The 288,358-nt window shown below is 44.6% G+C and overlaps 3 protein-coding genes and 3 pseudogenes across 20 annotated transcripts; 1 reads left to right on the top strand and 5 right to left on the bottom strand.

Annotated features, from left to right (window-relative positions):
- The first annotated feature begins 71,741 nt into the window (after positions 1 to 71,741).
- Positions 71,742 to 178,359, top strand: SEMA4D (semaphorin 4D). Of its 10 annotated transcripts, none has more exons than XM_053662626.1 (21): positions 71,742 to 71,905; positions 104,915 to 105,006; positions 136,701 to 136,765; positions 141,907 to 142,016; positions 142,131 to 142,273; positions 143,621 to 143,766; positions 146,751 to 146,813; positions 148,482 to 148,580; positions 149,203 to 149,296; positions 149,920 to 150,033; positions 150,946 to 151,097; positions 152,854 to 153,029; positions 153,103 to 153,259; positions 154,301 to 154,523; positions 155,300 to 155,415; positions 159,721 to 159,893; positions 159,982 to 160,025; positions 163,341 to 163,550; positions 171,951 to 172,160; positions 176,654 to 176,751; positions 177,455 to 178,359. In XM_053662626.1, coding segments are annotated over exons 4-21 (2,226 nt in total). In that variant the 5' UTR covers positions 71,742 to 71,905; positions 104,915 to 105,006; positions 136,701 to 136,765; positions 141,907 to 142,014; the 3' UTR covers positions 177,461 to 178,359. The 10 variants fall into 10 exon arrangements, with proteins under 10 accessions (XP_053518601.1, XP_037020641.2, XP_053518602.1 ...); XM_037164746.2 differs by having other exon boundaries at positions 177,450 to 178,359; XM_053662627.1 differs by lacking the exon at positions 171,951 to 172,160 and having other exon boundaries at positions 177,450 to 178,359.
- Positions 178,360 to 181,327: 2,968 nt separating this feature from the next.
- Positions 181,328 to 187,375, bottom strand: LOC119063414 (proliferating cell nuclear antigen-like; annotated as a pseudogene).
- A 669-nt stretch (positions 187,376 to 188,044) lies between these two features.
- LOC119063424 (60S ribosomal protein L37a-like) lies at positions 188,045 to 188,370 on the bottom strand (annotated as a pseudogene).
- A 4,251-nt stretch (positions 188,371 to 192,621) lies between these two features.
- Positions 192,622 to 231,941, bottom strand: SECISBP2 (SECIS binding protein 2). Of its 9 annotated transcripts, none has more exons than XM_037164729.2 (17): positions 231,804 to 231,941; positions 230,713 to 230,858; positions 224,322 to 224,568; positions 223,100 to 223,223; positions 221,405 to 221,634; positions 218,034 to 218,115; positions 216,333 to 216,541; positions 212,472 to 212,594; positions 210,960 to 211,049; positions 209,547 to 209,679; positions 204,287 to 204,453; positions 203,502 to 203,622; positions 201,910 to 202,066; positions 201,049 to 201,269; positions 194,385 to 194,539; positions 193,874 to 194,123; positions 192,622 to 193,452 (listed from the first exon to the last, which is right to left on the bottom strand). In XM_037164729.2, exons 1-17 carry the CDS (start codon positions 231,837 to 231,839, stop codon positions 193,349 to 193,351), a joined length of 2,595 nt encoding a protein of 864 aa, XP_037020624.2. In that variant the 5' UTR covers positions 231,840 to 231,941; the 3' UTR covers positions 192,622 to 193,348. The 9 variants fall into 9 exon arrangements, with proteins under 9 accessions (XP_037020624.2, XP_037020625.2, XP_037020626.2 ...); XM_037164730.2 differs by having other exon boundaries at positions 193,874 to 194,099; XM_037164731.2 differs by having other exon boundaries at positions 193,874 to 194,066.
- A 1,579-nt stretch (positions 231,942 to 233,520) lies between these two features.
- On the bottom strand, positions 233,521 to 239,397 carry CKS2 (CDC28 protein kinase regulatory subunit 2). The gene is made up of 3 exons (XM_037164750.2): positions 239,201 to 239,397; positions 235,355 to 235,482; positions 233,521 to 233,846 (listed from the first exon to the last, which is right to left on the bottom strand). Exons 1-3 carry the CDS (start codon positions 239,257 to 239,259, stop codon positions 233,794 to 233,796), a joined length of 240 nt encoding a protein of 79 aa, XP_037020645.1. The 5' UTR covers positions 239,260 to 239,397; the 3' UTR covers positions 233,521 to 233,793.
- Positions 239,398 to 274,563: 35,166 nt separating this feature from the next.
- On the bottom strand, positions 274,564 to 276,519 carry LOC119040916 (ras-related GTP-binding protein C-like; annotated as a pseudogene).
- Between the last annotated feature and the right edge of the window lie 11,839 nt (positions 276,520 to 288,358).

The following is a 288,358-nucleotide window of genomic DNA, read 5'->3' as shown; positions in this document are numbered from 1 at the left end:
GGCCAGGGCCTGAACATGTCCTCATCTGTGATGAGGACACACATCAGTGAAAACTATAAATTTGTCCCCAACCCATAGAGGTGAAGACTTCATCACTTGATGCACACCATCTTGATTCTAGAAACAGACGAGGGTTATTTGATGCAAGTTTGGGAGAGTTTCAGGGCCTGTGTAGTTGAGTGACAAGGCAAAATGGGTCTAAACTACGCTGCAAGACCAGTATTAAAACCATGCATCAGCTCTGCAAGTAAGGACCTCACCAAGCACAGGTGACAAACCAGAGGAACCACAAGATCAGAGGGCTTAACTGCTTGAAGTAGCAATTTGGACCTGAGGACAAGAGAATGCTGGAACAGACATAACACAAGGCATAATGCATTGGAGCTCACAGCTCAGAAGTGATACAGCTATAGGTGATGAGGTTCAGTCTGGAGTTGTGCAAGGCCCTCGTTGGCATGAAGGAGTGAAGGAAGGCTTTCAGAGTTAGGTATACAAGAGACATCAAGATAGCATGGGTGGGGGTGAGATGGATGCACCATTCATGTGGGTACTGATGAATGTATCATGCAAGCCCCCACTGGAGTGGTAAGGAAGTCTGAACCCACTGAATGAAGTGGAGAAGTTCATGGGTATATGGCCCTGATTTGAAAAAAGAAGAGCAGTTTTAAAAGATGGAGGGGACTCAAAAGTGTACATTTGGGCCCTTGAATGAAGATGTAATTATCGGAAAATTTAATTCTTCAAGAAGCCAAAGAAATTCCTTCCCAGTTGCCCTCTGGTACAGGGGAACATGTCATACCCACAAACAGGGCATGTCTTAGGCAAGACTGCAGGGACATGCCAACTTCGGGGGACAGTCATTTTCAGAAAGGGCTGGGAGATGGAGGAGGAGGTGGAAACTAAAGGGGGCTTGTTTTCTGTGGATTCTGAGTTTTGACTGGCATCAAGAAAGAACCTAGAAAGAGATGAGCTATAGAAGGGAAAGTGGAAGAATTGGGGGAAGGGAAAAAGGAGGGAGGAAGAAGACTTTATTTCCAGTGACAACTAGAAATGACAGGAAAAAATGCCACAAACTCCTTTATATGAATAGCAGAGCTGGCCACACAGGGAAGACCTGGGATTTAATGGCCCTGTGAGAACAGAATAGGCCTGGACCACATGTTGGAGAGTTGGACCTGAGACCCCCATGTAAAGCCAGAACCCTAGAAAGTCTGTGCCCTTGGTGACGGGAGGTGCTAGGTAATCCACCTCTGGCAAAGGGAAACAGCAAGGAAACCTGTCTTTTCTCAGCCCAGCTCTGAGGGAGGAGGGGTCAAGGTGGGGGGAATTCTTCCCTGGGAGTTGGTAAGCTCTGGCCTCAGGAGCTACAAATTGGTGTGATGTATTCTACCCATTTCATCCAGGATGGTTCAAGACAAGAAATTAATGTGTCTCTGGCCTGGTGACACCAGGAACAAGACAGCATAAACTCACAGCCACTCTGAAGGAGGCATCTCAATTTGAGCCCCAGAGAGTTCCCAGGAGAAAAGCCCCACCAAATATAAGCTCACAATCCACAATCATAGGACAAGCCACCAATAAGCTCCACAGTCAAAAGCCCACCAATCCCACAAAGCAGGATTAGCCCCCCCAGACTGCAGGCCAGGTACTCATTTCTGATGCAACTTTCAGTGTTTAAAATTGTTTATTAAAATTTGTAATACATTTTTGTTGTTTGCTCTAATAATTGTACTACCAACTCAATGTAAAAGAATTATACACTATTTTAACTTAGGAATTTTATCTACAGAAACTTATCTGCTAAAATTCTGGAGGTTGAAAGTGTGAAACCAAGAGGTCAACAGGGCCATGCTCCCTCCAGAGGCTCTGGAAGGACCATTGCTACCTCTTTCAGATCCTGGGGGAATCCAGGCAACCCTTGGCTTTTGGCTACATCACTCCAACCTCTGCCTCCATCAACATGAGGTATATTCCCTCTGAGTTCTGTTTCTCAGATCTTCCTTCATTTTTCTTCTAAGGATGCCAATAATCGGATTTAGGACCCACCCTAATCCAGAATGATACCATCTCAAGATCCTTAACTGAGTCACATCTGCAAAGACCCTATTTTCAACAAGATCATATTCATAGATACCAGATGGTAGGACTTGGACATACCTTATGGATGAACAGAATTCACCTAGGACAGCTCCCAAGCATTAAAAAAAAATATATCATTAGGACACAATTTTGTGAGGAAATCAGAACATAAATATGAGAAAAATATTAATGATGTAAATTTTCTGACTATTAATGTATTTCTAAGTAGATGATGCTGAAGATCAAGTTATAAGATGTTAATATTTACCATATACAGGAAATTACATTCATAACAACTACTTAAGTTTCTGATGAATATTAACTTTATAAGATGCAAAAATATGCTTGACTTTTCAAAATTCTTCTAGGGAGTATTAAAGAGAAGTTTTGAGCACCCTGCTTTAGGACATGTGGGAACCTTTCAGGGTAGGTCCAGACCATCACACAGCAGAATGATGCACTTGGGTCTTCAGGGGCAAGGAAAAAGGGGGGAAGGAGGAAGCATTGACACCTAGCAATGGGGCACACCCATTCTCCTGACCAGGTTGGCCAGCATCCCAAGGGCTGAGGTGTAATTTAGCATTGCATTCCTGGGCTCTGGTCTCAAGAAGGAAGGGGCTTGCTTTTGTTAGCTGGTTTTCACGAGCATTCTCATCCAACTACCACATACTGTGTCCTCCTGGGACCCTTCCATGCACCCAGTCTCCAGCCAGCAAGTTCCATGGACTCTAGCCTGATTGCCACATGCTGAACCCATGGGGAGAATATCATGTCCAGAAGAGCCTCATGATATCACCTGTGTAGCTCAGCCTTGATGGAGGGACACAGACCAATCTAGTCAGCAGTACCCAGCAGAGGCTGGCTGGCAGCTGCCTTGCCACCAAGAGCTCCCTCTGGACCCTGGCACTAATAGAACAGACAGGAAGTCTTTCCTTTGTTCAATTGTAAGTTGCATTGTCAGCTTTCAATCCATGGCCACTTTCTTATCCCTTGGCCTCAGAGACTCACCACTTCTCAAAAGCCACATTCCCTGGTGCAGTCAACCCCCCAGAAGATACCTGTGGGGCAGAGTCTTGGCACCTGCCAAGGATAAGAGCATATGAGGACACCTGCATTCAGGGCAGACCCCAAGGCAGACCTGGCTGCTTTGCCAGAGGTCTCTCTCCAGCTGGTATTTTCCTGGAGTGTTCTCTCCAGTACTGTGCTGGTATTTAGCATCAGAAATGAAAAAAAAGAAGAAAAGATGTACTTTCAGCCTTGGCCCAGGGAATCAAAGTCAAAACCAATGTGCTCATTCCTCTACTGCATATTCAATAAATGTTAGGAGGAGCTGTAAGAATTATTCTGTGAACTAAAGACATGTTTTTCAGACATTAGAAATTTTCTGTCTAATATTATTATTGAGCACCCTCTCCATGTCCTCTCCATATCTCAAGTGCTGAGCACAAAGTGGCTCAGCATGCCAACCCAGCCCCTGACTTGGTGCAGGTCAATAAAGCACAACCCACAGCCAAAGTGGTACATGTAGTGATATGACACTGTATCTAATGTTCACAATGGAAAATCTATCTTCTTTCCAGGTTTCAGGCCTTGGGGCAATGCCACGAGAGCAGTCTACTCAGGGCTCATGTGCGTGAGTGTGTGTATGCATATGTGTGTATCAGGGAGAATGATCTATCATGGGTGGGGCATCAGTGATGATCCTGCCATTGGAACCTGCTGTCCTATCACACTAATTGCTATAATCTGTCCTTTTCAATGTTCTCCTAACATCACTTTTTGCATCGAGATATAAGTTGACTGCCAAACATTAAATCACAGTTATTAAGAACCACACCTAAAACAAAACAAACTAAGCAGACAGCTAGATCAGGAGCAGAACCATAGAAATGGAGATCACATGGAGGGTTAGCAACAGGGGAGTGGGAGAAGAAGAGAGGGGGAAAAGGTACAGAAAATAAGTAGCATAGACAGTAGATAGAAAATAGACAGGGGGAGGGAAAGAATAGTATGGGAAATATAGAATCTAAAGAATTTGGGACACATGGACATGAACTAAAGGGGAGTGGGGGGAGTGGGTGTGCAGGGTGGAGGGGAATGAAGTGGGGAAAATGGGACAACTGTAATGACATAATCAATAAAATATATTTTTAAAAGATTAAACAATAGCAGAAGAGAATAAATCAGACATAAATTATTCACCTTTTGTAGAAATAAAGACCAAGCCCTGGCTGGATAGCTCAGTTGGTTAGACAGTCATCCCAATACACTAAGTTTGCAGGTTTGATCCCTGGTCAAGACACATACAAGAGGCAACAAATGAAAGCATGGATAGGTACAACAATGGGTTGATGTTTCTCTTTCTCTCCCTCTTCCTCTCTCTCTAAAATCAATAAATAGAAGCTAAGAAAAAGAAGAACCTGATTACATACATTAAAAGAAAGACACACAATGCAATATACAGATGATGTATTATAGAATTGAACACTTGAAATCTATATAATTTTATTAACCAGTATTACCCCAATGAATTTAATAAAATTTAAAAATAAATTAAAAAAGAAAGGTAGCCCTAGCTGGTGTAGCTCAAGGGATTGAGCACAGGCCTGTGAAGCAAAGGGTCACCAGTTCAATTACCAGTCAGGGCACTTGCCTGGGTTGCAGGCCAGGTCCCCAGTAGGGGACACAGGAGAGGCAACCACACATTGATGTTTTTCTCCCTCTCTTTCTCCTTCCCATCCCCTCTGTTTATAAATAAATAAAATATTTTCAAAAATTTAAAAAAACAAAGGCAAACAGGTCATAAATGTTGTAAAACAGGAAGCAATAAATGATAACATTTGACTGGAAAGGTGGCAGATTTTCTGATTGTTCTGTTTAGATTTATATTAAATATCTTAATTCCTTTTTAAATAGTTAAATGAGTATACATTACCTTAACAAGCAACTTCAGTGGAAAGAAATAGTACTGGGGAGGCCATGAAAATATGAGTAAGTTAGTTTGAAATTTAAATATTGTAGGCCAACACAAAGTGATGAATCATTAGCCTGGCCTCCTTTCAAGGGAACAAAATAGAATTTAGTGACATGTAATAGGCAGATGACTAAATTAATAATTCTGATGTTAAGGAATTCTGTAACTTCAACACCCACACCATGCTCAGTCTGGCCTTCAAAGCCCCCAATTCATTAATTCTCCAAAAAGTCCTACAGTGTTGGAAGGGACTCTATGTTATTTTATGTCAGCATTTGAGATGCATAAACTCAAGGCCTTGGATACTAGAGTGCACCAGGAATTTCATCAGGAGGGCAGGAGGCCAGCGAACACAGACTCAGGAGGGAAGAGCTAATGAGGCTGACTTCATCCCAACCACATGAGGTGGACAGCACGGGAGGAGCCCAGGTGGGAAGGCAGTCTGGACGGGGCTAATCCAGGCCTGAGTCCTGAATCACTGAACACATCCGTGTGCTCCTGCACTGAGCCCACCCCCGACCAGAGAGGGTGGGGTGCCAAAAATGCTCTCATTACTGGAGCTTTTTTTTTTTCAGATTAAATTTTTTTTATTGATTATGCTGTTACAGTTGTTCTATTCCCCCTTTATTCCCCTCCACCCTACCCCCCATCCCCACCATCACCCCCCCTTTAGTTTATGACCATGTGTCTCAAGTCCTTTAGATTCTATATTTCCCATACTATTCTTGCCCCCCCATCTATTTTCTATCTACTGTCTATGCTACTTATTCTCTGTACCTTCTCCCCCCTTCTCCTCCTCCCACTCCCCTGTTGCTAACCCTCCATGAGATCTCCATTTCTATGTTTCTGCTCCTAATCTAGCTGTCCTTTTAGTTTGCTTTCATTTTAGGTGTGGTTGTTAATAACTGTGAGTTTGTTGTCCTTTCACTGTTCATGTTTCTTTAACTTCTTTTTCTTAGATAAGTCCCTTTAACGTTTCATATAATAAGGGCTTGGTGATGATGAACTCCTTGAATTTGATCTTATCTGAGAAGCACCTTATCTGTCCTTCCATTTTAAATGAAAGTTTTGCTGGATACAGCAATCTTGGTTGTAGGTCTTTAGATTTCATGACTTGGAATACCTCTTTCCAGCCCCTTCTTGCCTGTAAGGTCTCTTTTGAGAAATCTGCTGACAGTCTGATGGGGACTCCTTTGTAGGTGACTGTCCCCTTATCTCTTGCTGCTTCTAGGATTCTCTCCTTCATTTTGATCTTGGCTAATGTAATTATGATGTGCCTTGGTGTGTTCCTTCTTGGGTCCAACTTCTTTGGGACTCTCTGAGCTTCCTGGATTTCTTGGAAGTCTATTTCCTTTGCCAGATTGGGGAAATTCTCCTTTATTATTTGTTCAAATAAGTTTTCCACTGGTGGCTGTGCCTTTCCCCCTTCTGGTACCCCTATCATTCGGATGTTGGAGCGTTTAAAGATGTCCTGGAGGTTCCTAAGACTCTCCTCATTTCTTTGAATTCTTGCTTCTTGACTCTTTTCTGTTTGGCCATTATTTGCTTTCTTCTGGTCCACTCCATTGATTTGAGTCCCAGTTTCCTTTTCATTGCTATTGGTGTCCTGTGCAATTCCATTCATTTCAATTAGTTTCGCCTTCATATATTTGTCTAATTTGTCCGTATAATCAACCAGTTCTGTGAGGATCCTGATCACCAATGTTTTAAACTGTGCGTCTGTGAGTTTTGCTATTTCTTCATCGCTTAGATTTATTGGCTCTGGGACTCTGAGATCCTCCTGCGCCATTCTTGGTCTGTTGGGGCCCTTTAAGTGTGAGAAGCGGCGCCTTGGATTCCCAGGTCGCTGGGTTGTGACGCTGTATGTGGGGGCGTGGCCAGAGCGGGGAAATGGCGACCCCCTCTGCCGCTTCTCACAGCTGGGTGCGGAGGAGCAGTGCCTTGGGTGGTTCACCTGGGCCGGGCCACTCAGAGTCGCTGGGTTATGACGCTATATGTGGAGGTGGGGTCAGAGCAGGGAAATGGCGGCGCCCTCCACTGCCGCTTGCCGTGGGGACCTGCCGGCCCGGTCCAACCGCCCACTCCCTCGCCTGTCCACCCTCGCACAAATGCGCGACCTCAGTCAACACGCAGCCCCGGGCCCGGCTGTCTCCCCCAAGGTCGCTCGCCTGGTCACTCGCTGGGTCGCTCACTAGGTCTGACCCTGCGCCTGGATTCCGCGGGCCTGAGTGTGTCTGGCCGAGTCCTCCTGTGCAACCCTGCTCCGCCAGCCGCTGGTTTCGCCCCTTACCGGTCAGGCTGAAGAATTTGTTGTTAATGGACTTCCGAAAAGTTCAATTTTCCATGTTCTGGCTGTGTTTTCTGTTGCTAATATTTAGTTTTCTCTAATCTTGGTTGTGTGAGAAGGCACGGCACATCCACCTATGCCTCCATCTTGGCGGAAGTCCTCATTACTGGAGCTTAATGAAAGATTTGGTCACTGGCTGTGGCACAAAATTGGAACATTCCTGAGTAATGCATTTGAAACCATGAGACTCCCAAGGCACTGAAGAATCTGAGCAACCAAGAGCAACAGCACTGATGAAAAAGGTGACTGCTAAAAATATTTCCACAAAAGTCTAATTATGAGGAATATCCATTTGTTGTTGTGATAACTATTTTGTGTCTCAACTTGACTGTGTGCCATGATTCTGGGTGTGTCTGTGAGGCTGTTTCTGGAGGAGATTAGCATTGAGTCTATAGACTTCGTAAGCAGATGTCCTCTGCAGTGTAGGAGGGCCTCATCCAATCAGTTGAGACTGAATGGCCCAAAAAGCTATAAACAGGAGAATTCATTCTCTCTGCCTGTCTTCTCTGAGCTGGCACATTGGCCTTCTCCTGCCTTTAAATGTGGGTTTAGACTGAAGCTACATCATCAGCCCTCCTGGGCCTCCAGTTTGCCAACTGCAGATCTTAGGACACTCAGCTTCTGTAACTGCAGGAGCCAATTTCGTATGATAGATAGATAGATAGATAGATAGATAGATAGATAGATAGATAGATAGATAGAGCTCCCAGACTAATACAGTTGTGTTCATTATAAAAGACAGGAAACAAAATTGCATGTGCTGTATGATACCAATTTTGACAATTTTATGTACACAGATACATACACACATGTGCATTGAACAGTTTGGGAAGAATTATAGCAAAATATTCTGGTGGTTGAAACTAAGTAGTGAGACTATAAAAAACTTTGCTTTTTATACTTTTCTCTATTTTCCACATATACTAAATAAGCATAATTTACTTTTTCAGAAAACAATAAACATTCTTAAGCTCTATTTCATTTATTGGGATACTTATTTGTGTTTGCTTCTTGCTAAATGTTGTCCCTTATTGAATTTTATTCCTTCCAGAATGGCAATGTGTTATATATGTCATTTTGATATATTTTTAACAGTTTAATGTTAATACAATCACACACAAAGCTCAGCAGAAAGTTTCTCAAATCAATTTTGCTTTAAAAACTGGTCAATTTGAATGTATCCAAGCAAAATAACTGCCCCTAATTCAAACAATTTACAAAATGTTGTTTTCTATCATTTTCCTGAATTCTATATATTATAACAGCCAGCAAAATGTCACTGAAATCAAGTTTTTCACCTTCACAAACAAAATTAAACTGCTGACACCCCCCACTTTGATACCAATGGTCTTTTCCTTATGTTTTTACATCCATTTCTCATGCTATAATCACAATGTGCTTATTTATTCACTTGAAGTATGAGGGCATCTGGCCATGTGATTGCATGACCTATATGATGGCTGTCTGTGCCTATACTCCAGTGTACTTGGTCTGTGTCCCATTTTTCAACTCGCCAGCCATTTGAGATTGTTCCCCTATTATGAAAAATGCCACAATGAGCATCTTCCTGCACTTAATGTTTTTCTTTAAGTTGTTTCCTTGGAATAACTTCCCAGGTACCATATCACTGGGCCCAAAACTGTGAATGATCTCCACGGCTCTGGAAAACAGGCTTCCAGACTGTCCTGCCAACTGTGGCCAGGCCAAGCTGAGAATGTGAAACTGGAGGAGAGTCAAATGTCCACAATGGAGAAACAGCCAGACAAAATCTGATGGAGCCACACCAGAACACTAGGAAACTATGAAAAGAGCACTTGTGGGAACTCTCTCAATATGTAGAAAATGTGCCCATTAGCAAGTCAAGGTTCTTACTGTATTTTGTTTTCTTTTTTAAAGAGCACCAATAAGACTCCAAACACTGACCATGACTGTGGGTAAGGAGGACTGTGTGTGAGCATATCGCCAGGCTTCAGCAGGAGTCTGGGGGCAGAAAAAAAGTGTGGGTTTGCCCGGGCACTTCTTTATGTTCACATGGCACTGCCACACTCCTTTATCACACCTGAGCCACTTCTTAACTTTATTACAAATGCCAGCAGCCCAAGGGGGTGGGATTCCTCCCTTTATCCTCCTTGTGGTCAGCAGCTGGCAAGGAGCCTTGATGATCTCTCCTGAACTCAGCCAGCAGGTCATATCTATTCTGACCCCAACATATTCCTGAATCTGCCCATTTCTCCCCAGCCTCACTGCACATCCAAAGTCAGGAAACCACCTGGCTGGTGTAGCTCAGTGGATTGAGCACGGGCCTGTGAAGCAAAGGGTCGCTGGTTCGATTCCCAGTCAGGGCACATGCATGGGTTGCAGGCCGGGTCCCCAGCAGGGGACACATAAGAGGCAAACACACATTGATGTTTCTCTCCCTCTCTTTCTCCCTCCCTTCCCCTTTCTCTAGATATAAATAAAAAATACTTTTTAAAAGGTCAGGAAACCATTCTTTGTATCCTGGGCATCACATCCACTGGTCCTTAGACTACTCACATTGGAACCAGCAACACACACACATGAAAATAACAGACACACATCAGATTGTATCACCTGGCTACTCTACATTCTTGATGGCTTGCATTCCTCAAAAGTGATGCTGTCTAATTTGTCAGCCAAAGTCATATGTGCTACTTAAGTCACACTAGTCACATTTCAAGGACTCAACAGCTATGTGTGGTTGACAGCTACTGCACTGGACAGCAGAGACTTGGAACTTTTCTCTTATTACAGAGAGTTCTGCTAGACAGTGCTGCTTCTAAAGATAAAGAAAAATCTTTAATTGACCTTCAAGACCCCACCATCCTCTCCAATCTTTCCTGCCTCGGTGTTTCCCTAGACTCATCACCCCTCCATCACTCCAAACCTTAGTGTCCTTGGTTCCCTTCCCACCTCAGGGACGTGGCACATGCTCTGCCCCACTTCTAGCTAATTCCTTGCCTTCCTTTCAAACTTAGTTTTGGTATCACTAGCTCAGAGATTCTCCTATCCTCCCAGATGAGGTCGAATCTCCTTGCGGACAATCTCATGACTCCCTGTACTTCTCTCCAAACACTCATAACCATTATAACTTAAATAATGAACTGTACCATTCATTGCCAGTGTCCCTTCCCCAGAAGGATGAGAAATGCTGGGTAGTCACACAAGAGAGGTATTATCCTAGAACCAGTGCAGTGCCTGTCATGTAGCAGGAGATATATAAATATTTGTTGAATAAGTGAATGAGTTTAAAACCTAATTCAAACATGGATAGATATTAGAAGAGTATTAACACCTAGCAAAGAGCAACATCTGGTACTGAGTAATCCTAACACAGAGTAACTGAAGATGTGAATTAAATGTTTGGACTATATGGTGTCCACTTCATGTGGCATTTACTGCAAGGACAGAGGAGGGGCCAGGCATAAACTCAGTCAGAAAAAACTTTCTGAGCACTGCATGATTTGAAGGTGATATCCCAGCTCTTTTTCCAAAACCTGTGCAGTGCATAACTGTGCATTTGACTGTTAATATCAGAGGGCAGAGCCAAGGGTAGACTATAGACATAGAAGTCCTTTAATAGGCATTGCATAAAACTAAATCCTGTGCTTCTATGTTAGAGCTACCTAATGAAGTGTAATTGAATAAAATGATGGGATGGCTGGGGTCTGCTTTAATGTGAATGAATATCCATGGGAAAAAGGTGAACTTTGACCCCTGCCTCACATGAACACAATAATGTGTGGAATGAATTAGAGACCCAAAATAAAACTAAACCAATAATTCTTCTAGAAGTGAATACGGAGTGTGTTCATGTCTTCAACATAGACAAAGGTTTCTTACAGAAGACATACCAAGCAAAAACATGAAAGAAAAAATTGGCAAATTACCCTTCATCAAAATGCAAAACTATCATTTAAGAGACATTAGTAAGAAAAGAATAGGCAAGCCACATACTGAGAGGAATGTCTGCAAAACATGTATAGTCAGCCTCATTATTTGCAGTAGTTACAGTGTATAACATCACCCTGAACACTGAATTAGGGGACACTGAACCATCACTCCTAGGGGAAATCCAGGATTAGGTTCCTGAGGGCCTTTGGTTACAATATTTCATCAGTCATTCAATACATAAGCTGATTCTATATGTTTCTGTTTAAAGACACTTAATTTCATTTATACTGTTGATTCATTAACACTGAACTTGTGACCAATAGCATTGCAACTCCTGCTTGAATGGAGTTTATCTAACACACATATTTGCTCCATGAGGCATGTCACAGCTTTCTTTATTTAGGGACACCAGATGGCAATTCAAAACTACACTTGGGCCACTGTAAAGTTCTAAATTACTAAAAAAAAAAAGTACTAAAAAAAGCCATGGGGTTTTCAATAGAGAAAAAGGCACTTTTTACAGTATGTGAGCTGAAACAATCCGGCAGAGCATCACCTTGTTCAGCCTCAGCTGAGACACAGGTGTCAGTGACCCAAGTTTTTCCCCTCTCCGTGAATGTCCACAAAGGACTACTAGAACGCTGTGCTGATTTGGGAGTTACAAATACAGTTTAGTGAGTAGATGAATTCTCAAACATAGAATTCACAAATAACGAACACTGAGTCTCTGATAAAGGACTGGAATCAAGAATACATGAAGAATGTCTACAACTCAATAATAAAAAGACAAACAACTCCCCAAATTTTAATAGGCAAAAGATTTCAACAGACTCTTCCCAAGGGAAGGTGAACACATGACGATAAGCACAATGCTCAGCATCATTATCCCCTGGGAAAATGCAAACTTCAATCACACTGAGGTACCAGCACCCACCCACCAGCTCCCACTGTCAGGTAACTGGAACTCTTGGGTGCTGTTAGTGGAACATGAACTGGATGTTCCTCACTCAAACAGTCTGGCAGTTTCTTATACACTACACATTACCTTCCTCTGATGGAGCAATTCCACTCCTAGGAATTTGCCTGAGAGAAATGAAAGCAAGCATGTATATACAAATGCACACAGAGTTCATAGCAGCTTCAGTCACAGCAGCCCAAAACCAGAAATAGCCTAAGTGTTCATCAACAAGTAAATGATATACTAATTGTGGTATACCCCCAAAATGGAGTACCACTCAGTACAAAGAAAACACTTGAATAAATCATGCTAAGTGAAAGAATCTTCTGCAAAAGAATACATAGTATATGGTTTTATTTATATAAAACTCTAGAACAGGCAAAAGTTCTTTGCAGTGCTAAAAATCATAACAACGGTTCCTTCTGAAGGGAAGAGGGTATCACCTGGGAAGGAACATGGGGGAATCCTCTGGGTGACAGAGATGTTTCACATCTTGATAGAGGTTTGGGTTACATAGGTACATGTATTTGTCCAATTCATCAAAGGGTACACTTGAGATTTATAAATTTCATTGGGTATGAATTTGATAGATAGATAGGTACATAGATAGATAAAGATAGAAGTGGTGAGGGTATAGATGAAACAAGATGGCCATGAGTTGATCGTGGGTAGATACAAATGGAGTTACTTTTACCAAGTGGTCTATTTTTGTATACGTTTAAAATTTTCCAGTACATGCCATCTATAAATTTTTATTCTTAAAATTTGAGAATCTTCCAGAGCCCTGTATTAAGTGTAACTTATCCCTAGTTAACTGAGCCAAAGTTGAGTAATTATATCAATGCCCTACAGAACTGGGGGCCTCAGGGTCCTCCAGGCAGGGAGGGGGACTGTGCCTGGCCTCCACCCTGTGGGAAGTTTTAGCTCCTCACTTGAGCCAAGGTTAAACCCACCCAGAGGAGTGAAACAGTAAGGAATACTTACTTTGAGATTATCACAATAGGTGAGAGATAGGGTCAGCAATGAATGCAGTGAAGACAGCCAGGGGTTTATGGCCAAAGAACAGAATGATGGTTGGTAAATGGAAAGTTACTAAGAGGAGACATCTGGGGTGGGAGATCTGGCTAAACTGACTTACCAGATTCTTACTGAAGGCTAGCTGGTGTGGTCAGATAGAGGGTACAGATGAGGAGTTTGATCAGATAGCCAAGATGAGCAGATATCAGGGGTAGGGGAAAGTTCCTAAACTTTCTTAGCAGGGGAAAGTTTAGCAGGATTCTTAGTAACTAAAAAAGTTACTAAGAAAGTTTAGCAGGAAATTTTCTTAACAGGGGAAACTTTCTTAGCAGGATTCTTAGTAAAATTTAACTAGATAGACAGAGCAGGGCATGGTTGAGGCCTAAAGAGGACCCAGAGGAGCCTATCTAAGGTTTGATCAAGGAGAAAGTCATTGTCACAGGCAAACCAGACATCAGCTGGGGGTTCTGGGAGTGGCGGAGTGAGAAGCAAAGAGCTACAGGAGGTGGAGGTTTCCTGGAGCCCTGAGGGGTAAAACCAATGTGTCTCTTGCCAGCTTCTCTAGATCCCATGGTCCCTCAGCATCCACTCACCTGAGGAGCTATCTGACCTGGGCTGTGACCCAAATCTGGATGTTTTGGAATGAAGTTGCTTCCCCGGCCTCCCCAGCTTCAATACCAGGACAACTTTTTGGCAAATGGAGTTTCCTTCAGTAAATGTGTCAAAGCAGATAATAGTTTCTAAGACATGTGGACTTCCCCATGCAGAATTCAGGGGTGTGGTTTGACCGTGCTTACTCACATCCCCAAGTTCTTACCACAGACACCCTTGGAGCTAGAGGCCAGGCCTTGCCTGTGAGAAATGCCCAAGTCCAGGTTCTGCATAGTTACCATACTTTGTCTCTTTTCCAGGACATTTAAAGTACCAGCTCCATACCTGAACCTTCTCCTCTTGCTATTTTCCTCCTTGGCCCCATCCCCTTCTTCCACTGTCTCTGATTCACTCTTACATTTTGTGTATTGTTCCTGAGAGAATGCAGGACAGGATGGATGGCCATCTGCCTGGCTGGCTCAGGGCTATGTCCCAATGCTCAGAAGATTGCCTGCCACAGGCAGTGCCCATTAAATATGTCACCTGAGGCCCTGGCTGGCATAGCTCAGTGGATTGAGCGCAGGCCTGCGAACCACAAGATCAAGGTTCGATTCCCAGTCAGGGCACATGCCTGGGTTGCAGGCCAGTTCCTGGCAGGGGACGCACGAGAGGCAACCATACATTGATGTTTCTCTCCTTCTCTCCTTCCCTTCCTCTCTAAAGATAAATAAATAAAACATTTTTTAAAATGTCACCTGGAGGACTCCCGAGCCCAGCTGTCACAGTGACAGGGTGTTCACTAGTTAGCATTTCTGCATTGTATTTCTCATATTGACTCAGACTACTACAGGCAGAAGTGTATTAGACATCTCCCCTCCCCTCTGCCTATATGGTAACTCACTTTTTCCATGACTTGTGTGTGTTCTGTCAGAACAGAAGGTTCTATTACCAGATTTGATACAAATGGCCACTCCATCAGAGGTAAGTCACACAGCCCCTGAGTCTAGATTTCCTCATCAGGAGACTATAGAAGCTGCACCAGAGAACCCTCGACACCTGTCCCCACACCCCACATGGGTGCTGGGAAGCCCTTGGGCCCTGCCCCAGGGCTGGATTCAGGCCTGAGAGGCAGAGGACCTGCTGGGTTTGGCTCTCAGTCATGCTGACTGGGAAACCAAGTGAGACTAAGCAACTCCAGCTCCAAGGTCTTTTTAGATAAACTCCCACATACATCCTTGCTACATTTTTCCTGCTTTAAAATTACCCTCTGTTTTTTCAGAAACATCATCATAACTATGATTTTAAGATGTTGCTTGTAAAATTCTCTGGCAAGTTGGAACATGCCATGAGGCCAGGCCAGAGTTTCTGGGTCCTCCTCTGCAGTTAGTTATCACCTCAGTTCTGCTAGTAAATGTCCAGAACAGCCTTTGACTCCATTCTCCTACTGCCATTACAACCCTGATTGTCGCTCAATTTGATCTCACTGGAGAACAAAGGGCTGAGGAGGCGCTGGGGTAATGCACACACAGTGTGCAGGGTCAGAAGGCTCAGCACCAGGCCAGCTGCCTCTGCCCATGGCCAGATGATACCACCCCAGCCTGTCCCTGCTTGCCTCCACTCACTAGCAAGTGGACTACAGACCTCCCTCCAGTAGAACTGCCCAGAAAGTGGGTGTAGATTGTGAACCCTTGACCCTGGATGCAAATCCATCCATCTTTCCAGGACTACCTCCTGCAGGAAATAGATGCCAGGCCACCCATGTGGTTTGTCCACATGCTGGACCAGCTCCTTTTGTGTCCATCCTGCAGGTGGTTTGTTTCCTTAGTTCTGTTTTGTTTTATCTAACATTAACTGAAGCTTCTTATGTCCCTGACTCTAAACCAAATGCTTCAAGTATATTTTCTTGTTTAATACTCCCATAACTGCTACCTAGGCACTAGGGTCCTTGACTTATAGATGTGGAAACTGAGGCCTAGATAAAAGAGGAATTTGTCCCATCCTCCAGATTTTTAGTTAAGGTTCAAACCAAAATCAGGACACAAAAGGAAAATGGAAACTCAAGAGGGGGGCCCTAACTAGAACAAAGGTCCTGGGCCTGTGCTCAGCCCCAGGGAGGCAGCTGTGGTCCCAGACAGGGCTGCAAGATTCTATGTTGCAAAAAATAATTAATTAATTAAGAAATATAAAAGAGACTTGACTAAGTAAATGGAGGCATATACTGTGTTTATGGATTGAAATTTTCAATATGTTAAAGATGTCAATTCTCTAAAATAATTGATCTATAAATCAGTGTAGTTCCAATCAAATTTCCAACATTTGCATATGTGTGGAACTTGACAAGTTGATTCTAAAGTTCAAGGAAATGGAAAAGCTGTAACACCTGAAGGTGGACTTATTCTATCAGACACCAAGAGTTATTATATTATAAAGGTCCAGGAACTAAGCCACTGTGATATTAGCACCAAGATTTTTAAAACATACACACACAAACCAATGGAACGGACTAGGAATCTCAGAATGACATTGCACAAGCATGACCCTTGTTGCCTGAGGAAGGGGATGCTGCAGAGCAGAGGGTCTTTTTGACCTCAAACCAGGACAATGTCATCAACTTTGATCCTTGGTATATGTGTAGAGGGAAGTGTCAGAGCTTTTAGAACTAACGCAGGTGAACTCCAAGACCTCTGGTCAGCAAGGACATCTAAACTACATAAAAAGCACTAACTATCAAAGAAAATACTGAAAAACCTTGACTTCACTGAAATTTAGAATTTCTGTTCGTCAAAAGAGAACATTAAGAAAGCACAAACAGATTAAACTAAATGATAGTGTTCAGAGATGGTGCTGAGAGGGTAACAGCAGTACGGAAAGTCAAGGAGTAATTATCACAAGTGTCTGAGCAGCTGCAGGGGGTTGAGGAGCCGATGCTGGCTGAAGGGATGGCGGACTTCAGGAGCAGGCCATGTGTGATTTCTTAAACTGGGTGGTGTTACATGGGGTTTAATTTTAATAATTAATGAAGGCAAGGCTTATAAGTTTTCTGAACTTTTCTGACTGTATACCATGCTTCACAATAGAAAGATGTGAAAATACTTATGTAATACTTCATTATTTTTTTTAAATTCACTAAGATGGAGTGCTTTATTATTTGGCTAAATGGTATCATATGTGAGCTGTATTTTTTAAAAGAAACAAAGGTTCTTCCTAGTCTATAAAGTCCTCCCTAAAAGCTTCCTGAACTCCCTTGCAGAAGCTCTAGAAAGAGCAGATGCTGTCATTCTGCACAGTCCTGGAATGCTTGGGAATTGGGAACAGGCTATATGCATTGAGCACGTCCAGTTGCACAACCCTTGCCCCATTCATGTTCATCTGCCTGGTCTCCACGAGGGCTTTGCAGAAATAAAGATCAGCTTATGAAGTTAGTTAGACATGTCTGCTTCACCCTGCATACTATAAACCATGGTGAGACCCCTCAGTGTCCTAGTGTCCTGCAGATGGCCCTCAGCAAGAAACTGTGACGGAGGGATAGTCATCTGAGCAGGAGTTTCCTGATCCTCATGTCTAATTCTTCCAGTCAAGTGGTACATAGTCAGTGGAGGAGGAACAATATGGAACAAAAAGTTCCGTTTCACACTGGAAAAACCCAGTGTGTTCAAGGACACTGTGACAGAGCACAGGGAACGCATGCCCCGTAGATGCAGAGGGCTGGCAGGAGCTGCCTGTGACCACCAGGTCAGTGGGTAGGCCGGGTGCCCAAATCACTACATTGGCACCTGCCATCCAGGTTCTGTTTGAAATAGCCCAGGCATCCTTGGAGGCAGTTCCAAAGCTAGCTAGTACTCACAGTACTTGAAAGGACCCTCTGAATGATTAGGGAGGAGAAAAGCCTTGACCAGGCCCTCCTTTCTAGGGAACTTGGTGGCTTTCATACTAAGCACTCTTAGGGGCTCAGAGGCTTTCATGTTTTTATCATCTCCAAAGCCCAGAGAAGTGAGCTCAGAGATCAAAGTTAGAATTGTATTGACTCTGGCCTGGGTGGTATGGCTGAGTTTCTTGGAGTATTGTCCCATAAACTCAAAGGTTCAATCCCTGGTCAAGGTACATGCCTAGGTTGTGGGTTTGATCTCCAGATGAGGCACATATGAGAGGCAACCAACCAATGTTTCTCTCCCTCCTTTCCCCTCTCTAAAAATCAATAACCATGTCCTCAAATGAAGAGAAAAAATAATTTACTTGGCTCTGAACTTATTTTTAGGTGCTGGGCAGAAGTTGAAAAAATAAATATTTAATTTTTCTGTATATTTTAGGGGAAATAAACTTTTGTGGGAGTTACTATGACCTGAGATAAAAATCTACTAAGTAGGGACGTAGAAGTTTGTGTTCTCCTTGCTATGGGAGGAATTGAAAACATAGTTCCTCTTAAAACCTAACCTGAAAAAGACTGGTAGCTATACCACTTAAAAATATAAAAAGGAAACATGTAAATGTTGTAAAAGGTATACAGTAACAAGCGTAGGCGAGGACGTGGGGCACCACTGGCAAAGATGAAAACAACACAGACACTTTGGAAGACAGTTTGGCAGGTACTTTAAAAATTTAAACATAAGCTTATTATATGACTCAGGCATTTCACTCCTAGGAATCTACCCCAGAGATATAAAAACATTCATTTACATAAAGATTTCTGTGCAAAAGTCCATGGCAACTTAATTCACAATAGCCAAAGTGTGGAGACAACCCAGTATCGGTTGACTGATGACTGAATAAATAAAATTTGGTACATACACATAATGGAATACAATTCCACAATTAAAAGGAACAAAATGCTGGCACACTCTACCACACACTGTAGTGCTGCCCTGATGTGAAATGGCAGGAGAGAAATCCATAGACAGAAAGCAGATCGGTGGGTGCCTGAGGAAAGGGTGTCTGCGGGCTTCACAGCATATGGACACAATGGAGGTTTGGGGTAAAAAAAAAAAAAGCGGAGGAAAGAAATAAACAAAGAATGCATTAGTCAACAAATACCATGCAGATGTTGGCTAAATATTTAGGGGAAAGAAATCAACTTAAATTCTGACTGTACTGCACACACCAAAATAAACCTAGTTTTATATTAGCCAAACTATAAAAACTACTACATTTTTTAAAAGCAGTTAATAGGTAACTCATTTCAATATTGGGAAAGGCTAAGTACAAAAGCAATGGAAAAATCCACAAACAAAAGAAATGCTATATTTCACTGTGAAAAGGTATATACTTATATATATGTTGTGGACCGCTCTGCCTGGTTTTAGGAATTGTAACTCTCTACCCACTGTGGCTAAGAAGGAGTCAGTGACCTTTGGAATGTGAGCCCCAGGAGACAAGGCTTGTCTCTGGTAGCAAACATTGCCTCCGTTTCCTCTCCCTGCCTCCAAAGCATAGTTGGAAGTCCATGGTGGGTAAGACCCCTCAGAGAAGGGGCAACCTAGGCCAGACACGACCACTTGGGAGGCCATAATGGAAGGATTTGGGCGGCTGCAACAAAGAGCAATGGACTCTCACCCCCCTGCCCCCGGGTTTGACAAAGCCCAAGTCCTCATTCACTCTGGGTGAAGTGCATCCTGGCTCTAATCCCCTTAAGCCTGAATACCTGATGGGGAGAGGTGCAACTCCTTGCCTTGCCAGAGCATGTCCTGGGGAAAAGTCTGGCATTACAAAGAATTCCTCAAAAACCTGTGAAATCTGCTCTGCTGGAAGTGCTTTCATTCATATGATAAGGGTCCAAGAGGAAATGAGTATGTCTCCCCAAAGTTCTGCAACCTCCTTTCCCGACAGACACTGACTCACACTAAGCCCTCAGATTTCTTTGAAATGCTATCTACTGTTTAATCCTTGTTGCCTGGTATTCCTGTGTATTACAACCCAATAAAAGCCCCTGGAGGAAGGGGCTCGAGGCCTTTTTTCCCCTGAGAAACTGGCCACCTCTCCTCCTCAAGCAGATCACATCATGTCTCAGTCAAGTTTACTCTCATCTGTGGCACATGGCGGGGACTTCCAAGGAAAGTCACCCCCACGTATATATATACAAAAATAAATCAAATAAAGTTAGAGTCAAGGGACAAACCAAAAATATATTTTTGCTACAGATATGACAGGGCTCCTTTCTCCAATGTTTATATACAGAAATCATAACAAAAAGACTAGCACTGACAGTTCTGAGAAGATGCCCCAGTCTCGTCAGCACACAGGCCCCTGGTCCAGTGTCTGCTGTCCCTGCATGTCCTCCTCAGCCTGCCATCCCACAACCCCTGACCAGACATTTGTTCAAATCCAGCCTCACAAGAACATGGAGCTCCTGGTCACTAGGACTTTGTCCAAACCCAATGGCCGGGAGTGTCACTGAGCTCCCACTTGGTCGGCCACAGTGCTCCTGCTGTCCCTAGGTCCCCTCATCCTGGGAGTTAAGGGCTCTCTGTCTCACCAACAGGCATGAACTACCTCCAGAAAGAGGCACCTTCCTGAATGAGTGAGGCTCCAAGCAGTTAGTTATCAGGGTTTTTCACTTTAGCTTGAATTTCATGATATTGTATTTGAAGACAGGGAAAGAAAAGGAGGAGAGATATTCAAATTGGAGGTTATTAAGAAGCTAGAGAAATTCCTTGACAAGTGGAAAAAGGGAAACTGAGACAAAATAATTAAACAAGGCTAAACAATTTGAACAATTTATAGCCAGCTAATGAATCACAAAGTTTTATCTTCTCTAAGCAAACACACTTGGAGCAAATGGTTTGCACATTCCGGATCATCCTGAGGCAGACCAGCCTTGGTCCTGGTCTCTGTTGATGATGTTCTTTGAAAACAAACTAACCAGAAAATTACCCTGATGCCTCTATACACATATTTTGATGAATCAACATATTGAAGAACACACCTGGGAAGCCAATGAATCCCCTAAGATTCTACCCCTCTGCCCCTGCTCCTTGCTGCCAAAGAAAGACTAAAAAAAACATTAAGACAAAGGACCCAGGGTGCTCTTGCTAGAGCATACTCATGCTTTGCATCCCTGCTGTCTCCTCCTAAACTCTAAGGGACCCCAAGGGACTTTCAACCGGGGAAGCAGCAGGCAGCAGCACCTCTTCCCAGGCTAACCCCCTCAACCCGTCTCCAAGGCCTCCCCTTTTTCTTCTGACTTTCCAGTGAGCTAACAGCAGCCCAGCCTTGGCTCACTTCTTTCACTGTGACTTACTTTTATTTCTCAGTGAACCAAAGTAGCCCTGCTTCGGGTTCCTTCTGTTGCTTCTTCTACTGTAAGTCCTTCCTTTGTTTCACTGCCCCTAGCTTTAATAAACATACCCTCATAGCCACTTGGACTTGTGTTGTGAAATCTTTTTCTATATGAAGTCAAGACCCCACACACTACAGGCCTGCCCAAGGCAGACCAACTTTGTGCCCAGACTGCATCCAGTAACACAATGTACTGGATGTTTGCCTGGGATAATACATTTGGGGAAAGAAGCGACAATTAGAATGTTTGGCTAATAAGGAAGGCAAGAGACCTGAGAAACTAGGTGATCCTGGCATGAAGACTGTATCACCCTTTCAGAAGTGCAAGAAAGCACACTTTCTTCAGTTTCTCCAGATTCATGTACATCCGGCTCTAAACTATTATTCCCTGGGTAAAAATTCAGTCTCTCAACCTAACTGGTGGATCTCAGTTGGTTGGGAGTTGTCCCACAAAGCAAAAGGTCACCAGTTCAATTCCCATTCAAGGCACATGCCTGGGTCATGGGTTCAGTCATCAGTTGGAGCACACATAAGAGGCAACCAATTGATGTTTCTGTCTCACAGCAATGTTTCTCTTGCTCTCTTTCTCCCTCCCTTCCCACTCTTTAAAAAATAATCTTTAAAAACTAGAAAGAAAGAAAGAAACAATTTTCACTTTTTAAAAAATTCAGTCTCCCTCCCAGAGACAAAAGGTGTGCCCAGATCTCAGGCACAGACTGATGCCCTTTCCCAGCATCCACTCAGCATCCCTTGTTGAGGACCGAAACCATGCCTGCCTAGGGCATTGTGCCATCCCCTCAGAGATCTTGTCACTCTGTAGGGTACTGCCAGGACATGGGGCATGTGTCTGGCCCCCAAACGCCTCCTGTGCCCATTCTTCTGTCCTGGAATCTCCTTTCCCATCAGTACTCCCAGCACCATCTCTTCCATGAAGGCGGGATTTAAAATGCAGACACATAACCACATATACCTCACACATACCACACAAATTCTACACACATCTCACACACCACACACTTCACACATGTAACACACCTCACACCACACACACCACATACCTTATACACACCTCACACATATAATACACACAACATATACCTCACATACCACACACTCACACACATAAACCAGACATACCTCACATACCACACACATACCATATACTTCACACACTACAAACATACCACATCTCATCACACATATATATGCACACCATGCATTGCACACATGCTACAATTATACACCTCACACACATAGACACACAACATACCACCTGCACATATCGATGCACACTCAGCATATAAAACTTATACCACACATGTGCAACATATGCCACACACATCATAGTCATACACATGTGCTACACTGCACATGCCACACAAGAAACCACTGAGTCAGTAGTGCCTGTCCTCCCCCTTGCAAGGTATAAGTAAATATCAGGACTTGATGATTTGCTTAGAATGGAGGCAAGGTAAATACAGAGGGAGCAAATAAAACTAATACTTAATCAATGATCCCAGGACTGGCCCTGACTGTACTTCATCACAAACCCCATTTCCAAACTGAGAGAGGAAACAGCTGTGGTATTAGGTTACTTCATCCTGAACTTTAAAACCAAAGACAGGATGGTGTTGGAGTAGGGCGGAGCGGATTCTAGCTCCCGCACTCGTGGGTGAAAATCCTGGCAGATCTATAGAAAAGCAGCGCACTAACCCATCAGTTATCCAGCATTTTGAAATTAAAAGAACAGAGACTCTGTTGGACGCTGAAACACCAGAAAGCAGCAGGTCAGTGGGGTCTTGGGGACCTGAGTAAAGACAAAGCAGCGGCGGGGGCTGGCGCCCCAGCCCAGGTGGCCCCGGTGCTGCCTCTACAGCCAGGGACCAGAGCCATCGGTCTGAGACCAACACCAGAGAGGTCTACCACAGGAGCTTGGGTACCCAGCGGCTCCAGTGGCCACCAGCGTGGGCCAGCAGCTCCCCCACTCCCTAGATAAGCAAAACTGGACAACACTGGGCAGAGACCTGCCTGCTTGCCGGCTTGCATTTTCGGGGAGGGGTACAAAGACACAGGGCCCGGTTCAACTGCAGACTCTGTGATCACAAGCCTGGGAGAATCAAGACGCATTGGCGGCACGGGTCTGGTTGGGGACTGAGCGGGAATGAGAGACAGGCTGTCTGGAGATTTTTGTTTTGTTTTGTTTTTTTACTGAAAGTGGACTGAGGTGTTCTCCGGCCAGGGCAGCTTGGCTTGCTTCCTATCCGGCCTTGCAGCGAGCCAGGGGGAAAGTGGAGGCATTTGGGGACTAGCCACAGGACTGGGAAGCACCCTGCCGGTTACTCCAGGTCCCAGACAGCCTGGTGGAAGCGGAGGCCTCTGAGCCACCGCCAGGAGTCCGGGAAGCCCACTGACGGTTTCGCCGGTCCCGGAAGGACAAGCGTGCGGGCGCAGAGAATTCGGGTCGGTGCCACAGGACGGAGAAGTGCCCAGCCGCTTTCTCGAGCGAGCGCGGGCCGGAGACTTTGGGGCCAGCACCAGAGGACTGGGAAGCGCAGGTTGTGCAGTCCCCATCTGCCCGGCGACTGTGCCGGTCTGGTAGCCTGGCTGGTGCGCACACTTCCGCTGGCATCCCTGCACACAGACAGATCCTGCTGCAACTAGAAAAACCGTTCTGGACAGTTTGAAACCAACAAGGAAAGGGTTTCTCTGTTGTTGTTATTGGTTTTTTGTTTGTTTGTTTGTTTTGCTGTTTGCTTGTTTATTTGGGGGGGTTAATTTTTTTCTGTTTTTTTTCCCTTTTTAGTAACTTTTTTGTGCATTAGTTTAGTAACCTTATATATTTTTTAATTTTATCACTCCTTTATCTTTCTATACTTTGTTCCTCTCCTTTCTTTTTCCCTGTTTTAGCCCTTCTCCCTTTCGTCTTAAACTCATTGCTTTCGCCTCCCCTCTCCTGCCTTTTCGTTTGATTGTTTGTATGTGGCTTTGTTTCCTTTTACCCGCAAGAGACACAAACAAGTAGGAACTGTGAAAGGACCAGAATGGGACACGAAGAGGGGGCATCTCAACAGTAGAGACAGAGAAACAAATTTCACCTTCCTATAGCAGAGAAGCCACGATGAGATGCATATTTTTTTCATTGTTTTCACCTCTTTTATATTTTAATAATATCTCTGTATTCCTCCTCTTTCTGTAGAGGCTTCTTAGTCTCGAATAGATATATTGTATTAGACAGGCTCCCCCTGTCCTTTCCTCCACAGTGCTTTGCTAACCCTCTAAACTACACGCCACTTGTTTTCCTTTAGCGCACTACCTAAAGCTCTATACCCCCTACTCAGACACATCACATAGAGATTGTTATACAAGTGCTGCTCTAATATTAGTGTAAATAATAGCTGATCTATACAACAGTAAATACTTCATAACACATCTCCCGGATCCTAGCCCATTGTACAATTCCCTGAATTCTATCACTGTAGTGGTTAACTCTATTTGCTCACACACTACACCTATTTACTGTTCCTTACACTCACCTTACCTCAAAATCTGACCATCTAAAACCTCACTACTTTCTAGTTACAACTAACAAGACTTCCCTCCCCAACAAGAGGCTTATCTTTTGTCCATCCTCTCGTAAAAGTGGCAAGATGGGCTGAAGAATACGGTTAATACAATATACAGTCTAAAGATCGCCTATCTCCTCTCTACCAGCTGTGACTGTAAATATCATAAAAAACTCTTATGCTGTCATAAACCACTTTGCCTCCTCCTACAACTGATTACACATACACACTAAAAGGAGTAGGTGGAAATGGAGAACATCAAGATACCTGAAGGAATCTACACCACTGAAATTCACAGGCAGTATACCACAGAAGTTCACAGCATAAACCCAGGGAGTCAGAACAGATCAATTTTAGAAGCTGAGGCCAACAAGAAGAGTCGCACAAACAATGGGAAGACAAAGAAACAATCCCCAAATAAAAGAAAAAGCAGAGGCTTCAGAGAGAATCTTAGATGAAATAGAGGCTAATCAACTAACAGATAGTGAATTCAAAGCACTGGTAGTCACAAAGTTGAAAGAGCTCACAATGAGCCACCAAAAACTACAGGGGAGCTACAATGATCTCACCGCAAACTATATCAACATGAAAAAGGAAATGGAAACTATCAGCAAGGGACAAGAGGAAATGAAGAATACAATTTCTGAATTGAAGAACACAGTAGATAGTTTCAAAAGTAGGATAGATGAAGCGGAGGATTGGATTAGTGAGCTGGAGGACAAAGTAGAAAGCATCTCACAGAAATAGAAGGAAAATGAAAAGAAACTTAGAAAGAATGAAGAGGGATTAAGAAAAGTACAAGACAATATGAAACGTAATAATATCCGAATAATAGGGATACCAGAAGGAGAAGAAGAACAAGGGACAGAAAACATATTTGAAAGAGTAATGACAGAAAATTTTCCTAATTTGATGACAGAAAAAGTCACACAAATCCAGGAATTACAGAGAGTCCCAATCAAGAGGAACCCAAGGAGGCCCACTTCAAGACACATCATCATCAAAATGGCAAAATTCCAAGACAAAGAGAGAATCTTAAAGGCAGCAAGGGAGAAAAAAGAAGTAACATACAAGGGAGCCCCAATAAGGTTAGCTACTGACTTCTCAATGGAAACACTTCAAGCAAGAAGAGAATGGCAAGAAATATTCCAAGTAATAAGAACCAGAGGCCTACAACCAAGGCAACTTTACCCAGCAAGGCTCTCAATTAAGATAAAAGGCCAAATAAAGAGCTTCCAAGAGAAAAGAAGTCTAAAAGAATGCCTCCACCAAACCAGTCCTACAAGAAACACTAAAAGGACTACTTTAAGGAAAGGAAGGAAAAGTGAGAGACAGAGAAGAACACAGGTACAAAAATGGCAATAAATAAGTACCTATCAATAATAACCTTAAACGTAAATGGATTAAATGGTCCAATCAAGAGACACAGAATAGCTGAATGGATAAGAAAGCATGACCCTCACATATGTTGCCTACAAGAGACCCACCTCAGGACAAAAGACCATCATAGACTAAAAGGGAAAGGCTGGAAACAAATTTACCAAACAAACGGACAAGAAAAAAAAAGCTGGGGTAGCAATTCTCATTATCTGGCAAAATAGACTTCAAAAAGAGGACCATAAAGAGAGACCCAGAAGGTCACTTCATAATACTCAAGGAAAGAATCCACCAAGAAGACATTAACATCGTAAATATATATGCACCCAACATAGGAGCACCAAAATATATAAAGAAAATCTTAGAGGACTTCAAGAAAGATATTGACAGCAACACAATTATAGTAGGAGATTTTAACACCCCACTATCAAAAATGGACAGATCTTCCAAACAAAATATCAACAAATATATTGTGGCATTAAACAACACCCTAGATGAAATGGACTTAACTGATATATATAGAGCCCTTCATCCCAAAGAAGCTAAATACACATTCTTTTCAAATGCACATGGAACATTTTCAAAGATTGACCACATGATAGGACACAAAACGACCCTCAACAAATTCAAGAAAATTGAAATCATACCAAGCATTTTCTCTGACCACAAGGGACTGAAATTGAAAACCAACCCCAGAGGAAAAAACCCAAAGCACCCAAAATCATGGAGACGGAATGGTATGCTACTAAACAATGAATGGGTCAAGAATGAAATTAGGAAAGAAATCAAAAAGTTTCTGGAAACAAATGAAAACAAACTCACAACAACCCAAAACTTATGGGACACAGCGAAGGCAGTCCTGAGAGGGAAGTTTATAGCAATACAGGCCTACCTAAAGAAGATAGAAACATTTCAAACAAACAACCTAACCCTACGCTTACAGGAACTCAAGGAACAACAACAAAGACAACCCAGAGCAAGCAGAAGGAAGGAAATAACCAAGATTAGAGCAGAACTAAATGACATAGAAACTAAAAGCACAATTCTAAGGATCCATGAATACAGGAGTTGGTTCTTTGAAAAGATAAACAAAATAGACAAGCCTTTAAGTAGGCTCATCAAGAAAAGAAGAGAGAGGACACAAATAAACACAATCAGAAATGAAAGAGGAGAGATTACAACTGATACCACAGAAATAGAAGGGATTGTTAGAAATTACTATGAAGAACTGTATGCCAAGAAATTTGAAAACCTAGGGGAAATGGACACATTTTTAGAAAAATATAATCTTTCAAAACTTAATGAAAAAGAAATAGAAAATCTGAACACACCAATAACAGCAAAAGAAATTGAAGCAGTAATCAAAAAACTCCCATCACACAAAAGCCCTGGACCAGATGGTTTCACAGGAGAATTCTACAAAGCATTTAAGGAAGAGCTAACCCCTATTCTTCACAGACTATTCAAAAAAAATCCGGAAGGATGGAAATCTCCCAGATTCTTTTTATGAAGCCAGCATCATCCTAATTCCAAAACCAGATAGAGACACAACAAAGAAAGAAAACTTCAGGCCAATATCGCTGATGAACACAGACGCTACAATCCTCAACAAAATATTGGCAAATCGCATCCAACAACATATCAAAAAGATCATACACCATGACCAAGTGCGATTCATCCCAGGGATGCAAGGATGGTTCAATATTCACAAATCAGTAAATGTAATTCATCACATAAACAAAAGCAAAGACAAAAATCACATGATCATATCAATAGATGTGGAAAGAGCTTTTGATAAGGTACAGCACCCATTTATGATAAAAACACTCAGCAAAGTGGGAATAGAGGGAGCATTCCTCAATATAATAAAGGCCATTTATGAGAGACCTACAGCCAATATCATACTCAATGGGAAAAAACTAAAAGCTTTTCCACTAAGATCAGGAACAAGACAAGGTTGTCCACTTTCACCACTTCTATTCAATATAGTATTAGAAGTTTTAGCCACAGCGATCAGGCAAGAAAAGGAAATAAAAGGCATCCAAATAGGAAAGGAAGAAACAAAACTGTCAGTTTGCAGATGACATGATAGTGTACATGGAAAATCCTATAGACTCTACTCAAAAACTGCTCAAACTAATTAATGAATTTGGCAAAACAGCAGAATACAAAGTCAATATCCAGAAATCAAAGGCATTTTTGTATACGAACAATGAATCAGCAGAAGCAGAAATCAAGGGAAAAATCCCATTCGATACAGCAGAAAGAAAAATAAAATATCTGGGAATAAACCTAACCAAGGAGGTAAAACACCTGTATGCAGAAAACTACACAGCACTGAAGAAAGAAATCAAGGAAGACACAAACAAATGGAAACATATACCTTGTTCATGGATTGGAAGAATTAACATCATCAAAATGTCCATACTACCCAAAGCAATATACAGATTCAATGCAATACCTATTAAAGTACCAATGGCGTATTTCACAGACATAGAACAAACACTTCAAAAAGTTATATGGAACTAGAAACGAGCCCAAATAGCAGCTGCACTTTTGAGAAAGAAGAACAAAGTAGGAGGGATCACAATACCTGATATCAAACTGTATTACAAGGCCACTGTAATCAAAACAGCCTGGTACTGGCATAAAAACAGGCACATAGACCAATGGAACAGAACAGAGAGCCCAGAAATCAACCCAACTCTCTACAGTCAATTAATATTTAACAAAGGGGGCAGTAACATCAAATGGAGTAAAGATAGCCTCTTCAACAAATGGTGTTGGGAGAACTGGACAGCTACGTGCAAAAAAATGAAACTTGAGCACAGACTTACACCATACACCAAAATAAATTCAAGGTGGATAAAAGACTTAAATGTAAGTCGTAACACCATTAAAGTCCTAGAGGAAAACATTGGCAAGAAAATCTCAGATATTTCACGCAGCAACTTCTTTACTGATGTGTCCCCTAGAGCAAGGAATGTGAAGGAAAGAATAAACAAATGGGATCTCATCAAAATAAAAAGCTTCTGCATGGCTAAAGAAAACAGTATTAAATTAGCAAGACAACCAACTGTATGGGAAAACATATTTGCCAATGATACCTCAGACAAAGGTTTACTCTCCCAAATATACAAAGAACTTACACGACTCCACTCTAAGACACCCAACCCAATTAAAAAATGGGAAAAGGACTTGAACAGACACTTCTCCAAGGAGGACATATAGAACATTCAGAGACACATGAAGAGATGCTCAATATCATTAGCTATCAGAGAGATGCAAATTAAAACCACAATGAGATACCACTTTACACCAGTCAGGATGGCTATCATAAACAAAGCAACAAACAACAAATGTTGGAGAGGTTGTGGAGAAAAGGGGTCCTTAGTTCACTGTTGGTGGGATTGTAGACTGGTACAACCATTATGGAAAACAGTATGGAATTTTCTCAGAAAAATAAAAATTGACCTGCCTTTTGACCCAGCAATTCCACTGCCAGGATTATACCCCAAGAATCCTAAAACATCAATTTCAAAGAACCTATGCACCACAATGTTCATAGCAGCACAATTTACAATAGCCAAGAGTTGGAAGCAACCTAGGTGCCCATGACAGTAAATGAATGGATCCAAAAAATTGTGGTACATATACACCATGGAATTCTATGCAGCAGAGAGAAAGAAGGAGCTACTACCCTTTGCAACAACATGGATGGAACTGGAAAGCATTATGCTGAGTGAAATAGGCCAGGCATTGAAGGACAAATACCATATGATCACACCTCTGACAGGAAGCTAAAGAATAAAACAAACAAGCAAACAGAATAAAAACAAAGATGCTGAAATAGAGAACAAGTGGGCAGCGACCAGAGGGGAGAGGAAGGGAACTTGAGGGGAAAAAAGGGGGGAGGGGATTTTGAGGAACAAGTATGAAAGACACAGAGTTGAGGACTGGGGGTGGGGGGAATGGGAGGGAGGGGGGAGACCGGGCGGGGGGGGAAGGGAAAAAAAATGTACTTGAAAAGTAACTAAATTAAAAAAAAAAAAAAAAAAAAAAAAAAAAAAAAGAGTTGTAAACAACCTAGGTACCCGACAGTAAATGAATGGATCCAAAAATTGTGGTACATATACACAATGGAATTCTATGCAGCAGAGAGAAAGAAGGAGCTACTACCCTTTGCAACAACATGGATGGAACTGGAAAGCATGATTCTGAGTGAAATAGGTCAGGTGTTGAAAGACAAATACCATATGATCACACCTCTAACAGGAAGCTAAACAACAAAACAAACAAGCAAACAGAACAAAAACAAAGACACTGAAATAGAGAACAAGGGGACGGTGACCAGAGGGGAGAGAGAAGGGAATTTAAGGGGGAAGGGGGGAGGGATTTGGGGGAACAAATATGAGGGATGCAGGGACGAGGGCTGGGGGGGAGGGGGAGGTGGGGAGCGCGGGACGGAGGGTGGGCTTGGATGGGAGAAATAGACAAAAAACTGTACTTGAAAAATAACTAAATAAAAAAACTGAAAAAAAAAAACCAAAGGCAAATTGCCAGTGGAGAACCAGGGGTTTAGAGGGAAAAGTTCCAGATGAACATCCATAGACCCCATGATGTCCAACTGGCTTTGTGCATCTAGGGAAACTTCTACTCCCCTTTGGTACTTTAACTGTCTAACTTACTTCTCTTAGGAGTCAACAAGCCCCCATGGAACAATGGTTCTCAAACTTGAGCATGCATCAGAACCCCATGAGGGGCTCATTAAAACACATTTCTGGGCTCCTCCCACAGAATCAGGTCTGGGACAGAACCTTAGAATTTGCAGTTCTAGCAAGTTCCCCAGTAACACAGATGAAGCCAGTCTGCAGACCAGATGTTGAGAACCACTACTGTAAATACATACTGCTCTCATATCTGGTAAACCAAAAACCTAAGTCAAATCAGGTGACCCTGAATTTTGAAACATTGATCACAAACTCAAATTCTTCTAAGCACTCAAGTAAAATCATAAGAGAATTGTATCAATTGTTCTTGAATGCTTCAATACTTTAAATAGCAGGTGAAATGGTCACACATTATAATCACACAATATAATCATTACAAATATAATTGGCACATGGAAGTAAATGTTTGCAGAAGTGGCAATTCCATGGCCCTTGGTTGGCTTTTGCATGACTTCTATTCCAACGCGGATTTCTGCTTTTATTATTTCTGTTCTCATTTACTCCCAGGGGCACAATTTGACTCCTTCTACCAGACAGACATACAGTTACAGTGTTAGATGATCAGTAGCTTTGAATGAGGAACACAGGTGTTGGGGCACCTTCCCAGGCAATTCCCCTGAGAAGCATCAGTGAGCACTGGGTGTGCAGACATTTGGGTTATAAACAGAAATCCCTTCAGGAACATGCAGCCAACAGAGGGACAGACCTTTTGAGCTCCTGGCCCAAGTTCTCTTCTTCCAGGCATGCAGGGGAAGGAAGACACATGCCTACAATAGGAAGATACCCTTCCCAGAACTTCTGGCCAAAATGGAGGCATAGGTAGATACACTGTGCCTCCTCTCATAAGCAAAAGAAGGACAACCACAAATTTAAAAACAAAACACAACCAGAACTGCCAGAAAATCAAAACTGTATGGAAGTCTGACAACCAAGGAGTTAGAGAAGAAACATTCATACAGACCAGTAGGAGGGGTGGAAACAGGCAGCTGGGAAGATAGGACTAGAGGCAAGGCAGCAGCTGGTGGAGCAGGCAGTCCCACATTTGCATGCAGATAAACCAGGAGGAACAACAGCGGAGCAAGACACACCATGCAACCCAGGATTCCAGTGCAGGAAGATAAAGCTTCAAAACCTCTGACTGAAAAAAAAACAACCTGTGGGTGTTTCAGCAGAGGGAGAAACTCCCAACCTCACAGGAGAGTTCATTGGAGAGACCCACAGGGTCCTAAAATGTACAGAAACCCACCCACCCATGAATCAGCACCACGAAGGCCCAATTTGCTTTGGATAGCAGAGGAAGTGACTGAAAGCCCACCTGGAGCTGAGTAAGTGGCATTGTTCCCTCTCAGACCCCTCTCCCACAAACATCACCACAACATGGTTCCCAGGATTGCCCCACCATGGCAAATAGTTAAGGCTCTACCCCTTACTATGTAGTAGGTGCAATGAGACAAAAAAATGGCCCAAATGAAAGAACAGATCAAAGCTCTAGAAAAAAAAATTAAGCAATGAAGACATAGCCAACCTATCAAATGCAGAGTTCAAAACACTGGTAATCAGGATGCTCACAGAATTGTTTGAGTATGGTTGCAAAATAGAGGAAAAAGTGAAGGCTATGAAAAGCAAGATAAAGAAAAATCACAGGGAATCAACAGTGATGAGAAGGAAACTGGGACTCAAATCAACAATTTGGAACAGAAGGAAGAAATAAACATTCAACCAGAACAGAAAGAAGACACAAGAATTTAGAAAAATGAGGAGAGGCTTAGGAACCTCCAGGACAACTTTAAACATTCTAACATCTGAATCATAGGGGTGCCAGAAGAAGAGGAAGAGCAAGAAATGGAAAATTTATTTTAAAAAAATGATGAAGGAAAACTTCCCTAATCTGGCAAAGGGAATAGACTTCCAGGACACCCAGGATGCTCAGAGAATCCCAAAGAAGTTGAACCCAAGAAGAAGACACTAAGGCACATCAGAGTTACATTACCCAAAATTAAAGATAAGGAGAAAATCTTAAAAGCAGCAAGTGAAAAGGAGACAGTTACCTACAAAAGAGTTCCCATAAGACTATCAGCTGACTTCTCAAAAGAAACCTTGCAGGCAAGAAGGGGCTGGAAAGAAGTATTTAAAGTCATGAAAGGCAAAGACCTACATCCAACATGACTCTATCCAGCAGAGCTATCATTTAGAATGGAAGGGCAGATAAAGTGCTTCCCAGATAAAGTCAAGTAAAAGGAGTTCATCATCACCAAGCCCTTATTATATGAAATGTTAAAGTAAAAGATGCCAAGAAAAAGATGATCAAAACTATGAACAGTAAAATGACAACAAACTCGCAACCATCAAAAAAACAAAAGCAAACGATAGAACAGGAACAGAATCACAGAAATGGAGATCACATGGAGGGTTATCAGTGAGGCCTGGAAGAGAGAGGAAGGGGGAAAGGTACAGGGAATAAGAAGCATAAATGGTCTACAAAATAGACAGGGGGAGGTTAAGAATAGTATAGGAAATGTAGAAGCCAAAAAACTTATATGAACAATCCACAGACATGAACTAAAGAGGGGGAATGCAGGTGGGAGGGGTTGAGCAGGATGGAGGGGAATAAGGGGGGGTGGAATTAGACAACTGTAGTAGCATAATCAATAAAATATATTTTTGAAAAGGAAGATGCTCTTCTGTTTTGTTCATACCAATTAATAAATACATCTGACAAGCACTGGCCACCAAAGCACATAGGTCAAGGGAGCATGGCCTAGCACAGCCTTGTTATGGGGGTCCTGAGAGTAGAATTATCACTTTATTTGGGATAGGTTTGTGCTCATTTGTCTCCCTGTCATCAGAAGAGCTGGGAGCAGAAATATCAGACTGAGCCAGTGAAGTCCCCTGGCTCCACCTTAATATCATCATCATCATATTCATAGACATACACATGTTTCCACAAGGTTTTTACAGAAACCATCAACAGTAGGATGAATAAAATATATATAATTAAATATGATAATATATTAGATAAATCATATCAAAATTATCTGTAAACCATGTGTAAAAACTATATGCAATAAACACATTATATAAATTATCACATAGGATATATATGGCATATTATTTATTAGCTATATCATTACATTATATAATACATAAAATTGTTATTACATGTATATTATTTATATATTCAAGTAATATTTCTGTGATATGTATTGTAAAGCCATGGAATTGAATGCTGTGCAGCAAAAATGAATAAATTATACTGGCCACCTAACCACATGATGTGGATGGAGTGAGAGCAGCCAGACCCAGGGACACGTTGGGATTCCAATGACTCAGTGGCAAACACACTAAGCTCTGTGACCACACTCTCTCACTGAGTATAACCTGAGCATCATTTTCAGGAGAAATAAAACCAGAGGAATTGGGCAGGAATCTGCTAGCTCGCCTTCCAAGTCTGTGACTTTTAAAACTCTGTACACATCTCATCTTGGTAAGTAAAAATAAACATTAATTTAAAAAAGACTCTAAACAAATAAACTCAGGGAGTCAACACCAAGTGCAGGATGCCAGAGCAGACAAGTCCAAAGCCAGTGGCTCTGAAAAGCCTGGTAAAGGCAGCTCTGGTGACTAGGCTCTGAGAGAGAACATCCTCCCAGAGCAATACTGCTGTGCTGCAGGTGCTATTCACCACCCACATATGAGAAGTATTTCTCCCCTGTCCACTCAATGTTACTTCAAAGACCTTGTGGGAATGTATGACCGTGACTAATGAAGAGATGCACACATCTGCAAAGGTGATACCCTAGGCTTTTAAGACACAGGTAGATGTTTCCATAAGAGCAAAAGGAGCACTCAGCTCTCCCCAATGTACATGCACACTCTTGCACATGCACATAAACATGCACACATGGATGTGAATGCACACACATGTGTGTACACAACACACAAGAACACAGATCGTGCACATGGATAACATATGCCTCTGTGTGCACATGTGTGTTCGTGTATATGCACAACACACAGGTGTGCCTCATGCTGCACTGTGAGTGCTCTAACAGACAACATGATGGTAAGTGATGGCAGTGACAAATGGCAGCGCTAGGAGCAGGGGGTGACACACTGGTAGACCCAGATTTCACACCTCGGGGGCACCCTGTGACACTGACTTTTCTTCAAAGACATAATTCTTCCTGGCTCACTGATGGGCCAACCAAGGCCCCTGGAAATAACCTGCTCAGGTCCACCAGCCATTGGGGTAAGAGACCAGTACAGTATTTTGCTTCTTCCCACATACTATCTACCAGGCCTCAGACCGCCCCTGCAGCCCACAGTGCAAGGAGAGGCAGGAAAAAGACTAGAGAGTCAATAAAGCCTCAGAGGGAGGGGAGGTGATAAGGGTAAGCAGCCCCTCATCCTTATGCCACCCTACCTCATCCACCCACCTGTCATTCCCTCATGAGTCCTCTCTCTCTCTCAGACCTCAGCTTTCCCTGAGAAGCATAAAGGCTTGACCTGCTGAGAAGAGCTACTAAGCCTCTCCCTATGCCTATGACCTGCAGACACCTTCCCAGCTCACTCACAGAAACCCTGACCCCACCCCTTCAGCACCCTCGAACCCACCTCCAAAAATCTAGGCTGTTTTTCCCACAGACACGCCCGTGATCGCCCCCAGTTAGTGGAGCTGAGACTACAATCTCTCCTGCTGGGCCACTCAGCCATCTCCAGACCATTGCTCTCCACCAAGCCTTGCTTACCCAAGGATCCCCACCCCTCCTGGGGCTCAGCTATGCCCCTGTGCAATCCACCTCAAGCCTGCTGGCCAGCCAGCTGACCCTCTAGGAAGAGATCCCCTATCCAGATGACCCTCTTGCAGCAAATGCAACATCATCACCATTTACTGATATAGAAATCAGAAATCAGCAACTTGCCAAGAGACTAGCAAGGAAAGGAGTGCACAGCTCTACCCACTCAGACTACCATCAGGTCCAGGGACAGTGGAAGGGGCATGGCAGGCTATGACAGCAGGTCTTGGCTTATTGTGAGGGATTCAGTTTTGCCTCTTTTTACAAAGGGATCTCCACTGCCAACATTGGTGCAATATAACTGCTTGATCACAACATGAAGCCAGGAGAGGCTTGACTCCCTTTGCCTGCAGCCTGGGCCCAACAGTGTGCTCATCCCAGGGAATCAGGGGCAGTTTAAAAGAGCAGAGAGAGTACAGCTGAAAGCTGAGGGTTGTCAACAGGGCATGATTATCTATGTGCACCTACTATGTTCAGAAAAGTTTGGGGTTCTGAAAGAAGACAGAGCTTAGAGGCTAAGAAGGAGAGAGGAAAGCAGGAAGACAATGGAAAGCACGTCTAACTGCCCAGAATTAGTGGGCACAGTCACTCGATCTGCCTTGCCTCCAGGGGAGGAGGCTACTCCTGTCAGGTTTCTGCAACTATCTGCACAAGACCCCACACACTTCAATGCTCACTGTTGGCAGAATTTAACAAGAAGAATTTGACTTGCTCCAAAGGGTCCCCTCCCTTTTAATGACCACTTTTCAGAGGGCTTCCAGACATTACTATTAACTGTAGAATTTACAGTTCAAGGGTAAAAATAGGTGTCCAGGTGGAACACTCTCAGCACATGAGTCATGAGTCAGCTTTTGTCTCAGACACACCCCACAGCTATTCTAGGTACCAGGTAGAAATGTATCTGAACTTCCTTTACTCTCATGAATTATAAAGGATATGAGGGAATAAAAGCATACTTGTGCTTTTAGAAAAGCAGGAATTGCATTTTTCCTCTCAAAATGATGAATGCAATAAAAAAGAGGAAATGGCCCAGGGACCAGCCTCAGGGGACTTGGTCACCAGTAACCCAACTCTGGTCTTTTCCTCCTAATCCCAAATGATATCTGTTTACAGCAAAAGGACCTGGGCTACTTTGGTCCAAGGACAGCACACAAGAGGAACATCTGGATTATAGCTCCATGTCTAGCTGAGGTTTGTCTGCCACCCATTAAGTGGGGTTTCTTTGACAGCTTTTTCTTGGTTTGAGACCCCATTACTAACAGTTCCTGAACACCCTCTAAAGAGAACACCAGGTCAAGGCTGAAGGTGCAGTGACTGGTCCTGGGGCTAAGGCAAAACTCTGCACCTGACCACCTCAGGTCCCCACGTATACATAGAAGCCTGGTTGCTGGTCTCTGTGTAGGTTCCTGAGCCTTTCTGAAGCTGAGTGGGCACTCATCCTCTAGAAGAGCAGTGCCCCATCCCACCGTGCTGGCTACTGGGGAGCCCACTAGGCCAAAGGCTCTGCTACTCAGGAGCTGGTTGCCCTGGGACAGCAGGTCTCTGAGCCAGAATTCACCACTGGTGAGAAGAGTCACAAATACTCCAAGGAATTGTTGAATGGGTTAGACAAGAAATCTTGGGTGAGGGGGTTTTTCTTGCTTCTATTTTTCTATTTTCATTTTTGTGTATTTGTATTTAACTTTAGCTTTTTTTACAAATGAGACACATACACACACATATTTATATCTATCTATATATCTATATCTATCTATATCTATATCTTGTACCTTGTCTTAAGGTTAAGTACCTTGACTTAAGGAAGGAATTCGGAGACACCTCGTGTGTGCTGCCTCACAGCAGTTTAATTGTTAAATAGAAAGAAGAGAAAAAGAGAAAAAAGGAAAATAAGAAACAAAAAGAAAACTGCTTGTTTTCTTCCCTCTCACACCTCACCATGGCTAGCAATTTGGTCTACTTCCTTGCCATCTTTTCTGCACAGAGACATCCCCACGTGTGTGTGTAGGTGTGTATGTGACCTATATTTTCACACAGTATTATGTCATGGACATCTTTTGATGCATTACATTACATTCTCTGATGTTAGTTTAATTGCCTGTGTAATGCCCCTTTACTTGGATATATCCTAATTTATTTAGTGAATCCTGATTCTGGAACCACTACTTTTCCCCATTCATTCACACTGAAACCTTCTGGCCTGTTTCTTTCTTTCTTTTTTTAGATGGGTTGGGGGAGGGAGGAAGAAATAAAGGGAGAGAAACATCAACATGTGGTTGCTTCTCAACCACCCCCCTACTGGGACCTGGCCTACAACCCAGGCATGTGCCCTAGACTGGTTCACAGGCCGCCACGCAATCCACTGAGCCACACAAGCTAAGGCTGAAACCATCCTTTGAACCATCCTCTCACTGACGAAACCAAACTTCACCTTCATGCCTTTATCCACAGTTGTTTGCCTTATTTTGATTATGATTTTTGTTCATTCTTATAAAATTATAATACCAAATTAGATAAATAACACCAAATTAGATAACTAAATATCTATGAATTCCTCTATAAACCAAGCCACGTGGCCAGTGTCCTTGTTACTGCACACTCATGAAGGCCTCTCAGTGCCTTTCTCAGACCTGTGCTCCTTTCCTCTGCTCCCACCCCAGACCCTCCCCCCCTCAGATGTCAGACCTCCTCAGAAATTTGCTTGGCCTACAGTTCGTTGAAGTCAAACTTTATGACATCAGGTGAAGGTTGTCAGAAAGTCCTTCCTGGTATCCTATGGGATAGTTGGTGTCTCTTCTGACCTACTGGCCATTTGGGGCTCCCTGGGCCTGTGGATATGGATGTCCTTGGGGCTGCATTCACCTGTCATTGTGCAAAGAGTGCGGGGATCCCTGGGACACATGGGCATCGGCATGTTACACTGCTTCACCTCAGCCAAGCACAAGATGGGCCTGGCCTGGAGCCAATGCAATTCCCCAGGTGTGACAACTGCCAACACTGTGAAGTTCTGCACACATGGTGAGGTACATCAGAGTTCTGCTTGTCAGACAGTGTGAAGATTTCAATTTTTATCTAAAAAGAAAATTAAAACATTCACTATCTTAGTTAAGTAATCTGCGCTTATTTCCACCCCGACCCTTATAAAACTCAGAAATGTTAAAGGGACTTACCTAAGAAAAAGAAGATAAAAAAGATGAACAGTGAAAGGACAGCAAACTCACAGTTATTAAGAACCACACCTAAAACAAAAGCAAACTAAGAGGATAGCTAGATCAGGAGCAGAACCATAGAAATGAAGAGCTCATGGAGGGTTAGCAACAGGGGAGTGGGAGGAGGGGAAGGGGGAGAAGGTACAGAAAATAAGTAGCATAGACAGTAGATAGAAAATACATAGGGGGGAGGGTAAGAATAGTAGGGGAAATACAGAATCTAAAGAATTTGAGACACATGTTCATGAACTAAAGGGGGAAATGGTGGGGGAGGGGTATGCAGGGTGGAGGGGAAGGGAGGGGGAATAGAGCAAATGTAATGGCATAATCAATAAAAATAAATAAATTAAAGAAAAAAAAAACTCAGACACATATAATGTCCTACACACACACACACACACACACTCAAACACACAGTGTGTGTCCCGTACAGCCATGGCCCTCATCCCAAGCCCAGCAGGAATGCACCAAACACAGTAAGAACAACAGTGTGTAGGCACAATCTCAGGCACAACCAGGAGTCTCAGGAAATGACTCCTATGGGGCTAAGCATCACTGACATGCTCCCTAGAAGAGCTAGATAACTCCAGAGAGGGAGCTGGAGGCTTCCTAGAGGAGGAGATGGGGTTGACCCTGGGTTGGAGGTGGGGGGTAGGTCACCAGGTGCTGGTGAGAGAGGAGGATACTAGCTTCTGGGAACAGTATTAGATGCTGGCCTAATGCAGGATTTGCTGCTGATGACCCCAGGAGCCTAAGGGCCCACTGCAGACTGAAACCTGGATGAAATGGAGCCTAAAAATGTTTGAGCAGGAGCATACCAAGAAAACAGTGTTTTAGATCTTCAATGTTGTTTTGGTGCTGTCCATTTTAACTGTCATAAAAATCACAATCCCAGAAAACATATGTAAAATTATGGTGTTAGCATCTGTTCACTTATGTCCTGTGAAAATAAAAGCACACATGCACACATGCACACATGCATGTATACACATGTGTACCCACATGTGCATGGGCATGCACACATGTACACAGTGCTTACCATTAACATGAGCAGTGCCTTGCTCTCCCATTGTCTTTATTTTCACCCTTCACTGTTCCAGGGGACTCTGTCCAGGCAAATAGCTTAATTATTCATTATGGGAACTTCTCAAAAGACCCATCAACTCTTCAATGGAAACACCCACAGTTTGCACTATAAGACTCTGGGAAATCATCCCCTAACTGTAACATGGACCCCTGACTGTTACCCAATCCTAACTGAGATGACCTTAAATGGGACATCTGATTCTCAGTGGATTCTGACCTTGTTGCCCACCTCTGGTATGCCCATGATACTCTGGGGCATGGATTTTATTCTCCTTCAGCAGGACACTCAGCTATTCTCATGCCTAGGCCATTGTGGTGGTGCTGGGGGTCTGCATGGAAATCAAGGGTGACTGGGATTGTTTCTTTATAAATTGCTTATTTTCTAATTGATAAATATTACTTTTTAAATGATAAAACCATACAGATAAACATTACTTTATTAATCATAAAACCATCCCCAAATGAAAATAAGGCCAAAAAAGAGAAAGATTGTGTTTTGGAGGACATTAAAGAACAGAGCTACAAATTTCTGGACTTCGGCCAGGATGGAGGCATAGGTAGACACACTGTGCCTCCTTAAACAACCAAAATAAAAACAACAATTCAGAAACAAAGCAACAATCAAAACTGAAAAAAAAATTGAACTATATGGGACTTCCGCCAAGATGGAGGCATAGGTGGATATCCGTGCCTTCTCACATAAACCAAGTTTAGAGACGACTAAATATTAGCAACAGAAAACACAGCCAGAACACAGAAAATTGAACTTTTCGGAAGTCTGTTAACAACAAATTCTTCAGCCTGACCGGTAAGAGGGGCGAAACCAGCAGCTGGTGGAGCGGGGTTGCACAGAAAAATTCGGTCAGACGGACTCAGGCGCGCGGAATCCAGGCCCAGGGTTGGACCTAGTGAGCGACCGAGCAAGCTACCAAGCAAGCGACCGCGGGGAAACAGCAAGGGAACAGGGCTGTGGGTTGACTGTGGTCGCGGATTTGTGCACAGATAGACAAGCCAGGGAGTGGGTGATTGGACCGGAACCCAGAGGGTCCCCGCGGCAAGCGGCAGGGAGGGCGCCGCCATTTCCCTGCTCTGACCCCACCTCCACATACAGCGTCATAACCCAGCGACTCTGAGTGGTCCAGCCCTAGTGAACCACCTAAGGCTCTGCTCCTACCCACTGGTGCAAAACAGCAGAGGGTGCCGCCATTTCCCCACGCTGACCATGCCCCCACATACAGTCACAACCCAGCAACCTGGGAGTCCAAGGCTCCCCTCCTAGTACTTAACGGGCGTGAACAGAACAAAAAAAAGAAGATCTCAAAGCCCCAGAACCTATACATCTAAGCGATGAAGAAATAGCAAAACTCTCAGGCGCATAGTTTAAAACACTGGTTATCAGGATCTTCATAGAACTGGTTGATTATAGTCACAAATTAGACAAATATATGAAGGCCAAACTAATTGAAATGAATGGAATTGCACAGGAAACCAATAGCAATGAAAAGAAAACTGGGACTCAAATCAATGGAGTGGACCAGAAGAAAGCAAATAATGGCCAAACAGAAAAGAGTCAAGAAGCAAGAATTCAAAGAAATGAGGAGAGTCTTAGGAACCTCCAGGACATCTTTAAATGCTCCAACATCCGAATTATAGGGGTACCAGAAGGGGGAAAGGCACAGCCACCAGTGGAAAACTTATTTGAACAAATAATAAAGGAGAATTTCCCCAATCTGGCAAAGGAAATAGACTTCCAGGAAATCCAGGAAGCTCAGAGAGTCCAAAAGAAGCTGGACCCAAGAAGGAACACACCAAGGCACATCATAATTATATTAGCCAAAATTAAAATGAAGGAGAGAATCCTAGAAGCAGCAAGAGATAAGGGGACAGTCACCTACAAAGGAGTCCCCATCAGACTGTCAGCTGACTTCTCAAAAAAGACCTTACAGGCAAGAAGGGGCTGGAAAGAGGTATTCCAAGTCATGAAATCCAAAGACCTACAACCAAGATTGCTCTATCCAGCAAAACTTTCATTTAGAATGGAAGGACAGATAAAGTGCTTCTCAGATAAGGTCAAATTCAAGGAGTTCATCATCACCAAGCCCTTATTATATGAAATGTTAAAGGGACTTATCTAAGAAAAAGAAGTTAAAGAAACATGAACAGTGAAAGGACAGCAAACTCACAGTTATTAAGAACCACACCTAAAACGAAAGCAAACTAAAAGGACAGCTAGATCAGGAGTGGAAACATAGAAATGAAGATCTCAAGGAGGGTTAGCAACAGGGGAGTGGGAGGAGGAGAAGAGGGGAGAAGGTTCATAAAATAAGTAGCATAGACAGTAGATAGAAAATAGATGGGGGGGGCAAGAATAGCATGGGAAATATAGAATCCAAAGAACTTGAGACACATGGTCATAAACTGAAGAGGGGGTAATGGTGGGGACGGGGTGGGTAGGGTGGAGGGGAATGAAAGGGGGAATAGAACAACTGTAACAGCATAAACAATAAGAGATAAGGAAACAGTAACCTACAAAGGAGTTCCCATCAGACTGTCAGATGATTTCTCAAAAGAGACTTTTCAGGCAAGAAGGGGCTGGAAAGAAGTATTCCAAGTCATGAAATCCAAAGACCTACATCCAAGATTGCTCTATCCAGCAGAGCTTTCATTTAGAATGGAAGGGCAGATAAAGTGCTTCTCAGATAAGGTCAAGTTCAAGGAGATCATCATCACCAAGCCCATATTTTACAAAATGTTAAAGGGACTTATCTAAGAAAAAGAAGATAAGAAACATGTACAGTAAAATGACAACAAACTCACAATTACTAACAACCACACCTAAAATGAAAGCAAACTAAGGAAACAACTAGAACAGCAACAGAACCACAGAAATGAAGATCACATGGAGGGTTAGCAACAGGGGAGTGGGGGAGGGGGAAGGTACAGAGAATAAGTAGCATAGATGGCAGGCAGAAAATAGACGGGGAGGGCAAGAATAGTATGGGAAATGTAAAAGCTAAAGAACTTAACACATATGGACATGAACAAAAGGGGGGAATGTGGGAGGGATGGGGTGTGCAGGGTGAAGGGGAATGAAGGGGGGAAATGGGAAAACTGTAATAACATAGTCAATAAAATATATTAAAAAATAAATAAATTTTAAAAAAGAACAGAGCTAAAAATGAAAACCAATATGGCTATGGCACTGAAAATAAGGGGAAAGGAGACCCAGCTCCCTGGTAAAGAGCAATTTTTAATAAAGATCTCCCAAGGTGTGGAGCACACCTGAGCTGGAGACATCTGTGAAGAATCACTAAATTGAATCATTTCAAAGGCCTTGCTCTGTCCTCTGAGTCTGCTTCTCAATATCATCTCCATTGTCAGCTATGTGGATTTTTTATTAAAACAATAGTTGCTATCCATGGATGACTGATTATGTGTCATAATAACTTCAATCTTCCACCTGGTAGTACCAGTGTCACAGGTGGAGCTGTCACCTGGACCATGGGAACCCTTTTCACCCTCCACCTTCCAGGTAGCAAGCCACAGACACTTGCTAGGTTTGGACAGCAGTCCTGAGCACCTGTGTACCCTATGATGGCATCAGACACATCCTATCTACTATCTGAGGTATCACCACTATTTTGTTTGTCACCATGGCAACTGGAAAGCTCTAGAAAAGCAGCCTTAAGGTATTTCCCAGTACAAATACTCAATCTACCTCACAGTAGATCTGTCTCATGCTAAACAGGCAGGATGTCACAAGTGGGCCAAGGAGCCATGGGCAAGCTCCCTGGCCTTGCCAGGCCCTCTGGTGATGAAGATTAGACAGTGTCACTTATGTCATGAGCAAGAAAAGTGCCTGGTTGTGGCTTGCTCTAACAGCATCAGTGTTACCATCCTGGATGGCTGGGCATGAAGCATTGAGTGCCCAATGAAAGGTGCTCCACTCCCACTCTCCTGCAGTATACCGAGGGGCAGGGCCACCTTTAAGGTAACAGAGCAGCTCTGATGTGACAACTTTGACTAGCTGGCACGCCTAGGCCCTTTCACACCAGAGGACCTATGGTGGTGATGATGAAATGAATATACCCTGCACTTATAGCAGACCTGTTGTATGCCAAGCACAAAGTCCTGCACAGGAATTGCAATTATGAATGGCTCTGGGAGTGACTTTTCCTGCAAGTCCCCCTGTCTGCCACAGATGAAAGAAACACTACCAAGACGTGGTCTGCTTGAGGAGGAGCAATGGCCAGCTTCTCTGAGGAAAAATGCCTTGAGCCCCTTTCTCCAGAGGCTTTTATTGGGTTGTAATACACAGGAATACCGGGTGGCAAGGACCAAACAGCAGATAACATTTCAAAGAAATCTGAGGGCTTAGTCTGAGTCAGAGTCTGTCAGGAAGAAAGTTTGCAGAAACTTTAGGGTTTCCTGCTTGAACCCTTAACATATGAATAGAAGCACTCTTAGCAGAGCAGGTTTCACGGGTTTTTGAGGAATTCTTTGTGATGCTAGATTGTTCCCCAGGACATGCTCTAGCAAGGCAAGGAACTGCACCCCTCCCCATCAGGTATTCAGGCTTAAGAGGATTAGAGCCAGGAAGTGCTTCTCCCAGAGGGCATGGGGCCTCAGGCTAGGTCACATAGCTGGGGGACACAGGTCTATTGCTTGCTCTGTGTTGCAGCCCCCCCAGTCCTTCCATGAAGGCCTCCCAAGTGATTGAGTCTGGCTTAGGTTGCCCCCCACTGTGAGGGGTCTTACCCCTCATTGACTTCCAACCAAGCTTTGGGGGCAGGGAGAGGAAACTGAGGCAGTGTTTGCTACCAGAGACAAGCTTTGTCTCTTGTGGCTTGCATTCCGGAGGCCACTCACTCATCCTTAGCCATGGAGGGTAGTTACAATTCCTGAAACCAGGCAGAGTGGTCCCCAACAAATGGCCACCTTTGTTCCCAGCATTATTTGAAACCATCCTGAGCCATCTCAGTTCTTCCCCCACCACTGAGATGGGCAGTCACATTTTCCACCCACAGAGCAAGACAGTTCCAGGAGCCTCTGTCCTCAACTAGAAGGGGTTCATGCATCTTCATGTCATTACCATGACAGCCCAGAGAAGCAGACATTGTCATTTCCATTTTAGAGACAACAAACTGAGCCTATGGGAGGTGAGGCTGCTCTCAGGCTGTTAGAGGCAGAACCCAGATTCAAAGCCTTGTAGTGAGGTCTGCTGGATTAAATACACATTACCCCATTAAATTCAAATTTAAGACAATTAACAAATAAACTATAGTGTAAGTATATCCCAAATATTGCATGGGACAATATTTTATGTGCTATGTCTCACACCCCCCAAGTAACTAATGTTACTCCCACCACATTTAAAGCAAGTGGGCAAAAATGTCCACACTGGTTGTGACTAGGTGGAGATGTGGGGGCCCCATGCTGGCCCCTCCAGGCTGTCTTCACCACCATGGAGGACCGGCAGGAGCTCCAGACAGAGGCTTGTGAGGCAGCCTGGGAACAGACCCCTTCCTGGGCACCAAGCGCTGATATTCCAGTTCATGGGGGTTGTGGGCATCCCAGGCCTGGTATTGATTCAGGCTAGCTCCCCATACAAGTACCCAGACACTTGAGTCTGCTGCACCCAGAAGAAAACACAGCCCCAGAGACAAGCTGGTCTAAACCCCTGGCATTGTATGGGTCCATGCTTACCTATTGAAATTTGACAGTGGAAGCTGAGACACATAGGCGAAGAATGGTCTTTGTCCAGGAATGGAGACCTGCAGAGGCCAGAGGCCCTGGGTGTGGCTCTCTGTGCATAAATTGCTGACTCACTTTTGTTCCTAGCAGGAGAAAGTTCCTCACTGACAGGGAACACAGTCTAGGACCACCCTTGGTCACTCCCATTTTCGCCAAGCGAGACCCCTTGACCAGGGAGGAGCAGACAGGTGAGACTCTCAGAGACAATCTACTTATCACAGAAAAGAGCCTCAGCTCTCTCCCAGGTTCCAGAGCCATGGAGTCACCTCCTTGTCCAAATCTCATCATATGGGAGCCCAGTCACTTTCTACCTTTGTTCTGCAGGTGATGAAATGCCATTGCCTCATGCTCTGGGGAGGAATTAGACAATGATCTGCCTGGTTGTCCAACCAAATAAATGGAGCTTATGGCTGGATTTCTCTTAATGTTCTCTCTGGAGGGATAATATGGATGAATATAAATGAAATTATTGTATGAAAATTTACATAGTATGTTAGTACAGTTGATGTTTGAACAACATACCCTTGATCTGCATTTCTCCACTTATACACAGGGTTTTTTCAATAAATACTATAAATGTATTTTTTCTTCCTTATGATTTTCTTAACAACATTTTTATTTTCTTTAGTTTACTGTATTGTTAAGAATACAGTATATAATACTTATACAACATATGTATTAATTGACTATGTTATCAGTAAGTCTTCTGGGCAAGAGTAGGCTATGAGTACTTAAGGTTTGGGGGAGTCAGAATTTATACATAGATTTTCAACTGTGCAGGGTGGTGACACCCCTAACTCTTGTGTTGTTCAAGGGTCAACTATATATCCATACAGATATTTTCAGAAACTTCATGGGAAGCTTTTAGAGCAACAAAATTCCAGGCTTTTCTCCTTAATTGAATCTTTCAGATGTTACCTGAGTGAAGTCAACCAAAAGACCTTAAAACACAAGATACATAGATGATAGATAGATAGATAGATAGATAGATAGATAGATAGATAGATAGATAGATGATAGATAGATAGATGATAGATAGATAGATAGATAGATAGATAGATAGATAGATAGATAGATAGATAGATAGATGATAGACTCAAAAGTAGGACCACTGTGGTCCTTTCCTAGACGTGAGTGGCTGGAGGAAGTTCCCAGGCCTGTGTTGATGGCTCCCCACCCCTGCTCCACCCTCTGGGCTCTAGACTGTCATCATTGCTCCTTCTCCACTTCCTCTCCCTTCTCCCATTATTTGTGAAATACTGAAAGCTGAGAAAGGAAAGAGGTGGTTAGACCTTTTCTTCCACTTATGTCTTCAGGCTCAGAAATTACATCTAATAAATTATTAATGTAAATGCATTGGTCAAAGGAAACTCCCCAGATAAGACTAAACAGGCTGTTGGCATGAATCATTAACAATAACCACAGTGACTGGAATTTCAGGGCCAGAGCTGGGTCCTCCAAAACTAACCAACATGTTTAATGGCCCTGCTTTCCATAAATGTTCACACACAGCTTGGGAAGCACTACTCCATATGGACATCCGGTAAAAATGCCTCTCCAACCCCTGAAGGCAGCCTTCAGAGCAAATATGGCTGCAAAGAGAATCAACCAAGTGGAGATGTTTTAAAAACCACAGTGGCTCACCTTGTGCTTTCATCAGTTTTTCTCTTATCACAACATCTACAATTCCACAGTCTTTTCATTTCTTAGTGTTCCTAGTTTTTTTCTCTCCCTTCCCTTTCTTATGCCCTTAACTTTCTTTTGCATTTTCCTAAGGCAGTAAAACTCCAGTCGGCTAAACTAGATGCCTGAAGAGAGGCACATCAAATTCACTGAATTTCAGGAAAGTCAGGCCTTTTCCTCCCAGGGAAGAAGGTTATATAGCTCTCTAGAGGCATCCTTCCTTTCTGCTCACATTGAGGTGACTGTTTAAATCTTCATTATTTTAAAATAACAAATGCTGAGATCATGGAGAAATTGGAAACCTGTGCACTGTGTTGGTGGGAATATAATTTTTGGTACAGCCACTATGGAAAACACTATGGAAAGTACTCAAAAAATAAAAATAAAGTTGACATATGATACAGCAATTCCACTTCTAGGTATTTAACAAAAGGAAACAAAACATTACCTGAAAGAGATATCTTTCTTGTTCACTGAAATATCTTGTTCACTGAGATATCTTTCTTGTGCACCTCCTTGTTCACTGAAGCACCCTTCACAAAGTCCAGACATGGAAACAACCTAAGTGTCCATCAAATGTGTGATACATACAATTGAATATTATTTGGCCATAAAAAAAGGAGATCCTGCCATTTGCAACAACATGGATAGACCTGGAGGATATCATGCTAAGTGAAATAAGCCTGATACAGTAAGAAAAAGCTACATGATCTCAATTCAATGTGTAATCTAAAAAAGTTGAATATTTGAAGGAGAGAAGAGCAGTGGTTAACAGGAGTTGAAAGGTGGGGAAAACGGAAAATGTTGGTTGAGGGAGGCAAAGCTGCAGTTATAGGATGAATTAGTCTGGAGATTTGATGCACAGTATGGTGTCTATAGTTAACAGTACTGTATTGAATACTGGAAATTTCCTAAGAGAGTTTCAGGTGCTCTCATCACACACACAGAAAATAGTAACTATGGAAAACAGAGGGGTATCTTGGGAATGAGGGATCCCAGCCCCACATTGGACCATCCAGCCCAGGGTTCCAGTGCCAGGAAGATAAGACCCCATAACTTCTGGCTATAAAACCCAGTGGGGGTTGGGTTAGCAGAAGAAACTGAGGGATTCTTAGGAGTCTCCTCTTGGGGGGCCTTCTGCACATGGACTTACTCAGACTCACTCCCTCTGGGCTCCTTTACTAGGGCACCCATGGCATACAGGGAAGAACTGAAGTGTCTGTCATCAGGGTGAGAGCTGGGGGATAGCTTCCTCCCAGACAGAACTGCAGATAGTGTCCATTGTACCTTTTCTGAGCCCTCTGTCACACAGAGCCATAGTGCAGTGGCACCAAAGTTAAGTCTCCATCGACCTGGCTCACATGGTAAGCCCCACCTTGATGATTTCCTGAGGGTCTGCCCCATCCAACTTACAGGCCCATGCAAGATGGTAACAGGAATTTTCCCTTTGAAGGGTTGGGCTAGGCACAGGCTTCAGACTCTCCTAAATCCACTCAAACAAACTACAGCTGATCCTAGCCACATACCTCTCACGGAGTGGCCCTAGCCCCTACACTAGCAGCAGCCAGTAGCAGATCACTTTATATCTTATACCAAGCAGCCCCAGACAGAACACAGGTGGAGGCTGACCTTGCTCTACACCACCTGGGAAAGCTCAGAGCCTGTGCACCCAGTGGAAAGTTATAGACCAGGATGGAGCACCATGCAACCACCTCCACAAGCCATGGAGGGAGGTGATTGCTGGCCAGAGGTCACAGCTAGTCCTGCCAGCTGTCTAGAATGGGTAAATTAATGCCACTGACTTGCTGAAAGCAATCAAGACTCATCTACAAGAAGAGAGAGTACTCAGCCCACACAGAGGGAGCACCTGAAGTACCCAGCTTGGGAGATAGAGGAGGCTGTGCCACTGGACCCTACAAGACACCTATTATTTTAGGCCATGCTACCAAGACATGGAGTCAAAGTAGCTCTACCTAATCCATAGAAACAAACACAGGAATGCTGCCAAAATGAGAGGACAAAGAAATGTGGCCCAAATGAGAACAAAACCCCAGAAAAAGAACTCAGCAAAATGGAAATAAGAAATCTATCAGCTGCAGAGTTCAAAACACTGGTTATAAGGATGCTCAGATAACTCAGTGGGTACTTCAACAGTGGGTACTTAAATAACAATGATCCAATCAGAAATGAAGGAGACACTAAGTGAAATAAAGAACAATTTACAGAGAATCAACAGTGGAGTGGATGAAGCCAAAAATCAGATCAATGATTTGGAACATAAGGAAGAAAAAGACATCCAATCAGTATGAGAAGAAAAAAGAATCCAAAAAATCAAGGATAGTGTAAGGAGCCTCTGAGACAACTTGAAATGTTCCAACATTTTCATCATATGGGTGCCAGAAGGAGAAGAGAAAGAGAAGGAAATTGGAAATCTATTTGAAAAAATATTAAAAGAAAACTTCACTAATTTGGTGAAGGAAATAGACATATAAGTCTAGGAAGCACAGAAGGTCCTCAACGAGATCAATGCAAAGAGGACCACACTAAGTGTGAGAAGGCTCTGCCCAGAAGAGCTCTCCTGACCCCTGACCACTGCAGATGAAAATAAGTCATCCTGGACACAATCTATTGTTCTGGTGGGAAAGAGGGTGGCGATTCCCTCGAGTGGAGAAGGCCCTGAGCCCTTCTCTCAAACGGCTTTTATTGGGATTAGTATGTCGGGGGTATGCAGCATGAATGCATAGCTCATCAACAATGGCCAAAGACTGTAGTTAATAGAAAACAGATATTAACTATAGATAACAATCAAAGGAACACAGAGATCATCTCAGGTCAGGGTCTGTGAGACGTGCTGATGCCAGGTGGTCGTTAAGGCGTGTTCGTGAGATAAAGAGTTCACTCCTTATCCTCTGAACTCAAACATCTGGCTTATAACAACAGGGCTATCACTGGGCAGAGCAGGCTTCAAAGAATATAATGTATATTTCAGGTCTGATTTCCAATGGGAACCCTCAGTGTCAGTACTGGGTTGTGTCTGCCACTCACTTTCCTGGCTTTCCAGGGAGACTTATTGGCTTCTTCCAAGGCTTTGCTTGGCAGTGCTACAGTCTCCAAAACCACAAAGAATGGTCCCTAACAACCAAGACACATCATAATTAAAATGCCAAAGGTTAAAGATAAAGAGAGAATTTTAAAAACAGTAAGAGAAAAGCAGATAATTACCTGCAAAGGAGTTCCCATAAGACTAAGAGCTGATTTCTCAAAAGAAACTTTTCAGACTAGAAATAATTGGCAAGTAGTATTCAAAATAATGAAAAGCAAAGACCTACAAACTGGACTACCCTATCCAGCAAAAATTTAGAATTGAAGGGCAGATAAAGTGCTTCCCAGACAAGGTAAAGCTAAAGGACCTCATCACCACCAAACCATTATCATATGTAATGTTAAAGAAATTTATTTAAGAAAAAGAAGATTAAAACTATGAATTTTAGAATAGCAATAAATACATGACTATCAACAACCAAATCTAAAATATAAACTGAGAGCCAGGTTGATGGAGTCTCAGATATGGTACCAGCTTGATGGCTCTGTGGGGAGGAGGGTTTAGAAAAGGGACAATGGCCTCTGCTGGCCTTCATGCCGAATACTTCTGTTCCTCCCTTTATGCCATTGGTGTCTTTCAAGCTGCTACCCCAGTGCTGGAGCTCAGAGGGTGGGTGTCTGAGTAGGCGCAGGATGAACTGACTTCCTAGAGAAGATATTTCATCCTCATCCCTGGGCCAGAGGAAAGCTGGGGTGGATTTGCCTTTTGCTTGAAGAAAGTGCTGATTAAAGGGGATGAACTACAGGACACCATGAAAGAGGATGCTGGAGGCCCAACCCTGGGCACTTGTTCAGCACCAGCTCTGGGTGAGGGGTCCTGTCTCCACTGTGGAGCCCAGCCTCAGATATCTGCTTTTCAAGAGCACCCAGCTAATCCCCTTCTTGTCCTCTGATCCATCTTCAAGTACAAATGAAACCCAGCAAAAAAGCAGCCTCTGTGCTGCAGGCTCTGTGTAAATTGTCTCTTGTTAGTCTTCACAACCAGGTTATCAAGGCAGCATTATGGTCTCCATTTTACAGATGAGGATACAGAAGCTGAGAGAAGTAGCCAAACCTGCCCGAGGTCACATGACAAGTCCCGAGGCCAGATCTTTGACCCTGGTCAACCAGCTACACAATCCTGCTTCTAGCCCTTGACTACCCTTGTTAGTGTTCTTTTGACCTTCACCTGTTAGTCTGAGGATGCCACCCATGTTTTGGCTAGTTCTGGCTTTGTCCAGGAAATAGAGTCCTGGGCTCCCAAGTGATGTCGGTGACAAACTTTTAAAAAATTACTATTTTGTGATATTCAAAATGTACAAAAGAAAATATATAACATACACATGCAAGTTACAAAGTGTTGAGTTGGTCAAAAAGTCCATTTGGTTTTTTTCTGTTAAATAAAAGATACATTTTTCATTTTCACCAATAACTTTATTGATTTAGATATTTTCAGTATGTCGCTATTTTCTGAAATTGGCTTCTAGTGCATAGAGGCCAGGTGTGCTGCTAAACATCTTACAATACATAAAACAGACCCACAGCAAAGAATTATTTGGCCAGCATGTCAAGAAACGCAGCAACCACTTTTGACACATTTGATAGGTCATAGCACCTTCTCCATATACTGCACAAATCTTTTTTTTTCAGTTGCATTTTTACCTTTCTTGAAATAATAAAAGCTAATACACGAAAATGTTGCATATCTTCTTCTATCTTTAATATTAAAATGGCTGTACAAGAATTCACCAATTTTGATAAATCTTTTTTAAATGCATGCTGATATGACAGCTGTCATAATACATCTAAAAATTGTTTTGAATGAAGTTAAAGACAACTAAGGGCTACTAGAGCCACCTTATGGAAAAAACTAAATGAACTTTTTGGCCAACAAAATATAATAAATAATAAAACAATGCCCATACCTCCCAACTTAAAAATACTCTTAACAGATTTTTTTAAAAACAAAATAAAATGAAATACAAATGGAGCAAACAAGCAGAAGAGAAACAGAATTATAGATATGGAGAATGTTGGGATGGTAGCCAGTGGGAAGGGAAGCCTGAGGGGTTGGGGGAAAAGGTGCAGGGATTAAGAAGTACAAATTGGTAGTTACTGAATAGGCAGGGGGATGTTAAGAGAAAGTATGGGAAATGGAGTGGCAAACAAACTTATCTGCATGACCCATGGACATGAGCTAAGGAGGGGAAATCATCAGAGTGAGTGGGAGGTGCTGGCTGGAAGGGAGCAAAAGGGGGGAAAATTGAGACAACTGGAATAGCATAATCAAAAGAATCAATAAGTAAACATATATATAAAATAGTAACTATGTCAGAATGATGTGGACTCTGTCCTGCAGAGTCCATTTGTTGTGGATGCTCAAACAAATTCACATGGACTACAGAAGTCCTGTGGAGAAAAAGGGACAGCACAGCCATTCTCCGAGTGAGAGAGGGCTCCGGCTTCTGCCTGGACAGGATTTTATTGCTTTTCTGAGTACATTACCTGAGGATGGTCCTCATTTACTATGCACAGGTTGGCTTTAGGTGGTTACCCTTTACAGATAACAAAGGAAAGATGTTGCAAATTACTTCAAAGAGAAGGATGTTGTAGATAAAGGAGAAAAGTTGTTGAACTAGTTACACTTCATCCTTGGGAGAATTAGTATAGATTTCAGGAAGTTACTTTAAAGATATGTAGTAAATAAACATTTTCTGCTTCAATCTAGGGTGAGGGAGTTTTAGAAAAAGCAAGCCTCATACCAGCCTAGGTACAATGCAGGCCTGATTCCCCACAAAAAAAACTGACCTATGGGGTTAGCTTCCTGTGTGCCAACCTTGCTACCCATCAGTTTTCCAAATCAGAGCCTGGGCTACATTTACCATACCACACGGACAGGTTCCCAATATCAGAAGATATATAAATTAGCTTGACTCTAGTTATCATTTCAAATGTGTATGCACACCAAATCATTATGTTGTACACCGTAAATATATATGATTTTGTTTAAAAAATTTTAATTATAAAACTATAATAAAATGACAGTAGCTCATGTGCAGATTTCAGGGGCATTGGTGGAAAGTCCAAATGTAAGGCATGTGAGAATGTCACCAATGTTACACTTCTCTATCTAAGTTGTCCTACAGATTAAATATATACAGATAGTGTTATCATCTGCCCCAGGTCACCAGGTAGATGTAGGCAAAGAAAAGAGGTATGCTCTTTATCTCTTAGGGGTAATGCCACACACTTGGGCTTCTGCCCCCACCGACAGGGGTGAGGGCAGCAGGAAGGAATGGGACAGCTCAATTCATACTATCCAGGAGATCCCACCTCTGGTGGACTAAATGTGGCTACATATTCTACCTCAAGACGGGGCGGGGAGGGAGCTGTATGTCTCTACCCCCTACATGGGTTGACCTTTGACTACCTGCATCGATAGACATAGCCCAAGGTGATGCTCTGTGAGAGGTCCACCTGAGACCACCACTGCATGGGAAATCTTGGATACCCCATGGAGCAGGGCCCCAGGTACTTCTAGACATGGGCCAAGCTCTAAAACACCCACATAGGACATGTCTGGGTCCAGGTGAATACTAGCAGAATCATGACAAATAATAAATAGCTACCATTTATTAGCTGTTTAGGTTTGTTTGTCACACAGCAGTGGATGACTAACAAAATTTAAGTTGGTGGTCCATGTTCAGCTGGCCTTGAGTATACAAAACTTCCTGGTATCTTCTGGCAGCTCTGTTCTCTCCAAGCAGGTTCTAGTGCAGTAGGGCCAGTGGAGGGAGGATGCTGGATGCCCTGGTATCACATAGGTCTGTTCTCTCTGCTCAGACAGGCCCATGGGCCTCTGGACAGCTGAGATTTTCTCTGCCACACGGCAACGCCTGTGAGCCCCTCTTACACACCTGCCTCACTCCACAGCCCTCCCAGGAGCTAGGCACCCCAATAACACTGGCCAGGGCTGGCACTCACTGCAAACCTCCCCAAGAGTTGCCCAGTCAGTGGGGCTGGTCACTGTTCCTCAGCCTGTGTTCCAGCCCAGGGCCCATAATTTGGGTCAGTCATGACCTCAACTGGGGTGGCTGGAGCATGATCTTCCAATAACCTCTTACTCACATCAGCCCCAGCTGGGCTAGAAAGCTGGACAGCAGGGTGGGAACCCTCTGGGTGTGCTCTCTCTGTCTCCGTCTCCCTATCTTTGTCTCTCTCTCTCTTTCTGTGTATCACTGTCTTGTGTGCTTGCACATTCTTTCTCACTCCCTGTCTTTCTCTTACTTTTTTTCTCTCTCGCCTTGTTATGGGAGAACAAATTCCTAGGCAACCCAGAAACAATGGGACACAGAGGGTGACCTAGTTAATAGGCCCCTACTTAGAGCCTTCGTGTCTACTATAGTTGAATTAGGCTATGGTAGAATTCCTTAAGGGAATATGCTAGAGCAGGCATTTCCATCTGAATCTCTTAGGCAGGAAGGGGGAGGCTCAAAGATGCTTTCTGAGCCTTTTGTTTCTCAGTAACCAGCTTAAAATCAATATTCCAAAAGGCACGTTTTGGAGTGGCAAAACTTGGTTCCCCTTCACAGACAGAACTGGGTGAAAAACAGTTTTGAAGATAGGCCCCAGATAACAATTGTGCATTTCAGAAGGAACCTCTCTGGAAGCACCATTCCTGACCAAGCCCAGCCTCCTAGCCTCCAAGCCTGTACTTCCCAACACTGGGTCCAGGCTGCCTGTGTGTCCAGCTCAGGGGTCCTCCAAGAGTCAAAGCCTCTTAGGGCCCTTGACCCAGGAGAAACAGGCATGGGAACCAGGCAGCCTGAGGGCTAAAATGAATTAATTCATTTCAAGTTGAAGGCCCAGAGCCTGCATACTGGGACAGGTGAGATGCCACAAATGGAAAACAGAAGTAAGAAGACAGGTCATGGTTCCCTCTGTCCAGCCCTTCCACTTCTCCAGACACTTCTACAATACCCTTCTCAGACATGGCCAGAACCTGCTTCCAAAGAGATAGTGGTAAGATTCCAAGACAGGCACTCTTAGAGAGAAGCCTGAGCCCCAGGATGTGAGCTCCTCAAAGTGAGAGAGTGGCACCCATTCCCTGGCTACCCTACACCCCACTGTTCCAAAGCTGGACCTCCCACTGAGACCCAGGGCTACTTCCCCAGGCAGCGGCTGTCCCATGGCAGGGTCTGAGCAAGGTGTCTCAGCCCCTCCATGCTGAGTGAAAGAAGACAAAGCAAAATGTTCCGAATAAGGGAATCTTGCCTCATGAAACAAGAAAGAGCAAGTCCCAGAGGCATAGACAGCAGACCCTCCAGGAGGCAGCCAGGCCTTGGTCTCCTTAGGGCCGGGCACTACTCAGTCACTTGGTTCACAAACAGCAGGTACCTTTGGCTGTAATGATGCCACGGGCATGAAGAAGAGAGGGAACATAATTCTAACTCGGGCTAGCAGCAGTTTCACACAATTAAATGAAAGCAGGAGTTGGCAACTGCATAATGAAAATAAACGTGTAAAAAATTCAAATGAATTAGCCCCAAAAGTGTGCTTTTCACAAACCTCAGATGAATCTTTTCTGCTCCAAAACAGAAGCAGTACATTACTGCACATTGCCATTAATAAAGGGACAACACTGCATATGGTCACATCATGGGGATCTTCTTTGCTTCCAGGACTAGTAGCAGTGGGGGTCAACAAGCACCATTCTCTTACACAGAATGGGGTCACCAGGACAGGCCCATGAGGAAGCCCACCCACTGTCTCTCCTGGAAGTGCACTGAGATAATTTTGTTTCTGTCCTTCTCTCTGAGTTGGATTTGTTCCAGAGCAACTTTGGTCACATTCTGTGTCTCTGTTGTGAATCTGGGTGCTACTGCGCCCTGGAGAAAGACCAGGGGCGTGCTTGGCCACAGCTACTTCCTGCTCACCTGCTCTCCCAGGGCCACTCTGGCCTCCGGTGGACATAGGGCCACCCCTGCGCCCTAATGCAAGTGGCACACCCAAAGGGTGCTTAACACACCACTTAAGGAGAAAGGAAACAGCTTCCTGTGTGGGAGGGGCAGATCCACACAGCCCATTTCTCATGAAATGCTTTCAAGAGCAGAATTTTCTTTTGCATTCAGTTGCAGGGCATTTATCACCTAGGAAAGGTCACTGGCAATTCAATTTTCTCTCTCAGCTAAGAATACTTGTGCTTGAAGAGTAAAGGGCTACAAGTAAGAAGGTCTTTATGAAACATTATTGTATTAGAGGGAAAACATTAGGAGGGTTTAGAATTTAATCCTGCTTGTGTCTCACCAATCACTTTGTGTTACTTATGGGTATCAGAGAAAATAGCAATTTTTCTAACTTGATGTTATTTGCGAAGAGTTCTGATACAGTATTGTGCAACAAAACCTTGACCATATTAAGCCTTGAAGAGCTACATTCGATTTCCTTTTTTGGGCTATATGATTTACTGCGAGCTCTCGGAATGTGACAGTTTGAACAGATTGTGGTAACAGATGGAAAAAATCACCATCTGATTTTGACCTGACGCAAGAAATAGAATTTGATGAACAATAATTAGAGAAGACATGTACAGCCAAAGAAAGCCATCTTGAAACAGGTTCATGCAGATAGGAAGAGGCTTGAATATAGAATGGAGGTGGGGCATTAAAGGGCACGGGATATGAACTCTGAAACGGAAAAAGGAGCTATTTTGGGGCTTGCTGTCTTTCTAGGAGATTGCATGCTGATGAGCAGAATTTCCTGGTGTCACCTAAGGTTCCCAAAGAGTCTGAGCTTGGCCTATAAGTCATTTGCATCTGGGTACACATGTCTGCCACAGTGATATTTCTATGCAGAAGAAAAACACTCAAATCTGTGCCATAGTTATTTCAGGGAAAACAAGGGGACCAAGGCTGGGAGGGGCCACAGAAGGGCTTCACTGTGCTGGCAGCCTTATTGTCTTTCAGGTGGGTAATTTGCTGTATTCTTTTCCAAAATTTCCTATATTTTAAATACTTCATGGTAATATTCAAATGTTTTTTAAATGGATATTATCCCACTATGTGGCTCATATAAGTAAGTGCTCAGTTAAAACAACAGTGTCACAAGAGAACAGACTAATGGTTACTAGAGAAGAGGAGAGTTGCGGGGGGACTGGGTGAGAAAGGTGAATGAGTTAAGAAGTACAAAGTGGCAGTTACAAATAGTCCTGGGGATGTAAAGTGCAGCATAGAAAACATAGTCAGTAATATTGTGGTAAATATGTATGGTGCCAGGTCGGTACCAGGAATATCAGGGGAACACTCTAAAGTATATGGTTGTTTAACCACTATGCTGTATGCCTGAAACTAATATAAAATAATGTTGAATGTAAACTGTAATGGAAAAAAGTAGTGTCACTAGTTGACATTAGGTGTCTACATTTAAGTGGTGGTCCTGGTGACATAAATGAGTGAATGGACAGAGCCTCCTAAACTCTTGCAGAATCTCTGAAAAACCCTTTTGGTGCTTGTAGCTCCAAAACCCGAATGGAAAAAGTGAAGATAGAGCCCAGAAGAGGAGGAGAGGAGCTGAGATGTGACCGAGGCTTGGGGAAAACAATGTTTCTCTGGACTTGTATGAGCTTGGAGCCCGAGACACATGTTTTTAAAGTATGATGGAGGGTTGCTACTAAATCAACAAAGCCTGGTTTCACCTGCCAGGCAAATACCTTGAGTCATTAAATACTATTAGTTACACTTAATTTATTTCATTATAAGCACAATGTGCTTGAGACCATCCATATTATGTCTAAGGAACTCTGGGAAACCAAGAGCATAGATAGAAATATCACTGTAAACATGAGTTTAAACACTCTAGGTGATTGAATTGCTCTGGTGTGCATGTGGGGGCCGGTGAGGGGTCCAGCGTGGCCCTCTGGAGACATAGAGCCATGTGTAGTCAGAGCCATGATTCCCCTTGACCTGGTGTGAGATCAGAGCCCAAGGAAGCCTGTTGTCTCTAAAGCCAAGAGGACAAACCCTGGGAAGGACAGATAAATATGAAGGGGAGAGAGGGATTGGCCACATCCTGCCCACTCACCTCCAAGAGTCGGCCTCCAATGTATAGGTCATCTCAGAGTGAATCATGCACCCAGCCCAGGGGATGGAAAGGCTGAGGAAGAATCTCACCAAGACTGCTGTAGCTATAGGCCTACCCACTGCCCCCTGGGTGGTGAGACCAGCACAAAACAGTGAGCTTCAGCAGCAGCTGGTGGCCCTGGCCCCTCTCCTTCAAGTATACAACTGCTCTGTGCTTTACTTCTGTCTTCCAAATAGTGTGGCTCACGCTAACCCCACACAATGTAGAGAAGCTTAGCTAAGGGGACTCCATAGCCATACCCACATTACCCCACCCCACAGCCTAGAGAAGCTCAGCCTGAGAGCCTCTCCCCATACTTAGACCACACCCACAGCCTAAACCTGCAGGATCCCCCACATAAATTAGCTCCAGAAGCCTTTCCCCATGAGGAAGCAGATCTTATGCACAAAGGCAGAGGAAAGCCAAACCAGCCACCCAAATCAGTTAGCCCAGGGTTTGTTCTTACAAATGAACAGACAAACAAGGCTTTTTGGACACCTAGGAAAATGGGCAAAAAGAGAGGAAATTGCTGACCATGGAGGAACCCTAGTAACTCAAGGAACAGAAGAGAATGTCATATAAAATTCTTACCAGCTTCCTCAGACATTGGAGAAAGTATTGAAATGTAAAAACTGATAAAAAACTGATATTGAAAAGATTAAGTATGTAAAAAAGCGTAGTAATGTGTGCAAATAGAAGTACATTTTTTAAATGAAATGAATTAATAGCTGGACACAGGGATAAATGGATACATGGTTACCATCTGATTTTACTATACCAACCAAGCAAGTATAATAAAATGTTAGTGGGGAACCCTTAGTAGGTATTCATGTGTTCACAGTTCAATTCTTGCAATTCTTCTATTTGGAAGTTTTCCTATGAAAATGTTGGGGGAAGAAATGAGCAATCACAAAAGGGGGAGAAGAGATGATTGTAGCTGTAAGGTATCACTGTGATGTCTTTCTAAGTTGGCATCACTCATCCCTTCTATGTTATCATAATATTGCCTACATAGCGTCAAACACTGAGCTTGAGTGCTTATCCTTTCCACTCACTTTAGGCAGCTTCATTTGAATGAAATGAAAAACAAGTGCTTGGACATCCTGCCTCTTTACTCTCACTACTCCACCTTCTCTTTTCCTCTGTCTACTTGTCCCAAGTTATTTTTCACATTCTGATTTTTCTGTATTGTAATCTATCCACTTAAAAACCAGAATGGCAAAAGAACATGTTCAGGACCATAAGTCTGTAGTTGTCATTCCCCACAGAATGAGTGACAGAATCCTCCAGAGGCAGGAAATCTCAGCCTGGGCCACCCACTCAGGACCTTAGAGCAGCACATCCCCAGGGCCAGGACACACTCTGTCCTTGACCTTCACTCATTCCTCTAAGTTGTGCCATCAATGTTTGCCTCGGAGTTGCACTGCAGCCTTGCTATTTTTCTTTTGTTTTCCTGGAATTTCTAATGCTTTTTCCTTCTGAGCATATGTCTCTATCAGAACAGGGATTTTTTGTTTCATTAATTTGGTACCATTTCTTACTTGTGACCCTGTCTCTTCCTGCTTCTCAGAGCCTCTGCCTCCCACCCTGCTCCTGGTGTGATGTGGGGGTGACTTCTCTCTCTCTCTGTCTCCCCGGTACCACAGACATGCATGAATGAATAAATATGGCCAAGAGACACTGGATCTGCTTGGGGAGAAGGAGTGGGCTCTGGCCAGTTTTTCAGGGGAGATAAAGGCCCCGAGCACCCTCTTCCATAGCCTTTTATTGGGTTGTAATATACAGGAATACACGGCGACAAGGATCAAACAGTAGATAACATTACAAAGAGATCTGAGTCAGTGTCTGTCAGGAAGAGAGGTGCAGAAACTTTGGGAGACATACTCATTTCCTCTTGGACCTTTATCATATGAATGAAAGCACTCTTAGCAGAGCAGATTTCACAGGTTAATCAGCTAGTCTTTGTGATGCCAGATTTTTCCCCAGGACACACTCTAGCAAGGCAAGGAGCTGTACTTCTCCCCATCAGGTATTCAGGCTTATGGGGATTAGAGCCAGGAAGTGCTTCTCCCAGAGAACAGGGGAACTCAGGCTTTGGGGGGGGGGAGGGAGGGCAGTGAGAGTCCACTGCTCTTTGTTGCAACCCCCCCCCAGTCCTTCCATGAAGGCCTCCTAAGTGATTGAGTCTGGCTTAGGTTGCCCCCCCGCTGTGAGGGATCTTACCTGTCATTGACTTCTGACCAAGCTTTGGGGGCAGGGAAAGGAACTGAGGCAGCACATGCTACCAGAGACAGGCTTTGTCTCCTGCTGCTGGCATTCCCTCCTGCTGCTGGCATTCCAAAGGTCGTCTCTCACCCTTAGCCACAAGGGGTAGAGACACAAATCCTACAACTAGGCAGAGTGGTCTACAACAGTGTGAGGCATGTCCTTACCTGTTGTCTTTCTGTCCTGCCTGAATAACCTCACTCTTTAGGTTGGATCCCCTTTACTTAACTGGCTTCCTCATTTAGATGGGTCACCCCCCAACACACACACACACATATACAGAATGGGCCCTAATGAGACCTGTGGTCAGAGCAGAATGCTAGGTTGGGTATTAGGAAGGCCTGGATTCCTTCCCTAGCAGCTCCAGTGATGGCTGTCCTGGTTCTCAGCATTTTACCCATGGACCATTTCTCTCTGGAACTGGTTGGACTCTCTCTTTTCCCTTCTCTGATATGCCTAAATATGTTTTTTTTATTGTCATTGTTGTTTTACTCTAGAAAAACTTCATGGATAAATTCTCTAATTTTGTTAGATTCATTTTAGAGATACATGAAGGAGAGGGAGAGAGAGAAAGAGAGAGAGATTTGTTGTTCCACTTATTTATGCATTCATTGATTGATTCCTGTATGTGCCTTGACCAGGGATCAAACCCACAACCTTGGTATATCGGGATGATTCTCTAACAAATTGAGCTAACTAGCCAGGGCATGAATAACTTCTTTAATAATTTCTTTTCCTCTGAGTTGTCTTCTGTAACTCCTCTTATTCAGATGTTGGCCTCTGTGAATTGATTCTCTAATTTTCTTATTTTTTTAATTTAGCAGGAAACAAGAGACTTGAGGGCCAGTGGGTGCTAAGTCATTTCTCATCCTAAGAAGCCATTGTCAATCATCTAATGCTGATAAACCAGGAAACAAAGACATAGCAGCTTCTGTTAGAGTTACCTTTGTAACTCTAACAGAAATGGTTTCTTTGGAGCTTGGAGTAAGAGGTAGGGTGAGATTTTTTTAATGTACTTCTGTGGTGTTAGATTAAATTGCTTCTTACTTTGTGTGCATGTTACTTTGATGGTGGTTTACAATGATTTTTAGAAGCATGAAGTAAGGCTATGTGTGCACAATGAAGGATGTCCTTGAGTGAACTGCATAATATAATTCAATTTCCAGTCTCACTATGAGAGAGAGAGAGAGAGAGAGAGAGAGATTTATACCAGACCTTTTAAAAGAGAACATCCATACTTACACATTAGTTTGCAGGGAAGCAAGGCCTAGAAGAAAAAGCAATAAGATTGTCCAAGGAAGTGGAAGAGGAAGGAGGGTTCTCACTTCTTGTTTTGTTTATTTACTTCTGTTTAGTTTTACTACTTTTGGCATTCTTGCATAGTAATTTTAAAGCATAAAAGATGTAATTCTACATTATTGGTTACTTTCTGGTGAAACTGATATGGGAAGCTTTGAAGAAGCTTTGTTTACCCAAACCCCAAGCACCCTAGGAAGAGCAATAAGGCCATCTGGGAAAAGCAAACAGCAGGATATTCACAAGGGCTAGGACTAGCACCCCCGCAGTTAGAACTAATTTCTGCATTTAACCTTTGTACTCTGCTTTTGCCACGTAGCTAGAACTTCCGAATTCCGCTTCTGTATCTCGCTTTGCTACGTAGACAGGAAGACCCCGTAGACTATATAAACCCCAAGAATCCTTTGTTTGGGGCTCAGAATTTGGAGACTAAGTCTTATGGACTCGTGCACGTTAATAAACCTTGTACTCCAGAATCCCTCAGTGTCTGGTTGCTTCACTTTCCTGTAACAAAACCAAGGTTTCCACTAGTATCCCCTTCTAAATGTCTTACTCTTATATTTTGCTTCAGTAATAGAAAATTTCACCTTAATTGTGGTTAAAACTCATTCTTTGCAAATATACTCCTTTTCACAATGACTTTGCTTCCGTTGAATAAAATGCCAGTGAAACACTTTAAAAGCATGAAATGTTGGTGCTAGGGGGTGGGGTGGGAGGTCATTGGGTTTTCTCAGACGGCCCCTGAGTGGGACCAGAAAGTGGCAGGTTTCATGGTTTTATAATGCTTAGACAATGGTGTGATTTGAAAATAGTTATTTCTGCTAGCCAATGCAGAATTCTTAGGGAAGAATCTTTCAGTTAGGTTTCGTCATAAAATCTTCTTTGAAAACTAGACCATAAGAAGTGGGTTGCAATCATTCGTAGGCATGCAGTAATTTCTTTCAAAGCTATTGATTTCCTCTTTCCTGATGGAAAATAAACAACACATGTACTCAGGAGTTGGTTAGTGCCTCCATCAAATATGATGAAGGATCTTCACTGAAGGGAAAGGCAGGTCACAGGTTCTCAGCAGTGCTGCAAGATGGGAGCTATCTCATTACCAGGAGGCCTGAGTGAGTAAAGCTGTCATCAGAGACAAAGCCACAGGATAGTACTAAGGGCGATGAGCTTTCAACTTTTCTCTTTGAAGAATACAATTCTTGGTGGTCTCTAAATCATCGATTAATCAGAAGGGAGTCTGGATCACTGAGTTCCCTGTCCCAGGTCCAGCCAACAGGTAAAGTGGCAGCTAAGGCAAGTGTGAAGGTGAGGGGCCTATGGTTCCCTGGGCAGGTAGCTCACCCACCATGTTGTCTGATCATTGCCCATGTTTGCACAAAGCCTTCTGACATGGCTGTGTATAGACAGCATCACCAGAAGTCCTCATACCAGGGTCCAAATCCTGCCTCAGAAGGACACAGGCAGTGAAGAGTAAGCATAACCAACCTGACCCTGTTTCCTGTCTGGAAAATAAGGCGAGCACGCAATGCCTGCACATTGGTATTGGAAAGCTCAAGTCCTGAGGTGTCAGGGACCCAACTCTGCCTGCCAGCAGCCTCTGCCCACCAAAAATGCTCCAGTGGGGGCAGGGGATTTCAGTGGACAGGTCCTCTAGAGAGTTGAGTCACCACCAATTTAACAATGTAATGTTTTCCTTTTTTGCATATTTGTATTTTTTCATTGAACCATAAATCACAAACACAAAACTACAGACATCCTCAGTGCTTGGGGACTTATAGATTTCATCCTCAATGAATTCTGGCATAGGTATCCATTTGGCTAACCACCATGCAGGTTGATAGCAAGTGTGGATAGTGCCTACGGTGACTTCTTTTATCAGAAGCTGCCCAAGAGTGAAGGAGATCTGTCTATCAACAATCACTATTGATTACATTGGACTGTTTTAGGTTTTCATATTGACTGAAGATGCAGTATGGACTTTCTGTCTGAAGTCTTTCACTCAGACAGATATCTAAAAGACTCATTCATTTTGTCACATGGAGATCTTCCTTTTTTATTGCCGAGTAGTATTCCATTCTGAATACAGCAGCTTTCTTTGCTTCTCTAATGTTGATGTCCACTATGATTGTTCCTGATTTGGGTCATAACAATAAAGCATTCTTATACATGTCTTTTGGCAAACAAATTGCACATAATTTTGTCAGGTATAGACTTAGAAGAGGAATTGCTAGGGCATATATATTGCAGTTTTCATGGTGCTGCTAGTTTTACAAAGCAGCTGCCCCATTTTATACTCCCACCAGCATGTGTGAGCATTCCAGTTGCTCCACATTCTCATCAACAAATGATATTTTCAACTTTAGATATTCTAGGGGGTGCATAGTGTTCCACTTACACTTATTACAGCTCTAATTACACTAGAAGGTGTATGGCACCTCCTAAGTGTCCACTCAGATCTACTTTCCCCTTCTCCAATGTAGCAGACTTTTAACTGAGCCCACACAGTCACTTGGTGAGCAACTACATCTCCAAGCCTCCCTGAAAATACATACAGCCCATGAGTAAATCCTAGTCAGGAGGATGTGACAGGGGTGCTGTGTGTGCTTCTTGGTCTTGCCCTTGAACCTGTGAGCATGCCCTTCCTCCTTCTAATCAGGTGGGTGGTAACATCCACTTAGAGGATGCACAGCTGCCTCCAGTCCCATTCTGCCTGTCTCTGAGAATGTTAGATAATACATAAATAAATTTGTATCTTGGTCAAACCACTGTATTTTAGGTCTCTTTATTACAGCAGGAAACTCTACCCTCAAAGAAATGCACCGTGATTACTCACTCACCCTCTAGCTCTAACACAGCTGAACAGGGTTGTTTTTGTCTATTCAGCACCATCTCCACACTAAGGAAGTGCTTCTTACCCAGCCCTGAGGTTCTGTGAGGTGATCACCTCAGGTGCGGGCATATAGCCCAGGTCTGTCCAGTCATGGCTCCCCATCCTATCCAGGGTTATGAGTTATTGGAATGGCAGGAGATCCAACTGAGGCAACCAAAGTCCTTCCACAGGACTTGCAGTATGGCAAACAAGGATCTTTGTCATCATTTTGGATTGAAGCTGCCAACAGCCTTGTGATAGGAGAGAGTGAAAGCCGGCTGAATTAGAGCCAATCAGAGAGGAAGAAGCAGAGGAATCAGGAAGAGAAAGACTTAACAACAGCAGTTCCATCCTTGGATCCAACTATGCCTTCAGCATCTTTAGGTGGGAGAGAGCCAAGAGTTTGAGCTGAACTTCTGTCACTTGCAACTAAGAGTCCTGTCTCCTTCATTAATGCAGTATACATGTTTGAGGGCAATTGTGTAGAAGTGTTGTGCTAGATGCTGGTGATCTGAAGTCCCTTCTCTTTAAAATACTACTTATTAATCAGGATAGACTTTGGACAGTCCATCCAGGTAGAATGGATGGAGAAAAAAATTACATTCCCCACCTCAAGGAACCTCTAATTGAAGTTAAGCATTTCTTTCAGGTGCAGATGCAGGTAACAGAACACAGTCTGTCATGTTACATGTGATAGTAGAAATCGCAGATGTTTTCACATCACATTTTATAACACCAGACAGCTTATCACAACTTTAGAATTACTAGTTATCAGACCTGCTGCTAGAGTATGTTATTCAATTTGTAAATAAAGCAAATAGATCACAGTTTAAAATATTTTGATAACTGATTTCAGTATAATAGGTTTGCTTTCTAATCCTACATTTTATATTATGTATTTAAAAGCATTATACTGAAAAGAGGTCAATAGACTTCACCAAGCTCTAGAAACTCAAAAGGAAGGCCACACTAAAAAGAAAGATCAGAGAAACCACCACAGTGGGCCTCGTTACAGGCCGTAATTGAGAGACATGACAGGTGACACTGCAGTGGGAGGGGATGCTCTACTGGGCTGAGATATATGGCTGGGACTAGAGAGATGATGCCAGGCTGAGTAGGGTTTTTAATGCCTGACAGACATTTGCAAAGGCAGGGGGCACGGGGAAGCAGGGCAGATCTGTGGTAGGTGGTATCAGTGGCCTTTGGGGGTAAGGAAGGTGTTATTGGTGCAGAGGGTGCCAGCTCTGGTTAAGCTAGTGGTCAGCCCAGGCAGCATGCCAGCATCCCATTCTGAAATTCTGATTTTCACTTTTACCCCAGTTCCAGGTTGGGTGGTGCTCAGCTACTTTCTCCAGCCCTGCTGTCTGGAATCCTTCTCCTGAGTATAACAAAGGAGGGCTTGATAAGCCATGCCCTGCATTCTGACATGATAAGTACTGGGAGAGTGTGCAAAAGACTAGATTATACCTTTTCACCACAGAGAGCTGGCACATAGTGGTGTGACAGCCAGAGTACTGTATATGGGCACACAGAACAATGACAACAGCTCGGCCACTTCATATGTATGCCAGAACGAGGCTTTCAAGAAAAGAGCCCTGCAATCATTTCCTGGGGTCCCAGGAGGGCAGTGGCACAGCAGGGCACTGGGGGCATATGGACACTTCCCTCTTTAGCTGAAGCAACTGCTCTGAAAACGAGCAATGAGGTGCCCAGTGGAGACCCTGATGAAAGCACGAGGTGGGTCTTTTCTGGGGTGGGAGGGCACTGAGGTGTAGAGTGGCAGTTTTACATCAGGAGCCACAGCAGCACTCACAGCACAGGCTTGGTCCCACACGTACGAAGAGCATTATGTAGCCACAGTTGAAACACATTTCTCCAGATCTGGAAGTCACACAGGCTCCTCAGATGTTACCTCAGCCCTCAGAGCCCATTTATCCAGAGGCTATCATTCCCTTCGTCTTCAGCCCATGTGCTAAGCCCTGGTCACAGGCTGGGACTGGGACTAGGGGTAGGGCTAGGGCTGCACATGCAGCTGCAGATGAAATGCAACAGGCCAGGTCTTCTCAAAAACATTCCTCCTTGTCCAAATATCCCCATGTGAAAGATCTTAAAACTGGTCCCAGCCTATCACACATGTTCCACCTTACACAGAGGAGCAGAGACTGAGAAATGGTGTCTCCCGTTGTGTCCACTCAGGCGATTGCAGAAGCTGAGCGCAGCCTGTGCTGTCTAAGCCACCACACTAAATTTGTTTTCATATGGAATTTACATATTATCTAGTCAGTCCCTGTGGTCACCTACACATAGATGGTATCCACGTGCCAATGGGAGATCCAGAGACACTTCACAAATGTGACCTAAGTGTCCACTCAGCATTTCTGGGGAAACTTGAAGACAAATTGGTTCCAATTGGTCTTTGATATGTTTCAAATTAATGCTGGGGGACTTCTGGTCAAGATGGAGGTGTAGGTAAACACACTGTGCCTCCTCACACAATCAAAAGAAAGACAACAACAAATTTAAAAATAAAACACAACCAGAACTGCCAGAAAAATCAAACTGTATGGAAGTCTGACAACCAAGGAGTTAAAGAAGAAGCATTCATACAGACCCCATAGAAGGGGCAGAGACAGGCAGCCAGAGTAGAGAGACTTGCAGCAAGACCATAGCTAGAGGATCAGGTGAGGTGGCAGCTGGAGGAACAGGTAATCCCACATTTGAATGCAGATAAACCAGGAGGAATAACAGCAGAGTGAGACAGACTGCACAACCCAGGGTTCCAGCGTGGGAAAATAAAGCCCCTAAACCTATGACTGAAAAAACCTGTGGGTGTTGCAGCAGAGGGAGAAACTCCCAGCCTCACAGGAGAGTTCATTGTAGAGACCCACAGGGTCCTCAAATGTACACAAACTCACCCACCCAGGAATCAGCATCAAAAGGGCCCACTTTGTTTGTGGGAAGTGGCAGAAGTGACTGAAAGCCAGCAGAGAGCTGAGCAAGTGGCACTGTTCCCTCTCTTATTCCTCCTCCACATCCAGTGTCACAACACAGCTACATGGGTTGACTCACCCTGGTGAATACCTAAGGCTCTGCCCCTTACTGTGTAACAGGCATGCTGAGACAAAAAAAAAATATATATATATATATGGCCCAAGTAGAAGAACAGATCAGAGCTCCAGAAAAAAAAATGACATCTAAGCAACACAGTTCAAAATATTGGTAATCAGTATGCTCACAGAATTAGTTGAGTATGGTTGCAAAATAGAGGAAAAAGTGAAGGCTATGAAAAGTGAAATAAAGGAAAATGTTCAGGGAACCAACAGTGATGGGAAGGGAACTGGGACTCAAAACAACAGTTTGGACCAGGTGGAAGAAATAAGCATTCAACCAGAACAGAATAAGGAGACAAGAATTCAGAAATATTAGAAGAGGCTTAGGAACCTCTGGGACAACTTTAAACATTCCAACATCTGAATCATATGGGTGGCAGAAAGAGAAGAGGAAGAATAAGGAGTTGAAAACTTATTTGAACAAATAATGGAGAACTTCCCTAATCTGGCAAAGGAAATGGACTTCCAGGAAGTCCAAGAAGCTCACAGAGCCCCAAAGAAGTTGGGCCCAAGGAGGAACACACCAAGGCACATCATAATTATATTAGCCAAGATGAAAGATAAGGAGAGAATCTTAAAAGTAGCAAGAGAAAAGAAGACAGTTAACTACAAAGGAGTTTGCATAAGACTTTCAGCTGATTTCTCAAAAGAAAGCTTGCAGACAAGAAACAGCTGGAAAGAAGTATTGGAAGTCACCAAAGGCAAAGACCTACATCCAAGATTACTCTTTCCAGCAAAGGTATCGGAAGGGCAGATAAAGTGCTTCCCAGATAAGATCAAGTTAAAGAAGTTCATCATCATCAAGACCTTATTATATGAAATGTTAAAGGGACTTATCTAAGAAAAAGATGGTCAAAAATATGATAACAAACTCACAAGTATCAACAACCAAACATAAAAAACAAAAACAAACTAAGCAAACAACTACAACAGGAACAGAATCACAGAAATGGAGATTACAGGGAGCGTTATCAGCAGGGAGGGGCAGAAGGAGGGAGAGAATGGGGAAAAATGTTCAGGGAATAAGAAGCATAAATGTTAGGTACAAAATAGACAGGGAAAGGTTAAGAATAATATAGGAAATAGAGAAGCCAAAGACCTTAAATGTACAATCTATGAACATGAACTAAGGGGGCACGGAATGTGGGTACAGGGGCATTGGTGCTGAGCAGAAAGGAATAAAGAGGGGGAATGGGACAACTGTAATAGCACAGTCAATAAAATATATTTAAAAGAAAAAAGATGAAAATAAAATACAAGTTAATGCTGGGGGAATGAGGACTGGGTGACTCAAGATCGCCACTCCATGTGTGGGAGAGGGAGGTCACTTGGCTAGTCTAGGGACATGTTTAAAACATCCCACAGTAGAATGTAGAACAGTGACAACAAGAACGAAAAGACAAACTCGATCCCTTTGTGTTACCCTAACGAGAACACAGGACAGGAGGACCTCCCAGGTGCTGGGTGGTGGGAACAGTTATCACCTCATAGAATTCTCTCCTGTCTCCTTCACACGAATGAGGAAACAGGCCAGAAGAGGTTTGGTATTGAAGGTCCTGAAGCAGAAGTGTCGGCTCCAGGCCAGGTATGCTAAGTAGCCTCTTCCCTGTCAGGGTTGCTTGCTCTGCAGGGGCAGTATGAAGGAAAACAGGACCTGCTGTATGTGTGGTTTTAAGAAAGCATGGACTGGATCTAGCAGCTGGGGAGGTCCCAGCTGGCATCCCCCGGCTGCGGAAACCTCCAACAGGCTCTATGGTAGTTCCAGAACCTGTCTAGACGCTGACCCTAAAGGACACACTTCTCCTGGGGTGGCTGGATCCTCTGGCAGGCAGATCTGCCAGAAAGCACTCACAGTGGGCAGAAACTTACTCTTTAATCTAATTTCCACCCATCTGTCCTCCTTCTGCTCTTCCTTCCCCCACAGGGTAATCCTTCTTCCAAAATAGTATGGGAAATATGTGGATTCCACCATTCTGTGCACCACACATCCATTTTCCAGGATGAAGTATTCGAGTGTGTCAGTGACCATCCCCACTTCCCGACCCGCAGGGACTGCTGGTTGTTGTTCTTAGATACCAAGCAAGAGCACCCTATTCTACATGTGTCTGACAAGTGAACAATACAGGGCAGCCTCTCACCCCCAATCTCTGTAATGTATTTATGGACAACAGTAGATCCCTGATTTTGGCATGGGATGCTATTAAAACAACCGTGCCCTAATTCCTTTCCACCAAGCTTTAATCCAAATAAGATAGGACATAAACACCACAGGATCCTCCAGCCGGAAGAGAGCTTGGGTAGGACATCCCCCCTGCCCCTACTCCCTATACAGTATCCCAGCACTTAATGCGGTATACGGTGCTGTAGACTCTCAGGTGATTCCTCCCTGACCCTGGAGGAGTCAGCTGACCCTGCAGCTGACCCTGGAGATGGTCACAGGCTCCTTGCCTTGGGGAGCTCCCAAGTTTACCTAGGAAGCATCAGAGTCAAGACGAACAACAGTCTATCAGATCCTGGTCATGATCCCCACTCACAGTGGGAGAGGGTGAGCTCCCACTAAACCCTGTCTGCACCTTGCCACCTTGGTCTTCACCATCTTGGTCCACTGGTCCGAATACCAGAGGGTGGTGGTAGAGGGTGGAATGGCCAAGCAGGGGAAGGCAGGAGGCCCCTGAAGGAACCGAAGCTCTGGGGCCATTACTGATCATTTAGAAATGACCTCATTTTAAAGCTCTTGCTCTGGCTCTCGGCAGTCAGTGGTCATCAAGAAAGCAGCCTTCAGCTCCCACGTGTACCCTGAAGCCCACAGAGTGCTGGCCAGGCCTGGTGGGCACAAACCCCAATTCCTGACTCAGGAACTATTTCCCTTTGTCAGGTTGGTGTCCCTCACGAGGCCTACCCACCAGCCATGGTCCCAGGCCCACCACTTCTCTTTCCCTGCGGGGACAACTAGTGTTCTGAGGGCACCCAGGCCCCTGCACCCATGGATTAGTACAAAGGTGTGTCACCAGGGACTGCACTAGGGAACCCTTTGCCATGAGGTGTAGAAGATGGCGAACCCTTGGCACAGGGGCACAGGAGGGCCTCAGAAAACAACATTGGAGAAGGCACCTGCTTGCCTCACCTGAGAAAATGGCAGTGGGTCTGGTTTGAAATGTTCTTGCCCAAAGTCAGATTTGCTTAGAAGCGACAGCACAAGTTGGCCTGGAGGTCCACATGCTTTGCTCACACATTGTGCAGGAAGTCCCCAGCAGTGCTGCTGTACCAGGGCCTTGGGGGCCCGGAAACTTGGGGATTTGGGGGGCCTGGAAAGGGTGAAATAAGGTACAGTTCCCAAAAGAGGCAAGTTGGTCCATTGGCAGGTGATAAAGAGGGGTAACTGATACTTCATCAAAATTCGTGCTGAGCCCAGCAGAGGTCCAGGACACCGGTGGGCAGCCTCTGGGGGCCTCGGAGAGGAGAGGAGGGGAGTGGAGAAAGGTGAAGAAAGGGGAGGGAAAAAGAGGGTGGGGAAAAGAGGAGGAGAGAGGTGAGTCTGGCGGGAGGGGCAGAGAAAGGAGCCGAGAGAGAGAGAGAGGAGAGGAGGGGGGGGGAGGCGAGAGCAGAGGAGGGGCCTGTGCGCCATCCGTTCCCTCCCTCCTTCCCTCCCTCCCTCCCGCGTCAGCCCGCTCCCTAGATCTCCGCCGCATCCCTGCGCCGCCCCTCGGCACCGGCCTCCGCCTCTGCCTCCGCGTCCGCCGCTGCTGCTGCTGCTGCCGCCGCCGCCGCCGCCATTCCAGCGCCAGCGGCCGCGGACTGGGCACCGCCAAGAGGTTCCGCACCAGGTAGGTAAGGGCAGGCGGTCACAGGAAGCAAGCGGGCTGGCAGGTGTGTGGAACGGCGGGACCTTCCTCGGACTCCCGAGACTCCTCTCCTCCCCGGCTCCCTGCGGGTTGGACCGTGCAGGTGGCTCCGCTAGGCTCCTGGACGCGGGGTCGTGGGGCTCGCGGCAGACCCAGGCCGGGAGTGGGGGCTGGCGCGCTCAATCTGGGCCCGCCGCGCTCCTGGCTCCCATCCCTGCCCTACTCTAGCCAGTGCGGCCCCACTCCGGCCACTTCGGCCTGGCTGGGCCCCACGTCTTCTATTTCTGTCTTGGAGGCCTCTGCTGTACCCGAGGGCTCTCACTCAGACAGGTGGGGCAGGTCGGCCCCCTTGGCGAGTGCTTCAGGCCTTGTCTCCCTTTAGGTTTTTGGCTGAGTGATTCTAGAACTGCCCAGGAGAATCGCCAGCCTTGGCTTGGCTGCACCTGTTGCAGCAGCCTGGTGAGCTGGGGGGGGGGGGGGGGGGGGGGCAGGGGGGAGGGCGGCGGCGTGGCGTGCTGAGTCCGCTGCAAGTTCTGTGCAAACAAGGAAAGCAGAGTTGCGTCCTGGTTGCCTTATTAATTTATTGGATTTACTCTTGGGTGGTGGGGTTGCATGGGAGTCTGTAGGTGGGTAGTTCACTGAAAATGAGGCTTGCAGTTGGGGGCTGGGCCTTGCTTTCTGTAGCGCAGCTTTTGTTTGGTAAACCTCCCTCGACATGCAGCACATCCTAGGCCTTGGTGGCCAGGCTGGACCTGGGGCCTGTGGCCAAGCAGCTGGCCCTCCTGTTCTGAGTCTACTCAAATACACTAGGTGCCACCGAGTTGAAGGTCCCAGGGTGTGAAGTGACATTGCTGACCTGTCCCCTCATATCTGCCCCAGGCCTGGGGCCTGCCTGCTGGCTGTCTGGGTGCCGTTATTTGGGAGCGATCACTGTGTCCCAGAAATAGGCCAGCTCAGGCAGTAGCAGTGGGGCCAGGATTCTGGAAGAGATAATGCCCCAGTTGTCACTTGAACGGTTGGTGTCTGTGCACATTGCCTGCAAGAGTGAAGAAGAATAAAGCAGGCCTGCTCTGAGTAGTCCAGGTACTGTGTGCTACCAGGGAGAAAAACTTCAGGAATGAGGGGACACACCAGGCATTTCTGTGGGCAAGGACCATCCCCCTATGGGGCCAAACCCTCAGACTGATGATATGTATCTATAGTATATCCACCAGGTAAATCAAATTGAGAAATAAAAACAAGTGGCTAGCACAGAGGCGACTCTGCTGGGTCCCTCCTTTTTGGGGTCCCTCCCTTGCAGGGTGTTGCAGAACTTTGAGCTGATATGGGATGGGACTGGCTTCTGTGATGGGCTTTACCATGAGTCTGTCTGTGCCCCTTAAAAGGGTACCACTGAGTTCCTCTGCTCACCCTCCTGACCAGCACACATATCTGTTGGGAAATGGAGCCTTGCAGAGACTTCTCCTCTGGTGACTAGGGTGCTCTGGTGGCCTTGCCTAGAGTCCCAGGCTGAAATGTGGGGTGCGGGTCCTCACAGTGTGTATGGGGAGAGAGAGGAGCACCATCATGTGAGTAGTCTTAGGCTAATTGCATCTCAAGTGCCTTCTCCACACCAGGGAGAGATGTCTAGGCCAGTGCTTGGGAGTGCACACTAATGGCTAGCTCGGAGTGTGGGGAGGACTGTTCATCGGTGCCAGCATACAGCAAAATCAATAATGCATTGCAAAGATCAATGGTTGTCTCTGTGCCTCTGGAGGGAATCCATCTCTCCTACACCCAGTGTGGACAGGCCCAAGCCTCCCAGCCCTTCCTCTGTCCCATGTCTGGTGGTAGGAGAGGGATAGGTGGGACTTGGAGGGTGGTCGCAAAGCCTCCTCCTGACCCATATCTTGATGTCTTGTGTGGCAAGCCTGGGGCCAGAGTTCATGAGACCTGAGACCTATGTCTTTTGGGTGTCCCTAGTGTCCATGGGTTAGGTGCCTGCAGCTGTTCAAGTGAATTGGCTTCCTGATTGTTTTAGAATTTATAGCAACTTTCCCCTTCATGCTTAGAATTTACTTGGTTAAAAGAACTCCTGGGAAGTTGAGATGGCAGGCAGTGGTCCTCATCCCCCACCCCTAGTCTCTTCTGGGAGCAATAGCAGTGACCCGTTAACTGTCTAGGAGTACAAGGTGGCAGGGGTGTGGTGAGGCTGACTGTGTAAAATATACAAATCAATTTGTCATCTGCTGACTGTTGAGGGTTGTCCCTGAGAGAAAGGCTTTGGTCCTCCAGATTCAGTGCTGGGGACAACTGTTTCTCCCTTGACCTTTCACCATTCCAGAAGGAAGAATAGAAGGTAAGAAGGAAAGTGGACAAATCAGTGACAGAGGCATGGTGGGAGGCCCTCTCGTCCTCTGCTTCTGTTTGCCCTGGCTGGCTTAGGGCAAGTCTCTGGGCGTCACTAAGAATGGGCAGGTCGGGCTGGCTCCTCTGCACTGGAGATGGCACGACTCACAGCCAGGTCCAGTCAGGCCTTGCCTAGAGCTAGGGTGGTGATTTCAGCATGCCAGTAAAGGTCCACCTTAGGACCAGGAAACTTGCTAATCCCAGTTCCTTGAAGTGGGTCACTTTCCCACTTGCCTAACCTTCCTACATGCAGGCATGGCTGGCTCCCTGCTCGTGCCCAGGCACTCCAGCAGCCCCCGTGCCATGCCCCCACCTACACACCTGTGTGAGCCTTTGTCTGTTGGTACAGACTCTGTTATTTGGCTTAAAAATCTCAGATGCCTATGAAAGCAGAGGCTGCATCCCATCCTGGATCACATCTTAGCAGCACCCCAGGATTTCAGGCTTTGAATGAAATGCAGTGAGACCAGAATTTCCAAAAATCACTCCTTTCAAAAATCATGTGTTTATGAGACAGTTGGACATTTGTTGGGAAAATGATGATTTTAAAGAATGATCATATTCCTTAACAGCACTGTGGCTGTGTTAAAAATTGAAAAGATCATTACCTTTTAGCAAAGGCAGTGGAGTATTTGCAGAGGACATGATACTGTGTTTGGGATCTGTCCAGGTGTAAACAGTTGGTGGGTCTGGGTGAGGGTGTCTGAGAGGTCGTTATGCTGTTCTGTCTACTTCTGTGTATTTCCAAAATTCTCCATAATAAAAAGTTAATAATAGTCTAAGAACCCCATGTCCCCCAAAAAACATGCCATAAAATTCTTCACTTCACGAAAGAGTTCAAAGGTACGCAGAGAAACCTATCTGAAAGGTTACACACTTTATGGAATAGGTTGTTACGGAGTGCCAGTTATGTAGACGAGTGGGACGGCCACTGCTCCAGGCTCTGAGGACACAGCTCTGAGCATCTGAGGGGTGGGTGGTAGGAAGGTGCATGTGAGTATGCGCATGTGTGTCGGAGGAGGGGCAGGGAGTGGGGGGACAGAGGGGGAAGCATGTACGTATGTCTCTTATATGTATTTGTTTAGTTTGTTTCTTTTACAGTGGAATTACTTTCATAATCTTAAAATTAATTTTTAAGAAGAGGTCTTCATTAAGTAACAATATCCTATTTTAAACATTCTAATTTTCTATATCTATATATAAATTTATTTTAAATGGCATTCGATTTGTGGAAATTCCTTACACGATGTACTAAGAGATGATGTGGCATAGCCCTGGCTGGTGTGGCTCAGCTGGTTGAGCATTGTCCCGCGAAGTGAAAGGTCACAAGTTCCATTCCCGGTAGGGGTACATGCCTGGGTTGCAGGTTTGGTCCTTGGTTTGTGTATGCATGAGACACAACCGATCGATATTTCTTTTGTATTGATGTTTCTTTACCTTTTTTTTCTTCCTCTCTTCCTCTCTAAAAAAACTGTGAGAGATGATTTGGATTAAATGAGACACTCAGTGAATCAGGAGTCATGTACCCTCTGAATAATACTCTGTAAACCGTGAAAACACAGACATTGATAGATACCCTGCCCTTGGCAGAAGGTAGACAAGACCCAAACCCTCAAGTTCAACAGTAGTGTATGACCCAGCAAGGGACAGTGAGCAGAGATTGTGCTATCCTGGGTCATGGGCCGTGGGGCAGGAGGTGCTCCCCTCAGACCCACTGCAGCCCTGGTTCTGGTGGAGAAGCACATTCCACTTCAGAAGTGAAAGTAAAGGTGGGTCAGAGCCTTTGCAGGTGTCTCCATAACCAGTTGGAAAGCCTGCCACTATGGGCTGTTGCCCTCATTTTCCAAGGTTTTGTCTGTTTTCTCCTTAATCTACAACAACAGAAAAAGTATAAAAATGGTAAGTCCACAAAGTGAAAAGTACAAGTTGCCTGGAATTCTAGTTTTGGGGTATTTTACTTTCCTGCCCTGTTGCAAGAAATTTTAGTTGCTTTTAACACCAGAATATAATTCGCGCTGATCTCCAGATTCTAGCATTTGGGGGTTTTAGGCCGGGTGTGTGTTTTGGTTTTGTTTGGCGGGATACTGTGTTCACGGGCCCGCCCTAAATAAGAGTCTGAAGCCGTGTTCCTTTGTTCTCACCTTGTGTTTGGGAATTTTCATTGTTGTGTTTTGTTGACCAGTGTTTTTTTGTGGCTGAGGAAGGGCACAGCTGGGCTAAACTCTGAATCTTGGGTCATGTCTGTGTGGCCTTGAGCCACCTGCCATGAGGATGGGTGCAGCATACACCCCCTTTTCCCATTCACCTCTGGTGCAGTTCATGCTTCCCAGTTCTTTGAGGGGTTTTGAAGTCCTATCCAAGCAGAGCTGTGCCATCCAGGCATTCAGGGAACTCAGCAGGTTGTGACCTCGGTAGGTGATATCTCCTTGCTCATTTTTCTTGAGTTGAAGGAGCTGGACCTTTAAGCCTCTCTCCACTCACAAATTTGTTCGTTTTCATGAAGTCTCACTGCTTCCCCTGTGAATGTTTTTTGAGTACCAGTTACAGCAAGAAACCAAGAAACAGAAGGCCTGCCTACTGGGAGCTTCTGGTCAAGTTGAGGGAGATGGATGACTACAGAGAGCAGTGTGTCAGGATTATGTCACCTATGGGGCCTTAGTGGTCTGGAGAAAGAAAATGTACAGGGTCCAGGCACTCAAAGGAGCCAACAGTTGGGGATGTTTGGGATTTGAAATCAGGCAGCCAGTGGGCCTCCCCGAGCCAGTGGTGTGGAAGAGGTACAGAGTGACTGGGGACGGGGGTATATCCAAGCACACTGGAGCAAGGCCAGAGGATGGAGTGACCACTGGGAGAGGCAGGAGCCCAGGTCTTGTCAGATTCTGGGTGTGTCGTGAAAATGGAGCTAACAGGATGGTTGGAGTAATAGAAGAGTCCAAATGATCCTGGGATTCTTCACTCAGACAGCCAGGGGGATAGGTCAGAATCACCTTGAGATGGAGAATTCAAGAGGATGATCAGCTCTCCAGGCAGTGCCTTGTAAGCTCCATCTCCATCCACGCAAAGGTGGTGAGGGGCTTGCCTCACACAAACAAACTGGAGTTGAGGAAAGAATCCTGAGCTGGGTGATGCCTACACAGGTGTGATGTTTTTTTAAAGCTGTGAATCAGACTCCAGGGAGGTGGGTAGATGGAGGAGAAGAGAGGTCTGAAGCTGATGGACCAGGAAGGCCTAGCCAGGGAGAGAGGAGAAAGCCATAGGGGTGTGGGGTGGGGAAAGCATGGTAGGAGGTGCTTGGGGAGGAAGGACTGCCCAGCCAGCGGTCCAGTGAGGCAAGGACTGAGCGTTGACCTTATAGTCTGGAGGTCACTGGTGACCTGAGGAGTTGTCCTGGGGGTGGGGGTGCCAAGAGTTTAAGAAAGAAGAGGATGATCTGATGGGCAAAGGGTGTTGTGAGAGAAGACCTCGGGCTTAGGTCTCTGTCCCTGAAGGGCAGGATGGAACAGAGGGGAAGGAAGTAAGGAGGGGAGCTCCTGCCAGGATCCTCCAGTCCTAGGAGATGAGTTGGGCAAATGAGTGGGGTTTCTGAGTCAGGCCAGCTGTTCCCTGTAAGCTGTCATTGGCCTGTAGTACGCAGGGTGCTTCTGGGTCTGGAGGCAGGGGAAGGGGCCCAAATAGCAGAGAATGGTTATGACAGCTCAGGAGGGCTGAGCCCTGAGCACAGCAGGGAGCCCTCAGGGGTGGTGGGCTCAGGAGGCCTTAAGAACTGAGTTGCCCAGCCCCTGGGCAGGGGCAGCTGCCCTCTCAGAAGAGAGCACAGCTGTGTGGGGCCAGGTCCATGGGGGCATGGGGTTGGGAAACTGGGGCCGAAAGTGAGGCCTTGACATTGTGCTTGTCCAATTGTCAGGTGGGCTGTGAGCATTCCCTCCTGAATTAGCCTGTCATTTCCTACAGTGAGGCTGCAGCCCCTAGCAAGGGCCAGGGTTTTACATACACCAACTTAACTCCACATGCACTGAACACTAGGAACAGGAGAGAGCACTTTCTAAGGCGTGGTCCCCATGCTGGCAGCATTGAATTCTCTGAACTGGTTGAATGTGCAGGTTTTCAGCTCCACCCTAGATCCCCTGAATCAGAAGCTTTTTGTTTTCACAGGCCATGGAGGGGATTCAGACACATCAGGGAGTGTAAGAGGCGTTGGGCGGAGCACATGCTGCCGTCCTGAGTGCAGGCTTGGGGCAGACAGGACAGCAGAGGCTGGGCGTGCTCCTCACTCTGGGTGCATGTTAGACTCTGGTGCTTGTCTGTAGAAACAGTGTTTTGTTAACCAAATTTATTGAGGTATAATTTACATACAATAAAAGGTACTTGTTTTAAGTACACTGTTCAGTGAGTTTTGACAAATGTATATCATTATGAACCTGCCACTGTAATCATGATAGAGATCAGGGTGATAAACACTGGCCTGCAGGTCAGTGTGCTACACCCATTCACCCATTCAGGTATTGTCGGAGGCCGCTGGGTGCTGCTGCACTAGCGTTGAGCATTGGAGACAGGTTGTTTGTCCTGTGAGCCCTCCCAAAATTCCCTGTTGCCCCTTTGCACTCAACTCCTTCCTCCTGCCCAGGCAATCACTGATCTGTTGAGATTAGATTATTATAGATGAGATTTGTTTTTCAAGAGTTTCACAATGGAAGCATGTGTTACAGCCTTTGTGTATCTAGCTTCTTTCTTTCCACACAATGTTTCTGAGATTCTTATGTGTTGCTGAGTAATTCACGTCTTCATTGGTGAGTCCTGTTTCGTTTGTGGGTATGCCATGTTTTATTGACTCATTAACCTGTTGGTGGATGTTTGGGTTGCTTCCTATTCAGGGTTGTTGTGAATGTGAGTGCTGTGAGCTACAACTCAACACAAAAGGACAGATAGCTAGTTAAAACATTAGAAAACATATCTCCAAAGAAGATACAGAAATGATGAATAAGCACATGAAAGATGCTCAACATCATTAGTCATTAGGGACATGCAACTCAAAACCACAGTGAGAGACCACTTCCCACTTACCATAATGACTTTTGTCAAAAAAAAAAAAAAGGAAAATCAATGTTGGTGAACACATAGAGAAGTTGGAACCCTCCTACACTGCTGATATGAATGGAAAATGTGCAGCGACTTTGGAAAACAGTGTACAGATTCCTCAAAAAGTTAAACATGGAATTATATACCCCAAAATTCTACTCATGGACATGTATGCAAAAGGATTGAAAAATCCAAACAAACACTGTATACAACTGTTCATAGCAGCACTATTAACAACAATCAAAAGATGGAAACAACCCACATGTCCACCACTGAATGGGTGACCAAATGTGGTCCATCCAGACAAGGGGATATTATTTGACCATAAAGGAATGGAGCACTGACACATGCTCCTGCATGGATGACCATTGAAAACATGCTTGGTGAAAATAGACATAAAGACATAGACAAATTCATAGAGACAGAAATCAGATTAGGTGGTTGCCAGGTTTGAAGGAGGGGAGAATGGGAGACTGTTTAATACGTGGTGGTTGCATAACTTGATGAATGTACTCAAATGTCACTGATTGTACACTTTTAAATAGTTGAAATGGTAAATCTGATGTATTTCTCATCACAATAAAAATGATTTATGCATTCGTGTGCAAATCTTAGTGTGGACATGCATTTCCTCTTGGGTATCCTGATGAGCAGGTTATGTGGGAAGTGTATATTTAATTCATCAGAAACTGCATACTGTTTTCCAAAGTATATGTATCATTTTCCACCCCTACTGCTTCTGTGTGAGTGCAGTTGTTCACATCCTTGCCAACATTTGCTGTCGTCAGTCTCTAATTTTAGCTATTCTAGTGGGTATGTTATAATGTTGTATCATTGAAGTGAATATCTTTGCCAGTGTTTGTTTATTAGCTATTTGTATTGTGTATATCCTTTTAAGTATCTGATCAAATTTTCTGCTGTCTTCCAAATTCGGCTGTCTTATATTTGAGTTGTAAGGGTTGTTTACATACTCTGGAGTCAAATCTTTTGTCAGATTTTTTATGACAAATATTTTCTCTTAGTCTCTGGCATGGCTCTTAATTTTATTAACGATGTCTTTTAAGGGCAGACAAATTTTTAACTGGAAAGAGCTAAGGGTTAAGATTTATGTTTTGCATAAAGATATCCAGTTGTTCCAGTACCATTTATTAAAGAAACAATCCTTTCCCACTGATGTCTCTTGGCACGTTTGGAAAGTAATTGAATATGTCTGTATGGCTTTGCTTCTGGACTCAATTCTGGTCCACTGTGGTTTATTTCCTGCTGGCCCCCACACCATGCCATCTTCGTGACTGTTGCTTTATAGTAACTCAAAGTTAGGTTTTGTGAGCCTTCCAGCTCTGTTTGTTTTCAGTTATTTTGTCTATTCTTGGTCGTTTGCATTTCCATACAAATTTAAAATCAGCTTCTCATGTTTCACAGGAAAGCCTGTTTGGGTTTTGACTGGCATTGCATTAATTCCTTAGGTCAATTTGGAGAAAATTAACTTCTTAAGAGTATTGGGCCAATAAGCATGGACTATCTCTCTGTTCTTCCTTCATTTCCCTTAGCGATTTGTAGTGGGCAATGTACAGGTCTCCTTTTGGTATCAGGTTAATGTTGGCCCCACATAATGATATAGGAAGTGTTCCCTCTTCATTTATATTTTAGAAAAGAGTTTGTGTAGATCTAGTATTATTTTTTCCTTAAATGTTTGATAGAACTTACTAGTGAAGTCGTGTGGTATTTTCTTTATGGGGAGGCTTTTAGTTATGACTTCAGTTTATAAGGCTATTAAGATTTTCTATTTCTTCTTGAGTCAGTCCTCATGAATTATATGTTTCAAGGAATCTGTAAATTTCATGTAAGTTGTCAACATGTTGGCATAAAGTTGTTCATAATATTTCTTTTTCTCTTTTTAAATATATTTTATTGATTATTCTATTACAGCTGTCCCATTTTTTCCTCCCCTTTATTCCCCTCTACATTCCCACCATCAGTCTTCCCACCCACTTCAGTTCATGTCCATGGGTCCTACATACAAGTTATTTGGCTTCTACATTTCCCATACTATTCTTAACCTCCCCCTGTCTATTTTGTAACTACTATTTATGATTCTTATTCCCTGTACCTTTCCCCCATTCTTTCCCTCCCACTCTCCCACTGATATCCCTCCATGTGATCTCCATTTCTGTGATTCTGTTCATGTTCTAGTTGTTTGCTTAGTTTGTTTTTGTTTTTTAGGTTTGGTTGTTGATAGTTGTGAGTTTGTTGTCACTTTACTGTTCATAGTTTTGATCTTCTTCTTTTCCTTAGATATAAGTCCCTTTAAGGTTCCATATAATAAAGGCTTAGTGATGATGAACTCCTTTAACTTGACCTTATCTAGGGAACATTTTAACTGCCCTTCCATTCTAAATGATAGCTTTGCTGGATAGAGTCATCTTGGATGTAGGTCCTTGCCTTTCATGACTTGCAATACTTCTTTCCAGCCCCTTCTTGCCTTCAAGGTTTCTTTTGAGAAATCAGCTGATAGTCTAATGGGAACTCCTTTGTAGGTAACTGTCTCCTTTTCTCTTGCTGCTTTTAAAAATATATATTTTATTGATTATGCTATTATAGTTGTCCCATTTTTCCCCTTCACTCCCCTCCACCCTGCATACTGCCCCAACCCACATTCCCCCCCTTTAGTTCATATCCATGTGTCATACTTATAAGTTCTTTAGCTTTTACATTTCCCATACTATTCTTACCCTCCCCCTGTCTGTTTTGTACCTACCATCTATGCTACTTATTCTCTGTACCTTTTCCCCCTCTCTCCTCCTCCCACTCCCCTGTTGTTAACCCTTCATGTGGTCTCCATGTCTGTGGTTCTGTTCTGGTTCTAGTTGTTTGCTTAGTGTGTTTTTGTTTTTGTTTTAGGTGTGGTTGTTAATAATTGTGAGTTTGCTGTCATTGTACTGTACATGTTTTTTATCTTCTATTTCTTAGATAAATCCCTTTAACGTGTCATGTAATAAGGGCTTGGTGATGGTGAACTCCTTTAGCTTGACTATATCTGGGAAGCACTTTATCTGTCCTTCCATTCTAAATGGAAGCTTTGCTGGATGGAGCAATCTTGGATGTAGGTCCTTGCCTTTTATGACTTTGAATACTTCTTTCCAGCCCCTTCTTGTCTATAAGGTCTCTTTTGAGAAATTAGCTAGTCTTATGGGAACTCCTTTGTAGGTAACTGTCTCCTTTTCTCTTGCTGCTTCTAGGATTCTCTCCTTCATTTTAATCTTGGTTAATGTAACTATGATGTGCCTTGGTGTGTTCCTCCTTGGGTCCAGCTTCTTTGGGACTCTCTGAGCTTCCTGGATTTCCTGGAAGTCGATTTCCTTTGCCAGATTGGGGAAGTTCTCCTTTATTATTTGTTCAAATAACTTTTCGACTTGTTACTCTTCCTTTTCTCTTTCTGGTATCCCTATAGTTCAGAAGTTAAAACATGTAAAGATGTCCTGCAGGTTCCTAAGCCTCTCCTCATTGTTTTCAATTCTTGTTTCTTCATTCCTTTCTGATTGGATGTTTCTCTCTTCCTTTTGGTCCACTCCATTGATTTGAATCCCAGTTTCCTTCCCATCACTATTGGTTCCCTGTACATTTTCTTTTATTTCATTAGTTTAGCCTTCATTTTTTCATCTAATTTGCAACCAAATTCAACCAATTCTGTGAGCATCCTAATTACCAGTATTTTGAACTGTGCATCTGATAGGTTGGCTGTCTCTTCATTGCTAGTTGTATTTTTTCTGGAGTTTTGATCTGTTCCTTCACTTTGGCCTCTTTTTTTTTTTTTTTTTTTGTCTCGACACACCTGTTATGTAGTAAGGGGAAGAGCCTTAGGTATTTGCCAGGGTGCGGCAAACCTCTTCCCTTCTAGGGCCCTGTGGATCTCTCCAAAAAACTGTCCTGTGGGGCTGGGAGTTTCTCCTGCTGCCTCAACTGAAACACAGGTTTTTTCAGTTAGAGGTTTAGGGGCTTTATTTTCGCATGCTGGACCCCTGGGTTGTGTGGTCTGTCTCACTCCCCAATTGTTCTTCCCTGTTTATCCGCACACAAATGTGGGACCACCTGCTCTGTTAGCCACCATCTTGGCGGCACTGGATCTCCAGCCTCCACCTTGCCGCAAGTCCTCTCCACCCCAGTTGCCTGTCTCTGCCCCTCCTACAGGTCTGGATGAATGTTTCTTCTTTAATTCTGGTTGTCAGACTTGCATACAGCTCAATTTTCTGACAGTTCTGGTTTCTCTCAGTTTTTTAATTTGTTGTTGTCCTTCTTTTGGTTGTATGAGGAGGCAAAGTTTATTCACCTACCTATAATATTTTTTTATTATCTTTTTAATGTCTGTAGGGTCTTCATGATACTCCCTCTTTTTTTAGGATTTTATTTTTTTTTATTTTTTTTAGGATTTCTTTTTAGAGCAAGGGGAAGAGAGGGAGAGAAACATTTGATGTGAGAGAGAAACATTGATCGTTGTTTGCCTCTCATACACACCTGACAAGGGATTGAACCCATAATCTAGGCATGTGCCCTAATGGGAAATCAAACCAGTGACTTTTCACTTTGTGGAATGATGCCCACCCAACCAAGTGAGCCACACTGGTCAGGGCTCCTCTTTCATTCTTGAGCCTGGGATCCTTAAAAACAAACAAACAAACAAACAGACACAGACAAGCAAAGATCCAAGATGACTGGGTAGTAAGTGGAAGCTACACTAACCTACTCCCAGAACCAACCTGTAATTACAACTAAATTGTAGAAAAATCATCCTGAATACCAACTGAACACTAGCTGGAGAGAGGCCTTATGACCATAGACAGACAGAAGAAACCACTTCATACAACGTGAATAGTATGAAGTGCAGAGGAGATGTGAGAGTGCTGGCTTGGCTCCCACAGGCAGCAGCTGGAGATTCTGATGGATAATTCAGTGGCCAGGGGGGGTTCCCCCTGAGAAGTGTGGGGTCTAAACCCCAAGCTGGGCTCCCTAGACTATAGCACCAGAGCCAGAAAGGAACCCAGATAACACCCAGCTGTGAAAATCAGCAGGGTTTCTTTCTGCCAGGGAGAGACAGCTGCAGACTCAGAGAGCCTTGTAAAGGGCCAATGTACACATTTCATTTGCAGCCACTTACCTTGTGTGCTGGCAAAGGGAGGGCAGAGTGGATTAGAGATGCTTGAGGAGAGTATGAAGTTGGTGGCTCTGGGAAGAGAACTGAAGGAACAGCCACCAGGATCCCTGTGCTGACTCATTCCCCATACTGCAGAAGCCACCTCTCTTAGGCAGACTACTTCCTTTCAAGTGGCATCAGCCTGTGGGGAAGCAGAATTTCTGCCCACAGAAATTACTCTGCCCCACCCTGTGGTGCTTAAACCAGGCTGCTAATTACAGCTTGATTATATTAACAAACAGATTGGTTTAGTGGCTGATTAGTTTAACAACAAAAGTGGAAAATACAAAGAAGCAGCCAAAATGGGAAGACAAAGAAACAGGCCTAAAATTAAAGATCAAGAGAATTTTCTAGAAGAAGAACTAGATGAAATGGAGGCGAACAATTTGTTAGATAGAGAGCTTAGAGCGATGATTATAAGGATACTCAAAGGCATGAAAAAAGACATAGAAACCATAAAAAAAGACCAGTCAGAAATAAATAATACACTGGAAGGAATAAAAAGTAGGTTAGATGAAGCAGAGGATCACATCAGTGATTTGGAAGACAAGGTAGAAAAAAACACCCAGGCAGAGCAGCAAAAAGAAAAAAGAATTTTCAAATATGAGGAGAGCTTAAGAAACATTTTGGACAATATGAAGCATAACAACATCCACATCATGGGAATACCAGAAGGAGAAGAGAGTGAGCAAGGGATCAATAACCTATTTGAAGAAATGATGATGGAAAACTTCCTTCATCTGGTAAAGGAAAAAGACACACAAGTCCAGGAAGCTCAGAGTGCCAAACAAGTTGTACCCAAAGAGGCCGACACTAAGACGCACCATAAATAAAATGACAAGGCTTAAAGACAAGGAGAGAATCCTAAAAGCTGCAAGAGAAAAGCAGGTAGTCATCTACAAGGGAGTACCAATTAGATAGTCATGTGATTATTCAACAGAACATTTCAGGCCGGAAGGGAGTGGCATGAAATATTCAAGGTTGAAAAGCAAGGACCTACAACCAAGATTACTTTACCCAGCAAGGCTATTTTATTTAAAATCGAAGGAGAAATAAGGAGCTTCCCTGATCAGAAAAAGCTAAAGGACTTTGTTAACACCAAACCAGTACTGCAAAAAATGTTAAAGGAATTGCTTGAAAAAGAGAAAGGATAAAAAAGAGGAAAATAATCTAACAATAAAATGGCACTTCATATATATCTATCTATAATCACCTTAAATTTAAGTGGTTTAAATGCTCCAACCAAAAGACATTGGGTAGCTGAATGGGTAAGAAAACAATACGCATATATATTGACTTTTGGCCAAGATGGAGACATAGGTAGACACACTGTACCTCCTGTCACAACCAAAAGAAGAACAACAACAATTTTTAAAACAAAAAACAATCAGAACTGACAAAAAATCAAACTATATGGAGTCCAACAACCAAGGAGTTAAAGAAGAAACATTCATCCAGACCATTGAAAGGGGTGGAGATGGGCAGCTGGGAAGAGAGGACTTGCAGCAAGGTGGAGGCTGGAGGACTGGGCAGACAAGGTGGTGGCTTGAGGACCAGGCGAGGTGACAGCTGGCAGAGCAAGCAGTCCCACATTTGCATGTGGATAAACCAGGAAGAACAACTGGGGAATGAGACAGACCACACAACCTGGGGTTCCAGCGCAGGGAAATAAAGCCTCAAAACCTCTGACTGAAAAATCCTGCGTGTTTTTTGACAGTGGGAGAATCTCCCAACTTCATAGGAGAATTTGTTGGAGAGATCCACAAAGTCCTAAAAGGTACACAAACCCACCTACCCTGGAATCAGCACCAGAGCAGGCCAATTTGCTCATGGGTAATGGAGAAAGTTATTAAAAACTGGCAGAGAGTCCAGCAAGTGGCATTGTTCCCTTTTGGACCCCTCCTCCACATACAGTGCCACAACATAGCTACATGGGTTGACTTTCCCTGGCGAACACCTAAGTGTATGCCCCTTACTACGTAAAAGTCATGCTGAGACAAAAAAAAAAAAAATTGACCAAAATGAAAGAATTGATCAAAGCTCCAGAAAAAATAAACTAGCAATAAAGAGATAGCCAACCTATCAGATGCACAGTTCAAAACACTGGTAATCAGGATGCTCACAGAATTGGTTAAGCGTGGTCACAAAATAGAGGAAAGAGTGAAGGCTATGAAAAATAAAATAAAGGAAAATGCACAGGGAACCAACAGTGATAGGAAGGAAACTGGGACTCAAATCAATGCTTTGGACCAGATGGAAGAAACAAGCATTCAGCCAGAACAGAATGAAGAAACAAGAATTCAGAAATGTTATGAGGGGGTCAGCTTTAGCTCAAGCGGTTACTTTGTCATGGCAGACACTAGAAATGTTATGAGAGCCTTAGGAACCTCTGGGACAACTTTAAACATTCCAACATCCAAATCATAGGGGTGGCAGAAAGAGAAGAGGAAAAGCAAGAAGTTGAAAACTTATTTGAACAAATAATGAAGGAGAACTTCCCAATGTGGCAAAGGAAATAGACTTCCAGAAAGTCCAGGAAGCTCAGAGAGTCCCAAAGAAGTTGGACCCAAGTGGAATACACCAAGGCACATAATAGTTACATTACCCAAGATAAAAGATAAGGAGAGAATCTTAAAAGCAGCAAGAGAAAAGGAGACAGTTACCTACAAAGGAGTTCCCATTAGACTATCAGCTGATTTCTCAAAAGAAACCTTGCAGGCAAGAAGGGGCTGGAAAGAAGTATTCACACCAAAGTCATGAAAGACAAGGACCTACATCTAGGATTGCTCTATTCAGCAAAGCTATCATTTAGAATGGAAGGGCAGTTAAAATGTTCCCTAGATAAGGTCAAGTTAAGGAGTTCATCATCACTAAGCCTTATTATATGGAACCTTAAAGGGACTTATATCTAAGGAAAAGAAGAAGATCAAAACTATGAACAGTAAAGTGACAACAAACTCACAACTATCAACAACCAAACCTAAAAAACAAAAACAAACTAAGCAAACAACTAGAACATGAACAGAATCACAGAAATGGAGATCACATGGAGGGATATCAGTGGGGGAATGGGAGGGGAAGAATGGGGGGAAAGGTACAGGGAATAAGAATCTTAAATAGTAGGTACAAAATAGAGAGGGGGAGGTTAAGAATAGTATGGGAAATGTAGAAGCCAAAGAACTTGTATGTAGGACCCATGGACAGGAGCTAAGGGGGAATGCGGGTCAGATGGGGGTGCAAGGTGGAGGGTAAAAAAAGGCAGAAATACTTGACAACTGTAATAGCATAATGAATAAAATATTTTAAAGAAACAGCTGTGGACATTTACACAATGGAATACCACTGAGTCATAAAAAAAAAAAAAAGAAAATGTTACCCTTTGGAACAGTATGATTGGACCTGGAGAACATTATGCTAAGTGAAATAAGCCAGTCAGAGAAAGACAAATACCATATAATTTCACTCATGTGGAATCTAATGAACAAACTGAACTAACAGGGAAGATGAAGACAGACTCATAGATGGAGAGCAGATGACAGCTAATTCAGGGGAGGTTAGTGCCTGGAGGGATTGAGCAAAAGCAAATAGAACTGATGGACATGGACAACAATGTGGTAATTGCTGGGGGGAGGGGAGTATAAAGGGAATAAAAGGTAATGGAAAATAATACAGTAAACATTAAATAAAATACAAACAAAACAAAACCCCAGTGTCTCTCCACACCTGCCCAGTTACATCCATACCTTCTGGGATGTGCATCTGCGGTTTTGACAGGCAGCTCAGGGAATGCTAGAGCAGCTCAATGACCAGAGAGACTGCACCCGGGGTGGTGGTCACACGAGCAGTTGATCACATGCTGATGATGTCTTCTCTTGATGCTTGTCTGACAGTTTCTGGTGTTCTGCAGGAATACTTGTAAGGGGAATCAGAGGAAAAATAAATGGAAAACACAGCACTCAATCACACACACAGACACACAAATATGATGTCCTAAGCGCCTGATACTTTTCGTGTTATACTCGTCTAAAATACCAGGTGGGTGTTTTACTGTACTTTTTGTACTTTTGGTGGGTGTTTTGTACTTTTAAGTGAAAAACATCCCATGGGAAGCACAACAGCCAAGACGGCCTCTCCCAGACAAGGCGAGGGCCAACTACTGGAGTGGAGGTGTATGGTTGCTGTGTGCGTGCACCAGAGGTGCCTGCTGGGGTGGCAGTGGGCACAGGCTCTTTTGTGCTCAGCTCCAAGAGAGCCTGTTAGGCAGTGTGCATTAGCCAGGAGGCCCTGCCTTGGCCTGCCACCCTGTGTGTGGTGTGTGCAGCCTCAGCAGGGCCTGTGTGATGGGATCTACTCTCTGGGACACCTGCAGATGCGCTCCAGGAGAGCAGCAGGAAATAGGCAGCTGATAGGCAAAGACACATACCCTCTGACTGTTGAGGCCAGGAAGAGCCTGTTGGAGTCAGGTCCACCGGGAAGAGGCCACCTGGCTTCCAGCTGCCCTCTTCCCATGGCCACCCACCACCAGTCGGTCCCTTGGCCTAACTTGGTGGTGGCACCTGTCTTTGGTCCCTTTCCTATCTTGAAATGCAAGGGAAGGTCACCACCAGTGGAACTGCCTGATCTGCCCTCCTTCTCCATTTTCATCCTCCCATTTTTCTCTTCCTCTTCTTAGTGAGATGTTTGCACACTTTATAGTGATGGGCACATGGTCTGGCTTTGCTCACAAGTGTAGCCCAACCATATGACATCCAGAACAACGTGGCCCGCAGCTCCTGGGTCCTCCTCACTGCTTCCCTGGGGTACCACTTCCACACAGGTGCCACAGAGGTGCATCCTGGCTGGGTTCCTCTGTGTTCCATGGGTTCTACGCATGCTTCAGTTCTGTCACTCCTGGGTGTGGGTTAGGGCTCACCTGGGCTCTTCTTTGAACCTACCGTCTCGTATGCCATTGTGGTCATGTGCCACAGTTTCCCTTGGCTTAGTTTCTGGTTTGAGCCATTATGAATATGTTGTGAGCACTTTTGCACTTTTATTCTCCATTCAGAGCACAGGGTCCTTGACTGTTACAGCTCACTTCCCAGGGCAGAGAGCTCACTTCCACCTCTAGCTGGGCTCCCAGAGTTCCAGTCTGAGATGTCCCCACTGGCACCCTGTCTCCAACTCACTGCAAAGCCTGTGCCTCAGCCAGGAGCTGCTCCGGCCTGCTCCTGTTCTACCCCACAACTAACTCCTCAGAGGTCTCTCTACCTGCGCCTCACTCCTTGCCGCCCTCTGCATGTCCCACCCGCAGGGTCCGGTAAAACTGAGAGGAAACCTCCCTGGTCATTAGGTGCAGGTGGGTCTTCTCAGTGCATTGTTCTGTTTCTTGTGGCATTGACCCCCGTCATTTAGATATTCCACTGTTCACTTTATGTAATGTACCCGGCATGTCCTAGGCACTGTTTGTGGTAGGAGTCAAGACCCAGCAGTCGTGGGCAGAGGGAGAGCAGACCAGAGGAGGTGCTTCCAGCTGGACCACGGCATATAGGTGCTGATGGGAGATGCCAGCTATCAGGGAGGGAATTTTGAAGGTGGCACTGACCAACAAGGAACTCTGAATCAGAACTTGAGAGTGAGTGGGAAACAGTGGGAAGCTGAATGGGGCAAAGGGCTTTGGCAGTTTTACAAACTTGGTTGCAAATCCATCAGCATTGCTGTCACTGGAATGCAGTGTCTGCCCCACCTACCCCCATGGGTTGGCGTGGCCTCGGGATTACTTGGATCTTGGATCCCCAAGATACCTAGTAAGGGGTTAACAGCCCTGTGACTATTGTGCTGTGAAGAAACCTGAGCCCCTGAAAGGCCAGGTAAGGCTCCACAATGGTCTTTTGGGATTCCCAGCCTATAGGACCATGAGCCCGTGAAGTGATCAGGCTGCTGAGTCCGCAGTAGAGTGTTATAGGGCAGGAATGGCTGGGACAGCTGTGGCTCCCAGGGAGGGGGAAGGTCCTGGGGGTAGGCAGGCGCAGCCCAGGACATAGGCACTGAGTAGGAAGGTGGAGGATGAACCCTAATAGTGCTATAAGGATGACTGCTTGAGTTTCATACTACATGGTTTTATGGTCTGTGTAGCAGGGAGGCCTTCCTGCCTTCTTGGCAAACTGGTCATGAAGGCCATGTGCCCCCACCTCATTGAATCACAGTGCTCACATAGGTGTCCTGGGGCTGCCGTAACAAGACATCACAAAGTAGGGGCTTAGAGGAACAGAACTATATGCTCCCTCAGTTCTGGAGGCCAGAAATCCAAAATCAAGATGTGGGCAGGGCCGTGCTCCCTCTGAAGGCCCTGGGGAGGACCCTCCTGCAGCTGCTGGCGTCTGGTGCTCCAGGCATCCTTGAGTTCATGGCCGTAGCCCTCCAGTTTCTGCTGCATCACCACATGACCTTTTCTCTGGAGTGTGTGTGTCTCATAGGACACTTGTCATTGGATTTAGGGTCCACTCAGATGATCTGAGATGATCAGTCTCATCCTAAGTTAACAATATTAAACTAATTGCATCTGCAAAGACCCTTTTTCCAAAGGGACCTGGCCATATGCACAGGCCCAGGGTGGATGTACTTTGCAGCCCACTGTAGCACATGAGAAGGCAGTGGAATAGTCTGGGGTGGGGAGCAAGGTGGCAGCCAGGCCAGGCAGGGCGGGCAATGCTGGCAGGCGTTCATCTTCACCAGGATGTATTCCAGTGAGGCTTTATCAGCAGGAAAATGGAAACCACAGCTGCTTTCTGCATTCATGGGAAGTTATAGAAAGAGCACTTTCTATAACTTGGGTGGAAACTCGCTGCTTTGTATGATAATTTTACGTTACTCAGAAAGGAAACAGGAAAGGGCTTTCTATCTTTTTATGTGAGTTTTTATCTCTGCTGCTGGAGCCTTTTCTTTTAATGGTGTTTCTACAAAAATACTCATTGAATCTTTAGTGTGAACAGGAAATCAGATATGCTGACTAACTTTTCCTTTATTTTAATGGCATTTTTATTGTTTAAAAAATAAAGAGAACAAAGAGTAGAAGCCTCATGCACAAGGTATCTGCCCCTGAGAGCTGCGTTCCTCAGGTCTTCTCCATGCATTTCAGACACACACACATGTGCATGCACATATACACATGGTAGGACATGTTCTCATGGATGGTGCTTTCCCCAAGGGGTAGCCACCAGGGTTTTGCAGCTTGATTTTACCACTCAGCAGTCTGGCAGAGACACACGTGCTTTGTGTGCCCAACAGTGCTCTATGAGGGCTGCGTGTCCTTCATGGGGCGTGTGCCCTCCCCATGTCCCTCAGCCCATGGTAGAAGTTTGGATGTCTCCCAGTCTTCCACATCCTTGAAACTTTTCCATGGTGCACCTCAGTGAATGTTTTTATAGGAAAGAATTTTAGAATCAAAATGTTGGAGTCAAGGGTATATGCGCGTTCAGTTTTGACCCAGGTGGCTGGCCTGTGGACAGGGCAGCATTATGCCCACCCCTCAGACTCACTGGTGAGTTCAGTCCTCACCTGGATTGTGGGGACGAGAGGAGGTTACAGGTCTCCGATCACTTGTTTGCAACTTCCTGGTCATTTGTATTTTCCTCCTGAAAAACCTGTCCTTGGGCTTCACCTTTTATTGTATAAATTGGGCAGTCATTCTTTTACTGATTTAACTGATCTGAAGAATTTCTTTCATTTTGGAGTGTACTGAGAAAAGGAAACCCTACTTGAAAGCATTTTATCTGTAAGTTTTCAAATAGACATGAATGAACTCAGACTGGAGACTAATGGAACCATCATCGGCTTCTTGGGGCTTGTCTAGGGGGTGGGGGTCAGGGTATCCTGAGGGACCAGGCCCTTTCTTGACATTTGCTCTTGGGAAGGGCATCAGTCAGTTAGATCTACTGTGCCAGAAGGACTGCAGCGGCCCCTGTGAATGGTGGGGCTGGAAACAGGATTGGCGGTATTTGTAGTACGCTGTGCATGTGTGCACATGTGTATGTGGGTGCATGCACATTCCTCCAAGGCATTGCACAGCACAGCTCGAGGTCTGCATTACAAAGGCTTCTGGGGATTTAGGGGTCTCTGCCCATGAGGAGGCTTATAGAACTATTCTCCTTAAGTTTTAACTGTTGTTTAGCCAAATAATAAAACTCACCCTCCACTCCTCTCCCTTGCCTCTTGCTGATCTAGAATGATAACACATGGGTGACGATTCCTTGTACTGCCACCAGTAATGCCACATGTTTTCCTGAAAGTCAGCTGTGCATCCCAACCAGACACTATGTGGTGTATTGCCAGTCATTTGCACATGTGGCTTTTCGTTGGAACCCTCCACGGGATGCTGTGGGCTCATGGGTGCCTTCTCTCTACAGCGAAGATTTGCTCTGAAGGCCAGGCCGGTGGCCTCTCAGAAGCTGTGCCCCTGATTGTGTTAGTCAGGGTTCCCCAGAGAAACAGAACTGACCATGTGTGCATATGGAGAGGGATTTATTTTAAGGAATTGGCTCACATGACTAGGAAGGCTGGCAAGTCTGAAATCTGCAGGGCAGGCTGGTAGGGGAGACCCAGGGTACCTGGAGAATTATAGTCTGCTGGTTCAAATGTTAATGTCATATAAAAATACCTTTACATAAGCCTCTAGAGTAATGTCTGACCAAATATCTGGGCACATGGCCCAGCCATGATGACAAGTAAAATTAACCAGAGTGCTGATCAGTACACCAAGTGCCTGGACCCCATGGTGGGCCACAGCTAAGGTGTGTGAGCTTGATGGGCTGTGACAATGAGGGGTGCTCTGCTCCCTAGAAGTTAAGGCTCTGGCTTGTCCCAGAGGCCACAAGGCCATCCTCAGCATGGAGGAAGCCCACATTTCTTACTTTCAGAGGGCACTGGGAAAGTGGATTGGCATTGTGCCAGCTGAGCCCCACACTTTCTGGCATGTGCCTCATCGGGACGTCCGCTTCACTCCTATCACCTCTGACCTCGTGTTCAGGTTTAAGCGACTCCCCCAGTGCCTCTGTGGTGATTCCCGTTGTCTTCCCTCCATAAAATTCTTCATTTCCTGACTTGAACGTGGTAGGGGGCGAACGGAAAGCCTTGGTTCTCTGCCTCCATATTTTCTTCTTCTGGGAAAAGAAACTCTGTTTGGTCCCAGTCTTGCCATCCTGTCCCTGCCTTGTGAGCTGTTGACATTGGCCTTCTGTCCTCCTGGCCCGTGCTTATCAGGCCTCTTGGCCATCCTGTTATTTTAATGATAAATAATCACAATGAAACAGAAGGCATGTGATGTGGTGTCCAGGTGGACTTAGCTTACTGTGTGCATGGTTTTGGAGATGACGGGCTCAGTGGGTAAATGGATAGAAGCAAGGAGAAGCACTGCAGGCTCCCAGAACTGACAAAAGAACATGGTTCTTTCTTTTTCATCAGGTGTGTTTGAGGGGAATGACTGAATGCATGCATGAATGGTTGCAGTAGTCCCCGAGGCTGGAAGGGCTCATGTGGCTGGCAGTGTGCTGGGCACATGATGTGGGGATGGGACGTGAGTGCCAGGGCTGTGACCCAGGGTGAACATGGGTTTTTTTCTGGGCTTGGGGCTTGGCATGTCTCATGCTTCCTAGCTGGCTGAGCTCAGAGAGGACCATCACTAGGAACCTGGGGCCACAGGCCTGTCCTTGCTCTCCTTACACTGCTCTGGCACAGTGCAGGGCTCTACCTGCCCTAGGCCTTAGGCCTCCTGTGAAGACTCTGGTCTCATTATTTCTAAGGAAAGTGAGGCCTTTGATACGTGTATGAGTTTGCAGCAGCCTTGACGTTCACTGTCTGACCATCTGGTCCTGCATCCTCCTGCAGGGGCCAGGGGGGCCTTTGTGGGCTCCCTGAGCCTGATAGTTGGGAGGCCAGTTGCAATGCCAGAGAGCAGCTTTGGGTGGAAGTCTGGTGCTGGAAGATGAACTTGCTGACAAGTGCCTGAGCAGTGTGGCAGTGCCAGGCCCACTCCTCCCAGAAGTGCCATCTGGAACTTCCCAGGGTGGCCCAGCTGGGCATTCAGGGTCTCCAAAGCTAGAACCCTGAGGTCCCATGGGTGGCAGACCTGAGACCAGAATGTCTGGTTCAGCATTCATCATGGAAAAGTTCGGCCAAGGGGAACAGGAGAGTAAAGTATAATTTCTTTGACTTCCCCTCTTTTAGGGACACATGTATATCAGGAAGAGGCTAGGGAAACAGTGGCTTGATAATTTTCCATGCTTTCAGCCCATTTTTTGGTCAGGTTGTTCTTGGAATAAAAAAATGTGAAATAATGATGTCTGTTTAGTTTTTTAAAAATGGTACACGTGTTCTCAAGCTTGGGCCAAACCACAGGGAAGAAAGAGAAGCTAGTTTAAATGAGTTTACAGAGATTATTTACTTGGTTCTTTCATCTATCAAGGGAATATTGCTAGATGTTAAGAAGGGCAAGGTGTTCAAATCAGTTTGTATTTTTTTATTGTCTAGCATAATCTCTGGAATGTTCTTGTTTGGATTAAAATGCCAGTAATTTCTTGACTCAACCAGCAATGCAGTTTAAATAAAGGTTAAATCCTATTGAAACGCTTGGGATGCACAGAGCTGGGTGAATGAATCAGGTTATGTTTGTCTTTGGTGTCTCTTGGTGCCAAGTGTCTATAGCATTTGAACATCTTTAGGGTTGAGTCTGCTGGCAACCAGTGGTGGGGAGGCAGGAAGGTGCATGCCCAGAAGCCAGTGCCCATTAGTCTGAAAAGGAGCTGACACTTCTCTGACTCAGGTGCCTGGACAGTGCAGCGCCTTGATCCCCAAACACTGTTCAGGGTGTGACTTCCCTCCTCTGCGTGGCCCTCAAGATGGTGAGGAAGAATCACCTCTGTAGCCCTCTGTCTACATGTGCGCCTGTTGGAGGTTCTGGTTGACTCGGGTATGGCTGAAAATGCAAGCTGCTGCTTCTGGCTGTGGATGTATTTTACTTACTTTGTGGTTCCCTCTTCTGGGAAGCAAAAGCATGCTTCTTTGAAAGCCCAAGGGGTTGTGCAAATTGACCGCTGCAGTCTCAAATTAGTTCCTGGTCTCAGTGTGAGCAGACCCTGTCCCATGTGTCATGGCGCCTGTGTGCATGACATGCTCAGGGCATGTCTGGCATGACACATGCCAGACTGGACAGCGGTTTTTCTACATTTGACCTGCAGTTCAAGCCTTTAGTTTCTTGCTTTTAGAACTCCCATTATTATTCATTTTTACACAATTACAGTTTTATAAATCTACTTTTCTGATGAAGGATAAGGGTGTTCATTGTGGAAAAATATATGTAATATAAAATTAACCATTTTAAGTGCACAGTTCAGTGGCATTAAGCCCATCCACACTGTTGTGCAGCTCTGTCCCCACTGAACACAAATTGCCCCTCCCCCAGCCCCTGACAGACACCATGCACTTTCTCTGTCTCTGTGAATCTCACTGCTCTAGAGACCTCATGTAGGTGGGATCACAGAAGTTGCCCTTTTGTGACTGGCTAAATGTAAAGATTTTTAAAACATTTCAGTCCGATTGGTATAGTCCTTTTATTCTTTTTTACTTTATGTTAAATTAATATACAGGAATAATGATTATTTTGGTATATAGTTCTGTGAGTTTTAATACATGTATAGATTTGTATTAAATCTATACACCTCCAAAATCAGGATACAGAACAATTCCATCACCCCAAATCTCTGTATTATCCTGTATATTCACACCCTCCCCTCACCCCTAGCCACATGCAGGGTGGGGCAAAAGTAGATCTACAGTTGTTTGTATGGAAAATAATACAATAATTAATAAATAACAGTGCAAGAATCAACTGTTTCACATACTTATAACTGTAAACCTACTTTTGCCCCCCAACTGTACCACTACCGATCACTCTTTGTCCCTGAAGTTTACCTTTTCAAGAATGTCCTATAAATGTCCTATAGAAAGTCATGCAGTATGTAGTCTCGAGGTTGGCCTCTCACTCAGCAAAATGCCTGGCTTGAACTGTTGTTTCTTTTTTGACCACTGAGTAGTATTTCACTATATGCTTGAATAGAGTTGACAAAACATTGCACTGTGTGCTTTTCTGTGAATGGGTGGTTTTGGATCCTTAGGATAGATACCCAGGAAAGGGCTTGCTGGGTCCTGTGGTATGGTGGGTATGTGTTTAACTTTAGAAGAAACTTCTCTGAATTGGCTGTTACTTTCACATTATCACCAACAATGGGTGAGTTCCATTTGCACCACATCAACTACACTTGATATTAAGTAGGTTTTAGCTATTCTAATGTGTATACAGTGTCTCATTGTGATTTTAATTTGTATTTCCTGGTGTCTAATGATGTTAGTATCTTCTCACTTGCTTATTTTCCATCCATATATCTACTTTGGTGAAATGTCTGTCCAAGTCTTTTCCTTGTATTTTCATTGGGAGGTTTATTTTCTTGTTGAATTTTGAGAGTTTTTTAGTATGTTCTGAATATAAGTTCTTTGACATATATGTCATTTGTAAATATTTTCTCTCAGTCTGTAGCTTGCTTTTAATTCTTATAACAGGATCTTTCACAGAGCATCACATTTTAATTGTGATGAAGTTCTCATTATCAGCTTATCAAATGTTGGTAGAGTATGTTACTGATCTTGTAGCCTGTGACTTTGCTAAACTCACTTGTTAGATCTAAGAGCTTTTCTTTTTCGGTAGATTCCTTGAAAATTCCTTATGGAATTTTTTACATAGGCAGTCATGTGGTCTGTGAAAGGGCTGTCTTGTTTCTTCCTTGCCAATCTGTGTTCCTTTTATATCTTTTTCTTTCCTCCTTCACCAGCAAGGCCTCCAGGTCAGAAGCATTGAGAGGGGACATCCTTGCCTTGTGTCTGGTCAAAAGCACTCAAGTCACCACCACTGAGTGCCACATCAGTTGTGCATTTCCTCATAGATGTCCTTTGTCAGATGTGGCAGCTCCTTCTGTTCCTAATGTGCTGAGAGTTTCCATCAAGAGTGGGTACTGAATTTGTTCAAATGCTTCTTCTACATATGTTGACATGCTTGTGTGTATTTTTATTCTTTAGACTATTGATGTGTGAATTACATGTATTGATTTTTTTTGCAAATTGTGCATTTGCCTTGCATTCTGGGATAAACTGCATTTGGTTGTGTGGTACCATATAAGTATAATCACTGGGACCAAATTTGCTGATGTTTTATTGAAGGATTTTTGCATCTGTGTTGAGGCATGTTGGTCTTTGTGTGTAGTCTCTGTCTGGTTTTGCTGTGAGGGTGATGCTGGCCACATTGACATTGGGAAACATTTTTCCTTTTCTGTTTTCTGGAAGATGTGTGGAATTATTATTTCTTAAGTGTTAGAATTTGCTGGTAAAACCATCTGGGCCTGGAGATATCCTTTTCAGAAGGTTTTTAGCTATGAATTCAGTTTCTTTAATAATTATAGCATTGTTCAGGCTATCTGCTTCATCGTGGTCAGTTTGGTAGTCGGTGGTATTGACAGATTGGATTGTATCTGTGCACAGGATGGTTTGCAGCACTCCCCTAACCATTGGTGTCTGAAGGTTTGCAGCGGTAACACTTCTGTCTCCTGGTACTGGGAATGGCATTGGTTAGACCAGTGTTTGAATGCAGCCTTTGGAACTGGGAGAGCGGCACAGCTAAAGGCACTGCCCCACTTTCTAGGCTCAATTCCCTGGGGTCAGGAAATGTCCCTAGGGAGTCACAAATGAGATGTGTTAGAGCAACATTAAGGCTTTTACGCCACTGGGACAGCACTTGACACCCAGGCATGGAAAGTTAATCTGCAGCTCACACTGACCTACGCATCTTCATGTGTTTCCAGAGGCGTCAGGTTGCTGCCAGGGAACAGCTTCACACAAGGGGAATCTCCCTAAAATGTTGAGGAGATCCCACTCCATGTTAGTGATGTTTAAGGGGAGTGTCCTGAGTGTCTTGTGTGTACTTCTGACTTATGTCTTGTGTGTTTCCAGCGAGGCCACAAGTTAGCTTCCTTACAAACCCTGGTTTAAGCAGAGATTGTTTGGTGCCAGTGGCTGAGAATGGATGAGAGTAGACAGTATGTCCTCTGTGATATGTTGTCTTCCTTCCTTGTGAACTTCAAAGTAGATGTTTTCAGAATGGCAAAAACTGTGGATTTTGTTGCTGTCTTAAGTCCATGGTATAGCAACAAAATACCACAGACTGGATGGCTTATACTCATAGTTCTGGTGGCTGGAAATCAAGATCAGGTACAGGAAGGTCAGTTGAGGGCCTGTTCCAGGCCGCAGACTTCTGTGTGTCCTAATGAGGTGGAAGGGGTGACAGGCTCTCTGGGGTCACTTTTATAAGGCACTCACCCCATTCCTGCGGCCCCACTCTCGTGTCCTAGTCACCTCCCAAAGGCCCATCTCCAAAGCCCATCACGTTGGGGTTAGGATTTCAACATGTAAATTCAGGACACAGACATTCAGACCACAGCAGTTTCCGACTCGGATATTGTGGCATCTTCCTATGTGAGGGAAAAGGTCACAGTTGTTTAGTAATTTTTCAAACAAGATAATTTGGCTTCCTGTAATTAAAATATCTGTGTTGCTCTGGGCTTTAAAATAGGACAGGGATTTATGAACAGTAAGAGGATAATAGGTTTTTGCAAATGCAGAAGAGTTTGGGAATCCACGTCGCAGGTAGAGAGAAGTGCCATCCATGTGAAGCCTGGTGCAGTTGTGGCACATGGGCATTTGGATGACCAAGCCTGGCCCAGTGACTCCTCAGTCACTCACTTTGACTGCTGCCCATCTCACTGTCCTGTGGTAGCTCAGTCTGTCCTTCTGCTCGTCTACTACAGGCTGTGTGTGTTGCGTAGAAGGTCAGGACACTTCAGGTGAGGTGAGGTGTGGTGCCTTCAACAACGGGTGCCTGTGTTACTGTAGGTAACAGTTAGAAATGAACCACCTTTACAGTCCAACAAAGAACTTAAAACAGGAGGATGGAAACAAAGGGAAGTTATGTCATACCAGTTAACTCAGCAGTCCTGAGTCTGGTAAGATTGCCTGGTGTTCCAAACATCACAAGCAAGGAGGAGGGGAGTCCTTGAGACTCTGTGCTGGGACAGGGAGCCTCTGTAGCAGCTTCACTAACAAGACAAAGCCTTTACTAGCTGAGAAACTAAAATCTTTATAGCTGTACATTATTGCCAAGGTTTAGAAAGGAAGAACAAGGGGGAATCTAAAACCTGACTAAGGTATATAACTCCTGAACCCCAATAGTGGGTGCATTCAGATTAGCTAAATGTCCACTTGTAGCCTCAGCTCAAGTGTATAGAATGCATTTACTAACAAATTTATTTCTGCCATACATGAGGCATTTAGAATAGCCAGGTACCTGCCTGCAGCTTTGTGCTTGTATATGTTTCATAAATAAACTTGCTCTTATTTCCACTATAGGTGTTTATCTCTTGTTGAATTCATGTCTTATGAGTGAGACAGGAACTGAAGAATAAGCTCAAGGGGTGGGGAGAGGAAGAGGGGTGCCTGCTGACTTGGGTGTTTCCCCAGTAGCACTGGGACTGCTCAGGTTCCAGGAGAGTAGCTTCCAAATGTGGGGTGTGGGATGTGCTCCCTGCGGTCATATCCCTCCAACAATGGACAAGACTTGTGGCCTTTCTAGGTACGATTTCTCCTGATTATAAAACTCACACATATTTACTGTAGCAAGTACAGAAAGAAGGGAAATTCAAGTCAACCTTTCCACTGAGCAAGTTTGGGGTACATCCTTTCAGTACTCACAGCCCTCATCTCCTGTGGGGCTCAATTCTAGGAACCAAATGCTGGTGTGGGACTGCAAGATCACTAGGTTCTGAGGTGTCAGAAAACGGGCAGCCAGGCTTGGGGGCTGTGAAAGTGTGTGGAGTTGCTCTCCTGGGAAGAGCTTCCTGTGACCAAGACCTTGTGTGGCCGTGAGGAGAGAGATGGGTGTGGGGCAGAGGTGGGACCTGTCAGGACTGGAGTGCCCACTTCTCTTTACAGAGGGTTTTCGGCCATGACACCTACAGATTATTCATTCACTCTTTTTCTAGGAGATTGGTGACATTTTAGTTTCTGTTCTGATTGCTTGTAAAAGAGTTACAAAACCCTCTTTGAGCCACTCTTTCTAGAACTCATGCCTTACAGCCTTATAGTTAGTTATATAGTAACTAAGGGCAGTGGGAATGGAGTGATGTCCTTGCAAAAGGTTACAGTAATTAAAATGGAAGTCACATTTGTCATTGTCGTGTGAACCCAGCAAGGGATCCTTGCGGCCTGGCAGTCACCGTCCTCTGCTTCACAGGGGAACAGAACTCAGCTGCCACACTGACCTTTGTTCCTGCAGACAGCGTTCCACATGCTGTGTGGGCACTGACCACTCAGGTATTGATCAGTCACACTAATCTCTGCAACGGTACAGTTTGGCTGTAATTGAGGAGCTGTGCATGCATATCACCAACTTGGGCCTTGAGAGAGATGTTTCTTGAGCATGGTCCCTGCAGACAGAAGAAGCACATGCTCTCAACGTGACGCTGTGTGCTCTGGACAGAAGGGACCTCACCAGTCCCTGGGCAGCCTCTCAGGTACACGTGGTCCTCCGCAGAATGTCACATCTCTGACCTCTGAAGAATGGTCTGCACAGCATCAGCCTGTCTGAGCAGATACTCACCCTCTGGGAGGGGTCTTGTGCCATGCGGAGACCCCAGGCTTTCTCGGGCAGTGGTTTTACTCAGAGAAGAAGGCCCGAGTAAGTCCCTTTCTGATAGTAGGGTTTCTGAGAAGTGTTAAAGGAACCTGGAAAGAATTCTAGATTGGCAAGAAGAAAAGGCATTTCTGAAAGTGAATTGGTGTCACCATTCCTTGTTCTTCACAGCTCTTGTTTTTGAGTAAGGGGGCATAGGTTTTCCTGACAGCAGTTAGCACTTTAACTCTTCATCACATTTTGCACCATCGCCTGGTCCCCACACCTTTTCCTCCTAAATCTCAGAGTTCTCTCCTCTCCTCTTCCCATCTTGGACTTTGAAGTGAGTGGCCTTTGAGTGGAAGATTAGAGTGGAAGGTTGATTTCTGCAAGCCGTGTCGGCTGATCGTGCAGTCACACATGGCTATAGACACACAAACGAATTCTCCCCATTGCAGGGGATGGGGGGACCTGATTGCCTCCCATGGAAAAATCCAGTAGTGTGCCTATTGGAAGTTCTTTTCAGTATTCCTTTATTCCATGTATTTTTTGAATTGACCTGAAGTTTCAGAATGCTCTGCCCGGCTATTCATAGTTCTCCTGAGAGACTCTGTCTACAGAGGACATGATGCCTCATGTGACGAGGGTAGAAGGCCCCGCAGAGCAGTGTTGGGGGTTCAGGCTCGTGAATGGGTGCCCAGTGGTTAGTGCCAGCTTCCCTGGGTGGCAGGGAAAGGGATTAGGGCTGCAGAATGGGGCCACTACACAATGTTAGCATGAGCACAGGGTCTAGAGCTCCTTGCTCTCTGTTCTGTTCTGCTCCCTTGGTGGGGTCAGAGACCCACAAGGTAGGTTCAGTGGGTCAAGCCCTGTGTCCCACAGCTGCTGTCAGTGGCTCTGGGGTTGGATCCTCTGACTGAGTGTCCCCAGGTGCTCACTGCAGCCTGGAGGGCCCGTGTTCAGCTCAGGGGCCCTTCTCAAAGTTCCATGGAGTTAACTTGCTCTGATGGAGCTGGAAGAGAAGAGAGCTGCAGAGAGAGTGGTCTGTTTGTTTGGGTTGAGGCCAGCAGCCTAAGCATTAGCTGCCGGAAGAGCCAGGAAAGTGGCAAGGACTGTTCCTGGGTACCGTAGTGAGGAGCAGGTGGAGGAGTCAGGTGTGAGGGTGCCTGTCAGTCACACCCAGAGCTGGGAGGGGACACGGACACTCCAGACCTGTGGCTACCTGCAGCTTGTCCCAGATTGAAGGCTTGTGCAGACATGTCTGCATTAGAAGGAGTTTCCAGGAGAGACTTTTGTTTTCAGTGTGTACAATATTTAAGCTACTACTTCCTCCCCCAGAAAACCTGTCATGCTAACTGAATTGCTTTGAGGGTGAGGGTGGTGGCATTGGGTGTTTGGTCTGTGCCCCCCACCCCCATCCCTGCAGCTCTGGGAACCCTCCCCAACCTTCCCATGTTAAGAAGATGCTATAACTTCGCCTTTCACAATATAAATATTGTGATTATAAGAGGCAATTTAAAATGAAATGCTTAAGAAGATTAAAATAAAGGGTCTGGCAGAAGTAAGGCCTGCTCGAGAGTGGTTGGCAGAGTAATAATATGGATGTAATAATTTATAGTTGTAATTTGAACATTTCACCTAAAATGTCATATGGTGTGCTTGAGTGTGATATTGTTATGTTACAGAATTACATACTTATGATTTTTTTAAATAAAAGATTTTGTAATAAAAAGGGGCCATTATTTGTGCCAGACCCTGTATATCCTAGAAGTTGCATTGAAGTGGAAAACCAACTCACTTAAGAGATCACTGTTACCAATGTAAAGCAGCTCTTATGGAAAAGCTGTGTCAACTGCATGGGACAACAATTTTGTGCTTCCATTGCCACTGTGGGCCCATTCATCTAAGAGCCCTGGGGATACTGCCTGAACTTAGAATGGCCTCTGTGAGTAGCTGACCTCTGGGATTGCATGTCCTCCCATGAGAGCAGGGACCAGGTGGTGTCGGGAGACCTGGCTTTGCATCACAGTGTGGTTGGGGATGCCAGAGGTACCACTGAAGAGCCACAAGGGGCTCTGTAGTCTTCCAGGGTAGGGTTCACATGGACATCTGTCTGGGGAGCCACAGAGCCACAGGATATACTTTTCTGTTTACCTGTGACTTTTTCTCTTAGTCCCAAGCTCTTGAAGCCCAGACTTTTTATGCCGAGACTGTGAGGGCAGATAGGCCACTTCTGTGAGTCTGTGGTCGCAGGGCTGCCTGGTCTTTAACGCCCCGAGGCCTTGTCTTACCAAGTGTGCCACCTGTGTTGAGCCACCTGCGTTGAGCCACCTGCATTCTGCCCACCGAGATGGGGTTCCACAAGTGTTAGGGGGGTGCCCACCCACAAGTAGCATGCTTCGTTTTCAGCAAGTGGCTGTTGGTGTCTTGCAGAACTGAGAATGGAACCACTGTAGATGTAATTAAATGACACTGGAAAGGGAGTTAATTACTTCTGTAATGTGTCAGAGGCCCAGCTGCAATGCAGTGAGACTGTACTTGGACAGACATCAGGACCACCCCTGAGAGAGCAGCGTCCTCTGGGCACTGCCCTGGCCAATAGCCAGTGGTCTGAGCTGTTAGTCTGTGAAGACTGGCATGGGACACTGTAAGTTCATGATTCACTGATGTAGAAAACTACACACACTAACTTTGTCCCCAACGCCGATCTGTGTGAGGTATTAGCCAAACGTTATCTCAAGGTTTTTGGTCCAGATTATATTACAGGAACAGCAGGATCCTGATGAGGAGGGCTGTGCACAGCAGTGTGTCCAAAAGCTGCTGTAACAGGACAGAGAACCCTAGCACTGTCCAGACACCCAGGGGCTGGCCCTGGGTCAGATATCCATGGGCACTGCTGCTCTGTCCACTTGCTGAAGATGGGGCTCTGAGGAACCAGGACCCAAGTGAGCAGAGGGCTGCCATCCAGGACCTCTGTCCAAACAGCTGCTCAATTCTCACCTTGTTGGGTCCATTTATAGTGACCATAAGCTTCCACACCTTCCAGTACACCTGGATTTGCGCTGGTTCCTGCATCAGAGTACATGTGGTAATACCACACATAGTATGCAACTGGTTTGTGCTTTATACCTGTGCCGTCCAGTGCTGTGGCTGTCCCCGCCCATGGGTGAAGTGGTCCACATGTAGCCGGTCAGAGCCAAGCAGCACAGCACTGAAAGTGTAAACACCCAGCAGGCAGGAGGCCAAGGCCCAGACTTGGGACTGCAGAATAGCCCATTTGTGACTCTGTTACTTATGTGTTGGGTTTCTATTGGGTTAAATAAAATACATTATTAAAACTTTACATTTACTTTTAACTCTCTGAATGTGACTTCTAGGAACATCTGGAATCACGCATGGGGCTTGCAAGTGCAGCTCACCCTGTGCTTCTGTGGGAAGCACAGATCTAAACAGTTAGTTCTCCGGTGGCCTCTACATTTGAGCTCCCCTTTCCCTCAAGGCTCAGCCTTTGGGTTGGTAGGCACTGGTCAGTAACAGACGTTAGGTTTTGAGAGTACCTTCAAACCCATTGTAAGTGCTGTTGTTTTTTGCACTTCCACAGACAATTAATGATAGACTGCTGAGCCTTATCAAAGACATGGGTTCCCTGCTCAGTCTGGTTTCTCCTGCACAGGGAACCCACACTCTGCTTTGGTGAGTATGCCCCTCCCTGAACGGCTCCCCATTGCCTAGGTGTCCTCCCCATTTTCCGTGCATAAAGAGACATGCAGTGTGTATGCAGCTTGACTTTCCACTTCAGCCATGTCCTGCACAGGGTGGTGGTGAGCAGAGCCTGCACGTCCCGATGTAGCACTGCCTTGCCCCGCGGGAGAAGGCACTACCCATTAACCATCTGCTTCTCAATGTGCAGTCGCCTCCTCTGGGGTCCTGCTGTTGGTGCAGCTGTGCAGCACATGCAGTCTTGGGAAGCTACCCTCAGGCATTCCCACATCTGGTCAGCTATTTATAACCCACAAAGGCCTGTTTTTCTCAAAAGAGTGGGCATGTAGCGATGCTGTCATGCACCCAAGTGAAGTCAGTGAAACAAACCTTTCATTAAATGACTTTCTGGTACACTGGGCTTGTTTTCATCCCCATGCACAGGCCTCAGGCTTCAGATCTGCCTTGGTGCTGTTTCACTGCATTTATGGAGCCTGATTAGAGCTCTGTGGCCCCCAGTGTGGCCCTGGCTCTCCCAACACTGGAGGAGGGGCAGCTTTCTTCAGGCCCATCTCTCCAGTATACTGAACTCCCTCCCTGTGCCTGTCATGCTCTGGACACTGGGCCCTTCACGTGGAAGAAGCATTCTAGTAGCTGAGAAGACAGACTGTCAATGAAATTGGTAGCTCAGATAGAAGGAGTGAGATGTGTTGGGTGCAAAGGAGAGAACTCAGGTTGAGAAGGGGCAGCAGGAAGCCCTTCTGAGGAGGGGTAACTAATTGAGGAAAGACAGGAGCTGGGCTTGGCTGTGGAGAGGAGCATTCCAAGTAGCAGGAATAGCAGGTGCAAAGGCCCTGAGACAGGAGCATGCCTTGGGTTTTGGGAGCCCAGGATTTGGACAGGACTGCAGGCTTCCAGGGAGGATGTACCATGGAAGAGGTTCATTAAGTGGCTGCAGGGTGATCCTAGAGAGACATGGTGCAGGCCTGGCTACAGCAGTCGGGGTCGGAGCATGGCCCGATTGGGCATTTATTGGGAGGTGGGGCTCGGGGGACTTGCTGCCATGTTGAATTTGAGTTGGGGTGAGGGTCGAAGATGCACCTAGGTTTTGGCCAAGCACCTGGAAGGATGGAGGGCCCACATACAGACCAGTTTCCCCAGGCTGTCTAGGAGGCATCCACCCTTGGGATGTCGGCAGTGAGGCCGGGGGACATGTGAATTGTGGCAGGAAGGAGGCCCAGGAGTTGAGATATCCGAGGACCAGCCCCAGGCTGGGTCCCTGCTGGAGCATCTAGTCTCCCAGCAGGTTGCCACCTCACTTGGGAGTAGGCTTAATTGATATATCCATTAGATGAGTGAGGCTGGCTGTGCAGGACACAGAGTGGGCCCAGCCCTGAGGAAGCCTCCGTCGAGATTGGAGGAGCAAGGACAAAGGCATACAAGGGTGGGGGAATGAGGTTCCCTGTGGTGTCAGGCTGCTCAGAGGGGAGATGGCTTTTGATGGGTGGGAGACTCAGACAGGTGGATGCGTGGGAAGGAGAGGATATAGTGGCATTCAAGGATACTAGTCTTGGGGTGCACCCCAGCTGAGCCCTGTGGGATACTTTGAGTGGCTGAGCACTAAGGCAGCTGGTGGCGGGGGTCTGACTGTGGGTGAGGCAGAGCTCACTCATGCCGGGACGTAGCTAGGCTTTGGGTAGGACTCAGAACAGCATGGTGTGGGGCACAGCAAGTGGGCTTAGGAAGGCAGCGCCTCCTTGCTCCCGTATGGGACTCACATGGACACTCTCCATGCCTTCATCAGCTCCTTTTGCTGCCTCCTTTGAAAGGCGTGGTGACCCAAGGTCAGGGATGCCCCACACCTTTGAGTCAAGCAGCAGGGCTCAGTTTTACAGAAAAAATGCTGTGGGCAGAAAATTTTGCCCACTGTCCTCATTCAAATATGAGAGGTCCAGACCTGGCTGGTATAGCTCAGTGGATTGAGCGCAGGCCTGTGAAGCAAAGGGTTGCCGGTTCAATTCCCAGTCAGGACACATGCCTGGGTTGCAGGCCAGGTCCCCAGTAGGGGACACATGAGAAGCAACCACACATTGATGTTTCTCTCCCACTCTTTCTCCTTTCCTTTCCCTCTCTCTAAAAATAAATAAAATGTTTAAAAAAAATGAGAGGTCCAGTTGTGTTCACAGAGACAAGATCATATGTCCTGTCTTCTTGGCCACACTGGGCAGAGAGTTGATCACCAACCAAGTAGTGCTCCATTATGAACTTGAATGTGCTCCCCTTGTAGCCTCTCCCTCAGGCTCCAAGATTGGTTTTTTGGTCCCTGGTAGGAAGCTGAAGAATAGACCCAAAGAAGGCAGGTTCTAATGCCTGGTACTTCTGTCACCTTATGTAGAAATAGGCTCTTTGCAGAAGAGAGTCAGTTAAGAATCTTGAGATGGGGAGGTGATCCTGGGTTATCTGGTGGGCCCTAATGCCATCGCAAGTTCCTCATGAGAGGGAGGCAGGAGGAGATTGGAAAGACAGGAGGAGAAGCTGATGTGAAGACAAGTAGAGATTCGAGTGATGGGAGTATGATGGCTGAATTTGTGTGTCAGCTTGACGGGGGCACAGGATGCCCAAATACTTGGTCAGACATGAGTCTGGGTGTGTCTGTGAGAGTGCTCCTGGAGGAGATTGGCACTGAGTGTGTAGACTGTGGGTGGGCCTCATCCAATCAGTCGAGGGCCTAAATAGAGCAGTAAGGCAGAGGAAATGAGAATTTCCTCTCTGTCCTGCCTTTGAGCGGGTGTGCTGATCCTCTCCCACCCTCAGATGTGGACTCGGGCTGGACTTTACACCATTAGCTCCCCTGGGTCTCAGCTTGCTGACTGTTGATCTGAAAGCTCGTCCACCTCCATGTGATCTGATTCATTATAATAAATCTCTCCATTTCCACATCCTGTTGTTTCCGTTTCTCTTGGGATCCTCACTAATGCAGTGGCCCAGAACCAGGCTCTGCCAGCAGCCACCAGAACCTGGAAGAGGAAGGAAAGATTCACCTCCAGAGCCTCTGGAGGGGGTAGGCCCTCCTAACACCTGATTTCAGCCCAGTGAAACCTATTTCAGAGTTTCAACCTCCAGAACTGTGAGAGAATAGATTTCTGTTGTTCTAAGCCACCCAGTTTGTGGTTATTTGTTAGAGCTGCCACAGGAAAAGAACATAGGCACTATAAACAGTGCTACCATAAATACCCTGGCCGCATTCACAAAGCCATCATTTAGTGCATGTCATTGCTGGGCCAGGGTGTGTTCCTGTTTGTTTTATAGATCTTGCCAGATCAGTTTTCAAAAAGATCTAACAGCTTGTCTTTTTGTACGTGGGCCCTGACCCCAGCATGCTCCCCCAGCAGTGGGTATGAGGGTCTTTTCCACTTCGTCTCTTGGGAAGGCTCCTTTGTTACCTGACGCGTGTCTCTCTGAGACCTGGTGAGGTTAGGACCTTTTCTTAAAGACCCCTACAGGTTTGCAGTCCTTCGTCTGTGACTTGTCTGTTGTGTACTTGGCCCATGTTCCTCTCAGAAGGTCTCTCCCTCTCTTACCCATTTGTAGTGGTTCTTTGTTACAGAAATTGATGGTTCTCTTCTGTCTTGAAAACATGTATTCCCAATCCTATTGTTTGATAGTTACTTTTAATAATGTATCATTTTCCATCAGGTTAAATCATTTTGCATTTGAACATGTCTCTCTCTTTATGTCTTCTGGGTACCTGTATTTGTTAGGAAGATGACACAGCTCTCTCTTGTTCTGCTGGCTGGTGTATTATTGTTTTGTGTACTTGAATTCAGTTCTTGAGTATGTCTAGAATGCTCTTGCATAATATAGGATAAGTTGTCCTTATGACAACTTGGGAAGGAAGTCCAGTGAGATTTTCTTCCAGGGTGCCAGCACTATTGAATAATCCATTCTTTGACCAGTTATTGAACTTCAGTCAACTCTGTGACCTATTACGGTCTCATATAAACTGGTTCTTCTTAGGGGCCTCTCCTCTCCATCTTACTGGCTTGTCTTCCACGTGCCCACCTCATACAGGTAGCAGGTGTGTAGTGAAGCTGGTGAAGGAGCCTCCCCAGCTGTGCTCTGTGTGTCCTGGGGGTGTTCCAGGAGGGCCCATGCACACACTCCCATGACTCCATGCACATGTTCACATGTTTCTCATAGCTCCTGCACAGAGGAAGATTTGGATGGACACACGATGGCTGTGCTGTCTTTGTCAGTGAGGAGGAAGGTAGGGTGGAAGTGGAGGGCGGGTCAGGTAAAACAGGATACAGAGACCATCCTGCTGTGTAAAATGATCACTCTGTGCACACAAATTTTTAAAAGATTATTAAACAAGTGAAATTGCCATATCCCAGGAATAAGGCACTGAGTGGAGGAAGTTTTTCATGGTCAAGCGAAAAGGTAACACATTGCACCAGCTCTACCATTGTGTTGGGGACGTGCCACAGCGTGGGCTTCTCTGGACATGGGTGTTATTACTCTGTGCATGGTGGGGCATGCATCTGTGTGGTGGGGTACTTGTACCCTTGGCATGTGCAGATATAGCTGTTCCAGAAACCCCGTGTCTGTCCTTGGCTCCCCTCAGGAGCTCACATCTTGGCAGTGACTCAAGCTCTCTAGACACAGGCAGCCCCCCGTGTCTACAGATGCATTCTCTGCCCCCCAAATGTTTTCTGTGTCCCCTACATGCCCTCTATGCCTGAGTTTGCGATACGCTGCCCGAGCTGGACTGGCCACACCCATGCTGGGGACCTGATGAGGTCAGGGCTTACCCTCTTGTGGCCCTGGCCCTGCCCATCCTGCAAGTGGAAGTGTACCTTGAGGTTCACACAGTCAGCCCCACCCAGGCCTGACAACCCGCAGACTCACATACCTCAGCAGGGGTAGGCGTGGGGTTGGGTAGGGTGGGTATATGCACTGCAGGCCTGGGGCTGTCCAGTCACTCTATGTCCCAAGCAGGTCCTCCTTTGGCAGCTGCTGGTGGCCCAGCCTGCTTCACAGGTGGCAGTCATAGACAGGTGGGGTCCACACTTTGCAGAGTAGGCTCATTTATCTCACAGACACCTGTGTGACTGGAGGCTCTGCAGGAACAACCAGACTTTGCACATCTGCTCTGAGGTCAGGGGAAGGTGAACCAGGAGCCTCCCTGTGAGAGGAGGATAGAGAGCTGGCCTTGTGGGGAGAACTCGAGGGTGGGGAGCAGCTGGTGCTGGTGCAGGACTGGCATCCACCCACTCTTCAGGGTGTTTTTGTAGGTGTCTCCAGCCATCTGGACATGGGGCATGGCCATGTGTCGGGCTGTCCTCGAGGGTGCAGATGGTGCCTGGCACACCATGGATGGGGGTTTGCCTGGTGCATGTGAACCAGGTCCCACCATTGACTCAGGATCTGTGCCCAGTGGTGTGGTCTTTTTCTTCATGGGAGAAGGCTGTAGGGACCGTAACTCCTACATGTGTATTGATAGGAGAGCTCAGTGGGGTGGGGGTGGGGGGTTGTACTGAATGTTTGCTTACTGTGGTGCCTGTTGAAAGGAAACTCACTTCTTTCCAAATTTTACCCTGGACTTTATAGTCTCAGCCAGCAGAGGAGGTGACTGGCAAGGCAGGCGCCTTCCCTTTCCTGCCAAGAGCACCTGACTCCTCTTAGACCCTGAAGGCACCTGGCTGCCCTATAATTTCTCCTGTTCTTTACATCAGCATGGAAGGCTCAGAGCTCCTTGCAGAGAGCTGTTTGCACCTTATAGACTGACACTGAAGCCGCTCCTTTCCCATCAGTGGGGCTGTGGGTGGGAACTGGGCAGCTCCAGCCTCAGTCCCACTCACTGTAAACCAGGCCACATGAGAGAGGTGAGCCGAACTGAGGACCAAAGGCTGTGACCAGCAGGGGAGGGAGGGCTACGTGGTCCCTCTGGTGCCCTGGCCAGGCATGGGCCTGTAGTAACATAGCAGCCTGCCTGCCTCACCTGTGACAATCTGCATGTCATAACCCATGTGATTTGGCCATGTGCACCCAGACCCTTGTGTCCAGTGGGATGAAAGTCATGTAAACACAGCTGTGGGACTGTAGGAGGCACTGCCAGTCTCATGGAAACTGTCCCCTACATCTGCCTCCTCCCCTTTTGCCCCAATCAGAGCTGTCCCCTCTGGCTATCCCCTAGCCCTTTGTCTTCTTGGTGGGACCTGGTGTTATGTTGCTGATCGGAGGCCACAATTTAATGGGGTGTTAGTGAGGGTCCAGTGAGGAAAGCCAGAGCAGAAAGCAATGGACTGCAGTGGAAACTGAAGTGGTGAGAGGAATCCAGGGATGTCTGTGGGAAGGAAGTAGCCACAATCACGGGGGGCCGAGGGGCTGGCCGTTCTGGACTGTACAGCCCTGGGAGGAGCCCCCAGGGCTGGGAGGTTGGTGTCTCTTCATTTCTTGCCTCCAGAGTCCCCTTCTCATGGTCAGGGCATCCTAGCCATGAGACACAGCAGGGACCACAGGCACAGTGGCCAGACTCTGGGTCCCTCCCCTGACATCAGCTCTCTAGCCATCCGCTCTTCTAGCTGTGCCCCTAACATGCAAGGCCCACCATATCCCAGGCCCAGATCTCCCCTCAGGGCCTCTGGGTTCTCTCCCTGTTTCCCCTGATAGGATGATGGCCCATATACCCAACACAGGCCCCCTTAACCTTCCCCCCCTCAAATGGCGTGTTCCCTAGTAGACGCCCTGAGAGCCTATTTTCTCCTGGAAGGAGCCCACTTACATAGAGGGCCCTGGGCTACATTTGAAGGGTGGGGAGGATGCCCTGGGTAGCCATTGTGTGGAAGGAGCACAAGCAGAGGACAGTGCTGAGGGGGTCTGTGGCCAGGAATGGTGATGCCTAGGGTGTGTGCAGGTGAGGGGTCGGGGAGAGATGCCTCATGTTCTGGTTCAGGCAGCTGGTTGTGAACCACTGGGCCTCTGCTGTGTGTCTGCACTAGTCTTGGTGAAACTGAAGGCAGGCGGTCTGTGTCCCCAGTGCCTCTCCTCACCCCAGCTCTCACGTGTACTTTGTGGCTGTGCACAGATGGTACAATTACACAGTGCATTCTTGAGCTAGACAGAGTGAATTAATGCTTAAAATTGATACTAAGATGTGGTAGACTTGAACTGAACATGGTTGGGTGGGGTTTTAATCTGACCAAAATTTGTACAGTGGATTTATTGCTAACTTTTTTAAAGGGAAATAGGTGTTTAAAAATAGGCACTTCTCTCATCTTCTTCCATGAATCCAGTTGACCTGAGGAGCCACTCTGGGCCTGGGATCTAGTGGGCTGTGATGAACTTGAGATCTGTCTGCTGAATTTGTACTGCACCAGGAACACCTTCAAATAGGAGTGGGATCGAAGTGTTGCATCATGGATGGTGAAGGCTGCTGTTTGAAACCCTTACCCTCCCTTGGGTACCGTAATTTTTCTGTAAAATCTTTAATCACAGAAGAAATATGTTTCCCCAAGTATAAGTATTTCTTTTAACGTTACTGCTACTTTGAAAAACTGCCTTCAAGGCTAATTATTTCATAGGCAATTTGCAGACCAGAGTGGTTTCACTCTCATTAGCTAGATCTTAAAGGTAAAAGGGAATAAAAAAAAAAAAAACCACTGTTTTTTAAAACAGATATGCATATGTAACAAATATAGGAAAGTATCCTAAAATTACGTTGCAGACCTTATAAAAGTTTTTAAATATAGTATGGAGCAAAAGTAGGTTTACAGTCGTTCATATGAAAAATAATACAATAATAAACAATAATACAAAAACAAACTGTGTTTTGCATACTCTGTGTGCTCACAACTATAAACTACTTTTGCCCCACCCTGTACATAAATTACAGCTGAGCAAGGTGGGGGTTAGAGGCGTTGGTCCTCTGATTCCCAACTTTGTACATATAATTCTAGTGAAAGACTATAAAGAATACTTGAGTTCATTGCCTCAAAATGTTTTTAAAGCCAGAAACATTCTTTGTCTTTCATGAGTGACGGAATAAGATGTTTTCATAATGCCAGCTTGGTTGGAGCAGCTTTGAATTCGTGATGGGCTGGATGAATATTTTCTCTAATTTCACACCCTGTTACTAGTAAGGCTCCCTGGCTCCCTGGTCAGATGTTGTCCTGCACACCTTTTTGAATTTGTGACAAGGCCCTGCAAGGCTCTGAGAGTCATCCCCAAGCCAGACTGGGTGTGACATGCTCCCTGAGCCACGTTGGCACTGGCCATTGCCACCAGCATGAGAGGTTGCTGGGACAGATGCCTGGGATCAGGTGGCCCGTCCTCATGGGGTCTGCATCATTGCTCCTTCTTGTGCTCGTCTGTGTCTCTCGTCTTGTGCTCCCATGGTGTCCGGATGATTAGAAACCATCCTGTTCGATGGCGTGAGGTCAGCAGTGCTGGCAGCTGCCTGGCATTACTTGTTTCAGTGGGTGGATAGACTGGAACCTATGTTGCTAGTTTAGGGGATTTTAGAGTTGGGTTCTGGGGCCTGAGCATGTTTCTGTCCTGCTGGGGCAGCAACCCTAGGGCAGCATCTGCTGTCAAACAGGTGTGGCCAGTCCCTGTCCTGCTGTGAATCAAGACTCACATTCACTGTGTTGGGATAGTTACTGTGTTGGGACAGTTACCTGTGCCCACCCAGGTCATGGTCTTGCTTCCTGCGGCATGGGACATATCACCAGACCCCTGTCCTGGTGACTGTCGTGACCTGGAGTGGGCACCAGGAACCCATTACAGATGGCATGCAAGGGTTGGTGCCCATCATCACTGAGCACGTTGGTGTTCCAGGCCCACATCCTCCCCTCACACAGTGGCAGTGTGGGGAAGGGGTACATGCAGATTGCTGGCCAGGGTCTGGGAGGCTGAGCCTGTGGAGTTGAGACCTGGACAAGCCTTCCTGCCCACTGCCCAATGCCTCCTGTTCACCACCAGGTGCGGGCACCACCATCCCCAAGCTGTGTCTCCTTCCAGGCTCTGAAGTGTGATGGGGACATCCAGTGCGCCCCGCCCACCTCTCACAGACACCATACGATGTTCCCTGGGTTTGGCTTACTTGTGGGAGAATGTGCGTATAGGCAGTGGGCAGCCAGGAAGAAGAGGTGTCTTTGCCAGCACCTGCTTCCCATTTTGGTTTCACCCTGCCAGCTGTGTTGGGAGCTCTGTCGGGAAGAATTTTGAGCACATCACCTCCTTACTTTCCCTCTGCAAAAGGGCAACCAGGCACCTCAACTCTCTGTTTTCAAGGCTGGACACTGCTTCTCAGAGGAACAAATTGGTTTTCCCAGGGTCTTGCAGGAGAGCCAGCAAGAGGGACAGCTCGGCCATCCCCTCCCTGGAGCCTTGAGGTCCATGGGAACCTTTGTGGTCAGGTCTACATGATCCTTGAGCACTGAGGGGCCACGGCCTTGGTGGGACCCCTTCTCCCCCCCAACAGGGCTCTGAGGTATCTTTCTCCTGGGGGACAGGAGCTCCTTCCCCCTTCCTCAGCCAGGCTGGGCCCTGCCCTGCTCCCTTGAATGAGACTACACAGGATAACAATCAGGCCCACATCTACACAGCCTGCCATTCAAAGAAATGAGAATGGGGCCAGCCTGTCCCACGGCCCAAGGGGAGGCTCACTGCAGGACTTGTCCCACCGCTGAATGGAACCTTATTGTGGCCAAGTGGATCCAGCTGCCCATGGCCCATCTCCAAGGCCCACCCAAACTGTGCTCTGGAGCCCCCCAGATGTCAGGATAGACCCCCGAGGCAGCAGAGGTCCCCGTGAGGATAGGGTGGCCAGGCCAGACTGGTCTGTGTGGCTGTTGGAGAGGGGAGGCCACTAGGCCTGGCATCATGTTTCATTGCCAGAGGCCCAACATTTCTTGTTTTTTTTTTCCTTTCAGATAGAATGATTTGTTATTTTTCACTAGAAAAATCCAAGAGGATCTACAAACTAGTGGGCACAGGATGTGTAAAAGTCAGAGTGTTATTTTTGTTCTGAGTGCTTGATGTGTGTGATCTCATTTAATCCCGAGTAACTGGGGTGATGTACCATCAGCCCTGTTTTACTGACGAGGACTCTGAGCACCCAGGACATGATTAAGGAATTATAAGAGTTTCCTTGTTATTCATGAGGATGGGCTTTCCTTTTCCTAGTTCTCAGGGCTCAGTTGAGTAGGGTTGAGCAAGTAAGCGAGCAGGCATCCTCCTATCTTTTGCCCAGAAGCAACTGGGTCCGAATGGCCGGCCACCCTTCACAAGGAATAAGGAATCTCTCTGAGAAGTTTTGTCTGTCAAACAGCTGGTTAGTGAGCATCCAGGACTGAGGCTGTAACCCTGGGCAGACATTTCACTGTCCTGGGCTGCTCCTGGGTCCTTGCCCTGAGCAGCTGGTTCAGGTCCCTGTGGACATATCAGAGCAACGTGGACAGGGAGCTGGGAGTGTTGGCTGCCTCCTTTCTTTTTATTTTTTTAGTTGTAATTTTTTTTAATTTTAATTGTTTTTCAAGTACAGTTTTCTGCCTTTTACCCCCCATCTCACCCCACCCCCTTGTTTGCGTCCATGTGTCCTTTATACTTACTCCTGCAAACCCTTCCCCTTTTCCCCTGAAATTCCCTCCCCTCTCCCCTCTGGTCACTGTCAGTCTGTTCTCAATTTCAGTCTTTGGTTATATTTTGCTTGTTTGTTTTGTTAATTAGGTTCCTGTTAAAGGTGAGCTCATATGGTATTTGTCCCTCACTGCCTGCCTTATTTTGCTTAGCATAATATTCTGTGGGGAACTCTGCCTTCAGGACCCCCCACCTCCACGTTGCCCCCGCTCCTGCCACCACAGATGAGAATAAGTCCACCAAGACATGATCTGCCTGGGGAGGAAAGGTGGCTGATTTCTCAGAGAAGAGCCAAGAGCCTTTTTTTCAGTGGGCTTTTATTGGGTTTGTTTTGCACAAGAATACAGGTAAGGCTCAAACCAATAGCATTCAAAGAACTATGAGGGCTTATTCTGAATCAGGGTCAGATAGCTAAAGAGCCATAAAACTCTGAGGAACAAACTTCTTGCTTGAACCCTTACCATTTAAATGAGACCATTCTAAACAAAGAAGGTTTCACAGGATTTTACATATTCTTTCTTAGGCCTGATCACCCTGGGGAACCCGCCATTTCCAGCACAGGGCTGCACCACCCTCTGTCGTTTCAGGCTTAAGTCAGGCAGGGAAGAAAGGCAGCAAAGAGATTAGGAGACTTCTCGAAGACAGAATGAGGACTCAGGCTATGTCAAAGCTGAGGGGCAACGGTCCATCACCCCCTTTTGCTGTAGCCCCCCAAGTCCTTCCCTGGGACCTCCACATGATCATGCCTGTCTTAGGTCATTACCCCCTTGGGGAATCTTACCTGTCATTGGCTAACTGATCAAGCATTGGTGGCCAGTTATGGATGAAGTAAAAGGGGAAGCAGAGCTCCTGCCAGGGAGATAAGCTTTGTCTCCTTAGTGGCTTGTGGTCTAAAGGTCACTCACTCAGCCTTAGCCATGGGGGGGAGGGGTTACAGCTTCTGAAACCAGGCTGGGTAGTTTCCAACAATACTCTCCAGTTCTATTTATGCTGTCACAAAGAGTAGAAGCTCCTTCTTTCTTTCAGCTGCATAGAATTCCATTGTGTAAATGTACCATAGTTTTTTGATCCATTTGTTTACCGATGGGCACCTAGGTTGCTTCCTATACTTGGCTATTGTAAATTGTTCTGCTATGAACATTGGGATGCATAGGTTCTTTTGAATTGGTGTTTCAGGGTTCTTAGGGTATAATCCCAGCAGTGGAATTGCTGGGTCAAAAGGTAGTTCCATTTTTAGTTTTCTGACAAAATTCCATACTGTTTTCCACAGTGGTTGTACCAGTCTGTAATCAGTGCACTAGGGTTCCCTTTACTCCACATCCTCTCAGCACTTGTTGTTTGTTGCTTATTTTATGATGGCCATTCTGACTGGTGTGAAGTGGCATCTCATTGTGGTTATAATTTGGCTACCTCTTTTCTTGATTGGATTGCTTCCATCTTTTGGTTTCTCTATGTCCTATGTGCTTGGGAAGGAAGCAGGTGGAGGCATTGGACACTGACTAACCTGCCACCAGTATAGTGGCCATGGGGGGCGGGGCAGGGCGGGATGCTCAGGCTAAGCCTTCCAAGGGCTGGTGGCCAGCAGGGCAGGTGTGGGGGGGATCTGTGGGGTTGGCTCAAGGCCCTGATGGCTCTGTATGAAGAAGCAGGTGTTGGTGCCCTCCATGGTCTCCTTTGAAACTCAGTTCCGGAGGTGAGGTGCATGCTGGGGACTGTGTCCACTGTAGCCCAAGTGTGTGAAAGTTAGAGATCTGAGGCAAGCGCTGTCCCTGGAGAACAGAGCTGGGGGGCAAGGGGAGCAAAAAGTGCTTCAGAAACTGCCCAGCACTTACTTGCAGGCTGCCATTGGTGTTGGGGGCCTTGTGAAAAGAAACAGTGGCAGGAAAGTGTTGAGCTGTGGACCGGGGCTCTGAATGGGGGTGCTTGTGATCCTTCCAGAATTGGGGTAAAATTTGCATCTGAATGGGTAATCTAATCAAGATTGCCATAGAATGTTCTGGTTTCCTTGCTGGTTTCCAGTTTCAGTTAACGGTCATTTACATTTTTATTCAGCCAGCATTCTTAAAATTAATACTACACTATGATCGCCTTTGTCCCCACTTCTGGCTGTGGACGTCTGTGTCTGCCCCTCACACACTGTCTCCTGGAGGGTCCGCAGCAGGCCCTGTCCCCACCACAGGCCACCCGCCCTGCAAGTGGGCTCTGAGCTCTCTGGGCTAATGTCAGCCTTTGGTAGCAGATAGGTTTTGTTTGGCCTTTCCAAGTTTGAAAATTACATATTAATTACTTCCCAGCATTGGGAAGCCTGAGGAATTGGGAGCCTACTTAAAAATCAAATTTTTTTCTAGAAAAAATTAGTAGTTGTGCCCACACTGAGCCACATCACTGAGTGACAGTAGAGCTCTGTTACAGGTTTGCAGGAGGCATAATAGTGACTCCTGAAGATGTCCCCATTCTAATCTCTGGAACCTTCAAATGTTACTTTACATGGTGAAGGACTTGGCAGATGTGATCCAGGGTCCTGAGATGAGGAGCCGAGCTGGGTTACTGTGGTGGGCCTTCAGTGTAATCACAGGGTCTGAATGGGAGAGCCAGAAGTGGGGAGGAGAGGGGAGGGGAGGGCCGGGGAGGGGATGCGGGGCGGCTGCTGTGAGGGCGGGGAGTTTCCCTGTGCTCTCTGAGTCCGGCAGTGGGGCCTGTGGATTCAATTCACAAACGACAGATCAACAAGAGAAAAAAGCATACAGATTTTAATACTGTTATGTGAACAGGGGTAGCACAGAAAAAAAGTAAAAACCGAAAGTCTTGAGGGCCATAGACCATTTTTAACAAAGGATAAGAAATCCCACAGAGACCAAACAAAGGGGGGTTGGCCTCAGGGCAGTAGATTTTGGGAAGGTGACTAGGAGACACATGGTAGGTAAGGGATGTGTGTAGTAGGTTTGTCATGCAGGCTCACCGTGGGAGTCTCTGATACACCTTTACAAAGGGAAACTACATCCTGCTTTTAAGCAGGTAGGGTGTGGCAGGGAGCCTTTTCTATATCTAATTGCCTGCAGCTCAAAATAACCCTGATGTCAAAGCGGCCTGTTGGGGGTGGTGTGTTCCAATCCTCTTCGCTGGCTTCGAAGGTGGAGGAAGAAGCCCTGCACCGAGGAGAACAGGCAGCCTCCAAAAGTGGAAGATGCAAGGAAGCAGACTCTCCCCTACAGCGTCCTGAAGGAGCACAGCCAGCTTAGATTTTTGCCCAGTGTATCCCATGTTGGACTTCTAGCCTCCAAGCTATTCAGATAATAAATGTGTGGTGTTTTAAGCCACTAAGCTTGTGATACCTTTTCTACAGCAGCTATAGGAAACCAATACAGGTCCCTTAAGATGTGGTCTTGTGCTTAGAGGAGCTTCATTTTAGTCATCTCTCACTTTATTTAGGGTACACACAGTCGCGCACACACACTCACACACACACACACACACACACACACACACACACACACACACACCTCCATGCATCCTAGCTGACCTCAGGTCTCTTCCAGAAGTCATCCTGGAGTGCGTGGCCAGGGGATCTTGGTGGGAAAAGTGAGTTTTAGCCCAGAAGGCATCCTGCACCCTCCTGCTGATGTCCTCACTTCCTGAATTTCCCCAGAGTCTGGTGGTTCATGCCGGGACCATGACCCCTGACCCTGTGGGGTTGGGGCAGAGATGGAATGGGAACCAAGTAGATATAGGATAGGCCTGGCTGGCCATGCAGGCAACCAGGGTCCTCTTTTCAGAAACATTACCTCCCCTGGCCAAGGTCTGTTGTGTTTTGAAACTCAAACACCTGAAGAACTCATACCACCTGTGCTGCCGTGCAGCAATGTGGTATGTGTTCTTACCTCCATTTGCAAAGCTCCATTCATTGGAGTTGATCCTGGCAGAAGGGCCATGCCAGCAGGAGCACAGTGTTCTAGAAGGGGAGCAAGCTGCTGTCACTCCTCTGCCATCTCAGATACTCCTAGCTGCTGCCTTGACCCTCCACTTTGCTCCATGTGCAGCCTCTCCTGTCTCTCTCTTGTCACATAGACCTGAACCATGAACGGGTCCCAAAATGCCGGTGCTTCCTTGTTAGTGGCAGCTTTGTGCACCCCTGAGTGACACCCTGTTGGCTTTCAGCACCCCTGAGTAGTGATCAAAGTGCTAGGTGGAGGTGGTGGAGCCAGCTGGGCTACCTTGAAGGGGAAGCAGGTGGGGGTGCCTGAGGCATGTGACTAAGTGCTCCCTTGCCTTCCAGGAATGGAGTAACATTCCGTTGAATGGGTAGATCCCATTTTATATACCCATTCCTCCATCCATGAACACTTGGACAGCTTCCACATTTTGATTGTTGTGAATAGTGTTGCTATGAACATGGGTGTGCAAGTGTCTGAGTCCCACTTTCAGTTCTTGGGTAGATACCTGGCAGTGGAATCAATGGACCATGTGGTAGTGCTAGGTTTAATTTTTGGAGGAACCACTATCTTGTTCCCCACAGTGGCTGCACTGTTTTACATCCCCACCAGCAGTGCACCGTGGCTCCATTTTCTTCGAGTCCTCACCAACACTCGTTCTCTGTTGTTTTGAAGTAGCCATCCTAACGGTATGAGGTGATTGATTGTTCTGTGTTTAAAGCCTCAGTTTGGAACTCATCTAAATTTCACATGCTTATTAAGCATCAATTCTGCAATGCTGCATGTCTATTAGGGGGATCTTTGAGTCCCAGGGGTGTCTCACGCTGTGTTGGTGACCAGCAGCTCGAGGGGGAACCCTTAGAGGACACAGAGCTGGGTGCCGAGCCCACAGCCATGGAGAGGAAACCAGGGTGGCCTTGGCCCCATGACCTCTTATCCTGTACTGGGTAAGTCCCGGCTGCCACATGGCTGTGGACACTGCTTCAGGACTCAGTTGAGGGGAGGGTCATGGCACTGACTCTCCTGGGACCATTCAAGCTGAGTAAGAGTCAGGCCAGCTCACATTGTGTGGCTTCCCTCCTAGTCTCCATCTGAGACCTCAGTCCTGATAGCCCGTGTGTTGCCTTCACCAGTCCCCACGTGAGGCAGATGGGCAGGTACACAGGGGCTCACCCCTCCCCGCCTCCACTCTTACCAGGTTTCTGGCCTCTGGGTATGTGTGTGCATGTGTGGTATATGCATGTAGGTGTGGGTATGTGAACAATGTGCATAGCATATTGTATGTGCATGCCTGTGTGATATGTTTATGCATGTGTATTGGGTTTGTGCACAGTTGCTTGCATGTGTATCTGTGGGGTTTGTGTGATGTGTATGCACACATGTATGATTTGTACACACATGTAAAATCCTTTGTATCTGCATCTGTTAGCCTAGTGTCACAGTCTTCTCAGGAGCGGGTCAGCAAGTGCTCTTGTGAGCTCTACAGAGTGATTTCCAGCTCTTGCCTGGTGATGCAGACCCTGGCTCATGGGGTCTGTGACATTGTGGATGAGATACGAGAAATTCACACAGACTACTGAGTCCTGTGGAAGAAAAGAGATGGCATGGCTTCTCTCTCAAGAGGAGAAAAAGCCTCAGCCCTTGCCTTGATAGGCTTTTATTGCTTTTTCTGGGCACACTACATGATGGTCCTCATTTACAATGCAGAGGTTCACTTTAGGTGGTTACCTTTTACAGAAAACAAAGGAGAGGATGCTGGTAATCATATCACAGAAGAAGGATATTTGCAAATGCAAAGGGAAAAGTGGTTGAACTGGTTACACTTATCCTTGGAAGGTTTAGCATAGACTTTAGGAAGTTACAGTACTTGCTGCCCCAATTCAGGGTGAGGGAGTTTTAGCAAAAGCAAGTCTCAAAGCAGTCTAGGCACAATGCAGGCCTGATTCTTGGTGGGAGAACCTATCCATGGGCATGGGTCATATGTATCTCCGAGTGGGAGCTGGGCCCATGCCACACAGAACAGTCTCCTACAGCCTGGGAGGCAGCCTCAGGGCTCCCAGGAGGGAATTCTGGGCCTGGAAACTGTGGGGAGATCTGCCTCTCTGGTAGAGATGGACCAGCCCCACTGTTCCCTGAGGTCCTTCAGTTATCTGAGCAGGAACTGAAGTCACCATCTTAACCTGGGCACCAGACTTCCTCGTGGAAAGAACTGTCCCTGAAAAGTAAAAGACATTTAGAGGGATGTCTGAGTTGTGCACTGTGGGGAACTCATGGGCAGGGGTTGGCAGGGAACAGGGAGGATGGCCTAGATGTGCTCAGCAGTGGGTGCTAGGCAGGGGAGCAGGCCAGCCTGGCCCTCATTCTGCCTCTGCCCTGGGGATGTGGGTGAAGCCCTGGACAGGACACCTTGGTGGCTGCAGTCTTAGGGGTGCCGTTGGTATGGTTTGGGGTATGAGATTTGTGGGTTTTGCACTTCCTGGTTCACCTGTTGTGAGATGCACTGCTCAGCCCCATCTGTCTTTCTCTTCATCTGTTACTCTTAGTATTGCCATTAGGCAAGAACAGTGGAGGGGTGTCCACATATGCATGGCTTAGTGTTTCAGGACCTCACTAAGGCAGCCCGATTTTGTCCTCTCAGACCTCGGCCCTCCATGCTGCTGGGGGTGGGTCTCATGCTGGCTCCTCAGGCACAAAAAGCACCCTCTCAAAGCAGCATGAGCAGCTGCCCACTCTGCACTGACTGCACTTTGCTGGCACCACCCTGATTCTGTTTGGTTTCCACAGATCCCAAGGACAGTTTTTACCTGGGTCCTATGTGGCCGTCCCTTGGGGCTTCCTTCCCCTCAACTGTAAATGTGTCAAGAGTGGAATGGTGGGGGTCAGGTCCACCTTGCATGGGGCCGACATGGCATGGGCCTTGTCACGTGGAGGGATGGAGAAACAGAGACATGGCAGAAGCTGTGCCTGCACCTGGCTGCTGGGGTCGGCTTGCACCTGTCCCTTCCCTCTATGGACAATAAGTGACTTCATTTCTTCAGAGGCTCAAACCCCAGGCACTTAAATGCTTGGTAATACAGTGGCACCACATACAAGATTGGGAAAGGCTGTGAGATTTATTCTCCAAGAGACAGCACCTTGTTAACTAAATGTTTCAGAGTTAAATCATTAAAGTGGTTCCTGATGAAATGTAGGTCTGGGGTGGCTGGCAGCCATGGACACTGCTCTTGCTGTCCCTACCATGGGCCTCACTCTGCCGGCGCTGGAGGTGATGAGGGGGATGGGGACAAATGGCTGGGGCCATGGTCGAGCCCTGGGGAGGGCAGTATAGTCCGCCAGGTGTTCCTGCTATTCTGACAGGGCTGTCTCTGTTCAACAGAAAACCCTCCTACCCTCCCATCCTCCGTGGTCTTCTTCATCCTTCTGCTTCAAATAAGGGTATTAGGCTGCTATATGAATAAGTGTTCACATCAGCAGCACCTGTGCTCAGGTGCCCAAGGGCGAGCCAGTACCATCCTGCAGGGTGACATCATTTAGAACAGGATGTGAGAGTTACAGAGTGAGACCAGAGCTACTAGAGGTGCAAAGACAGGTGGGTTTCATCAGGTGCCCAGGACAAACTCTGCTCCTCTCTGATCAGTTTCTTTGGGGCATGTCCTTGTAGAAAAAGCACAATGTGAAACTTGACAGGGGTGGTTTGTTACCAGTGCGACTCTTAGCAGGGTTAGACAGCTACTGGATGAGCAAGTTAAAGGTTCCTTGCGACTCAGGCCATTCATGGCCAATTTTCTAACACTGCTAACGTAGCAAGTTGCTAAGTGGTGTTAGGAACAACCCACACACTGAGGTCTGCTCGGTCATATAGTTCAGAAGCCAAGGGCAGAGGGGTTGACAAGCTGGTCCATGTCACATGGGCAGCTGGGCCTGCTGTCCGGTATGATTAATGTCTCTCATGGGGATAAATGGACAGGTCAGACCTTGACTGGGCATGGCAGCACAGGTGTGAGGATCCAAAAGTGTGGGGACAGAAGGACTGGAGTGTGTCCTAGGGGGACTCAGACCACCTTCCCTTTGTTGTGGGGTGGCCTTGGGGGGGTGTGGGTTGAGAAGTCCTCAAGAGAGAATCTGAAGAAACTGCTATTCGGGACATGATTGTTTTATAAGAAAAATACTGGAAAATGTAAAAAAAAGAATAACACGGAAAATGCATTATCTATTGTAAGAAATTAGAAGATATAGGAAAATCCAAAGAAGATATTTCAAGATTTCTCTGAAGGTCCACCCAGCACTGGGCACTGCTCATACCTTATGCTCCTCTTTTGCCTCTGATAGGTGGTCATGACTCTGAGGTCAGGGGCATCATCCAGCGCACCTGTAACAGCAGGTAGTGCTGTCCTGTCAAGATCCAGGAGTCAAGGGTGAGTGCTGTGCACTTGGAGCTTCTGCTACCTGCGGCCCTTCTAGGCATGAGTGGTCCTTTTTCCACCTGAATAAGCTTACATTTAAGTGCTGCTTTATCATCTCCTTGCATTTAATAATGTTTTCTGTTCATCCGTACTTGTCAATAAACATTGACTTGATGGTTTGTGTTGCCCACACAGTGTGCTGTAATGTTATTATTTATTTAGCCAGTTCCTGATGGGCACACATTTAGATGATACGTCTTTACTGTTAAATGATGTGGAGATAAACATTCCTGAGCTGGCATCCTTCTGAACCTGTGGGATTGCTGAGGCTGCGGAAGCAGCGTGGCAGAGCTAGTCAGGCTCTTCTGTGAGGCCCCCTCGTCTCTGCCCTCACCTGTCAGCCAGAACTTCTACAGGTCTTTTTCTGGGTCTAGGAAGCAGTGATTTGTAAGTCCTGTATCTGGCCAGGTGTGGGCTCTTGCCCTGGATCGGGGCATTGAAGCCCGGTGGCAGTCATCTCCCAGGGGGACAGGAAACTGTTTCCCACTGAAGATTGAGGGGCCACTCCCGCACAGTGGTGGGGTCCACACTGTTTTATGTGTATTAGAAGAAATTTGCTTCCAGGGATCTTTTGGGGGGTGCTGGGGAGCCAGGGTGAGCTGCACAAGCTGGAGCAGGTGCTTCAAGTTCCGGTTTGCAAGTTGAGAGTATTGCAAAAAAATTCCAGTTTTGAGATTGTGTGATGTATGTCTTTGGCTCAGAGTAGTCCCCCTCCCTGTGACTTAAATATTTCTAGAACCTTCTGTCACTTTTGGTGCCTGTCCTGGGCAGCTGTATGTGAGCATCTTCCCCTGCAGAGCTGCTGCTCAGTGCCCCTTCTGACCACGGGTTAGGGTAAAGTAGCAACCTTGGAAATGTCCAGACAAGATTTTTGTTAGAGTTTTTGACCAGGTCTCATTGTCATTTGCTTGACATTGACTAGAGCCCTAGAAGGCACATACATGCTCTGACCATGAGACTAGTCACCCTTCATTCACTGTGTGGACTTCAGTTCCTGTGACTCATTTCATTTTGTTTTTATGCTTTTTCTTAAAGCTGCCAAGAAAAAGTGAGTGGGGTACACTCTTGATGGGCCTGATTAGCAATATTGCATTTATTGGCAATGCAATAAAGATGACCCTCCCAGACTTTTGGGAGGGTATCTCCATCCTGTATAAAGTGCCTGGTGGACTACTCACTTGGAGCAAATTGGAGATTTTGATAAGAAACTGGATGTAAGCGAGCCAGGTGAGGGACTTAGTGGTCCCCTGGGTCAGGGTCTCATGTAAGAGGACAAATACAGCTTTCGGGCCCTAAGGATCTCGGAGCAGGCCCTGGTCAGACTTTAGGTTTTGGACACTGACTCCTCTGTTGGTGTGGCTTCTGGAAGTTTCCAAGCCTTGGTCTTCTTATCTGGAAAGTGGGGATGATGGTGTAATGCTTGCTAGCTAGTCAGGTTGCTGCAGGAGTCTCTGTGAGGAGTAAGCACATCCCTGGTGCCATTCATTGACCTGACTCACTCATCTTCCTGCCCCAGAAGGCTCTCACTGTAGTGATGGGGAAGCCAGTGCTTCCCAGATGTGTCTCCCTGCCCTCTCACAGGGGACGAAAAAGGCTAAGACTAAAGGAACCAGAGGGTTAGGTATAGCCTCCAAATAGCATTGGGTGGCGGAGTGACTTCTGGTGGGTGGAGGGAGGGACTGCCCTAGGCCTGGTCAGGTGGTCGGGTGCCTGGTTGGTGATCATCATCTTGGAAGAGCTGGGGCTGCCTTGGGTGTATGTGCTTCCTGGGCCTAAGACAAGGAGACTTGCACCCAGGGTCCCCTGTGTGTTCCCTCTCCAACCCACCCTGGGATGCATAACAGCTTCTAGACCCAGAGCTTGTGGTGACCACGGGAGGGACATGAAACGCTGGATGGAGCTGGGTTAGGTGGGTCCAACCAGTCCCAAGGGGAATGGCATTGGCCACTGACAAAGTCAAACATAACAATGAGCATCCTACTTTTCCTAGTCACCCATGGTGGGCCAGGTCCGATATTCTTTCCTGCTCTCCTTGGGAGGTACTTCCTCTCTAGGGGCACCCACCATCCCATGCCTGGATGTCAGGCTCTCATGAGAGTTGTCAGGTCCCAGTGATAAGGAGACTGGGTCCTGGTGGAGGTGGAGGGCCAGACAGGGCTGGGAGCTGCCTTTGCCTCAGTTTCTTCCTGTCCGGGATGCAGGGGTTCTGAGAACTTGCAGAACTGACATTTGCGCCATAATGAGAGTCCTGCCTGCACCTGGCTGAGGAGTCCCTGCCTTTCCTCTATAGTCCAGCATTCCGATGGACAGCCACAGGTATGGCCATGCGTATACTGACCCGTCTAATGGACCCTTGTAGACCCGGCCCATGTCCTTTGCTGTGTCTGGTACACAGAGGCTCAGATCTCTTCAGCAGGGACGTGACTGGGCAGCACTGGTTGACACTGAGTGTGGATCCCAAAGGGAAGCTGTGACAGTGGGGGTTGCCTTGTCCTTAACTTGTGACCACCAAGAGCATAAGGAAGTGCCATTTTAGGAAGTGTACCCATACTGCCCCCAATTTGTCTGGACCGCGTTCTGCCATGTGGTCTGGAGAAAGCAGAAATGCTGGAGTGTCCTGGTTAGTGACACTCTTGTAGGCAAGAAGAGGACCTGTCCCCAGGACCAGAGACCTGGGACCATGACCAGGTCACGCTTGTCTGAGGTCAGCACACCAGGTGCCATGCACAGGGCAGCAGCCCACCTGAGAGACCAGGCTACTGTGCTGGCTCTGCCTGTCGAGTGGTCTGCAAGTGGCCACGTGCCCCAAGGAGTTCTCACCTGATGTCCCTCGGAACAGGAAAGGCAGTAATCCTCCTTGGGGCTGGGGGTCATCAGGAGCCCACTGGACATGACAGGCCTGCAATTTTATTTCTTGGGGAACCCATGCTCACAGGAAGACCCAGGCACCTGGCCTGAGTGTGGTTTGGTATCGAAAGGTATCAAAAGGGAGTGGCTTAGTTATGTTTCTGTGACACCCCCACTGGCACTCAGCAAAGAGAGGCTGCCAGAAGCCAGAGAAGTGAGTCATGCAGTGAGGTGGCCTCGGGCCCTCCCTGGCGGGGTGGTATAGCCAGCTGGTGATGTTCCAGGTTCAGTTCTGTGGGAAACAAGGCTTCTAAGCTGTCACCTTCCATAGAACTGTGCAGTGTGGTGTGTACACACACGCCCATTTTCTATTAGTTTGATTAAGTCTAATGGATAGTGAAGGATAATTTACCCACATTTCTTTTACCAAAAGCATGTCCCCCAATAAAAAGGGTCCTGAAATGTGGAAAAATGGAGCCCTCTCCTCTTACTGGCACTGTTCCAGGACCCACATATGGGGTCCCCGTTATTCTGTCCTTGAGTCCTTTCCTCATGTCCCTGGTCACTGAATGTGGGTGCCCAGGATTCCCAGTGTGGCAAGTGTGACTGCATCTTATGCCTGGCCAGCACCTGACATGACCATGCCCCATGCAGAGTAGGGCATCTTGACTCTGTGCTGGCATGAGCGGGAGCTCAGTTACTCTGGGCCAGGATGAGTCCTCTGCTGGGACAGGTAGGTGCGGAGGGGGTGGCCAGCTTATGATAATGTAAGAATGTTCTAGAACCTCTTTTAGATTTTCCAGTAGTCGATTTTAGTTCCCATGAATAGTGAGGATCAATGCTCCTGGCAGGCACTGAGGAGACCACTCTACCTCCATTCCTAACTTGCTCCCTAACAGCAATCCCCAGAAGGGGAGGCCTCCTTGGGGATGGCCAGACAGAATGAGGGCCTGTTAACCCTCATTGGCCGTTCTCTTTCCTGGAAGATAACTTGGTGATGGTGATGCACCAGCTACTGCTATTCTGTGTCTCACACCTTCTGAATCATCTGGAAGATGACACAGGGCTCCAGATGGGGATGCTCCACCCCCTGTGAAATGGAAGGACAGGCCTCCAAAGAGCCCTAGGGAATATTAGGCCCAGCTTAGGGAGCTGGTTACAGGTTAATAGGATGGGTGCAGCTAGCAAAGGCTTATGGAATGTGGGTACACTTTCTGTGTGGCAGCTACAGAGCAAATCTCTGGAATCTGGGTACTTGGTGACTTCCAATGGCTATGACCTGACTTCCCTTCACACTGGGGACTGAAGCAAAAGCTACTCCCAGGCTCTTCCTGCCATGTTGAGGGATACAGGCATTTGATTTTCCAATATGGGCCTCTGGCCCTGGATGACACACCCTCCTGAGACTGACCTTCCTGATGGCTTCTGTACCACCTTGGAGTCAGACAGACTGAGACCCCTTGAAGCCAGGATGACATCATTTTAGGTTGTTCCCTTTCCTGTCAGTGCCAGCCTCCAAGGACGAACCAGAGCAACTAGCCTGGAAACATCTGGAAAAGCCTTGAGGGCAGACTGATTGGCAGAGTGACTGACTCAGGCAGCATCCCCCTTGAGGGGTTCCTTGGTGGTGGTGCTTACTTGGGGATACACCTCTGCTGGTAATGCAGAAAGTAGGAATGGTTGCAGTTATGCCATTAGCATGCCCGTAGATAGATGGTGGGGCAGGAAGTATCTTAGCAGCAGAGACAGGTTAGGAAAAGCTGGGGCTTTTCCAGGCCTCAGGTGGGGCCCAGCAGTGTTTGCTTCCTTCTTCTCTTAGCTCCATGTGGGGCTGTCTCCCTTGCCCAATCTGAGTGCTCTTGGGAAGCCAGTCCACCCCTCGGCAGTGGCCACTCGGTCTTCATTGATAGGTGTGAGCTGGTGTGGTTTGACCATTATTCAGAGGCAGCACAGTCTTGGCTGCAAGGTGCTCACCGACACTAGGGGCTGAGCAGGCATTCCTGGAGGTCACTGTGGAAAATGTGGATGCTGGTGAATCAGAATAGGAGGCTTGTGCAGATAGTACATGCAACCAAGGAATGAACAGTCAGAAGTTTGACATCAGACTGAGGCGGGAATTGGTGGCCTGAGGTGAAGGACTGGTGAACATTCTTTCTGTCTTGCCAGGAGGGAGGTGACCTGGGCCTTTGTGGAACATTTGTCAGTGTGTGGATTCTCTAATGACCATGGCCTCAGGGGAAGTCAGGGTAAAAGGATGGGCTGTGTGTTGGTTCAGGCTGCACTGACCCTAGATGGACAACAGCATGTGGTTGAGCTGCCCTGCCTCTGACTCTGCTGTATAATTTTGAGGAAATTTAAGAAAAACAGTATTTTGTGCTTTTAAGACTTAAAAAAAAAATCCTCTCAAGCCTCAGCTTGTTGAGGCTCTGAGGCCTGTCCCTCCTGCTGCAGTGGAGGGGAGACTGCCTAGTCCCTCTACCCCTGGGCTGGGTCTGGGGGCCAGGCACAGGGCAGGAGGAAGCCAGTCCCTGGGTGAAACCACAGCTATTCTTCCCCAACCCCTAGCTGTGGGTACTTGGAGGGATGGTGAGCATCTGGGGGTATACAGTGCTGGCACAGGCAGCCCAGAGTACAATCCTGAGCCAGTCTCGGATTCTAGATGTTTCTGGGCAGATTCTGTGATGCATTCACCACCTGGAAAATAGCAGAGAGAAGAAAGCACCACCATTTCTGAAGTACCTGCTGTGGGGCCAGGACACTTCTCGTCTCTGCCTTAAGTTCCTGGAGAAGAAAGGGTGGGGCTGATGATCCAGGCACCAGGAACATCAGCTGGAAGCACAGTGGGAGACAGAATTTTGCAGAGTGGGGTTCCTAGCCCTGCTCACTGTGACATGCTCCATCCCCGGTGCTGCAGACCGTTCCAGAGCCCGGTTGGCCTGTAGGTCCAGAGCCTGACTGCATGGCCCTGGAGGAAGCGTTGCAGCTGTGACCATGGCCCTAGACTACTTCCTGAATTCTGTGAGTCTCTTTCTACTTGACAGCAGTTCCTAAAACCGGTCTCACCAGGCGTGCCTAAGAAAACCTGCTTCTTCCCCTCCTGTACTTGTTTTTGTTAGGATGCGGCCCATGTGGCCATGAGATTCTGGTCAGAATTATTTCTGCACTAGGGAGCATCACGTGTATACCATGAGGTCATAATGCCATTCTGTGTGGCTGTGTTACCATTTTATTTAAGTCCACTCCTATAGTGTGTGTGTGTGCGTGTGCGCTTTGTAAGTTCTCATTCACGTAGCTTTGTCCCCAGACGTAGGCTGCATTGTAGCCTCTTCCAGGGAAACAGCTGGGAGAGGTAGAGAGACTGAGAAAAGTGGAGGGGCTGAGGGAGTGGCTGGAGAGGGTAAATGGGTGAGAAAGGGGGGGGCTGAGAGAGTACCTGGGGAAGGCGCGGTAGTCGACACAGGTGAAGGGACAGTGACCTGTTCTGGGTTACACAGCCAGGAAGGGACAGCACCAGACATGAGTGACCCTAGGCAGGCTGGGCTCAGAGCCCACACTTAGTCGGGACACTTTGCTGCCTCCCCTGTTAGGGGGAGAATAAATATAAATTTAATTAAAGCAATGAATTGACTTGAAAGAGGGATGGATGAAAAGTGTTCGTGCTACACGACTTGATTGTGTGTTATAGCAGACCACGTACTTGTGTGCATTTTCAAAAACAGCTCAACAAACTGGGAAAACTTAGATGGTTAGATGAACATACAAAGGGTACCCCAAGAAAACTGAAGTTTATTTATTTAAAAAATGTGCATTTATTCTTACATGTTTAAACTTCATTCACCTTCAAAGTACTCTCCATATGATGCAAGACACCTATCAAGATGTTCTTTTCACTGCTCATAACAGTTTTTGGACTCGATTTTTAATCCTTTTAGTGCTTCTGCCATTTTTATTTCACCTCTTCCACATTGGCAAAATGTTTCCCTTTGAGGACTTTTTTCATCTGAGGACACACACAAAAAAGTCATTTGGGGTGAGATTGGGTGAATAGGGAGGGTGGGGCATGGGGGTTATGCTGTTTTTTGGTCAAAAACTGCTCAATACTCAGCGCAGTGTGGGCAGGGGTGCTCATAAATCACCCATCATGAAGTGGACAAATGCGTTTAAGAAATCTTCAAATAAAATTAACTGAAGGTAAAGGTAGCCTCTCACAACAAGGTCTGCTGGAACACTGATACACATGGACTCCTAGAACACTCACCTAGCAAGGAAAGTTTGTACTAAAAAGGGTCTGTCCTCCCAAACATAATTCTAGTTTTGGGGGATCCCCATCATAGAACAGGCCCTGGAATGCTGTCAGCCCTGTGGGGTCCTCTTTTGTTTTGGGGGTCAGGTTTGCTTTCTTCTCCTGTATCCCTGCTTTGCTATAAGGAAGCAGATTTCAGTGGAATTGGGTTCTTTAATGCTTGTGGTGTTTGATCTCAGAAGATGCATCTCTCCAAAAAGATAAGTGACTCCTAAAATTCATCAGTGAGGAGAGGTGTACAGGGTCTCCCGGAGTCTGTGGATTCCTCGCTGCTGTGGTGGCCTGTTCAGCCCCTCAGCTGCGCTCTGAAGGCAGTGGTGCCCTGTGACTAGGTACGCCCATCCTGATTGCTTGATGGCTTGGCTCATCTATAAAGTTGCTTCTGTCTGAAGGAGGAATTACGAGGTGTGCATTTCTCCCTTTGACTGGATTATCAGCATTGTGAAGTGGTCAAGTTGGGAGCAGAAGACTTTGTCTAACTTGACAGAATTTTAAAGGGGAAAAGAAAATTCAGTGAAAGTGAAAGAAGAAAGCAAGTCCCTGCTGTGTTGAAGATGTCTATGACACCACCTGACCTTGAGCAAACTTTAAAAATTAGTTATTTAATCCCTAAGGAACATTAGCTTCAATATGGCCTCAGTTAGCTATATTTTTTGGTCCATACATCAGTACTAAGAGTGTATCTTTCATTTTATGAGATAACTTTCAGCATGAATGAGGAATCTCTTTTCTAGTTTACTAATGGGTTTGTTTTTCAGTCCCCACCTTGTAAGTCATGGAAATTGTAGGATGAATCCTAGAAGAAGGAAGCAAACCCGTCAGTGTGGTGAGTCTGAGTCTTGAGCCCGTTTCCCACTTCCTGGGGACAGAGCTTTACAACTGTCTCACAGTGTCTGCTGTGCGACACCCAGACAGTCTGCAAATAGGCTCTGCAATCTAGATAGAAAAGCCTCTTGGTCAAGTTTTGCTGGTGGTTAAAGTCAGTCTTTAAAAATGCGTTTTAGTTGCTAATTGGTCATGATCTGATTTTCAACATTGTCAAATTTCATTGGAACCTCACACAGCCGTGAAATCATGCTGGGGGCCAGGGGACACACACAGACGATGCCACATGCAGAGACTCCCACAAGGGCCCGCCCAGCCTCCAGCCTGCCCACAGGCAGTGGCTGCTTGCTTCTTTTTTGGGCTTCCAGGTTTCTGTTTCTGCTGCCTTGTGGCTGCAAGCCTGCCTCTCCCACACCACGGTGCTGTGGGGCCCTTGTGGCCTGCCCAACCCAAAGCCCTGTGCACCCACTCACTTCAGCCCTGTCTACCAGAAGTGGTCATGAGTGCAACCTCTCCCCTGTTTCAGTTATTTAGTTGTGGCAACAAAGTAACAGAATAACCGGAAATGATGTTAGGTTTGTCTGCTGTTCTTAAAATTTTCCATCTGATGAAATCTATGTAGTAAACTTCACAATGGGAATTATATAATTATTAATTAATAATAAAGTTATTATAGCCCTTTTTTGAAATTGTCAAAAATACGCTCTATATTTTCCAGGATTTTTACATTTAATATATCTTTTAGTATCAGATTAAAAACATCCTAACTAATTAGGAAATGACACGCTTAAGGTAAGAACTCAGATAGTATTAAAAACACAAACAGTGAAAAATGAACTACACTCTACCCGGGCCAGTGTGGCTGCCGGTTGGAGCATCTTCCCATAGGCAGAAAGGTCACGGGTGTATTCATGGTCAAGGTGCATACAAGGCAGCAACCGGTCAGTGTTATTCTTCCTCTCTCTCCTTCCTCCCTTCCTCCTTCCCCCCCTTTCTATCTAAAAGCAATGAAAAAAATGTCCACGGGTGAGGATTAAAAAATGAAATACGCTCCTACTCCAGACGAAAGCCATTCTCTAGTCACTCACTCCCAGTAGGACCTAGATTAAATTCTGATCTAATCAAATAGCTCTTTTTTAAAATTAAATTATATGCATGCACAGATGGTCACATATCATGTGCCTGCAGAAATAGGAACATATTGTAACACTGCTTAAAACCTTGATTTTTACTGATCTAAGTATCTTGGACAGACTTTCATCTTCGTGGCTGCTTATTCTTTTCAACAACCACATAGTATTCCAACCTAGGGATTGCCACAGTTCGTATACAGTATACATACCTGTGTCTACAGAAATATACATACCCACATACAGACACAGATGGACTCCTAGGTTTTCCTGTTGGGCATCTTTTGCACATATGGGTGTGTCCACACTGGTTGCTGGCGGAGAACTGCTGGCTAAGAGGTTCTCACAGGTATTGCCCAGGGGCCCGCAGGAAGTTGCCTTGTGCATGTGAGTACTGCCCGGCCACTCATCAGTGCACAGCACAGCCAGCTATCTCGTGCTGCTCTTCTTAGTGGTGGGACATGGCATCTGGCTGTAATGTACAAAGCCACCCCACACAGGGCAAGTGGGGTGGAGTGTCGATTGCCATTGAGGGTCTCCATTTCACTGACCTGGGCACCGAGAGGGGCTCTGGGCTGGGTGAGGAGATTGAACAGAAGGGACCTGAGACCTCCTCCCAGTCTCTAGCAGCAGAGTATGGCTGTGGGCTCAGGGACTCCGGGGTGCTGAGCCTGAGTTCCCATGGACAGGAGGAGGCTGGTGGAGCCCCAGGACACTTTGCAGCAGGGCGCTTAAATGTACTGGCAGCTAAGTCCTGCTTTTATATCCTACAGAGTCTTCTCAGCAGCCATTCCCAGGTATGAAGAGTCATACCTGGGTACCAGTCATACCACTGGTGCTTAGGTAGTACCAGTGGTGCCAGACTGGTGCTTTCAAGCCACTGTTGCTTTCAAGGAGCCAGACTCTGCTTTAAGCTCTTCTCGAGGTTACTTCTGGGTTCTTGAAACAACCGAATGTTGTAGGCACTATTGTTATACCCACTTTCTGGATAAACAAACAGAGACCCAGGGAGGCCGAGAGGCTTTCCCAAGGATACACAGCTGGTTAATGGAGAAGCCTGGCCCGTAACCCAGGTCATCCTCTTGCAGAGCGCCCTGCTCTGGCCCCATCCTACCTGTGCCTTCTCCACATGCTAAAGAGAAGACCTGGCTGCTGCTGGGTAAGGGAACTTCTGAAGGGGAGGCCACAGCTACAGAACTCAGGGGAGATACGAAGGCAAAGGCCCGTTGCACCCTGGCCCTGTGCTGCTGTCACGAGCAGCCATCAGGTCTGGGCATTGAGACTCCCACACTCCTGCCCAGCTGGAGGGGCTGGTGAAGGGTAAAAGCCACTTCTCTCTCACCAGGGAGAGGGAAACAATTCATTTCTGACTTAATTTCATTGCTTTCTTTTGCAAATGGAGCTTACACTCTTTATAGGTACCTGTTATAAGAAGTTAGGAGAAACCTAGTGAAAACTGTATATGGTTAGTAATTGCAGGAGGAATATGTATCTTGTGATCTTTAGTGTGTGATAACTAATTATATAGAGCTTGTGGGGTTTTAGCTCGAGAAGGAAGGAAAATTGCCGTGATGAAGGGTGTAGACAACTAGGGGTTGAGGCCTCTGTGATTGACTGAGGCCGGAAGTGTGTATTTTTACCAAGGAGCTGCAGGGGCTAGAGGCCGTTTGGGGGAGGTGACATATGGAAAGTTGGCTTGAAGGAGGAAATGAGGGTACCAGGGCCCAGTGTGCAGAGGGAGGTTATTAAGAGTGCAGACCCCTGGCCTGCAGTGTGTGTTCCTTACAGGAAATGAAGGTGACCAGGATATGTGCTTGTCCAACCACAGAACTAGCAGCTCTGGGCTTTTATTTATTAAAAATGACAAAACCTTATTGAATTTCTAGAAGAGAGGCATTTTTCGGTTTATGATTCGTAGTGTTCATGTTGTTTACATGAATCAGTCTTTTACCCAGACATCTCCAGATGGCCGCTATGCCCCACCCGCCTGTGTGACAGGAAAACCTCACAGTTCTTCAGGTTCACCCCTCACGTGTCAATCAGCTAAGCCAGCATCCCCCCGGCATTCACATGGCACACAGCAGTCTGTGTGCTGAGTGGATGTGGCCTTGTCCAGGACACTTGCTTGCTTGCTTGCTAAGATGTGAAGTTATGTTTGCTGACAAGTGACTGTCAGAGACAGCCGCTGCTGCGGGAGAGACCTAGACTCGGTCTTTGAAAGCCTAGACTCGGTCTTTGAAAGCCTCACCTCAGTGGGTCCTGATGAATCCTAACCACTTTCTCCTGGCACTTTGGGATCTCATTTGCTAACATGAGGTTTTGCTCAGGGTTCAGGGGCCATGCCAGGCTCCAAGGGGCCCCGGGTGACCCTTAAAATCGTGTGTCACTGGTGGACGTGTAAGATTGGTATGCACTCCGGTCTCTGTTCTGTAAGCACTCTTGGTCCCACTCTGCGAGGCTGGGGCACCAGCCTCATTCTCGGGAGCCCCTCCTACTTCTTCGCTGTCTTCAGAGAAATGGCAAGAATTGTTTACGCTCTTAAAGCAAAAGAAATTAACATTCCAATCACAAATAATGCTGGAATTTGATTCTCAGGTTTAAAAAGTATGCTGGATCATATGCAGCCATAGAGGAGTCAGCATCAATTTAACCAGCTGCTAAGCCTTTGTTAATCCTACACAGTGACCTCTGGTTTCGCCATTGTGCTTGTCTTTGTTGAGTGGTTGATGATTTTACTGGACTCAGGCCCCTGAATTGAGGGCTCTGTCCTGCACTGTGCAGGGATGACAAACACCTAAGAAACTTTGCTGCACCTATGTGGAAATTCTTCTGTTTGGCTTAAAAACAGAAATCAAAAACAAAGAAAATTATCCCTGGCTGGTGTACCTCAGTGGATTGAGTGCAGGCCTGAGAACTGGAGGATGGAGGTTTGATTCCCAGTCAGGCACATGCCTGGGTTGCAGGCCAGTTCCCAGCAGGGGACGCACAAGAGGTAACCACACATTGATATTTCTCTCCCTCCCTCCTTCCCTTCCCCTCTAAAGATAAATAAATAAAAATCTTTAAAAAAAAAACAAAATTAGGAGGCTAAACAGGTTCTTTAGGAAATTATTTTCTTGTAGATATTGTGTATTTACATTTTGCTTTCTCTTTCATTGCCTCACACCTTTGGGTTTCAAGGAGGATGGGTTCTAAAGGATATATCTGAAGTTAATGGACAATTCAAGGACAATTCAACTTTTAATTAATGACTGTGACTGTGGCTCGTTTTGTGGGGAAGCGGCGACTGTCGGGCTGGGGATGAGCTCTGTACCTGGGTGACCAGCTGAGTAGCATGTCCCTTGTGTATGGATGAACAATTACACACTCACTCTATTTGTACAAGTGCAGAAATGCCATGCCAATCCTGGGTCAGAGAGTCAGCTGCCAGAGGGTCCAGAACGTAAAAAAAGTTAGACATTTCTTTTTAGTATTGCTCCAGAATTGATGCTGACATTATATGGATGGGTAACTTAAGTGTTTAAATGCTCTTGTTTTCCATTATTTCCAGAACAAAGATTTCTGAAGACTTCTTCCTAGAAACGATTGGGAAGTTTCAAGAGGCACAAGATACAGGTAAAATCTTTCTTTTCCCTTAATCTATATCCCAGCTTATCAAAGTTGACACTTCATAGAAGCCTCAGTGAGGTTCAGCAGAAAGTTGGATGTTGGTCCCTGCACCCTCTGGCGGGCACAGCCCTGGGCTTGACCGCTGTCCCTTGGGTTGGCTCAAGGTGGAGCCCAGGGGCCAGGATGTACTGTGCACCTAGACCTCCATGCATCCCCTGATTTTCCTCCCCCCGCCCTTGCCTCTCTTGGCCTGGGCTGCTTCCCCAGCTCTCTGGCTGGCGGCCACTCCCTAAGCCCGGAAATGCTCCATCTCCTCTTTGGGGGCACGTGAGTGTTTCTGTGAGGTCAAATGTAAAAAGAGGGCTCTCAGTTTCATTATGCCCTGGATTTGGGTTGTTTAGTGATTAATTTTAATTTTGGTCCATTAATACATGGTCAACCATGTATTTTCAGGTTTAGAGGAAAGATAAATGCCAGTTTAATCTAAAAAAAAAAAACAAAAGGAAATCCCGCATCTCATCTCACCCTCTTCTGTGACTCGAGTGTTATGAGTGGCCCAGCAGGACTGTCGCTCTCTGCTAACAGGGTCCTGGGTGTTGACCATGCACGTGAGACACAGCTCATGCCAGTTTGATGGGCAGCAGTCATGATGCAGCTTTACTTCTGGACACTTGGCACTGTCTGTCTGTTGGCTGGTCACAGACACGCACATGTTAATGGCCTGGTCTGCTGGGCCAGGCCCCAGAGTTTCTTATTGGTGTGTTAGGTCATGACATTAACTAGGAATTCCAAACGCTAGAATTTATGCTCCAAGGATTTTTCCCCCTATATCATTTGTCTTTGGATTTTGCTTGCTGCGCCCGTCAGTTTACCAGGCCAGTCAGGGGTACCCACTGCTCTGGGTACCCACCCTGCATATGCCCCTCTCAGCATGTTCCGGTCAGGTGGTTGGTGTGTGTATGTGTGTCCCTCACCTCACTGCCCTGTCCTCTCCCTATCTCCTATCAACACACACGGCACCCAGGTTTGGGTGGGAGAACAAGGTTGAGGTGTGCCTGGCAACCTGACTGGCTTGTTTGTGTCCCTGCAAGGAGGCTAGAGAGGGAAGTAGGCACCCTGGGGTGGTGCTGTGGATGGTGTTCTCCAGAGTGGGTGCAGCCCACCTCCAGGGCTGTGCACGTCTCCATGTAGCTGAAGTGCTGCTCCCAGTGATCTGCCCTGGGAAACTGCAGTTGAAACAATAAACTCTTTGTTGTGGGCATATGATGCAGAGAGCTCCTGAAATCTATACTGATTCCTGAGGGGACACAGCCATTACTCTGAGGTGGTGACATAAGCACTATAGCTAGAGTTGGGTAAGGGGACCAGAGGTGGGGGAGGGAGATGTGGGGAGGGGGAGCATGAGGTCTCGGAGGGAGGCCAGGGGTATAGGTGGGGACATGGGTTAGGAGACAGGCTGGGGTTATGCAAGGGAATGTGGCCTTGGGGACAGTCTGGGGGTGACATTGGTAGGATATATACAGTCTTAGGTGATTACCTCACACTTGCTGTCAGCTGAGAGAAGGTGTGGGCAGGTGCATGTCCTCCATTGTCCTGGCTACATGGCCTGGAGGGAGAGGAGGGCTTCAACTGTCCTGTTTTTACATAAACCCCTTAGTCAAGAAGCCAGACTAAACTGCCCCAGCAGTCATCCACAGCTGTCACCTGCGATCCCCTTTCACAGGTTTCCTGGAGAGACCAGTGAGGGCACTTTTAATGTCAGCTAGCATCCTGTTGCTCACAGGAGCACTGACACTGTATGTGTGGTATTAAGCAGTGTCCCCTCTGTAACCCACCCCTACTGCCCAGATAGCTGGTCCTAGGAAGGGAAGCCAAGGTGTGAGGTGGGTGTGACAGACCCCAGACAGTACCTGCAGTCCTCAGTTTCTGCCTCCCTGGATGCCAGCTAGCAGTCACCATTTGCATTTAAGAATACAACACCAGATCAGATTTTTGTGCTCATCAGAACAGTGTGCACACCATACCACACATGTGCATGCACGCACATACATGCACATGTGCACACATACTCACGCATGACTACACATGGCACGGGCCTGCATTTGTGCACACACATGATGTGCACATGCAGAGGTGTGCACATACCTGAATGTACACATGTGCATGCAGACACCCATGTGTGTGTCACACCTATACAGTGTACACGCAGATGCACACGCATAGAACTCAGGTGTACATAAGTGCATGGACATGCATGCACATGTGTGTACACACAGATGTGCATATACAGTTTCATGAGCCAGCCCTTACCCTTGCTGCTTGCTGTTTGCTGGGTATGCCTGTGTTCTTTGCCACAGCCTCCTGGCTGATTCAAGGCCATTCTGGTGTCAAGCTGCCATGTGAATGGCACTGAGTGATGGGCTCAGAGACCCCTTGGCTTCTGTTCTCCGGGCATAGAACTGGGATTTCATTCCTTGTGTGTAGGTAATGGGAGTGTCATCTGTGACCCTGTCTTCCTGATGGGTCCCCTGTCTGTGTGTGAAAGGAAGCACTTCACATGGGAAGGCGAAATACTACTGCTGACACAGCAAGATACCTCCGCTCCTCAGAATTGCCCAGGAAAGCCAGCAGAATGGGCACTTTATCCTGTTGTTCCCATTTGAATATTTAGGCTGTGATTCCTAATGCAAGACCCCCTCTGTGGTTGCAGAGCCCAGGCTGCTGGTGGAGTGCATGGTGGCGGCGTGTCTCTGTAGGTGTGGGATGTGCTTTGCTCGCCCAGTTTTAAATTATAAAAAACAATGCGTACAGACCTCAGTGTCCTACAGCTGTATGGAGTTTCTGCACAGTATTCAGCAGTCACTGGGCACTTGGAATTGCTTAATGAGTGGGTTGCATTAGTAGCACAGCACCGTGTGAGACCTTACCTGGCCTGGGCTCCTAGACCCACCTGGTGCCCAACTTCCTATGGAGGGCAGGAGAGCAGTGTCCCCACCCGAGGCCAGGGGCCAAGGGCAACACGTCTCTCCTACAGGGTGAGCACTTCTGAGAGTTCCTCTGCAGACAGCGAGCCTTCACAGACTCTCCATGAGGCAGCCTACACTTTGGGTTATGCCCTTGCTGCAGGGCACCTGGCCAGTGTCCCTCTTGGATCCCGAGAGCAGGGCTTGGCATGCAGACTGGTGCCCATTTCTGTAAATAGTTGTGTTGGTGTACAGCCACACACTATTATGGTGGACATGAGTAGCAGGGATGACACTGCAGGACTTAAGAAGGTGACAGTAATGTCTCTCTGGTCCTTTGTGGCAAAGGGGTGCCATGTCTGCCCAGAATGTGCCAGTCCCAGGAGAAAATGAGGAACTGGGTGCTCCCTTACCTCAAGGGCTAATAGGAGGTCAGGATGGGAAATAGATGCCAGATTAGTGGGAGCCTGGCTGGGTGGGCCTCCAGGCCAGAAGAATAAGTGCAGAGGGGGTGCTGGTGAGGAAGGTGGGAGGAAATGAAGAAGTGAGCAGATGAGGCTCACTGGTGCTGGTGTTTCCCCAGTGGGTGAGTGCCTTTGGTGAAAGTCCCCATCAGTTCCTCCTTAGGAAGTGGAGCTGGGCAGTGGTTGTGCCCCATTGACACATGTAAAAATAAAGAAAAGAAAAATAAAAAGGAACCTTTTAAGCTCAGAGGGCTACTGCGGACTAGTATGCTATCTGCTGAGCTTTGGGGGCCAGACAAGGACACTGGGGGCACAAGAGGAGATGCAGGAGGTGACTTCCCCAGATGGGATGATGAAAGGGCTTCCTGGAAGCACTGACTTGACTAGTTGAACAGGAAGCCACAACTTCTCCCAAAGCCCTTTTGGAAGGTTTGGTTTGGCCTGATGGGGGAGCGGGGGGGGGGCCCGAGGTGAGACAGGCAGCTGGATAAGTACTAGTGTATGGGCAGTTGTGAGGGCCCTCAATGGGGAGGGAATGAGTAAACTTGCTGCCCCTTGGATATCGTTGAGGCGTGGTGAAGTCAGGAGTCTAGCAGTGCTGATGGGGCGAGGGGAAGGTTCCAGAGAGGAGCCTGGGGTGTCAATTGGACTGATAGACCTGGAGGTGGTTTGCTTGGTTGGGGGTGGGAGGATGAGAAGGAGGCGGTGATGGTCAACTCTCAGGGCCTATCTTAAAGAAGGGAAAACCCAGTAAGGAGGTCAAGCACCAGCGAACCCATGGAGCCTTCTGGGGACAGCGTGACTGCAAAGTGTGGGATGGGTTCTGCTGTAACTTAACTGTACTCCCCAAATATACTGGGCAAGGGTCCTGCTTCTACTCAGCCAGTGTGTTGGTTTGAGCTCCTTCCTGAGAAGTGATAAGAGACCATCTCAGAGTCTTACTGGGATCCTGGTGGGCCTCTGGGTCAGGGCAGGCCCTGTGATAGATCACCTGATTTACTGATCTGGAGCCAGCTAGCCTGCAGCTCACATCAAGGAACCTTGCAGATGGCACCTGGGACAGGTAGAGTGCTGGTGCCAGGAGGCATGTGGGCCCCCACCTCCACAGTTTCTCTCTTCAGCACAGGCCTGTGCTTTCAATGAGGTACTTCTCGGTGACAAGTCAGAGCCCACAGCCACTGTTTCCCTGGCACGGAATGGGCCCATTGGGGATGGAGGCCCTGTTTCCTGCAGAAAGTCAGCTACTCCTGCGTGGCAAGGTCACACATGTGCTTGTGCATGCACATGCACACATTTCAGCCTCTGTGCTGCCTTCTGGCCGTTCGCTCTGGCTGTCTTTCTTGATGAGCAGTACAGCTTGGGAAGCCAAAGTCTCTGAGGGAAACTGAAACTCTGTTCCTCTCTATCACATTACCAGCTGGGCAGCCAGATGAGCATTTGTCCCCAGGTCTGGGTCCCCCATCTGTCCTGCATTCCTGGTGGCCTGAGGGGAGGGAAGCATTAACTCCTGTAACTCCGGCATTGCTACAGAGCATCTGAGGTGCAGTGTCTGTCCCCCTTGGAGTTTTGTGTATCCCTGCCCCCTCAGCCACTCAGCAGACAGAGCCCATGGCTGGAGCTGTGGGGAGAGCAGAGCTGTGGAGGATATTGAGCAAACAGAAAGTAGGCCATATTGCCACACATCCTGACTGGTCACCCCTTCCTTTTGGCTTTCTTCCAGAGTTTCTGCGGAAGGTCGGAAAGAAGCACACCATTTAAGAATAGAACCGAGAGTCCTGTGACGTTGGCAGTGGGGAGAGCCACCTGACCCCACCCAGTGTGCTGGGAAATGTGGGTCCTCAGGGGTCACGGTGCCTATCAGTTCCAGGCAGTGCTACAGGTCACAGCTCTGGGGCTCTGAGCAGCCTCCACCTGGACCCTCACTGTGGCCTCCCCTACCCACAGGCATTTGCTGCTGAAGTCCCTGCTGCAGCCCCTGCTGATGAGGATGTGTGCCCCCACTGGGGGGCTGCTCACTGCCCTCGCCATGGTGTTTGAGGCAGCTGTGGCATTTGCACCCATACCTAGGATCATCTGGGAGCACAGAGGTGAGGGCAGAAACGAGTCAGGTGCTGAGGGCATCTGCTTGTGATGCTGAGATGCATGTGCACCATTGGCTGGCTGGCTCTGTGCTCTTGGCACCTGTGTGTGAGCAGGCAGTCTACACCACCTGGCAGTGTTGCAGGAGGTATTTGGTAACCGGAAACACTCGTCAGACTGGTAGGGCCTGCCGATCTGGTTTCTAAATCCAGGGCCCCTAAAGGAAGCCCATCTCCCTGCCCCATGATGTTTGGTGTCCACTGCCTTGGGCAAAACCACACTGGGTTCTGTTTTGAGGACATTAATTTTGTGCAGCAGAGCTTCAGGCTGGGGGTTCCCATTTGCTGTTTATTAGTTTCTTTTGTATTTGTTTCTTCTCTTGGGAGCTGTGTCTTGGGCCTGGGACCCTGGCTTTCCAGGTTCAAAGCCTGCAGAGCTGGGCTGTCTGCAAGAGCTATGGGCAGGCGGTGTGCTGGGAGGGTCTGTGTCCTATGTCCTCAGTCTCTGATGCTGGTACTTAAAAAAGCAGGAGGCATGAACTCCTAACCCCTGAATGAATACACAGAAAGCTAAGTTCCAAACGCTCACATTGATTGATGCTGGAGTGGTTAAAAAGAAGAAATAGCTCCTTAGAAAACAATGCCAATATATTTATATAACCCCTAGTAGCTAATGTTTACATTACTATTCCGTTCAAATCAGGTGCTGATTTTCCTAAATAGCTGTTAATCAATTAATTACATAGTAAGGGAAAATATCACTTCTTTCTCTGATTTGTAAGTTTGTGTTGGTTATCCTTGAAAAATACTTGGGTTAAGGGATATATTCACTAAATTGATTTTATTAAAGGTAATTTTTTTTTTACTGAAAATCCTAAATAGTTAAAATCTTTATGTACCTAATCTGTGGATGGTTCAACACACACAGACAAGAGTTGTGTACAAGGTGGAGGAAGTTACCATGGTCAGCAGCTTGAGGTGTGTCTGTTCTACAGACTCCTGGCAGGTCCTGGGTCATATTGCTAGGGACTCATGCTGCCAGAAGGTTATGCTTCTGGGAGGTCATGCTGCTGGAGGCCACACTGAGTGCAGTGTTTGGAACTCTCAGCTGGAGGGAGCAGAAAGAGAAGTCTGACCACAGCACTAGTCAAGCACAGTGGGGCCTCACAGGGGACCCACGCACTTGGTGGCTGCCTCATCAGAACTTTTCCACCCAGAGGTGCCTGAGCTCTGGCCCGGAAGGGTCAGAGTATGGCAGTATGGCAGTTCTCACTGAAGTGAGAACAGATGCTTAGGGTGTGCCCAGGCTCAGAAATACCTAATGTGCTCCCCTCACCCTGACCCCTCTCTCCCCAGAGGTGCAGCTGGTAAAGTTTCACCAGCCAGGCATCTTCAACTACTCAGCCTTGCTGCTGAGTGAGGACAAGGACACCCTGTACGTGGGCGCCCGGGAAGCTGTGTTTGCTGTGAACGCACTCGACATTGCCCAGAAGCAGCATGAGGTATGGCCTGGCTTCCAGCTCCCCTGCGGTCTGGGCTGCAGACCTTTGCAGTGTTTCTGCTCAGATCAGCACATGCAGCTCCTCCTCAATCATCAGGCCCGCCCTTGGCCATGCTTAGCCTGTAACAGGCCTCAGATGTCCTGTCTAAAGAGCAGCTTCCCCTCCGGTCAGTGGGCCAAGTGCCCTGTCACCTGGCAGCTTCCTTCCTGCTCCGTGTCCACGTAGCCCCAATCTCAGATGTCCCTGGCAGCCTCACCCACCCACCCACTTTGCAGCTTGAATATCTGCAGTTATTATTAAGGACAAGCTCAAGGGTACACAGGAGTGGAGGGACCCTCTGGCTATTGCAGCTCCTGTGGATGGGGGCAGGTCCCTTGTCCTCCACCCTGTTCCCCCCCAGCCCCCACTGCTACCTACATGCTCTGCTCCTCTTTCATAGCTGTGAAGCAAAAACCCAGATACACGGTCCTCATCTTTTAAATGTTTCTCTGGGTATCTCCTAAAGGAAAGGACTCCTTTTTTTTTTTTTCCAAAATAACCAAAATACCATTATCATATCCAAAAAATTAATGTTGTCAAATAGTCAGTGTTCAGATTTCACAGACTCATGAGTGATGTTAGACTATTTAGTTCAAATCAGGTGGTGGTGAGGCCATCCATGTCCCTGGGCACGCTGTCCTTTGAGTCCCCATTTCTAGGAGCCTCCCAGCGTGCCCTTGCTGGGAGAGCCACTCTGTAGCACTGTCCCCCAGCCTCCTCAGCCTGGCTCTTGGCTTCCTTAGCACAGGTAGGGTCCCCACCCCTGAGGCAGGTGTTCCGCTCCTAGCCCTCAGCCATTGCAGTCCAGCACATTGTAAAATGGGACCTTCTGTATTTTTCCTTCTCCATTTTTGAGCCGTAAATCACCTTTAAAGGAGACATGCCTACTTCCAAAGGAGACAGGGAGTTTTTTTTATTTATTTATTTATTTTGCATGACCATGGATTCATGGATTTAAACGTGTTTGAGGCCCCTTGATCCATTTGCATTCAGGTCCTCGCTTGATGCCCAGGTTGTCACCTCCCTGACCAGTGGCAGCTTCTCTTTGGCTTGTGAGTTTTTAGTGTGTGGTGTAGTTTTCTCAGTCTGTGACATCAAGATGGTTCAGGCTACTCTTGTGCATTTTCTGCCCCAGACCTTTTATTTTGTTTTGTCTTAATCTCCAGAGTCTAGCATAGTACCAGTTTCTTTTTTTTTTTAAGAATTTATTTATTTATTTTTAGAGAGCAGAGAAGGGAGGAAGGGAGAGAAACTCAATGTATGGCTGCCTCTTGTGCACCCCCTGCTGGGGACCTGGCAACCCAGGCATGTGCCCTGAGTGGGAATTGAACCTGCAACCCTTTGGTTTGCAGGCTGGCGCTCAATCCACTGAGCTGTACCAGCCAAGGCCCACATGGTACCAATTTCTGTTTGACACATAAATGAACTTCTGGTCATTAGCCGTTGAAAATAAAGTGCATGTGTGACCACCTGGGTGCTCAGTCAGAGCTGTCATTGTCCTGTACATGGCATCATTATAGCCCATTAGGGTGAGGGAGAAGCTTCAGGGTTTCCTCTATATAAAAGAGAAGAAAAAGTGAAAGCCATGGCCAGGCTTCAGTGAACTCCGTCAATGGGATCAAGGGCCTGTCAAGTTCATGTCCCCCTGTTTTTGGGCAGTTCATACAGATAATGAAATCATGTGTTGACATTTGTGAAAGAAGTTGCTGTTTGAAATGAGACTTGATTCTGCTTTCAGGTGTCGTAATGGGGACTTTGTTTCTCTGAAAATGTGCTGTTCTGTTGCTGTGCCTGCTGTTCGGGCCTTGACTGGAAGCTGAGTTAGTGTGGAGGACACATGGCAGGGATTCACCTCCTTGCCATTGAGAACCCTGCTTGCTTCCTGACCTTTGAGTCTAGATGGCTGGCTTTGATTCTCTGGGTGGAAAATATGTATATTTGGCCCTGGCTGGTGTAGCTCAGTAGATTGAGTGCTGGCCTTTGAACCAAAAGGTCACCGGTTTGATTCCTGGTCAGGACACATGCCTGGGTTGTGGGCTTGGTCCTCGATTAGGGTTGTGTGATAGGCAGTTGGTTAATATATCTCTCACACGGTGATGTTTCTCTCCCTCTCTTTCTCCCTCCCTTCCCCTCTCTCAAAATATAAATAAATAAAATCTTTTAAAAAAGAAAATATATATATTCGGCATCAATCATGGCATAGCCCCACATGGGAGAGAAAAGGCAGGGGTGCGGGAGCCCTCAGTCATGTGGCCTGCTGCTGTCCTTCCTCTGGAGGGCAAGCAACCCACTGGCCCCATGGTCCTGTTTATGAGTCCACCTGGCGTGAGCAGCAGGAACGCAGATCTCGGTGAGCGTTGCTCAGCCTGAGCGGTATTGCTTTGCTGTGCTCAACTGCTGCTGTCATGTAAAATTCACAGAACCCCCTCTATCCTGCCATTGAACCAATAATGGAAGTAGATGTCGAGGTTGCTTTTATTGGGCTGTAGGGCCACTTTTAAATGGATTTTATTTAGTTTTAACATACAGTCTTTATCATATTTTTTCATTACCATTTAGTCCCCTTATATCTCTCTGCTGCCTGTCGTCATTGAATGGATTTTAAAAATGCACTTTGATGTTTGAAAGTACCTACAGTTTAGCTTTTTAATAAACTTAATCCTCCCCACTTTCAGTAGTTTAGTTTTTGCTGTTGTTGGCAGTGAATAACAGGCACCTGGGAGAGTCTTCCCAGGCCCCTCTGACTTTGAGACGAGGGTGTCCCAGTTAGAACCTTCACTCAGTGTTTGCTCTCTCAGCCTCACTTTGCAGTCTTGTGTTTCACTGTCTTGGGAGAAATCTGCTGTCATACCACCATGTGCTTTGTAAACTGTGCATTCTTATCCCAGTGTCTTCTTTCAAAAGGAGGACTGTGCACTGAAATAGATTCTTATTCCTCCTGGCAGGCATACTGGAAGGTCTCAGAAGATAAAAAAGCAAAATGTGCAGAAAAGGGGAAATCAAAACAGGTAATTTCTTTTGCAAGCTACAAAAACACACAAGTAAGTACCTCATTGATTTAATCTTCTGAATGCCACTACTTTTGGGATGCAGCCTGGGTCTGTCACAACTCACCTACCCATCTATTCCCAGATGGTGAGATTAGGTCTCTCAAAGTAAGAATCAAACATAGACATTTAATAAATGCTTTTTAAAAAGTTTAACTGAATGAATTTATTCAAAATACCGAAAACTCTAACAATGGAAAGTGATTTCTGGTGCCTGCTGGCTAACAGTGTAAAATACGGGGTTTATGCCCCCTGTATCCCAGCAGCCTGGGGGGGGCTGAGATAGGATTTCTGGATTTTTGGCAACACTCATCCTTTCTCCAGGAGATACTGGGCTCCTCAACATGGTGGCCATGTAGGGAGCGCTGGACTAAGTGTCAGAGTGTTGGTGTGGTGGCCATGGGAAGAGGTCAGCTGAGTGTTCATCTCCCTCTGGAACGCTGAGTGGCCCCCCACCCACAGGGCAGCCTTGCCCCCAGCTTGTGCTGGGCAGATGTCAGGGTTTTGGGCTCTAAGAGCCCTGTCTCCCCGGATAGTTGGTCCAGACAGCTGAGTTATGGTAAATTTCAGCAGTTGTTGGCTGTTTTCAAAATAATTAAAACTTTTTTAAAAAGACAAGTAATGTTTTGCTAAACCTTTTTAAGCGAAATGCTAAATTGTTTGACTAAAGTCACTAAATCCAAAGTTACTTTAGGAAATGAGGGAAAATGTAGGCATTTCAGTGTGATAACAGATGTCTCAGGGAGTTGTCTTCAAGCTAAATTAGACCAGAGCTCTGTGTGGCCCATGTTAAGGCCATGCACTGGACAGGGCTCCCTCCCAGCTCTTGCGGGGAGCACGAATTACTTCAAACCAGATTAAAAGCAATTATAGTACAAAAAAACTTTCCTGAGTGGTGATCATTTCCAATGATAGTGCATGTAACCCAATCTCATTTCAGCCTAAAGTAGCAAGCGGGTCCTTAAGTGGCACCTGGTTTTCCTGCGCCCTTTCCGATGTGGAGCTAGGCTCGGAACCCCCTCATTGGTTGAGCCTCTCCCCCAGGCCGGGCAGGCCAAACACAGCCAGTCCCTAAGCAGTGTTTCCAGTGTCATGTGTTGGGGTAAAGGAGGGTGGGGTCCCCCAGAGGAGGAGGCCAAAAGAACCCTACACAGCATGCACCTCTGCAAGTCTGTCAGTAATGCATGGTTTGTGTGTTCTGTGAGTTAAAAACACCTTTTCTGTGGTGGGTGGTAAGACTTGAGGTCGGCTTTCATTGCTTTTTTGGCCAGCACATCTTTTCTTTTTGGCCATAAATTAGTGATTGTAGTGAAACTACCCATTTAGCACTGACAGCCAGCTATGGACATTGCAGAGACCAAAGCACTCAATCTGGCTACAGATTGAGGTTTGCCTAGGGTCAGGACAGGATCTCCGTGAGCCACAGGGAGAGCAGCCATGGTGGGGCTGGTGCAGAAAGGGGGAGCATCGGAGAGAGGGTGCAGTTGGTGCAGAGCTGCTCGTGCAGGAGCTGATGTCAGCATGTGCTCTGCTAATTTAGAGCTCTGAAGTGAGCGGTGCGACAAGTGTGGATGTGGAGGGCATCCACTGGAAACTCTTGGTGGTTGACCTATGCATTTCTCTTCTTAGACTGAATGTCTCAACTATATCCGAGTGCTACAGCCACTTGGCACCACCGCCCTTTATGTGTGTGGGACCAATGCCTTCCAGCCAGCCTGTGACCACCTGGTAAGGCCTGGGCCCCTCCCCTGGTCAGCATTACAGCAGAGTGGGGCTCCTGGCAGGTGTCAGGCAGTCTCCACTCTGCACAACAGAAATTTGTTCTAACTTCCAGCTGTGTGAGGAGGGATAGCTGGGGCCCACTCAGGCTCCAGCATCCTGTCTGTAAACTGTCATGACTGAGGGCAAGACCCATGGGACCATGGCCCCTGGCACGGGAATCCTTCTGGGAAGTACAGTATTGATAGAAAGAAGCATCAATGTGCCATGATCCAACATCATGCCTTCTTCTCCTTGTCATGTTTTGTGTTTTGTGAGGGTAGCCTGGCTATGACAAAGGTCTTTATCAAGTGTCAAAGTCAGGACTTTACAATCCTAGAGGCACCAGCACTGCCATCTCCATCTCACAGATAAGTAAACTGAGGCACCCAGGTCTTGAATAGCTCTTCAGAGCCAGGGCACCAGGGCATCCAGACCTTGGCATCCAGACCTTGGACTGCTCTGGCCTGATGCACATGCACTCTTCCCTCAGTGCCCCAAACAGCAAGTCGAAAATTGATAATACAGCAAAACTGCATTAGTACTACTGAAATTCAGGCATCCAATGATACTTTCTTCTATTCCATTGTAGAACCTGACATCTTTTCAGTTTCTTGGGAGAAATGAAGATGGCAAAGGAAGATGCCCCTTTGACCCAGCACAAAGCTACACGTCTGTCATGGTTGGTGAGTTGTGTTATGGGATAGCTGTCACTGGTAGGGCCCTGCCACCTACGGAACAGCCGCACAGGATTCTCAGTGCCTCCCCTTTACCATAGTCTCCCCCTGATCCCCTCCCATAGTCACTGTCCTCTGCAAAGGTACGCATGCCTCTCCTTAGGCCCTGTGACATGCGCTTGAATTCATTGTCAGAAGGACAGCCAGTCCCACCATGGTCAACAAGTTGGACCTGTGGGGAGGGGTTGTTTTATAGCCATCATTTGTGTCGATTGTGTGGGTTACTTGGCCACTTGGAGCTGACACTCTTGTTGGCAGGGGGTTTTGTAACTGAGGCCTGGAGCTATCTCATGCACTGAGACAGGCAGGCCCTGAGCCTGTGCTTCCCCTGTCACACTTTATTTTCTTCAGGCAGGAGTCACTTGTTCCTGTTAGTTATTATCCCTGACTCTCATAAAACAATTGAACAATGACCATATGATTATCTGTCAAAGAAATGTGTCCCAGGAACAGGCGATGGTCCCTCTATGTCCCGCGGACTGGGGTTGGAGTGTAAAGGAAAGTGGGGGGTTAAGTGTCCATCCCAGCACTGGTACTGACTCCCTTCTCCCCATTCCTCCTGGGCCTTGAAGATGGAGAACTTTATTCTGGGACATCATACAACTTTTTGGGAAGTGAACCCATCATCTCCCGAAATTCTTCCCATAGTCCTCTGAGAACGGAGTATGCAATACCTTGGCTCAACGGTAAGAAGCAGGTGCTGACATTGAAGGTGTGTTTCTACACAGGTGGCCTCCTCCCCAGCCCCACAGCACTGTAATGCTAGAACCTTTTGCTGGCTTGACCTCTTGTGGGCCCCAGAGCTCTTGTCAGCTGGTGCGGTAGGTAAGCTTCTGGAACTGCTCGGGACTGTGTAGCCAGCCACCTGGGCTTCCATGTTTTCTTTTCCACTGAGATCACTATTTAAGGCTGCCTTTACCCTCCTAGAAAATGGATCAAGGATGCTTTCCTAAAATGAGGATCTGATAGGCCATGGGAGCTCAGGCTGGTCAGATCATTGTATGTTGTTGTCTTGCTACCTCTGGGCCACATGTGTCCATGGTGCAAGAAGGCTCAAGGCCACTCACATGAGGCTTTTCTCCTGGGCACCAGCCAGCAGGGCTGGGGCTTGGAAGCATTCTGGACTCTCAGAGGCAGGTAATGTGAGGGACAGCATGTTTTTCCTTTATGTGGGATGGCCTGCTGCTCAGGGGTTTGTCTGTCTGAGGCATGTGCCACTTAAACCAGCAAACAAACATCTACTAGCAGGTCTCTGGGGTGGTAGGATCTGGCTTTCCTGGGCCCCAGGCTGCTTGCCAGTTGGGAGGCCCAGCCTTGAATTCTTGGTGTCGATCAGGAGCATGTGCTTCAGAACCACATCAGGACACCTCTTTGGGCTGAGGAGGACGAGATGGGCACCATCATCACTCTGGACACTGAAGTTTGTTTGGGACATGACACATGCACCCTCTGTGTCTTGCAGGGAGGGTGTGTAGGAATATGCCCAAGGTCCTTGGCATGTGCAGGGATATGCCCAGGACCTTCTCTGTGTGCAGTGGGTGCCTGGACTCCTCGGGGTGGGGGGCTTTGGAGGGTCACCAGGTGTCTCTTTCCTGCAGAGCCTAGCTTTGTCTATGCTGATGTGATTCGAGAGAGCCCAGAGAGCACCGAGGGTGGGGATGACAAGGTCTACTTCTTCTTCACGGAGGTGTCTGTGGAATATGAGTTTGTCTTCAAGTTGATGATCCCCCGGGTAGCGAGAGTGTGCAAGGTGAGGCTATGTCTTCATTTCTCTTTGTTTCCATCTGTAGGGACAGAATGTAGGATTAGTCACCTCACCCAGGCCCCATACTTCCCTCAAAATGTCAATTTATCTACTGTGCTGTTCCTCAGTACCACGGGGGCCAGTGTGGATGGTTCTTCCTTCTGGGGCATGTGGAAGGAGCTGGAAACCTAGGGAGCTTGGCACCCTGAGTGACAGGTAATTGGCTTCCTGTCCTCAGAGGGTCTGCTTTCAACACACCTTCCTCAGACCTCACCTGGGTTATAGAAAGTTACTTTTTTGTTTTTCCACCTTTGTTTTCCTCCAATGAGAAGGCAATCCCTACACCTTTGTCCATATCCATAGGTCATGCAGATGGGTTCTTTGGCTACTCTGTTCCCTGTGCTGTACTTTACATCCCCATTCAAAGTATTGAAAAGCAAGGGCCTACAACTGAGATTATTCCACCCTGCAAAGCTGTCATTTAGAATTGAAGGGCAGGTAAAGTGCTTCCCAGGCAAGAAAAAAACTAAAGGAGTTCATCATCACCACACCAGTGTTATATAAAATGTTAAAGGGTCTTCTTTAAGAAAACCCTTCTTTAAGAAGAAGAGGAAGATCAAACATATGAACAATAAAATGGCAATACCTATTTATCAAAACAAAATAAAAGAGCAAAACAGAAATAGGATTATAGATACAGAGAACATTTTGATGGTTGCCAGGTGGGACAGGGGTCAGGGAGATGGGTAGAAAAGGTGAAGGGATTAAGAAGTACAAATTGAGCCCTGGCTGGTGTAGCTCAGTGGATTGAGCACAGGCCTGCGAACCAGAGGATCGCAGTTCGATTCCCAGTCATGGCATATTCCTGGGTTGCAGGCCAGTTCCCAGCAGGGGATGCATGAAAGGCAACCATACATTGATGTTTCTCTTCCTCTCTCCTTCTCTTCCCCTATCTAAAGATAAATAAATAAATAAATAAATAAATAAATAAATAAATAAATATCTGTTAAAAAAAAGAAGTACAAATTGGTAGTTATAGAAAGTTACTTTTTGTTCACCATATTAACCAAATTCTGTTGGAGTTGGGCTTTCACCATTTCAATGCAAAGTTGGTGAGGGATTCATTTTCAATTGTATACAAAATAGACAAGGATGCTTTAGTTTTACATCCCTTTGCATCCTTATTTCTGAGTTTCAATACTTTTCTCTGGGTCAGGTCACAGTAAGTGTGTTCTATGATTGTCACTAAAGAGTTTATGGAGAATCTGATAGGTCCAAAGCACTTCAGCAGAAAATGTTAGGGATAGAAAGGAGGTAAAGATCCTGCTCTCCTATGAGGAACATCTTTGGTGGAAGACCAGACCTGCACACATTGGCCTGAGATGGACTGGGGAACCAATGCATCCACTGGCTCCTGACTGCATAGGTCACTCAGGACAGGTCACTCATGGACATGCAGAGGTCACAGGGTCAGAGCCATGAAAGTGTGAGACAGCCAGGCACTCTGACACTGAACGTGGGCAGGTTTGAACAGCTGTTCTAGCTGCCACGGTGGCTTTTCATCAGCGGAGTTTTGTTGCGTTGGTTTTAATCCACAGCCCAAGCTGCATGGAGGGAGTGCCAAGTCACGTAGTTGTCTGCAGTTGGCTTTTTTTCAGCATGGCTTCATTTCATTCAGAGCTGTTCTAGGCCCAAGTGCCTGATTTGTCACCTGTGCACGGGGAGCATGCCCTTGTCCTACCTGCACATCCTTGCATTTCAGGGGGACCAGGGTGGCCTAAGGACCTTACAGAAGAAGTGGACGTCCTTCCTAAAGGCCAGGCTCATCTGCTCCAAGCCAGAGAGCAACCTCATCTTCAATGTGCTGCGGGCCCTCTTCATCCTCAGGTCTCCAGGCCTGAAGGAGCCCGTGTTCTATGGGATCTTCACCCCACAGCTGTAAGTGCCAGGGCTTTGGGGTTTCTTCCATGCTTCCACCCTCCGGGCAGTCACGTGGCCCTTTCTTCCTCAGGAACAATGTGGGGCTCTCGGCCGTGTGCACCTACAACCTCTCCACAGCCGAGGCAGTCTTCTCCCGAGGGAAGTACATGCAGAGTGCCACAGTGGAGCAGTCCCACACCAAGTGGGTACGCTACAATGGGGCTGTGCCCACACCGAGGCCAGGGGCGGTAAGTGAGAGGGGCCCAGGCTGTGGGAACCCAGTGTGGGGCGACCATGCTGTACCCCCTGCACCACCCAGCACATACCCGTATGCTGCACCCCGGTCCGTGTCTGTCTTTGCAGGGAGTGGGCATCCCCATGGGACTTCCTCTCATTGGCATGTTGTGTAACTGCTGTTGCCACATACTACCCCAGTAGGGCTCTGTTCTGGCTGGGACAGGGTGTTCTGTGGAATTAATGTTGAGTAATATAGTTAGATCTGTTTCATTTTCTATTTTCTGTAGAGAAACACATGATTTCATGGCAAAGAGATACCCAAAACACATGATTTCATGTACTCTCTATTTATTAATATGAACCATACTTTGTCTCTTAAAAGTAGTGAATTTTATATAGAAATCAGTCTCTAGGCCAATTCAGTTTCTAGGTGGATTCAGCTGCGAGCATTCACTCTGTGACTGGTGTGCGAGGCTGCGTGGCCCAGGAGTGGGGCTGCGACCTGAGGGAGCGGCCTGGTGCCTGGGGCTCACCCTTGAGACTGTCTTCCTCCCTGGCGCCAGTTATTACTTCTTCCATACATATTACTAAGTAAAACATGTTCACTTGGGTCACAAGTTTTGGGTTGTACACATCAGGACCTAGGACAGAAAAAGGAATATTTCATGCTCTTGATCTTTATGCTGTTTAGAATTGGACCATTTCTAGCAATTTTTTACCAGTCTTCTTTTATAGGAAAGCTATCAAATAATAAGTACTTATTTTTTATTTCAAAAACTTAATATTTTTTCATTTATAAGGACATGAAAAATTACCTTCCTGACTATGTACCATGAACATAATTATGTCTTGTGAGTAAAAGGACACTTGTGTTTCCTACATACTTTGTGACACTGTGTCTTCAGATTTCTGAGCATCTTGGTTCTTCCCCTTTTTCAAGAAATCCACTCTGCAGTCCCTAGTGTTACGCCTCCTGGAAGCCTAGCTTTGTGTAGAGCACATGGGGGCTGTCTGCAGATTACGGTTAACACAGCAGTGTCCGCTCTCTGCAGTGCATCAACCACGAGGCGCGGGCAGCCAACTTCTCCAGCTCTCTCAATCTGCCCGACAAGACGCTGCAGTTTGTTAAAGACCACCCTCTGATGGATGACTCCGTGACCCCGATAGACAACAGGCCCAGGCTGATCAAAAGCGGTGTGAACTATACACAGATTGTGGTGGACCGGACCCAGGCCCTGGATGGGACCATCTTTGACGTCATGTTTCTCAGCACAGGTGGGCCCCAAGCCTTGGGTAACAACCTTGGTAAATCCAGCTGGCCTTTGCTGAGTGGACCTACCATCTCCTTCAGGTGCACAGGGCACTTCCTGTTTTCGAGAAGTCTCCACAACCTGGTGGCTTCATATCTCTGTGACCATCAGACCACTTGGGCACTTGTTAAAAATGCAAGTCCTGGCCCTGGAAATTCAGGTCTGGTAGGTCAGGGTCGGTGCCAAGGGAACCAGATGACAGCACCTCTTTCCGGCCTGTCCTAACTTGCCACAGGAAGCACTGTTTCCTGGGAGCCCATGGATTAGGAAACAAGTATTTCTGGAATGGGAATCAGCGGCTGGCACAGCAGCGGTGGGCAATGCTGAGGTTGGCCCCGGTGCCTTCTAGCCGTACCTCTGTACAGAGGGCCCTGCCCTCATCTTTCAGGGGCCACCTTGCAAGATGGCACCCCTGGGGGCTGGTGGAGCCCCAAAACCACTTTAGGTTGGTCTTATGTCACAATGTTGGCTACACTGATAGGAAAATTGGCATCAACAATGAAAATTAGTTTATTCTTCATAGAACACTGGGAATAACTGATACCACTTGAGTTTCCACTGTTTATTTTGCCATGGCTTTTCTTTTTTTATTTCTAACACAAAAATGTCATCTGTTTCCACATCTCTTGCAAAGGGGAGGAGTGGAGAACAAGAAAGGTGACTGCCGACGGCTCCGGCTGATAGTACAGCAGCGTCTTCTTCTTCCAGGGCAAGTCACTGACCTGTGCTTTGACCTTGCAGACCGTGGGGCCCTGCACAAAGCCATCAGCCTTGAGAATGACGTTCACATCATTGAGGAGACACAACTCTTCCAGGACTTGGAGCCAGTTCAGACCCTGCTGCTGTCTTCCAAGAAGGTAAAGTGACCTCACGGCTATAGGCAGGGATGGCCTTCTCGTGGCCTGGCATCTCAGTGGTCACTGGGCTGGGGACAGCCAGACCCCTTTGTCTGTCTAGCCCAGAGGAGCCCACCTTTGAGCTCTTACAGAGTCTTTTGCTCTGTGGAATTTGGGCTAGGGGGAGGCAGTCTGAGGAGATGTAACTTTGTTCTGAAAGCTGGCAGACCCTCACTTAGTTGGAGCCCACATTATGCTTGAGAGGTTACATGCTGGCCTACGATGAGAGCACTTCCAGTGACCTGAACTTGGCAAAGGTGAGACCTTATCAGCAGTATGCTGTTGATGTGGCCCACACATCAGCCTAGAAACCTTACTCTGGGTGCCACTCTTTCCCCTTAGATGAGGCAGTAACTCCTACATCAGGGTGTGTAGACCTTTTCCGTAAAGGGCCAAGATTGCGAGGCTCTGAGGGCTGCATGGTCTTGGTCTCTGTCTTCTGGCACAGGCTGGCAGGGCCCACCCATGAGCCAGTGGGCCCGCTTGCGCTTCTGCAAAGCCTTCGTTGTGAACACCAAGCTTGCAGGTCATGAAATTTCCATCTCATGTCAAAAATATGCCTTTTAATTTCTTCAACCAATTAAAAATACAAAGTCAATTATTAGCAGTTGGGCTGTATAGAAACAGCCAAGGGGCTGAATCTGCCCCACTGGCAGCAGGCCATCTCCTGCCGTCTGTCCGCAGTGGTGTGGGGAATGTGTGCTCGCTTTACAGCTGGGGTAGAACTGTGTAGAACAGAGGGCAGGCTGGGCACTGGGGCATCTGGTCCAAACCCTGGTCCCATGGTGCCTGACTATATGAGTCTGGGCAGGCCAGTCCTGCCTCAGCTTCCTGATCTGTACAGTGAGAACAGCAGACCATATATACAAGGGCCCTCACTTAGCCCTACCCTCTGACTGGCACAAGAATTCATTTTTGTGGGTATCCCCACACTGTGACCCCTGAGCTGATGGGCTCTAGGGCCTTGGCAGTGCCAGGGTTAATAACTAGAAATCACAGGTGGGGCCTGTGGCTTATTCCCCTTGGTTGCCAACACACCCATCACTCAGTCTCTCCCACCTGCAGCCCTTTTTGGAGCCTTGTCCAGGGCCTCAGGCCCGACTATTGTCCTACTCTGTTGCTGAGCTTCTGGGTGTGACCTTCTGCCCTTTCAAGTGGCCCTCCCTTTCTGGGTGTGGGTGGAGCTTCACAGCCCCTCAGCACTTCCTCCCAGCCTGGTTGCTGGCAAGAGTCTCCACTCAGCTTATGGGCCCAGGCCCACTCCAACCCACTTTTCCCTTGGCTGCAAACCGTGGGCCACCTGGCATTATTGAAAGAAGACCCAGAAACTCTTCCAGCAGCCACCATGTTGCTCAGGTGTAGGGGCCAGCACCCTGGAGGCCTCCAAATTGGTGAATGCTCATCAGAACAAAGGTCAGGCCCCAGTGCCGACATGCAGTGACAGTGAGGCTCTACTCGGTTCAACATGTTATTCAGGGACCCAGGCAGGCCCTGCCATCTTGAACACAAGGCTTGCAGGGCACTTGGGTGGATGCTGATCTAGTAGTTGGGAGAAGGCGGCAGGGTCTGGTGTGGGTAGTCATGGATTAATCCTATGCTCACATGCCTTCAGCCAGAATTTCATTACATAGCTATGCCCAGAGTGGGGCGTGGCAGTGCAAGAAGACCTGGTACCCCAGGGGAGCGGTTTGCTTGTCCCCATAAGAATCCCCCACACTGTGGTATGACTCATTTGCCTAGAACAGGTGGGAATGCACCCTGTACACCATGACCTACTTTGCCTTGTCCTTAGGCTGGTGGGCTCAGGGTGGGTCGGGGGGATACCAGCAATGCTGCTGGTACTGCAGGAAGAGGGTGTTCAAGGGTAAAAAGAGCCCCCGTGCTCACCACAGATAAGGTCTTCAGTGTCACTCACACCTGGCCCTGTTGTAGAAAGCTGAGGAGTGCTGCCACGGGGCTGTGGAAGCACAGACAGGGTAGCACATGGCCCCTCTTCTTTCCTTGTCTCTTCCCTGATGACAAGTGCATTTGGTTTGTTTTATGTGATAAATACATACCACATAAATTTTACCATTTTGTCTTTTTAAGTGTATACTTTTACCAGTAGTAAGTGCATTCACATTGTCATGCAGCTCTCTCCACATTAAGTACCAACTCCCTAATCCTCCCATCCCCACCCTGGGCACTCACCCTTCGACTTTCTGTCTCTGAGTTTGACTATTTTAGGGACCTTGTATTTTGTGACTGACTGACTTTACTTAACATAATGTTTTCAGGTTCATTCACATTGTAGCATGTGTCACAATTTTTCTTTAAGACTGAATGATACTCCCTGTACAGATGGACCACATTCTGTTTATCCATTCATCCACTGAGGAACACTGGGGTTGCTTCCTTTCCTAGGCTCTGGTGAATAACACTGCTATGAACATAGGTGTACAAATATTTGGTTTCTTGCTTTGAATACTTTGGGGAATGAATGGCAAATGTGCTTTGCACCATCGTCATTGAACTCACAGAGTGTCTTTTTCATAAGGATACTCTTTGGTCTTGAGACACTGCCTACATGGCAAAGGAAAGAAAACATCTTAAACAGCTTTTTCAGCTCTGTCCACATGCACCAGGCACCCACTGCAGGGTTGAATGTGTGCTGTGTGCGCAGAGACTACACCTGACAGGATGAGCCCAGTGCTACAGCAAGGAGCAGGGGCAAAGGGCTGGGTACATGCTATAAACCTCACAGATGCTGGGCAGTCCTTTGTCAGGAGGTTTTTCCTTGGCCTTAGAAGTGTTTTATTTTGGAATAATTTTAAATTCAAGGAAGAGTTGGGATAGTGCCCGGAGTCCCCATAGGCCCACCCAGCACACACCTGTTTCATCTGAGGGGTTCTGGTGGCCCGGGGCTCTTGGTGGATGCCCCACATTCCCACAATGTCATTGCGGGCTCCAGAGGGGGCTCTCCAGGTGGCCCAGGCCACCCATTCTGGGCCGTATCATGTCCACACTTTTGCTAGGGTTCCTCTGTAGCTCCCGATGGCCCTTTGAAGTTGCCCGCTCGGCCTCTCACCCCAGGAGATTTTCCTCACCTCCAAAAGCCACATGACTCCCTAAATGTGCTCTGTGGCACCCTCACTCTTTCTGACCATGGCGGGCATGTGGCCTCCTCTGCCCAGGTCTCTGCTGACATGCACAGGCGGGCAATGGGCCTGGTTTCTCTGCTGTCTGTCCTACAGTTTGACTGAGTGGCAGAGGGGACTTCCCTTCTCTCGGCTGTGTTTGCACATATTGGGTTTGTGACTGTAGATGCCAGGCTACAGTCAGGAAATGTAGGGCCACATCAGGGACTTCAAGCTTCAGCCAGACTTTGCAGTTAATTAGACCTGTCCTCTGAGGATGAAGGCCGTTGTGTCTCATCTGAGTCAAAATACTAAGCTCTGTGTCAACTTGTAATCTTCTGATGCTAACCAGAAGACCTTTCTGGGATGTTAAGATGACATGTAGGCTCCCAGGCAAAGGAGAGAGTGAACACCAACAGCCCAGTTACAAGTCCCAGATCTGCTCCAGTGGACGTGTGTGAGGCATTGTTTTAGCCAAGCTCAGTGAGGAAGTCAGCCAGCCCTGATAGCTTGTGTACCAGCCCTCTGCTATCTCTGGTCATTGCCCAGGGGGTCAGAGGGTGGGGACATCCCAAACCAAGTGTGCCAGAGCACCAAGGACTCTTCTCTGCTTTGCTCTGCTTCTGAGCTTGGCAGTCTAGTTTTCATCTGCATGTTCCTCCCTCATAAATGCAGACGTGTGACAAGTGAATGCCTCATCACTTTTGTTCCATTTACTAGCATGATGTTCACTCTCCAGCCACCTTTGTTTGTGCCCCCTGCTGTGGGCTGGGCTGGATGCAGACACAGGACACTGCACTCTGCACTCCGGGGCTCACGCTGGGTTCTGAGGCTGTGCCCTGCGGCCTCTGGCCTTCAGTGAAGCTGGGTGTGTCCAGCTGGCGGGACTTTCTCCCAGATGGGGCTGAACAGGCTGAGATGTGCTCTGCTGGTGGTCAGAGGGTGGCAGATGCCTGGACTTGGATGGAGGGGTCTGGGCCAAGGCCCAGTGTACCTGAGTTAGTGCACAGATCTTGCTGGAAAATCATGTGCTGCTCATGCTTTCACACGCTGCGACCCTGCCTTCTCCCGCAGGAGGCACTTTGTCACCCTCCCTGTCATGTTGCTGGCTGCCTGGAGCCCACCCATTCTCATCTGTTTACACCCACAGGACAGAAGTTTTATCTATGCGGGTTCCAACTCAGGTGTGGTCCAGGCCCCCGTGGCCTTCTGTGGGAAGCACAGCACCTGCGAGGACTGCGTGTTGGCCCGGGACCCCTATTGTGCCTGGAGCCCTGCCAAGGCAGCCTGTGTGGTCCTGCACGAGACCCATAGCTCGAGCAGGTACCCAGCGGTGGGATGTGGGGCATGCAGGTATGCCATCTGCCCCACCTCAAGAGCATGTGTGAACACTGTGCCCCTTGTTTTGCAGGGGTCTGATTCAGGAGATGAGCGGGGATTCGTCTGCTTGTCCTGGTAAGTTGCTCATTCTCTCTGTGCTCCCTTCAAGATTAGCCAGTCTTGTAACCATTTCATGATGCTTTGCTGATGTAGCATTTTGCATTTTTTTTCTTGCTCTACTCAGAACAGAGGTCAAGTATCTTTTGGCAGACCTCATGACCTTTCTCTGAACATTTTATTGCAGAAAAGGGTATTTGAAGCCACACAGTATATTTGTGTACTGGATATCACTCTTTATCCCAAACTATGTCTGCTCTTAAGATGCTTCTCTCTTCTCTTAGCTCGGGCTTGTTAAATGAAACCTGTACCTTTTGTGAACTGGAGGAAAGATTAGTCCTCAAGCAGTCAAATCAAGACACGGGTAGTGTTCCCCTTGGGTGATACCACTCCCTGCCAGGGGACCAGGTGTGTCCCAGTAGAAGGCAGACATGCCCATGGGCTTCTGCCCTCGAGACCCTGACCTGATGGCTGTTATCAGTAAAGACAGGTTTAGGAGGAGGAGACACCACTCAGGCTGATGTGTGCAGTGGCCACTAGCAAAAGCGTGTCATGTTTGACTCAGTGCAGCTTCAGAACATGCAGCTGGCGGATGCTCAGCCTCTCCCTGCCTGATACATTTTCTCCCAGGAAACCAGGGTGTGAAACGGGATTTCTACTGCTCAGAGATGCCTCTGATTTCTTTGTCTCCATGATCTGCCATTTAGGGCTCATCTTTGCTCTTTGGTCACACATGTCTTTATCTCCTTAATTGTTCTTGAAGATACCATGTTGCTCCAGTGGGTGAAACTTCTGTGTCCTCTTGTGCGTATTACCTATTTTTAAAAGAATTTAAGTAGCAAGCAGGGTTGTTGACGCTCTGCGCATTTATTTTGATGTTCCAGATAAAATTAAGGGAAGTTACCAGCAGCATATTTTCAAGCATGGCAGCACAGCAGAACTCAAATGCTCCCAAAAGTCCAACCTGGCGCGGGTGGTATGGAAGTTCCAGAATGGTGTTCTAAAGGCTGAGAGCCCTAAATACAGCCTGGTGGGTAGGAAGAACCTGCTCATCTTCAATCTGTCAGAAGGAGACAGTGGGGTATACCAATGCCTGTCAGAGGAGAGGGTCAAGAACAAGACGGTCTCACAGGTGGTAGCCAAGCATGTTCTAACAGTCAAGATGGTCTCATGGAGCCCAGTGGCCTCCTCCTCACCAGCCACTTGGACAAAAGGTATTAGGATCACCCCCGAAGTGTCAACAGGGCCCATCCAAGGCTCTTCTGCCCAGACCCCAGCTGTGCAGCTGACCACTCCTTCCAGCCTGACGCCCACCAGTGCATCCTGTGAACCAAAGATTGTCATCAACACAGTCTCCCAGGTCCAGTCAGAGAAGACAATGTATCTCAAGTCCAGTGACACCCGCCTCCTCATGTTCCTCTTCCTCCTCTTCTTTGTCCTCTGCCTTTGCCTCTTCTCTTACAACTGTTACAAGGGCTTCCTGCCTGGACAATGCCTCAAATTCCGCTCTGTCATGCTGCTGGAGAAGAAGCAGCCCACCTCAGATTTCTCCGACTGTGAGCAGAGTGTCAAAGAGACACTGGTGGAGCAGGGCAGCTTCTCCCAGCAGAACGGAGGGCAGCCCAAGCCAGCCCCGGACACCGGCTATGAGACAGAACAGGACACCATGGCTAGCAGAGCACCCACCGACAGGGAGGACTCACAGAGAATTGATGACCTCCCTGTCAGGGACAAGCCATTCGACGTCAAGTGTGAGCTAAAGTTTGCTGATTCAGATGCAGATGGGGACTGAGGTGTTGCCTGTGGAGAAGTCTTTGTGTTCCCATGCAGTAACCTTGTCCTGTGCCATGTAGGTAGCCCATCCTCCACAAATCTCAGTCTTGTGTCTTTTCTCTTGAGTCGAACTTTGACTTGGTTTCTCTTTGTCCTTTCGGAAAATGGCGAGCATCGCACCCGGGCTCCCTCGGTCAGTTGGAGCACTGTGAGCCAGACCTGCAGGTAGCGGGAAGATGGCTGGACTGCCACTGGCCTGGGAAGAGTAGTACCTTGAGCGTCACCTCCTCAAAAAGCAGCCACTGAAAGATAATTTAATTCCAGATTGGAAATGACTTTTTAGTTTATCAGATTGGTAACTTATCACCTGTTGTCCAGATTGGCACAAAGCTTTTCTTCTGCATAATTATTTTTTAAGATTTTGCTTTGTGTTGGAGTGTTAGGTCATTTATTTTTTAAATTACTAAAGCAGATATTTTAATATTCAGAAGATGTACATCTTCTAGATTCTGTTTTTATGTTTGGATAAGATATGGCTTACGTTGCTTCAGATTCTCAGGGATAAACTTAATTTTGCTAAACATGTTCTTTCTGCTTTTAGAAATGCAGACAAAGCTGTCTTTTGAGCACACTGACTTTTTCTTTTTAATTCCTTCAGGGAAGCATCATTTCAGAGAGATTTTCTTTCTGTACTTTTTTTCTCTTTTTATCTCTTGAAGAGAAGGCATGGAGGCATTCCAGGACCACCAGGCCGGGCTTTGAGAGAGGGGCAATAGCCCCGCTGGGTAGAGCTGGGCCAGCCCAGAGCTGAGGGGACAGATGTTTCACACTCCATTGCCTGTAGCCACTGGTCACAGCCTCTTGTCCAGACAGACTCTGGTCGTCTGAACATCTCCTTTTTCTTTTTGCTTCCACTTCACACCTCTTACCCACCCAGACTTTCCACTTGGCTGACCTGAGCCGTCCACAGCTAGAAGAGAGTTGGGCAGTAGGAAAAGATGGGCCTGTGTCCACAGCTGCCCACAGACATCGTTGTGGCAGAACTGCATGGCCTGGCATTGTCTTTGAGATGTGACAAATGGTGCAATTTAACATCATTGACCTCACACTCCACCTCCCGCTCTCCAAATACCCACAAGAGGAGACTTTTTCCCATGGCAAAGAGCGATAAACTCTGGATTTGTGTGTGCCTGTGTGGACAGTCTCATCTTCCAGCATGATAGGATTTGACTGTTTTGGTGTAAACAATTGTGTTTTATAAGATTTACTTTGCTTTTATTTTTCTACTTTGAATTGTATACATTTGGAAAGTAACCAAATAAATGAGAAGCTTATATCCTAAATGTGGGCACGTGATTTGCTGAGGCCATGGGGCCTTCCTCTAGAAGGGTGTGATGGGCAGGATGGATGTCTTGTCCCCTCTGTGCACGCCTAGGCAGGAGGCCAGGACAGCGCTGGGTACCTTTTTCTTCCTGAGCTTGTTTTCCTTCTCTGCATGTGGTGTGTTCCTGACGACTTCTGTCTCAGTGCCCTCTCTCTTTTCTGTCCTCTGTCTCGCAGCCTCATCTCCTATGTCCTTCCCTCTTCCGGGGCCCTCTTCCCTGTCCTGTCTGGGCCCCGACTCATCTTCCTCTCCCCGAAGCCCCTGGCTGGCCTTGGGCTCCGGGCCTGACAGCCACCCGCGGGTCACCTTGCTGCCGCCCTTCCTCAGTGACCAGGCCCAGCACGTGCATGCCCTGGGGACCTTCCACCTCTTCTGCCAGGCCACAGGTGAGCGGGGCACCTGTCCAGGTGGGGGGCGGGGCTGCAGGGGCCTCCTTCAACAGCACTACCTTTCTGGCTGCGTACCTCAGTGATCCATAGCTATTTCTCTGAGCAGCTGGGCCCAACCTACTTGTCCCACAAAGGCTATATGTTAACTGTTTTAGGCTTAGCAGGCCAGCGTTTCTGTCCCATCTGCTGAGCAGCTTCCAGTAAGTGGAAGCTGTGCATCAGTCAGACTATTTATGAACACCAGCCATGGGTCAGATGTGGCCCAAAGGCTGAGGCTTTGCCAATCACTGGTTTATAGCACAATTTTCACCCTTTTTCATCTCATGGCATACAAAAGCTAATTACACCAGTTGAAAATCACTGGTTGATAGGATTACTTACATGTCTGAAAACAATTTGGGTTTGAGGATTTTGGATATTTCAAAAACTAACCTCCAGAATAGGAATTGCTTTAACAACTTGTTTGGTGTTATTTAAATGCAGAAAAGACCATAGGTGTAGTAGATGCCCCTCGGACCTGGGAGGCATTCATTGGATAGTACTGGGATAGGACATCAGGCACACCCATCTTTGGAACCTGTGTGAGGGCATCTAAGTAGCCATAAAGAGAAAACAAGACACTACAGGCCTGGAAGCCCTGTCCTGTACTGAGAAGAGGAATGAACTTAATAAGGAAAAAAGCAAATCCTGTTTTGTTTAGTTTTTTGAGGTTTTAAACTATGAGAAGCTAAGAATGTCAAGCTGCTGTTCATCTCCCTGGCGAGTAAGCTCACTGGCCTCTAATCGTCCTCTGCTGTGAACCAGCACAATGTGGCCACTGGTGGCTCCCACTGGTGGCTCTGCACAGGCCATGGATGGTGGGCAGGGGAAGTTGCCTAAGGATGGGAGGTGGTAAAGCCAGACCTCAAGGACAGGTCCACATGGCCCAGGCCTCTGCTCCGGGCTAGGCCACCTGGCTACTGCTCCTACACCAGTGATTCCCTTGGAGCAGCACCCAGGGACTGCTCCAGCCCCTGGGCCTGGCCTCTCCAGGCATACCAGCACCCTTCTCTTCAGGGGGAAAGTGGGGAAAACGGTGCTGGGTTCCTACTACCTGGCAGAGGATGGATGCAGGCAAGCCCTGTGGTGGGGAGCCATGTGCTTTTACATGTGAGCTCTCAGGTATGTGTTACCTGTTCTGTGGGTGTGTGCATGCACACAGCCTCTGGGGTGGGGAAGGGGTGAAGACTGGGACCTGGGAAAACAGATATCACAGCTGGATCAGAAGAAGAAGCTACTCTGGGTATTTCAGACATGGGGAGTTTAGTGCAGGGCTTTAGTTACAAAGATGATGGAAGGCCTGGGGCCAAAGGGAGGGAAGGGTCCTCAAAACATAGTACATGCACTGCAGGTGGCCTCCTGCAGCTGTTGGGCAGGAGCAGTGAGGAGTCAGAGCAGTCTTCGCCTCACCACATGGCCATGCCTTCACTGCACTCGCTGCTGAGGGGCTTCAAGAAGCCTGCCCATTTTCTGTACCTGCCTGTATGGTGGGTCCTAGAGGAGCACTGGTGGCCTTGCAGCCCAAGCAGGTAAAGTGGACAGAGGGAAGTGAGGAGCCAAGAGGGCAGGCCCCTCAGCACCGCTGATCTAGAACAGCAGGAGGAGTAGGTGCTCAAGGTGGCTGGACCAGGGAAACTGAGGGCCCCAGCCCTCCACTGCCCTCCTGCTCATAGGTTTACTGTTTCTTTCCAGAGTTGTTTGCCCCACCTTGGACCTTCCCTAGTTCCACGGAGGCCACAACCTGAGACAGTGGAGTGGCCTGGGATGGATTGGCCTGTCTAGAGAGCCTGTTGTGAGCCATCCAGGAGGGGGTGCTCTTTAGGTCGTATTCAGGGTCAAGGCTACCCCAAGGGGTCCAAGGTTCTTCATTTGCCCCCAACGGGCTGAGGTCTGCAAACTGAACACCTCACACACACACACACTGCACACATGCCACACACTACACATACCACACACACACCCCATATACACACCTCATAAACCACACACAAACACATACACACTCCACACTGCACATATCACATACACCCCCATGCACATCATGCACACCACATACAGCACACATACAACACAATACATGGCACATACTCCACACATACCATGCAAACTACACACACAAATATACACACCACACCCCAACCTGGGATCTTTTGGAACCTTCTGGAGATAGGGTGGTGCCTGTGGCTCCCCCAAGAACAGATCCTCTTTGGCAGCATGTGAGGGAGAAGTGAGTGCACCAGACAGCGCTGGGGGAGGCGAGGCCTCATCCCAGACCACCCCGAATCCTCATGTGGCCTCTGACAACCCTGAAGCCCTGCTCCTACTCCACGCTCTAGAAAGACCCATCTCTGCTCTTTTCAGCAGGCAAGAACCAGGCAATGGCCCTCAGGGTCCTCACTGATGGGCCTTCAAACACCCACTCCTCAACCTGCTGCTCCTAAAACCAATCTGCTATTGAAGGATGAAGCAGATGAGTGGGACCCTCTGAGGCCCCACACAGAGCCTCTTCCTGGGCCTGTTCTGCCACAGCCATAGGCATCGGGTGACTCCAGTGACACATCCAATCTAAGCATGTGTTTCCCCTTGCCCCTAAACCTAGTGCACAAGCCAGTGCTGGTTCACTGTGCAATGTGGTTGCTCAAGTAGATGGTTAACGTGGCAGTGTCTCTGGCCACCCCAACCCCTGAGTCCTGGAAGGTGTGGACTAAAGGCCAAATCACTGTTCAAGTCATGGTCTACACAAGTGTTGGTTGATGCCTCTACAGCCAAGGTTCCTCCCTTTCCAGGTGACTTTTGTGAAGTCACCACAGAGCTCAGTTTATCAAATCATCACACAGGGGCTCAGGCTCTGGCACAGCTAAGGTGAGGTTGGTTTCTGAAGGTGGCCACAGCCTCAAAGCTCAGTGACTCTGATCATCATCTTCCCTGTGTCTTCTGGCCTTCTCAGTGTAATGAGTGTATATGTGTGCATGTTTGCATGTGCATGCCTATATATGCATTTGCATGTGTAGGTGTGTGTGCATGTACACACATACTGATGTGTATGTGTACAATTGTGTGTGTGTGCTTTTTTGGTTCAAAGCACCCTGCACATTGTGCTGTGGCCATGCCTCCACTCAAGGTCTGAGGCCTGAACATGGCAAGAATTCTGGGTTCTGGAGTGGTCGTCTAAACTGCTGTCTTCCATCTGGAAGGGATCTACATGCACTATGCAGAGTTAGGGGAATACTGAAAAGGAAAGAAAAGGGGGTTCTGAACTGAAGAAATAAGTAAGCATGCAGTTGTTTCACTTTTTCTGAAGTGAAAAATCTGTGCTCCTTGTGGCAAAATTAGAATTGCACAGACAAGCAATGAAATAACCTTACTGCCTACACATAAGCACATGTAGCTTTGTTATAAAGGTGGACAGAGAAGTGGTAGCAGTGAATAGTGATGTGTCCATATCCATGCATATGCAAACCATGCACTTGCACATGCAGGTCTACAGACAACAGAACTAGATCTGTATAATTTTTTAACAAAGGTGGAATCATTCTCTACCCTGTGGGCCTTGTGCCCATCCTTGATATGGCTGTCCTTCTAAGTCATAGCTAGAACAATGTCATTTTTAAAGCTAAGAATGGACCTCCTATACCTTAGGTAACATATGGATATTCAGGTTTGAGTGGCCTTTTATGTATTAACTGCAATGTCAGCACTCAGAGCCCTATTAGCCCCTGGGGTCAGAGGGGCAGCAAAAGGAGGCCTGGATCTCAGGAGGGTCCTAGTGCCCAAGCTCTTGCAGGGACAGCTGGTGCGAGTGTGTGTGTTGGGCTTCCTGAAAGGCCAAGGATGAGCTGTGGGGGGTAGTTGACTCATGAGTTGGTCATTTGCCAGAAATGGTCATCTCTCCACATTGGGGCAAGGTGACCCATCGTCACCTTGTTGGAGTCTCAATGCTTAGCATGTTTGATGAGGTGGTTTTTCCAGAAGCTAAGTCTCTTCTCTGTTGTATGATAATCCATATGCCTTCACAACAGAGTAGTGCCGTCCTGTAGTTCCTCTGAGTCTCCTGTGTGCAGGGGTTTCATTCACAGAAGGGGACCCTCCATGAAGCTAAGGGACAATGTAGGCACCTCCTCCTGCCTCCCCAACATTGTCTGTAAAACATCTTTGCCAGGTACAGTCTAGCACATGAGACACACTGAAGAGGACAGGCAAAGGAATTGGGTGGTGGAGACATGGCAGAGCACCTTTCCCCTTCCCAGCTGGGTCTGCCTGACTTCTGTGCCTTTGTGGACTCTAGGACCTGCAGGGCAATGCACAGTCCTGGGAGTCTGGCATGAGTGTCTGGTGCATGCAGCCTTTGGGTGCTTTGAGAATGTCCCCCCAGAGGTACTCCCAGGCTTCTAGTTGCTGGTAGGACCCTGGGCATGAGAATGGGTGGTAGGCTAACTCAGTGGCAGATGGCCCTGGGATTGGGGTGGACCACATGCATGGGGCACCTGGAGGAGGCTTTCCTGTGTGGAGCTGCATTGACAGCCAGGGGTCACCTGGCAGGGATGTGGCCCAAGTACTTGGGGTGGACCCCATCACATCCCCTCCATTTGGGCTCTCAAGCTCCCAATTCCAGGACGGGTTGGCCTCACTACTCGGGGAGAAGCCACCCGTGTCAGGGTTTCTGGTTTTGTCAAAAAGCAGAATTAGCCCTGGCTGATGTGGCTCAATGGATTGAGTGCCAGCCTGAGAACCAAAAGATCACTGGTTCAATTTCCAGTCAGGACACATGCCTGTGTTGCAGGCCAGGTCCCCAGTAGAGGGTGTACCAGAGGCCACCACACAGTGATGTTCCCCTCTCTCCCTCCCTTCCCATCCCTGAGAATAAATTTTAAAAATCTTTTTTTTAAAAAGTAGAATGAGCTCCACATCAGTGGCCTCCTTATATGACATGGGCCGTGGTGGGGCAGGAAGGCATGGACCCTGAGGTGAATGCTGGGAACGGAGGCTCCCACCAGCCCCTGCCCACAGAAGCCAGTCCCTGGTGGCCACGGGGACAGGCCCCGCATGCTGAGTTTCCGTGGGGCGAGCTCCTGTGGGATGGGTAGGTTTGGGCTGCCTGGGTCTCCACTGCTGTCGCAGTGTGGTGACCCCGCTGACCAGTTTTAACTTTCACTCTCCCTCTCTCTAATTTCCTCTGCATTCAGAATGAGTTGGATTGGTTTTTTTTGTTTGTTTGTTTTAAAGAATAAGTGGAACGTAAGTACTTCTTTAACATTTTTGTTTTACTGTGGTTAAATACACATTTAAAGAATATTTAATGGTGATTAAGAACATCCTCATGACAGGTGCACGTGGTGTTTTTCATACTGTTTATGTCCCAGGAGCTGTGGTTTCTGGGGAATTTTGCCCCTGAAAGGTCTCGGCCCATGTGGTTGGAGTGATGAGTCAGTCCTTAGCTCAGGCCACCCAGGTTCCTCATCCCAGCATTGGTAGCGAGAACCTTCCAGAAGCTACTGTGACCCATCTTGGGGGCCCCAGGCCAGGGGGTGTCATTAGCAGGCAGTACCAGGGGATGAGGAAGGAGACTGAGCCTTTTTTAAAATGACCACAGTGTCTGGTCAAAGCAAAGTGTTGCTCTTGATTATAATGCCTCACAAGAATCAGTTTTTAAAGTGAGAGAGTCCACTGAGATGTCCAGCAGCCAGGGTCCAAACAGGGTGTTGTGTCATGAAGTACATTGTGCAATTATGGTTGCAGATACAGGTGTATGTAGACCTGAACGTGCCTATGTGCAGAGGAAGATAACTGTCTATGTTCACATGTGCCTGTGTACCTATATGTTATCTATGGGCAGAGCACAAAACTACAAAAAGTTATGGTGGCAGAGTAAGAAAATAAAAACAAGGGAATAAACCCGGCAAGGCTTGTCCACTAGACCAGGACAGCCAGTGGGCTGCTGTGCAAAGCACTTTTGAACAACTTTCAGAAACTCCTTCAGGGTCTATGGCACATTTCTTTTTTTCAAGGTAGCATTTTGTTTTTATTATAAAAGTACTGTTTGTTATAATGAATTTGGAAACTCCAGGAAAGTATAAGAGCAAAATTTAAATGACCTAAAATTAAACTACTGAAAGGTAGTCACCACTAGCATTCTGGCCATTTTTAGGCCTTTTTTCTCTGAATATATATGTGTCTTCACACGTGTACCCATAATGTTAGTTTTTTTCTGTGTTGCTAAATCTTTTTCTTAAACATGATTCCTAGTGAATGACAACGCAGTAGCTGTCATGTCATTGATGGGACCCCTGTTGGACATGTCCCAGCTTCTCACTCACAGACACAGCATCAGTATTCCTGCGTGGGGTCCGATCATGGACTCAGGAATTATTCTCAGGACTGTGTGGTTCAAGGATCTGACCTTCCCTGGGGAGGAAGTTTCTTTGCAGACCCTTCCCATGGTGGAAGGCTGATGAAGGGACTGCACAGGGCTTAAGAGGTGCCGTGCAGGGACCTGATGATGCTAAGGATCCACGGAAAGTAATCTTTGTTAAAGTAAAAGTCTCTCCCCTTTTCTAAAAGACATACCAAATGTCTGCCCAGTACCTCCCCCTCCTCGGGTGGTGTTCAGGGCCTCCTCCACCTCCTCTTCCCCCTGAGTCTGGCCATGAATGTACTCCCACATGCACACACGCCCAAACGTCTGTTGCTGTCTGCTGGTTTGTTAATCACTCTGCTCCATGATATGTTTTCTCTGCTCTGTGGACTCCAGCCACAGGAAGGCAGATGTAGTTCTTTCTGCTGCTGACTGTCTTCCACAAAGGCACGTTTTATTTCATCCTTCCTAGATTGGTGGGCATCTAGGGAGGATTTGGCCTTTAAAAACTGAGTCTCAGGTGGTGTGATGATCTGGTGGGTCAGCTCTGGCCCACCTGCAGTGGGCAGGGTCCACACAGACTAAGGGACAATTGTCAGGGAGCCGGGTTCCTGGGCAAGAGGGCTGGCGGGTGTCCCCTAGTCCGTGCTGGTGGGGTGCCTGCCCAGTGCAAATAGAAGTGAGGGGCAGCAGAAGGGTCAGCGTGCCTGGAGGGAGTTTGGCCTCTATCACTGCTCTCAGTGAGCTATGACTGGCCTGGGCTTCTGGGGTACACCAGGCTGCTCTGCCCATCTGGGCCTGGCCTGGGTTTTGTGGCTGTCCTAACTTAGTGGGTCTGCACACACCCCAGCAGGAGCTGGGTGGTGCTCACTCCTTTCTTCAGCAGACCCTGATGGAGGCCATTGTGTGTACAGACCACAGTGGAGGTGTCCTGCTCGTTCGTCCTTCAGTAAGGAGGGAAGTTGGGCCTGTCTTGGCACAGCCCCTAGCCCAGGGCTGAAGCCTAAAACCCACAGGCTCACCCAGCTGCTCTGTAGATAAGGAGGCGGCCCCAACAGGATGCTGCCAGTGCTGGGACCAGAAGCCAGGTCTTGCCTTTATCTTGCTTCTGTCTCTTCATGCACTGCTCTTCACGGCCCACCCTTCTCTCCCCTTAGTACTAGGCTGGAAGCTGGTCCCTGGTCCCAGTGGGGGGAAGCCTGGGTGCCTATGCTGCATTCCTGGCCCACAGCTGGCTAAGCAGAGCTGAGCCCTGACCGGGGATGGAAGAAAGGTGGGGGGACCCATTCTCCATTTTCCTCTATGTCTTTATTTACATGGGATGGACCCTCTGCCCTTCTCAGTGCTCTGGTGCCTGTCCCCTGGCCTACTCAGGAGCTCTTGGGGACAGTCACACCCACTTGCTTCTCAAGGCCCAGCCAGGCCCCCACAAAGGGCAGGAGCTCTGGCCGCTTGTTTGGTGGGGATAATAGGTGTGGCTCTGAGGAGGCAGAAGCTTTGGCTGAAGGTGGTGGCATCAGGACTGGGTAATGGTGGAAGAGGGGGATTGAAGTGCCCAGGCCAAGAGCACCAGCCCAGAACAGACCCCTGCCCCCAGAGCACTGCCACCGGGCACTGTATTGGGTGCACAGCTTATTGAGAAAGAAGAAGTAGGTGCAGCCCCTGATGGCCTGAGCATGTGTTCAGGGATCACAACATGCAGACACATTTTGAGAAACACATCTGAGGGAGGCTAAGGAACAGGCACACGAGGCAGTGTGAGCACTGAGCATGTCTGTCTATTTCTTCTGGGGTCCCTAGAGACCACAGCAGGCACTGCCCTGGGGTCTCTTCCAGAGGTGGGCCAGAGACAGAGCTGAATGCTGTCCTGTCACTTCAAGTGCAGCTGGGACAACAGAAATCTCCAATCTGAGTGGCTCCCAGCCCCTTCCCCTGCACCAGGGTAGTTTCTGTGGGTCCCTGTGGGGTCCTGGGACACAGGGTGGAGCTGGCCTGTGTGCCTCCAGGTCCTGCGGATGTTCGCTTTGTCTGGGAGAAGAATGGGCACAAACTGGAGACATGTGTCCCCGTGCAGACCCACATGCTTCCAGATGGCAGGGCCTATGTGCTCAGCTGGCTGCGGGACACCATCCGTGAGAGCACCGAGTACCGCTGCTCCATCCTTTCATCAGCGGGGAGCCAGACCTCCCAAGTGCAGGTCACCGTGATGAACCATGGTAAGTGGTGCCCCCCTCATCCCGACCCTGCTACAGCTCTCTCCTAGGCCAGGATTTCTCACTGTTTACTCTGTGTCTCCAACAGCAGGCTTGTGGGGTGATATTTCAGTCTGTCTGTCACTAAGAAAGATGAAAGTTCATCTTCAGCCTGCCTCCCCAGGCCACAGATATTTGTCTCCCATCCTCCTGAAGTGTGTGACATTATTGGGATGGCTGAGCCCCGTGGGTCTGTTACGATGGACCTCCTGTGCTTTTGTTTCCCACGTAGGTACCACTGTGTTGAGCTCCATCTGTTTAGTTCTGAGTTCTTAATTTTACACCAGACTCTGCAGTTGTCTTAAGTCCCTGATCAGCACAGACTTAACTGGTGTCCTGTCCTCTCCTCAGCCTCCCAAACTTCCGCAAGAGGGGCCCAGTGCCTCCCTTGGCTAATGTCTGGAGGCTGGAGGGTCTGTTTCTCGGACTTTGGACTGTGTGTCTTGTGTCCCAGGCACACTTTCATTTTTCTGTGAAGTTTGTCTTCCAGCCCACCTCAGATGGGGCATCTGGGAAGTCAGTGTTTCTCCTCTGTCTTCACACTTCAGATGAGAGTTTGGCTGGGGGAACAATTCTGGCCCAAAGTCATTACCTCTGTGTCCGAAGGCTTGCTCCACGGAGCCAAGGTCGGGGGAACCTCTGGCTCCCAAACCTTACCTATAACTGTATATGACTACTGTCATTTTTAGCACCATGCAAGTTCAGGTTTTTATTCCTGGAGAGCCCATTACATGTAGAAGTCCCTGCCCTTCAGTTCTTGGAGGTTTTCTTGAACGTTTGCTCACTGTTCTTCACTTCATTTTGTTATCTCTCTGAAAATACTTTCTGAGATGCTGGCCCACTTGGGCTGGCCCACTGCCCATCCATCATCTCTTTGTTATCTGTCATCTCTCCCTATTTTCCCTCTACTTCTGATGGCTTTTCTTAACTTTATCGTGCACACCTGTACTGAGCTTTCATCTCACTATCACATTTTTATTAGTAAGAACTTTGTATTCTGTTCTCATTAAATTCTGTTCGTTTCATGGATATAGTATTCTTGCTTTACTCTTTGAGGATATGGATTGATTTATTGTTTTCTTCTCCCTCCAAGTTTCCTTTTCTGCTTGTTTTGTCTGTCTTTCCCTCAGAAGTCTCCTGGCCCTTGTCTGTTTACATTTAAAAGAGAGACACAAAGATCCCTCCTGCCGAAGCCCTTTCTACCCAAGGTGTGGTCTGGGTGCTGGCAGCATTAGCATTATCTGGGAGCTCATGGAAAACTGGTTAAAAATGCAGAGTATCAGGTCTGGCTCCAAATCTGCTGAATCAAAGTTCTCTAGATGATTCCTGTGTGCACCAGTATCAGAGAAACCAGTCCGCCTAGTACTGTTACAGAACAGGGCTGGGGGGGTGGATGGGTACAATATACTATTACCGAAAGGATCCCCCACTAGGTTCACTACTCCCACCACCAGAAGAAAGATGTCTCTCAATGCCTGAGATTTGTGAAAAGGAAAGCAAATGTTTATTTAAAGCTATTCAGACTTAAAGTAGTGACCCAGTGTCTTCACTAAAATATTAAAGTCTGTTAGGATACCCACAGGCGCACATGGTCCTTCTCCCTCTGCTCTAGTCCTGGGTACCGTATCTCAGGAAAAGAAGAAGCCCGTGATTCAGGCTCCTGGCACCATCAGCTGTGTCACCGCCATAATCTCCAGCTAATCCAAAGCCCTGTGGCACCTTCTCATGGCCCACCAGCAAGAGTCCTTTCACCCCTTTTCTTCTAGGCAAAGTCTCTCCTGCTTCCTAAGCCATGTGGCAAAAGGGAGCACCCCAAAGCCATGTGGTCCTCACTCTTGCCAAAGCTGCAGGGGTCCCCACTCTGCCAAAGTGGCATGTTTCTGTCTCACCAAAGCTGTGGGGGTCCCCACTCTGCCAAAGCCATGTGGTTCCCTCTTTGCATGGCTGCTGAGTCTGGGTTTAAATCCTCGTGCTAATCTTCCTCTGCAGCCCCATTTCCGACCCCTGCTACAATCAGTTACACCTGCCAGGACTCCCATAACCTCTCAGCCTACTGGGCTGCTATAGTGAGTCTGGGCAGGTGTGGTCCCATGGCATGGAGCCAATCGTCTCCAAGCTCTCATGCAGGCACTGTAACCAGGGGGAGCTGCCCCCAGATACATCTTGGGTGGAAGTCACTCCCATCCTTCTGGCTCAAAGCATGGCCACAGCTATTTAACATATCTACGCAACCAGTTAAAGGTTATAGATATGTTAAATGACCATGCCAGGGGTTAGCTGCAAAGCCGTGGTTGTACAAAATAGCTCTGCATGATCCTGCTCCATGTCCCTTCCCCCAACTCAAACCTGTGGTGGGGGAGAGGTGAGGACATCCTATATATTTTTCTAGTATTTCCTGGACACCTTGAGTTCTGGACCCCATTCCAAATCCCTATTTGGGGCCCCCCTCTTGGCTGCACCCTATTACAGTACCTCTTCACTTTCCCATGTGCTGTAGTCCTCTGGGGGCATCTGGTTGCAGCCCACACCTGGAGCAACAGGCCCTCCAGGATATCTGTTGGGATGTCATTGGGGACTTAACTTAGGCAGGAGGCCAGGGCCTTGTCATTTAGTATGGAAACCAATGAACCTCTCTGCTTTCGGTGTAAGCCCCACCCTCAGAACGTGCCCAAGCCCCCCTGTCCTGTGCCCTCTAAGGTGGACCAGTTTCTTGTGGAGCAAGGGAGGGAACTTCCCTGGCTTGGCGGAGTGGGAAGGACCCTTGGGGACATGATTCTGCTTCTAAACAGCTTTTGAAGAGGGCTGCTTGTTAGCACCTTTGCAGCAATGGCCAGGTTCCAGGCCATTCTGTGAAGTTGCTCCTTGGTCTCCCCATTCAGCCTGGGATTCAGCTTCCTTAAGCCAGCAGTTTCCAGGGACCCCTCTATGCTTCAGCTACCATGCTTTTGCTGTTTCCTCTGCTCTTCAGTTTTCAAAAGTATGTGTGTGTGTTTAGATAGATATTTAAGTGATTCTCTTTTTTGTCATTTTAACTAGGGTTGTAGAGGCAGAAAAAATCATTGTAGAAATTTACTCCCGTCCTGAACCTCTGGTCTTTTCATTTCTGTAAAATGTCCTGCCTGTTGCTGTCAGGGTAAAATAGAAAAATCGTGTAAATGTGCTGTGAACTGTGACGTCTTATCCAGGAGTTAGGTGAGCAGTGCTGTCAGTAGTTAGGTAGCTGAAGCCCATTGATGTGTGTTTTTTAAAGACTTTATTTATTTTTAGAGAGAGGGGAAGGGAGGGAGAGAGGGAGAGAAACATCAGTGTGTGGCTGCCTCTCACATGCTCCCTACTGGGGCCCTGTCCTGCAACCTAGGCATGTTCCCTGACAGGGAATTGAACAGGCAACCCTTTGGTTCACAGGCTGGCACTCAGTCCACTGAGCCACACCAGCCAGGGCCCATTTGTGTTTTACCTCATCTAAGTCAGTTAGTTGTCCTATGAGGTACGAACTGTTATCCACAGTTGGCAGATGATGAAAATTAAGTGACTTGCCCAAGGTCACCCCACTCTCAGCCAGTACTGAGTAGAATCTGACTTTGATGATGGAACTTGCTTGGGTAAATCACTCTACAGATAGCAGACATAACCACAGTGAAGACACCTCAGCATTTTCTTATCTCACCCAGACCTTACTGAAGGTATGGGAGCAGGGTGAGTTTAGGATGTGCTGTGTCGGGGTTCCTGCAGGGCCCTGCAGTAAATGACCACAGGCTGCAGGCAGGCTCTCAGGTCTGCTCAGGATGTGAGCTCTGCTTCTTGTCTGAGGGGAACAGGTTCTTGTACCCCCTTTTCTGAAACTACTGGCATGCACTATTTTTTGTCCAAACCAACAACACAGCTCATTTTTTGTGTTTGTAAGGAAAAACTGGCTCAGGGTTGTGCCATCAGACATCCCTGTAACTTGTTTTCATAATCCAGGATCAAACACTTGGCAGGCTATGAGGATCCAGTAACAGGTGATGTAATGTTCCCAGAATGCACAGTGTCTGCTGGCCTACTGGGAGGCCACAAGCTGATTTCTGAGCCTCAGCCCTGCCCACCCGAGGCCCAGGGTCTCTGCATAACTCCAAGAGGTTTGAGAGGTTAGCCCCTCTCTTGCCTGGGCAGAAAGTGCCGGTGAGATGTGGAGGACAGGGCCAGCATACTCTGGGGAGCAACTGCCACCAGAGCTGGTAGCCTGGAGAAGGGCAGTGGTGGGGAATAACTGGCTGTAGTCCCCACATCCAAGACGACGAGGCCCTCGGGGGTAAATCCCTTACACACCACCACCTGGCTTCAGGCTCAGCCCAGCAGTGGGGCCTTTGCAGGGGAATGGTCAACTACCACTCGCTGGCACCTACCCCATGGTGAGCAACCAAGGTGCCGAAAAGGCCTACAGAACTGAGACCTTAAGCCCCACTTCTGTCTTGCAGAGGTGACCCAGCAGGAGAAGTGGACCAGAGAGCTTGCTGCCTGGAGGGCCATGGTTGGGGAGCATGACCACATGATGCAGAGCTGGAGGAAGGTTTGGGTATGTGGCCCAAGGGCAGCTGCCCCTCTGAGGGGATTGCTTGGGGCCCATTCTCCCAGTGGGTGGGCCCTCACAGCAGACTGAAGTCAGAAAAGACAGGAAAGATGTGGGTGTAAAGGGCAGGGTCAGCTGTTTCTGGTAGCTGTGCCCACATGAATATTCCCACCTCCCAGACAGAGCAGGAAACCTGGAGCAGGTGGGACATAGGGTGCTGGTGAGAGCAGTTGCTTGTGGCCTCAGCACTTGGCTGGGTGTCAGCTGGGGGAACCCCAGAGGTTGCAGGCACATGGGCAAGAAGCATGCCCCATCCTAGCACAGAGGCAACAGAACAGGCATTCCCAGGCAGTCCCCAAGGAGGTAGAGACATCCAGCCCTGGGCTCTCTTCTTGGCCACCACCTCAAGGCCAGAGAACAAGATTATCATGGGGAAGAGTGGTCAGCTGTGACAGTTCAAACCTGAGATCTTAGTGTCCTGGGTGAAAGGGCTGCACAAGTCCCTTCTTGCGGCCAGCAGGCTGCTTGTGACTCTTGCTCCAAGCCTAGCCTTCCCACAGGGCCCCCTTCTAGACCCAAGAGAGAGCACGCAGGACAGGGGACTTGAGGCCTTTGCTTGAACCTGAGACAGTCTGTGGGGAAAGCGGGTAAGAGGAGGAGAGGCCCACTGTCCTGCCAAGAATTTAAACATATTGTTCTTTCAGGAAAGCTGTAACAAGGATACCTTGTAGCCACCAGGAGACAGTGATGACCAATGCCACCTGCCACACCCCCTGGAGAGGCCCAAAAGGGAACTGTCACATGCCTGCTCAGATGCAGCCTTGGGGCTGAGAGCAAAGGAGGGCAAAGAGCCCCAACTGGACCTATAGGATAGTAGCTGGAACTTGTTTGTAAATTAGGTGCTTACAAGTGACAGGAGGTCTGTCTGGCAGAAGTAGGAAACCAGGACGGTTCATGGGCTGCAAACAGACTGGTTCAGACAACAGTGTGCATGACGGCTCCTTCCCAGAAGCACTGCTGTTATCCTCTACAGATCACTCACTCATATGTGATTAGAGTAACTGCCCAGAACAACTGATGGTGTCAGCACAGGCCCCTCCTATAGGTTTCACTGCTGCAAATGGAGCCTGCCTCTTGTCCCCACCTTCACTGAGATGAACTATAGTGGAGGGAAGGCAAGACTCCAAACAAAAAAACTACCTTGACCTTGAGTGACCCTTAGGCCCATAATGGGAGCTGCCACAGATCTGAGGTCTTTGTGTTCATCCTCACTAATCTTAGTATTGGACTGTAAAGATCTGAGTGTACACTGTCCACTTGCAGCATCGGCCATGGGCATCCAGCTTCTCTGAGGCATCTCCTGGTGCCATGTTGTTTTCTTCACAGTGGGTTGATCTGCGGAGAGGACTGTTACACCTGCTTCTGAGTCTAGTTATGAAAGCTCCATCTCCAGAGCCCCCACCACATGTCTGTGAAGATGAGGGCCCAGGCCCCATGCAGCCGAACCTATAACCACACGGACACATGATTTGTGGAATGACCATTCTTAATGGCATAGCAGCCTATCATAAATCCAAAACCTCTGTCAAAAATAAAGCTGAACTTCTCTTCTAACCTTAGCAAATGGATGTCTCTTCAGCCTCCTGACCATAGCCTGTGTGCAGACTTGTCCTGAGACTAGTGAGTTTTCTAGTAGCCTTCTTAAGAGAGCAGCACACACTTCTTGCCAGTTACTTCCAGGATCCACTGTGAAAAAGAATTCCTGGGGATGGCTCCCTTTAGGGTTAGATTCACCCTGACTGACCCTTCACCCCCTCCACCCTCCCGCCCAGATGCCCACCCATTATGCCAGAGGACAGTGATCCAGCTCACTGACATCACGCACCATGAAGTAGATTTTTTAAAGATACCCATCAACTTTCACTTGGTTTTTGAGTGGGATATCCAGCCACTATGGATGCTGAGTGAACTGCTCTCAGGTTTGGGACTTTCATGCTCAGCAAAACAATGCAACATTTCCAGTTGTCACAGGCATGTGCTGTTGGGAAATGTCCGTTGAGGATGAATTTGGATTCTTTGCATGCTCAGAAAAATAAAGGTGTAAAGGTGGACAGTGAAGTCTGTACTTGGGAAGCCCAATGCCATCTGCATCCTTCAGCACTGTTGGTCACTGAGCCACTGTCTACAGTGGTGGCCTCTGTGAGGAAAATGACATTTCAGCCAGGGCAATGAGGCATTAAATCACATATAAAAGCAATATGATGTGGAAGCCCACTTCTCTGCTTCGGTTTCCTTCGCCCTGGCTTAGCTGAACAAATGCCATGACCAGAGACCTCAGGGCTCTGAATAGAGGACCTGCATGACCAGCAGAAATATTTTCAATGATTTTTTTAAAGATCATTTTGAGTAAAATGACAGCAAACTCACAATTACTAACAACCACACCTAAAACAAAAACAAACTGAGCAAACAACTAGAACAGGAACAGAACCACAGACATGGAGATCACATGGAGGGTTAGCAATAGGGGAGTGGGAGGAAGATAGAGGGGGGAAAAGGTACAGAAAATAAGTAGCATAGATGGTAGATAGAAAATAGACAGGGGGAGGAGGGCAAGAATAGTATGGGAAATGTAGAAGCTAAAGAACTTGTAACACATGGACATGAACTAAAGGGGGGGAAATGTGGGAGAGAGAGGGTGTACAGGGTGGAGGGGAATGAAAGGGGGAAATGGGACAACAGTAATAGCATAATCGATAAATTAAGAAAAGATCATTTTGTCTATTTAATTTTTTAACTTTATTTTTCAATTACAGTTAATATATAGTATCATATTAATTTCAGGTGTACAACATAGTGATTAGACATTTATATACCTTACAAAGCGATCACCTCAATGTGTCTAATACCCACCTGGCACATACCCAGTTATTACAGTATTATTGACTATATTCCCTATGCTGTACTTTACATCCCTGTGACTGTTTTTTGTAACTGGCGATTTGTATTTCTTTTTTAAAAATATTTTATATATTTATTTTTAGAGAGAGGGGAAGGGAAGGAGAAAGAATGGGAGAGAAACATCAATGTGTGGTTGCCTCTCATGTGTCCCCTACTGGGGACCTGGCCTGCAACCCAGGCATGTGCCCTGACTGGGAATTGAACCGGTGACCCTTTGTTTCACAGGCCCGTGCTCAATCCACTGAGCTACACCAGCCAGGGCAGGCAATTTGTATTTCTTAATCCTCCTCCCCTTTGCTGCCCATCCCCCAACCCACCTGGCAACCATCAATTTGTTCTCTGTATCTATGAGTTTTTTTGGTTTATTCACTTTGCTTTTTAGATTCCACATATAAATGAAATAATATGGTATGTGCCTTTCTCTGTATGATTTATTTCACTTATCATAATACCCTCTAGGTCCATCCATGTTGCAAATGGCAAGATTTTATTCTTTTTTTAATGTGTCAGATTTATTAAGGTATAATTTATAATTTATATATAATAAAGTATAGTAAGATGAATTTCAACAAATGCATAGTCCTGGAACCATCAGCAGTCTAGAGGAAGTATTTTCATCACCCCTTTGCTGCCAATCTCCTTCCTCCCAGGCACACTGAAGGTAGTAGTCACCCACTGGATACAGTGAGCTCTACAGTCCAATAACTACAACTTGGTCGAGGAACAACAAAGAAACCAGCCATCTAATCCACCAAACACAAGATACAACAGGAAAAAGGACTGTAATAACGCAGTTCTCAGTATGTAGGATACCAATTTGTGACCTTGTAGCACAATTACTGGGGACATTTAAACAACCCTATTTTACAGCTGCTGGGCCTTTTTACTCTCTTGGTTGAATCCCATATCCATGGGATATAAGCCCTTTTCATCCTTTAAGGGAGTCCCAAATAAGGCTATTTATACTGGAGAAAAAAATATGTGTGTGTGTGTGTGTGTGTGTGTGTGTGTGTGTGTGTGTGTGTGTGTGTTGTACCAACATACTCCTTGAGCCCTATCACAGATCTAGTAAAACTTCTAAGATTCTTATAAAATGTTCCCTGGGCTAGAGAAACACTGTCCTGTCACAATGCTAGTTTTACAAAGTCCACACAACTTTGAGTACATTGTGTTTCTGAAAAAGTGTTAGTTTCTGCTAACAGAAATGTTACTTTCTGCTAAAATAATGAAAATATCTAGAAGCAGTTCTATTTTCCCCTCTTCATTTCTTGAGCTCAAATTAGAATAATTAAAAAATAAGTTTGGCAAATGAATCCCCCCAAGTATCTGGTTACCTACTGTATTTGGAGTACTTTTAATGGCTATATCTAATGTATTTATATCTGGCTGCTCTAGATTGAAAAAATAAAGCACATTTACACTAAAAGGTAGCATTTGCTGTGAATTCTCCAGGTTACTTGCAACAGTCATGGTTTAAATAAAGGGGTTGTGTCCTGTGATCTTTGAAATTCAAATAATTTTTAAGTTGAAAACATAATTCTTAGAACTGCATTGACAGTCAAAACCGTTTATTTAAAAATCCTAAAGGGTATTTCTAGTTAAGGTAGAAGTGGTTCTAGGTTAATAGGACCAAATTTGACTTGAGACTCTATCCTTTAAATTGTAGGGAATGGGGGGGCAGGGAAGAGGTTACTGACGAAAAACATTATCTACATAGTTACTCAGTGTATAAATTTGGTGACAGAAGAGACTTTTAAGGACATGTTGGAATTTCAGAAGCAATTCTCAAGGAGCTTAATTTTGTTTTCTTGGATTTTAAAAATGTCTAAGTTTTTCATCCTTGATCTTGGGAGGTAGATGGTACTTTAAATGCCTCATATGAACAATTTTATACTCTACAACAATGGTTACATCTGCAGACATACTGAGCATTACTGTGGGAGAGAGTAGAGTAACTTTTGTACAGAAGGTCGGATATCTCAGTGCAAAATTAGCTGAACTGGCTCATTCATCTCTATGGTAACAGCTTCCTCTTCTTTTTCAACATTACTTAATATTTCCAAGTTCCCCACTTGCAGAAAATTTCACTCTGTCTTTTGGACATGGAAATTAACAGTCATATCTCTGATATGACTGAGATCTCAGTACAGGTGTACAAATTCATCAGAAGGCATATTTACTATACAGTTATACTCTTGTCCTGGAATTCCAAGTTGTTTAACATCTAAATCCATTCACTTCATTTCATGGTCCGAAAAGTTTTCTTGATTTGAAGCTTTAAATACTAGTGCTGAGGTGTCCACATTGTCTTCAGCCCTAGGGTAATGATGTCTTTGTTGCCAACATGTTAGTATTTTGGACATGCTGGTGAGGTTCACACCCATAGCCACTTTGCAGTCTCAGCATTATGTGTTGAAGCCTCCAGAGAACAGAGCTACACTAAAGAGGAGTGGGACAAATTCACATCACTCAGGCTGATGTCCCAGCAGGCTTCATTGATGAGGTCCTTAAGTGCCTCCAGTATCTTTTTTGTGGTGGAACCCTGGACCAGGCACATTTTGAATATGGTGGCTGAGTTGCAACGATGCAGCTGGGGATGAAGGGAAGGAAAAAGAGTGTAGCTGGCATAGGCTTCACAGGACGAGTTAGAAGGCTCACACAGCAGTGAGAGCCTGAGATCAAGGCTGATCTCCTATTTCATTCTTTTTTATGGCTGAGTAATATTCCATTGTCTATAGTACCACATCATCTTTATCAGTTTGTCTTATCAATGAACACTTAGACTTCCGGCCCAGATGGAGGCATAGATGGAAACACTTTACCTCTTTGCACAACCAAATTTAAGGACAACAAAGATTTAGAAACAAAAACACAACCAAAACAGCTAGAAAATTGAACTGTACTGAAGTCCAACAACAACAAACCATTCATCCAGACTGGTAAGAAGGGTAGAGTCAGCAGCCTGTGGAGAGGAGTCCCAGCAAAAAAAAAGTGGTGGTTAGCAGCCCCGGGAAGGCGCAGGGACAAAAACCCAGTAAGGCTCACAAGGTGGCTGGCTGACCAGGGACACGCATTTACATGAAGATAAACAAGGCAGGTTTAAAAACAGTCAGTGAGACACACTGCACAACCCAGTGCCCCAGCGATGGTAAATAAGGCCTAAAAGCACTGATTCAAAAAACTTTCAGGGGTTGAGGTGCTTGGGAGAGGCTCCCAGCCTCACAAGAGAATTCACTGGGGAGATCCACAGGGTCCTAGAATGTACACGAGCCCACACACCCAGGAACCAGCACCAGAAGGGCCCAATTTTCTTGTAAGAAGTGGCAGAGGGGAATGAAATCAGAGAGGAAGAGGAACAAGCACCATCGCTCCCTCTCTGACTCCAACCCCACATACAGCATCACAACCCAGCAACTTAGGTTGCCCTGCTCTGGTAAACACCTAGGCTCTGCCCCTCGTAGTGAACAGGTATGAACAGAGCAAAACAGTATGGCTCAAGCAGAAGAACAGCTCAAAGCCCCAGAGCCAATATTTCTAAGCAACATGCACAGTTCAAAACACTGGTGATCAGGATGCTCACAGAACTGGTTGATTTTAGTAGCAAATTAGATGAAAAAATGAAGGCTACACTAAGTGAAATAAAGCAAAATGCACAGGGAACCAACAGTGATGGAAAGAAAACTAGGACTCAAATCAATGGAGTGGACCAGAAGGAAGAAAGAAAAAAACAAATAAAAAAGAATGAAGAAACAAGAATTCAAAAAAATGAAGAGAGGCTTAGGAACCTCCAGGACACCTTTAAACGTTTCAACATCTGAATTACAGGGGTAACAGAAGGGGAAGAGGAAGAGCAACAAGTGGAAAACTTATCTGAACAAATAATAAATGAGAACTTCCCCAATCTGGCAAAAGAAATAGACTTCCAGGAAATCCAGGAAGCTCAGAGTCCCAAAGAAGTTCGACCCAAGAAGGAACACACCAAGGCACATCATAATTACATTAGCCAAGATTAAAATGAAGGAGAGAATTCTGAAAGCAGTAAGAGATAAGGGGACAGTCACCTATAAAGGAGTTCCCATCAGAATGATTTCTCAGCTGATTTCTCAAAAGAAACCTTACATGCAAGAAGGGGCTGGAAAGAATTTTCCAAGTGATGAAAGGCAAGGACCTACATCCGAGATTGCTCTATCCAGCAAAGCTTTCATTTAGAATGGAAGGGCAGATAAAGTGCTTCCCAGATAAGGTCAAATTCAAGGAGTTTATCATCACTAAGCCCTTATTTTATGAAATGTTAAAGGGACTTATCACAGAAAAAAAGATAAAAAATATGAACAGTGAAAGGACAGCAAACTCACAGTTATTAACAACCACACCTAAAACAAAAGCAAACTAAGAGGACAGCTAGATCAGGAGCAGAACCATAGAAATTGAGATCACATGGAGGGTTAGCAATAGGGGAGTGGGAGGAAGAGAGAGGGGGAAAAGGTACAGAAAATAAGTAGCATAGATGGTAGGTAGAAAATAGACAGGGGTAGGGCAAGAATGGTATGGGAAATGTAGAAGCTAAAGAACTTGTGACACATGGATATGAACTAAAGGTGGGGAATGTGGGGGAGGGGTTGTGCAGGGTGAAGAAGAATGAAGGGAGGGAAATGGGACAACTGTAATGGCATAATCAATACAATATATTTTTAAAAAGAGAAACTAAGACAAAAAAAAAAAAGAATGAACACTTAGGTTGCTCCCACCACGCCTTGGCTATTGTAAATAATGCTGAATTGAACATAAGGGTACATACAACTTTTTTTTTTTATTAAAGATTTTATTTATTTTACTTTTAGAGAGAGAGGAAGGGAGGGGGAGAGAGGACGAGAAACATCAATGTGTGGTTGCCTCTCGCATGCCCCTACTGGGGACCCAGCCTGAAACCTAGACATGTGCCCTGACTAGGACTCAAAGCAGCAACAAATTTACTCTGGCACTAATTTACCAGCAACCAATTTAGCTGGCACTAAATCCACTGAGCCACACCAGCCAGGGCAGCTTTTCTTAGTGTGTTTTTTTTCTTTCAATACCCAGAAGTAGAATCGCTGGGTCATAGCATAGTTCTGTTTTTAATTTTTTTAGGACACTCCATACTGTTTTCCATAGTGCCTGTACCAATTTACAATCCCACATCCCAAGGGGTTCATTTTCTTCACATCCTCACCAACACTTGCTGTTTAATCATTTATTGATGATAGCCATTCTGACAGGTGTGAGGTGATATCTGACTGGGTTTTGATTTGCATTTCCCTGATAATTAGTGCTGTTGAACATTATTTCACATGTCTATTGGCCATCTGTATGTCGTATACATACAGATGGACATCTGTATGTATTTGGAGGAATGTCTATTCAGGTCTTCTGCCCATTTTTAAATCAGACTATTTTTATGATGTTGAGCTGTATGAGTTCTTTTATAGTTTGGATATTAATACTTTATCAGATATATTATTTGTATATATTTCCTCCCATTAAGTAGGTTGCCTTTTTGTTTTGTTGGTTTCCTTTGCTGTGCAAAAGCTTTTAAGTTTGATGTCCTATTTGTTTACTTTTGTTTTTGTTGTCTTTGCCTGAGAAGTATCCAAAACAGATATTAAGACAAATGTCAGTTTATCACCTATGTTTTCTTCTAGGAGTTCATGGTTTCAGTCCTTACACTTAAGTCTCTAATCCATTGAGTTTATTTTTTTATTTTTTTTAAAGATTTTATTTATTTATTTTTAGAGGGGAAGGAAGGAGAGAGGGAGAGAAACATCAATGTATGGTTGCCTTTCATGCATCCGCTGCTGGGAACTGGCCTGCAGGGAACCGGCCTGCAACCCGGGTATGTGCCCTGACTGGGAATCGAACCGCGATTGTCTGGTTCGCAGGCCCGCGCTCAATCCACTGAGCTATACCAGCCAGGGCGAGTTTATTTTTTTTAATGTAGTATAAGAAAGTGGTCTAATTACAATTTTTGCATGTATCTGTCTAGTTTCCTCAGCATCATTTTTGAAGACACTATCTTTATTTTATATTCTTGCCTTTGTCATAGATTAATTGGCCTATAGGTATGGGTTTATTTCTCGGATCTCTATTCTGCTTCAATGATCCACCTGTCTGTTTTTATGCCAGTACCTTGCTGTTTTGATTACTATAGCCTGTTTTAAAGTCTACTTCGTCTGATATATTGGTACTGTAGCTTTTTATTTCCATTTGCACAAAATATTTTTCTATCCCTTATATTCAGTCTGTGTGTTTTTCTATCTGAAGTGGGTCTCTTTTAGGCAAAATATATACAGGTCTTTTGTTGTTGTTGTTGTCAATCCATTCAGCCACCCTATGTATTTTTTAAATATTTTATTTCTTTTTTATTTTTAGAGGGAAGGGGAGGGGAGGGGAGGGGAGGGGAGGGAAGGGGAGGGGAAGGGAAGGAGAAGGGAAGGGAGAGAAACATCAATGTGTGGTTGCCTCTCACATAGGCCCCATTGGGGACCTGGCCTGCAACCCAGGCATGTGCCCTGACTGGGAATCAAACTGTAACCCTTTGGTTCAGAGCCCAGGCTCAATCCACTGAGCTACACCAGCCAGGGCTGCCACCCTATGTATTTTGATTGGAACATTTAATCCATTTACACTTCAAGTAATTATTAATAGGTAAATAATTATTACCATTTCATTGTTTTCTGATTGTTTTACATTTTTGTTTGGGCAGTATTCTCCTGTATGTTGATGACTTTCTACAGTGTTTTGTTTAGATTCCTTTCTTTTTATTTCTTATATATCTCAGAGACTTTTGGTTTCTGGTTACCATGTACTGAATATATGCCAAGTTATATTTATAGCAGTCTACCAATGTAGATTTTCCCTTGAAATTGAATACATTCTAAAATCACTAGTTTTTACTAATCAATCTACATTTGTTTTTGTCATTATTCTTCTTACCCCTTAATCTATTGTAAGCATGCAATCTTCCTACTTTTGTCTTTAACCTTTTTACTAGATTAATAATTGGTTAATCTACTGTTTTTTACTGTTTGTCTTTGTAAGAACTTTTCCTTCCTATATTTTATTCATATTTTTCACATTACTTTTCTACTTAAAGTTCCTTTAACATTTCTGGTTTAGTGGTGATAAACTCCTTTAGTATTTTTCTTGCCTAGGAAACTCTTGGCCTCTCCTCTGATTTTAAATGACAGCCTTACTGGGTAGAGCAATCTTCAAGTTTTCCCTTTCATTACTTGGAATATTTCATGCCATTCCCTTCTGGCTTTCGGTGTCTGTTGGAAAATCAGCTGATAGTCTTGTGGAGTGCTCTTGTCCGTAACTAGCTGCTTTTCTTTTTCTACTTTAAAAATTCTATCTTTAACTTTGGGCATTTTAATCATGATGTGTCTCATTGTGGGCCTCTTAGGTTCTTCATGTTTGGGACTGCACACTTCCTCCATTTCTATGTCCATTTACTTTGCCAAGTTAGATAAGTTTTCAGTCATTATTTCTTCAAATAAATTTTTTAATTTTTTAAAAATATATTACTGGTTATACTATACAGTTGTCCCAATTTTCTCCCTTTGCCCCCCTCTACCTGGTACTCCAACTTCCCTCCAGCAACCGCCCCCCCCCTTAATTCATATCCATGGTTCATGCAGATAAGTACTGTGGCTTCTCCATTTCCTATACTGTTCTTAACATCCCCCTGTATATTTTGTACCTACCTATTCAAACTTCTTAATCCCTGCACCTTTTCCTCCAGGATTCCCCCCCCCAATGATAATCCTCCAAATGATCTCCATATTTATGATTATTTGCTTAGTTTTTTAGATTCAGTTGTTGATAGTTGTGAATTATTTTAATGTGTGTAGTTTTGATTTTCTTAAGTCCCTTTGAACATTTTATATAATAATGGATTAGTGATGATGAACTCCTTTAGATTTACCTTGTCCAGGAAGCACTTTATCTGCCCTTTGATTCTAAATAATAGCTTTGCTGGGTAGAGCAATCTAGGTTGCAGGTCCTTGCTTTTCATCACTTTGAATAATTCTTGCCAGTCTTTTCTAGCCTGCAAAGTATCTTTTTAAAAAAAAAATAAGCTGACAGTCTTATGAAAACTCCTTTATATGTAACTATCTGCTTTTCTCTTGCTGCTTTTAAGATTCTCTCTTAATCTTTAACCTCTGTCATTTTAATTATGATGTGTCTTGGGGTGGTCCTCTTTGGGCCCATCTTGTTTGGGATGCTCTGTGCTTCCTGGATGTGTATGTGTGCATCTTTCACCAAATTAGGGATGTGTTCTTTATTTTTTTTTTTTACATAAATTAACCCATTTATTATTGGCTGGCAATGTTTCAAATTGTGGAGCTTTTACTGGTCTTTCAATTCCTTCAGTCTTCTGATGGCAGACTTTACTGTGACAGCAGAAGTGGTGTTGTAGGTCCAGGCACCACCAGCAACCATTTTCTTGCAGGAGCCACAGTGCCAGATCCCCACCACTCACCTCTTCATCTTGGTTTTGCCACAGAAGGAGCAAGGTATACCTGGTGCGCTGGCTGATCTCAATTTTCTTCACCATTTTCCTGGGAGGCGCCATTAACAGCTGCTGTATTTACCAGTGATTCAGACTTTCTTGGTGCATTTAGCCATTTTGCCGCAAAGGAGGCTGGACCCCAAGAGGAGGTTGTCTTTATTTTTTTCAAATAAGTTTTCAATTTCTTGCTCTTTCTCTTCTCCTTCTGATACCCCTATGATTTGGATGCCAGTATGTTTTAAGTTGTTCCAGGAGCTCCTTAGCCTATCCTTGTTTTTTTGGATTTTTTTTTATTCCTGTTGTTCTGATTCTTCTTTACATTCCAAATCATTGATTTAATTCTCAGCTTCATCTCTTCCTTTGTTGGTTGCCTGCATACTTTTATTTCACTTAGTGTAAACTTCATTTCTGCCTGGGTCTTTTTTATGCTGTTGAAGTACCCAGTGAGTTCCTTGAGCATCCTAATAACCAGTGCTTTGAATTCTGCATCTGACAGATTGATCATCTCCATTTCGTTTAGTTCTTTTTCTGGAGTTTTGCTCTGTTCTTTCATTTGGGCCATATTTCTTTGTCTCATTTTGGCAGCCTTCCTCTGTTTCTGTGTATTAGGTAGAGTTGCTATGACTGTACCTAATGACTCCCTGTGTTAGAAATGTGGCCTATTATAGAAAAGTACACTAATAAGTTGGATGGGGTGGAGCCTTATGTAATCACCAAGGCACAACCAACCGTGCCACTGCTCTGTGGCTCTGTGGCTCTATGTGGGGAAGGGCTCAGGAGGAAACAATGCCACTGCCTGACATCTGGAGTTTTATCTTGGAGGAGGCTGTGTCCCAATACTCACCCTGATGCCACTCATTTCAATTTCTCCCTGTGTGCCACTGGTACTCTTTTGGCTGTTGCCCTGGTGCTGAAGCCCAGAGGGAATGAATCTGCATAAGTTCAGTCTATTGTGGGCCCTTTAAGAAAAAACTCCTTGAGAATTCCTCCATTTCTTTTGCCACCCTAACCCCCACTGGTTTTTACAGCCAGAAATGATGGAGACTTATTTTCCTTGCACTGGAGCCCTGGAATGGGTGGTCTGGTGTGAGGGTGGGATCCCTTACTTCTGAGGTTTCCCTCCCGATTTTTATCTACTACACGTAGGTGTGGGATCCCGTTCCTCGTCTCCGTACCTCTCGTCTCCATGCTTCTCTGTGCCTCTTTGTATCTCCTCGCCTCTCCACGTGTCTCTGTGTCTCCACCCCTCCTACCCATCTGGATGAAGGTGGCTTTAATTCCTTGGTTATCAGACTTCCATACAGCTTGATTTTCTGATGATTTGGGGTTGTTTTGTAACCTAGTTGTAATTTTTGCTGCAGTTGTGCATGGAGACAAACCGTATTTATCTATGCCTCCTTGAGTAGATCTTAGTTTCTAATACCATTCTTCAATAAGTGAAACAAAGATTCCTTGGAAAAATGGCTGACTCTAGGACTGGGACAGGAAATACATGAGATACATGGAGTATCCTCTAATGTCAGAAAGTAAAGAAATGTGCTCCTGCTTCCACATCCTTAACCACACAGTTGTTATAGCTCTTCAAACAGATTTTCAATCCCTCTCCCTACCCTCTTCTCCTTCTGGGACTCCCATTATGTGAATGTTGGTACACCTGACATTGTACCAGAGTTCCCTAAAAACTACCCTCATTTAAAAATTTTTTTCTTTTTGATGTTCCAATTAGAGATTTTTCTATTACTCTGTCTTCCATACCACTGATTCAGTTCTCTGCTTCATCTAATCTGTTGTTCGTTTCCACTAGTGTATTCATTTCAGTTACTGTATCTTCAATTCTGATTAGTTCCTATGTTTTCTATCTCATTTTACCTGTTTTCTCCTTATGTTCTGAGTTCATCTATTCTCCCATAGTTCAAGGAGCATTCTCATAAACAGTGTTTTGAACTCTATCTGGTAGATTGTTTATCTCCATTTCACTTATTTTTTTTTTTTTCTGGAGTTTTCTTATTTGGGACATGTTTTTTCGTCTCTTCATCTTGGGCGATTCCATGTTTGTTTCTATGTAGTAGGTAGATCTGCTATATATCCCAGTCTTGACAGAAAGGCCTTATGTAGGTGTTCTGTAGGGCTCAGTGGCAGTCAGTCTTTCTGGTGTTCTAGGGCTGTCCTCTGTGTAGGTTGTGTTGGGCCTCAGTTGCTGCTGGTAAATCAGTGGGTGGAGCTGAGTCTTCAGCTGATTGGCTGTGAGGGCTGGCTATAACTACATTGGACCAGCTGTAGTTATGTGGGGGCCGTCCACATGACATAGACTCTGATGCCAGCTGAGGCTGCCTTTCAGGTGTGTCAGTTATAGAACTGGTATCATCTAGAGTCTCTTGGGAGGGGCCCCAGTGGAGGCCAAAGTCAGCTACCATTTGTGCCAGGCTTGGAGGTACTTGGGAGAGGCTACGCTGAGAACCAAGACTAGGTGCCACTTGTGCTAGGGCTTGTAGGTGCTTAATTGGAGATATGTTACAGGCCAAGACTGGCCACTGCTTATGCCAGGCTTGGGGCCAACTGTTGGGAGTTACAGTGCAAGCTGAGACTGGTCACCATTTGTGCTGGGCTTGGGGTCACTTGTCAGAAGCTATAGTGCACACTGAGGTCTGTCACTGCTTGTCTAGGGTTCAGGGGCAGCTGCCACTTATGTGGGATTTGTAGACATTTGAGAAAATCTGCAGCGCAAAACTAGAGCACTCCTGTGAGGTTTGCAGATTTGGGGGCAAGTCCACAGCACAAGCTGAGGCGAGCTGATTTTGTGGAGTAGCCACTGGAAGACACTTGGGCCAGGCACGCAGATTGGATAAAACAAGGTCTCAGGAAATTACCAGTGAGGGGTGAATGGTATTAGTCAAGTTAATGGAAAGCACAGATTTGGTGCCCACCTTAGCTGGGCCAGCTAAGTGGGAGAGCTCAACAGTGGTGTCTGCCAGGACTTATCTTTGGAGAGTGGTGCCCAATCCCTACCCCTTCAGCCTCTGTCCGAAAGTATGTCAATTTAGTTTCTTCCCATATGTCTCAGGCACTTTTCAAGCTGCTGCCGCTGTGCTGGTGCTCACTCAGAGGAAGTTTGTGAGCAAGTGATTCTGTGTGTGGCCCCTTTAAGGGCAGCATCTCATCGCTGGCAGCTCTTTTTCTTGGACAGAATCCCGGATGGTTTTCACAGCCAAATGTTATAGGGACTTCTCTTCATGGCTCTGGTACTCTAGGCTGGGACTCCTAGCGTGAGGGCAGGACCCCTTGTTTCTCAGAGGGGGCTTCTGCAGTAGAGATATCCCTCCTGTTTCTTAATTGTCACACTGTGTGTGGGACCTCCCCAGGCCACATGTCCACCCCTACAATCAGTCTTGATGTGGCTTCTTTATATCCTTTGTCATAGGACTTCTGTATAGCTAGTCTTCATATGGTTTTCAGTGGTGATACTTCTATAATTTAGTTGTAATTTTGGTCAGGAGGAGGTGATTTCAGAGGTTACCTACTCTGCCATCTTGACCAGAAGTCTATTTCTTAATGATTTTTTGATTTATTGGTTTTACAATTCTAGGCTGCTTGGTGCAGCTGAAAGGCTATTTCATTTTATCCCTATAAATTAATTTTAGAAACTTTATTCTCAAATAATCTCCTATTTTCAAACCTGCTATAGTTGATTTGCTACCTCTTAATATAAAGAGCAGACAAGAAAGATGTTCCTGATGCTGCTCCTCCTGGCAGTCCAGAGGCAGAAACTCATGGGCAGGACTCAGGGCTTGAAAGTTTGGAGCTAGTCAACCAGATCCTATGTCCCCATTTCAACACTTCAGAATGCGTTCGGAGAGGCAGGGCACATACCAGGAATAACAAGTGTCACAGTGACAGGAGAGGTAGGTGCTTCATACACACAATCGCTGGTCATACTGTTAGCTCTGTCCATACAGTGTACCATTTCTGTCTCGTTATTCCACTTTTATTTGCTCATGACAGGCTGCTTACCTCTCAGAGATACAGTATTTGGCATGACTAAATTCAACTAATATTGTTTTCAAAGCCAACACCCATACACTGTCTGCCTGACAGGCCCAAACCAATGAAACTCCGTCCAATCTCACCATTTCCCCTGTGATAAGCATGCAAGCATGTGGACTGAGGCAGGGTCTGGTGATGGCATATCTCTGAGGGTCTGGGATCTTAGCAGTTGCTACTTCCAGCCCCAGGAAGTCTGGGCATAGTAAACGTCTCCCTGGTCAATCCCCTTCCATTCAAATGCCAAGAGGTACAATTCAGGACAAAGGAAGAACTAGGTAAGAAAAAGACCAAGGATAAACCAAATGACCAGATAACCAGTCTCCAGAGAAATTAAATAATCACTCTTTATTAAAAATAAATAAGCCCTCTTACAGGAAAATAGGAAAGTAAGTTGCTTGACTCCTGGCTTCTGAGATAGAAACCACATTCAGAATATATTCATTTACAAAAAAAGATATGTAGATTATCAAAACTGAAATTTAAGAACTTCAATATACATTGTTTCTATGAAAAATAAAGACTAAAAGCAATAATTCATGTCAAAGGCCACAGGTTAGAAAACTGATTTTCCTTTTGAGGCTCATTTTAGCAAACCCTCCAATCTTCCTGCTGAAAGGCCATGTCCTGAGGAGGGCCCTCCCTCCCTCCCGCTCTAATGCTGGCTCCCTACAGGGCTGAGTCACCATAACTAAGAGGACACCAGGACATCAGCCACATTACTCCCACTGTCCACAAACTAACTTCGCTCAGCTCTTCTGCAATGGACATGATGTTTCCTCAGGAGCAGAAGACTCAGAATACCACATTTTCCAGTGTTTTCCAGATTCACAGTGTGCTCAGAGGGCTTTTAGGAAAGGTTCAGTCAGCATGCCTGGGTGCTTATTCATGGGGCTTGCACTCTGAATGTCACAAAGGCTGCTTCCTGTGCCTTCCATGCTGCTACTGCCCCAATTAAACACATTATAAATACATTACATCAACGAAGAACTAAGAAGGAACACAAAGTTGTTTAAAACTCCTTATCCCAAATACACAAACACAAAAGAACGCTTCTTATAAATTCAGATTCATCATCTGAGAGGTTGAAGACTCCAGAGATTCTTCTAACTCCAGGGCACACTGACTATAGGCTTCCAGATGTTTTCTCCAGACTTCAACTGTAAATGAGAAAGCAGCACAACTATGAATAGGCAGAAGCAGTCAGCACAGTCTTTAGTGGAAAGTGTACTGTTCAGAGGCTCAGTCCCCTGGGTGGGGTATGGCATGAGTTCAACCCACCATCTCCAATGCACCCCTGAACCTCCGTTGTGAGCATTATCAATCACACCTCAGCATTCAGTGACCTTATCGATCTTGTGCCAAGGATATAGCTGTCCTTGCAGTCACTCTCTCTGGAGGCCATCTGACCACCGGTCTGAGAACACCTCTCAGACAATGGACAGGACTGACTGGGCCTTCCGAATCCAGGGCTATTGCAGAGTGGCTGTGCTGCTCTCCCAGGCACCTGGACTCTTTAATCAAAGTCTACAAAGACTTGAAGGACACTTTGCCCAGACTCAGACCCTCCCCAGCACTCACTGTAGTATGGCTCTTCTGTCTTGGGAGAAGCCAGGGGACTATCTTCTGCTGAGCAGCTGGTGCCCTGCACAGGTAGGCTGGTTGGGGCCTGCAACCCAGGCTCTTCTGCCAGCTCCCTATGTACATTCTCCAGCATGGTCTTATATGCCTCCCGCGCAGCCATCGTCAGCTCAACCATCTTGTGGAATTGGTCCTTGGACAGAAGTGAGTGCACAGGTGATGTCCCCTGGCCACAGAAAACAGGGCTCTCCTGCAAACCACAATGGCACCCTACACAGAGAAGGCTGACAACTGCCTAAGTTGCCGCCCTAAGAGAACAGGGCACCTACGGCACTTCTGTGGCAGCAGTAATCCCAGAGCTAAACTTGGAATCATCCTTCCTTCCATGCTATTATGGAAACAAAGTCCACTGAGGCTGAGTGGCTCTGCTGGGCTGTCTGTGGACCACACCATCTCTATTGCCTCCCTCCCATATGCAGTGCTGACAAACTGGAGCCTCTTCCCCACTCACCTGGGCCCCATCATAGCTGAAGATCCCCACCACGCTGACAGGAACAGCTTTGTTCAAACTGCGCCCCAGAGCTTTGCGGTTGAGAGCAAACACAAAGGGAATGTTCTGTTCACAGGCATAATTGATAATGGTGTGCAGGGTGTCATCCAACCCACCTGTCCAAGGACAAGGAAACATGGTAGGAATACTGGTTGAAAGGGCTTTTGCTACAAACAACAATACTCTCCAGATACCTTCTTTACTCCAGTCAGTGGCCTGTGCCAGATGTCACCAGGAGAAAACAGGTCACTGCAGTGTAAGTACACTATTCCTCTCAGCCATGTGGAAGAATTCACACAAAAAACCATTCCTTAGTGTAATAAAACATGTCTACATTGAGTCACCAGCTGGCATTACACCTAAAAAAGTCTTAGGAATATTTACTAAACACTCACTAAATGTCAGGTCACTGTTCTAACTTTCTCATGTATCTTCACAAATACGTGAGAAATTCCTGTATCTTCATAAAACACTCCACTTACAGATGGGAATCTGCAGCAGAGAGATCACTGGGCACCTACCCCACATGACCAGCGCCTTCAACATGACCACACATGGGCTTACAAGTCCACCATCCACCCCTGCCTTCCAGAGAGGCACCAGCCAGAGCTGGTGTATAGGAGAGCAAGGACAGGCAGAGTGAGTTTAAGAACGGAGGATAAAGGAACTTTGGTGCAGGGATAAGCCTGCCAAGCTAGAAAGCCAGCAGCACCAAAGAATTACCACCAACAAAAGCATTATATATGGAGCCTGTGCACAAATAAGCATAAACCAATGGTCGGCACACATGCAGACAGGTAGAACGCATGATGGAGAAATGACTCCACTCATGAAAGCTACCACAAGATTACAACAGGCAGGAACCAATTATCAGGACACGTGACAGATTTACAGAGCAACTTCAACATGGTATAAAAACAAACAAAAGTCATCTCTGTTCTTGGACAGGATGATCCAAAATCGTAACATATTGATTCTACATCAACCTAAAACTTTGAAACACTATGATGTACTACAAATAGATTTTTAAAAAAATATGGAAAAACACACGAGTAAAAACAGCATTTTGAAAAAGAAATATATCAGGCTAGCGCCGTCAGGCATTAAAAGTGTGCTACAGCCATGACTGGTGTAGCTCAGTGGGCTGGCGTCATTCTACAAACTGAAAAATCGCTGGTTCGATTCCCAGTCAGGGCACATGCTTGGGCAGTGGGCCAGGTCCCATTTGGGGGCATACGAGAGGCAACCAATCAGTATTGCACATTGAAGCTTCTCTCCCTGTCTTGACCTCTCTCTCAAAATATAAATTAAAAAAATATTAAAACAAAAAAACAGGGTGCTATGCTGCTATAAGAACGCAAATAAGAGAATGCAGGGTGACAAGGCAGAGGGCCCAGAAATGACCCGAATATGCAGATCTTGAGCATGTGAGGAAGAGTATTCCAAAGCAGTGGAGAAGGGACAATTGGACCAGCCTCTGCAAAGATCTTAGACTGAAATACATGCTACAAAAACAAACATGAAAACATGGCGATCAGGGGAAAAAAATGAGAATTAAGGAAACTTTACTCCCCTGGGAAGAGGAAAGACAGGGACTGACATAAAACCTGGATATGGTAAAAAAAACGTAGGGAAAAAATACCGATACATACATCTCCCTGCACGGTCAAAAAAAAACAAGGTGAAAACAGGCTACTGAAAAAACAGAAAAACATTTATCACTCTTAACAAAAAGGGTTAACTTCCTTGTTTTAAAAAAATGTAATATCTATGTCAAAAGTCAGCATCCCAAAAGACAAATGGGCAAAGAATATGAACCAACAGCAAAAAATATCATGCCCTTGAAACCAGTGAAAAGATGCTCAACCTCCCTCTCAAGTCAGGGGGGCAAGGAGGGGGTGTACTCAGCCTATGGGGGCCGTGGTGTCTCTGGAGGTGTCAGGCACAGGATTGTTATACATGCACATGGCCTTCCATTCTCGATATGGAACCTACAGAGATGTTCACACAAATAAACAATAGTGTTTAAGTCACTGACAGGTGTGAAGTCTGAAAACAACAGATGTGCCCATTGTATGGGACTGTGCAGTCTTTCAAGAGCAACACAATCTGTATGCACCAGTGTAACAAAAGGATCTTGAGACACTGAAGCTATAAAACAAAGTACACATGGGTCCAGGAGGCCAGATCACACACACACAAGTGTTCATAAATACACATAGACTATTAATAATACATAAAAATCTGGCAACAGTGGCTGCCTCTGAGCAGCTAGAGGAATATGAGGGATTCACCCCTCAAAAGAAAGTAATAAAACAATGTATCCCACCCCTCACATAGTGAGCTGTTTTAACCTAGCATCGAGAAGGACCACAGCATGTGTCACATGCCCCTTCCCTCCGCATGCAGACCTCTCCTGTACGGACATACAGCACCTGTATGAAATGAAAAGATTCCCCAATACCTCTGACCCTCTGGGAACTACATACATGGTTAATGAATTTCCTTTCAAGAGAGGAACTTCCCTAGTGTACATCCCCCAACTCTGTGCAAACTGGAAACTCGATTCTGCAGCTGGTGTATCTGGGCACTAATTTTTAAGCCCCACATCCTTTAATCTGTCCACCCTACTGCAGATCTACCAGAAGAACATGGAGAGACAACCCCTGGGGATAGAAATGCCAAAGAGAAACACCAGGCAGGCTGGGGAAAGGGGAGTCAGGCAGATAGGGTGAAAGATATAATTGTAAGTTATCAACAGAGACTGCCTGAGTCCTCTAAACTGTAGCTGAGTCCTCTAAAAGTAGCTGAGTCTTCTTTCCTTCCAGGGTCTCTCTGCCTCATGTCCAGTTCATCCCTGAATGCAAGTTCAGCAGTGGGCAGAAAAGATCAACCCAGCCAACTAACTGCTGCTTTCCCTATACAGACCTACTTGTGCAGTTGGACCTTGGCTGGCAACAAAAGCAAACTAAAAGGACAGCTAGATCAGGAGTGGAAACATAGAAATGAAGATCTCAAGGAGGGTTAGCAACAGGGGAGTGGGAGGAGGAGATGGGGGGAGAAGGTACAGAAAATAAGTAGCATAGACAGCAGATAAAAAATAGATGGGGGGGGCAAGAATAGTATGGGAAATATAGAATCTAAAGGACTTGAGACACTGGTCATAAACTAAAGGGGGGTAATGGTGGGGATGGGGGGTAGGGTGGAGGGGAATGAAAGGGGGAATAGAACAACTGTAACAGCATAATCAATAAAAAAATTTAAAAAAAAAAAGTTGGATTTAGAGAGGGCTCCCTATCTGGTCAGAATGGCTACTGTGCCTGTGCTGCTTATGGGAACACAGGTTTATGCTGAGACCAACTTCCTTCTGAAATTCTGGGGGTTGGTATGTGTTGGGCAGAGGGTGTCCACATGACCACAATGTGTTTTAAATGCATAATAAATCCTCAAGATGCCCATCAGTAAAATCTTAGCTTGGTTCTCTGGCACAGAGAAGAGGACTGTTGACTAAATATAAACATACCCATTTTTTTGTTGTTGTTTTCTTAAAGATGTAAATGCACAAAAGAATGTGAGGTCATTCTTCAACCCCAGCTGTCCCATTACGACAGGGGAAGACTGGACCCTGCCCCAAGCTAAGTTGGGCGAGACTGCTAGGCTGGTAACAGAGTAGGTCTCGCTATTGTTCTTGGGCCCCTGGGGGCTGCAGACAAGTAAGGAAACCTCAAGTCTTCAGATGTGACATAGCAACTAAAAAGCTCACTTGCAAAGGCAATTCCACTGACTCAAGTTTTCATGGCTGGACAAAGGAGTGCAATGGGGAAAGCAGTGTGAATGTCCAGGCACATATATGGAGGGCCAATGTCTACAGTGATGTTCTGCTCCTGACTACCAGTCCCCCAACTGCAAAGCCTGAGGAGGACATATAAAAGACAAGCCAAAGGCCACTAGAGAGAGGTAACATACAGAAGTTCACTGTCAATCACCTCACCAACATTTCGTATCCCACAAAATGAATCCAAACCTATGGCATTAGTAAGACGGCCAAGTGCTTGGACAAACCCACATCTTTAATGAGGGAGCAGGCATAGGAGTTCATCATAGACAGAACCAGAAAATTTTAAATAGGACAGAAGGCCCTGGGCAGTGAGGCTCAGTGGATTGGGCATCATCCTGCAAATCAAAAGGTCACCAGTTCAGTTCAAGATCAGGGCACATGTCTGGGTTGCCGGGCAGGTCCTGGGTTAGGAGTACATGAGAGGCAACCAATCAATGTTTCTCTCCCTTTCTTTCTTCCTCCCTTCCCCTCTCTCTAAAAATAAGTAAATAAAATCTTAAAAAACATAAAATAAGGACTTTTGGCCAAGATGGAGGTGTAGGTACATACACTGTGCCTCCTTGTACAACCAAAAGAGGGACAATAACAAATTTAAAAACAAAACACAACCAGAACTGACAGAAAATCGAACTGTACGCAAGCCTGACAACCAAGGAGTTCAAGAAGAAACATTTATCCAGACCGGTAGGAGGGGCAGAGACAGGCAGCCAGGGCGGAGAGGACTCGTGGCAAGGTGGCAGCTGGAGGACCAGGAAGGGCAAAGTGGCAGCTACCAGACTAGAAGTGGTGGCTGGTGGAATGGGCAGTCCCACATTTGTATGTGGAAAAACCGGACGGAACAACTGGGGAGCAAGACAGACCACACAACCCAGGGTTCTAGTGTGGGGAAATAAAGCCTCAAAACCTCTGACTAAAAAAACATGTGGTGGTTGAAGCAGCAGGAGGAACTCTAGACTCACAGGGAAGTTTACTGGCGAGACCCACAGGGTCCTAGAATGTACACAAATCCACCTGGGAATTAGCACCAAAAGGGCCCAATTTGTGGGTATCAGAGGAAGTGACTGAAAGCCAGTTGATAGCTGAGCAAGCAGCATTGGTGCCCTCTCTGACCACTCCCCCACATACAGAGCCACAACGCAGCAACCTGGGTTTCCCACCCTGGCAAGTATCCAAGGCTCCACCTCTTACCACATAACAGGTGTGCTGAGACAAAAAAAATATGGCTGATAAGAAAGAACAGATCTAAGCCCCAGAAAAAATATAACTAAGCAATGAAGAGATAGCCAACCTATCAGATACACAGTTCAAAACACTGATTGTCAGGATGCTCACAAAAATAGTTGAGTATGGTTGCAAAATAGAGGAAAAAGTAAAGGCTATGAAAAGTGAAATAAAGAAAAATGTACGGGGAACCAACAATGGTGGGAAGGAAACTGGGACTCAATGAACAGTTTGGACCAGATGGAAGAAATAAGCATTCAATCAGGACAAACTAAAGAAACAAAAATACAAAAAAATGAGGAGAGGTTGAGGAACCTCTGGGGCAACTTTAAATGTTCCAACATCTGAATTATAAGGGTGACAGAAGGAGAAGAGGAAAAGCAAAAAATTAAAAACTTATTTGAAAACATAACTTCCCTAATCTAGCAAAGGGAATAGACTTCTAGGAAGTCCAGGAAGCTCAGAGATTCTCAAAGAAGTTGGATCCAAAAAAGCACACACCATGCACATTTTACATCACCCAAGATTAAAGATAAGGACAGAATCTTAAAAGCAGCAAGAGAAAAGGAGACAGTTACCTACAGAGGAGTTCCCATAAGACTATCAGCTCATTTTCAAAAGAAACCTTACAGGCAAGAAGGGGCTAGAAAGAAGTATTCCAAGTCATGAAAGGCAAGGACCTACATCCAAGATTATTTATCCAGCAAAGCTCTCATTTAGAATGGAAGGGTAGATACGGTGCTTCCCAGATAAAGTCAAGTTAAAGGAGTTCATCATCACCAAGCCCTTATTATATGAAATGTTTTTAAAAGAGACTTATCTAAGGAAAAGAGAAAGATCAAAAATATGAACAGTAAAATGACAACAAATACAATTAACAACCAACCCTATAAAAAACAAAAACAAACTAAGCAAACAACTAGAACAGGAACAGAATCATAGAAATGGAGATCACAGGGAGGGTTATCCGAGGAGAAAGGGAGGGAGAAATGGTGGAAAAAGTACAGGAATAAGTAGCATAAATGGTAGGTACAAAATACACAAGGGGAGGTTATGAATAATATGGGAAAGATAGAAGCCAAAGAGCTTACATGTACCACCCATGGACATAAACTAAGGGCAGGGGAAATTAAGGTGGGAGCGGGGAGTGCAGGGTGGACGGGAATAAAGGGGGAAAATGGGACAACTGTAACAGCATAATCAATAAAATATATTTAAAAAAAATAAAAACAACATGAAATGGACAGAAGCCCACTGCCTGGCTGCCTGTCACAAAACCTCTGTGGTATAAGTGACACTGACCATCCTCTGCTCCAGTGTAAACCAGTGCCATGCCCAGCAAGCAGCATAATGGAACACATATTTTCTTGCTGCCAGAGGTCTGCAGGGGCCGGCTAGAACTATGCCATGAAGACTATAGGGGTTTGGCTGCCTCACAGAGTAAGGCATGTGGTGGGCACATAAACACCAGAAGCAAATTACTCAATTAAAAGAAAACACTGTCCATGCCTCACTGCTGACTGAGGCATGGTAAGCAATGTACCAAGGACAAGAAGGCACCATTACCTTTTGACTGTATTTTCTCACAGTTGGGAGAGATGATGACGCACTTCAGCTTTCTGAGCTTCAGGTGTTTGAGCACCTCCCTCAGCCCCAGCACTAGCCGGCGTTTGGTCTTGGCCTTGACAGGATCTTTCTGGTACATACGGTCTTGGAAACGGACCAGCTCTTTGAGCAGATCCGTAACACAGGCATCCACCTCTTTACTGAGCACCTGGCTGCAATAACTAAAAGAAAGGTTAGATGCCATCAGCTTTCTACTGGCTGTGACACTGCAGGTTGCTCCCATCCCACCTCAAGAGAAACGTGGATGACACAGCCCCACTCAGGAAATCACACTTTGATGAGCAATACTAATCAAAAGTGGGGGTCCTGACTCAATTCAATAACAGGTAAGGATCAAAGCACCCTCCTACACTGGCACCATCAAGGGATGGAAGCTCTACACCCTGTCTATTACCATGACTTGCCAAATGTTCTCCTACTGTGGCCATTCCCTGTGTACCTCCCCTCCTGAAAACACCTGGAGAGTCTGCCCTGGAACAAAAGTGTGGTGGGAGGAAGAGCTCCCTAAGAAATTATATGGAGAAATTAAACCATGAAAGGGAACCCAAATGTCACGTGCTATCACTCACCAGCCATTCCCAACAGGAAACCTGAATTTACGGGCACCTATGCCATTGCATCAGTAGGATGATAGACCCTGCCAAGTCGTATGACTAAGTACCTGGCCACTTTGACCGGAAGCATAAAAACATGGGCCCAGCTCTTAGCTTTCCAGTCTGAACACATCAGGGTGAGACAACTGTCACACCCAAGGCCAGAGTGAGCATAGCACCCCCTCCCAACCCCTAAGGGCTCACTCACTCCCTGAATCTCCGGCTGTGGATCTTGGGGCAGCTGGCACCTTCAGGGACCAAGTAGCAGGTTTCCACTTCCTTATGGATCTCAGTTTCCAGTGGCTCTTCTGAGCTGCTCTCTATTGCAGGAGTGGAGCACACTGACACTTCTGTTTTCCCTGGAGCTTCACAGGAAAAAAAGTCATGGCCCACAGTGTCCTGCACAGCACAGTCACCAGAGCAGCCAGATGCAACCCACACCCACCTCATTCAAACACAGCTGCTGAGCACCACAGATGGCAGCAGAGTGATGGGAATGACTTTGGAAAAAAAGAACCTGGCAGCTTTCTGTTCTGCCTGGAAGTGCCTTCCTAAATTTACCCAGTGTAGTTATTTAATTTTATTGTGGCAAAATATTTATAAAACTTTCCATTCTAACCATTTTAAGTATGTGGTCCAGTGGCCAAATTTGTATTTTAATTTTCTAATTTAATCTGAAATACCTATCAGGAAGTGTTCAAAACAGGTTGTGTTCTGAATTTTTTGCACTTATGTGCTTGACACTATTCTTTTATCAAGTAATTCTTAAATAAGAGCTAAACCATAATATCTAATTTATAAGAGCCCCCTCAAGGGGTGTGTTTAAACACATCAGACAGGATTCAGTAATTGCTACGGTCCCCAAATGTTCCTTCTGGAGATTTTTAGAGTGCAAGTGAGGTATTAGCTCACCAGAGAAGGAATTCAGGAGCACACACACCAGCCAGGATGGCAGACACAATAAAGACAATGTCTTTCAAGATGACCTCTCCCCACTGTGGCTGGAACTGGTAACAGACCTGAAAGCCACTGGCTGGAGCCGCCGAGGCTGGACGACATGGACCGAAGCTTGCAATCCACATAGGGAAATGCCAGTAGGAAGGAGTGCTCACACCCTCCACACATCACACTGCCAGTGATTCTGCATCTAATGGCACCATGGCACGTTTGTACAGCTGGACTCTGTGCAGCAAAGACAACTGGGAATTGCCCTTATGGGCCACAGACATACTGCTGGCCAGAGGGGCACCCACTGCAAGATGCCCTGGGAAAGAAGCCCAAAGGCCCATCAGTGCAGCTGTGCTTGAGGCCAGGCCTTGGGCTGGAATACCAGGAACAGTAGGGCTGCTCTGTTCCTCAAGTTAGTGCTGTGTTCACTTTGTAAAGTCTTCAAGCTATATCCTCAGGGTCTGTGCACTTTTCTAAGTGTGTCATTCAACAAAAAGCTTACTAAACACGTTCTTCTTAAGATATTGTACTTGTACTCAAGGGAAGCAGCTTTGAAGTTAGTGGGGTAAATTCGCAAAGCTGCTTCAAGTTGCAAGGACCATCTAATGCCATACAGATGAAACTCAGGGGCCTCATCCCCTGTCCCTCACAAGCCCACTGTCCATGGGAACACCTTCCTACTGTCAGGTTTGGAGTCTGAAAATGTCTGCATCCTCAGGGTTCAATGCTGCCTTGCTTTTACCACAAAGCGGCCAGAGGCTGGCAGAATTCTGGGTGGTTTGCTGCACACAGTTGCCCCACTGAAGGATTCTTTAAGACACAACCAAAAGAACTGGGTAACTAAGGGCTCACCCTGTTCGAGAGCCAGGTCATCACCACCACTCTCTACATCTTGCATATCATCAACTGCTGGGCTCACAGCATTTTCTTGGAGACGCTGCTGCTTTCTCTCCTCCCGTTCTTTCAAAATAATCTTTAAAATTGAACAAATAATTAAAGTACCTAAATACCTGTACTTACAAATAAGGTCCTCTGCAAAATAAACCACTCAAGGTTGGCTTACTGGCAGTGTGCCCATCTCTGCCTTCACAGTGGCAACATGACCCCCCCACCCCATCCTGGGGGGTTGGCCCAGGAGCAGCATACCCCTTACTCAGGTGCACCGACAGGACGCATGCAACCTGGGTTCTGATGCAATAGTACAGCTTGACAGTCACCTGATCCCAGACTAGACACTTGTTTCCCATCTGAGACCGATGACACACCACAGACTGAGAATCAAATAAAAGAATGCGTGCAACAGCCCTGATAGCGTATCTACTCGGAAGTGTCCAACAGTCATTGAATCTAAACAGTAGGCAGATCCCTCAAGTAGGATGAGGGTATCAAGTGAATAAGGAGAATGTAACTCCTTCCATTTCTCGTTTTCTGTCCATGTCACTGCAAAGTATTTTTAAAAACGGATCCCTTCCCAAGCTAGTAGCTGAGGCCACCCCACTCTGTCACTAAGCGAGTGAGGGATCATTTCTAAGAGAATCACCAACACATCCTCTAGGAAATGAAAACCTAAAACCTGAGCTGACAGAAGTAATTCTTTAGGTTTTCTAGTGCCCAGTTTGAAATACAGCACTACTCACCTTCTTCAATGAGGTAGGCTTCTTGGCCTTGGGGACCTCCCGCTGCTTCCCCTTCTTCATCAGGGGAGCACTGGAGTCCAAGGGGTTGTGTGGGGTATTTGCCTGGCTAAAGCGGTGACCCTTCTTCCCTGATGTGGCCTCTTTAGAGAGAATGGGAACTGCCCCCACTGCAACACAGTGAAGACATGTGCCTCAGGGAGGGCTCCCTGCAGCAATCGGGGGCTACCCATGCCATCCCACCCATCCCCACAACCCTACTCACCCTCATCAAACTGTCCCTGAGACATTCTTCTAAATGGCAATGATTGTCATGTAACTGAAGTGTTTTTTGGTAGGAATCCAAAAAAAAATCATCGACTAATTCATCAGGAAAAACCATCTTCCTATCTATCCCTATAATGAAGCCTGCTGTTTCTCAGTAAAGTCTACTAATGTGTGAACTCATTTTTTGACTGAGGACATTTCTGGTAGTTTGGATTTACAATGATCCTTTTGAGTAAGTCTCTCTCCATCACTTTCAGTTGATTCCACCTTTGCAGAAGTCAGCTCCTGGTTACCACAGGCATAACTTTTCTTTTGTAAGTCCCCTATAAGTGTCTTACAACATTTCTAGTTGATTCTTTTGCATTTTTTCACAAATAAACCTATTTTCCCAAATCCCCTCATGTGCCATAGGTAAAAATCCCTCCAATTTGATTATAATCACTGCTCAATACTTCCACTGCATTCTCTGGCTCTGCTCTACTTCCTACACCTTACCCTTCCTCTCAGGAAACAGTTCATTTGTGTATACTTCCTCCCTACTTTTTCATTAGAAAATTTCCAACATACACCAAAGAAAATAATGTAATAGCAAAAACTATGTATCCACTGTCCAGCTTCAACAACCATCAATATTTTTCTAAATGTATTTACCCAAACTCCTTAAGTGTGGAATTTAGGTTATTAGTGTACTGTTAATCAGGTGCATCCATTAACTCTCTCCTGTGTGACTCCCTGCTACAGTGCAGAATGTGTCCACTATGTCCCTGCTCTGTGCCATTTCTAGCCTTGGCTCTTACCATTATGTTTAGAATGTACATGTAACTGGCTTGGTTCTCGTCAGCTGTTCTTGAAAAACAACAATATAACAACCCTGCCTACATCTGCTTCCTCTCCCCATCTTCAATGCCAACTGTGAGTTCAGGACCTCAACAAGGCTCCTGCAATATCTACCACCTAAGCCCACCAGCCCTGGTCATTCCTGTCTGCACCCCTGCACCCCACTGCCCTGTGACTCTCCATAGTGCTAACAGCAGGCCGGGGAAGGGAGTTCTCCAGAGGAAAAATCCCAATAAAGGCTCTGGACTAAACCTCCCCCTCCATCTTGCCCTCTGCCTCCTGCCCACCCTGGTACTTCCCCACATGGCCCTGCATGCCATGCCTCCTGTCTCTAGGACCTGACAGCATAATAAACTTTGTTTTTTTTCTTGAGTTTCTCCTATGTCTCCTCTTATAGCCACACCTGACTGACCATATATCAAAAAAAAAAAAAAAAAACCAAGGTCCTGGCAGAGTTGCTGAGTCAGCTGGAGAACTGTCCCATGCACCAAAATGTCGTGGGTTCCATCCCCAGTCAGTTGGGGCATGTACTGTAGGCAACTGACAGATGTTTCTCTCTCATTTCAATGTCTCCCCACCACCACCCAAAAAACCCCAATAAACACATCCTTGGGTGAAGATTAAAAAAAAACAACAGAAACAAAAAACTTAATAAGCCCAAAGCTAATTGTCAAGGAAAAGCTGACCTGCCCATGGGAACAGGAATAAGGTGAATATAGGAGAGCGAACCACAGAATGCAATGGAAGTACCAAGGAGTGATCATAATCACATTGACTGGAGGAAGCGTCACCTACTGCACATGAGGGGAACTGGAAAATATACTTATGTGTGAAAAATGCCAGAGAATCAACTACAAAAGTACTAGTCTCTTTTAGAAGATATGCAATATGGTAACCAACAGCTGACTTCTGCAAAGGTTGTGTCAACAAAGTGGTGGCAAGAGACTTTTCAAAAGGGTCATCGTAAATACAAACTACCAGAAATGTCCTCAAACAATGAGATCACACATTATAGTCTTTACTGAGAAAGAGTAAACTTCGTTATAGGGATAAAAAGATGGTTCAACTTCCACCAAACCACATGGATTGGTTTGAAAACATTAATACACAGTAATAGCACTATAGGCCTTTACAAAACAGAAGATGAGTTGAGAAAAGCAATTTGAAGAAAGACAATCTAGGAGGACAGTGGTCCCAAGCTTTGGTATAAAGTAGTCCCCTGAAAACAGCAGTTTTGCTTCCTGCAGTTTCAGTTACCTGTGATCAACCATAGTGCAAAAAATATTAGATGGAAAATTCCAGAAATAAACAATTTGTAAGTTTTAAATTGTATGCCATTCTGAGCAGCTTGATCAAATCTTGCACTGTCCTGCCTGGGATGTGAATCAATTGCTGGTCTAGCATATCCATACTATACATACTACCCACCCATTAGTCACTTAGTAGCAGTCTCAGATCAGCGATGGCAGTATTGTAGTGTTTGTGCTCAAGCAGTCCTTATTTTACTCAATAGCCCCAAAGCACAAGAGTAATTTAAAATTGTCATCGGTATGCAACATATAGGAAAAAACAGTGTACACAGTGTTTGGTACTGTGGTTTCAGGTATCTACTATAGGGGAGGAATCCTGGAATGTATCCCTCATGGATAAAGGGGGACTACTATGTAAGAATTATGGATATGTATTACATGAAACTGTAGATCCTGATTTGAATAAAATCACCAAAATTGCTTAGACAATGAAGAAAACTCAAATATAGACTGAATAGGATATGCAAACAAGAAATAATCATTAATATTATTAGATGAGAGGATGGTAGGGTGGTTTAGTTAAAAATAAAACTATCAGAGAAGCTAACTGGGGTATTTACAGGTAAAATGACACGTCTAAGAGTTGCTTTAAAATACTTCAGGAGCCCTGGCTGGTATAGCTCAGTGGATTGAGTGCAGGGCTGTGAACCAAAGGATTGCAGTTCAATTCCCAGTCAGGGCACATGCCTGGGATGCAGGCCAGTTCCCAGCAGGGGATGCACGGAGGCAACCATACATTGATATTTCTCTCCCTCTCTTTTTCCCTTCCCCTCTAAAGATAAATAAATAAATTTAAAAAAATACTTCAAGAGAAAAAAGCTTCTTAACCATTTCCTTGATTACTTTTTTCTTTTAAAAATAAATTAATAAACTGCCTCAGAAAGAGGAAGTGCACTTAAAAGACTATGGTGGTAAATGTGCATATTTCTTTCTCTGACATGTTGCAATCATAACTGTCTCGGCTCTATGAGAAGACATTTCAGAGGGGAGAAATAGCGTTATCAGAGGCAAGCCAGCACTGTTACGAGCTGCACCCCATATACAGACAGGTAATTCACTTCTATGAGATTCAGCTTTGGAAACTGTACAGGGCATTTATGTATTGCATTTCCAGGTGAACAGTATCATCATATCTGCTCCTTAAAATCGTATTTTAAAAAGTTTTTTGAAGTGCTGTGGTAAAGAAAATGTAACATACAATCTACTATTTTAACTGTTTTTAAGTGCACAGTGGTGTCAATTATGTTCATAATGTTTTACAACCATCACCACTATCCATTTCCAAAACCTTTTCATTCCCAAACTGAAAATTTGTCATCCTCAAACAATAACTCTCTATTCGCCCTCCCCTCAACCCCTGCTAGCCTCTAGTCTACTACTGTCTATTAATTTGCCTCTTCTAGAAATTTCATGTAGTGGAATCTTACAATGTTTCCTTTTGTGACTGGCTTCACTTAGCATTATGTTTTCAATTTTACCCGTGTTGTAGCATGTGTCAGAATGTCCTTCCCTTTCAAGGTTGAATAATATTCCATGGTGTACATAAATCACATTTTGTTTATCCAATCAGATACACATTTGGGTTGTTTCCACCTTTTGGCTATTATAACTAATACAGCTATGAACACAGGGATATAAGTGTCTGAGTCTCTGTTTTTAATTATTTGGTATAAATGAGAATGGAATTACTCAGTCACATGGCAATTCTGTATTTACCATTCGGAAGAACCACCAGACTGTTTTCCAAAGTAGATGCATCATTTTACATTTCTACCAGCAGTGTACAAGAATTCCAATTTCCCAATGTGTTGCCACCACCAGTCATTTTCGTGCACTTGCTTATAGCTAGCTACCAGTTTAAGTACGAAGAACTACCTCGATGAGGTTTTGACTTGTATTTCTCTAATGGCTAACGAAGATCTTTTTCATGTGCTACTGGCCATTTGTATTTCTTCTTGAGGAGAAATGTCTTTTCTAGTGCTTTTGCTCACTTTCTGAGTTTGTTGTTGAATTATAGTTCTTATATCACAGATATAGATATTAAATCCTTAGCAGATACAACTTTCAAATATTTCCTCCCATTCTGTAACTTGTCTTTGCATGTTCTTGAGATTGTCCTTTGGTACACAAATGTCTTTAATTTTGGTGTCCTATATGAAAACTCACTGTCTAATTCAAGGTCATAAAAATTTACCTCTACCTTCTTCTAAGAGTTTTATGGTTTTAGGTCTAATAATTAGGTCATTGATCCATTCTGAGTCATTTTCGTTTATGGGGTAAAGTAGGTTCCAACTTTATTCTTTAGCATATGGAAGTCCAGTTGTCCTAGAACCAATTTTTAAGAGACTGTTCTTTATTCTTTATTTTTAAAAATTTTTTAAAAGATTTTATTTATTTATCTTTAGAGGGGAAGGGAAGAAGAGAGGGAGAGAAATATCAATGTATGGTTGCCTCTTGTGTGTGTGTCCCCTGCTGGGAACTGGCCTCCAACCCAGGCATGTGCCCTGACTGGGAATCAAACTGTGGTTGTTTGGTTCCCAGGCTCATGCTCAATCCACTGAGCTACACCAGCCAGGTGCTCTTTATTCTTTTAATGAACCCAGCACCCTTGTCAAAAATCCAGCTTAGTAGCAGGATTTTTAAACCTGCTACTAAGCTGGTTTAACTCACTGGTTTAAACATGTGAGTTTATTTCTAGACTATCATTTCTATTCCATTGGTCTATGTCTATCCTTATTCCAGTACCATATCATTTTGATTATAAATAACTTTGGATTACAAAAGAAAAGTCACCAAATAGTCTACCTGAAAAAGACTTTCAATCGTTTAAAATTAAAACCCTCTTTTACCTGAAAACACCACTGCCTTGGAGGCCTGCCTTGGACTCTGGGAGTGCTGCTTCTTCTCCAGTGCTGTCAGCATCCCCCCCAGGTCCAACTGCACTGGAATTTGGCTCTTCTTTCCACCACTTTTAAAATTACTCTAAAAAGTTCAAAAATCAAAAGTTTATAATATTTTACAAACTGTGCTTTTGTTTGATGACAAACAAATCATATAATTAAAGATAAAATAGATTTAGAGTATAAAAATCTTAAAAATTAAAAATTAATATAATTAAAGAGAAAGACCCAATGAATTGTACATTACCTGCCAATATTTCCACCATGGTTGTTTATTTCCTCCCTTTTCTTTCACAACACTGGGTTTACATTAAACCACCTACAATTATGTGTACATCTCCACTAGGAGTAGTAGTGTACATCTACAGACAAGAAACCAACACTTCTATAAAGTCTCTTGGCTAAAAAAGTTTGTTGTATGTGAGGCTAATTGGTCAAGTATTATTGCCTCGTTGGCCCTATTCATTCTCTAATTGTCCAAGTGAATCAAACACATGCCACAAAATCATGGAGAGATGGCCAAAAATTAACCCAAGCCCAAATCATACCCAGCAGTTAAGGGCTAAATTTAGACACAAAGTTTGATATACTATAAACAAACAGTACTTCTGACATAGTTGCAAACTGGGTTTTGAGACAGTGTAAAAGGTTGCACAGGCAGGTTGCCTCATTGCTTAAGCACCTTCTCTCCTGCCTGTTTTCTTCCCTGACACCGAAACCCCACTGGCTGAGGACTGCAGCACAGGTGGGCTATAGAGTATCCAAATTATAACACAGTAACGCAAAGTTAACTCACATAAGGGTTTAGCATTTTACTTCTCACAAGTGTGAAAATAATCACCCTTCTCTGACAGAAAAAACTTACAATGAACATCCGAAAAGTATACAAGTTCCCCATTTAGATAATAACCATAAGCTCATTCCTGAATCCACAGCAGGGCTGAGGTACAAGGACGATCTTCTCTTCAGGTTGTTCTGACTACTTAAGAGTGAAATTTAGGTGGCTCTGTTATTTCCCTCTGTCAGACATTACTGCCTCACAAAGAAATTCTTGTTTCCTGAATAAACTGAATCGACATCTTTTCCTTTAAATCAAAGCTTCATAGGCAGTATGTATTCCGCACCTTTCTAATAATAGCAGTGGTTAGTATCAACAGTCTTATTACAAAAGTGACAAAGTGTTTTAGTTTAAAAGCAATTCTGCTTCAACATACTGAATGCCTCCTGCAATGAAGGAATAAATAAAAATAAAACCACAGTTTTCCATACACGAAGAAGTCTGGAAAGCAGTTTTTCCTCAAGAGTTCAGTTTAGCAGGAAAAGTTAAGCCTAAAGCAATTGTGGTTTCACTCTAAAATTTACCTGTGGCTGCTGTTTCAACTGAAATTTCGGTGCCTCTACTCTGTCTCTTCTTTCAGATGCAACTGCCAGATTGGGAAACTCCTCAGCATCCTAAGTAAACCACACACCCTTTAGCACTTCATAATTCATGAGACTCAAATATGCCCAAGTGAAGTCTTCTCCTTGTTCATATTATCTATGATAAGCTCCCACAGAAGTATTCCAAGGAGATACAAAACAGACCAAAAAATTAAGCTGAAGCTAAGGGCTTCAGTTCCAATCTCCTGCTCCAGAAAGCAAGAGCAGGGGCCCCAAGGAGTAAACAGAGCTGCACCTAATGACCATGGCATGAGAGTGTTCAAGCACCCTTCCTTCCATTAGGCTTTGCATTAGGAAACCCATCAATCCAGACCCAGAGGATGTAAGTGTCCTGTCATGTGTGCTGATCCCAGGCTAAAAAAATAGAAAGAGGGACAAAGGGTCTCTAAACAATGTTTATATCATTTTTAAATGTCTTATACGCTATCAAAATTTCAGGTGCCTTGGAAAAGTTATGTAAGAAATAGGGACAAAAGCATGAACCCTTTACTGGCCCAACCATACTGTTCTGCTATGGTCATAGGTCTGCAAACACAACTCCACTAACTCAAGGAAATGTTCCAGACTCCCAGGTTTGTGAGAAAGCCTTGGCTTAGGCAAGCCGAACATCTGGGCAACACCGCTGACCCTTCTGTGAGCACCAGGAGCCAGGCTGCTGAGTCTAGTACTGCAGACCTGTGAAAAATGTGCTCAGAGCCAAGGACAGGGTCATTCTTGCAGTAGCCAGGACAATTTAAAGAGCACTTTGGCAAATCCATCACAATCTTGTGACCAGGGCCCACAATAGCTCTCTGGTATTCTAAATTTCTCTTTCTAGTGAAGCACATTATAATAAGATTTCTGGATAGAAAAGGAAGCCCTGCAAAAGCCAGCATGCCAAAGCAAAGATTTAAAAATATTTTTTTAAAAAACAGGTAAAGGAGAGACTTAGGGATAAATAGTAATACTACGGTACATAACTATTCCACTTTAATATACACAGTTTTGTCTCTAGATCAGGGGTGTCAAATTCATTTTCACCGGGGACCACATCAGCCTCAAGGTTGCCTTCAAAGGGACAAATGTAATTTCAACTCCTTAAACAGTTAAGGCGTAGTTATATCTATATATTCCTAACATTACTCTGGCCCTTTGAAGGCAACCACGAGGATGATGTGGCCCTTGGTGAAAATGAGTCTGACACCCCTAGGTCTTGATCAAATTCATTCATTCACTCCAACATTTACTGAGTGCCTACTATGAGACAGGTACTGTGCTGGGACCTAAAAATGAAGATGTGACAAAAACAGATAATGGCTATTTTCTTTAGCACTAGGAGAAGGATGATTAAAGAAAATGTTGAAGATTTTCCCTTAGAAAACCAGTATGAACGCACATTTCTATTAAGACAGAACTATATATTACACCACACAAGGGAAGAAATAATATATATACTTCAATCCTTGGTGGCTCTTGAACTGTCAGGACTTCATATTTTGATTTAGACTTTTCTTTCTTTTTCTTATTCTTTCTTGAGGCTTCATTTTGCTCAGGATCACCACCTTGTGTTGCTTTGGACTAGAACAAAACAAAACCGTGGGTTTTGGGGACATTCAAAAGAATGCTTAATTCCATGTATGAGAACAGAATGAAGATATCACATTGTTGCCCTGGCAGGTGTGGCTCGGTGAATTGAGTGCCGGCCTGCAAACCAGTGGGTCTCTGGTTCGATTCCTGGTCAGGGCACATGCCTCTTGTGGGCCAGGTCCCCAATGGAGGGGCACAATGTGTGGGAGGCAACCACACATTGATGTTTCTCTCCTCTCCCTCCCTTCCCCTTTCTCTAAAAATTAACAAATAAAAATTTTAAAAAGATATCAAATTGTATAACTATATGGAGATTTTAGTGAGAGTTTGCCGCCTCATTCTCTATTTTCCAAAGAGCCAGCATTCAGGAAGACAATTTTGAAGAAAAACAAAATTAATGAAAACAGTTGTTACATTCATTATTTTGAAACTGGTAGATGTAGGCATAAGCCAGGTTTCACCCTGAGGAGGCCACGTTAATAATTCTACTAATTCTGACTTAAAGTCTTTTTATAAATCCAGGTGTGCCATTTCAATCGCCAGGACTGAGTGGTTCCTAAACCTGACTGCACATAAGAACCACCTATATAGCCTTCAAATTAGAATGTCTAGGCCCATCCAGACATCTTGAATCTGACTTCACCCCTTCCATTCTTCCCACAGCCCCTGACCTTTCCTCAATCAGGTCCAACACAATGGCCTCAGAGCCTTCACACTTGCACTTACACTCACACTTGGATCAAGACTAGAACTACACTCTCATTTCAGCTCCAGAATCATCCCATCCCTTATGGGCCTCTCCCTCTACATTCTCCTTAGAGCACCAATCACTCCCTGACAGCTTCTGCACCTCTCTGCACAGTGCTAGTCCCTCTGCATCAGAATGTGGCTCGAAGACAGCGCCTTTTTATGTTTGGGGCCCTGCTTTATTCCCCATGGGAACTTACCTCCACAGCTAAAAGCCTTGGTGGCCATTAAAACAAATGTTTACCTATTGACCAGGAAAAGCTGTCCATGGTATTTTGTTAAGTGGTAAGGCAACTTTTAATGTATATAGAATGACCACAGTTTTGTTAAGAAAAAAAAAAACCCTCTGTTTATGTTTTCAGAAGCCTGAGGTGGAGGACATACCAGGTTGTTACACAGGCTTCCCTGGGGAGCAGTGGGCACCAAAGGGGTGTGGGAAAGATAACCTTTCCCATAATTAGATCCTTGTAGCACAATATTTATTACTTCCATAATAAAAATTTATAACACTGAAAGTTTCAAAGGGAAAAGTCATTAAGACCCCTATCATCCCTGCTATGTACAATGTTAAGCAATCTAGGTTTGAAGATTAGAGATCTCCATTTTATCACCTTTTAAAATGATTCTTAGGAAATAAAATATCTATTAATTCGGTGTTAACTGCCTATAAGGAAAACCACTTCATACACAATGGAATTCTATGCAGCAGAAAGGAAGAAGGAGCTCCTACCCTTTGCAACAGCATAGATGGAACTGGAAAGCATTATGCTGAGTGAAATAGGCCAGGTGTTGAAAGACAAATATCATATGATCTCACCTTCAGCAGGAAGCTAAACAACAAAACAAACAAGCAAGCAAAATATAACCAAAGACACTGAAATACAGAATAGGTAGACCATGACCAGAGGGGAAAGGGGAGGAAATTTCAGGGGAAGAAGGGAAAGGATTTATAGGAATTAGTATAAAGGACACATGGACAAAAACTAAGGGGGGTGGAAATGGGAGGGAGGTGGGGAGCACTAGGGGGGTTGGGCTGGGATGGGAGTAAAAGACAGAAAACTGTACTTAAACAATAATTAAATTTTAAAAAATTATATAAAAAAAACAAAACAAAAAAAAACACTTCAGAGAGTGACTTGATTGGCTGCAGCCAGAGCCCTTTGCTGCTGATACTGAGAGGATGGTAGAATCTCAGGGCCCATGGCCTCTGGGTGTACTCAGATGGGGTCTCACTTGCACCTCCTATGTCCTCAAACAAATGCACAAAACTGTGTAGAACAGCATACAGGGCTGTCTTGCTATAACCGTCACCTGCACACATTCCCTTAATCAACCAAGCATAAATGCACGGCTCCCATCTGTGCAGGATGCGACACTCAGGATTCGAAAAGTACCCTCATACCTCAAAAGACTGGAAGCCATTGCACTAAAGAAATACAACCATATTTCAACCTACAAAGAATACAAGGTCTGTCTGGAAAAAGTCCAGCTATTGTTAATGTAATGAGAACAGTTTATACGACAACCATGTAACCTGGCAGCCATGGAGGATGGACTGGAATGCCCATAAGTGAACAATAACAACTTCTCTGTACTAGTCAGTGGGGGCCACAGACGCCATTGAGTGTGTGCACTGTGTGACTGTTGCATTCAAAATTACTGAGTGAGTAGAGCAACAAATCTGCATCAAATTTTGTATCACACTTGACCATTCCCACACAGAAAGTATCCAGATGATTCAGAAAACCTTCTATGGGCAACTGGTGATTGGTGGCTTCATCACAACACACTGCTCATGCATCACATTTTGTACAGAGCTTTTTGGCAAAACAGCAAATCATTCAGATGACTCAACCACCATACAGCCCAGATTTGGCACCCTGCAACTTCTGGCTTTTCCCAAAACTAAAATCACCTTTGACAGAGAAGAGATTTCAGAACATTGATGAGATTCAGGAAAATATAATACGATGGGGCAGCTGATGGTGATTAGAACAACTGTGTGAGGTCCCAAGGTACCTGCTTTGAAGGAGACAGAGGCGTCACTGTCATATATAAAATGTTTCCTGTATCTTGTATCTCTTTCAATAAATCTCTATTTTTCATATTACACAGCTGGATACTTTCTGGACAGACGTCATTATTAGAACACTGAAAATCAAGAACAAAATCTAGACCAATGAAAAAGGTTCTTCAAGATACAAGTCTAGAGCCCTGGCTGGTGTAGCTCAGTGGATTGAGCACAGGCCTGTGAAGCAAAGGGTCACTGGTTCGATTCCCAGTTAGGGCGCATGCCTAGGTTGCAGGCCAGTTCCCAGAAGGGGACCCACGAGAGGCAACCATACATTAATATTTCTTTCCTTGTCTCCTTCCCTTCCCCTCTAAAGATAAATAAAATTTTTTTAAAAAGATACAAGTCTAGGGATCAATAAAAATGACAGTTTAAAATGACAGCTTAATCGCTTCTCGGCCTTTTGGCTAAGATCAAGTGTAAAATGATAGCTTAAAATGATCTGAACTGAAAGGAAAAACTAAATTCTGAAATTGTATCTTATAGTATGTAAGCTGCAATTAATCAAGAATCGGTAGCATCAATCGTATGAATGCAAAAATTTGGAATTGAATTATTGTGCAATTAGTGCCCAGTCAGTAAAAGTAATTTAAATTCAGTAGACAAAAGACTGGGAGAAAGAATGCAGCACCACAGCATACACTTCTGCCAGCAGCTCTCCTTTAAAAACTTCTAAATGGTCCACATATACATTAAGACCACTAGTCTAAAACATAAATCCTCACTCATATATGAAGCTACTACTTACATCCCTTGACTGAGGTCCTGTTCTTTTTTCCAGGTTCAAGCACAACCAACTCAGATGACTGACCACAGCATAGAATGAAACACTTTCAGTCAGGATTTGAGAAAAAGAAAAAAAGACCATCCAGCAGTACAGGGGACCCACATTATCTAAATGTGACACATACCTTTTTAGTTGAATGGTCAATGGGTTTCTCTCTGTTGTAGGAAGAATCTGAAGATAAAACTTGTGAAGATGATATGCTACCATTTTTAGGATCTGCTGATGAAACAACTGTCTTTAGGTTTATCACAGAAGTAACATTTCTAGGGGCTGGTGATGGTTCTGTAGATAACGTCTGACGGACAATGTAACCCATTGGCGTCCAGGATAACTCTGCTCAGAGATAACGAAAATTGGGGAACAGTCTCAGCAGTAAACAGAAACTCCTTAGAAATTCCAAACATGCATTGTGTGAGATAATTACTGAGAGCATAATTAAATTTAGGCTGTTGTTCAAAACATCCTCTTGGAAACTACAATATTCACTAAACTTGTATTTTCCTTGGATCATGCACGCTGAATTAAATTGTTAGGTTAACTGATCTTCCTAGAAACTGGTTTCCACTTAGGGGTGGTTCAGTTAAAAAACAGCAATCTTCAATTATGTCCACATGGCAAACACACAGAATTAATGAGCTAAAGATCAAATGTTTGCCCTACTAACCTTGATGGGTATCTTTAATAGAATTCAAAAGTTGCTAGACTTCAGCTATCACAATAACTGGAGATTTATTTCTTTTTAGAACACAGGCACAATCACAGCCACACTACTCCTTAGGTGCCCATGAAACTCTATATATACAGACAAAACAAAAGGACAGCCATTAGGACATGGACAGGTCATGTTAGCAGCCCATGGCTACCTCAGACCATCAGACAGACTGGTCTTGTCACTACAGAGCTACACATCCTTAAAGTAGACTCTGAAGTGAAGATCTTTGTACCAAATATGAGAATGCAAGAGAAAACACACCTGTAGATAGATCAGGAAAACTTTTGTAAAAATGTCTCCTATTAGGACAAGCTGCTTATAAAAATTTCAAAAGCAGGCTCCACTGAACACTCTCTGAATATATTACTTTTAGGCCAGGTCAGGCCAGACCAGTAGTTCTCAAAGTGGAGACTGAAGCTCCCAGGACCCGTGAAGTCAAAACTGTTTTCCTAACAATAAATGTGTTATGGGTGCTCCCCGCCCCTGCACTGCCACTCCTCTTCCCTTCTCTCTCTTTTTCAGAGACTGCAAAGATAGGACAGTGAAACAGCTAAATACCAAGGCAGATCTACTGGGCCAACTGTTAAAGAGTTGCAAAAATATAGAAAAAGGCTGCACTCCTTACTGTCTTAATTTTGGAAAATAGTTGTTTATAAAAGTGCTATTTAACATGTAATGGGCTTATCATTGTTACTTCATGTGAATTAGTAAGTATTTTTAAAATTTCTGTTTAGCTTCAGGTATTGCAAATACTGACAGTTGTCTAATAAATGAAAACTCTGTGGGGCTGTTTAAGGGGTATTAAGGGGTCCTGAGACCAAAAACTGAGAACCTCTGATACAGGTAATACTTAAGGAAGATGTCACTTTTGAGTTGATAAACTTTCTCAATGAACTGGACAAACATTTCGTTTAGAATTCTTTGCTATCTTATACTCCTTACACATACATGTGGGATCTCATTTACTTTAATCTTTTAACAACAATGTCAGTTTGTCAACAACCCTTTAGCTGCCTTGAAGGCTTTAAGACAAAAATATTTTAGTTGCACTGGACTAAAAACGAACTTAAAAAAGACAACTGATTTAAAATAATACATGGTAGCCACTCTTACCTCTTATACATGAAGAGGGATTGGTATCAGCATTATCAGTTACAGAGTCAGTCGAATTATTATTTTTCACCACTATTTCACCCTAAAAAGCAAACCAGTTATTTTCTTACTATTTCAAATTGAAAGTAATAATTTAATTTTTAAATACACCTTCCCTTGGCATTCTTAAAATCTTCAAAATATATACTCATTAACAATTCCAAATACGGATATAAGGGGGGATAAATGGTAATGGAAAATAATACAATAAAAAATAAACTATTATGTCCTGGCTAGTGTGGCTCAATGGACGGAGTGCCACCCTGTGAGCCAAAGTATCACTGGTTCGATTCTATCAGGACACATGCCTGTGTTGTGGGCCAGGGTCCCAATAGGGGGTGTGGGAGAGGCAGCCACACATTGATGTTTCTCTCCCTCTTTTTCTCCCTCCCTTCCCCTCTCTCTAAAAATAAATAAATAAAGCCTTAAAAAAACTATTAAAAATTATCCCTCCGAAAGATATTTAATTAAAGTTGATGCATTTGAATGATAAAAGAAATTCCAAAGACCTAAATATATATGTTAAAAGCTCAATTACTTCCTTCTGCCAAATCTCTCTCCTTAGAAGAAAAACCATCCACTGTCTACAGCTTAGATACTGGCGTCTCTCTACTTCTTTGCCTAGGATTTAAATATGTACGTATCAGTTTTATATAGATCCCAATAATGGGATCAAAATGAAAGTAATCATTTTTTAAAGATTTTATTTATTCATTTTTTAGAGAGAGGGGGAAGAGAAGGAGAAAGGGAGAGAAACATCAATGTGTGGTTACCTCTCATGCACCCCACACTGGGGACCTGGCCCACAACCCAGGCATGTGCCCTGACTGGGAATCGAACCTTCGGTTTGCAGCCCGCATTCAATCCACTGAGCTACACCAGCCAGGCTAATCACTTAAAGTACAAGTTCTTTGCCATTTTTTAAATATTTTATTTATTTATTTTTAGAGAGAGGGGAAGGGGGGGAAGAGAGGGAAAGAAACATTGATTTGCAAGAGAAACACCAATTGGGTTGCCTCTTGCATGCCCCCAACTTGGGACTTGGTTGGCAACGTAGGCATATGCCCTCACCAGGAATCCAACCAGTGACCTTTCAGTCTAAGGGATCATGTCCAACCTACTGAGCCACCCCAGTTAGGGGCCTTGCCATTCTTAAAATCTTCAAAATATATGCTAATTAAAAATTCCAAATGCCTAAGTACATAATGTAAAAAAGTTAAAGTACTTCGGTCTGCCAATTCTTTCCCTCTCTAAAAGAAAATCCATCCATTGTCTACAGCTTAGCTAGTACCTCTCTACTTCTATGCCTAGGAGATGAACACCCATCTATCACTTTTATACAGATCCCAATCCCAAAACTGACAACTCAATCAACTTTTGAAAGATCAACATATTATAGACAACTTTCACATCAGCACAGATGTGCCAATACCATTCTTTTTTAAAGATTTTATTTATTTATCTTTAGAGGGGAAGGGAAGGAGAGAGGGAGAGAAACATCAATGTATGGTTGCCTTTCATGCGTCCCCTGCTGGGAATTGGCCTGCAGGGAACTGGTCTGCAACCCAGGCATGTGCCCTGACTGGGAATCGAACCACGATTGTCTGGTTCGCAGGCCCGTGCTCAATCCACTGAGCTACACCAGCCAGGCCAATACCATTCTTAAAACCCCCGTGTCCCCACAGGAATGCTAAAACATCATTTACCAAGTCCACATACCAAAGTTCCAAAGTCCCTCAAAACATCCACAAAGATAACAAATAGAAGAATTGTAATAGGTGCCTGCTTTTATAAATTCGAATTTGAATAGTATACTTCACAAATTTACCCATTTTGTCATTTTTATACCTGAATCCAGTAATAAAAATAAAATCATTAAAACAGTCTGTTCTCTTTGTGTGTGTATGTGTGTGTGTGTGTGTGTATATAACTTTTATTCTCATCAAGGCCAATGACATACTAGAAGTGGCTTACCTGTTCAAAACCAGCTGAGTCAACTATATCAATATCAAAAATCCAGTGCAATAGTTGTTTTCAAAGAGTATTTAAAGACATGGAAAAATGCCAAAAACTTTGAAAACTTCTAAGAGAAGCCCATACATATATATAATCCCCCACATGTACAATTTTCACAATACCATTAACAAAGGATTAAGTTATATTAAATTAAATATGGTTTTCTCTTGGCTATACAATTTCAATTTTCTTTTTTCTTTGGCTGTTCAAAGATGTTACTAGTATAATGAGGAAAAAAGTTTCTCTTAAAGGGGAATAAAAAAATGCACACACAATTCAAGTGTGAGTATATAATAGAGTAACAAGTAAGTACATCTTCTCACATAGCATGATGTACCTTACTTCAAGTACACGTACATAGTACTCACTTCTAACAGGTGACCATAACATAAAGTGTCAGTCATGCTGCCACCCTGTTCTACTTTTGTACAGCGCTCATGGCCTTGGATTTATTCACTGGTTGCGTGTGACCAAATCATGGAGCCCTTCAACTGCTCAGCTATTCTACATAGAGCACTAGACCCAGAATGGTCACTCACCTGCCAAATGAAGACTGTGATTCTTCTACCTCAATCAGCCTTACTCATCACAGCCATGTAACAAGAAAATGCTGTGGGAACAGTATATGTTCTACACACTATAAGCCATTATTACCCAGGCTTGAGGCTTTAGTGTCCAAGCACCCAAGAGAAGGGCAGGAAATGTCTATTTGGGAAGTGTAATCAGGTAAGCTGTTTTCTTCTTTCTCCTTGCCCTCACACTGAGAAGTACCCCACCCATCTTTATCAGAAATCTGTGAGAAGTGATTTTAGGGACTAGTAACCTGATAACTTTTTTCTTAAGTCTCAAATCAACCTGTTTGAGAGAAAAATGGCTTGATTTGGTGGACTAAAACTTTGAGATGAAGTGATGAATACAGTATAATTTAAAATTATTAAGTGGCAATTGAATGTATTTTATTGCAATTACTTTCACTGAATTTGCTATATCATTAACAAGAGAGGTACAGATAAAAAGTCTGAAAAATCAGAAATCACACTATGCAGTTTTAAATACTATTTAAGTAAATAAAATCTTGTTGTCTGTATTGAAAAAGTCCTGTTGAACACAATGCTACAAGTGAGATGTTCACAATGGGCTATCTAACCAGCTGGATTCATGCCAGAATCTTCTCCTGTACCTTTTATTTAACAGATAAAATTTAGTGTATTAGGTGATTCTTTGAAAATAGCAGCACTTAGTATCACATCCTCACTGTAAACAGTTCACACAACAAAAGAGGAAAAGGGAAACAAGGGAAAGGAGCCTGTACTCACCTCTGCTAACACTGGAGTGGGTTTCACCACTTCTCTCACGAGAGAAGTGTCTATAGGGGCAGAGTGTGAAGGTCCCCACTTGGGCTGTTTTGGTGTCTCTAATATCTCATTGTTCTCTCCACCCTGCAGTTTAGGAAAATCCAACCTGGTAAATTCAAACTCAGGTTTGGAGGATGGTCCACATTTTTCAATGATTCTGGATCTCCTTTCTGTTCGTTTAAAATAACCATCTGTATTTACAGAATTAAAAGTAGGAGGAAATTGTTAATGTTTGATGATCTGTACTTATGCTTAGTTGCAGAATAGAAAATCTACTGCTACTGATGCAACATGTTATTGTCCAAAAAGCCGAAGTTTTGCTAGTGCTATTAACCTTCTGTGTAACAGTGTAAACATATATGACCAGAAGAAGAAATTCCTCTGGTTAAGCCAACAAGCAGAAAAAACAAAACAATCTAAAACATTTTATTAAAGATTTATATATTTTTAGAAAGAGGGAAAGGGAAGGAAAAAGAGGGAGAGAAACATCAACATGTGAGAGAAACACAGTTGTCTCTTACACGCCGCCAAATTCTCCCATCTGAGGACCTGGTCTGAAATCCAGGAATGTGCTCTGACTGAGAATCAAACCAGCAACCTTTCAGTTTGCAGGACAATGCCCAAACCACTGAGCCATGCGAGTCAGGTAACACTCAGAAAATTTCAGGAGTATTTCTAATGTTGATGTAATGGTACCTAAATGTGACTGTACAACCAGGCAGTTTGATCATTCTTAATACACATTTTAGAGTTTTGCAAATTTAGAGACATTAACAAATTTCCATTGAGTAAGAAATGTTCCCTTTTTTAGTTTGCTAAAACTGGAGGCAAGCAAGTACCGCTTTTCTATCTTTTTCCTTCAAGTGCAAATGAATGACAATGTCAGTTGCAATGCCATAAAGTCCCTGTGTTTAATCATAAGGCCAGAATTATTATTGTTAAATGCTCAACTTTCCTATCCCCTTTCCATGTAGCAGTTCATTTAGTATATACTAAATAATAAATTATACTTATAAATGATAGACCTTTCCCAATAAGTACACTATTACAAAGGTTTTAAATCACTATATAAACAGGGGATGCCTATAATCAAACTGCACTTGTAAATAAATTACAGGAAAAAAACAAAAAGACCATGTAGAACCACTAACTTTCAGCCACAGATCAGAATGGAAACTTCCAAGCCCAGAGCAAACATGAATTCTGTCAGGAATAAAGTCAGTATCCTCTGAGTAACTATACTGCCCTATAGATTTGGTATTAAGACAGAAGTAAAGTCACAGACAAACTGTCCTACCTATTAAGAAGTGTTCCAACAAAATACTAGAGAAACTGTGTCATAAATAAACATGGCCAAACATAGTACAAAGGATATAGTTGTGATCTGTTTTTATTTAAAGATGACCTACTTGCCATGTGACCTTAGACAAGTTCTTGTGTAAAACAAGGTAAATAACAAATTAAGAGCACATCACAGAGACCACACAACAAGTCCCCATCCCAGAAGGAAAGGCCTCCTGGATCCCAAAGGACATCTGATGGCCTCACCTCTGCACAAAAATAAACCGACAGAAACAGCGGTCCAAAAACAGCAAAGCTTCTGTGGTGGGTGGAGTAGGTTGACATAACACAAAACATAGAGTTTGATATTTTTACCTGATTTCAAAGTAGTGTCAGCACAAATGGATATATGATGTGAGCCTTTTACTGATTTTATATCAGATAATATAGTTCCATCAGCCTTCTTATTATCAAACTTTTGTTCATGACTCATTTTTTTCTGCAGGAAAGATAAGAAAGTAACACAAATGAGGAAAACTACAGCTGACCCTTGAATGAGGAAGCTTAGGGCACTCCCACCCCAGCAGTAGATAACCTGCATATAACTTCTGATCCTGCAACACTTAATAGCCTACTGTTGACTGGAAGCCTTATCGACAATATAAAGCCAATTGACACATATTTTGCATGTTATGTATATATTATATACTATATTCTTACAATACAGTAAGCCAGAAGAAAAAAAGTTAAATAACAGGGTTTGTCTGCACCATTTTTTAAACTGTTACAAATCTCCTACAATTTTTCCAATACATTTATTTTAAAAATATTCACATATAGCCCTGGCTGGTGTAGCTCAGTGGACTGAGTGCCAACCTGTGAATCAAATGGTCACAGGTTCGATTCCCAGCCTAGGGCACATGCCTGGGTTGTGGGCCAGGTCCCCAGTAGGGGGTACGTGAGAGCAACCACACACTGATGTTTCTCTCCCTCTTTCTCCCACCCTTCCCCTCTATAAAAATAAATAAAATGTTTAAAAAAATTTTTTTAATCCACATAAGTGAACCCAGTGGTGCATTTCAATCTCATGTTGTTCAAGGGCCAACTATACTACTGTAAAATAGGTTTAAAATTGCAAATATGTAAGTATAGTCATACCTCGGTACTCTCTGCTTCAGAATCCATCAAACCACTGGCTCATTGCCTTTTGATGAGGAAAAAATGTTCAGCACTCGGCTCTTGCTTGGGACTTGTCACACTTGCCAGAACCTGTATGAGTCATGACATCGCCCCACAAGAGAAAATGCTTCATCATTCAGTACTCATTGCTTTTGGAACTCATCACAGGTTCCAGAACAAATTAACAATGAGTACCGAGGTACCACTGTATTCACAACTCAACTGTTTTAAAAAAGGTTAGACCAAATCAATTCTTAAATACCACAAAAAAAGATGAGTAATGCTTAAGTTAATGCAAGAGCTGACCAGTTCTTTACATTTTAAATGCTAATGTGACCAAAAAACCATAGCACTCCTGGCTGTTGTGGCTCAGTGGATTGAGTGCTGATATCCAAACCAAACCACAGCACTTACTGACCTTAAACAGGGCTTTTGTATCTTGTGGGAGAGTGCTCATGTGCTCATACCGTGGCTTCCCCCTCTGAAAGCCTTGGTAACGACTGGATTGATTGTAATCATACTGGGAGCTAGGCACTGGGCAAACATTCTGTGTAGACTCCAGGTTGTAAGAACAGGTGTATGGATGAAGAGCCATCTCAGATGATAAATAGTGATGTGGAAATGTTGAAGCTCTAAAGGCCGTATCTTCAGGATAGAGTTTCTGCCTAAATAGAAATAGTAAATTTTAGTCACAGATTTCATATCACAAACCACAGAGCTTTAATAATTTGCAATAAAAAAAGTTAAACGTTCACCCTGGCTGGTGTGGCTCAGTGGATTGAGTGCTGGCCTGCAAACCAAAGGGGCACCAGTTCAATTCCCAGTCAGGGCACATGCCTGGCTTGTGGGCCAGGTCCCCAGTTGCGGGCACAAGAGACACAAGCACACATTGATGTTTCTCTCCCTTTCTTTCTTCCTCCCTTTCACTCTCTCTAAAAATAAATAAATTTTTTTTAAAAGTTAAACTTTCATTACCTTTGAGGTCATTCATTCCACATTGAAATAACTCTAATTAAAAGCCAAATAAAACCTCTGAGCCTTTCTTTCTTAACCTGCAAAGACAGATGCTGACCTAGTTACTTTCACTATTGGGCTGGAACATCTTTAAGAGGCCCCTACTATAATGAGCATCGGGAAAGCCTAAGGATGCTCCAGCAGCTTTTCACTCCCAAAATGTCCAATATTTGGAAAAGCCTCTCAGCAACCTTGGCCAAAAGGGATATTGAGATTATTCTTTCTACAGAGAACCCCAACACCCAAATCCAACCTCCATCCTGACAACCTGCAAGGCCTGCCTCTTGGAGCTTCTGGGTGCCCAGAGACATCCTGCTACAGCCCCTTCCCTGTTTCAAGCCCACCACCACATCCTGTGTTCTGCTGACTTGCTGGGCTACAAAACGGACGCTTCAGGCATGGTGGTCCAGAAATTACACACCCTGACCAGATGGACACCATCTGTGAATGATGCCATTGCTCTAATTTGCTTAAGCTGCTAGGTTAAACCAAAATACAATGTAACAGAGATTTTTCAGCAAATCTGGTATATGACCAGAGTATTCAACCATTTTGCAATGAAAGCCAATACAATGACAAAATGCTAAAGAGTTGAGTCAAAACATAAATCACAACCTTTCATCCCCACAATCGAGCACTAGGTGTTTCTGTGAATTTCCACAGCTGAAAATTTTCTTGCAGCAAATCAGTGAAATCCCAATGTGCTAGTCCACTGAAAGGCAGGAAAATCCAAAGCTAATAATGGGACATCCTATATGATCTTCCAACTGTCCAACCATTAGGAGATATGGGCCCAGGTACCAACACTTATTAGAAGTCCTATTTCTACTCTGCTGCAAGTAAGAGTCTAAACAGAAGGAAAAAGGGAGTCACTGTGACCAAGCTGGACTTAGAAGACACCCGTGAGGATAGTCATGTTCTCATTTTCATGCAGTACCTAATCACAGACTGACTGGTATCAATGCCTATTCATTCATATTTTATAAATTTAGATCTTGTAATATCTTTTACTTATCAATAATTTATCCCTGTAATTAAATTTTCCTAATTAAATACCAAACAAAACCCCTCTATTAAACTTTTTCTGCTCCACAGACCATCTGACTAGGGCTGCTCTTTGAAAAGAGGGAGTCTCCAAGCTGCATCCCACTCCCCAAATGCTAACCCTAGATGTGACTCCCCATTTTATTTATTTGATGCTCAGAAAATCTAATGGGCATCAGATGAAGGTGAGAGGAATCTGTTCTTTACAAGATGGGCAAAGAAGATGGGTTGATAGAAAAAAAGCAAGAAAGACTGTCTCAAGTTCAAAAACTGGATAAATGAACAGACCAATAAAATTTAGGTAAAGAAGAAAAAAAGGGCAGATCCAATGGTGGCTTTTTAAATTTATTTTTACTAATTGATTGACTTTTTTAGAGAGAGAGGGGAAGGAAGGGAGGGAGGGAGAATGAGGAGGAAAGGGAGTGACAGAGAAGGGAGTAAGAGAGAGCCAGAGAGAGGGAGAGGGAGAGAGAGAGGGAGGGAGAGGGAGAAAAACACACTGACTTATTGTTCTACTTCTTTATACGTTCTTTGACTGCTTCTTGTATGTGTCCTGACCAGGGATTGAACCTGCAACCTTGGCACACTGGGACAAAATTCTAACTAAATGAGCTATCTGGTCAGGGCCCTAGTGGTGATTTTGAAGACTACTGTCATCCAGAAAATGTTCACCCAAGTTAGCAGGCTCTGGCTTCGTCCTCGCTCTATCACAATCTTGTTTTCCACTTTGGAGGTATCATCACAGATCCTCCTTCCTCTGAAAAGATGGTATTTTTTTCTTTCCATCCAAGGTAAACAGAATTATATGCAGAGAACAACTCTTCAAATGACTTCTCTGTAAAATTCCAGTTGCCATACACTGCTCAGATGACCCTTAACCATAGTAGCGCTATCTCCTTTATGCCCACTGTCTTATCCTGCACTCGTTTCCCCTTGATAGCAGCAGCTCATCTCTGTCATGTATTTGTGTAATACTTGCCAGTCCCTCTGCTCTTCTCCTTGCCCCATCCGTACCAATGATTACGAGTCTCTAGGACAAGGGTGTCAAACCCATTTTCACTGGGGGCCACAGAAACCTTGCAGTTGCCTTCAAAGGACTGAATGTAATTTCAACTCTTTAACAGTTAAGGAGTAGTTACATTTACACAGCCCTAAAATTATTTTGGCCCTTTAAAGGCAACCTCGAAGCTGATATGGCGCCCAGTGAAAATGAGTATGACACCCGTGCTCCAGAACTTCCTTCCTGCCATGCTGTCACGTCTTCAGCACAATTGGACGGGTTTGGCCCTTGTATCACACCACTAGAAAAGTTCCTCTGGCCTGGACTTATAAATCCTGCCCTCTTTTTGCTCTTGCCCACCTCCCAAAGCCTCCTTTTTGGCATGGTTTCCCCTGCACTCTATCTCACCTGTCACATTCATGGAGTCCAAGCATCTCACTGTTCTGTTCAGGATACACACACACACACACACACCCCCCAATACTTGCAACCAAGTACCTTCATCACCTCCAGCCCTCTAATTCCAACTTGTGTATCGCTTCCACTTAATAGTTCACTTTCCCTCAATTTGGTATATATAAATCTAAAATTAAACATCTGGTCCCCAAACTAGCCCTACTTCCAACTTGTGTTCTCATAAATGATTCTACAATTCTTTCTAACTATTAACTGAAAATTGCTATACACCTTTCCTACCAACACCCATATGGATAACCACAGAATCCTTTTTCTCTTACAGCAGGTCTCAGTGTATTTTTTTTTCAGTGCCTAGAACCCAGTCAAAGCTTCAAGCCCCTCTCCCTTAAAGTTAAACCAGAATCCAGGGGTGAACCCAAAAGCTCCCTATTTCATACCCAGCAAACCTAAACTTTCAGCTGTACTATGTAAATGTTTAACTGCCTAACGACACCCCCTTAAAAATGGTAACTTTCTTTTCTACCGTCTCCCAACACATCTTTCACATGATCAGTTTGGATCACAGCTGGCAAGGATCCAGCCACTCCTCCACCTACCAAACCAATCTGAGCCATACTAACAGCACTGCTAGTTCTCAAAGCTGAGAGGTTTTAACTTAAAAGCATCCATCTGTGCATTGTGACATTTCATAGTATATTCCAAGATGCTGAGAATGCTCAACAAACTTTCACCAATAGCAACAGCAGCTTTGGGAAGTAAAACTGAACTCAGAGTAAAAAAACTAAATGCTAATTCTGATTCTGGTGTTACCTATCTGAATAACTTTGGTGAAGCAATTCTAGCCTGTTTGTCATGTGTAGAAATAACATTATAATCTACAGCTCCATCATACCACCCTAAACACACCTGATCTCATCTGATGTTGGAAGCTAAGCAGGGTCAGGCCTGGTTAGTACTTAGATGGGAGAAATAACACTACACCTCCCTGTCAACACCATGGATGCAGCAAGCACAAAAAGATGTAAACATAGACAATACCCAAACAAAATATAACAAAGAGAGAACGTGTTTTATCTGCATAGCCTCTAATTGTTCATTATACCAGTAAATAATGAGTACTTTCCAAATGGTCAATTCTACATACCAGAATACTTCTACTAATATTTGTCTGTCTATAACATAAATTTGGAGAAGATTGGTACATTTTCTTTCATCTCCATTTGTTCAAGTCTATAAAAAATTGACCAAAACAGAATAGCTCAGGAGATAAGTCTTTCCTGCTTAGCATCTGGCATTTTCCATACAATATTTAACCCCAACTGAATAAATGAAATCCCTTTGAGTGCACTGTTGGGGCACTGGAGGTAGACAGAAAAAACAGAAAAAAAAATCTACCTTTTTTTCCTTAAAAAAGGGTAGATTCCACCCTTAAAAAAAGGTTCCTCCCCCTTTTTAAGGGGACATACAGAATAAGGTTGTAATAGTGGAATTAACAGGAAAGAGAAAATATATTTGTTATAGAAAAGGCTACTCTTTTTCTTCATGGCAGCAAGAGATCTCCATATAGATGAAATCTGACTAGAGCAATGCACTTCTTAACCTACATTAGAACTGACTAGATAATCTGTTCTCAACTAGGTAAAGTCTCCCCATTTCCTACTCACTTTAAAGGCTTCTGTTCTTTCTAACCTTTTCTCTTTGATTTCATGCCTCCTCTGTCCCTAATTGTTTTCTTGCCAGTCAGGAATATTGTCAGCCAATCATTTCCTTTGTTATAAACAATTAAAAATCAAAATCAGCCCTGACTGGTGTGGCTCAGTTGGTTGCAGGTTGCAGTACTGTCCCATACACTGAAAGATTGCCAGTTCAATTCCTGGGCAGAGCACATATGCAGGTTGTGGCCTCGATCCCTAGAGCTGGGCACATAGGGGAGGCAAGCAATCAATGTTTTTCTCTCACATCAATGTTTTTAGTTCTCCCTTTCCCTCTCTCTAGAAATCAATGAACATGTCCTGCAATGAAATTTTTTTTTTAAATCAAAATCAAAGCTAAAAAGGATAAGGGATTAAGAAACATGTTTAAATTTAGTACTGCACAACCCTGAGCCTTGAATCACAGTTCATGTTACTGCTAGGACATTGCTTTAGCTATGAACGTTTTCCACTTTTATTTTGAGTTCCCAGAATCCCACCCAGCAGATGGCTTAGAGACCTTGTCACTAAGATGTATTTTGTATTTTATTATGTGAACCACTCAAGGTAGGGAACAACTCAGATGAGACCCATGCCAACATCCCCTTTTACAAAAGATGAAATTACACCAGAAAATTTGGGTATTCCTACCAAAGAGCTTTAGTACACACAGGTACATCTTCAACTTTTGTCAAAAAATACAACTTTTAATATTTCCTAAATATACCAGACAACTCAATGATTTTCTTACTCATTCCAATTCTCTCAATCTTGTGGATATAATTCTAGAATATATAGGAAGTATAAGCAGTTTCCAATTACACCATGTAGGTGTGGGGGAAAAAAGAAAAAAGGAAACAAATTTGATGCATATCAAAGAAATGTAAAGAATTCTTACATGGCAAAAAGGTGATTCATACGTTAAAAATAAATCTACAAATAATCTTCACAATTATGTGAAAAGTTTAACTTATTTTTCTAAATTTGGCTAACAATGAAACCATTCTGTAAATACCTTAAGAATGTATTCCAAGGGAAAAAAATGTAAAAAACATAAGCCCTCTTTTAACTCAAATCAAGAAGAATTTATAACCAAATTATGCAGAAACCACCTCCATATGACACATATAAAACAAAATGATTGAAAGCAAAACCAGGCAACTTGTGAAGAATTATCCACAGACGCAGCTATGGTTGCTAATTCCCATTCCTTCAACAGCAAGATTTTTAATGTCACACCCTAAAACTGAATAACCTGATTATTTATTTAGGTTTCTCTCTACCCCATTTCCTCCCCCACCCCTGCCATTTCATCTGCCATCACATTCATAACATAGTTTTAAACTGTATGCACAAATGAACCTTTAAACTCTACTTCCTACAAATAAGTGCAATATAGTCTACACACTTTCTTTACCCAAAATACCTGAGTACAGAGAAAGAAAATGAGAGCTGAAGCTTCAGTTTCTGCTGCAGGACACACTTAAGTTGTGCTACTGGTTCAGACTGTTCCTGGCTAAGGAGCATCTTCTCTAGTTGCTTTGAGAATTTTAATGTGTTAGCCAATGTTGTAAAGTCTAATCATTATTAAAGCCAAGAAATCAAGTCCTCAGGTAAGGCAAGGCATTTATAAAAATACATACTCAGGCAATGGTAGTTCCTGAACACAAGGATAGTACGTGGCTGCACAGCTAGGGAACACGTGTGCTTCTGATGACTCTAACCATGCCACCCTGAGCCCAGCAAATTTGGGGATAAATGGTTTGACATCTGCTGACAACTTGATGCCCTGAAGAAAAAAATGAGGTTATAGCTACATACATTATGAGATCAACCAAATGTAAACAAACAGAAAACCCAGAGTGACTCCATTCTGGCAGTACCCAGAAATGCTAATCCCAGCGCTGTTGTTCAAATATCTCTGCCTACTAAAAACAAGCATTTGCCAACAATTTCTCCCCCGATGCTTTATTTAACTAGAAAAATTGGCCCACCAAATATTTAAGTGAAAAATAAGAACAGCAATTATACTGCAAGTAAAATTCAACCCAGATATATACTTAGGACCACAACTGACAGTTCCTTAGCTTTAGCTGGGAACAGGGGTATTTTATCTCTCTCAGCTGTACCTAGGGATAAGCCAGCATTGTAGCACTGTGGGTAATCAAACGTTACCTGTAGCACAAAACACATTGCACAAGTTTATTTCCACTAAATTTCTCATAAGAGTTACACAAACTACTTTCTTTTCACTCGGTGAACCACTAAAAGTTTTGCTTAAAAGCTAAAGTTTTGCTAGAAAACCTATCGCCATAAACCCTTGGAATATTTAAGTTGTAAAGTAGATTTTGGTTCTTATACACGTGTTGAAAGATTTACTTTCACTGACAACTCTTAAATAAGATGTTTCAAGCGTTTGAAACCCAATCCATGCAAGTGCCTCGGCTCCACCTAGTGGTTGCGCTGAGCACGCCTAGCGGAGATTCTCACTTCAAAATACACTTGAGCAAGAGCTACTTGAACCACTCCTGGCCACAAAGGCGGGGAGCCAGTGCGGCTGCGCAGCCTTCCCGCGGGGAAATGGACAGTGTCCCCTCGACAGCGTCTTTCCTCAACCCACTCAGCAGTGAGCAATGTAGATGCCAGGGTTGGGGAACCGACCGCCCCTCCCGCGCCGCCCCAATCCCGTCCGCACCCCTCGATTTTCGAGGATGCCCGGAGCCACGGTCCTCACCTCGCCCCCGGGTTGTCGAGGCCCCTCTGACGCCATGGCCCACAGATCTGAGGCGGCCTGGCCTAGAAAGCCAGAAGCCGCGCCGTCGGCCGGCTGAACTGGAGCGAAGCACTCCTCCTCCCCACTGTTCCGCTTTCCGAGCGGACGCCAGGAAGTGCGTCACAGAAACGGGCGCCGGCCCGCCCTGTTTCCGGTAACGAGTGCCTGCGGCATCTCGTACGGTAATTCGAGCTCTACCCCTGAACTGAGGTGGCTGGCTCCCGTGTACCTTCTTTGCAAAGGCAATGAGCACTCGGGATGCAGGCAGACCAGACCCGAATGAGAGTCCACACGGGGTAGCGGGACCAGTAGCGGGGTGGGAGGGTGGTAGGTTGGGGACTTACAAGTGCATACCCGTTAAGTTGTACAGAGCTAGAAAACCAAAGACTTAGTTCCTAACTTCAGGAACTTCATGCACTTTGGAAGTAACCACAGAAAAGAATTCCGAAATTGCCCAGTTCTTTTCACCAATTAGCTGTTAACTATTAGGAAGGGTGCTGGGAGAGATAAAAAGTTTGGTTTTCCAGGAGGGAACAATGCCATCCAGAAGGGAGTTAAGTAAGGTGAAAAATGGACACGGGTCAGGGATCACACGGAGGTGAGGGAGGCTGCAGGGTGGACACAGGAAGAACTGACTTGCACTGGAGCTGGGAGGAAGGTGTAGGAATTATTTAGTGTTGCTGCCAACGTGGGTTATTTGACCCGTAGAAATTGATTAGACTCAAAATGCTAGGCTTTAGGTTAACTCTGGGAAACCTTTACCTTGCACCGAGAGGGCTTCAGTAACTACTAAGTACAGTATTCCAAGCAGGAAAAACGCAGGCAGCTCTATTTCTTCAGGTTTCTGTGTGGTTAATTAAACATGCCTGCGCCCAGTCAAACCTGCAGAGCTTGGAGAGATGCAGGGTCTAGTGGCGTAATCAGTGCTGGAGGTTGTGGAAGGGGTTGTCCCCGATAACCTCTCAGGTATTGTTTGGTCTGCCCTAAATGCAATAAAGGTTACTTAGCAATCCTGTCATCTGTTGATTTGCTAGCTCAGACCTCTAACTGATGGGTCCCCAAAAGCAGTTCTAGGTTCCTTCAGTCTTTATTGTACTCATGTAATGGCACCCCTTTCTAAAGGGGGACATACAGAGGACCACCCAAGTGCAGTCTAGTTTACCTTAAGCTTATTTTTAAAGGATTCTCCAGTATACCAATTAAGATAGACTGCATTATCTTTAAAATATTTCCCTAGCAGCTAAAAAAAAAAAAAGCAACTTTACAGACTCAAAATAAAATACCTATGACATGAAGGGGTTTTTACAGTGCTTTCAAACTTTAAAAAATGCTATTGTATTTTATAGGAAACATCCCCACCTGGCAAAGGGAGAAACAGGGTTAAGTGGTTTCTTCCAAGGCCAATAGATGTATGTAGCAGTTCTTAGGTGAGTATTAAGCTCAGAGAGTATTAAGTTGGGCTCCTTACTCTTCAAATGAAGGCCCTAAACAATTAGCTCTGGTGAATTTATACCTGGTTCTTGGTTTCTTCATAAGTAAATTGAATGATAACCTCATCACACCAACCTGTTTTAAATCCCTTTAATTATTTGCTCAGGACCAAAATCATCAAATGGAAATCATCCAAAAACTTCTAATCATGAATTAACTTTAAATAAACTTCAATAACTTCACACAGTGATAAATGCAACATACAAACTTTATTTAACAAAAGTAACATGTAAAGTCAAACAGGCACTTACATTAACAGTTAACTACAAGAAATTTTAAACACCTTACAGTAACCTACTTGCAGTTGCATTTAACTGAGCTCTGTTGCTGTGAAGAATACAGCTCATGCACAGGTATGGATGAATGATTTGTACATTTTTCAAGTATTCACTGAATACTACCTTATATACACATATACATTAAATTTGAAAAAGATTAATTGACGATTCCCAGATATACTTCATTTCTGTTGCTCTTTTGGAAGAGGTCGTCGAAAGAGAAGAATATGTGGTTCTGTGGAAAGAAAATGTTTTATATCACTTTAATATAATATGGTTAATTTTCACTCAAAATTCAAAGAATTCTCAGCTGAACCAAAATAAAGTAAAATAAACCTACTGTCAACTAATGTTACTTATTGAGGTATCTAAAATTTTGCTTAAAAGTCAGTCTACAGGAAACAGAAGAAAACAGCCTGATATTGAGAGTATTTCCCAAGTGTTTAGTTTTACCCACCCTGGAGAAAAGGGATGGTAAGCACAAAAGCTACTTTGGGGAGAATGGTTTCTATTTTTAGAATCTCAATTCCACCATAAATAAATAAATAAATAGAATAGAATAGAATAGAATAGTTATATCTGTGGGGTAAAAACACTGACAGCTCATTCGAAACCCACCAGCTTATATAATAATGCCAGTCCTAGGGATCTATCCCAGTAGATTATTTCATTGTGAAGAGGTGGCCTAAGAATCTACAGTTAAGTTCTCCTCAGTTGCTTTTGTATTATCTGGAGAAAACACCTCTTGAATTCTAATATAGTTACATGCCTGAATCCTACCTGTGAGTCTTAAAAGAGTTTTTGATATTGCTACTGCCACTTTTCCTTAGCAGGAGTGGAAAACAAGATAACTTTAGGCCCATCTAACAACTTCTACAGTATACCTTCAAACTTTGTTCAAAGCATTTTACATCTTAAATTTTTGACTTTAGATTTACTGATATAATCCATAAGTAGAATTTAACCCCACAAAGTTTTAGTTTACAGTTTAGTTAATCTGGAAAACTGGTAAATACCACTTACACATCCATAATATATAACAAAGGCAGCACATTTAAATTCACTGGCCATTTCATCTATTTAATCTTACATACAATTACCCTTTAAATAGAAGGCTAAAAGAGAAGACAAATCACTTCAAATTGCATAAATTTCTATACATAAAACTTGAAAAAATAACCTATTTATTTATAGATGGGAAGAGAGAAAGAGGGAAAGAAACATCAGTGTGAGAAAAAACTTTTGTATAAGTTCAGATCAGGATGGAAACCTGCAACCTAGGCATGTGCCCTGACTAGGAATGGAACTGGTTGGTGACTTTCCACAGGAGGACACCCAACCAACAGGCACACACCAGTCAGGACCTCCCTACATAAAATTTAAGGACACTTACGTTGTCTTTAAGTAAGTTCTTAGTTTCCAAAGAAGGGATAACAGAATACTAAATATGTTTATGGTAAAATAAGATGATTAACATTGACACAATTTTTTAAAAAAGAATAGCCTAATTTTTGACTCACTTTTTTATATGAGAGAAAAACATTATTTTCACTCGTGTGTTATTTTATTTATTGTAAAATTGGAACCCTCTCTAGGGAGGAAAAGAATCAAGTCATTCATTCAAAAGTAGTCAAAACCATCACTTTAGGATATCACTGAATGTCAGCTGTACTAAAAAATTTTCAACAACCACAACAGCTACTATTCTAATGCAGTTAATGTTTTCCCAAATAGAAAACTTACCTGGCTCATGAATCATGTAATGAACCCATCCTAGACTCTGTTGGACACCAAGTCTCCTCCACTCCTCTTCAGACATCAGATGGGTTTTGGGTACTTGTTTGGAAAGTTCTCTGGGTAACATGACATGCCTGTTGAAAGACACAGCCAAGCATTAGTGCTCTTTGTGTAAATATGCCTTCTACCATTGTGATCACTTGACACATCTTTAGGATACTTAAAATTTGAGGGTTTTTTGTTCTCAAAGTTCTTTAAAGCAACTGGCATACTGTGTCAATTGGCATCAGTCTTGAGGACTACAATCTGCACTACCTTTAATTCTGATTTTTAATGGCCTATGTTCAAATTAGGGAAGGATATGCAGACCAAAACCAGAAGGCATTCATTTTATTTAGGATTAACTTCTTTTCCCACCAGAGGGCTTGCAAGTTGTCTGAATGTTCAAAACTAATTTGGACACACAATTACCCAAAAAATATCCAGACTATGTCTGGCCATGTGACTAAACCCTGGGCAATGGGATCTAAGCAGAAAATAGGTAATTTATGGAAAGTGTCTGCAAAAGGAAAGAACATGCCCGATTCTTTTTATCTCTTTCTTGTTGATTATGCAGATTAACCTGATTAGGAAGCTAGAGAAGCCATATATAAGAAGCCCTATATTAACCTGATTAGGATGCTAGAGAAGCCATATATAAGCCATATTACAGAAAATATTGTAAATTGAGGATGGTCCTTGGTTGTGGAGCTGTCAATCCAGCCTCATGGAGCCTTTTACATAAAGGAGAAAAAAAAAACTCATTTGTTAACAGTTAATTTGGGTTTCCTATTACTCAACATTTTAGATTTGTAGCATAATCAAATTCTTGTATACTCCAGAAGTTGCTTTATACTTTGTTCAGAATCAAAAGTAAAAAACACTAATCACATATACACATCTATCTTGCAGCCTTCAGTTTTCCAGTAAGTTAATGGACCTATATATCCAAAACTTGTTCTTTTTAGGAAGGCATGTAATATTCTTCAATGTGAAGAACACATAAAATTGTAGCTTTGTTAAATTCTCAGACACAAAGTTGCACCACCCCTTATTTAATTATAATACAAAGATCTTCATAAAAATCAGTTCCTAGGTTATGAGTATTAGTTTTACACAGTCATCCATAACCACCAACCAAATTTTTATTTTACCAATATAGGATATTTATATTTGTGAATCAGTTGGCTAGGGGTGAGAAAGGTGCAATCTGGTTACTTTCTGGCACACTTTCTAGGAAAAGTAAACTCATAACCCAGAATAAGACTGATGTGTCAACCTAGTCTGTGGCTGGTTAGTTAAGTACCAATTTCGTATTATTTGCAGAACAAAAGTGAGCCTTGGCATGACTGTATTATGTAGTTAGATCACCATAAGGTCAAGTCATGTTATGCTTACTGTCATCGTTGGTTAAAATTTCTCCAATTCCCATGAACTACATGGTGAATCTTAGCAATACTTATCAGCTACCTCATTCATTCTTAAAATGCTGCTTTAACAACTACTTTTAAGGTTCTGCAGTAACAGAACCTGTTATCTTACTTCTATCATGTTGTTAATTAGTCTCAAAAAGAAATGTAATGCTAATTATAATTAGATCTACCCTCTTATTTATGTGTACCTACATAAATGTATCAACATGTTATTCTGATAGAAATCGCAACCCCTACCTTTTCCAGAAACTATAGAAACAGGCTTATCATTGAGATGTGATTATAAAGGAAAAATTTGTAAGCTGCTTCAAGTTCACATAGAAATTCTATTTGTATTTCATTGCGTGGAGACAGTATCTAACTATGAGTTATTATTTCCAAAACTCAATTTTTATTTCAGTACTATGGGCTTGTCACGGAGAAGGTAAACACAAACATAAACAAAGAAGCTACTAGATGTGATTAGGAGGGCCCAACAGAAGCTGTGGATTAAGATTTTTAAAATACTAATTTAGTTTTTATAAATTTAAATCCACACATCTTATAATAGTTGTTCCAGGTGTTATTTTAAAGAACTAAGTTTTTAAGACCACTTACAAAAAAACCTAAGTGTAAATAAAGGAAATAGAAAATTAAGTTTGCATTTACACACACACAAAATCAAAGATGTAGGTAACAGTACTGGCAAAAAATAAAACCTTTTGAAGTTCACACTGTATGCTGCACTGCCATATACAAACTTCCCTAGAATCACACCTCTCTGCTTTTATTATCAACTATTGATTTGCCTCTAAAACAGCTCTAAAGATTAATTACTGTTCTGTTTCTATTGTACAATGGTAAGTGGCTTGGCTATGAAGGGCCATCATTTTAAATTAATAATGGATTAGAAGTACATTACTTTAAATATATCAGGATTTTCTTCTATACATAACACACACAAACTACTAACTAAATTTGGCTAAAATTTTGGTATCACAGTCTACTTACCTAGTACTCATCAATGATTGTTGATTTGTTAAAACTAAAAAATGAAACCACTGCCGAATAGTATTTTAATTTGTATGAACCCACACATGTTTCAGAATTAATTATTTTTTCCAGGTTTTAGAAAGAATACGGTCTACATTCTGTCCATTGTCTATCCCCAATGTCGACCAATACTGTCCATTGGTCGACATCACATAATTGAACGTTATTCCAACATATTACAGCATTCAGGCTGTGTACTTCGTACTTACCGTGCTTAAAAAATGATCGACTTCAAATTCCAATCCAGAAAAACGAGATTTTTCTGATTGTAATATAAAAACAATGTATTACTAATCTCTAAAGCCCTGTTTTTCTTCTGAGAATGCAGATTTCCAACACAACTAGAGACACACACCAAACTTTATATACTTTCTTCCTCAAATAACATTTTTTTCAAAGAGCAGCATACAGAAAACAAGGTCACTACTTGGCTCCGGAATGAAGGTGCCCAGGCACCACCCAGGAGGACAGCCAGGGTCAAACCGGTCTTTGAAGCCACGCCCCAAGTCTGCAGACAATAAAACCAATAAATAACGAATTTCTTCCCTCCCACGAGTTGCTAACTTTATGGATTAATTTCAGCATGTATGTTGTAGTGCATCACATCACGACGCTAAGGCCAAAAGTCCTCAAAGCGAAGATTACTTGGCCAGGATGCACTAACAGAAAAAAAATGTCGGTAGTCCACTTAAACTCTCCATTTAATCTGGAAAGGAACCCCCTTTAATAATGCCCTTAGTCATCATGGTTAACGCACAAAAGGCTAAGTAGAGCACCAAAAAAACATTTTTCAAATCCCAGTCAATATGCCAAGTTTTCGGGGATTCCCCTTCTAGGTCGATTTTAGAATCACTAACGTTGAAACAAGAACCAAAAGCGTTTACGTTAACAAACTAAAACCACCTTTCTACCTTCCACCTGGTAGTAACTGCAACAATGCTAATTAGTTCGCGATTCTCGGGACACGCGGCACCAGTGGAGGAGGCGGGCTCTCGCCGCTGGCTGTCCGCCACTGTTCAACCCAGAGGGCCGACAAGACTGTGGCTGAAAACCGGGGTCCATTGCTGCCCTTCCGCCCGTTCCCTCTAAAGCAGCAACTCAGAAGCGGCCCCAACCCCGCACCGCCTCCGCCTCCTCACGAAACGAACAAAAAGCGGAGGCCGGACAGGCCCGCAGAAGCGAGGAAAGGGGAACGTTCCAGCCCCAACGCGTCCAGACGCGCTTCTACCTCGACAGCCTCGATCTCGATAGGAACCCTACTCTAACTACCCGCAACCACCTGGCTTTACTTCCGGTCCCATGCGAATCCCGGCCGCCCGACTAAGGGAGCCCGCCTGAAGCCGCTCACCGGTATTCGTAGTGCTCGTCGAAGTATTTGTCTGAGTAGTAGATCTGTTTGTGGGCCATCCTGCCAGAAGGTGAAAGGCGCAAAGAAGGAGCGTTGGGGCAGGAAGAGTGGTCTCAGCCTACACAGCTATCTTCCGCCTCTGACCGAAGTAACGACTCGACTGCGACTAACCGACAACTGGTCGAACGATCTCGGTTTGAATCCGACAGCCCGCCGTTGATTGGAAAGAGAATCCGACCAATCATCTTTTACGCAAGCTGCGGGAAGGCGGGGCCAGCTTCCAACCTATTATCAGCGCTCCTCCGCGTTGTTCACTACCAAGATCAGCCACTCAAAAGCCTGTTGCGAAGTTGCCGGAGGGAAGAAGTGGATGATTGGCAGGGCGTGGAGGCGGAGAGCTTCCTAGAATTAGGAGCGTCACTTCAAAGGTTGAAGTGGAGACGTTTATGGTTCTCAGGGCGCGTGCGTAGGAGTTTCGAACGTTCCAGGTCTGTTGAGCCGTTACGGCGACAAACCTGCAGGACCTGTGAGATACTGTAGGGTGTGGCGAGACCTGGGCGGGGCTGCCGGCAGCCGCAGCTTACTAGCAGGCGCTGAATCGGTGTTCCTGGGCTGGGGTTCGCGTCTCAAGTCCGTGGGAAGTGGGGAAAGCGCGCGGGCCACGTTACGTTGCGGAAAGTCCAGGATTGGGAAGGGTGAGAGGACGAGGCCTAGCTTGGGGAATAGGGACGCGGAGAAGCTGAGGTTGAGCTCCATGGAACGTTTCAGAAGTCGGACAAGGTGCTGCTTGGTTGGCGAGTCCGGGGCTTAGCCCGGGAGGCCCGACTTTAGGTAAAACCTGTGTTCTCACTCCGTGCACACACTCGGATAACTACCCTGTGGGTACGCATGTATATGCGTGTTTTCTCAATGGGAAAGTGTGAAAAGATTCCTAAAAATGACACTGTTAAATACTGGGATTAAAAGTGGTTTTTAAAAGTTCTTTTGGCTCTTAGTATTGAAATCTAAATAAAAGTTGCTGGGGGGAAAATGCCGGGATATATGCTGGTTCTTTTAGGTGATAATTAAAAAATTGCCTTTAGTCTTTTTCATATTTCCCCAAATGAGCATGTTATTTTTGTAGTAACAGCCTGATTCAGAGTTAGTTGCCGCACCGTGCTGATGAGAGCGTAGATGGGCCCTGCAACTCTCCGACACTAGGTGGGCCTTTAACTCTCATTGTTCTGAAAGGGCTTCCTTATTATACCTAGTGCTCTGGAGGTCCCGCTTTCCCCATTCCTCCGCCTCCTTGCATCCTTCGGGTTTCCAGCCCCGCCCACCGGGCTTTGCTGGGTCTGCCTGGCCTCCCACTTGGGGTGTTGCATATCTCGATAACCCAGGGTAGAGGGCATGTCTCTTGTTCACCACTCCGCACCCACAACATAGTAGAGTCCTTTGCAGATGAGCACTAAATTTAAAGTAATATGTAATAATTTATGCCTAAGTCATTGGATGTGGTTATGTACTGTGATGGTAAAGATGTAAATAAACTGTTAAGGGAGATGATTAGGGAAATCACTAACTTTCTGGCAGACGCTGGGAAAGAAAAGCTTCCTAGGAGATGTATTTTTTACAGAGATGTATTGTGGAAAATTTCCACACGTAAAAGTGAAATAGAATTAACTTGGGCCTACCAATTATTTAATTCAGCAACAAATATATTGCCCTTCGTGTTTCATATGTTCCCCTCTTTTTTGCTAGAATATCCTTAAAGAGATCTGAAGTATAATGCAATTTACTCTGAAATGATACTTTTGTGTCTATCTCTGTCTTTATGGTGTGCATCTCAAGAAAATTAAAAAATATTCTCTGACACCTGTTTTAGATTGATTCTGATTAACAGTTGCCTTTTTAAATGTGTCGCTCCCCAACCTGGTTTTGAGTGATTGTTTTGTTGTGGTGTTATTTACTTTTTCTATAATCTTGTTTTGTTTCTTTTTTTTTTAACTTCATGGGGTATGCATGCCAATACTCCCCATCCCCAGATCCTTGATGGTGGTAGGGATAGGACATAGGGAAAATGCGAGGGGCAGGCTGGGCTAGGGGTCAGAAACCAGAGGGTTGAAGCCCATGCTGAGAACCCACCTGGGAAACAGTGGGAGGCAAGGCTTCTTGTAAACTGAGGCTCCCATCCATCAGTGCAAGCTCTCTTGTCCCACCAGACTTCACTTACAAAACATAAATTTAAAAATAAAATTAAATCACATCTGCTCTGCCAGATGTGAAGGCAAAGCATTAAACCCAAGTGCAGGGTCCTGTGTGATTGCACTAGTTGCACACCATGAATTGCAACCAATTCAGTATTTAAAAACATTCTTACATAAGAGAATAAACTTTTCATAGAACTTGAAATGTTGGTAAAACTCTTCAGAAGACTTCTAATTACTGCTTCAATTTAACAGAGGGCTCATCAGTCTTTTCTGACTTCTTGAGCCAATACAGGAAGTAAAGAGGAAGTATGTAAAGGTAAAACTGAGGGACCAAGCAAAAACAAATAATAAAATAGCACACTTAAAGCCTAACATCAAATGTCACATACCTAGAAATAAACATAACATATACACAATGACATGACAAGCAAAATTAGGAATTTTTGAGACATAAAAGATTTGAATAAAGGAAGAGATGTACTGTGTTTGAGGTTAGGAAAATTTCATGTTATAACGATATAAATTCTCTAACTTGGTCAGAGTTATTTTAATTCTAATTTTTAAAACACTTTCAAGGGACTTATTTAACTGACTAAAATGTATATGGAAGAGAAAAGGGCTAAAAATAGCAAAGACATTTCAATGGACTAACAGATCATGACTTATTAAACTCTAGAAATTAAGACAATGTAATAGTCACTTATGAAAATTAAGATAACATGGTAGTGGATAAACAAGCTGACTGATATGTAATGGCCAGCTCAGGATACTGTTTGCTGAAGTTTTATCATTGTAGATACCCTTTAGATCATTTTGAGGATGTACTGGTTCATTCCTAGTTTGCTAAATTTCTATCATAATAGATATTGTATGCCCTTGCATACTTTTCAGGTTTTTATTTTTTATATTTAATTTTTTAGAATTATGAATATAAGTTGTAAATACTATAAAGAGATGAAAGGATATTAGTAACTGCAGCCTTAAGAATGAGTCAAATGGCAATGCTATTGAAAACTAAATAATTGAGATAGAAAATTCAACAACTAAACTGAAAGCATTATGCTAAAAGTAAGAACACATTAATGAGCCAAAGGGTAGGGTTGTGTAACAGTCCCCCAAAAAACATCAGAAAGCGTAAAGAGAAAGACTTAAGGAGGCTAGAAGCGACACTTGTCATTATTACAATAGTTGCAAATGGAGAGGAAAAAAAATAGAGGAGAGGAAATACTTGTACAAATAATGGTTGTGAACTCCTCAGCTTTAAGGAAAGATAAAAGACTATGGGTTCAGCCCTGGCTGTTGTAGCTCAGTGGATTGAGCACAGGCCTGTGAAGCAGGGGGTCACTGGTTCGGTTCCCAGTCGGGGCACATGCCTGGGTTGCAGGCTGGGTCCCCAGTAGGGGACACATGAGAGGCAACCACACATTGATGTTTCCCACTCTTTCTCCTCTTCCCCTCACTAAAAGTAAACAAATAAAAATTAAAACAAGATATATTTTTAAAAAAAAGACTATGAGTTCAAAAGGCTTGTGGAGTGCTAATTGTATAGATAAGAAAAATATAACCAGAGAGAGATTGTAATGCAACTTAAGAACAACAAACACAGAGCTCTAAAAGCTTCCAGGGTAACATTACAGATTACACCTACAAAGCAACAAGAACAAATTAACAATGGCAATCTCCAAAGCAGCTCTGGACTCGAGGAAATAGGTTACTTGTTCACAAAGGGCTGAATGAAAGTGAATTCAAGACAAAATTTCACAATACAGTAAATCCTCACCTGACATCATTGATAGGTTTTTGTGAGACAGGCTAGTAAGCCAGGACAAGTGGAATAGAGGAACAGACATAGCTGAACAGACTGGTGGAGCAATTTACAGCCATATGCAGAAGGCTACCTTCCTACAGATAACATCTAACCTATGTATTTCAGCTCCAGGCCCAGAAAAGCAGCAAAACCTGGGGGGGGGGGGGGGGGGGGGGGGGGGGGGGGGGACTTTAGGACTAGTTGTAATGACTAAGGACTCCTCCCCTTGCATTGACCAGTCAGCAGAGACCACAACCCTGAAGGAGCATATCTGGAAAAGTGATGAATATTCTGCTGAAACCCTCCCCTGAGATATCCCCAGATTCCCTGCCTGCAAGAGAAAGATAAAATCTTCACGACAAACGACTTTCTAGGGAGCAACCCATGATATTCCCTTTCCCCACCTATTTTTCCTTCACAAGCATGGTGCTCCTTAACTGTAAGGGTCCCCAGGAGACTTGCAACCAGGGGAGAGCAATGGTCAGCAACAGCTCAGCTGAGGCTAATCCCCTGTCTCTAAGACATCCTTTTCTCTGACTTCCCAGTGAGTTAAGGCAGCCCAGCCTAGACTCTCCTGTTGCTTCTACTATCCTAGGCCCTTGTTTTACTGTCCCCAGGTTAAAAAATAGTCACCTGGACTCACATTGTGAAATTTTTCCTGCATAGTGTCAAGAACCCACACACTACTGGCTGGCCCTAGGCAGACCGTCTCAGGGCCAGGTTCCCTATCCGGTAACATTTGGAAACTATGATGAAACCACTTTGACTACAGGCTAATATAAATAAGAATTAAGTTCCTATAGCATAAACCATTTTCTGGTCACAAAAACCACCAAACTTCTAAATAAAGGCTGAGAGACACTCAATATTAAACATTGAAATAAATATGAGCTATACATACATTTAAGAAACACTAATTTAAAAACGATCATTCTTTTCCAACCCACTTATTTCAGTCAAGGTTGTGAGTGGTAGTCCAACAGCTCAGGGCACAAATTGGGACCTACCCTGGACAGGACATCCTTCTATTGCAGGGAGCGCTCTTACCCATACCCACACTCACTCAGACTTGGCAAAATCTAAACATTATCAGTTCACCTACTCTGCACATCTTTGGGATGTGGGAGGAAACCAATGCAGACAATGGGGTGAGTGTGCAATCCTCACAGAGACCATGACCCTGACCAGGTACAAAATGATATTGAATGAAATTCTGTTATATGAAGACTTAGTATATGTATCACAGGAGCCCCAAAACCTGGAGGACCAGCATGTGGACACACTATTTATTACTTATATTACAGGGGAGTGCATTGATTCCTAATAAGATTTATGCAAACAAAAAATATTATGAAAAGAATAGCACTCATTCAGAGCCTCCAAATTCCAGAGGGATCAGATAGGGAGAAAAATATAAATGCTTCAGTATTGCTAATAAAAGTATACTTTACAAATTGCTTTAAGAAACAAAGTTTTCTTATGTCTGAAAAACAAATTATTAAAACTTAGCAATGTTTTTCAACAAAAAGTTATAAAAGCCACAATTATCTTCAGTTCCTTTTGTCCCATAATTAGTCTATCCTGATCATCTGCAAGCACCTCTATAAATCCAGTTATTTCCCAGAGCTCCAGCAGTCTTCATTTAGCTCAAAGATATAATTTGAAAATCTATTCTCAAAAATACATGATCCAAAACAAGTCAAAGTCCTCACTGTGAACTCCTTCCAAGACATAATATATTTTTCCAAAGGCATTGGAGCAAAACAATAACTTTATAAATGACAAAACTTAAAATGACATGGTTACAGAATTGAGTATAATACAATTGACAAAGGAATTTGCTTTATGTTAAGATGACAAGTAAAATTACAAATGCAAATATATTAAAACTCGTAACTTCTAGAATATCTACTTTTTTTAAATTTAATTGTTCAAATACAATTTTCTGTCTTTTACTTCCATCCCAGCCAACCCCCCATAGAATATCTACTTTAACAATAAAAATGTGTATACAAATTGCACATACTTATTTCTATTTTATTGTATATATTTTTACATTTTATTTATTTTTAGAGGGGAAGGGAAGGAGAGAGAGAAATATCAATGTGTGGTTGCCTCTTAAGCGCCCCCTGCTGGGGACCTGGCCTGCAACCCAGGCATGTGCCCTGACTGGGAATTGAACTGGCAACCCTTTGGTTCATAGGCCGGCATTCAATCCACTGAGCCAGCCAGGGCAATTAATATTTCTTTATTTGACAAAGCTTACTGTGTACTTCAAGAATATTAAATAGGCCTGATTAGTTCTAAAACTTCTCTTTTCTAAAAGAGGGAGGGTCAAATACTTGAGGTATTCCAGGGTCCCACTGGAATAACCTAAAGTCATTTCTTAATTAAAACGTCTCTTAAAATTTGAACTTTTGGAGGGCTGTCAAACAAACAACTAAAGTGTAATAACAAATTTTTTGTAAAAGAAGTTTTTTATACTAACTTTAAAAGACAGTAATTAAACTTAAAACTGGTTTTCACATCAAATAATTTGTCCAGACCACAGGATCCTGTGTAACTTATGTGTTTACTTTCTTTGGGTCAATAAAATATTTCACCCTAATTATGCCACTTAGAGGCAGAAAACATACCACATGCAATACACAGATAAACACATGTTACATACAGCTCACACAAATAAAGACTGTATATGTAAAGGACAAGATTCTCTCATTTGCCTGTTTTTTTGCTTCTTCTTTCTACCTAATCCTTCAATTTACACAGGCCCTTTGCAAATTTTCCTAGTCCCTTTTAGGGATTTGGCATTTTAATGCATTCAGGAATTAGAACAATTTACTTTTAATTCCATTTCCTTCAAAATATATTGCCATGATTTATGCCTTTTATTACCAAAGCAATATATTTTTTTCAACTTAAACATAAGTAATTAGCATTCTTTAGATTGAACAATTCATGAATGCTTCATAAATCTTATCCCGTTTATTAGACATAATCCAAACAACTCTGATTAGTTTAAAGTGCAGTCTAAGCTGCTCCTTTCCAAAAAAGAAACAAAGACAAAATCTAAAGCAAAGGCAAAATTCAAGAAAGGACTAGTGTTACAGAACAAGAGGTCCGAAGGGGGGCCAGTATTTGGCCCACCTAGGGATGCCAAAAACTGCTACAGAACAGGGGTCCCTCCCAAGGACAGAATACTAGTATCTACTGGGCTCTTCTGTCCACCGCCAATTGGAAAAACATCTCTCAATGCCAGAGATTCGTGAAAAGGAAATGAAATGTTTATTTAATGCTATTTAGGCTTACTGCCTCCACTAAAATATCAGTCCTTTAGGGTATACACCTACACCCACACAGCCCTCCCTTCTCCCACTGTCCCAACTCCAGGTACCGTAAATCAGGAAAAGAGCACGTCTGTATTTCAGGCCTCTGGCACCATCAGCTGTGTCACCATGCAGGCTCTCGAGTTAATCCAAAAATCATGTGGCACCCTCTCGCGGTCCACTGGCAAGAGTTCTTTGTACCAAGTTTCAGTCAAAGTCTCTCCTGCTTTCCAGGCCATGCGGCCAAAGGGGGCACCCCAAAGCCGCGGGGGTTCTCATTCCACCAAAAGAATGTGGCTTTCTTCTTCACCTGGCTGCAGGGATCTCCATTCTGGCAAAGCTGTGTGGTTTTCCCTTTCACCTGGGAAAGAGGGGGTCTGCACTCTGCCAAAAACCACGTGGCTCCCTGTTTCACCTCACCAGGAGGGGGTCCTTTACTCTCCTGAAACCGCGTGGCTCCCTCTTACATGACTGCAGGGGTCCTCACTCTGCCCCAAACTGCGTGGCCCTCTCCTCACCTGGGCAGTTATCCCCTCATGTCCTGGAGCCAGTCTTTTCCAAGCTCTCTCACAGGCGCTCCCACTCAGGAGCACAGCCCCTAGTTACATCTTGGGTAGAAGCCACTCCCTTCTCCCTGGCTCAAAGCATGACCACAGTTATTTAACATATCTATGAAACCAGTTAAAGGTTATAGATATGTTAAATGAGCATTCCAGAGGTTAGTTGCAAAACTGTTGCTATGCAAAACAGCTCTCAGTGGCCCAGGTTCTATTTGTCCCCTGCCCTGGGGGGGGGGGTTGAGGACATCTTATATGTCTGGCCAATATTCCTATACACTTTGAATTCTGGACACCATTCCAAATCTTTTTTTGCCCCCCCTTTGGCTGCACCCTGTATTGGTTCCGTTTCAGTTCCTTTCCTCATTTTTCCCAGTCTCACCCAGGTGCTATGTTCAGCACCTTATATATATGTTTTGCAGCTGGTGCTAACAGATATCTAGGCAACTTAGTTCTCTCCAAGCCTTCTTTACATGATGATCACATTCCAGAGCACCATTCCAAGAGGGAGAAAGCAAAAAATTAAGTAGTATTAGCCCCAATAAATTCAATTTCTAAAAAAGTTTAAAAATAGCCCCAGAAGTCACATAATGTCACTTAAGTCACATTTGTGTTTGTGAAAGCAATTCACAATACCACAAGACCAGATTAAAGGTGGAGAAATAGTCTACCTATTGATGGAAGGAGTGCTGAAGTGCCTTTACAAAGGGTATGCATACAAGGATGGAAGGTTTTTGTGACAGGTTAAAACTACCCCAAGAGAGATGTGGTACTAGAAGCATTCTAACTTCGCTACTGCAGATAGTAGTTTAACAGGGAATATAGGGGATATTTCCCATAAACTTGGCCTGGGGGAAGGAGAAGAAAGGACAGTCATTGAGAGTTATTTTGCATAACTATGGCAACTTGGCTAGCTTCATAGTAACGTTAAAAAGCTGTGGCAGCCACTGGGAGCCAGGGATATGGATGTGACTTTAACCCACGATGTAGCAAGGAGGCAGTCCCCTAGTTGCTGCACCTGAGAGAGCAGGAAGGAGGTTTTCCTACGTCTTGGGAGACGCTTGTCCAGCCTGACAATGACAGCTGGAGAAAGGCAGAAGATACAGGAGGGCTAACTGATGTAGCCAGTTGTGAGAGGAGTTGGAAATGGGGTTGTGCCAGAAGCCCTAAGGCAGGATTTAAACTGGGTGTGGCAGCCATTCAGTGTCTTGGTCAAGCAGTTTGGAAAGGAGTAGGGGCTCTTGACCCTGTAGGGAATAGCAGTGAGAAAGGAGAGCAAAAGCAAGATGTAACAGCTGTGCAGAGCTCTCTCTCACACACTTAGAAAGGAGGAGGGCTTCTGCCATATAGGCTGTAGTAAGGGATTAGGCCATGCACTGCTGCTGTGATATGTCTGCTCTAGCTGACTCCGGACCTGCGAAGGACTTCCTTGCAAGATCCTGATCTGCTACTCCTGAATTTTATGTGGACTTCAAGGCCTGTGCCTTTCCTAAGTTTCACTATGATACAGAGTAACAAGGGACATGATTTTCTGGACTATTAAATGGAGGCCAATGGACATGTATCCCAGATGTTGAAGGAGAGAGCTGCTGCATCAGGATGGTGACTTCGGTACCTTCCTGAGGGACTGGAGAACTCTTTGCACAGCTGACTTATGATAAAGAAATGGGGAACTATTATTTTGGGTTTTCTGGCTCATAGCCTGATGGGGAGCATGGGAAGTGCTGGGTCTCGTGGTAGGGCTCTGAGCTGAGGTGGTTTGAGCAGCTCGAAGGTTGGAATGTTGTAAATAAAGATATGTTCCTTCCAGCATTAATTGTTGAGTCTTACACAATGGCACAACATGAAAGGACCTGCTCTGCTTTGTAATAATACCCGAAACAAGGTGATTGCAGCTAATAACTTTGTGATGAATTCCTAATCTCATTCAACTTCCTAAAGCTATTAACAACTACAAAGATAACACCTTAGCATGCACTCATTTATGAGTAACAACTTTTACACCAAAATAAGAGAACAAGAAAAGCAAAATTAGAGTCATTTCAATTTAAATGTAGATTTGAATTTAGCTAAATAAACCTAACAATGTATTAAAAATTGCATCAGGTAGTTTGTCTTAATGGCAATGAGTTCAGTCATGGTGAACCAATCTATCAATGTAATTACACATAATGGACAAAAGGAAAAAATAAATACCATGTTAATACATGAAGGAATATGTGATACCTTGTTTATAATAAAAATAATCAGAATAAGGGAAAACTGTCTTACCTGATAGTGACTACAAATCAGAGGTCTACAGCAAAAACATATGTATTGGAGCAATTTTAGATGCATTCCCTTTAGTTGGGAATAGTACCAAGATGCCTGTTATCACCACATGCATGAAAAAGATTGCAAACACTGCTATAAAGAGTATTTAAGACTTAACCTAAAAATGACTACATGATATCTTTATGAAGACAATGAAGGAAGATCAATACAAATGTAAAAATACAACAAATTTATTGGATTGCCAATGCAACATTGTGAAAAGTTAGTTCTCCCCAAATAATTTTACAACTTCAATTTTTATTGCTACCACTATAAAAATTCGGGAGAGTTTTTTGAGGAGTTTGACAAACTTATTTTAAAATTTATATGGTGGAATAAAGACCAACAAACAGCTAAGTCAACTTTGAAATGAAATGAGAAAGGAACGTGGGAAAAACAAAATACTGCAAGAGAATAAGTAATGTAGAAATAGATCCATATATATGTGGGGAGTGGATGCTTGATTATGAGGGAAATTTATATCAGTGGAGAATGTATGTAGTTGAGGAAATTGTTCCAATATATGGAGAAAATGTGAAAAAATCAGTTATGAGGCTAACAATGAAAATGGAGAATATTTTTGTGAACTTGGTATCACATAAGGCAGAATATATATGTGGCACAACCATAAAGCAAACAATTAATGGTTTTAGCTACAGGAAGAGTAAATATTTCTTTTCAACAGGGACACCTACAGTAGACCATCATATCAAATGGAAGACAAAATATATTTGCAGTCAACTCTATCTGGTGCCTGGTACAAGATATTTGCAATACAATTTCAACATGAAATGAATATCAGTGCCCTGGCTGGTGTGGCCTAGTGGACTGAGTGCCAGCCTGCAAATCAAAAGGTCACTGGTTCAATTCCTAGTCAGGGCACATGCCTGGGGTACAGGCCATGTCCCCAGTCACATGTATGTGAGAGGCAACCAATTGATGTATCTCTCACACACTGGTGTTTCTCTCCTTCTCCTTCCCTTCCCCTCTCTCTAAATATAAATGAATAAAATATTTTTTAAAAATATATTTATTTTTTATTTATTAACTTTTTTTAGAGAGAAAGGCAAATATCAATTTGTTGTTCTATTTTTTATGTACTCATTGGTTAGATAAAATCTTTAAAAGAAATTAATATCAAGATTTTACCAAAAATTTCTACACAACAGTAAGCAAAACTAGAAATTTAGAAAAAAATATAAGTAGGTAATTCACAGAAGGGAAAAATCTAAAAGGCTAAACAGTATGTAAAGAGATGATCAAACTCATTTGCAATCAGAGAAAATTAAAACAACTATGATCAACTTTGATATTACCCATCATATTGACCAAAATTAGGAAGTCAGATATTATCAACTGTTAGTGAAGACTTTAGGGCATGGGAACACTGTTGATAGAGTATAAGCTATTACATCCCTCTGGAAGCAATCTGACAGTACTTGGTGAAATCAAGTATTTATATTCCCTATGACACAGCAACCCACTATATCCTCAAAAGTAGCTCACACAGATTCATAAGGTTTACATATGTATTTATATTTATATCTCTAGCAACATGATTAGATCTAGAAAGTGCTAAGCAAAAAATTTTTAAAATAGAATTAAAAATTTTAAAGATGTTTAAATTTTATTTATTTATTTTTAGAAAGAGGGGAAGGAAGGGAGAAAGGGAGGGAGAGATAGACTAATGTGTAAGAGACTCAGTTGCCTCTTGCATGCCCTCAACTAGGGACCTGGCCTGCAACCCAGTCATGTGCCCTGACTGGGAATCAAACTTGCAGCCTCTTGGTTTGCAGGCTGGTGCTCAATCCACTGAGCTGTACTAGCCAGGGTGTAGAACTAAATTTATAACAATATCAGTTATGCATATTTCACACAGAAAATAACATTTTATATTTTACAAATGTGATACATAGTCATATCACCAAGATCTGTATATAACACATGATCATGTGTACCTATATGGAAGAATAAAGTGGGAATAAAACCCTGGCTGGTGTAGCTCAGTGGACTGAGCACCAGTCTGCAAACCTAGAGGTCACTGGTTTGATTCCCATCAGGGCACATGCCTCGGTTGTGGGCCAGGTCCCCAACTGGGGGTGAGCAAGAGGTAACAGATCTGATTATCTCTCACACATTGATATTTCTCTCCCTCTCTTCCCCTCTAAAAGTAAATAAATAAAATCTTTAAAAAAATGAAGATACCATGCTTAAAATAAAATTTAAAAAGAAGTGGGAATAGAGATGGTGGGTGACGGAGAACAAATACAATAAAGGTGATATAAAGGGTGTGGGATGTCAAACAAGGTAAAGGGTGATTAAGTGGTGATAGAAGACTTTACCTTGGGTGTTGAACACACAGTACAACATAGAGATGGTATATTATAGAAGTGTACACCTGAAACATTAATTAACCAATATCACCCCAATAAATTTTAAAAAATGAAAAGAAAAAAAGTGATTTACATGCATCAATGATAACACTGTTTCATGAACTGAGAAGTGTGACTAATTCAATTACCTACCCATCAGATCCACACAATTTATATTTTTCCATAAACTGAAGGTCTTGCTATATAAAATTCCACTAAACTTACCTGATCAAATTTTAACAATTTTTATTGAAATATTTTCTGTTAATTTTTCATAGGTGAAAAATTGGGTTCTGCTGAAGATTTTTAATAATTACATAATCTGACTATGGAATAATCTTTATAAAACTTACTGGGAGATGTGAATGGAAAAAAGAAGCTGTGAAAGAAAATCCCATATAAAAGGAATGTTTCTCAAATTATGTTTCATAGACCCAAAGGGTCCACAAGTTCTCTGCCAGACTTAAAATTTTGCATTTTGAGTCCATGAACAAATTTACTTTGCATTATCTGTATGACTTCTTAACTGCAGTGCCCAAAGTTGTTTTTTGTTCTGCTGGTGCTCCTTAAATTATTGTGGGCCCATGAAAATGAGCAAAGTTAGACTTGTGGATAAAAAAGGGGCCACATACTAAGGTTGACAAGGTCAGGGTGTAACAGGGTGCAGCCAAGAGGGAGGCCCCAATAGGGATTTGGAATGGGGTCCAGAACTCAGGTGTCCAGGAAATATTAGAAAAATATATAGTATGTGCTCAGCGCCCCCCCCCCCCCCGCCCACCACAGGTGTGAGTTGGGGGAAGGGACACATGGAGCCGGGCCATGGAGAGCTGTTTTGTACAGCAACAGCTTTGCAGCTAACCTCTGGCATGGTCACTTAACATATCTATAACCTTTAACCTTTAGCATAGATATGTCAAATAGCTGTAGCCATGCTCTGAGCCAGGGCGGTGGAAAGGGACTCCCCCCCAAGATGTAACTGGGGGCAGGTCCCCCAGGTGACAGTGCCTGCTTGAGAGTTTGAATAAGATTGACTCCACACCAGGGGGCCACACTTGCCCAGACTCACAATGGCAGCCCAGTAAAACTGGATGGATATGGGAGTGCTGGCAAGTGTAGCTGATTGTGGGAGGAGTCGGAAATGGGGCTGCAGAGGAGGATTGGTGCAGGGAGCTAAACTTGACTGAGGAGCCATGTGAGGAGAGAGGCAGGCGCAGCTTTGGTAGGGGAGAGAATCAAATGGCAGTGGCAGTGCATGGAGAGCCACGCAGCCATGTGAGAGAAAGGGAACCACGTGGATTTGCCAGAGTGGAGACCCCCTTGCAGTTTTGCCGAAGAAATCCACGTGGTTTCACCAGAGTGCAGACTCCTGCAGCTTTGATAGAAGAGGACCACGTGGCTTTGGGGTGCTCCCTTTGGCCATGTGGACTGGGAAGCAGGAGAGACTTTGCCTGGAAGAAGGGTGAAAGAACTCTTGCCAGTGGACCATGAGAAGGTACCACATACCTTTGGATTAATTGGAGATCCTGCCTGGAGGGCAACATAGCTGATGGTTCCAGTGGCCTGAACATGGGCATTTGCTTTTTTTCCGGAGTTATAGTACCCCAAATTAGGGCAAGGGGAGAAGAAAGCACTGTGGGCGTCTGAGGGTATCAGAAAAGGATTTTGATATTTTAATGAAGACATTAGGGCACTTCTTTAAGTCTGTATGTCATTTCTTTTCCTTTTCACAAATCTCTGGCATTGAGAGATGTCTTTTCTGTAAGGTGGAGGACATAACCAACCTGGGGGATACTTTCGGTAATAGTGTATCATATTCCCCCTTGGCCCTGTATGTGTGTATGTGTTCTGTAACAGTTTTTGGCATCCCTGGGTGGGCCCTTAAGTGCACGCTGCTCCTCCACCCCAGTCTGTTCTATAACAAAGGGAGCTCTGCGTGGTGGGCCTTATAAGCTGAAAAACCTAAATCAACCACATAGAATGGTCTGAAATTAAAACTTTCTAACCAAAATCAAGTCATGTTCAGCCCTACTGTCCTAGGTTGGTATTTTTTCAGACAAAAGTCAATCTTTATCTTAAGATTGTCTATTGTCTTTTTTTATCTACCATAACATACCTTAGGAATGTCAAGGTAAATCCCTTTTTTCTAGACCCCTCGGGCACAATCCCCCACCAGAGCAGAGACCGTGAAACCAATCATCGTTATCTTGTTTCCTGTATTCACCAACATAAAAGACCTATGTGTCAATGTGTTTCACTTTTTATCCAATTTCAGAGACTTTCCCAATATGATTTTTCTGCCTCCCTAATCTACCACCAATGGGTTCCATGTAACCCCTTTCTGTCTTTCCCTTTGAGTGTGATGTATAAAATAAGTTGTAAATTTTCTGAAGCATTTTCTCAGTCCATTGAGATTCTGCTACCCATCAACTGTCAGTTGGGACGAATATGGGAGTGCTGGCAAGTGTAGCTGATTGTGGGAGGAGTCGGAAATGGGGCTGCAGAGGAGGAGGATTGGTGCAGGGAGCTAAACTCAGACTCAGGAGCCATGTGAGGAGAGAGGCAGGCGCAGCTTTGGTAGGGGAGAGAATCAAGCGGCTGTGGCAGTGCATGGAGAGACACGCAACCATGTGAGAGAAAGGGAAACATAGCAGGATCTCCAATTAATCCAAAGGTATGTGGTACCTTCTCATGGTCTACTGGCAAGAGTTCTTTCACCCTTCTTCCAGGCAAAGTCTCTCCTGCTTCCCAGTCCACATGGCCAAAGGGAGCACCCCAAAGCCACGTGGTCCTCTTCTATCAAAGCGGCATAGATTTGAGCTACCCATCATTTTGGCTCAAATAAATTCTTAAAAATTCTTTACAGCTTTGGACATTTCTTACATCAACAGACTTAATACAACAAATGAAAACCAAAGGTTTTTCAGTCTTTAGAATTATTAAAGAAAAAAACCCAAGGCCCAAAATATCATCACTGTTGTAAGACCCTATACCAAACCTAGATTTAAGCAGTTTTAATCTCTTCCAAAAATGTAATCTTAATTAACTTTAATCAGTCAGGAATTTTTCTGGCCAAGCTTGAGGAAGGTAATCTGTCACATAGGCCCTCTTTATCTCCTATAAAAAGAAGAGGCAATGTACATAATAAAAATCCTTCCCCTCCTCATCCCCCAAAGAAAAGATGTTCTAGCCCCAAAATAATTTCTTTGCCTTTGCTAATATCTGCCTTGCTTCTCCCTTTTTCCTACAAAATCCTCTCATTTTGTACAACTCCTTGGAGCACCTGTGAGGAACAGGGCCAATAAAATGGCATTGCTTTGGTGAAGTAGCATAAAGTATATAAAACAAAGTGGAGTCCCTCATGCCAACCAAGATGGCTGCCAATCACCCATGACACTTTGGTTCAAGAGGGACACTAGCTAAGTCACACTAGACACATCTGGCAAGGAGACACAACCAAGATGTGATCTGAACAGCCATGTCTGCAGAGCAGGACCACCTATAGATAGGCTTCTGGGGAAATTTCCCACGTGCCATCAGGTGTGCCAAGACACTTATTGAAGGACCCAGAATGGTGGAGCACACCACCGTTATGGGTATAACTGAGGCAGGCCCCAGACTGCTGCTGAGACAGCGCAGAGCTCCACACACCAGAGTGCCACTCCACATCACACTGATTTCCTTTGGCATCAGCCATCAACAGAGGCCCTGCCCTGTGAACTGAGGACTTCATCTGCCCTGCTGCCGACTTGGCTCTGGAGATTCTTCCTTGCAAGACACTGACAACTTCTTTGGCCACCGTGCTGTCTTCTGGACCTACAGACTGTGACTCTGGGATTCAGGTTCATTATCCCTCATTGATTGCTCAGTGTGTGTTTTAAGTCTCTTAGATTGTTAGAGTGTGTGGAGGATATTCATGTATTTTAAAGTGCTACCTCAAGTGAACCTGCATTCAGTAAAAGCTGAGTGAATAGCAAACTATAGAAATGATCTCTGAAGGAATAGTTACCTTGTGTGACTCTTGTCTTCCTTGGTGCTGGGCCACTCAGCAGGCAGCTAGCCCAGCAGTTCCTGGGCTGGCTTATGGGAAAATACTATATCACAGACATACAGTCACAGCTGCACCCTTCTAGTTGCTAAATGGGATGCTGCCAGATTAATTTACTGAGTTTAATTTTGTTTTTTAACAGTAAAGTAGTAAAAGATTTGTCTTTTGTTCCTGACCAATTGCAGCATGTGTGTTTGGGGGGTATCTCTAACAAATCAAGTAATTTTGTGACACCATTTGGGTGACTTATAATTCAACTCAATTCTGACACTACCTGGAAATGGTGTCAGATTCTTGCAGTTTAAGGTCTCAGTCCCACAAGACTGCCTCTTACCCCATATACTTCAGATGCCATTATAAGCCCAGGTTACTACCTGTTTCTGACTGACCAACTACAAATCAAGGGTTCCAACTATCCCCTCAACTCAGGGTACCAACTGTAAGTCTGACTGGCTATAGATCAGATCAGAGGTTTCCACAACTCCCTCCTCAGGTTTGATTAATTTGTTAGAGTGGTTCACAGAGCTCAGAAATATTTTACATAGTAGCTCACCAGTTTATTGTAAAGAATATATAACTCAGGAATAGCCAGATGAAGAGATTGTGGAAGAAAAATGGCCAGATACTAAACCTGAGAGGCTCAGAGGCGGCCTACATGATGGTGTTACAATCTCAGAGACTTAAAGTAACCACACAGGATGATATGAAGTTAAAAATTTTAACTAAAAGTAAGTCATTGTGGGTAGCTATGTCCTAGGCCACTATCTTTATTTATTTTTAGAGAGGGGAAAGAGAGGGAGAGAAACATCAATGTGTAGTTGCCTCTTGTGCATCCACTACTAGGGATCTGACCAGCAACCCAGGCATATGCCCTGACTGGGAAATGAGCTGGCAACCCTTTGTTTCATAGGTCAGTGCTCAGTCCACTGAGCCAGGGGTCTTTTAGTAACAAAAGTCAATTTTTACCTTAAGCGACTATATCTGTTGTCTTTTTGCATCTACAACAACACACCTTTGGAATGTCAAATTTCATTTTTTTGGACCCCTCAAAGCGCAGGTACCTCACCAATGGGAGACTATACACTCCCTCATTGTTATTGTTATCATGTTAATTGTTGACTATCCTGTACCCACCTGTGTAAAAGATGTGTCTATCATTTTACTTTTTACCCAGTCTCGAAGATTCCCCCACTTTACTTTCTGCCACCTCCATAATCACCAGTGGATTTCATGTAACCCACTTACATTTCTCCTTTGATTGTAATGTATAAAATAAAGTGCAAAACTGCCATTCTCTGCTGCATTATCTCAACTCTTGAGGTTTTTTTCCTGGCAATTATTGTCAGTTTGGCTCAAATAAACACAAAAATCCTCTACAGGTTTGAATGGTTTTTTTATGTTGACATTTACTTGCAACAGGATTCCAAAGAGGCCCACCCAGAATACTCTTACAGACCCATACTCATGCTAGGTACAAGCAGGGGCCCATTGTGACTCACTGACCCCTCATTTTGCAAAGGGTGAACTTGGGTGAGTTTCAATTGAAATTTTGGATCTCCCTGTTTTAAGGTATGAGGCCCTGACTTTATTTGAGCTGTCTTTTTCAATCCTCCAAGTGGGGCTAAGGTTAATTAAGGATTGACAGAAACCAGGGTATGGCAGGACTGGAGAAAAAAGTGAGTGGCTGGTTTTAAACTTTGTTTTTTCAATTGGAATTGCTTTCTGAGAGTCTGAAGCACAGATTCTATAAATCCCAAAATAAAACTAAAATTAAGTTGGGAAACTGTGCCTCCAAAACTGGAAACTCCAAGACCACAGCTCTGTTAATACTTCTAATAGGAAGCATTGACTTACAAGTACTTTATAGAAATGAAAATGATATGAACTTAAAATGGCCCAAATGCATTTTTCTTTTGGTGCCTAAATTAACTTTTAGTGCAAAAAATTAATTGCACTAAATTAATTTTTAGTGCAAAATTAGAAAACACCAACTCTAAAACGAAACTGAATGAATGAATGCAAAGGGTATATTAATTTGGAAATTAAAAGCTTCTAGGAAGAACTCATATAAAAATCATTTTTAAGTTAATAAAAAATTTTAGGGATTGTTTCTGAACTAAAAAAGGCTAATGTTAAGTTAAGGTGGTCCTTTGATGTGGGCTGTGAAAGAATTCACAGAGGAAAGTGTAGAGAATAAAATTTGTATTCACTCTCCAAGAAAGGAGAAGAGAATGGAGTGGAGAGATGCACCAGCATTGAGGGGTGGGGGGGTTTGAGCTTTTATTGGATTATAATTGGATTAAAAAAGGGTAAGGGTTTTACTGTTGTGTGATCCCTGGGGTGTTGGGGCATTGTAACACGAGGCTGCTCTTTGTTACAATTCTTTTTAAAAATTTTTTTATTTAATTATTTTTTAAAATATTTATTTATTTATTTTTAGGGCGAGGAAAGGAGGGAGAAAGAGAGGGAGAGAAACATCGTGTGGTTGTTTCTTGTGCACCCCGTACTGGGGACCGGGACTGCAACCCAGGCATGTGCCCTGACTGGAAATCTGACTGGCAACCCTTTGGTTCACAGGCTAGCACTCAATCCACTGAGCTACTGTTACGGGAAATGAAGTGACCAGACACCGAGGGATTCTGGAGTACGAGGTTTATTCCTTTTTACGTGCACGGGCCCAGAGGAGTCAGTCTCCAAATTCTGAGCCCTGAACAAAGGATTCTTGGGGAATATTTAGATTAGGGGTCTTCCTATGTACGTGGCAAAGCAGGATACAGAAGCAGAATGCGGTAATTAGTTCTATCTACGGGGCAGAAGCAGAGTTCAAAGGCTAAATGTGAAAATTGGTTCTATCTGTGGGGTGCTAGCCCTAGTCCTAGTGACTATCCGGCTATCTGCTCTATCTGCTCTTCCTAGATGGCCTTATTGTTCTCCTGTGGCACCTGGGGTGTTGAGTGAGCAAAGGTCTCCTGGGACCTCTCCCTTCATTTCCAGTCCTCACTATCCGGCCCCCCGCCCTTCCAGACGGCCCCATCATTCTCTCTAGGGCGCCTGGGGTCTGGGCAAATAAAGGTTAAACAGAGGTTTTTCAAAGTTTCCCATATCATTCCCCCCTTTTATGCTAAACAGCACTAGTTGCTTGTTTAAGCATAATATATATTTTTGTAGGAATAAACAAGTCCCCCCTTTTCTTAGATTTATAGTATTAATGAGGTTTCTTTCCTCATCATTTTTCTCCTCCTGTGATCTACTATTATGGAGGGATTCTAAGACCCCCTTTTTCCTTTTGGACTATTACACACTTCTCTGTAGAACTACTCACATAGTTCTAACAAAGCAAACAAAGATTCAGAGCAAAAAGAATACAGATGGTGTAAAGACCAGGTATTTCCCTTGCTATTACTTATAATTCTAGTTCTATTATTGCAAAAGAGCAGTCAGAAACCAAGTTTTTCTTCTTTTTTTTTTTTTTAACCTAAAATACTTTCATGTCTTTGCTCCCTACTTGCACTGTTCTAACTCCGGGTACTGTAAATCAGGAAAGAGTACACATCTGTGTTTCAGGTTGCTGGCACATCAGCTGTATCAGGCAGGATCTTTAGCCAATCCAAAGTTCTGTGGCATTCCTTCACAGTCCACTGGCAAGAGTTCTTTTTTGTACCAAGTTCTAGTCAAAGTCTCTCTTGCTTTCTTAGCCACATGGCCAAAGGGTGAACCCCAAAGCCCTGTGGGCTTCTTCTACTAAAGCTGTAGGGGTTGGCACTCTGCCCTAAACCATGTGGTGCCCTCTTTCACCTGGGTAGTTATCCCCTCATGTCTTGGAGTTGATCTTTTCTAAGCTCTTATACAGGCCTCCCCCCTTAGGGGCTCTGCTCTTAGTTATATCCTGGGTAAGTGACTTTATTTCCTTAGCTCTAAGCCTGGCTATACTATTTAATATATCTATGAAACTAGCCAAAAGCCATATGTCAAATAATCACTTTAGAGGTCAGCTGTAAACTTGTTGCTATGCACAATATCTCTCAATGGCCCTGCTCTATTCATCCCCTCCCCCTGGGGAGTGGTGAGTACATCTTAATATCTCTTGGATACCCCGAACCTTGGATCTCATCCCAAATCTTTTCTGGGGCTCCCCGTGGATGCACTTTGTATCAATATTCTTTTTAGATCTACACCCACTTCATGATTATATAAAGGAAAAGGGAAGGAGGTCTCATCTTCTTTTAACTTCTTCCAAGCTGGAAATGGACGCTGTCTTATTTACCCTTGGGTTAGGGGTGCCCTGAAGGGGGGGCAGCACGGAGGGTGTCTTTCTTGTAAGGGGAAAGACCTCACAGGGTCCTGGTCAGTTGGCTGTCACCCGGACATCGCAGGCTTGGTGTCCAAAGGCTGGCATTACTGGACTGCTGTCATTCTGGTCAGGTCATATTCTGGAGGTGACAGATTAGGCAAGAAATTGGAAGCACAATTAAATCATAACTATTAATTGACAATGGCAGACACTTCAGTAATGAATGGCTTATCTGGTGGAAGGTGTACAAGGCATGTTACACCTATCTAAAACTTTTATGCTCCACTATACTTCACTAAGGCTGAGGGGAATACATTAAGATTTCCCTCCTTTCAGGTTTCTGAGCCCTTTCTGTCCAAGCTATCAAGACAGAAAAGGGAAAATCAGTTCTACAGTGAAGCCCACAGACCGCCCCAGTCCTTCACCAACCCAACTACTTAGTTCAGCCAAACCGTTGAGTCTCAGTGGGGCAATGACGGAGATGGGCTCCTTAAGTGAGGCCTATCTTGCAACCAATCTCTCATAGGCATAGGCAAGTCATAGGCATATGCCCTATGAAAACAGAAGAACACACAGGTTAATTCACACAACAATCCCCAAACCAGTCTCTGCGCCTGTGAGACTGTCTTTTGGGAAGACATTCCATTGCAAGGTCCTTCCTACAATGACATTTAACAGTGGCAATTTGACAAGTCCTTTGCACCTGTAACTTGTACATCTTCAGTGACATCACAAACCTGGTTTTAACTTTCAAATGAGAGCAAATTTTCAAGACAGTTGGCTGTATCATTCTGATGTCCAATACTGAGCACTGTGATTTTCCTTGAACTACAATTTTTCTCCTTAAGATTACCCTCACTGTTATTATAGAGACTGCTTTGGGCCCAGCTTTTGATTTTTGACTGTTTGTTTGCATAAACACACCAAGAGCAGCCTGGATCACTTGTGATCCTTAAGTCTGCTTTGCTGGAACTCACACACTCACACAGGGAACTCTTAGATTGACTTCTCAATCTGCCCCTCAGGGCATAGCAGCGCCACACATCTGGCCTCGCCTGTACCAGTCATTTCACTCAAATCCTTGAGCGTCCATTGTGCCTACAGGTTCCTTCTTAGCCATCTTTCAGGAAAGCAAACCTCCGTTCCTTTCCTGGAAAGACTGGCACAAACCGCACAACCAACCAAAGTAACAGGCTTTTCTTGTGGGCTTTCACTAGCTTCACAGGTCAATCCCAGTTTCTCTGAGCTTTCTGGTAATGACCAGAACCCATATGCCTCCTTCAGGCGTGACATTCCAGTCAAAGTCCTGGTTAACAAAACTACTGTTAATGACTGGTCTTATTGGATTTATGCAAAGAAATCTTACAGTGTCATTATTCTTTCAGAATGCCAAATTCTGGAGGGGTCAGGAGAAAAATACAAAGCATGATGGAAAATCCTTTTCTTTCTGATACCTACTAAGATTGCATCTCCATGCCTTATTACTAACTCTACATAATTTCTTTCTAAAATTTTCACATCTCTATTTATTTTTATAACTCTTCACAGACTTTCTGCAATATTCACAAACCTTTTATAGCCTTTTTATTTATCTATATAATTTACTTTTAATCTCTGTTCTTTTCTTACACTGGGAAGGACTCTACTTAAACTCAGTATCTGGCAGCTAAAAGTCCCTAGTGCATCTCCTATAGGCATCTTCTACTAAAAGTCCCTAGATTTGCAGGCACATTTTTTTCAACCTTTCTGAAGCTTAGACCTTGCAAACACCCTATAAATCAGATGGTCAGTCTTGGACCTCAGTTCATGACCTTAAAAACTAGAGCTATTCCTATCAGAACCAGTTATACAGAGAACCTGACTGCTGCAGAGTCCACATAGCAGCAGCATACAGCTCATAATCGGAAAAGAAGCCTTAGCCAGTTCTAAGATGGTGACGCCCATGCATGCTCAATCTTCCAGGTGGTTCACTCACATGGCTCATCTATTTTACCTAAAATAGCAGTACCCTAACTCTGGTTCTGCCTACCTGCAAAGGTCTTAGGACTCCGGTTTCAGGAATCCTGGAAGTCCCCAAGGCCCCTTCTACCTGTGGGTGTAGAGGCACCACAAAGCTACCCTCCACCCATGCCCCCAAGGGGAGTGGGAGAGTCTCTGAAGCCCTGTGGCAGCCCGGTCTGGGTCCAAGCCAGCTAGGCTGAGGGCTGTAGGCGCCTGTAACCCTGCCTTTTGTCACCTGCTAGTGGGCTCCTTTTTTTTTCCTTTCAGAGTAGACATAGAGCAAAATCTGAAACACAGTTTCAAAACAACATATAGGTAGAAGCACTCTCTGGCACCAATGGGTTCACTGGTGCCTTGCAGAGGCATGTTGCTTTGTCTCTGAAGCACACAGCAGACCTAATTAATCCTTCCTGGGCAGCAAAGATTAAACAGTAGATAATGTTTCAAAGAGGTCTGTGGAGTGTCTGTCAGGAAGAGAGTCGCAGAAAACCTGGGAGACACACCCTTTCCCCCTCAGACCCTTATCATATCAATGAAAGCACTCCTAGCAGAGCAGATTTCACAGGTTCAACAGCAAGTCTTTGTGACGCCAGATTTTTCCTAACTCTAGCAAGGCAAGGGAGTTGCACCTCTCCCCAGCAGGCATTCAGGCCTAAGGTGATCGAAGTCAGAAAGTGCTTCTCCCAGAATACACGGGGACTCAGGGCTTTGTCAAACTTGGGGGGGGTCCCACCCACCACCGACTTCCGACCAAGCTCTGGGGGCAGGGAGAGGAACCCAAGGCAGCGCCTGCCACCAGGGAGTCTCCTGCTGCCGGCATTCTAGAGGTTGTCTCTCGCCCTTAGCCCCTAGGGGTAGAGGTACAATTCCAAAATCAGGCAGAGCGGTCAGCAATATCTCCCTATTCTTGTTTATAAAATCAAATCAAAATAGGCCTGTGAAATCTGCTATTTGCTATTCTCGAATGCAATTACAAGGAACAACTTCTATATACATCATAGAGTACAAACAGGAATTAAAATAAGGCATTCCCGGGTTGTTATAACTCAAACTCTTAAATTCAGTCAGTTGAAAAATCATATAAACACATGGGATAGACAAAAGTAACAGGTCTGGTTACATTTCAATTTTGGAAGAATTAGCACAGACTTTACAAAGTTACTTTCAGCATGAAGAATCTGAAAAAAACTCCTGCTTGGTTGCAGCATTAATTTAGTCTCTTCAAAAAGTCTCTCTTAGGTGACCACTCCAGGGGGTTGGAATTCCACACAGCTTGGAGAAATCTGGATCAGGAGAATTTAATGTGTGGAGGTCGGTCACCCATTAAAGAAGCCTTTTCTGTGATAAGGCTTCACTCTCATCACTTGCAGTTCTAAAGGTCATTCTGAAAAGCAAACAGCACATTCCCCTCTCCCAGCTAAGAGTTAAAATGGCCAATAAAATCAAACTTGGGGGAAAGGCTCAAGACTCTTTTAAAAGTATGATGAGCCCGTCTCACAATTGCCAGACCAGTCGGATTACAAGGTCTTCACTGACAAACATTTCAGAACTTAAAAATTCCTCACACCTCAAGCTGTGGCACCAGAAAACCCACTTCAATGCCACCAGCCCCACTCACTGGCTGAAACCCTACCCGTTGCTAGGAAACAGCTGGGGGGGGGGGGCTTGCCGCCCTGGTTGGCCTTCCAAATCTCGCCGGCAGTAGCCTACGGGGGCTGCCACTAGCGCACCGAAGTCAGGCCAGGTCCCCGAGCGGCAGCGGGTCACCACCGGGGACACGCACTTGCCAGGGCGCACCTGGGCGCGATGCAGCACAGGGGGGTCCACAGTGCAGCACAAAGAAGACCGAGGCCTCGCACCAGCAGGGAAACCTCCTCCCGCCCTAGGCCCAACAGCGCGACCAGCCCCTTGTGCACTGGGGACCGGCCACCGGGCCCCTGGTTCCCGCCCTCCGACCCTGTCTCTGGAGCTGGAGAGGGGAAGCGGTCGCTGGGAGGAGCGACCCAGCACTTCTGCAATCCCGATTGTGCTGAGGAGATAGCCCCCTCCTCCCGGCCCCTGCCACCTGGGTGCCGATAGGGGGAAAGAAAAGGGGGGAGGGGCGCGCTCCTCCGATCAAAGAAATTCTTTTCTGAGTGAGTTTCGGGTTTACTTATACAGCTGAGAGGGCTCAGAGCGCTGGATATGCGCTTACCCGCCAAGCCCCAAGATAGGGTGCAGACACACAAAGGACAGGGGCACATTCACTCATACTTTCACTCTCAAGCACTCCAAGTTTAAACAATCCCTCCCCGAGTGAGGGTCAAGTGATTGACCCAGCATGGATCCGACCCAAGGTCCTAATTAGAGGTGATCAGCCTCTTCCAGTCTCAGGTCAAGTCCCCCAGGCACTTACAATTTTGGCGCCTCTGGTCTCGGGTCAAGTCTGGTCTCGGGTCAAGTCGTAGTCCAAATCTCTCGCTTCCCGCCTGGAGTCTGGGCTGGCGGCGGCCGCTCCAACCGGCCCGGGCTTGAGAAATCTCAGGGCACGTGCACCCCCGCTTCCCCAGTTGGACCTCCGGCTGCCTCCTCCCGGCTTCTCCAGTCGTGGCAAGTTGCCTGAATTTGTGAAAGGTCGCTTCTAGGCCAGTGCACCAAATGTTACAGGAAATGAAGCGACCAGACACGAGGGATTCTGGAGTACGAGGTTTATTCCTTTTTATGTGCACGGGTCCAGAGGAGTCAGTCTCCAAATTCTGAGCCCTGAACAAAGGATTCTTGGGGAATATATAGATTAGGGGTCTTCCTATGTACGTGGCAAAGCAGGATACAGAAGCAGAATGCGGTCATTAGTTCTATCTATGGGGCAGAAGCAGAGTTCAAAGGCTAAATGTGAAAATTGGTTCTATCTGCGGGGGTGCTAGCCCTAGTCCTAGTGACTATCCGTCTATCTGCTTTATCTGCTCTTCCTAGATGGCCTTATTGTTCTCCTATGGCGCCTGGGGTCTTGGGTGAGCAAAGGTCTCCTGGGACCTCTCCCTTCATTTCCAGTCCTCACTATCCGGCCACCCACCCTCCCAGACGGCCCCATCATTCTCTCTAGGTTCGCCTGGGGTCTGGGCAAATAAAGGTTAAACAGAGGTTTTTCAAAGTTTCCCATATCACTACACCAGCCAGGGCTGTTCACTCCAATCTTACCTTTTGCCTGTGACTATAGAGAGTGGTTAGTTCTGTTCTTGCTTTCAGTAATTCGCAGTCCTGAGGACAAACTCAGAAGATTAAAAATGGCAGTCATGTTTAACAACGTCATACGCCTGTTCAGCAAATGGTGCCATTATAGCAAATTGGGGTGGCTTTGTCCTTTCACCTAATAAATGCCACCTAAAGAAACTAATATATGCTAACACCCCATTCTTCCCCTCTACAACTCTGAAACCAAAGTCTGTCTTTGAAATGCAAATACCTGGTCTCCAAGAACTCTGGTCTGGACTACCTCTTAAAATACAAATTTTTCAGAAGAGAAATCTTAAAAAAAAAGACTTTACTTATTTATTTTTAGAGAGGGGAAGAGAGGGAGTGTTGTAGAGGATCGGCGGGTAAATACACACCCTCGGAGTCCGGAACCGAATTGATAAAAATTTTAATGGCCAAAGATTTTTCCTGCGCAGGGGCGAACTTCCCCAACTGTGACCAGAGTCACGTAGCTACTCAGAGCTACAAAATGGAAGTCACGCCTGGCTTACAGACTACTGGGTATTTATATTTTCTAGCAAGCAAGCAAAGGCATACAGAAGCAGAGGTGGCGGTTAGCTATTGGCTTATTTAAAAACGGCGAGGGTCCCTGATTGGTGGGTGATGCTGCTGGCGGGCACTTCCTGGCGGCCCGGGTTAGTTACCTTATTTGGCTAGAATTTTAAACCCAATTGTTCCCGGATGTTTGTTCATTACCCTGTTCCAGGAACTGCAGGTTTAGGGTTGGGTAATGCCCTAGCTGTAATTTTCCTAGCTGGGTATAACAGGAAAAAGAGAGGAAGAGAAACATTGCTGTGTTGTTGCCTCGGCATACCCCATACTGGGGCCCTGGCCCGCAACCCAGACATTTGATTGCCCAGACTGGTAATCAAAAGTGCAACCCTTTGTTCGCAGTCTGGCACTCAGTCCACTGAGCTGCACCACCTGGGGCCAGAAGGTAAACCTTGTCAAAAGGATTGAAAAAAACCTTAGCCATATCAGATCAAAGCAATTTAATTTATTTTAGATATTTCTTTCTAAATTAGTGAATTTTGATTAAAGTTATTGAATATCTAAATATTTTGAAATGCTAAAAGAATAATTGCTAAACAAGTCTTCAGTTCATCTGCTTTTGGCTTTTGTTGAACAGAGACTGTGGAATGGGTTTGCAGCTGTTAATGAGTGTCTTGTTAATAAATGTCTTTCTTAGAGGTGTGCTTCTTGAAAGTGAGAATTTGCAGAGAGGAATCTATGTTTCTACAGGTTATGAAAAAAGTCAATCTAGGAAATCCTGGCTGCTTATTTTTGATTACATTGGAAATTGAAGTTTCTAAAAGTTAAAAATTCAAATCAAGTTGGAAAGAAATTGCATGGTTTTGGTAATAGAAGAAATGAGATGGAAATACTTTTGAGGGAAAAGGAAAAAAGTGAGTTCGAAAGATGTTTATTTCTGAATAGATAAGAAGGTTTATGAAAATCTGAAAGTTGCAAAAGTTTGTAAAAAGTTGTGAAGGTTGTAGAAGTTTGTGAAACTCTTAAGTTTATAAACATAAGTAACTAACATTGCCCTTGCCTTCTCTACAAAATCAGTAATTCAGATTATGTATATGGTTTTTATGTAATATTTGTATATTATGTGTAGTGCATTTTTCTGCCTCTAGATGGCATTACTAGGCTGTAATATTTTATTGGTCTAAAGAAAATACATAAACTAAGCAGGATCCTATCGTCTAGACAAAGTATTTAATATTAAAACTGGTTTGTTTGATTGATGTTTTTTTAAGTTATTGCCATACAATGTGGGTTTTTTTTACCCAGGTTCACAAAAAAATTTATGATATGTTCTTTTTTTTAAAAGATTTTTATTTATTTATCTTTAGAGGGGAAGGGAAGGAGAGAGGGAGAGAAATATCAATGTATGGTTGCCTCTCATGAGTCCCCTGCTAGGAACTGGCCTGCAACCCACACATGTGCTCTGACTGAGAATTGAACCATGATTCTCTGGTTCACAGACCCAAGCTCAATCCACTGAGCTACACCAGCCAGGGCTGATGTGTTCTTTTTATTCAGTTTGTTTGACAAACCTTTCCAAAGTTTAAATTTTAAGAGACTTTTTAACCGAGAAATAACAGTAATTCCAGTGGACCCTGGCACACCTTGAGGCTTTGTTTTCTCTCCTTATAGAAGAAATTTTTTTAAATCAATTAGGCCTATTTGATTATGAGACTGATGCTCTGCCTGGTGTGCCAAGAGGGCCTAATTAGGCCTATTCGAGATTCTTGAAGTTACATGGGAATCTTTGCCAAAATAAATAATAATATATAATGTTCTATTTTTATACCTCTGCTTTCACCTGGGAAGATTACAAATTTACTTGGACAGAAATGCCCCAGGTATACACAGCAAAGTCCCACCTATTGTCTTAGATACTAAAAGCTGATTTAAATGACGTTAAACTTCCTAGAGATTCCACTCTAATCCAACAAGTTGATAATTTAGTTCATACTCTAAGAAATTACTAGATTCCTAAAAGAACACAATAGAATATCAAAGAACAATCTCTGATTCAATTTACCTCAGGTAAAATACTTTGGTTATTCAATATGTAGAGATAGGCTAGTAATTAGCCCTGAAAGACTCTGAGGAAGCCTATCTTTCCTTCTTCCAATAATAAGAAAGCAGTTTATGGGATTCCTGGGTTTGATTGAATATTGTCACAGTTCAATTCCAAATTTTTATTAATGGCTCAGCCTCTATATGTCTTATTAAAATCAAATTGACCTGACCACCTTCTACTAGGAATAATTTAGAGGAAACTCCTACAAAATGCTGATTTAATTTGGTTTATAGGTATATTCTTGAAAAATAAACAGGAACGTTACCAAGCTTCAATATAGGTATAGGTATAGGAAGGTATGCAGTAACTTCCATGGTGGACATAACAAAATTCTTATTTACCTGAATAAGATCTTCCCAACAAGCTTAATTATTTTTTTAACAATTTTTTTTTTTTTTTTACTTATTTAGAGAGATGGGAAGGGAAGGAGAAAGAGAGAGAAACATCAATGTGTGGTTGCCTCTTAAGCACCCCCTACTGGGGACCTGGCCTGCAACCCAGGCATGTGCCCTGACTGGGAATTGGACCAGCAATCCTTTGGTTTGCAGGCCCGCACTCAATCCACTGAGCTACACCAGCCAGGGCAAACCTAATTAATTTTTTTAACTCACACTTGTTAATTGGCCAAATATCAAATAGCCAATATTTATGCTGGGGACGCAAATTTTGGAAAAGTTTTAGTTTCAGGTAGTAGCTAATAAGCTTAGTAACCAATGTATGTAAAAAACTATTGTTCCAGGAACTGAAGGTATTATCCACCCAGACTCCTGGAGACTGTAAGCAAGCAGTTCTACCTTTTTTACCTCAGGGGGTCTCTAGCAATCAGGATGGCATCAGAGCCATTGTACTCCAGGTGAGACACTCACAGCCCAGGACACAGGTGAAAGAATGCTGTACCTTTTATCTGACTAACTTTTTCCCTGAATTCCAAACCCCTTACCTATGCTTTCCTTCTCCTTATAAAAAGAGTTGATTTAAATGAAATATAAGATGGTCTGTTAGGGTACAAACCCACCATCTTTTCAGATCACCAATCATCTGAATAATGCACCCATAAAGATTCAGTCCCTGCCTCTGCTTATTGGTCTGGTAGGTGACAAGCAGCATGAATGTTGGCTTTTCCAGTTTCAGGGTCATTCATGGTCAATAAAACAGCAGTACTTAAAGAATCTAGATAGAATTCTGGCCAAGATGGAGGCGTAGGTAGACAGACACACTGTGCCTCCTTGAACAACCAAAATAAGGACAACAATAATTTAAAAACAAAAAACCCCAGAACTGACAGAAAATCGGGTGTATGGAAGTCTGACAAGCCATGCGTTAAAGAAGACAGAGTCATCTGGACCGGTAGGAGGGACGGAGTCAGCCAGCCAGGGCACAGAGGGTTCCCATCAAAGCTGCAGCTGGTGGACCCATTGAGGTGGTGACTGTGGAATGGGGTGTGGCGCACAAGGCAGCTGGCGGACCAGGCAGTCCCACATTTGCCTGAGATAAACCAGGCAAAACTGGGGAGCAAGACAGACCGAGCAACCCAGGGTCCCAGTGAGAGGAAATAAAGCCTCAAAACACCAACTGAAAACACCTGTGGGTTTTGAGGTGCTGGGAGAAACTCCCAGCCTCATAAGCAAGTTCACTGGAGAGACCCACAGGGTCCTGGAATGTACACAAACCCACCCAAATGGGAATCATCACCAGAAAGGCCCAATTTGCTTGTGGGAAGTGGGGGAAGTGACTGAAATCTGGCAGAGAGCTGAGCAAGCACCATTGTTCCCTCTCAGACCCCTTCCACACACACAGCGTCACTAGCCAGCAATGTGGGTTGCCCCGCCCTGGTGAACATCTAAGGCTCCACCCTTCACCACGTAACAGGTGCGTGAAGACAAAAAAAAAAATGGCCCAAATAAAAGAACAGGTCAAAACTCCACAAAAAAATACAACTAAGTGATGAGGAGATAGCCAACCTATCAGATGCACAGCTCAAAACACTGGTAAACAGGATGGTCACAGAATTGGTTGAATTTGGCTGCAAATTAGATTAAAAAAAAAAATGAAGGCTACGCTAAGTGAAATAAAGGAAAATGTACAGGGAACCAACAGTGATGGGGAAAAAAATGGGACTCAAATCAATGGAGTTAACCAGAAGGAAGAAACACCCAATCAGAAAAGAATTTTAAAAAATAAGGAGAGGCTTAGGAAACTTCAGGACAGCTTTAAACGTTCCAACATCGAATTATAGGGGTACCAGAAAGAGAAGAGGAAGAGAGACAAGTGGAAAAGTTACTTGAACAAGTAATAAAGGACAACTTCCCCAATCTAGCAAAGGAAATAGACTTCCAGGAAGTCCAGGAAGCTCAGAGAGTCCCAAAGAAGTTGAACCTGAGGAGGAACACACCACAGAATTACATTAGCCAAGATTAAAATTAAGGAGAGGATCCTAGAAGCAGCAAGAGATAAGGAGATAGTAACCTACAAAGGAGTTCCCATCAGACTGTCAGCTGATTTCTCAAAAGAGAGCTTACAGGCAAGAAGGGTCTGGAAAGAAGTATTCCAACTTCCACCAAGATGGAGGCGTAGGTGGAAACACTTTGCATCCTCGAACAACCAAATCTAAAAACAATGAAGTTTTAACAATAATAAATGCAGCCAAACCACACCGAAAATCAAACAATACAGAGTCCGAAAACAACAAACCGCTCGGCTAAACCAGTGAGGGGGCGAAGCCAGCAGCAGAGCGGGTCTGGCAAAAAAGATCCCCCAACCTGGACAATGTGCAGGCAGCCAAGGGCGCAGATCCCAGGTGTGGGCTAGCTACGGGCGGACCCAGGGAAGAGGCGTGGCTGGCTGTCTGTGGTCGGTCGCACTTTCGAGCGCAGATAAACCAGTGAAGAGGTGAGCTTTGAGACATTGTGCTAGCTCCGGTGGTGCAAGGCGGCGGGCTCGCACATTTGCACTCAGATAAACAGGCGGGGGAGAGCGGTGAGGCGGACTGGGTGAGTGGAGAGGACCACCATTGCTCCCTCTCTGACCCCACCCCCACATACAGTGTCACAAACGAGCAACCTGGGTGGCCCTGCCCTGGTGAACACCTAAGGCGCCTCTCCTCATAGGTAATAGGCACAAACAGATCAAAACATGGCTTAAGAACAGCTCAGAGCCCCAGAGCCAATAAATCTAAGTGATGAAGAAATAGCCAAACTTTCAGATGCACAGTTCAAAACACTGGTCATCAGGATGCTCACAGAACTGGTTGATTTTAGTCACAAATTAGAAGAACAAATGAAGGCTAAACTAATTGAAATGAATGGTAATGCACAGGAAACCAAAAGTGATGGAAAGGAAATTGGGACTCAAATCAAGGGAGCAGACCAGAAGGAAGTAAAAAATGACCAAACAGAAAAACATGAGGAAACAAGAATTCAAAAAAATGAGGAGAGGCTTAAAATGAGGAGAACCTCCACGACATCTTTAAATGCTCCAACATCTGAGTTATAGGGGTACCAGAAGGGGAAGAGGAACAGCCACGAGTGGAAACCTTATTTGAACAAATAATAAAAGAGAACTTCCCCATTTTGGCAAAGGAAATAGACTTCCAGGAAATCCAGGAAGCTCAGAGAGTCCCAAAGAAGTTGGACCCAAGAAGGAACACACCAAGTCACATCATAATTACATTAGCGAAGGTTAAAATGAAGGAGAGAACCCTAGAAACAGCAAGAGATAAGGGGACAGTCACCTACAAAGGAGTTCCCATCAGACTGTCAGCAGATTTCTCAAAAGAGACCTTACAGGCAAGAAGGGGCTGGAAAGAAGTATTCAAAGTCATGAAAGGCAAGGACCTTCATCCAAGATTGCTCTATCCAGCAGAGCTTTCATTTAGAATGGAAGGGCAGATAAAGTGCTTCCCAGATAAGATCAAATTCAAGGAGTTCATCATCACCAAGCCCTTATTATATGAAATGTTAAAGGAACTTACCTAAGAAAAAGAAGATAAAAAATATGAACAGTGAAAGGACAGCAAACTCACAGTTATTAACAACCACATCTAAAACAAAAGCAAGCTAAAAGGACAGCTAGATCAGGAGTGGAACCATAGAAATGAAGATCACATAGAGGGTTAGCAACAGGGGAGTGGGAGGAGAAGTGGGGAGAAGGTACAGAAAATAAGTAGCATAGATGGTAGATAGAAAATAGGGGGAGGATAAAAATAGTATGGGAAATATAGAATCTAAAGAACTTGAGACACGTGTTCATGAACTAAAGGGGGGGAAGGGGTGTGCAGAGTGGAGGGGAATGGAGGGGGGAATAGAACAAATGTAATGGCATAATCAATAAAATAAAAAATATATTAAAAAAAAGAAGTATTCCAAGTGATGAAAGGCAAAGACCTACATCCAAGATTGCTCTATCCAGCAGAGCTTTCATTTAGAATGGGAGGGCAGATAAAGTGCTTCTCAGATAAGGTCAAGTTCAAGGAGTTCATCATCACCAAGCCCTGATTATATGAAACGTTAAAGGGATTTATCTAAGAAAAATAAGATTAAAAACATGTACAGTAAAATGACAGCAAACTCACAATCATTAACAACCACACCTAAAACAAAACCAAAAACAAACTAAGCAGACAACTAGAACAGGAACAGAACCACAGAAATGGAGATCACATGTAGGGTTATTGACAGGGGAGTAGGAGGAGGAGAGAGGGGGAAAGGTACAGAGAAAAGCATAGATGATAGATAGAAAATAGGGGGAGGGCAAGAATAGTATGGGAAAAGTAGAAGCTAAAGAACTTACAAGTATGACACATGGGCGTGAACTAAATGGAGGAATGTGGGTGGGAGGTGGAGTGCAGGGTGGAGGGGAGTGAAGGGGGAAAATGGGACAACGGTAATAGCATAATTAATAAAATATATTTTTAAAAAGAATCTAGATAGCTTACAATAAAGCTATTCTTTATGTAGTGGCTGGTGCTGGTACAGAACCCTACCAATGCTGTTCTGGAATAGCTGTGGGGTTTGATTGCCCACTGCCAAGAAGCATGACTCCCAGGGCAAGAGTTTAGTGAGAAAGCAAAGGGATTGTTTATTTAAAGTTTATACAGATTTAGAAGAATAGCAGATTTCTGCTGTTAAGTCCTGCTCTCTTTAAAAACACCCCAAAAGAAATAGTCCAGTCTCTCCCTGCCAAACCAGGCCAGTTTCAGAATATGCCACTCAGAGGTGCTCTAGGCAGAAGTCTGCAGCTCAGCATTCCCAGTCCCATTTCAGCTCCAAGCATTTCTGATATCTCTGGGTGGCCAGGCAGGTCCATGCAGCTCCATCAGCTCTGTCACTGACTTTTCCAGGCAGATCTCCCAGGCAGACAGATCTCATGGCTGCCTTCTCTGCATACTTCTCTGCATACTTCTCTGCAGACCTCCTCTGACCTTGTGGCTCTCCAGATTCTGACCTTCGGCCCATCCTGATTTAAATGCTTGGCTCTGAACTTTCTATGTGACCTTGTATCTAGCTCTTCCTATGGTGCATTAGTGCTTGCCATTTTTGTCAGCTCCCCAGTGTCTTTGACCCTCTTTCAGGTGCCATATAGTCAGGGAGTTCCCAGTGATACACAGACATCCAGTGAGGGCATCTGCCTCCCCTGGCTATATGTCCTATATCACTGCACATTCTCCATCTCAAACACAATTCTGTAGCTTCCCAGAAAAACATGGTTGTTAATCTTACCTTTGTTGTGTAGTGTGTCTTAAGTGTTATACTTTCTGCTCTGTGGACACCCCTCTTGCCCACTTCCTGCCCTGATAGTAGGGGGTCTCCCCTGCTATCAGGGGACCCCATGCTCTGTACCCCATTACAGTATCACATCTAAAGAAAAATAAGTTAAATATTTCAATGAAATAATGAGTTCCTCCCTTAGAAGGAGAACATTGTGGGGGAAACAATTTCAAAAATTCTTTTGCTACAGTGATATTGATCATTTATCTTATGTAGGAGAAAGAACCCAGATATCTGCTACCCAAAATACATGAACAGGAATTTCTTCCGTTTTAAAATTTTTTCCTCAATACTTACATTACTGAACCTTGCTCTTGGTCTGATGTAGCATGAAGTTTCTCATTTCTTCAGTAACAAACACAGGAATGTCTTTTGTTGCAATCAGACCATGAGTCTTCTGAGTTAGCAGGCAACTGCATTTAAAAGTTCACAGGTATGCAACGTCCAAAACTGAAATCTGAGAGGCAGTTTTAGAGCTTCAGCAAGGAAGAATTTTTAGAAACTACTCAACTTAAAACCTAAGTGAAGCATATGAAAACTCAGTTCTTTCTATTATTTTCAACTGGTAAATGATGGCAGCATTCCTGGTAAAGGTGAGTAAGTGGTGTTACTCCAGGTCTAAAACATCCCAACTTCTTAAAGTAGGACCCTAAAGAGGAGAAACACACAAGTTTGTGGTCTCTAAAATTCTCTTTTTTCCTATATTTAAAAAAGAAGAAATAGTAGCTTTAGTTGTATACCACTGGTTGAAGGAAACTCTACCCCTTGCCTACCGGAAGTGGGACAGGAACCAACTTCCATGTCCTGTAGCACATGACATCTGACCATGGAGTAAAGAGTAGGCTTGCACAGAGCCCTGACTACTGGAATTCAGACTAGATGGTGTTTTGCTGCATGCCATTGTGTGCCAATGTTTCCGTGCTGGGAATGCTGATGTGGTGTCCACCAGCACTGGTGGGTGTGGTGTCTACAGCCCCTGTGAGAAGTCACACCCACCTCAAAAATCTCATGAATAGCTTTTCAAAAACAGTGGAAGTTATAGTCTATTAAATCTTTTTGTTCAAAACTTTCTTCCCTAGGAGTGTAGACAAGGGCCAAAAATCTAGTCACTTCCTTTAAATAAATGGCAGTTGTATTATTCAGCTTGATAATTGTCATAAATTCTTTGCCATAAGTGCTTCCACTGCTATTTTCATTTAACCCATATAAACAAGAAACGTCAGTTACAATGTTAATCATGTCACAGCAAAGTTCAAAAGATTGCATATCAACAGTAGAACCATCTGTTGCAATATAGATTTTGCTGACAATTTTGAAAAGTTTTTCCAGTGCCTGAATTTAATATAAAAACATGTAGTAGTTGTAGAAGTTGCCAAGGTTGGCAGTTTTAGAATAAGTTTCTTCTGTACCACCTTCAAACATTGAATGGTCAGAGATATGAGTACTAGTCAAATAAAAGTGAAGGTAGAATGTTTCTATCTCAGCACCTGCATGGTCATCATTGGCCCTTTGATGGATGTCCCTCTGTGTTTCCATTTTGTGATCTTCACACAGGCCATCATGGATACAGAGAGTGTTTTGATGGTGCTGGGTGGAAGAGGGGTATGGGGGAATGGGTGAAGAAGTGAGGGGATTAAGAAGTACAAGTAGGTAGTTACAGAATAACCACAGGGATGTAAAATACAGTATAGGAAATGGAGTAGCCAAAGAACTTATATGCACAGTGTGAGTTCCTTGAACAATGTAAGATAATGAACAATGGTGTGGGGATTGCCTGAGGGAGTGGGGGGTGCTGGGTGGAGAGGGACAAAGGGGAAAAACTGGGACAACTGCAATTGCATAATCAATAAAATATAATTTAAAAACCTATATTCCAGTTTAGTTTTGCATTCACATTGTACTATTATTAAATATAGTTTTCTTTGGAAAAAACATCAAAATTCATGTCTGGGTTAACTTTGTAGGCTTTAGAAACAGTAATGTCAAGTTTTGTTAAAGCCTTCATGTAGTCACCCTATGCATCAATGAAGTCTTCCAGAAGGTATTCAGCCATGTAATATTGAAAAATGGAGACATTTATTGAACAAGATACAAGATACAGAAACACTGTACATAGGACAATAATTCTTCAGTCCCCTTCAAAGTAGGCACTTCGGGACCTCACACAGTTCTCCTAAATCGCCTTCAGTTCCCCATTGTATTTTCCTCAATCTCATTGGTGGCCTGAAATCTCTTCCCTTTCAAAGGTGATTTTAGTTTTGGGAAAAGCCAGAAGTCACAGGGTGCCGAGTCACCTGGGTGATTCAATGTTTTACTACAAAACTATGCACAAGATGTGATGCATGAGTGGTGCATTGTTGTGATGAAGTTGCTAATTACCAGTTGCCCATAGCTGCAGCCTTCTGAATCATCTGAATAGTTTCCGCAGAGGAATGTTCAAGCTGAATGCAGATTCATTACTACATTCGCTCAGTCATTTTGAATTCCGCGGCCACACAGTACACATGCTCACTCAAGGGCATCTACTACCCCTGCTGACTAGTACAGTAAATTCATTATTGCTCACCCACGTGCACTGTAGTCCACTCCCCTTGGCTGCCAGGTTACACTGATGTTTCCCAAATTGTTCTCATTATACCAACAATGGCTGGACTTTTTCCAGACAGACCTAGTATGTTAATGCTCCTGTTCCCCCAAGATCATCTTATAGTCAAAAGTGGGGTCAAAAAAATCCATTTGCCCAGGGAAAGTCTGTTTTTGGAAATTCACAAACAAAGTATTGGAAATGTCATCTTTATAAATCTTGTTGGGTGACATTAAAAACATTTTTTAAAAAATTCTTGTTTATTCTGTTATAGTTGTCCCAATTTTCCCCACTTTGCCTCCTCTGCCCTTCCCATCCCCTGCTCCCAGAGTCAGTCCTCACATCGGTTGACCATGTCCATGGGTCATTTATACATGTTCTTTAACTAATTCCTTCCCCTTCTTTCCACCATTCTCCACCCCCTTCCCTCCTCTTTGGCAGCTGTTGGAATGTTCCATATTTCCATTTCTTTGGTTTTGTTTTGCTCATTAGTTTATTTTCTTCATTAGATTCCTCTTATGAAATCATATAGTATTTGTCACTGACTGGCTCATTTACCTTAGCATAATACCTCCAGTTCCATCCATGCTATTGCAAAGGGTAGAAATTCATTCTTCTTTCTTTCTGCTGTGTAGTATTCCATTGTGTAAATGTACCACGTTTTTTTAATCCATTCATCTACCGATGGGCACTTAGGTTGCTTGCAGCACTTGGCTATTGTAAATTGTACTGCTATGAACATAGGGGTGCAAAAGATCTTTTGAATTGGTGTTTCAGGATTCTTAGGTTATATTCCCAGCAGTGAAATAACTGGGTCAAAGGGCAGTTCCATTTTTAGATGATTGAAGAAATTGCATACTATTTTCCACAGTGGCTGCAACAGTTTGCATTCCTACCAACAGTGTATATGGTTCTCTTTTCTCCACATCCTCACCAGAGTTTCATTAAATGTTAGTTGGGTAACATTTAATGAAACACCACCTTATAGAAGGAGGACTTTGACATTGCTCTGAGCTCCTTGAGCACAGTCCTCACCGCCAGCCCTTCATACCCCGAATCTCCAACAACAGTCTCCCTGAGTCCCCATCCCAACCATGCCTCCTACCTCCTTTTCCTCCTCCATGGGGAAACTGGAGCAAAAGTCCTTTGCAAATGAGTCACTGCTCCAGGGGCTGGCACACCAACCCCTACCTGACAGGCCAGCTAGACTGCCTGCCCCTCTCCAGGTCACCAGGCCCCTACCTCCACCCCAGGCCCCGCCCACAACTGCCACTGCCCTATTGCTCCTAATTTGTACTTACACTGGTTAGTTTAGTTTGTATTTATTTTCTTCTTTTTAAAATATATTTTATTGATTATGCTATTACAGTTGTCCCATTTTTTCCTCCACTTTATTCTCCTCCACCCTGTATGCCTCCTCTCACACCCATCTCCTCCTCCCCTTAGTTCATGTCCATGGTTCATACATATAAGTTCTTTGGCTTCTCCATTTCCATACTATTCTTAACCTCCTCCTCCTGACTATTTTTTTTTTACCTACCATTGACGCTTCTTATTCCTTGAAACTTTTCCCCCATTCTCATTCCTCACCCTCCCCAGTGATAACCCTCCATGTGATCTCCATTTCTATGAATCTCTACCTGTTCTAGTTGTTTGCTTAGTTTGTCTTCGTTTTTGGTTTTTTTTTAGGTTCGATTGTTGATAGTTTTGAGTTTGTTGTCATTTTAGTGTTGGTATTTTTCATCTTCTTTTTCTTAGATAAGTCCTTTAAACATTTCATATGATAACGGCTTGGTGCTGATGGACTCCTTGAACTTGATCTTATCTGGCAGTTCATTTGTCCTTCCATTCTAAATGATAGCTTTGCTGAATAGAATATTCTCGGATATAGGTCCTTGCCTTTCATGACTTGAAATACTTCATTCTATCCCCTTCTTGCCTGTAATCAGCTGATAGTCTTATGAGAATTATTTTGTAGGTAACTGTCTTCTTTTCTCTTGCTTCTTTTAATATCCTCTCCTTATCTTTAATCTTGGGTGATGTAATTTTGATGTTCCTTGGTGTGTGCTTCCTTGGGTCAAATTTCTTTGGGACTCTGAGCTTCCTGGACTTTCTGGAAATTTATTTCCTTCACTAGATTGGGGAAATTCTCCTTTATTATTTATTCAAATAACTTTTACACTTGTCACTCTTCCTCTTCTCCTTCTGGTACCCCTATGATTAGGATGTTGGAGTGTTAAAATTGTCCCAGAGGTTCCTAGCCTCTCCTCATTTTTTAAATTTAATTATTGTTTGAGTACAGTTTTCTATTTTTATTCCAATCCCACCCACCATCCCCAGTGCTCCCCACCTCCCTCACATTTCCCGCCCCCCCCACCTTAGTTTTTGTCTATGTGTCCTTTATACTTATTCCTGTGAACCCTTCCCCTTTTCCCCTGAAATTCTCTCCCCTCTCCCCTTTGGTCCCTGTCAGCCTGTTCTCTATTTAAGTGTCTTTGCTTTTTTGTTGTTTAGCTTCCTGTTAAAGGTGAGATCATATGGTATTTGTCTTTCACTGTCTGGCTTACTTCACTCAGCATAATGCTTTCCAGTTCCATCCATGCTGTTGCAAAGGGTAGTCTTGCAAAGCTCCTTCTTTCTGCTGCATAAAATTCCATTGTGTAAATGTACCATTGTTTTTGGATTCATTCATTTACTGATGGGCACCTAGGTTGCTTCCAACTCTTGGCTATTGTAAATTGTGCTGCTACGAACATTGGTGTGCATAGGTTCTTTTGGATTGGTGTTTCAGGTTTCTTAGGATATACTCCTAACAGTGGAATTGCTGGGTCAAAAGGCATATTCATTTTTAGTTTCCTTAGAAAAGTCCATACTGTTTTCCATAATGGTTGAACCAGTCTGCAATCCCACCAACAGTGAACTAGGCTTCCTTTTTTCCCCACAATCTCTCCAACATTTGTTGTTTGTTGCTTTGTTTATGATGGCCATTCTGACTGGTGTAAAGTGGTATCTCATTGTGGTTTTAATTTGCATCTCTCTGATAGCTAGTGATATTGAGCAACTTTTCATGTGACTCTGGATCCTCTATATGTCCTCCTTGGAGAAGTGTCTGTTCAAGTCCTTTCCCCATTTTTTAATTGTGTTAGATGTCTTCTTAGAGTGGAGTAGTGTGAGTTCTTTGTATATTTTGGAGATTAAACCCTTGTCTGAAGTATCATTGGCAAATATGTTTTCCCATACAGTTGGTTCTCTTTTTATTTTAATACTGTTTTCTTTAGCTGTGCAGAAGCTTTTAATTTTGATGAGATCCCATTTGTTTATTGTTTCCTTTATGTCCCTTGCTCTAGGGGACATATCAGTGAAAATATTGCTGTGTGAAATATCTGAGATTTTCTTGCCAATGTTCTCCTCTAGGATTTTAATGGTGCCATGCTTATATTTAAGTCTTTTATCCACCTTGAATTTATTTTGGTGTATGGTGTAAGTTTGTGCTCGTTTCATTTTTTTGCACGTAGCTGTCCAGTTCTCCCAACACCATTTGTTGAAGAGGCTATCTTTACTCCATTTTATGTTACTGCCCCCTTTGTCAAATATTAATTGACTGTAGAAAGTTGGGTTGATTTCTGGGCTCTCTGTTCTGTTCCATTGGCCTATGTGCCTGTTTTTATGCCAGTACCATGCTGTTTTGATTACAGTGGCCTTGTAATACTGTTTGGTATCAGGTATTGTGATCCCTCCTACTTTGTTCTTCTTTCTCAAAAGTGCAGCTGCTATTTGGGGTCGTTTATGGTTCCATATAACTTTTTGAAGTGTTTGTTTTATGTCTGTGAAATATGCCATTGGTACTTTAATAGGTATTGCATTGAATCTGCAAATTGCTTTAGGTAGTATGGACATTTTGATTATGTTAATTCTTCTAATCCATGAACATGGTATATGTTTCCATTTGTTTATGTTTCCCTTGGTTTCTTTCTTCAGTGTTGTGTAGTTCTTCATATACAGATCTTTTACCTCCTTGGTTAGGTTTATTCCCAGATATTTTATTTTTCTTTTTGCTATGTTGAATGGGATTTTATTGTTGATTTCCGCATCTGCTGTTTCATTGTTAGTATACAAAAATGCCTTTGATTTCTGGATATTGACTTTGTATCCTGCTGTTTTGCCAAATTCACTTATTAGGTTGAGTAGTTTTCGGGTAGATTATAGGATTTTCCAGGTACACTATCATGTCAACTGCAAACAGTGACAGTTTTGTTTCCTCCTTTCCTATTTGGATGCCTTTTATTTCCTTTTCTTGTCTGATCACTGTGGCTAAAACTTCCAATACTATATTGAATAGAAGTGGTGAAAGTGGACAGTCTTGTCTTGTTCCTGATCTTAGTGGAAAAGCTTGTAGTTTTTGCCCATTGAGTATGATGTTGGCTGTAGGTCTCTCATATATGGCCTTTATTATATTGAGGAATGCTCCCTCTATTCCCACTTTGCTGAGTGTTTTGGTCATAAATTGGTGTTTTACCTTATCAAAAGATTTTTCCCCATCTATTGATATGATCATGTGATTTTTATCTTTGCTTTTGTTTATGTGATGTATTGCATTTACTGATTTGTGAATATTGAACCATCCTTGCATCCCTGGGATGAATACCACTTGGTCATGATCTATGATCTTTTTAGTGTATTGTTGGATGCAATTCACCAATATTTTGTTGAGGATTTTAGCATCTATGTTCATCAGACATATTGGCCTGAAGTTTTCTTTTTCTGTTGTTTCTTTATCTGGTTTTGGAATTAGGATGATGCTGGCTTCATAAAAAGAGTTTGGGAGTCTTTCATCATTTTGAATTTTTTGAAATAGTCTGTGAAGAATAGAGGTTAGCTCTTTCTTAAATGCTTTGTAGAATTCTCCTGAGAAACCATCTGTACCAGGGCTTTTGTGTGCCGGGAGCTTTTTTTTTTTTTATTACTGCTTCAATTTCATCTGCTGTTATTGGTCTGTTCAGAGTTTCTGCTTCTTCTTCATTGAGTTTTGGAAGATTATATTTTTCACGAATTTTGTCCATTTCACCTAGATTTTCAAATTTCTTGACATAGAGTTCTTTGTAGTAATTTCTTACAATCCCTTCTATTTCTGTGGTATCAGTTGTAATCTTTCCTCTTTCATTTCTGATTGTGTTTATTTCTGTCCTCTCTCTTCTTTTCTTGATGAGCCTACTTAATGGCTTGTCTATTTTGTTTATCTTTTCAAAAAACCAGCTCCTTGATTCATTGATCCTTAGAATTGTGCTTCTAGTCTCTATGTCATTTAATTCTTCTCTGATCTTGCTTATTTCCTTCCTTGTACTTGCTCTGGGCTGTCTTTGTTGTTGTTCCTCGAGTTCTTGTAGGTGTAGGGTTAGGTTGTTTGTTTGAAATGTTTCTATCGTTTTTAGATAGGCCTCTAATTTCATTCTTAACTCATTCATGGTTTCATAGTATACCATTCAATCTCCATTATTTTGGGTGTTCTGGGTTTTTTTCCTTTGGGGTTGGTTTCCAGTTTTAGTCCTTTGTGGTCAGAGAAAATGCTTGGTATGATTTCAATTTTCTTGAATTTTTTGAGGCTCACTTTGTGTCCTGTCATGTGGTCTATCTTTGAAAATGTTCCATGTGCATTTGAAAACAATGTGCATTTAGCTTCTTTGGTATGAAGGGCTCTATACATATCAGTTAAGTCCATTTCATCTAGGGCCTTGTTTAATTCCACAATATCTTTTTGATATTTTGTTTGGAAGATCTGTCCATTTTTGACAGTGGGGTGTTAAAATCCCCTACTATAATTGTGTTGCTGTCAATATCTTTCTTGAAGTCCTCTAAGATTTTTTTTTATGTATTTGGGTGCTCCTATGTTTGGAGCATATATATTTACGATGTTAATGTCTTCTTGGTGAATACTTCCCTTGAGTATTATGAAGTGAACTTCTGGGTCTCTTTTTATTCCCTTTTTTGAAGTCTATTTTGTCTGATAAGAGTATTGCTACCCCAGCTTTCTTTTCCTCACTGTTTGCTTGGAAAATTTGTTTGCAGCCTCTCACTGTTAGTCTGTGTAAGTCTTTTGTCCTGAGGTGGGTCTCTAGTATGCCGCAAATGTGTGGGTCATGCTTTCTTATCCATTCAGGTATTCTATGTCTTTTGATTGGAGCATTTAGTACATTTATGTTTAAGGATATTATTTATTAGTACTTATTCATTGTCATTTTTATACCTGTGCTTCTCATTGTCTCTCTTTTCCTTCCTCTCCTTAAAGCAGACCTTTTAGTATTCCTTGCAGAGCTCATTTGGTGGAGGTGTATTCTTTTAGACTTCTTTAGTCTTGGAAGCTCTTTATTTGGCCTGCTATCTTGATCGAGAGCCTTGCTGGATAACATAACCTTGGTTGAAGGCCTCTGGTTCTCATTACTTGGAATATTTCTTGCCGTTCTCTTCTGGCTTGGAGCGTTTCCATTGAGAAGTCAGTAGCTAACCTTATTGGGACTCCTCTGTATGTTACTTCTTTTTTCTCCCTTGCTGCCTTTAAGATTCTCTGTTTGTCTTGGAATTTTTCCATTTTGATGATGATGTGTCTTGAAGTGGGCCTCCTTGGGTTCCTCTTGATTGGGACTCTCTGTGATTCCTGGATTTGTGTGACTTTTTCTCTCATCAAATTAGGGAAATTTTCTCTCATTACTCTTTCAAATAGGTTTTCTATCCCTTGCTCTTCTTCTTCTCCTGGTATCCCTATTATTCAGATATTATTACGTTTCATATTGTCTTGCATTTCTCTTAATCCCTCTTCATTGTTTTTGAGTCTCTTTTCTTTTTCTTGCTCTTTCTGGAAGTTTTTTTCTACTTTGTCCTCCACCTCACTGATCCAGTCTTCTGCTTCATTGATCCTGGTTTTGATTCCTTCTACTGTATTCTTCATTTCCTCTTGTCCCTTGCTGATAGTTTCCATTTCCTTTTTCATGTTGATATAGTTTGCAGTGAGGTCGTTGTAACTCCCCTGTAGTTTCTGGTAGCTCATTGTGAGCTCTTTGAACTTCCTGATAACCAGTGCTTTGAATTGAATATCTGATAGTTGACTTGCCTCTATTTTATCTAACATTCTTTCTGAGGCTTTCTCCTTTTCTTTCATTTGGGGATTGTTTCTTTGTCTTCCCATTGTTTGTGAGACTCTTCTTGTTAGTCTCAGCTTCTTAAATTGATCTGTTCTGGGTTTATGGTGTGAACTTCTGTGGTAGAATACCTGTGAGATTCAGTGGTGTTGTCTCCTTCAGGTATTCTGATGTTCTCTGCTTCCACCTCCTCCTTTTTTTTTGTGATCAGTTGGAGGAGAAGGCAAAATGGTTTATGACAGCAGGAGAGTATTTTATTATATTTACAGTCACAGCTGGTAGAGAAGAGATAGAAGATCTTTAAGCTATATATATTGTTAACCATAATCTTCAACCCAACTTTCCACTTTTTAGGAATGAAGAACAAAAGATAAGTTTCTTGTTGGGGAGGGAAGGTTTGTGAGTTGGACCTAGAAAGCAGTGAGGTTGTGGGTGGTCAGATTCTGAGGTAAGGTGAGAGTAAAGGATAGTAAATAGGTGTAGTGTGTGTGAAAAAATATAGTTAATCACTACAGTAATAGAATTCAGGAATCTGTAAAGTGGGCTAAGATCCAGGAGATGTGTTGTGAAGTATTTACTGTTGTATAGAACAGCTATTATTTACAATAATATTAGAGCAACAATCATATGACAGATTTTATGTGTTTTGGATAACATTAATAGGGGGTATAGAACTTTGGGTAGTGTGCTAAATGAAAACAAGTGGTGTGAAGTATAGAAAATTAGCAATACACTGTGGAGGAAAGAACAGGGGAAACCTGCCAAATGATACAATATAACCAGCCAAGGCTAAGAAGCCTATACAGAAAGAGGAGGAATACAAAGATACTATTAAAATATAAAAGAAGTGAGAATAATGAAAGAAATAATAATACAAATAAGCAGCAACTTGTGGCTTCTCTGCTATAGCAAAGTGAAATTTGTCTCTCCATCTCTACTGTTGAGATGCTCCCTCTTTGGGTCCAACTTTCGCGGTTCCCAGTTGTTTGTGTCCCTTGTGGGTAAAAGAAAAGTAAACAAACAAACAAACAAAAAGGGCAGGAGAAGGGATGAAAAAGCAATAAGTTTGGAAAGAAAGGAAGAAGGAATAAAACAGGAAAGAAGAAAGGAAAGGAAAAAGGTACTGAAAGATAAAACAATAATAAAATAAAAAAGATACAAGATTACTTAAAAAAATAAATAAAACATCTCTTGTTGGTTTCAAACTGGCCAAACCAGTTTTTCTGGCTGAAGCAGGCTGAGAGTTTGATTGGTGTGATCTTTCTGCGAGTGCTCTCCCAAGAGCTAGCCTGGCGCCTCCCCCCAGCGCCCCACGTAGGCGATTTAGGTTATTTTCCGAGCACTTTCCCTATGGGGCCTCTCTGTGGGCTGGGATGCAGGCGCATGGGCCAGCCAGGCTGCCTGGGTCCTGTGGGATCTGGCAGGGACCTTCGCAGTTCTGTGGGGAAACTCAAGAGCTTCTGCTCATCCTCTGGAATGCTGCCAGGCTGGGTGGGGAGCAGGCCAAGCTGCTGTTGCAGGAGAATCCTTCAGTTTACTTTCCAAAAGAATTTCTCCAAAATGCCTGTTTCTCAGCCCAGCCTAATCCCCCAGCCAGACTGGTGACTATCGGAGTCAGAGCCCGACAATGCCCCTCTCAATTCTCCTGGGCTGGTGACCACAGAGTCCGTGGTTGAACATGCCCTTTGTCCTCTGCAAACTCAAGCAGACAGGTCTGTGCCCAGTGTTACCCAACCTCACTTAGACGAGGAGGGAGGGAGCTGATGATCTGGCTCTCTCCCAAGGACCCCGCAGCAGGCCCGAGGATCCCAAAGTGTCTGCTGTAGACCTGCTGGGTGCTGGGGCTCCTGAAGAGTTTGTGGCAGATGCCCCTGGCACTGTTCACCAGCTGAGGCCGCTGGGCGCCGGGTGTTGGTCCCTGACCAGGGCCACTGGGCGCTGGCCATCACTGCTTTTGTCTTTGCTCAGGTTCTTGAGACTCCACTGACCTGCAGCTGTCTCCTTACTGTCTGGTCCTTCAGTGTCTGTCACAATCTCTGGTCTCTTATTTTCATAAGTGCTGGGTAACTGTTGGCTGTTTGTGCTGTTCCTCCATAGATCTGCTAGGATTTTCTCCCATGTGTATGGGAAATGGAATCCCCTCCGTTCTACTCTGTTGCCATCTTCTTTCCTCCCAGTCCATCTTGGATTTCTTAATAAGACTCAGCAAAACTGCCATTCTTAACCCCAAACTGCATCCTCACAGTGGATCGGGGAATCCTTCTGCACTCTTTCAAACTGCAGGTGGCCAAGACCTGGCACTGCTGCTACATGTACAAGAGGCTTCTCATTCCCCAGCCTCATGATTAAGAGGTCTTCTCATTTTTTTAAATTCTTGTTTCTTCATTCCGTTCTGGTTGAATGTTTATTTCTTCCTTCTGGCCCAAACCATTGATTTGAGTCCTGTTTTCCATTCTATAGCTCCTGGTTCCCTGTACATTTTTATTTCACTTTTCATAGCTTTCACTTTTTCCTCTATTTTGTAACCACACTCAATCATTTCTGTGAGCATCCCGATCACCAGTGTTTTGAACTGTGCATCTGATAGATTGGCTATTTCTTCATTGCTAGTTGTATTTTTTCTGCAGCTTTGATCTGTTCTTTCATTTTGGCAATATGTTTTTGTCTTGGCACCCCTGTTATGTAATAAGGGGCAAAGTCTTAGGGATTTTCCAGGGTGGGGCAACCCACATTGCTGCACTGTGGTGCTATATGTGAGGGAGGGGTCGAAGAGAGAACAATGCCACTTGCTCAGCTCTCTGTTAGCTTTCAGTCACTTTTCCTGTTACCCAAATTTGACCCTTCTGGTGCTGATTTCCAGGTGGGTGGTTTTGTGTACATTCTAGGACCCTGTGGGTCTCTTGATCAAACTTTCCTGTGAGGCTGGGAGTTTTTCCCACCACCACAGTCCCCACAGATTTTTTCAGTCAGAGGTTTTGAGGCTTTATTTCCTCATGCTGAAACCCTATGTTGCATGGTTTCTCTCCGTCCCCAGGTGTTCCTCCCAGTTTATCTGCATGCAAATGTGAGACTACCCACAACGGTAGCCATCACCTTGCCTCGAGTTCTTCCTACCCTGGCTGCCTGTTTCTGCCACTCCTGTCGGTCTGGGTGAATGTTTCTTCTTTAATTCCTTGGTTGTCAGACTTCCATACAGTTCGATTTTCTGTCAGTTTTTTTTTTTTACATTTTTTCAATATATTTTATTGATTGTGCTATTACAGTTGTCCCATTTCACCCCCCTTCACTCCCCTCCGCCTTGCACAACCCTCCCACCCACATTTCCTCCCTTTAGTTTATGTCCATGTGTCATACTTATAAGTTCTTTAGCTTCTACATTCCCCATACTATTCTTACCCTCCCCTGTCTATTTTCTACCTACCATCTATGTTACTTTTCTCTGTACCTTTTCCCCCTCTCTCCTCCTCCCACTCTCCTTTTGATAACCCTCATGTGATCTCCATTTCTGTGTGTCTGTTCCTGATCTAGTTGTTTGCTTAGTTTGCTTTTGTTTTAGTGTGGTTGTTAATGATTGTGAGTTTGCTGTGAGTTTACTGCACATTTTTTATCTTCTTTTTCTTAGATAAGTCCCTTTAACATTTCATATAATAAGGGCTTGGTGATGATGAATTCCTTGAACTTGACCTTATCTGAGAAGCACTTTATCTGCCCTTCCATTCTAAATGAAAGCTCTGCTGGATAGAGCAATCTTGGATGTATGTCCTCGCCTTTCATCACTTGGAATAGTTCTTTCCAGCCCCTTCTTGCCTGTAAGGTCTCTTTTGAGAAATCAGCTGACAGTCTGTTGGGGACTCCTTTGTAGGTGACTGTCCCCTTAGCTCTTGCTGTTTCTAGAATTCTCTCCTTCATTTTAATCTTGGCTAATGTAATGATGATGTGCCTTGGTGTGTTCCTCCTCAGGTCCAATGGTCCAACTTCTTTGGGACTCTCTGAGCTTCCTGGACTTCCTGGAAGTCTATTTCCTTTGCCAGATTGGGGAAATTCTCCTTTATTATTTATTCAAATAAGTTTTCCACTCGCGGCCATTCCTCTTCCCCTTCTGGTACGCCTACAATTTGGATATTGGAACGTTTAAAGATGTCTTGGAGGTTCCTAAGCCTCTCCTCATTCTTTTGAATTCTTGTTTCTTTGTTCTTTTCTGTTTGGTTGTTTCTTTCTTCCTTCTGGTCCACTTCATTGATTTGCGTCCCAGTGTCCTTCCCATCACTATGGGTTCCCTGTACGTTTTCCTTTATTTCACTTAGCGTAGCCTTCGTTTTTTTCATCTAATTTGTGGCCAAATTCAACCAATTCTGTGAGCATCCTGATTACCAGTGTTTTGAACTGTGCATCTGATAAGTTGGCTATCTCTTCATCACTTATTTGTATTTTTTCTGGAGCTTTGATCTGTTCTTTGGTTTGGGCCTTTTTTTTTTTTTTTTGTCTTGGAGTGCCTATTATGTATTGAGGGGTGGAGCCTTAGGTGTTCACCAGGGTGGGGCAACCCATGTTTCTGGCTAGTGTTGCTGTATGTCGGGGAGGGGTCTGACAAGGAACAAAGGCACTTGCTCAGCTCTCTGCCATATTTCAGTCACTTCATCCCACTTCCCACAAGCAAATTGGGCCCTTCTGGTGCTGATTCTCAGGTGGGTTGGCTTGTGTATGTTCTAGGACCCTGTGGGTCTCTCCAACAAACTCTCCTGTGAGCCTGGGAGTTTCTCCTCCTGCCATCTCAACCCCCATAGGTGTTTTCAATCAGTGGTTTGAGGCTTTATTTTTCTGAGTTGGGGTCCTGGGTTGTGCAGTTTGTCCTGCTCCCCAGTTGTTTCCCCTGGTTTATCTTTGCACCAATGTGGGATGGGACCCCCAGTCTGCAATCCACCACCTTACCGGCCTGCCTGCTGCTGCCTTG

The sequence above is a fragment of the Artibeus jamaicensis genome, unplaced genomic scaffold (assembly GCF_021234435.1).
Source record: "Artibeus jamaicensis isolate MK-2021 breed Jamaican fruit bat unplaced genomic scaffold, CSHL_Jam_final contig_264, whole genome shotgun sequence".
In the NCBI taxonomy this organism is placed as follows: domain Eukaryota; kingdom Metazoa; phylum Chordata; class Mammalia; order Chiroptera; family Phyllostomidae; genus Artibeus; species Artibeus jamaicensis.
Note: the sequence above shows the minus strand (reverse complement) of the source record. Positions and strands in the feature narration are given on the sequence as shown.

Excerpts from the sequence above, each read along its gene's own strand:
- SEMA4D (XM_037164740.2), top strand. Across the intron at positions 142,274-143,620 it reads GATCATCTGGGAGCACAGAG|AGGTGCAGCTGGTAAAGTTT; the intron begins GTGAGGGCAGAA and ends CTCTCTCCCCAG. Across the intron at positions 155,416-159,720 it reads TGCTGCTGTCTTCCAAGAAG|GACAGAAGTTTTATCTATGC; the intron begins GTAAAGTGACCT and ends TTACACCCACAG.
- SECISBP2 (XM_037164729.2), bottom strand. The coding sequence starts at position 231,839 with ATGGCGTCAGAGGGGCCTCGACAACCCGGGGGCGAG. Across the intron at positions 224,569-230,712 it reads CAGGAACTACCATTGCCTGA|GCAGAAACTCTATCCTGAAG; the intron begins GTATGTATTTTT and ends ATTTCTATTTAG. Across the intron at positions 209,680-210,959 it reads AGTTGAAACAGCAGCCACAG|AGTAATTTTAAAAGTGGTGG; the intron begins GTAAATTTTAGA and ends TGAACTTTTTAG.
- CKS2 (XM_037164750.2), bottom strand. The coding sequence starts at position 239,259 with ATGGCCCACAAACAGATCTACTACTCAGACAAATACTTCGACGAGCAC. Across the intron at positions 235,483-239,200 it reads GACGAGCACTACGAATACCG|GCATGTCATGTTACCCAGAG; the intron begins GTGAGCGGCTTC and ends GTCTTTCAACAG. Across the intron at positions 233,847-235,354 it reads TTACATGATTCATGAGCCAG|AACCACATATTCTTCTCTTT; the intron begins GTAAGTTTTCTA and ends TTCTTTCCACAG.